The sequence below is a fragment of the Chamaea fasciata genome, unplaced genomic scaffold (genome assembly GCF_029207755.1).
Source record: "Chamaea fasciata isolate MVZ Bird 193981 ecotype frontalis unplaced genomic scaffold, bChaFas1.0.hap1 SCAF_10, whole genome shotgun sequence".
NCBI lineage: Eukaryota > Metazoa > Chordata > Aves > Passeriformes > Sylviidae > Chamaea > Chamaea fasciata.
The window spans coordinates 31182477-31465912 of record NW_027094095.1 but is presented as its reverse complement, the minus strand read 5'-3'; the positions used below and the strand labels follow the sequence as shown (position 1 = coordinate 31465912).

At 50.5% G+C, this 283436-nt stretch overlaps 6 protein-coding genes and 1 long non-coding RNA gene across 13 annotated transcripts in view; 2 read left to right on the top strand and 5 right to left on the bottom strand.

Annotated features, from left to right (window-relative positions):
* The window catches only part of MIER1 (MIER1 transcriptional regulator), a 33542-nt gene extending 2189 nt beyond the window's left edge, over nucleotides 1-31353 (bottom strand). The window contains exons 1-14 of one of the 2 annotated variants that reach the window (XM_066193002.1): nucleotides 31080-31353; nucleotides 30880-30954; nucleotides 19291-19315; nucleotides 17571-17716; nucleotides 15311-15478; nucleotides 11692-11824; nucleotides 9322-9386; nucleotides 8921-8993; nucleotides 7523-7674; nucleotides 6625-6706; nucleotides 5370-5464; nucleotides 4553-4680; nucleotides 1807-1943; nucleotides 1-898 (exon numbers count right to left, since the gene is read on the bottom strand). The exon at nucleotides 1-898 is cut by the window's left edge and continues 2189 nt beyond it. In XM_066193002.1, coding sequence (XP_066049099.1) covers nucleotides 582-898; nucleotides 1807-1943; nucleotides 4553-4680; nucleotides 5370-5464; nucleotides 6625-6706; nucleotides 7523-7674; nucleotides 8921-8993; nucleotides 9322-9386; nucleotides 11692-11824; nucleotides 15311-15478; nucleotides 17571-17669 — 1449 coding nt within the window. In that variant the 5' untranslated portion in view covers nucleotides 17670-17716; nucleotides 19291-19315; nucleotides 30880-30954; nucleotides 31080-31353 and the 3' untranslated portion in view covers nucleotides 1-581. Of the gene's footprint in view, nucleotides 899-1806; nucleotides 1944-4552; nucleotides 4681-5369; nucleotides 5465-6624; nucleotides 6707-7522; nucleotides 7675-8920; nucleotides 8994-9321; nucleotides 9387-11691; nucleotides 11825-15310; nucleotides 15479-17570; nucleotides 17717-19290; nucleotides 19316-30081; nucleotides 30238-30879; nucleotides 30955-31079 lie in introns of those variants that run through there. The other variant, XM_066193001.1, reaches the window with a different exon arrangement.
* Nucleotides 23477-24671, bottom strand: LOC136294830 (uncharacterized). The gene is made up of 3 exons (XR_010722492.1): nucleotides 24558-24671; nucleotides 24215-24473; nucleotides 23477-23635 (listed from the first exon to the last, which is right to left on the bottom strand). It is a non-coding gene; the product is annotated as an uncharacterized lncRNA (long non-coding RNA).
* A 216-nt stretch (nucleotides 31354-31569) lies between the features above and the next one.
* DNAI4 (dynein axonemal intermediate chain 4) lies at nucleotides 31570-45910 on the top strand. Its single transcript, XM_066191954.1, has 15 exons — nucleotides 31570-31586; nucleotides 35052-35134; nucleotides 35381-35528; nucleotides 37666-37805; nucleotides 38503-38658; nucleotides 39207-39365; nucleotides 39674-39873; nucleotides 40888-40974; nucleotides 41674-41825; nucleotides 43066-43211; nucleotides 43357-43478; nucleotides 44054-44152; nucleotides 44536-44762; nucleotides 45372-45525; nucleotides 45813-45910. The coding sequence occupies exons 1-15, from the start codon at nucleotides 31570-31572 to the stop codon at nucleotides 45855-45857; spliced, it is 1935 nt and encodes a 644-aa protein (XP_066048051.1). The 3' UTR covers nucleotides 45858-45910.
* A 1987-nt stretch (nucleotides 45911-47897) lies between these two features.
* On the top strand, nucleotides 47898-49545 carry INSL5 (insulin like 5). The gene is made up of 2 exons (XM_066191958.1): nucleotides 47898-48069; nucleotides 49310-49545. The coding sequence occupies exons 1-2, from the start codon at nucleotides 47898-47900 to the stop codon at nucleotides 49543-49545; spliced, it is 408 nt and encodes a 135-aa protein (XP_066048055.1).
* Nucleotides 49546-49719: 174 nt separating this feature from the next.
* DYNLT5 (dynein light chain Tctex-type family member 5) lies at nucleotides 49720-51824 on the bottom strand. 2 transcript variants are annotated; one of them, XR_010722364.1, is made up of 4 exons: nucleotides 51648-51824; nucleotides 51445-51569; nucleotides 50175-50489; nucleotides 49720-50016 (listed from the first exon to the last, which is right to left on the bottom strand). XR_010722364.1 is itself a non-coding variant. In XM_066191957.1 (3 exons), exons 1-3 carry the CDS (start codon nucleotides 51811-51813, stop codon nucleotides 50286-50288), a joined length of 495 nt encoding a protein of 164 aa, XP_066048054.1. In that variant the 5' UTR covers nucleotides 51814-51824; the 3' UTR covers nucleotides 49720-50285. The 2 variants fall into 2 exon arrangements, 1 of the variants encoding a protein (XP_066048054.1); XM_066191957.1 differs by having other exon boundaries at nucleotides 49720-50489.
* A 1538-nt stretch (nucleotides 51825-53362) lies between these two features.
* Nucleotides 53363-115460, bottom strand: SGIP1 (SH3GL interacting endocytic adaptor 1). The gene is made up of 26 exons (XM_066193000.1): nucleotides 115395-115460; nucleotides 110045-110089; nucleotides 96785-96848; nucleotides 93905-93929; nucleotides 91997-92074; nucleotides 91016-91072; nucleotides 90614-90668; nucleotides 89357-89532; nucleotides 87651-87662; nucleotides 87172-87183; nucleotides 86625-86649; nucleotides 86237-86288; nucleotides 84684-84769; nucleotides 82385-82477; nucleotides 81466-81540; nucleotides 78690-79139; nucleotides 76164-76285; nucleotides 74432-74558; nucleotides 71274-71333; nucleotides 65854-65965; nucleotides 63556-63711; nucleotides 62535-62667; nucleotides 62031-62233; nucleotides 61016-61080; nucleotides 59489-59653; nucleotides 53363-58525 (listed from the first exon to the last, which is right to left on the bottom strand). Exons 2-26 carry the CDS (start codon nucleotides 110052-110054, stop codon nucleotides 58503-58505), a joined length of 2436 nt encoding a protein of 811 aa, XP_066049097.1. The 5' UTR covers nucleotides 110055-110089; nucleotides 115395-115460; the 3' UTR covers nucleotides 53363-58502.
* Nucleotides 115461-120607: 5147 nt separating this feature from the next.
* Nucleotides 120608-278283, bottom strand: PDE4B (phosphodiesterase 4B). 5 transcript variants are annotated; one of them, XM_066192994.1, is made up of 16 exons: nucleotides 278176-278283; nucleotides 276217-276515; nucleotides 183994-184188; nucleotides 182227-182263; nucleotides 182068-182138; nucleotides 177408-177457; nucleotides 149255-149367; nucleotides 133115-133208; nucleotides 129498-129676; nucleotides 129005-129103; nucleotides 128711-128875; nucleotides 128380-128479; nucleotides 127563-127717; nucleotides 127345-127467; nucleotides 125670-125852; nucleotides 120608-122760 (listed from the first exon to the last, which is right to left on the bottom strand). In XM_066192994.1, exons 1-16 carry the CDS (start codon nucleotides 278215-278217, stop codon nucleotides 122395-122397), a joined length of 2271 nt encoding a protein of 756 aa, XP_066049091.1. In that variant the 5' UTR covers nucleotides 278218-278283; the 3' UTR covers nucleotides 120608-122394. The 5 variants fall into 5 exon arrangements, with proteins under 5 accessions (XP_066049091.1, XP_066049092.1, XP_066049094.1 ...); XM_066192995.1 differs by lacking the exons at nucleotides 276217-276515; nucleotides 278176-278283 and adding an exon at nucleotides 209060-209824; XM_066192997.1 differs by lacking the exons at nucleotides 149255-149367; nucleotides 177408-177457; nucleotides 182068-182138; ... (2 more) ...; nucleotides 276217-276515; nucleotides 278176-278283 and adding an exon at nucleotides 146349-148220.
* Between the last annotated feature and the right edge of the window lie 5153 nt (nucleotides 278284-283436).

The following is a 283436-nucleotide window of genomic DNA, read 5'->3' as shown; positions in this document are numbered from 1 at the left end:
TCTTAAAACTTCTATATATAAAAATAGTTGTGCTCATAACTTTCAGGATTCATGAGGGTTTCCTTAATGATGGGGTGACATTTTCCTCTCTCCAGCAGGAGTGGAAGTCTCTGGTGCCTGCTCTGTCTTGGCTTTTCCTGTTTCATTTTAACTTCCTGCAAAGCCCCAAATGCTTTGTTCACTTGCACACTGATTAAATGCTGTTTTATACATTAAATGCTGTGTTAACACATTCTTTTAATCTATTAGGCTGGGAATATATATATATATATTTTTTTTTTGCAGCAACTCACTGCTTTGTTCCTGAAATATTTAAGAGCCTTTTATCCCAGAACTGCAGCTGCCAGCTCTGAGAAATTCAGTATTCTGCTGTTCTTTCAGCACTGAAAAAAAAACCACACCCCAAATATCAGATCTTTAGAGCCAACTGAAAGGTCTCAGGAAACAAACAAACAAACAAAGAAACAAACAAAAAAATCTCAGATCGTTTCTGGAACTGGATTTTGGAAGGTAACCCATCAACCCTGAAAATTTTAGACACCCCAAAATTTACTCCAAGGAATAAAATCAGCTCCCAGCACTCAGTCATCCAAAGCTTCCAGCTCCTCCAGCTTCCCGTGGGAGTTGGTTTCCTGGAAGAACTCTGGACTCTCCTTCCCATTGCTGTTAATTCTTCTCCTTTTCAGAGGTCTCTCACTCTTTTCTTCCAGCTCAGGCTCGTTCCTTGGGGCCGAATGAGCGACTTTGGGCTCGCTGGGGAGGTTTTCGGGTTCATAGCCGTTGGTGTCTGGGTCTGGGTGAGGGGTTTTCTTCCCACTGCAAGGTCCGTTGACGTGCACTCCCTCCCCTTTGGGCTCCTCCTTCCCTGCCACCTCCCCTGGGCCGTTGGCAGAGACACCTGGGGGGGAGGAAAAACCCATCAGCAAAGCTCAGCAGCGTCACAAAACCCTGGGCCGGGCGAGGCAAGCGGAATTTGGATTAAAAGTGGATTTGATAATCCAGTGGTTTTTTCCTTCTCCTCCTAAAAATGATACAAGGGGGTTTATGAAGTTCTTAAAAGGAGCAGGGGATGTTCTGGAAGGGCAGGAGCTGCAGGTGGGCTCTCCTCAGCTGGGCACTTTATGCTGCTTCCAGGCGATTGCCAGGCTCTCAGTGAGGCCCCAGCTCCTCCCTCAGCTCTGCTCTCCTCTCCTGGCTCCTGTCCCGTTCCCGGCCCTCAGGAACAGCTCCTGAGGAGCAGCAGGAGCTCCCCAAAATCCAGCTCCCACCTCAGAGACACCCCAGAGCGCTGGAATTACAGTTCTGCACTGGCACAGGGCACACAGAACTCACACATCTCAGTTAGCAGGAAATGCCAGGGGGAATTTATCTTCCAAGACAAGGCCCCTGCCTAAATGCAAAACATGGCAGGGGTTTTTAAGAACCAGTTTTAACTTGAAATAGGCTGTTTGTGTCTGGGGGTGTCCACCTGGAGGAGGTTTTGGGAGAGCTCAGAGCCATTTCCAGGCCCTAAAGGGGCTCCAGGAGAGCTGCAGAGGGATAAGGGATGGAGGGACAGGACACAGGGAATGGCTTCAAACTGAAAAAGTGGAGATTTGGGTGGGAAATTGGGAAGGAATTCCTGGCTGGGAGGGTGGGGAAGGGCTGGAATAGAATTCCCAGATTTGCTGTGGCTGCCCCTGATCCCTGGCAGTGCCCAAGGCCGGGCTGGAGCAGCCTGGGACGGCGGGAGGTGTCCACGCACGAGCTCTCCCACCCCAAAGGAGGCAGGAATTGTGCTGCAGAGGCAGGAGAAGCCCCTCTCACCGTTCTGGTTGCTGCTGGAGGTGCAGTCATCCCTCTCAGACTGGCTGGTGCTGCTGTTGGAGGCCGTGGGAGGAGGGGACGGGGCCCTGCTGGAAGCCGCGCTCTCGCTCTCGTCCAGGAGCCGATCCATGTAATCCCTGCAGGACACACACACACAGCTCAGCCGGGCTGGGGTGGGCTGGAAACACCCCTGAACGCACTGCACGAGGGGGGGTTTCATCTGGGAAAGGATTCCTGGCGATAGAGGGCAGGGAGGGACGGGAGATCGGGAAGGAATTGCTCCCTGGGAGGGCGGGGAGGGGCTGGTGTCGCTGTGGGACACAAAGATTTGAAATATTTCAGCAGGCAAAGAGCGCAGAAAAAAGGCTTTTATTGCCTAACTCTTACTGCCTTCTATAAGGTGTTCCCATCCAGACTGAACATGGCTGGGGAATAAACTAAAGAAACAGCAAAACACCACCTGGAGAGAAGTTGTTCTGACAGAGGAGAGTTGTTTCCCGAGGTTGTTTCGAGAAAAAAAACTTAATAGAGAAATTTTTTCCTTGGGAAAAAGTCAGCAGCTGCTAGCAGGCTAAAAATCCCTCAGAGCCAGAAATATCAGGCCCACAGGCTGGGATGGAATTCCCAGAAGGATTCCCAGAAGAATTCCCAGAAGAATTCCCAGAAGAATTCCCAGAAGAATTCCCAGAAGAATTCCCAGAAGAATTCCCAGAAGAATTCCCAGAAGAGCTGTGGCTGTCCCTGGAAGTGTCCAAGGATGGGTTTGGAGCACCCTGGGATGGTGGAAGTTGTCCCTGCTCACTGGATGGGCTTTAAGCTCCTTCCCAACCCAAACCATTCCACGACTCCAAATCCTTTCTTTTTGGTTTCCAAAAGTGATCCCTTCAGGCATGAAACCCTTGGGATTTGCTGAGCCACCAATCCCAAAGCATTCCAGGAAATATAAATCACATTTGTGCACAAAAAACTCCCAAAGGGGTAAAGTTAAAACCAAGTGAAAAACTCCAGAGTTTGAGACATTTCCTTCTCTGCCATTTATTGCAGGGCTGGAAGATGGAAAAAAATGAGATAAAATCCTTGGATTTCATGGGAAGGTTGGATTAATTCCAGAAACAGCCTCTCCTGACACGTCCTGGTGTTGGGATTACAGCCTGAATTCCCTGAATTTATCTGCAAAATCAGTCAAGAAGAGACAAGCCCAGTCCTTAATGACAGAGTAGGAAGAGAGTTTGGGGTGACCAACCACCAAAAATGTCTCATCTGGGGCAAAATGGAAAATTGGGGAAAATGGGAAATAGGGGGGGAAATGGAAAATTGAGGGGGAAATGGAAAATAGGAGGGAAAATGGAAAATTGGCGGGGAAATAGAGAGAAAATGGAAAATAGGGGGGAAATAGGAAATTGGGGGGAAAATGGAAAATTGGGGAAAAATAGGGGGAAATACAAAATTGAGGAAAACTGGAAAATAGGGGGGAAATGGAAAACTGGAGAAATATGGAAAATTGTGGGAAAATGGAAAACAGGGGGGCAAATAGGGGGGCAAATGGAAAATAGAGAGAAAAGGGAAAATTGAGGGAAAATAGAGAGAAAATGGAAAATAGGGGGGAAATGGAAAATAGGGGGAAATGAAGAAGAGGGGGGAAAAGGGGGCAAAATGGCAAAGAGGGGGGAAAAGGAAAATGGGGGGAAAATGGAAAATAGGGGGAAAATGAAACATAAGGGGAAAATGGAAAATAGGGGGGAAATAAGGGGGGAAATGGAAAATTGGGGAAAAATAGGGGGAAATACAAAATTGAGGCAAACTGGAAAAGAGGGGGGAAATGGAAAAGAGGGGGGAAATAGAGAGAAAATGGAAAATAGAAAGAAAATGGAAATTTGGGGGGAATGGGGGGAAAATAGGGGGAAATGGAAATTTGGGGGGGAAATAGAAATTTGGAGGAAAATGGAAAATAGGAGGAAAAAAATGGAAAATATGGTGGAAGATGGAATATTAGGGGGAAAAAAACCCACCAAGAAATGGCAGGAGAGGAGGAGCCAGACAGTCCCTACCAGGTAAGAAACCCTCTGCAACATCCACAAAGTCCCTGATGGCAACTCTGGGCGTCCCAGAGGGCTGAAACGTTTGGAGAAACAAAAATATTCCAAAGAAAGCTCGAGAGAGAGAGAGGAGCCAGGAAGAAATGAGGGATGAGAATCGGAGTAAAGCAGGCTTGGCAAGAGGCAGTGGAAAGAGTGGGCCAGGCAAATCAGAGCTTTGGAATGAAGGGCAGCACGAGGAGCTGGGAACGCAGCTCTGCTCGCACATTTCCTCAGCAAGGATGGGAATGGCAAAAGGAGATTCGGACCAAATCCCCCCGGATTGGGTGTCGTGCAAAGGATGGATGAACAACGCTCCACAAAGTCCACCTGAAACTTGGGATTCGTGGGTTTGGTAGGAAAAGAATTTAATTCAAACAAGCATTGGAAATGAAAACCCACTGACATTTGATGAGAAAAGCCACCAAATTCTAACAAAACTCCAATTAAAACTGCTCCTCAGTGCAAAGTGCTGGCCTTGCCCCACATAAATGTACGTTACAGATTATTTACGCGCACTTGGGACGTTTTCTTTTTGTACTTACGACATTTTTTGACTTTGGCTCTTTTCCTGCTGCAAATCGAGCTGTGAATCCTTGAATTTTTCAGCTGAGAACATGCTAAAATGCAGATTGAACCCCCCAAAAGTGATGAAATCAGGCACATCTTACGTGACCCCAGGGTGCAGGTTGTATTTTTTCTTCCCAAAGCGAGTCTGCTGAGCGAAGAAATCGTAACGTTCCGACTTTTTCCACATGTAATAAAAAGCCACACATTCCCCCACGGAGCGAGTCCTGACCTGGCAGCAGACACAAGCAACTCTGGGTCAATTTAAAAAGTAATTTTGGTCCTCAAAAATCCAGCATTTATAGGGAAAAAAAGGGTGAAATTCCGAGGGGAAAAAACGAACAAGAGCAAAGTGTGAAATTCCAAGTTAAAGGCGCTCGAAGAGTGGAAATTCTTGGTTTATTCTGAAATAAAGTTTAAATTTTTTTATGGGAGTCGTGGAGTTAATTTTATGGAGATGGGAGTTAAGGGTGTTTGTAAAAAGGTTGGAGGTTTTAAGGAAGGAGCAGCTCCAGGAGGAAAAATCCCAAGGGTGTCCAGAGTTTCTCCAGCCTCCAGGGAAGCAGCTCTTCCCAAAGATTTTTCCAGGACTTCTGCACTTCCAGTTATAAATTCTGAGCTTTGAGAAACCCAGAAATCCAAATTAAATCCAAACTCAGTTTGGATGGAAATATTGGGGGAAAATTCCTCCCTGGATGCATCCCTGGAAGTGTCCAAGGCCAGGTTGGGATGGTAGAAATATTCCTGCCCAGGGGATCTTTAAGGTCCTTTCCAACCCAAACCATTCCAGGAATTCTGTGATTTTACAGCAGAAAATTAAATTATTTTGCCCATTTCTTTATGAAGGGCAAAAATTTATTGACAATTACTTTGGTTTAAAATGTAAAAAAAAAAAAGGGAGAATTGCACTTAAAAATTTACCTTATTTGCCTGAATCACGTGGAAATCTTTGCCATAGACTTTCAGCCCTTGTTCAAAGTTCCTGCACTCCTCTTCTGTCCAAACAGATAATTCTTCTATAGGAAAATCAGAAATAAAGAGCAAGAAAGGGAAAAATTCATTAAAAAAGTCACTAAAAAGCAACAGAAGTGACAGAAAAAAATCTGGGTCCTTTCTGCAGCTGCTGATTCCATGGGAATCACCCCCTCCAGGAATTTCATTTTTTTTTTTTAGTATAAAAATGGGAATTTGCCCTTTGAAGGACAAGATTGGGAAAAAACGGAATTGGGCAATTGAATCATTGATCCTTCAGGTCACCAGGAAATAAAGTTTAAAAGAGTGGGATCAATATCAGCTCAGGAAATGCTCCAGGCTCCCACTGCACCTTTAAGATCAGGGGGGTTTTAATGTTATATTTTGGAAAAGAAAAGGTTTATTCGCTCTTTTATTGAGAATTATTTTATTTTATGTATCAGGGGTTTTAATGTTGTGTTTTGTAAAATCAAAGGTTTATTTTCTCCTTTATTTAGGATTGTTTCTTTTTATATATCAGGGTTTTAAACGTTATTTATGAAAAATCAAAGGTTTAATTGCTCCTTTATTTAGGATTATTTCATTTGATGTACCAGGGTTTTAAATGTTATTTATGTAAAAGAAAAGGTTAATTTGCTCCTTTATTTAGGATTATTTCATTTTATGTATCAGGGTTTTAAATGTTATTTATGTAAAAAAAAAGGTTTATTTGCTCCTTTATTTAGAATTTTTTAATTTTATGTATGAGGGGTTTGTAATTGTTACACTTTGGAAAATCAAAGGTTAATTTGCTCCTTTATTTAGGATTATTTAATTTTATCTATCAGGGTTTTAAATGTTATTTATGGACAATCAAAGGTTAATCTGCTCCTTTATTCAGAATTATTTCATGTCTCATGTTTGCTGCATTCACTTTGATGCCTGAAAGGTCACAATAAAACACCTAAAAATGCCCGACTGAGTTTGTTAAGGAGTAATTTTCAATTTTTAGTCGCTGCCAAAGTCCCAGATATTCAAATCAAAAACGTCCAGGAAGTGAATTTCCACATCTGCTCATTCCATTCTCCCAGAGAACAATGACAGATTCACTGAGGCTGCATTGAAATGAAGTTGAATCCAACCTTGTGACAGCAAACCCCAATGCCTGGCTGTGAAACCAACCCCAAACTTAGGGCAAAAAAACTCAGTTTCGGGGCGTGCTCACCTCTGGCTGCCTTGACATTAAATCTCAGCCTCCGTAAGGATTCCTCAGTATCAAAATTGCACTTCACCAGTTCATACAACGCCTGCAGGGAGGAAAATCCACAACTTTTACCACTCCAGAGACCACAGCACACTCAGAAAACCCCCACCGATGACAAAAATAAATCTCAGATTAAAAATAAACTCTTGGAATGAACACTTGGTGTAACTGAAGATGTATTTGCTTTTATAAAATACCCAAGCAAAGCACTGCAACTTTTTCATCCACTATGCACATTTGTAAAAGTGATAAAGGGTTTTATTTGAAATTTTTCCATCCATTAAACACATTTTTAAAATTGATGTGTTGGGTTTTTTGGGGTTTTTTTGAGTATGAAGAAAAGAATTAAGGGTGCATTCATAGAGAATTTTGTAATTGAAAAATCCTGTACCTGAGAGATTTAATTCATTCAGATTTACATATATAAATAAAGATTTTATTTATTTTCTATTCCATATTTATTATATATATAATTAATAATATATACAATTAACATATAAGATTATATATAAACTATATAATTAATATATATATAATAAAGCCCAAGTTAACAATTTAATATTCACTGAGAGGTAAAAAACCTCAAGTTTCTACTTCCACAAGGAACAACAAAACTGTTTCAAACTCGATTTTACCTCTTGGGAGTAAAATTAGGTTAAAAAGATGATGAATTCTAGAAAATAAATTGCATTTTGTGTTTATTTTTCTCTACCTGCTTGTCGTCTTTTAATACGTGAGCCCTCAGGAACTGCATCCAGAAATCGTTTCAAACTCATTTTTACCTCTTGGGAGTAAAATTAAGTAAAAAAGATGATGAATTCTAGAAAACAAATTCCATTTTGTGTTTATTTTTCCCTACCTGCTCGTTGTCTTTAATGTGTGAGCCCTCGGGGATTGCATCCAGCCCCTTCTCCTCCCCCGTGCGCCGCGAGGCCTCGTTGAGGAATTCTATCACTTTATCCTCAGGTAAAAAGTCAGGATTCCAGAGCAGCTGGTCATCATTTTCATACACTGGATAAACCGCAGGCAGAACACAAGAAAACACAATAATTACCACAAAATGAAATAACTGTTTAGGTGTTTATTGTCTCTGACCGTTGGAGCGCCGTTAATTAAACGCACAGAGGTGAAACCCCACGGATGCAGAAATCCAAACTTGGATTTTGGACTCGGATTTTGGACTTTGTGCCTTCAAATCCCTGGCATGATCTGTGCTCTGGATTACAGAACTCAGCCGGAATTTTCATCTCCACCTTTTCCAGAGCTTTCACAGGAGCTTGAGAGCAGAGAAGCCACAATAAACTGAAATGATGGAGAAATGGGAACCAAAGGAGATATCCCCCTAATTATCCCTATTTTATTTTGGAAGAGCCAAGCTTTGGATTGTAGCAAAACAAAGTGAACTTCTGGCTATTAAAAGTAGCAAAATATCCATCCAGATATTTTGTGAGCTTCAACAACCTGAGAAAGGGCAGCAAGAAAGGAATTTGAACGTTGATTCCAAGAGGAATACTTGGCAAAGCAGGGTCAGCACAGGGAGGCATGAGTGGGGAGAGCTCAGGAGAATCTCCACTTGGAAAAATTATTTTATCACGGCAATAAATAAAAATAAAACCTCCAAAGTGATAAAGAAAATGATTAAATGTCCTGCAAAGAAAGCAGCTTTGTTCCACCCGGGATGCGCTTTGGGAACAGCTGCCAGGAGTTTTCTGGGAGGTTTTTTTTTTGTTCCAGAGCTGATGTTCAGGATGTTTGGCTGCTCATCCTAGAAAATAAGAGTTCTAGGAACTCTCAGAGAATCCTGGAATGGTTTGGGTTGGAAAGGACCTCAAAAATCATCCAGTTCCATGGATTCCAATGGGAGGAAGGAGCTCTGCTGTCCCAGGTTGCTCCAAGCCCTGTCCAGCCTGGCCTGGGAACCTCCAGGGGAATCCACAACCTCTGTGGTGGTTATTCAAAAATTAAATTATACAAAACCATCAAAAAAAAATCCATTCTCATTGACCTGCAGATTCTTAGGAATGGGCTGAATGAGCAGGAAAATTCCTTTTTTTTTTAACGCTCCCAGCTGGATCTGCCTTTGCTGACAGCATCCAACCAAAGCCTCTGCTTGGGATGAGGGGAAAAAAATAATAAACCCACAAAAGCAGAACTTTTTATTCCTGATTGAAGAGGTACAAAATTTGACACCAATCAAATCTTTTCCTTCTCCTAATTAGACATTAATCCCAAAGACCAACAAGTGGTCGCATCTCACCTTTCTCATTCTCTTTGTATTTGCAGGTGCCAGCTGGAATTTCAGCTTGGAACATAGAGCCCACCATGATTTCCTGGTGGGAAAGAAAAAGAAGAAGTGAAGCAACCCTGAGATTTTATTTATTTTTTTTTCTTTTGTTAGCAAACAAGAGCATGACCACATCCTTTTTTTCCTCCCCTCTTAAAACTTTGATTGTTTAAAACCTAAAAATGCAAGGAGCAGGTTCAAAATGTAGAACAACTGTATGGAAATGGATTTTTGGACTGTTTGGGGAGGATTTAAAGGATTTCTCATGATCAAAATTCTCTTATTTACAAGGAAAAAAACCTGCAGAGGATTTAGGTGCTCCACAGAGCTCACCCAGTACCAGATGAATTAATCAATAATTCATGAGCATTTACCTTTTTCCAGTCTTCTGAGGGAATATAATCTTCATCTTCTTCAGATTCCTCCTCGATTTCACTATCTGGAAGGAATTTTGCAGACATTTCAGGCCAGCAGAGCTCAGCAGCCTCCAGCCCTCCCTCCTTATCTCAGCCCCAGCAGGGCCAGGGACACTTTTGGGGACAACACTCATGACAAGATTAAAAAAAAACAAAATGACCCACCCACATTGGGGTGAAGATCCAAGCCAAGCTCCGAGAAATTCAGCCAGAAATAAACAAACAGGTCCTGAAATTTTGGTGCTAAATTCCATTTTTTTTTCCCCCTCTCAGTTTTGAACGATCCCCAAGTTTATTCTAAAATTTTTCTGGGAATATTTGTTGTGGGGCTCAGCTCCTTTTCAATCAGCTCCTGGTTTAGTTGCTGCTGTTGTTTTTTTCAGGGAATTTTAGGTAGATCTCAGCAGTAGGTGGGTGTGTGAATAATAAAAAAAGAAATTAAAAAATGATTTTAAAAAGCTAAAAAGAAATAAAAAAGAAACAAAATTTAAAAACAAACAAAATTAAATAATAAATAAATAAACAGATAAATAAAATTAAATATTAAATAAAAGTAAATTAAAAATAAACAAAAAATAAATAAAATTAAATTAAAAAATATTTAAAAATTAAATAAAACAGAAATAAAAAATACATAAAATTAAATTTAAAATCAATAAAATTAAATTAAAAATCAATAAAAATAAATAAAATTAAATAAATTAAATAATGACTAAATAAAAATAAAATTAAATTTAAAAAATAAATAAAATTAAATAAAATCAATAAAAAATCAATAAAAAAATAAATAAAATTAAATTTAAAAATCAATAAAAAAATCAAAAAAATATCTGGGAGTGTGTCTTCCTGGGATGCACAGCTTGGAGAGGCCCAGCAGCACTTCCAGGAGATTATTTGGGATCAGGATTGGAATTTTAAGCTCTTTATGACACAGACCATCTGCCCTTTCCAAGGTGCTGGTTTACCCTGCAGCATTAAAATCATTTATAAAACTATTTATAAAATTCTTCCATGAAATGACCTTTTCTGTACAGCTAAAAGCTGTGAAAAGCCCCAAACCTAAACACTTAAGTTAATTCTCTGCTTAAAAAACCAGGAATTCATTGAAGATATTTGCAATCCTCTGCACAGCTGCACACTTGGGAATTGCTCATTTCAATTGACAGTTTGGTTCCTTGGCAATTTTGGACTTTTAAAACTCCAATTTAAAGGTTCCTTGGCAATTCTGGAGTTTGTTCATTTAAATTTAAAGGATCCTTGGCAATTTTGGACTTTTTAAATTTAAAGGATCTTTGGCAATTTCGGACTTTTTAAATTTAAAGGTTCCTTGGCAATTTTGGAGTTTGTTCATTTAAATTTAAAGGATCCTTGGCAATTTTGGACTTTTTACATTTAAATTTAAAGGTTTCTTGGCAATTCTGGACTTTTTCAATTTAAATTTAAAAGTTCCTTGGGAAATTTGGACTTGGTTCATTTAAATTTAAAGGTTCCTTGGCAATTTTGGACTTTTTAAATTTAAATTTAAAGGTTCCTTGGCAATTCTGGATTTAAATCAACTACAAATTTAAAATTGCATTTCTACAAAGTTGTGACTAATAATTATCCAGTGTGAGGAACCTTTTCTTTGTTCAAACAGAGAGCAGAAGGAATTTCAAATCTGATTGAAGGGAGACAAAATATCTGCTGTCCCAAGGAGCCCAAAAGGGTCAGATCCCATCAGGGAAATCAGAGTTCAAGTGGATGGAAAATCAATGTATAAACAAAATAAGAATGAAAATGATCACTTCAGCGCTGGCAACAGAATCAAAAGGGGAATTCTGGAAGCAAATTTTCTCCTTTGTGACCACCCCCCCTCCATTATTTCCAGGGTTAACAATTCCCCAGATTTTCTTGTTGTTCTGTTTCTGAGGAAACCTGTGTTTTATCTGCAGGAAATTTCAGTTGGTTGCTCCCTTCAGGTGGACTCTGCGCTCCTGTGGATGAGCTCAGACTTGGACAAATACCAAAACCATTTGGCAAATATTTTGGCCATTAATTTTAACCCGCAACATTTCAAATTTCAAATATTTTTCAATATTGACTCCTTTCTTGTAAAATCAAGAGATTTATCTCCTGTCCTTCCGCAGAGACAGCAGAGCAGCTTCAGCCCTCAGCTAAAACCAGTTTTCTTTTTTCGCTCTGAGCGTAATTCTCATCAATCGCTGCTCTCAGCGGAGGAAAACTCCGCATTTTTAGGGAACACCACGAATTCCTGGGTTTAACTAGAGCTGAGCTTCCCAGAGCTCGGCGATGTTGGGATTTTTGGGCAGAACATTAAACTGGACGTACTGGTATCGAAATATTTACAGCGCCGAGGGCGAATCATCTCCTGGGGGTCCTGAGAAGCGACAGACGGGGCTGGCTCGTCGTTGGAGGATTGGGTCTCATCTTCCTGCCCTGAGGAGTCTTTGATGGTTTCCTCCTGCCACAAAATCAAATCAAAGAGGGGGAAAAAACAAAAATAAATCAGCAGCAGCTCAGCTGTGAATGTGATTTTGGCAGGATTTTTGGGGTTATCAATAGGTCGAGCCACGAATCTTTTTTTTATTTGTGGCTTGTCCAGTTCAGCCACCATAAATGGAATTTTTTAATGCGCGAATGCATTCTGAGGTGGTTTTTTCTAGTAGGTCAAATTTAAATCTTTGCTTTTTTTTTTTTTTTAAATCCTTGTGGTTTTGGTTGAATTTCATTTCTACTTGAAATTTTACTTTGGTTTTTAAAGCCCTTTCTTAGGAATTTTTAACAAAGAGGGGAGGGATTTAGATGGAAATGGCACCTTCCATAAAAATCCATGGGAATTGAACACAACAGCAGGGTTGGTTCAGTACACTGAGTCAAGACCAAAAATTAGAATCAATTCCTTTATTAAAATAAATTCCTTTATTAGAATAAATTCCTTTATTAGTAACGTTTTAATGTGGGAACATATTCTGAAGTCGTTTTAAAGTGGATCAATAGAACAGCCAGAGTGTAACAAATCAGAAATATGAATCCAAATGAAATCTTAATCTTTGCTGGTTTTTTAATCCTCGCGGTTTTTTACTGAATTTCATTTCACTTTAAATATTACTTTGGTCTTTAAAATCCTTTCTTAGGAATTTTTAACAAAGAGGGGAGGAATTTAGATGGAAGTAAAAATCCATAAAAATCCATGGGAATTGAACACAACAGCAGGGTTGGTTCAGTACACTGAGTCAAGACCAAAAATCAGAATAAATTCCTTTATTTACACACACAACTACAGGAATTATTACAAGCAGAGCAGATAAAACTTAGAAATTGATAATTTCAAATCCATTTTTGCTGTTTCCAAGGCTGCTGTCTGTACACTCTGTGTGGCCTGAGGAGCCCCAGGCCCAGCACACAGGGCTGTGCACCTCCAGCAGCCACCAGAGCACTGTCACATGTGCAGCTTAAAGCAGATTAAAAATAGAAGCCAGCTGAGGGCAGGGAGAGAAATGGGCTGAGCAGGGATGGAGCGCGGAAAGCTTCAGCGATTCCTGCAATTATTCCACCCCCACAGCTGCTTTTGGTGCCGGCAGCACCGCAGGGACCAGCAGCACAGAGCCCTGAAATCCAACTGGGATGGGCTGGGGGGGCTGATCCCAGTGCTGGGTGAACTGGGATGGGCTGGGATGGGCTGGGGAGGGGCTGGTCCCAGTGCTGGGTGAACTGGGATGGACTGGGATGGACTGGGGAGAGGCTGATCCCAGTGCTGGGTGAACTGGGATGGACTGGGATGGACTGGGGATGGGCTGATCCCAGTGCTGGGTGAACTGGGATGGGCTGGGATGGGCTGGGGAGGGGCTGATCCCAGTGCTGGGTGAACTGGGATGGACTGGGGAGGGGCTGATCCCAGTGCTGGGTGAACTGGGATGGACTGGGGAGGGGCTGATCCCAGTGCTGGGTGAACTGGGATGGGCTGGGGAGGGGCTAATCCCAGTGCTGGGTGAACTGGGATGGACTGGGATGGACTGGGATGGGCTGGGGAGAGGCTAATCCCAGTGCTGGGTGAACTGGGATGGACTGGGGAGAGGCTGATCCCAGTGCTGGGTGAACTGGGATGGACTGGGGAGGGGCTAATCCCAGTGCTGGGTGAACTGGGATGGACTGGGATGGACTGGGGAGAGGCTGATCCCAGTGCTGGGTGAACTGGGATGGACTGGGATGGACTGGGGAGGGGCTGATCCCAGTGCTGGGTGAACTGGGATGGACTGGGGAGGGGCTGATCCCAGTGCTGGGTGAACTGGGATGGGCTGGGGAGGGGCTAATCCCAGTGCTGGGTGAACTGGGATGGACTGGGATGGACTGGGATGGGCTGGGGAGAGGCTAATCCCAGTGCTGGGTGAACTGGGATGGACTGGGGAGAGGCTGATCCCAGTGCTGGGTGAACTGGGATGGACTGGGGAGGGGCTAATCCCAGTGCTGGGTGAACTGGGATGGACTGGGATGGACTGGGGAGAGGCTGATCCCAGTGCTGGGTGAACTGGGATGGACTGGGATGGACTGGGGAGGGGCTGATCCCAGTGCTGGGTGAACTGGGATGGACTGGGGAGGGGCTGATCCCAGTGCTGGGATGGACTGGGATGGACTGGACTGGGCAGAACTGGTGTGAACTGGGCCGGGCTGAACTGGGCCAGTCCTGCTGAGGGGCAGGAAGGTGCCAGCTGTGCCCTGTCCCTGGGGAGGGTGGCCCTGCAGGGGACACAGGACCTTCACCCAGCTGCTGCAGAGCCCTGAGGACAGGCCTGGGACATCCCAGGAGGGAATCTGTGCCAGGAGGGGACTGAGAAGTGACACAGAAGGAAGTGACACTTCAGGAGCAGCACCAAGCTCAACAAAATGAACATTTGGGTGTTAATTTGATCCTGCACAGGAATTACTGAGGTTGGAAAACCCTCCAGGTTCATCCAGGGCCTCATCCCCACCTTGTCACCCCAGTGTCACATCCAAGAGTTCCTTGGACACCTCCAAAGCCTGACCACCCTTTCCCTGAAGGAATTTTCCTGGAAGAATTCTCCCTGGAAGAATTCTCCCTGCACCTTTCACGTTACATAAAATTCTCCCCCTCTCCTGAACTTTTCCTGATCCAATCTAACTCTGCATCTTCCTTTTGAACCGTCCAACCCCCACGAAGAACAATCTCCTCCAGCACCTGTCAACCCCAGGAGCTTCATTTCCTGACTCACACGTGCCATTCCTCACATCCCTGGGTGGCATCCCAGCGATTCTGACAGAGGTGAAGGTACCAAAAGCTCAGAACGGATCTTTCTTAAATGAAACCTCCTCAGCTTTTGTGGCACTGACAATTCCAAGGGTTTGGATCTTAATGGAATTCAGGATGCAGCAGCAGGATTCTGCATTCCAAGTAGAAAAAAACCTCTTTTTTAAAATCAGAACATTATTTGAAGAGAACAAAGAAAAGGAGCCGGAAGATTCTAAGCTCAAAACAAAACATTTTGCAAAGATACCTGAAGCATGAGGTTCACTTAACTCGGGTACAACCAGGCTGGAAAATCACAATTTCAAAAAAAACTTGCAGGATTTGCAAGACCCAGAGGCACATTTAATCCCACTCCACACTTGGGCACTTTCAAGAATCAGCTTTTCAGCTCAGAGGAAGAAGTTGGTGTCTGCAGGCATTGAAAACGTCACTGCTGAAGGTCTGAAGGACAATTCCCACCCCTGACACGGTGCTGCATCCGTGTGGACTTTAAATTGCTTCAGTTTGGGATGAGAGAGAGGCAATTCAGAGCAATCCAGATGGGTAATTAAGGATAAACCTCATTAGCAAAGCAAGGTTTGTGAAATCAACTCTATTACAAATTAGCTGTGCCATGACCTGGGATATTAAGCAGTGCAGGTATGCAAATGATGAATTTACATATGCAAACGAGCACACGTTTACCTTGTTTTCCCCACTGCAGCCGCTGTTGTCATCGTTATCCACATCATCATCATCCTCTCCTTCCTCCTCCTCCTCCTCTTCCTCCTCCTCCTCCTCCTCCTCCTGCAGGGGCACGGTGCCATCGTAGCCATAGCGGCTCAGCAGCTCCTGGATGGGCATGTCACTCTCCTGGGCAAAATCCAGACAAAAACTGGGAATTAACAGGGAGAATTCCACTGGGATTGTCACAGAGACCAAAGCACAGGCACACCAAGAATGGTCATTCCAAAAGGGATGGGTTGGCAAAACTGGAAAATTTGGGCTCCAAAAAAAAAGTGGGATCATTTATTTCCCAATCCTTGATTTATTTACAGCAGATCTCTCATCCCAACAGGATCTCCTGGATGGGCATGTCACTCTCCTGGGCAAAATCCAGACAAAAACTGGGAATTAACAGGGAGAATTCCACTGGGATTGTCACAGAACAGAGATCACGGGCACCTACACCAAGAATGGTCATTCCAAAGGGATGGGTTTGCAAAATCGGGAATTGTGGGCTCCTGAAAAATGCGGGATCATTTATTTCCCAGTCCTTGATTTATTCCCAGCAGACCTCCCACCCCAGCAGGATCTCCAAGGGCCCATAAAGCTCATTAAAAGGGTTTGGTTTTATCAAACACCCAGAGCAAACACGTTCCTTATTGGAATATTTATTAGTAATATAGATTTCAATATTCATTTATTTATTGGTAATATATATATTTATAATATAATTTTTAATATTTTATCATTTATAGTTATATTATATCAATATTGTATTATATTAAATTAATATTATAATATTATATGACATTATATCATATCATATCTAACACCTCATATCATATCATATCATATCATATCATATCATATCATATCATATCATATCATATCATATCATATCATATCATATCAATAATGTCCCTCCAGTGCCCCAAATCAGCTGGAAAAAGGTGATTTTTAACCCAAATTGGTGGGAAAAAAGGGTGAAATGTGTGTCAGCAGCAAAGGCTTCACCCACAGCTGAGATCCCAATTCAAGTCCAACAAAGGCTCCCAAACTCTTACACCTTTATTAATAAAAATGACTAATAAATACTTTTAAATACTTTTTATTAATCAATACTATTCATAAAAATTGCTGGCTCTGCTAATTAATCCCTTTATTCCTTTTAAATCCTCAGTGTCCAGCCTTCAGGACAACCATCCCTCACAGAAAACTTCAGGGATCATGTAAAAATTCTCTCTCCAAAGAGGATTTTATTTCTCTTTTATTATCTGCTTGCTCTAAATGTTTGTTGGTTTTTTTTTTTTCCAGAGTATTTAATGCACATGTTGGCTGATAATCAGCTATTTGGAGTTCTTGGCTGACCTTAGACTTGCCATCCTGAGGGCCTGCACTGAGCTCGTGTCTGGGAAGATCCCAATAATCCCACTGACAGTTGGGATACACAAGTTTAACCAGAGGATATTTTCATTTATATCACTCCTAAAATGCAACAAGCAGCTAACCAAGCACGTTATTAATATTTATATTGATATTTCCCCCATTTTTTTGGTAAATTTATTCAGCCCTTTCCACCTCTCTTTACTAATTATTTATTAATGAGTTTAGGATGATTTTTTTTCCAAAAATTCCTCCCAGAAAGGATAAACCCTGCATGTTTTGTGGGGTTAATTTGGGGATTCCTTCAGGTGCAGTTGGGACACACAAGTTTAACCAGGTGATATTTTCATTTATATTCCTTCAAAAATGCAAATCCCAGAGATGCAAAAAGCACATTATTAATATTTATCTACCATTTATTTTTCCCCAATTTTTGGTAAATTTATTCAGCCCTTCTCCCCTTTCTTTATTATTTATTTATTAATGGGTTTGGGATGACTTTTTTAAAAATTCCAAGAAAACCCTGCATGTTTTCTGGGGTTAGATTGGGATTCCTTCAGGTGCAGTTGGAATACAAAAGTTTAGTCAGATATTTTCATTTCCATCACTCCTAAAACGCAAATCCTAGAGATGCAAAAATCACATGATTAATATTTATGGACCATTTCTTTTCCTCATTTTTTGGTAGATTTATTCAGCCCTTCTCCCCTCTCTTTACTACTTAAATACTTCACTTTCTTTATTACTTTATTAACGGGTTTGGGGTGATTTTTTTTCCAAAAATTCCACCCAGAAAGGATAAACCCTGCATGTTCTTCTGGGATTCATTTGGGAATTCCTCCAGGCCACCACATACCCTGTTGAGATCCTCGATTTCAGACCTGAAGTTTGTTTCTCCCTCCATCATCTCCTCCTCCTCTAAAGTCCTCTCGTCGTCGAAGTCGTGCACCAACATGTCAGCTGATGGGTCAAACTCATGGTCATCAGATGCTGCTGAACCTCCTGGTGGGAAACAGCCCCAACAACACTTTTCATTCCATTTTTAAGACCATTTTGAGGTCTCACAGAGTTAGGGGTTTTTAATCTGTTTCTTTATGTGATGCTCGAAGCAAAACTGGGAGCGAAAAATTCCAATTCTTGTCCCTGGTTCCTTTGTCTTTGGTTGGTTATTGAGGGGATTTTATTTGTGGGGGGACAAACTCAGCAAATAAAAACCCAGCAAATAAAAAACTCAGCAAATAAAAAATTGAGCAAATGAAAATTCAGCAAGTGAAAATTGAGCAAATGAAAAATTGAGCAAACGAAAACTCAGTAAATTAAAAATTGAGCAAATTAAAAATTCAGCAAATAAACTCAGTAAATTAAAAATTGAGCAAATGAAAAATTCAGCAAATAAAAACTCAGCAAACGAAAATTGAGCAAATGAAAAATTGAGCAAATGAAAACTCAGCAAATGAAAAATTCAGCAAATAAAAACTCAGTAAATTAAAAATTGAGCAAATGAAAAATTCAGCAAATAAAAACTCAGCACATAAAAACTCAGCAAATGAAAATTCAGCAAATTAAAAATTGAGCAAATGAAAAATGGAGCAAATGAAAAATTGAGCAAATGAAAAATTCGGCAAATAAAAACTCAGCAAACAAAACCTCCTTTATTTTCGGGCACCTTCCTCATTTCCAGCTGCAAAGATAAAAAACTGCCTTTTCCAAACTGGGCACTGACCAAGTTTCCCAGTCGTGCAGATTTCATTTTTGAGGTTTTTTCCCCCGATTTTTGGTTCCATTTGGTGACAATGACAAAGCAGTGAATGGGGGAATGGTTTGGTAGATGTCACTCAGCAATTTCTGATTTTTCATCCCAACCCTGCCCCATCTTTTCCCCCTTTTTTGATTTTCCATCCCAATCCTGCTCATCTTTTCCCCCTTCATCTCAACCCTGCTCATATTTCCCTTTTCTCCTGATTTTAATCCCAACCCTGCTCATATTTTTCCCCTTTTCTCCTGATTTTTAATTCCAATCCTGTTCAAATTTTCTCTTTTCTCCTGATTTTAATCCAAACCCTGCTCATATTTTCCCCCTTAATCTCAACCCTGCTCATCTTTTCCCCTTTTCTCCTGATTTTAATTCCAACCCTGCTCATATTTTCCCCCTTTTTTTGATTTTTCATCCCAATCCTGATCATATTTTTCCCCCTTTCTCCTGATTTTTAGTTCCATCTCTGCTCCTATTTTCCTCTTTCCTCCTGATTTTTAATTCCAACCCTTCTCATCTTTTCCCCTTTTCTGATTTTTAATCCCATCTCTGCTCATATTTTCCCCTTTTCTCCTGATTTTTAATCCCATCTCTGCTCATCTTTTCCCCTTTTTTTCCCTGGACAATTTAAATTCCATTTTCCAAACCTAAGGGTGTGACAGGGAGGAGTGACTCTAAAGTTTAATTATGAAGCAATTAATTATTTCTCTGAAAGAAATCAAACCTCAAGAAGCAACAACAACCCAGCTGAAGGAACTCCTGGAAAGTTTTTTTCCCCCCTCACAGGATGGCAAAACTCTTAAAAATTATTAGAAATATTTACCTGGGCTTGAAGACTCGACAGAAGGCTAAAAAAGAAAAGAAAGGGAAATTATTTTGGCTGTGTTGAACCTGTACAAATCAAATTATTCAGCTGATACAGAAGAATTCACTGCAGAAAAATAGATTAATTTATAAATAATGCACCAAGGTAAATAATATTTCAACTTTAGGTGTGATTTAACTCCTTTTCCAGGGATCTCCCACGTTCCACTGCCAGTGAGGCCCAGTTTAAGAGGAATTATTCTTCCATTTGAGCACAATTTTTTAAAGAAACACCCTTTTTAAAGAAATCTCAAATCAAAACAAGAATTCCTTATGGAATAAAGGAAGAAAAGCAATTCTTTTTCCCAGCTGTGAGGAAAAAAAAAAACTCCAAAACACCATCAAAAATACGAATTTTTGAGCTAAATAAAGAAAATGAGGCTCCTCTTTGGCCCAAAATTTGGTCACCTGGTGTTCAGAACCCCCACAAACAAATTCTTTTATAAAATCCTGTTTATTTGCATTCAAAGCTCATTTGTTTGGATAACTCAAGCAAATGTTTCCTCATTTTGCAGGCACAGAGTGATGAAACGTTTCTTTCCAAGTCAGGAAAAAGCTGAATTTTCCCTCTGGTGCTCCTGTCACCTCCTGCAAACTCAGATATTGTTGGATTAATTAATATCTAATGGTGTCCTCGAGGAAAAAACTGGATTTTCTGCAGGATTTTCCCTCTCTTTGCCTCCTTCTCAGCTCAGCTTAGTGAGGCAGCAAAGCAAAATCTGAAACTGAAAAATAAATTCTGCCTAAGTTGAAGTTCTTTTATATCAAAAACTCCTCAAAGTGAGAGAAGAAAGAGAATTTCTTAGGGAATAATTCAATTTTCACTTCTGCCTCCCTTTTGTGGGAGTGTCCAATGGATGAATGAACTCAAAATGTGGCCAGAATAAGGAAAAAACCAGAACATTAACACTGAATTCCTTGTGTCCGTGTCCCAAATCCCTCCCCAGCTCTCCTGCAGCCCCTCAGAATTCCCAGAAAAATTCCCACTAAAGGGGAAAACACCACCAAACATTTTTTTGCGGGCGGTTGCACAACACCAGGGGAAGTTTTGTCCATCACTACACCCAAAAAACCCCCAAAAGATCTTTATTTGCAAAGATTATCTTCACCAATTCCAGAGTCCAGCCTTCCCGAGCTGGAGCTGAATGCCAGGACTGATCTCTATTTGGAGTTTTGTTTGCCTGGTAAACCTGGGGAATTAATAAAGTGCAATCATTAATACAAATTAATGAGTTCTTCGTGAGTTTATTGCAGCAATCATTGCTTGGAAATCAAATAAATTCAATTTTCCCACGTGCCAGGACAGGGCTGCAATCAGCAAAGCTGGAGGGGACATGGATTAATTGTGGTGCTGCTCATTATGGGATGGACTCCAGGGTCTTAAAAACCCTTTTCCAACCTTAATTCCACCATGAGAAATTCTTCCAGAAATGATTGTGCCCTCCAAGGAGCAGAGCTGGATTTAAAGGCCTGAGGAGAATTTATTCTGTTTATATTATTTATGAGGGATAAAAATTGATATTTATTTATATTATTTGTGAGGGATGAAATATTTTCCTGAGTAAACAAGAAACTCTGCAAATACCATCTCAGAAGTCCTCTTAAATTAAAATTGTTCAAGTTTGATTATTAATTATCCAAGCTTTAGCTCTGATGTAAGTCCAGGTATAAAACCCTGGGATCTCCCAGATTCCACTGCCAGCGAGTCTCAGTTTGAGAGAGATAATTCCCATTTGAGGCTGAGCACAAATTCCCTGCTCTCCTCCAATAGAAGGATGTATTTTTATACAGGAATCCCAACCCACAAGGAGAATTCCTCATGGAATGAAGGAATAGCCCTTATTAAAGCCATTAAAATGTGTTATTGGGAGCCTCTGACACAAATTAAATTTTTTTTTGCCAAAAAAAAAACCCCAAACCTCTTTCCAAAAAAGTTCCCTGGGTAATTTTGGATGTAGCAGAGGAGTTTTGGAAAGCAGTTTATGGATTTATAAATGAATTTTGGTTTTGCGGTAGTCCACGGGGAATCCTGGCTGGTCCACGCACCAAAGGGTGATCCACCTCAGCTCCAGGCTGGCACGGGAAGTTCTGGGGAAAAGCCTCAATGCAGGAGGAAAACCAGGATACAAAGGAGGATAATGGGAGTTCAGGGAGCCATCATTGCAAACTCCAGCCCCAAAAGCAGCCTCTGGGTTCCTCCTCCCAGAGCTTTGCCCACCACACGTGCCCTGCCCGTGGCTTCTCCTCTCTTCATTCCCGGGCTGGGATGAGCTGCCAATCATTCCCTGAGGCCGGGAAAGCTTTTGTCGCCCTGAGTTTTCAGCCTTCTGGTTGTTTTCCATTTCTGCTGGAGGCTTGTGACAAAAGCAAAGAGTGACGTTTGGTAAACGCACATTCCTTCCAGGAGGAAAGACAAACTGATGGACTGAAATCGACCACTGAGCTCAGAGAGGTGTCACTCTCCTCCCCCAAACCCTGTAAAACCCCAAATCACAACCAACTTCCTCTTTCCCTCCTCGCTTCTCAACTTGTCGGGTGTGTGTGGTTCTTGTGTCCTCTAGTGAGGAGCCGGCAGTGGCGGCACAGAAGGTGGAGGAACATCCTCTGGTTGAGGAGCTGTTCCAAAATAATTCCTAATTCCCATTCTCTGCGGGCCAGGGGACACCAGATGGCTTTGGGGGCATCTGATGAAGGAAATTTCCTGCGGCTGATCCTCATTCCTAAGGGCAGCACGGCCATGGAATTCCTGGGAAAAGGCCAGCCCTGCTCTGCAGTGGATCCTGGTTTTCTGCTCAGCCATTCCCAGGGAAGCACAAAGCCCTTCCTGCCTCAAGGGAACAAAGAGTTGTCATAATTAAAGGGTAATGGGATCCAAGGCTTGGGAGAGAAAAACAGGAGAGAAAAATATGGGATCCTGACAATCCACACTGCAACTGGTCTGGAATTGCAACATCAGCAAAGGGAACAGACAACAGTCCAGTGTGAGCTCAAAGGGATGAAAAATCATCCAGGAACTCCGAACCCATGGACAAGGGGACAAAACTCCAGTGCCCAGGGACTCCAGAACTCCCAACCCATGGACAAGGGGACAGAACTCCAGTGCCCAGGGACTCCAGAACTCCGAACCCATGGACAAGGGGACAAAACTCCAGTGCCCAGGGACTCCAGAACTCCCAACCCATGGACAAGGGGACAAAACTCCAGTGCCCAGGGACTCCAGAACTCCCAACCCATGGACAAGGGGACAAAACTCCAGTGCCCAGGGACTCCAGAACTCCCAACCCATGGACAAGGGGACAAAACTCCAGTGCCCAGGGACTCCAGAACTCCGAATCCACGGACAAGGGGACAAAACTCCAGTGCCTAAGGACTCCAGAACTTCGAACCCCTGGACAAGGGGACAAAACTCCAGTGCCCAGGGACTCCAGAACTTCGAATCCATGGACAAGGGGACAAAACTCCAGTGCCTAAGGACTCCAGAACTTCGAACCCCTGGACAAGGGGACAAAACTCCAAAGCCCAAGGACTCCAGAACTCCGAACCCATGGACAAGGGGACAAAACTCCAGTGCCCAGGGACTCCAGAACTTCGAACCCCTGGACAAGGGGACAGAACTCCAGTGCCCAGGGACTCCAGAACTCCGAACCCATGGACAAGGGGACAAAACTCCAGTGCCCAGGGACTCCAGAACTTCGAACCCCTGGACAAGGGGACAGAACTCCAGTGCCCAGGGACTCCAGAACTCCGAACCCATGGACAAGGGGACAAAACTCCAGTGCCCAAGGACTCCAGAACTTCGAACCCCTGGACAAGGGGACAAAACTCCAGTGCCCAGGGACTCCAGAACTCCGAACCCATGGACAAGGGGACAAAACTCCAGTGCCCAAGGACTCCAGAACTCCCAACCCATGGACAAGGGGACAAAACTCCAGTGCCCAGGGACTCCAGAACTCCGAACCCACGGACAAGGGGACCAAACTCCAGTGCCCAAGGACTCCAGCTGCGTGGATACAGCCAGGAGCAGGTTTGGTGATGCTCCAGAGCAGCTCAAAGGAGAGCCCAGCTCTGAGGGGTGAAGGGAACAAACGTCATGTAAAGGGAAAATGGAGAACCCCAAACAATCAGCACTGCGGGGATGTCATTGGTTTATTCCAGGGGAATTTTCAGGAATCTCTGCAAACACAGGAATTCCCAGGGCCAGGGACACGAGTAGATACAAGCAGCCAGATCACATCCAATGTATTGCCAGGATGTAGCCAATAGGAGATGGAATAGGTGGGACAGATTCCATCACAGAATATTCCCTGGAGATGGAATAGATGGGACAGATGCCATCCCAGAACATTCCCAAGGGTTTGGATAAGGAATAGGTGGGACAGATCCCACCCCAGAACATTCCAAAGGGTTTGGATATGGAATCGGTGGGACAGATTCCATCCCAGAACATTCCAAAGGGTTTGGATATGGAATAGGTGGGACAGATCCCATCCCAGAATATTCCCTGGAGATGGAATAAATGGGACAGATCCCACTCCAGAACATTCCCAAGGGTTTGAATATGGAATGGATGGGACAGATCCCACCCCAGAACATTCCCAAGGGTTTGGATAAGGAAGAGAAGGGACAGATCCCACCCCAGAACATTCCCAAGGGTTTGGATATGGAATGGATGGGACAGATCCCACCCCAGAACATTCCCAAGGGTTTGAATATGGAATGGATGGGACAGATCCCACCCCAGAACATTCCCAAGGGTTTGGATAAGGAAGAGAAGGGACAGATCCCACCCCAGAACATTCCCAAGGGTTTGGATAAGGAATAGAAGGGACGGATCCCATTTCACACATTCCCAAGGGTTTGGATATGGAACAGAAAGGACAGACCCTGGAGCAGAGGCAGCAGAGACGTGTCAGACGTGGGAACACAGCCAGCATTCCCCCAGACCACCTCCCAGGGCTCTGGGGTGTGTCTGAGCCACATCTGCGATGGCAATGGAACGATCCCACCGGGCCGGCCCTGGGACAGCTGATGGATTCCATGCAGCCCGGCAGAGTTAACTCCAGGCCATTCCCAGGGCTGCAGGAGGTGGCCAGGTCCCATTCCAACACCTGGGATGGACTGGGATGCTCCAAGGGGAATGCCCTGCAGACAAACACACGTCCTGTCCACATGGCCTTTAGCAGCTCTTGAAACGCTGCGCAAAACAGTTCAAAACCAGAACTCAACTGTTTTTGTATTGACAGTAACACGCCTGACGAGCCCATCAATCTGCTCAGGTGGTGAACTCTGCAGCAAGGAGAACATCCCCAAGTTAATAAACTCTCCTGGGAGCTGGGCCTGGAGAGAAGAACTGGGTAAAACAGGGAATATCATCCTTCATTCCAGAGGGAATGTGTCCCTTCCCAGAAGAGGAAGGCAACTCTGTGTTGAAAAGAAAAAGAGAGAGACTTTCACAGGGAATGATTTCACTGACACGTCTGCCTCCCTTTTGCGGGAGTGTCCAATGGATGAACGAACTCAAAATGTGGCCAGAATGAGGAAAAAAAACAAATTAAATTGTGTTAAAATATATGAAAAAATAATAATAAAGCCCCATTTTTATCTTGAGGAGAAAATAACAATGTATTGAAGCAAGGGAAAAAAGGTCAAAACCACTTCTGGTCCTTTTTTCCAGTTCTGCCTGTGAATATTTGCACAGCCCAAAGTGCAGTGACATCCCTCAAAGGGAAGCCTTGACAGCCATGGGTTTTTCCAGGAGGAAATTCCTGTCCTTCCAGAAGATGAGGATCAAGTGCAATGCCTGAACTCACAGATCCCAAACAAACACCAAACCTGGACGTTTTTACCTCAGCAAAGCTGCCCTGCCTTGGCCAGGCCCTTCTGAGACTTGATCCCTGTATCAAGGGGACTTTTCCCAGTTTTTTTTTTTTTCCTTGGAAGTTTTCAAGCCCAGGCTGGAGCCAGCCCTGAGCAAACGTGGGACACCTCAGAGCAGAGAGGGGCAGAGCAGAGAGCTCCTGAGCTCCTTTCCACCCCAAATCATCCCAGAATGACGAGGTTGGAGATTTTTGAGAGAGCTGGAGGTGTTTAGTCTGGAGAGGAGACCTTAAATCCCATCCCTGAAGGCAGGGACACCTTCCACTGTCCCAGGGATCCTGGGGCAGCCACAGCAAATCTGGGAATTCTATTCCAGCCCCTCCTCACCCTCCCAGCCAGGAATTCCTTCCCAAAACCCACCTAAATCTACCCAATTCCAGCTTACAGCCATTCCCTGTGTCCTGTCCCTCCAGGCCTTGTCCCCAGCTCTCCTGGAGCCCCTTCAGGCCCTGCCAGTGGGGACAGGGCAGGACAGACAGGTGACAGTGACACCAGGCTGCCAGGACACCCTTTGGACCCCTGCCCTGAAGGATTCAGGTCCCTCCCAGCCTGAAATCCCCTCCCAAGGGGAGCTCTTGGGGTGCCCAGCCCCATGAAATTTGGGATCAGTAACCTGTGTTTGGGTTCCTTTTACTTCCACAGGATTCCTCCTACTCCAACGTGTCAGGTAGGGCAGGGGGAGCTCTGCTTGCCTGAATTCCATCATTTCCTTGGCACGGGAAGTTGGCACGTGCTGTCCTTCCAGCAGCTCCCTCAGCCTGCAGCAGCAGCACTTCCCAAGGAGCCAATTCCTTGGGAAAATCCCTCCCTGGTGCTTCTGGAGTGGGACACAACCTCCCGCCACCTCCTGGTGTTCCCCACCTGCAGGACACAATCCCACACTTCCCCTTCTTCCTGTTTGTTTTCTCTCCAGCATCTTCCTTAACTTCTTGGAATCATCTCAAATATCCTGCAAAGAAATCTGGGATTCTGTGGAGGGACGCCAGGCACCACAAGGAAACATTCCTATGGACACTTTGTGACGTGGAGGGATCAGGAGGGAAATGTTAATGCAGCCTGGGGCTCCTGGCCAGGAAAAGGCTCAAAAAGAAACAACTGTACAACAATTCCAGCCTCTGCCCGAATCCCTTCAGGATTTGAAGTCCTGACTAGAGGCTCAAAACCATCAAATAAATAAAAAAATCTCCTCAAAACTCTTCTAGCATGACAAAATAACTCGAAATAACCCTGTTTTTTAAGTCCAGAAAGGGAGGGTGCCACTGTGTTGCCTGCAATTCCCCTGAGGGAATCCAATCAGTGCCTCTAATCAATTTGGGGTTTATTCCCTCACCGAGGAAGGGAAAAACCAGAACTGCCAGCCCTGAAACCTCAGTGCAGAATTCTACAAACACAGCTCAAAATGACACAAAGGAAGAAAACCAACCAGTTAATTACAGCTAAGATCAAACCAGGATAAAACACGATTGATTATGGCAATCCCTGATTTTAATCGTGATTTAGATCAGTAGGAAATACAGATTTAATCTGTTTTGACCTTGCTCTGCATCCAGGAGCTCATCAAAAAACTCTGACTGGTCAAACGCGTCAATTTGCAACCACAGCAGCGCCCGTGGGAACTTTGCTGCTGCTTCCTACTACACCTGAGTTCAAATAAAACCACCAAAAATGTGAAAAGGTTCCTGAGAACAGTTCTCAGATCGTGTGTTCCTTCAGCATTCTGCACTGAAACTGCTCCAAAACAGAAATCAGAAAATACAGAAAACAGAATGCGGTGACATTCCCAAAGTTTAAAATTCTCCAGAGGAAAAAAAAAAAAAAAGAATTGAAGAAAAGAGAAATTTTCCCAAGCAACAGGAATTTATAAACGACTTCTTAAAGCACAGAATAAACTGATCTTTTGGTTGAAAACAACTAAACTTTCAGAAACTTAAAAACATTCGAGTGGACTCCAAGGACCTAGGCTGAGGCAGTTAATTGTTCACTGAGAGCACAGGAGAGCTCCTGCTCCTTCCCACACTTTGCCAAGACCATAAAACACCAATCCAGGTTCTGAACCCCGCAGAAACTCCCTCTGCAGAAGCAAAACTGGAAGCTCTTCTTTCAGCAAGCCAGAAAATTGAGGAAGCTCCGAGGTTGTGGGGGAGAAGCACAAGGAGCTGCTCCTGCTGGAGCTTTGGGAGAAGCAGGAATTATGTTCCACAGGGAAAGGGATCATGGAAAACATCTTTTCCGGTTGGAAAACATCTCCAAGATCATGGAGTGCAAGCATTCCCAGGCCACCACTGTCCCCAAACGTCACATCCACAGGGATTTTAAATCCGTCCAACGGTGAGGACTCGGCCCCGGACAATTTTTCCAGGAGGAACATTCCCAAATATCCACCCTGAGCTTCCCCTGGGGCTGTTCCCTCTCCTCCTGTCCCTGTTCCTGGGGGAAAATCCCAAATCCCCCCGGTTGTGCCCTCCTGGCAGGGACTTGTGCAGAGCCACAGGGTCCCCCCTGAGCCTCCTGGGGATCCCCAGGGCTGCTCCTGCTGCCCCATCCCAGCTCCTGGAAGTTCAGGGACATCCCACAACAGCAGGAGGAGCAGGATTTCCCCTTCCAGGACCTGCCAGATCACCTCAATCCACACCTAACAAGTTAAAACCAACCAAAAATCAGGGATGTTTAGTCCCCAAAGCTCCCAGCTCAGCTCTGACCACACATTCCCTTTTCCCCATGCTCCTCCTAATTCACTGAAGAACAATAAAAAAACCCACTCCAAACCTTTTTTTCCCCTTCAGTTTTCCATGCTCAGGATCCCTTCCAGTTTGGGGATCAGAAGACCTCATTCTCTCACTTACATTTCACCCCAAACATCATAAAGGCTGAATTAACAACAAGAAAAAACCAAAAAACAGCCACTCTCTTTCAGCTGCTAATCGAGCTTTTCAACCTTTTCTCCTCAGGAGGCATTAAAAGAGTTATTTTGGAGAAAAATCTATGTGTAGCAACATGTCCCTCCACCAAAAGCAGCCCCTAAGCAGCTCGGTGCAGGATATTCCAACAGCCCCAAAGCTTCAGCTGATCTTAAATTTGAGATATTTTCTTCCCAGTTTATCACTGGGACAAACTTCTGACAATTTGGAGCAGGAGGAATCATGTAGAAGTAAAAAAAAAACCCCTCACGCAGGTTCTTAACCCCAAATTTAATATATATTTTAAATCTTTTTTTTTTCCCCCTCTTTTTGTCTGTCCTGTATTCAAATTGCTTCTGCAAAAAAAAAAAAAAAAAGTGAAGCAGCACTTTTGGTGAATTTAGTTTCACTTTCTGGCCTCCAGCTCTGCTTTCTCAAGAGCCTTCCTATGCAAGTCACCGAGTTTCAGAGCTCTGCTGGCCTTTGGGGGTTGTGCCTGTCAGATTCTCTGTTTTAGGATGGCTCCTGAGGGAGGGGTGAGCTCCTGGGCATCCTCTCAGAACAGCCAGCACGAGGTTTTCCACCAGGAGAGGATGGCAAACCATCAGTGTGACACTTTCCCATCCATATTTTGCTCCTCCAGGCAGGTGGGTGACACCAGAGCTCCGAGGAAATGCCTCACTAAGGAGAATTCCCTAAATTCCTGAAATCCTGGCGGGGTTTGGGCTGGAAGGGACCCTAAAGACCACCCAGCCCCAACTCTTTGCCAAGGGCAGGGACACAAAGTGAGCTGGGAACAGTATCCCGGTTAAACCACTCAAATTGTTACTGAGTCTCCATGCAGATGCAACAGTTGCCTGGGAATGAACTCCTGCTGCTCCTGAGCTCAGAGAGGAAGGAATTCACCTCCAAAGCAGCAAAGACGAAAAAGCTCCTGGGATTAGCACAGGATATTGGGGTTAATTAATGAAAAAAAATTAACAAAATGGACAAAAAACTCCAGCCAAACATCCCAAATGCTCTGATGCTCACAGCAAAGCTTTGTAGAACACCCACATTTTTGGGGATTTTTTTGGGGGATCAGAGCTGGGATTCCCTCTGGAGGTACAAAACCACCCAGGCAGGTCTCTTAGAGCTTCTAAGATTAGCTCAGGACGTGGTGTCCCAACAACAGGAAGAGTGCTCCATTCAAGTTTTGGCTTGGGGAGGAAAAGAGAAGAGAATTTAAGGACAAATCCCCATCTATTCAGGGGTCCCAAGAGGAGAAGTTTCATCCGTAAATTCGAAGCCTGACGCTTCCAGCCTGCCCTGGAAGCAACACCTGTCCCACGGATTTGACTTTTCCAATATATACTTTTCAAATTTTCATTTCTGACACGTTTGTCAGCGCTGTTGGAGTAGCAGAGATTGGGAGCTGGGGATAATTGGAGGAAAACTTCATGGGATATCCATCCATCAGCCCCAATTCCCCTCCTCAAAGGGAAAGAGCTGCTCCTGTTGGGATGGGCAAATACAACCCCCACCAAGCCAACACCGCCATAAAGAGGCTTTTTTTTTTTTTCCATTTCCCCATTATTTCCCTACCATTACCATATTCCATCCCCATTATATCCCACAACACAAGTCCCATTATCCCCAAATAACCCATCCCCTCACTCCCCGCAAATCCAGGGAATTCCTCTCCCGGCCAGGACACCCCGCTACCTTTTAAGCAATTCCCCTTTGTCTTAACGACCACCAAAAAAGATATTTAAAGGAAATAAAGCGATGTTTTAGCATACGCCGTGCTATAAAAAGCGGGAGGAGCCGCGCTCGGCCCCTCAGGGCCCTTCAGCGGCCGGGACGGCGCCGTTCGAGGGGCTGAAGGGCCCTGAGGGGAGCGGGCGGGACCGCCGGTGCCCGCGGGCCTCCGCTGCCCACAACAAACTTGCGGCCCCGCGCAACAAGTTCCCGGGCGGGCCCCGGGGCGCTCTCACCTCAGCCATGATCGCTGGTGCTGCCGGGAAAGGGTCACATCGCCGGGAGGCGCCGCCGGGTCCCGCTGGGAGCGGCGGGGACGGCACCGGGAGCGGCGGCGGGGCGGGAGGGGCGTGGCCGCGTTACGCACGACGTCACCGCGCACCGCGGGAAGCGGGCAGGGCGCGCGCGGCGGCTGTCACTCAGGGGAGGTCACGCCCACCGCGGCTGTCAGTCGACGCGAGGACACGCCTCCTCGCATGTTATCTAGCGGCGGTCCAACCTGTCAGTCAGGGTGGAGGCCGCGCCCCCTTCCTGTCACTTGGGGATTGGCCACGCCCTCGCCTGTCACGCAATGCACGGGCTAAGCCCCAGCCGTCACTCAAAGTCTAAGCCCGCCTCCTTACATGTCAATCAAATGACACTCGGCGCACGGGCCACGCCCCCAGTCCGTCTGTCACGGAGGCCACAGGACCCGCCTGTCACTCAAAACGGAAGGCCACGCCCCCACCCCGCCGAGGCGCGGCCGCTGCGGCCCCTCATGCCCATATAAGTCATTGGGCACAAGCCACGCCCCCACGCGTCACTCAAGCACAAGCACCGCCCCCTTATATGGCAATCACGTCCGGCCACGCCTCCTCCGGGCTCATTCCGCGCCCAGGCCACGCCCCGGCCGGTGCTGGCGCTCCGCTCGCCGCGGCCCCTCACGGTGCCGAGCCCCCTCCGGCCCCGCCCGCCGCCGGCACCGGCTCCGCATCACCGCCCCGCTCCGCGGAGCCGCTCCCCCCCTCCGGCCCGGCCGCGGCCGCCGTACTCACTCGGGGAGCCGCAGAGGCGCGGGGGGTGTCTCATCGGCCGTGAGGCGAACGGGGGCTCTTGCCGGGCGTGAGGCTCTTGGGTGACACAACAACAGCTCTACGTTAAACACAAAACCCGACAAACCACCCCAAATCAACAGAGCAAAGCTCCGGGAGCGGCGGTAATTCACCGTGTCCGCCCTGCAGCCGCCGTGCCTCACCTGCCCGCCTCAGCGCTGTCCCCGGGCCGGCGCGGGGCAGCGCCCGGCGCGCACGTCGGGCATCGCGGCTGTGTCACAGCCGGGACACCGCGGCCCCGGCGTGTGTTAACCCGTGTCCCTGCAGAGCCGCACGCCTCACGCCCGCCCGGCGCCTCCGCCGAGGAGCCGCATCCCCAACCCTCACACGGTCCCCGCGGGCGGCGCCGAAAGAAGCGGCGGGCGCGACTTTGCTGACTCAGGGGCGAATCCCCCCCCTGCAGCGAGGCGCTGCAGCCCCGCGGGCGGGCCGGGCCGGCGGCGGGGCGGTGTCGCGGGCAGCTCCGCTCCGGTGACACGGGGCGGGGGCGGGACCCGAAGCGGAGCCCGGGGCTGCGGCCGCCAGCACAGCGCGGCCCGCGCGCCGCGCGCGGACCAATCGGCGGCGCCCTTGCTGGCGGCCAATCGCCGCGCCGCTTCTTGGGAGGCGTTGCCGTGGTAACGGCGCGACGCCATGTCGGGCCCTCCGCCGTGAGTGGGGGCGGATCGGGCCTGAAGCTTCAGCGTTATTGAAATTAAAAGGCTTCAAAGGGTTTAAAATGCTCGGGAATAGATGATAAATTATCATACGGGATCGATTATAATAGATCGTTAATTATCGTTTATGAATGGGGAAAATTCCTTTGTTATAAATGGATTACATCCCTTAAAATACTCAGTAATGCATAATTATAATGTATTATTGAGTAGTACTATGTAATAAAATATAGTATAATACAAAATAAATTATATTAATATGGTATAATAGTTGTAGTGTATAATAAATTGTATTCTAGAATAAATTATATTTAGTAAATTACATAAATGGCTGAAATTCTTAATTATAAATGGTTTACATCCTTTAAAATAAAGGGTAACATTTCATTAATTATAATTGTAATAAATTTTATTCTAAAATAAATCATAATAAATCAATGGTAAAAATCCTTTATTATAAGTGGTTTACATATTTAAACTAATGGGTAATAGAGAATGAATTGTAATGTATAATAAATTTATATTCTATAATAAATTATATTCTGTAATAAATTATAAGGCATAAGAAGTTAAATTGTCAAAAGTCCTTTTTATAATATATACCTTTACAATTTATAATAGTTATAAACCCTTACAATAATCGATAATATGTAATTCTTTATTATATACAATAAATTATAATAAACGGCTGCAGTCCTTTCTTATAAATGGTAAAATCTTTTGAAATCATTATTAATGTATAATAAATTATAATCAATAAGTGGCTGCAATCCCACAATCTTGTATTATAAATGGTTTACATCCCTTAAAATAATTGGTAATACATAATAAATGAAAATCCAGAACGAATTACATTCTATGATATGTCCTAATATATAATAGTTTATGATAAATAAATTAAGGTTAAAATCCTTTATTTAATATAATATTGTATTGATTAGGAAGTGGTTTACATCCCTTAAAATAATTGGCAATATATAATCAATCATAAGAATCCTTTATGATAAATACTTTAAATCCTTTGAAATAATTGTTATTTTATAATAAATTATAATGCATTAGAAATGGGAAGAATCCTTTATTAGAAATAGTTTTAAATGTTTAAAATCCTTTTAAATTATTGGTAATAAATAATAAGAAATGGTAAAAATCCTCTCTCAGCAATGGTTTACATATGTTAAAATATTTAGCAATATATAATCAATTATATAATAAATTATATAAGAAATGATTAAAATCCTTTCTTTTAAATGGTTTACAGCCATTAAAATACTTAGCAATATATACTCAATTATAATACATTAGAAATTATAAAAATCCTTTCTTATCAATGGTTTACATCCATTAAAATATTTGGCATTATAATAAATTGGGAATGACAGTAACTCAATAGTCAAACCGTTAGTATTAATGTAGTATTAAATTTGATCATTTATATCATTTAATAAATATGATTTAATACTAAAGCTCATTGAATTTAGTAATAAATTTGATGATTTATCAATACAACTATGATCCTGTGGTGATTCCAGGGCAGGGGCAGCAGCAGCAGGATGTGCTGGAGCCAGCAAAGCCCCGAGTTCCCGGAGAAGCTCCATAGCTTCCCAGGGAAAACCCAAGCAGAAGAAGGTCCTGATGGGCAGCCAGGGACCTGTACAGGTGAGATGATCCAGGAGCACTCCTGGGAAAGGTGGGAAGGACCCTAAATCCACCTCTGGGAAGAACCATGGATCCCTGGAATGGTTGGGTTTGGAAAGGTGGGAAGAGCCCCAAATCCACCTGTAGGAAGAACCAAAAAGCCCTGGAATGGTTGGGTTCAGGACCTTTGGGAAAGGTGAGAAGACCCCCAAATCCACCTGTGGGAAGCCTGGAGTGATTGTGTTGGGCACCTTTGGGAAAAGTGGTAAGAGCCCCAAATCCACCTGTGGGAAGAACCATGGAGCCCTGGAATGGTTTGGTTAGGAAAGATGGGAAGAACCCCAAATCCACCTGTGGGAAGAACCAGAGAGTTCTGGAATGGCTGGGTTGGGAAAGGTGGGAAGAGCCCCAAATCCACCTATGGGAAGCCTGGAATCGCTGAGTTGGGCACCCTTGGGAAAGGTGGGAAGAGCCCCAAATCCACCTGCAGGAAGAACCAAGGAGCCCTGGGATGGTTTGGTTCCACCTCCAAGCTCATCCCATTCCCAAGGGCAGGGAGCTCCCACCATCCCAGGGTGCTCCGAGCTGGCCTTGGACACTTCCAGGGATGGGGCGGCCCCAGCATGACAATAATTAACATTTCTAATCTGAGATTCGTTACTGGAGCAGCTCCTGTCTTCACCCCAAATCCAGAACACCCCCCAAACCTAACCTGGGAATCATTTCAGCACCTCACCCACCTTCCTGCACGCCAATAATTTAAACACTGGCATTGAAAAGATTGTTCATCTGATTTATTTGGCTGCTCTGTTAATTGGGCTGGATTAATCAGAATCAATAATTCACCCTTGGTGGTGGTTATGGAATAAATGAGCTGGAAAAGCCACAGGGAGGAGCAGCAGAAATGGCTCTGACAGTGACAGGAACGTGGCTTTTCCCAAAGAATCCCAGCAAACTGCAGCTGATCCCTGCAGGAAAACAGGAATGCAAACCCCTCCCTATTCCTTGGATGGGAACACAAGGAAATTATCCTGATTCTTTCCATTTTTTCTTCAGGTTTTGGATGATGAAGGGAGGGATGTGACACCCCAGCCCCTCTTCCATCCAGACCCAAACGCTGCTGTAGCCAGGCAAGAAGAAGTTTCATTTTAAAGTATTTTATCTGGTTTAGTGATATTTAGTAAGTGCAGACAGCCCCTTATCTAAAATTTAAAAATATATAAATTAAAATATCAAATTAAAAATATCAGCTCAACTTTCAAAATATGTTTAACATAAAAAATTCAATAAATAAGGATAAAATTCTCTGCTTTAATAATATTTAAGCGAGTTACCTCTGTGTGATTATGTGCATCCATCTCCAAAAATGCTCTTAAAACAAAAAAAAAAAATTTGGAGTTAAAACTCCTAAGTTGTGTTGCACTACACTTTCATTTACAAACCTCCAGCACAGAGGGGAAAAAACACAGAGCCAGTGGACTTTGGGCTGACAAACTCAATTAAGTCGTGCAAAGCAGGTAAATAATTATTGGTGTTGTAAATGAAAAATCCTGAGCCACAGCATTATCAAAATGCAAGGATTAATTGCAATTCGTTGCAATTTCTAATTACAATTGCAAACCTTGATTTCTGAGAAGAAGACATTGCTATTTTTGTCATGTTTCCCAGGCTGGTTTTTCCAAAGGACAATCCCAGGGCTTGGGATATCAACCAGGAGCAAATATACATTAAAAAATGACTTAAAAATACAAAGTACCTCCAGAAAAGACACACTTTGTTTAGGCTTTTGAGACAATTCCTGGTTGTTTTTTGCCCCTGAAGGACACATGGAAGCAGCATATCAACAACCGAATCCGGCTTGGATGAAACAGAACCTCAGCAAGACCCAGCTTTGAGCTTGTCTGGTAAAGAGCACACCCAGAATTAGAAATTTAAAATTATATCTATAAAATATTATATATATATTGTATAAACTATATAAATAATAAATAACTAAAATATAGATAGATAATAAATAAATATTATATAAAATTATATGTTCTGGGATTTGTGAGACCCTGAGCCAACCCAGGGCCTTCCAACACTCCCAGAATCGAATTTTCGATTAATTCAGAGCAGCAAAGGTGTTGTTTGTTCTCCTGGCGTTTCAGCTGTGCAGGAGGAGGGGGAAGCAGCCCTGACAGAAGCAGAGCTGGAGCAGAGGGTGGAGATTTTCCTGTCAGAGACGGACACGCTCTGGATGTTGGATCTGCCAACTGCTGTGGTGTCCACGGAGGCAGAGGAGGCTGTGAGGGTTGTGTAAGTCACCTGTGAGAGTGTCCTGCTTTGGAAAGCCAGAGCCTCCCTCGGAATGGAGAATGTAAACCCCTTCCCTCTGAATCATTATATTTTTGAAATTAAGGGGATTTCAGGCAGAGATGTGGGAATAGGAATAACAGTTCTCTACTAGGAAAATTAAAAATAAAAATGAAGTAGTACGAAAAAAGGAAACAAAAAAGAAAACCCTGCCGGAGCCAGAACAGGACCTGACCCCTGTTGGTCCCGATAACTCCTCCAGCCGTGCCGGCTGTGGCTCTGCGGGAGCAGAGATGATCCCGGGGAAGGGCCCGGCGGGGCTGGGATGGGTCCGGGCTCCCTCGGGGAATCCAGCGCACACAGGCTGTGCTGCTGTTCGGAATGCCAGCAGTGATCCAGGCGGGAATGCTGGGCTCCTCCCCCTGGGCGGAGCCTCTCCCCGTGGGATGATGGGATTGTATCAGCCCTGCAGTGAGCCTCGATGGCCCATGAACAGCAGATATCCCCTGGGGGGAGGACGGGTCCTGGAAGGGATAAAGAACTCTGCCCCAGCTGGTTTAACAGCAGAGATCCCCCAGAGTGATGAGGGACGGGTCCTGGAAGGGATAAAGAACTCTGCCCCAGCTGGTTTAACAGCAGAGATCCCCCAGAGTGATGAGGGATGGGTCCTGGAAGGGATAAAGAACTCTACCCCAGCTGGTTTAACAGCAGAGATCCCCCCAGAGTGATGAGGGATGGGTCCTGGAAGGGATAAAGAACTCTGGCCCAGCTGGTTTAACAGCAGAGATCCCCCAGAGTGATGAAGGACAGGTCCTGGAAGGGATAAAGAACTCTGCCCCAGCTGGTTTAACAGCAGAGATCCCCCCAGAGTGATGAGGGATGGGTCCTGGAAGGGATAAAGAACTCTGGCCCAGCTGGTTCAACAGCAGAGATCCTCCCAGAGTGATGAGGGACAGGTCCTGGAAGGGATAAAGAACTCTGCCCCGGCTGGTTTAACAGCAGAGATCCCCCAGAGTGATGAGGGACAGGTCCTGGAAGGGATAAAGAACTCTGCCCCAGCTGGTTTAACAGCAGAGATCCCCCCAGAGTGATGAGGGACGGGTCCTGGAAGGGATAAAGAACTCTGCCCCAGCTGGTTTAACAGCAGAGATCCCCCCCAGAGTGATGAGGGACGGGTCCTGGAAGGGATAAAGAACTCTGCCCCAGCTGGTTTAACAGCAGATATCCCCCCAGAGTGATGAGGGACGGGTCCTGGAAGGGATAAAGAACTCTGCCCCAGCTGGTTTAACAGCAGAGATCCCCCCAGAGTGATGAGGGACAGGTCCTGGAAGGGATAAGAACTCTGCCCCAGCTGGTTTAACAGCAGAGATCCCCCCAGAGTGATGAGGGACGGGTCCTGGAAGGGATAAAGAACTCTGCCCCAGCTGGTTTAACAGCTGGCAATAGAATACAAACTGCTGGTTACATCTTGCACTGCAGCCTAAGACAGAGAGTCCTGAAAGTCAGCTGACACCCATTTCTCGGAGTTTTTCTCCCTCAATTTCTTACAGCTCCATGTTCTTGATGAAATCCTTACTCCCTTCCACTGAAAAATCATGGCAGGTTAGGAAAATCCAGGGGTGGAGGAGGGTGATAATTTGATTTTCATGACAACAGGAAGACATTTCAAACTCCTGCATTGACACTTGTGTCTACCTTCTAATTATTTATTAATTAAGAAGAGTTAAACATAGCAGGCCGCTCCCCTTGGTCCTCCCTGAGCTCCCAGAACTTCGGTGGAAATTCTGAAATAGAAAAGGAGAAGTTTCCTTTTTGTCTCTTGATGCTCTGCCTTTCACTCCCAAATGATGAGAGCTCTAAACTCTGAATTCCCCCCAAATTCACAGGCAGCAGGAAGAGGGATTTTTGATTTTTTTGGATTCTGCTCCCCACAGGCCATTCCTGTTTTAGAACAGCATCACAAAGATCAGAAAAAGCTGCTGAATGATACAAAGGTTGAAATAACATCCAGGAATTCAAAAACCAGAGAATTTAAGACATGGAAAAAGCCTCTCCTGATCAACTCCTTGTTAAAGACACTGAGAATTCCAGGCAGAATTTTTCCAGGGAATCACCAGCCAGTGTTTCCTTTGTTTTCCAGGGAGAGGAATAAGATTTATGCAGAGATTTGCAATGCTAAAGTTGACAGTGAGTACTTTGAAGAAAAAATGGTGCAAACCATCTCTGGAGCTGCCAAAACCAAGGAAGTGCAATGTGAGACAATCACCGTGGCAGAGAAAGGTAAAGCTGGGCAGGAGAGTGAGAAAAGGGATTTTTTAACCTCCATCTCTAAGCAGGAGATGTTTCCTCAACTTCCAGAGCTTTTAGTTCAGACAGGACAGTGTGGGTTGGGGTGGCCTTTTCTGCCCCTCCTGAATCTTGAATTTAGTGCTGAATCCATTGCAAGAAAATTGTTATTAACACTCCCAGAGGACGTTATTTTTGTGTGCAAGAGGGTAAAAAAATCCTGGGGAACTCTGCTCCAAACACTTTTCCTTTGTGCTGATGTATGTAAAATGAGGGAATAAACCCCAAAAGGAGATAATAATCTGTTCTGAAAAGCTATTTATCATTTTTTTTGTGTGCCTGGAGCATCAGCAGGGCTCATTTCAACCCCTGAGCGCATCAAGGCAAATTTTGAGTGGGAGCTGGCCCTGCTCAAGGGGAGCCACACCCCCCCAAAAAAACCCTGATGGAGCTGCAGCAGTCACACAACAGGAGGAACCTGAAAGTTATTTTATCTGCTCTAATGATTCTTATTAAGCACAGGCAACCTTTTCTGTAAATTTGTAAAAGATAGCAATTAAAAGATGAAATGAAAACATTAACTCAAAAATACCAGTTCAAATATCAACACCTTTGGAACCAGAGCTGGTCCCAAATCCTCCAAGGCAAGAAATAATGTTCCCAAACATGTGACAGGGAAATTCATTCCCAGGGATGATGGTGACTTGCTGGGATTTGGACAATTCACTGGATGCCTCACAAACAGAACCTACAGAGACAGAAGAACCAAAAGCTCCAACAGGGAAAAGCAGCAAAGCTCTCCCAGCTGAAGAGCACGGTCAGGCTGTGGCTGTCCCTTCTGCCAGAGGTAACATTTTCCATTTCTGCCCCATCCTCATCCTCCTAAACCAGGCACATCCCTGGGATTTGTGGGGAAAACTTCCTGAACAACACTTTTAGTTCGCTAAAGAATCTTGGACAGGGCTGAACTTCTCTGCACAGTGCCATCAGAAATTAAATACAGAGAAATACTCAGGGACAAGGTTTGATGGCACTCACTTTAAAAAGTAGAAGCAAAACACCGTTTGTGAAAAATTCCGGAAGTATCTGAAAAAGATAAGAAAATTATTGTAAGAAAAGATGATAAGATGATAAAATTATAAGAAAAGAAAATTATAGCAAGACAAAATTCATAGTGAAAGTATTTTTTTTGAATTCTCTGCTTTTTGCAAGTGGAGAATTCTCATCCCTTGATTTTTCTGTGTCAAGTTTTATCATGCTCAAAGCATTTCTATCCCATTTATCTCTCATTTATCAGCCACTATGGGCCTGTTAGACTCCATGATCCTCATGGATCCATTCCAGCTTGGAATATCCCATCAGTCTGTGATTCAACTTCTCCCATAATCATTGCAGAGCGTGCTGTTGCTGCCGGGAGCCACGAGGAGAAGGAATGGCATTCCATCCTAACTTCAGCAAACCTGCAGCAGGATTTAGTTGTCATGGAGAGGATTCTCATGGCGAACATTTTCCAACCCAAACTGGCAGTTTATCGGCAGATTCCTGTCCTGATAGGTTTGTTCTTTGCCTCTTCCCAGCCAGAAATTCCTCATTTTCCCACAGAAATTCCTCACTTTTGGGCTGGGTAGCTAAACCCAGCTGCAGCAGACCTGGCTCACTCCAGCCCAATCCAGCCAATTTTAGTCACAGTTTTAAAAGTTAGGACGTCTTAATTGCTCAAATCTTCACTTCTTTCTTTTTTCATTTTTTTTTTCCCCTGCAAAATATTTGCTGAATGGGCAAATTTTTTTCTTCTGCTGTGAATAATTAGAGTGAGGTAAGTGAAATGTTTCTACTCAGATTTTTCCACCTGTGCATTTTAGAACCTGTCGTTAGCTCAGACACCGACGGGGAAGGATCTGAGGAGGAAGAGGATGAGGAGGGGAAGGAGGAAGCTTTGGCAGAGGCAAATGAAAGCCCAGCAGAAGGTGGAGGCCCCAGGCTGGAGCTGCTGTGGTCATACAGGTGTGATTTAACCAGTGGGCACAGCGTGAGCAGCATGGCCTGGAACAAAGTGAACCCCGTGAGTGCTCAAATCGTCCCTGAGCTGGGCACAAACTGGGACTGGGGCAATAAACTCCTGATTCTGGGAGTCCTGGGGATTCTGCTTTGATCTCAAAGATGGATCCAATCCCTCCCTCTTGCTGCTTTAATCTACAGGCTGCACTTTGCCTACACACGGATAACCACAGCTTTAATTGGCCCAGAATTTCATTAATTACTCCAGTAATGTTAACAGCAACGTTAATGGACTTGGTCTGTTCTAAAATTGAAATTTAACCCCTGCTGCTAAACTTTAGTATCATTGATGGAGTTAATTTGTGGTAGGTTAGGCATCGTCTCTAACAGGAACCTCCCCAAAAAAGCAGAATTCCTCAACATTTCAGGATAAGATGAACAACAACAGCACACAAGGCAAAGCTTCTTCAATCTGGTCATGTAAAGCTCTGTTTTCCCAACAGAACTCACTCATGAAACAAAAATAATGAATGCGAGAGAGGTAAAAAGTGGCTGAGGATGAGAAACAGAAGCCCAGTGAGGGAAAAAGAGAGAGAAAATAAAGATCATTTCATCCTTTTAGTGCACCAAATCTCCAGATATTAAAAAGTTAGACACATTCAGAGACTTCAGTCTTAGTATACAGGGCAAACAATCAGCTACTTCTAAAATGTGAGTTTCACAAACTACTTGCTGAGTGCAAGAAAAGAAAAATTAATGGAGCTGAAGGCTAAAAACTTGCTGAGGTTTTTATTTCTGCCTGTGGAAAGGGATGAAGGGAATTCACTGGACTGTGGAAAGCTAAAAGCCACGAGTTTGAGGTGTTCTCTGGAGCTCCTTTTACCTTACCCTGAGAGGGAAAATGAGAAGTATTCTTCTGTACTCCATTAAATAATGCACATTACAATTTCATTATAGAACAACAATGATTATATCTCCTGGGCAGAAGCGTTGTTATCCCAGGCTTTGCCTTGACACAAAGGTGCCTTTGGAAATATCTCAGTGGAACTGAGATCTTGCTGTTGCTCTGTGCTTGCAGGATCTCCTAGCTGTTGGTTACAGAGAGTTTGTTTCTCAGGGTCAGAAGAAAGGCCTGGCTTGCTGTTGGTCACTGAAGAACCCCATGGTAACGAGCCCCTTTGTTTGCTTTCCCTGCAATCTGCTTTTCTCGGGACAATTTCTGCTTTTTTTCCCCCTTTTACCTACAATCATTTACTCTTAACTTCTCACAACACTGTCAATAAAAGAGGAAATTCCATAGATGTAACATTTACACCTCTGCAGATGAAAAGGGACCCTTTTAAAACCAGGCATTAAAAAATATTTGGAAATCTCAGTTACAAATCTCAGTTACAATCTCAGTTCAGCTTTGGGAACAAAAGGAAGAAAAATCAATAAAAAAAATCTGATTGCCATAAACGACAACATTTCACTTTGATTTCTACTACAACCTTCTCTTGGCCAAAACTGTATTAGACTAATTTAAACCAGGCAGGGTCAGATCTTTGATGCATCTTTGCCACATCAAATACTCTTATGATTCCCTGCTGTTACCATTGACAATTTTAGGTATTTGTTTTGGAGTAGCCCTACCTAACTTTTTTCCCAGCATCATACTTTTGCACAATCTTTATCTTTTCCCTGATTTTAGCAGTTGTACCAAGAAATACATGGAAATACCTTTCAAGTCAGAACGGAGAATCATTTCTGATCACTGTGGCCACCATAATTTGTGTTTTCAGCAGATATTTAGTGCCCAGTGTTATGAAAAGAGAGGTAAATGATACCCCAACTCACAACTCTGCTGTATTTCTCTCCTGGGCAGTGGCCAGAGCGCATTTTCCGCTGTGAGCACGGCGTCACTGCTGTGGATTTTTCCCTGGCAAGGCCAAACCTGCTGGCAGTTGGGATGGCCAATGGAGGTGTGGCCGTCTACGATGTCCGGAGCCGCAGCGACGCCGCGCTGCTGGACAGCAGGTCAGCCTGGGGCTGCCTCCTCCTCCCTCCTGGGCACCTCTGAGCAAGCAAACCTTGGGAAGGGGCTTTTTGTCTTCTATTTGTGGCTTTTTAATCTTCTTTTTGTGGCCTCTTTGTCTTCTTTTTCTGTTTGAGTCGGGGTTAATTGCACGAGAGGCAGCGTTCCGTGTTCGGACTCAGATGTTTATTAGTTCTTATCTATGGTACAGTCTCACAAGCTGTGAGCTCTGGCTAACAAAGTAAAAAATGGCTCTGTCTCTCTCTCTACAAGGCCTTTTAAGGATAAACTGTCCAATTAAGAAAGGACACCTAAATTATTTTGACTTTTAACCCAATAACCAACCACCCCGGCCCACAATGTGGATTTTTCTACCCAGTTACAAAACACCACCCAGACCCATGGAGGAGAAGGTGAAAAAGAAAGACAGCCTCTGCCCTAAATCCTCCACCTTGCTTTATATATATATTACTATATTCTAAACCCTTAAACTCTGTGTTTTCCCCCCTGTGCTATCACACCCTTCTATCCAAACCCCACACCCACAATCCCAGAGCTGTCACTCAATTTTGGGAGCCTTTTCCACGGCCTCAGGTCAATGCAGAGTTTGCTTGGGGGTCAGAGCCTGTCAGCACAGAGGGTCTGAAATTCCCAGTGCCCGGGGTTCCAACAGGGGCAACAAAGCAGCGCCATTCCCTCACCCTTTAGGAATTGCAGGTTTTTACCCCTACCTATCATTTATATTCCATGTCCTAACTAGGACAATCCAGCCCCGGAAAATAAATCCTTATGGGAGACCAGTGGTAGCTTTTGGTGCTTTCTCTCTGGTCCCTCTTGCCAAAACTGGAGAGAACATCAGAACAGGTGAGGGGTGAGCAGGAATTAAGAGGAAAATGAGAGAAGGGATGGGTGTGTGATGAGGGAAGCTCCTGCCCTAAGGGCAGCTCCCCAGGGCTCGGGCATTCTCCTACAAGGTGCAGACTGATTCCGTGGTGCAAACAAATAAACAGCGCCCTGAAACTAATTATCAAACATGTTTAATGAGGGAAACATCTTCCTGGAGAAAAAAAACAATGTTCAAATCTTTTTTTTTTTTTTCCCAAAGAAAAGCAAAACATTTCTGTTGTAAGAATTACCACTCATTACGAAGTGGAAGCTTAATTATTTTTCAAACACGTTGCATTGTCTTTGCTCGTCTGTGATTTACCTCGTGTTGTTTTGTTGGGTTTTTTTTTGTCCCAGTACATCCCTAAATAAACACAAAGGTCCCGTGTGGCAGCTGAGATGGGTGGAACAGGACAGAGGTGACAAGAAAGAGAGACTGATGTGCATCTCTGGAGATGGGAGAATGACCCAGTGGTTCATCCAGCAAAGGCTGGATTGCTCTGGTGAGCACCTGGAACTGCTCTCTTTGATCCCAGCTGACATCCCTTACCCCGGGTATCCCACAAAGCATTTCAGAGCTGCTGGGCATCCCCAAAGCAGCACGGGCCCCTCACACCTGTCTGACAAAACCCCCTGCTCTTTGCACAGATGTGATGAAAATCAAGAGAACAGAAAGTGGGAAGAAAAAATTACCAGGTGAGAGAGAAAAGAAAAGCGAAGCTCCCGTATCACAGCAGGCAGCTGGGATGTGCTTTGACTTCCATCCAGAGGTAGGCTCAGAAAGCCCATCCTGGCTGAGGGGTTACCCAGGACAACTCTGCAGCAGAGGTGGGATGCTCAGCTGGAGCTGCTTTAATGGGAATTAACCAGGGACTTGGCACTGCTGTTTAAAGCATTTGAATTTGGAAATAATAAATTGCTTTCTAGCTACTAAGATTTACCCCAAATGGGTGAAATGGTAAAACAAGCCCTGCCCTCCCAGCCACGTGACCCACATTTCCTTGGGGCAGTTCCCCTCTGTGACGGCCAAGCCCGGGAGGATTTGTTCAACACCTCCCACCTCCAGGACTCAGCTGAGCTTCTCTTCATCCAGCTGAGCACTTCCTCCACAGGGCACTCGAAGAATTCCCGCATTTTGCACATGGAGTGCTGAAAGTCCAGGATTTCCAGGAGTCAAACCCCAGCATGCTGTGCATTGTTGGAGAACACATCCAGCAAATGCGCAACGCTGTGGTTCCACTTCACCCACCGCTGCCAGGAGCTCCCCCTTGGCTCTGCAGAGCCCTGGCTCTGAACTCACCTGCAGGAGTGATAAATCCAGGCTACGTTTTTCCCTTTCTCTCAGGATCCTGATATTTTCCTTGCTGGAACAGAAGAGGGCCACATCCACTGCTGCTCTTGCTCAGGCAAGGAGCAGATTCTGGGGACATACAGAGGCCACAAGGTGAGGGACACACTGTAAACAAGGAGAGCACGAACTGCTCAATGCAGAAATGTAACCGTTTCTTTGCTCGTATTTAGTGAACATCTGCAACAAAAGAAACCTCAACTTCTTCTCTTGTATTGGGAATGAATCCCCGCAGCGTAAAGCTTCACAGTCTTACAGGATTACTATGCTGTCAGGATTTTTTTCAAGTAATTTATTAAAACTGGTCCTATGAACTGGTTTGAAGCTTTAGTTCTGGCTTTATTAAGACAGCAATCAGGAATCTGATTGTCCTGCAGAGTTGAATAGTCTTACCTGTGGGAGGAAGGCTGGGTAGCTCTCGAATAGATTCTGTAGCTCTAGAGCAACACCAAGTTCTGGTTTTGTCTCTCTCCAAACAGGGCCCTGTGTACAAAGTCACCTGGAACCCCTGCAGCACGGAGACGTTCCTGAGCTGCTCTGCAGACTGGAGCATCCTTTTGTGGCGCCGGGATTCCCACGGCCCCCTTTTAACCTTCACTTCTCTCACGGCTTTTGTTCACGACATCAAGTGGGCTCCAAAATCAGCCTTCATCTTCGCGGCAGTGAACGAGAGGAGGGTGGAGATCTGGGATCTGACTGTCAGCATGTGAGTAATGGCTCTTCTCAGGGAAGAGTCTGAAATTTAACTGTCACATATTGTTCTCTCATCAGCATTTTTATCGCATCATTCCAGCTCTACTCTTCGCTTTGCCTTTTGAAATACTCGTTGTGTAAAAGCAGATGGCGGTTACGGAGATTTGGGGTTAGAAGTGAGGGAGCTGGATGCCTCATGGAGCTGATAAAGTGTAAAACTGCCCCTTTTCTGCAGAAATTGTGACAGGTTTAGATGGGAAAAGAACAAAACTCTGCTACTCTGGTAAAGATTGGATGGTCTGAAGTTGAGATGACTCAGTTACCTGTGGCTTTGTCCAGCTGCTCTGGGTTTTGTGTCACTGACAATGTGAAGCCCTGCTGGATCCAGAGCCCTGCCACATCCTCAAATTATTCATCTAATAAAAATACTAAACTCCACCCTCCAGGTTAGGACAGATTTTAGGCAAGCAGGATTTCTTAGTTAACAGCGGCTGGGATTTTTCTTCTGGCAGAGCCCAAACCGAACACTGCCTCACTTCCCAATTTTTGAGCCAACCTAGAACACGGAAAATGAAACGTGCAGCTTTCCAGCCGATCAATGCATGATACTCTTGGGTTGCAGCTTCAACCCCGTGCTCTCCTGTGCTGCCAGCCCCGAAGGGAAGCTCAGCTCCCTCCTGTTCGCCGGGAATGCCGAGTGCCTGCTCCTGGGGGACAGCTGCGGCCACGTGGGGGTGTGGCAGCTGCACGACCTGGCTGTCCCCAGCAGCCACCAGGTATGGCGCCGCTCACAGCGCTCATTCCTCTGGGAAACACCCACCCGGGGAATATTGCAACAGGCGGGATCACAATTCCAGCACCGGCTTAAAAGGTGGCGGGTCCTGCTCTTCTGCTGCCACACCGCTGGGAATTAATTTTCCTTTATGAACAAGAGAAATGTTTGCCTGCTGCCAAATGTGACAGCACAAATGCAACCCAAGCTGGCCTGCCAAAAAAGTGCTGTTTTCCAGCTTTGACAGAATTCCAAAGAAGAATCAGCTCTTTTTCCCCTCTTGTTTTCCAGGTTGGTTCCTTGTGTGACATTGTTGCTCCTGCTGGAGCTGTTTAAGAGTAGCTGATATCCCTTCTCCTTCAGGAATCCCTTGCTGTAGTATGAACATAAACTGCTTATCCTTTTTTAATCAATAAAGTTTCTCTTTGAAGCCACACTGCTCAGAAACTTCTTTCAAATGCCCTCAACGTCCTCCTGGAAGTGCCCTCATTGGACCATCAGTGTTCATCCATGGATGGCTGTCTCTGGAATCCTGATCATGGAAAGGTCTCTGTAGGCTTTCCTCCTTGGACCTTTATCCCTTTCTCCTTGGACCTTTATCCCTTTGTCCTTTTCCCCCGAGGTCTTTTCTCCTTGGACCTTTATCCCTTTGTCCTTTTCCCCCGAGGTCTTTTCTCCTTGGACCTTTATCCCTTTGTCCTTTTCCCCCGAGGTCTTTTCTCCTTGGACCTTTATCCCTTTGTCCTTTTCCCCCGAGGTCTTTTCTCCTTGGACCTTTATCCCTTTGTCCTTTTCCCCCGAGGTCTTTTCTCCTTGGACCTTTATCCCTTTCTCCTTTTCCCCCGAGGTCTTTTCTCCTTGGACCTTTATCCCTTTCTCCTTTTCCCCCGAGGTCTTTTCTCCTTGGACCTTTATCCCTTTCTGCTTTTCCCCCGAGGTCTTTTCTCCTTGGGTTGAGAGCAGGCAGTGTTTGGCTGCCTAGGCTGGCTTTTTTTTGGGGGGGACAGAGCAGAAGAAACAGAAAAAAACCACCCAGCTGGAGGATTTCCAGGCACTTCCTGCCCACAGGAAAGAGGGAGCATCTCCAGAGGAGTGATTAAGCACAAGTTGTAGCCCTGCTGCTGAGCACATTATACGTCTGGAAACGTGTATTTTATAGATCCAGACCATCCAGCCTCTCTCATTACCCTGACAATAAACACCCAGCACTCAAACACATCACTGAATTAAGGATCATTTGTGCTGCATTAACATCCACTTCCTCCTGCGTGCTGCACATCTGACAGGGGACATGCAAACTTCCCCCTGACATAAAATTCATCTTGGAGCCTTTCAAAGAAAGGTGAATCATTTGTTAATCATTATTATAAATCTGACCAAAAATACACCCTACATTTTCCATTCATGCCCACGACTGTTTGCTTACTGCTAAAAAACAAGCTTTCCAGGACACATCATGACCCACCCAGCACACAGTGAAAATTAATTACCTGTGACATTATGGTGCTGGGAAAATCCTTGTGGTGCTAGGAGGGGCACAAGATCTCCAAAGTTCCTCACGGATTTTCTTCTTAAACATGGAGTTTCTGACCATATAATTGAGAAATTTACTTCCCAGAGGCATTTTATTGCAAAGATTTTTTATAAAAATGTAAATTCACTGAAGCCAACATTAGGAACCAATAACCCAGAACCAACCTCTGCTCTCAGAGCAGAGATTTCAGCTCCATGTGCTGCAGGATCACGTCTTGGCACACTGGGAATCCTGGCTGGGATACCAATAGATGCCACAAACCCCCTCTGGAGTGGGTTTTCTCAGCAGTGCTTGGCACTGGCAGGGCTTTCCCCACAAGCATCCTCAGCTTACCAGTAAACAAGGTGGGGGAACGAAGAGGGGCACCACGGGAAGGAGTTAATTCAATTTTCTTTTTCCGTTTTGAAATGGCATTTAAAATTTCCACCCAGTTAATTCCATTTCTCTTCGGGATCACCAACACAAAAAGACTCCACTGGGAATACACCAGACCCATTAAGTACAAATCACGTCAAAAACACCCTTTTGTTCTGGCAGAGCACACATTAACTGCACCCACCTAAGCCCTACCCCATAAACGTGCTACACCTCAGGTGTTCCCAGAAAAGCAGCTACGTAGACTTGAGAAATCTTTACTACCTGACTGAGATCCCAAAGCACTTCAAACATGACCAGAAACAAGCAGTTTGTTTGTTTCCAGCAAACATTGCCACCCTCAGAGCGAGCTGTTGCCCAGTGGAGTGGACAGACCGCCAGTATAAATGGGAATGCTCCAGCAGAATTCCCCACTGGATCCTTTCTTGCCCTGCCCACGCCCAGCTGGGAAGCACCACGCCGGCAGCATGAGGGGCACGGTGCTGGCTCTGGGCTGCCTCGTCCTCCTGCTCCTGGCGCGGGGAGGGAGAGGGGAAGGGAACACGGTGAGGCTCTGCGGGAGGGATTTCATCCGAGCCGTGGTGTTCACCTGCGGCGGCTCCCGCTGGAAAAGGCACCTCACCGAGCACCACCCGCGGGGTGAGTACCGAGGAAAGCTCCCAGGCTCTGCCCTGCCTGCTGCACCTGCATCCCAGGGGATCCACGGGGATCCAGGGGGATGGGGAAGCAGCACATCCCCTGCTCCCCTCAATCCCTGCAGCACGGGTTGTGCTGGGAGCAAAGAGCTGCAACTCCTTGCGTTCCCTCTCCTCGCGTTCCCTCTCCCCGCAGCTTGACTGCTTCAGCTTCCCAGGTTATTCTGCTAAAGAAAAATAATTTAGACTAAGATTTTTCCCAGCTCGCCTGAGGAACAGGATTCAAGGCAAGGCTGTCACTGAAAATCTCTCTGCCAGCACATTTCAAGTGACAGTGATAAGTTTTGCTGAAGTCGGTGCAAGTGTCTTACTGTGGTCTTCATTTTCCCCACTGTTTCCCCAAAACAGAAACTTTATAAAACTTTGTAATTCAAGCATGTTGAATGTCTACTCTGCAATTTAAGGACCTTCATGTGCTTTTGTGCATATTTATACTTATTAGCACATTTCTTGATACTCAGAAATTTTTGATTTGATAGTCAGAAAATTCAACCATTACATGCACAGCTAGAAATCTGTACTGTGGCAGATTAAAATAAATAGAGAACAAGAAAACACCTGAGGCAGGCGACAGCAACAGAGGCTTTCTGCACTTCCTACATCTGCATTTTTGGAAAATTCTCTTGCAGCTTTAATTTCCAAAATTCTCAGCAGCTTTAAACAAATCCAGAAGTGGTAACATGGGGAACCCCCTCCCCAAAATCTTGCTTTTAAAAAGTGAGAACCCCTACACCATTACAGACTGCTCAAGGCCCAGCTGTACCCAGGTGTTTCCACTGCAGCTGGATTGTAATTTCTGTGGGAACACCCAGAACTTTGGGGTAGCTGATGCCTTAATGCAACACCTGCAATTCAGGAAATGCCCCCAGGTCCAGCTTAACGTACTGGTCGAGAGCCTCTGACACATCAAATCCCAGTTTTTCCTGGAGAAGCAAATATATCAGTGTAAGACTCAAGGCAGCACAGGACACCCTTCAATATCAATCCCTGAGCTACTCAGTTTTACCACGTTGATCACAGACTGTTCCTCACCGCGAGGAGTCCGTGATGAGGTGCTCATATCAGAGGCTGACACTCATCTCCCTGGCTGTAGCTTGGTCTGCCTTTCTAGTAAAGATAAAAAGCATAAATTACTCATCTTCCCATGACTTTTAACTTGTTATCTTCTCAATTTCCTGCGACAGAGAGTGAAAACCTCCAGCATTTCCCACACGAGGGCGAGGGTGACGCCGACTTCCCATCACGCCCAGAGCCCAGGCTGAGCATCCACAGCCAAGAGCCCCAGGATGTCAAACCTCAGCAAGACTTGCAAAACACCAGCAGAGCTTCTGTGCTGAACAAACGTGAGGCAGCCACGCTGCTGGCCACATCCTGCTGCAACCTGGGCTGCAGCAGGAGAGAGATCAGCTCACTCTGCTGAAATGCAGCAGCTGGGCCTCACAGGGATTAAAACAATCATGACACAAACCACCGTTCTTGCAGTTGTGTCCTTTAATTGTAGCTTTTGGGGGTTAAATGTCACAGTGCACGCCAGCAAGTGGCTTCACGTTGTCTGCATTTCACAGCGTTTACAGTGGGTTAAACTTTTAGTCGTGAGTACATGAAGTATTGCTTCCCAACTAACCACTGTTCTGGTTTCAGCTTTGCACCTAAAATGTAATAAAATCAGCAGTTTGTGATAGATTTGTTCTCTGAGTCAGGAAAACCTAACAGCAGGGAAATAGGGGCAGCAAAAAGTCTGGTTTTAGATTCAGAGCAAGGTCAGCCAGACCCCACCGCAGTGGGGAATGGCTGCAACAGGAGAGACTTAGAAGCATCAGCACCAGCCCCAAAACCAGCCAGGCAAAACCCACGGTTGATTTCCTACTCCAGATGCTTCCAGTAATGCCTCCTGGAGGAGAACAGGGAAAATATTACTTTACAGGCAATATTCTGAAAATATTTCCCCTCCAGGGCAAGTTCTGAAAGCAGCAATTGGTTGCAAAACTGTCTTAGAAAGCCAGAGAAAACCCCGGGAAAGCCCCTTATCCCATTCACCCAAAGGCTCACATTTCAAAGCAGGTCAGAGCACCTCGGTCCTTCACAGATACTTTCAGCTACAGAGACAGGAAGGGTTAGGCTGAACATCCATTTCTGCTGCTGTTAAACTCGACTACCTCCCTACTCAAAATACACAGCGTAGACAGTTGTCACAGCAAACAGCGAGGTGTTCTTGAAGACGTAGGAGGAGAACGTGTCACTCTGGGGGTCCCAGAGGCACCTGCTGCCCACCTGCAGGCTCTGCCCACCCAGCTGCCCCACGTGTGCCACCACCACGATCTTGTACCTGGGCACCGCCAGGGCTTTCACCCGCGCCTTCACAGCCTGCAGAGAAAACACATTTAGTCTGTAGGTGTTCAAAAGATGGGGATGGATTTACACCAGTGATGCCTTCAGTTTTATCTTCCATGTGTTTCAGGTTGTGTGGTGCCCAGGGGAGCAGCTCCGAGCTCACAGTCAGTGTCACTCAGCTCTGCACACAGCAGGGACACAAAACAAATCCTTCTCCTGCTGCACACCGAGGACAACTCTCAGCCCCAACAGCACAAACAAGGGTGGGCTGGAGGGAGGGACACGAAGGATGGGACCTCACAGCCTGGAGCTGGGACTGGACAATTCAACCCCAATGTGCAAATGGAAGAAAACTTACCAAAGTGTGAGACCTCGTGACCATTTATCCATTTTGTGACCATTTTGTGACCATTTTGGGTCCATTCTGTGCCCGTTTTGGGTCCACCTTGGGTGCAGCCCTGGCCAGGCTCTTGTCCTGCCCAAGGTGGATCCTGGAGGCCTTTTAATAAATCTCTACTTTATTCTCCAGCTCTGTCCAGTCTCTGTTCCAGCTCAGCCTTCCCAAGGTATCACTTTCTAGAAACAGGGCGAGGGGGAACGATATTAAACTGACAGAGGGCAGGGATGGATGGGATATTGGGAAGGAATTCCTGGCTGGGAGAGTGGGGAGCCACTGGGATGGAACTCCCAGAGAAGCTGTGGCTGCCCCTGAATCCCTGGAAGTCTCCAAGGCCAGGCTGGAGAGGGCTTGGAGCCACCTGGGACAGTGGAAGGTGTCCCTGCCATGGCAGGGGTGAGGCTGGCTGAGCTTTACGAGCTTCCACCCAAACCCGTCTGTAAATCAATTAATTAACTCGTCTATATTTGTACCCCCCTCTGAGCCCCCCCAGCCGCCTCCAGCCTTCATCTTCCACCCCACCGGTACTGTGGGGGGATATGGGGGGCACCCCACGGAGGTGCGAGGACAGACGCCCCGCCGCCGTCCCACCTCGGCGATGTCCTTGGCCGCCTCCCGGCACGGCCCCGCCTCGTAGCGCCGCTCCCTCAGGGCGCTGCCCACCACATCCCTCACGATCTCGTCCACCGCCGCCACCGGGAAGCGCCTGGCAGGCCCTGCGGGCCGAGGCTCCAGTTAACGAAGGAAAAATCGCGGCGCCGAGGGGGTTTTGGGAGGGGGCAAGAGAGACCCACCCGAGCCGGGCGCGGCGGGAGCCTGGCCGCCCTCCATGGCCCTCAGCTGAGCGGGGAGGCGGCGCCGGGAGCGGGGCCCGCCCGCCTCATTCCCGATGCCGCCTCCATCCCTCCGAGTTCCCGTTCTCCGCCTCCATCCCTCCGAGTTCCCGTTCTCCGCCTCCATCCCTCCGCGTTCCCGCCTCCATCCCTCCGAGTTCTCGTTCTCCGCCTCCCTCCCTCCGGGTTCCCGTTCTCCGCCTCCATCCCGCCTCATTCCCGATGCCGCCTCCATCCCTCCGAGTTCCCGCCTCCATCCCTCCGTATTCCCGTTCTCCGCCTCCATCTCTCCGTATTCCCGGCCTCCATCCCTCCGTATTCCCGTTCTCGCCTCCATTCCCGGCCCCCGGCATTCCCACCCTCAGGGCTGTATGTTCCTGCGGCTCCAGCGGTCCCCACAGCCCTCACAGGTGCCCATGGCTCCCGCGGGTCCCCGCAGCTCCCTGGGTGTCCCCATGGCTCCCACAAATTCCTGGTGTCCCCACAGCTCCCTGGGTGTCCCCATGGCGTCCACAAATTCCTGGTGTCCCCGCAGCTCCCTGGGTGTCCCTATGGCGTCCACAAATTCCTGGTGTCCCCGCAGCTCCCTGGGTGTCCCCATGGCGTCCACAAATTCCTGGTGTCCCCACAGCTCCCTGGGTGTCCCCATGGCTCCCACAAATTCCTGGTGTCCCCACAGCTCCCTGGGTGTCCCCATGGCTCCCACAAATTCCTGGTGTCCCCACAGCTCCCTGGGTGTCCCCATGGCTCCCACAAATTCCTGGTGTCCCCACAGCTCCCTGGGTGTCCCCATGGCTCCCACAAATTCCTGGTGTCCCCACAGCTCCCTGGGTGTCCCCATGGCTCCCACAAATTCCTGGTGTCCCCACAGCTCCCTGGGTGTCCCTATGGCGTCCACAAATTCCTGGTGTCCCCACAGCTCCCTGGGTGTCCCCATGGCTCCCACATATTCCTGCAGTCCTGGTGTCCCCACAGGTTCCCATGACTCCCGCGTGTCCCCATGTTTTCCACAGGTCTCTGTATTCCTTTACGTTCCCCAGAGGTTCTCATGGCTCCCACATTTCCCTATAGCTTCCATACGTCGCCATGGCTCCCACAGGTCCCTGTGTGTCCCCACAGCTTCCACAGGTCCCGGCATGGTCCCATAACTTCCACGTATCCCCACATGTCCCCACATGAACCTAAAGATTCCACGTGGCCCCATGGCCCCCAAGTGTCCCCACATGTCCCCACAGCTTCTTTATGTTCCCAAGGCTCCTGTGACCTCCGCAGGTCCCCGTGGCCCCCACAGCCCCTCCAGATGTCCCTATGGCCCCTGTGGGTCCCTATGGCACCCATGGGTCCATACAGATTCCCGAGATCCCTGTGGATCCACAGAGACCCCGCCGTGTCCCTACAGCCCTGAAGTGTCCCCGTGGCCTCCATGGGTCCCCACATGTCTCCACAGCCCCATTCCCTCAAGCTCCATCCGTCCCCACGGTCCCAGGTGTCCCCACGTGCCACCCTCGACCCGTCCCCATGCTGGGACGCTGCCCGTAACTGCAGCAGCAATGATGGGTTTGGAACCCTTTTTGGGGCGAGGGGCTCTTTTTGTGGGCCAGCCTTCAATCCCTCTGCCCACTCCTCTGGGTGCTCCTGCACGTGGAAGCAAAACTCGCTCGGGGAAAGAAGCGTTTTACATTTTTTTTTGTTTATTTTCAAGGAGAAAAAAAAATAATTGTAATAATCACATTTAAATTGCAACTCAGTTGGGTATTTCATGTGGGTCTTATGTATAGAATGAATAAACTTCGTTCTGACGGGGGGATTTCTTCGTCACGACGCTCTGCATGGTAAATAATTGCATATTTGAGAGTCGGTGAGATGGGTGACGGGGAGCATGGAGGAGAGACATTTATAAAAAACAGTATTTACAAAAAAAAAAATGATATCCACATAGTCGTACTCTAATCTATAAGGCAAGTAACATTTAAAATATGTTGTTTCATGATTATCTTCAACAAGTCAATACAACACATTCATATTACCAGTGGTCAAATACAAAGCTTCGCTGCAGTAGTCCCTGTGCAACAAACCTGTACGTCTTTTATAGGTTTTATTTTATTTTATTTTATTTTCTCTGAGAACAGTAGGAAAGCAGCAAAGTTTTCATCACAGACTAAGCAGTACCTAGGCCATCGTAGACTAAAGGTATAATAATATCTCATTGCACGTTTAGGCAGAAAAGGCCAGCCATTCATTAACTTATTTAACTTAAATCTGAAAAATAGACCTGTGTATCTTCATCCACAAATATTTATAAACATTTTATACACGAGGGAGTTCATTCAACGGCCCAGGGTGACACCTGGGGACCTCGGATTCACTGCTGGGCTGTCACAGTGGGGTTGTCCCACGTCCTGGGCCCTCCTCCCACCAGCCCTGGGAGCTTCCCGGCACATCCTGACTCAATTCCTGGCTCAGACCACGACACTGCTCCGTTTGTTTGATGTCATCCAAGCATCCAGGGGATTTCATCAGCCTTAGAAGGTTTGGGAGTGAAAACCCCCTTCCTGCATGGATGAGGAACTCAGCACAGGGACAGCGCATCCGCAGCAATTCCCAGAAAACCTGAGATTTCTCATGGATGAACACGGTATCCCCAAAGCCTCCCTGGGATCCGGTGTGTTCCACCACAAACCTCTGCAGAGCATCACCACCATCAATCGGAGCTTCCAAGAACCCCTGCCAGCAGCATCATCCCTCCTAAAGGGACAGGGGAAGCCAGGCAGGAGCAGGGCGCATTCCTGCAAATCTTCTCCTTGCCTTGCAGTGAAAGAAGGATTAAAATCCTGACTGGAATAATCCTGATTATCATAAAACCTCCCTGGCTCCACACGGATTCATTTCCTTGGGAAATTGTGAGGAGAAGAGGAACAGAAGAATTCTGGCTGTGGAACGAAATCTTTGAGACAGTGTTTTCTAACCGGGAAAGTACAACAAGATGATAATACGCATTTTGGTCATGACGAGCTTTAAAGTTAGGGGTTTCAACCAAGATATTTGAACATAAAAACAACAAAAGGCTCGGGGAAAAAAAAAATGTTTGACCTCCTCTTAGGTAAATTAAAGATCTGTCACCTTTTCAGTGCCACTCCAGCCATTTAAAAATGCTTCTGCTGGGAGAAGGAGAGGTGGTGACTCTTTTTTTAGGATGCTCCTGCTGGAGGAATCTCAGAGAGCAGCAGGGGAAGGGTGGCAGGGGGGTTGTACCTTCCCTTCCCATCCCTGCTCTGCCTGGCTAAACAGGGATGGCATTCCAAGAGAAACTTCCAAGGATTTCCCACTTCATGTTTAAAAAATTAAGAGACAAAACCTGAAAGGGCAGAGTGAAGACAAATGAGTTTAACTGAAATCCTGAATGGCAGCAAAACCAAGGAGATTTAAGCAGGGCAGTGATATTGAAGAGCAGATGCAGGCACCAAACGAAAAGCTCATTATTTGGTGGTTTTTTTCCTACTATTGAGAGGTTTCAGAGTTATTAGGAAGTATTGTTAAAGTAGAAAACTGCTCTGAAAGGTCTCCTCTGAGGAGCACCATGAGCTGGCTGAGAATTGCGAGTATTTGCAACGAACAGCAGAAAGATGGCAAAAAAATTACTGCCTGCTCCTACCAAGAGTCCAAATCTGAGGCTGTCCCTGGGGAAAAACTCTCCTGCTCTGACCCTGCAGGTGTGGGCTGCCAAATTCCCAGGGGAATATTCCTTTGGGAGAGGTTGCTGAGGACAGAGTCCTAAAGGAAAGGTCCGTGGAAGGAACGGAGCTAAAGCCTCTCTGTGCGTGCATCTGCATATTGATGATTTAATGCCTCCTGTATTTATCCTGCGGTTTACTCAGATGGATCCCGGTGCTGCTGAGCTCAGGGCTGCCAGGGCTGGGCAGTGCCAGAGGGATGAGCCTCCTTCTCCAGCCTCAGCCTCACTTGGAAAAATCCCTGCTGGGAAAAGAGCTGTTGGGCTCATCTGGAGAGGAGAAGCTCCAGGGAGAGCTCCGAGCCCCTGGCAGGGCCTGAAGGGGCTCCAGGAGAGCTGCACAGGGACTGGGGACAAGGGAGGGAGGGACAGGACACAGGGAATGGATCCCACTGCCAGAGGGCAGGGCTGGATGGGAGACTGGGAAGGAATTTTTCCCTGGGAGGGTGGACAGGCCCTGGAATAGAATTCCCAGATTTGCTGCGGCTGCCCCTGGATCCCCAGAAGTGTCCAAGTACAGGCTGGAGCAGCCTGGGACAGTGGAAGGTGTCCCTGCCCATGGCAGGGGTAGAACAGGATGATTTTTAAGATCCTTTCCCGCCCAAACCAGTCTGGGATCTGAACAAAACCAAGTCCCTGCCATTTCACCTCCCTGCTCTCTGCTAGTGGGCAGACAACCCCAAACAGACGAATTCCCTGAAAATACACAGATTTTCCTACCTAAAAACCGAGGTGAAGCCTGCAGAGCTCGAATGGGGCACTCTGAGAAAACACCGTGCCAAAAACTGCCAAGAGCAGTATGGAAAAACCTGTCCCAAATCGCTGCCTTTGGTCCCAGCGTCACAGGGTCGGTGTCACCTGCCGGTGGCTGGAGCTCGGACCGTGTCCCTGTGGGGCTGGGAGTGTTGGCACATCCCACATGCCCCCGAAATAGGACAAAATGTCCCAGACTGTTCCCATCTCTCTCCCCGGGCCGTGAGGGCTGCATCCCAAAAAAAGTGACCTCTGTTTTGTTCGCCAGCTCAAACAGGGTGAGCTTGGGAGCTTTGGGTTATGGGTTTTTCTGTTCAAAGAGCACTCAAAAAAACCCAATGCTAATGTAAACACCTTGTCTTTCAAATGAAATATAAAGTAAAAATCTCTATGTTCTGGTAATATTTACATTATAAATCCATTTTTTTTTTCCAGGTCTGTGCCAAAAATCTCTTTTGGAAGGATGGGTTTGGAACAATTGTACACACCATAAAACCTGATTCTGAGGGCTTGTCCTGGATTTCTGTGTCAGAAAGGGGTGAGCTCCACACTTTATCCAAATTTCCCATTCAGGGGGAAAATCATGGAGTGGAACGCTGGGGAGTGCACTCCCAAAATCCGTGCGGATGTGGGAAGCTGCAGGAGTGAATTGTGCTTTTCCTTCCTCGCTGCTGCCTTTTGTCAGCTCAGCCCCCCGCATCTCAGCCTCTGGGAGCCACCTGACACCTGAAATATCCCCACATTTCCTTCTTTCCCTTTAAGATGGGCGCAGATCTCCGTTTCCCTACATCAAACTGCTCCGTGAGCACTGCCCAACGTGCCCAGGCCGCTGCCCAGTGTAAATGCGCCGCCCCAATCCTGGCAACGCTTGTGAAATCACTTTTTGTCACCTTACACATTTCCCAACCCCCGCTCAGTGGATGCTCCTGTGCTCCTCTGTGCGTCTGTGTTTAATTTCACCGAGATTCCTTCGTTTTTCCTCCTGATTTTGCCAAACCCTCCGGTTTAACAAGCTCAGCTCAGCAGCTGCAGCACCACGAGTGCCACCAACGCTCTCGCTGCGTTGCCAGGAGTAGGATGAGGCCAAAATCCACGGGAATGAGCAGCACACAGCGGGAAAGGGAAAACACAGAGGGATAATATTTTGTCCCCCGTTCTCCACTTTAGCACCTCCATGTGTTTTCCCATCTCTACAAGAGAGCTGCTCCCATTGCTGGCGAGCCGGGCTCCTGCCCTGATTACCATCAGCAGCCCCCATGCCGCTCCTGTTCCCTGGGGAATTGCTTCCCAGTGTTTCTGCACGCACATTTTCCTGCCTGAGCGCTAAAACAGAGAAGCAGGTGCAGCTGTAATTCTTTAAAGTGTTTTCTAAACCCGTAGAGCTTTCAAAAATCGGGGGGGAAGGCAGGGAAAAAAAAAAAAAAGAGCCAGCGAAGCAACGTAAAAACGCGACCCAACGTCCTGAGGCAGCTCAGAAAACACATCCTTGAGCCCAGCAATGACACTTCGCGCCAGTGCTGTGAGCTCAGAGGGACCACCCAGCCTCTCTGCTGCTTCTTTCCTCATCTGTGTCCCTGCAAAATCCCCGGGCACGGGGCAGGGAAGAGCTGCTGGGATTCCAACAGGGAATCTGCAGCTGTAAGAGAACACGGGGCTGGAAATTTGGAGTGAATACTCCTCGCAGAAGTGAGATTTTTTTTTTTTTCTTCCTGGGAGATTGTCCTAGGAACCTCCACCTTTCCAACAATATTTTTCTGGAGTTAGACCAGCTAAACCTGAAGGTTGAGCTTTTTATTGATTGCTGTGAGACGTACTGAGGACTGAAGGAAAGTGAAATCAGCCCGTGGGCTCTACTGAACTCTCTTTTGATGAGGCACCCCCTTCATAACAGCTACCAGTATCGTATTTAAATTGTATATATTGACAAAATGCAATCTACCTCTGTAAGCATTGTGCCATTCGACAGTACTACTATTAGATTTATATACCACAGTTTAAATTACATCCATTTCATGAATGGTAAAATGCTAAAACTCAAGTGTCTAACTGCCAAAATACAGCCTTACTGGAATGAGTACAATTTACAAATACAATAATTACATTTTAAAACCATTAACAATGTTACATCTAGAAGTAAATACTGGAGGACTGGTCAAGACGGTGTTTTCCAAGGAAAAAAAAAAATATGCTGAAAGTTGTCGACACTTCCAACAGAAATGTCCCGAGTGCAGGATTTAGTTCATTTTCCTTAAACTGTAATTAAAACCCGTTCCACGCACAGCAGTCCTGGGGTATTTTCCATAGTATTTTCCATGGACTTGCATAAGCTTCCATCAGTTATCCGCCAAATATTTACCTGGAAACGGGATCAGAAATCAGCTGGGGGGAGGGAGCAGCCCTGATTCCCAGGAGTTTTTGCCCACCTCCACCAACCCTGCTGCCCACAGGAAGATCCTTGTTATTCTCTGCAGCAAGGAACACAAGGAAAAATCCTCAATATTCTCTGCAGCAAGGTACACAAGGAAAAATCCTCAATATTCTCTGCAGCAACAAACACAGGGAAAAATCCTCAATATTCTCTGCAGCAACAAACACAGGGAGAAATCCTCAATATTCTCTGCAGCAAGGAACACAGGGAAAAATCCTCAATATTCTCTACAGCAAGGAACACAGGGAAAAATCCTCAATATTCTCTGCAGCAACGAACACAGGGAAAAATCCTCAATATTCTCTGCAGCAACAAACACAGGGAAAAATCCTCAATATTCTTTGCAGCAAGGAACACAGGGAAAAATCCTCAATATTCTCTACAGCAAGGAACACAGGGAAAAATCCTCAATATTCAATGCAGCAAGGAACACAGGGAAAAATCCTCAATATTCTCTGCAGCAAGGAACACAAGGAAAAATCCTCAATATTCTTTGCAGCAACGAATACAAGGAAAAATCCTCAATATTCTCTGCAGCAATGAACACAAGGAAAAGTCCTCAATATTCAATGCAGCAATGTACACAAGGAAAAATCCTCGTTATTCTCTGCAGCAACAAACACAAGGAAAAATCCCCTGCAGCAACGGGGCCAAAGCTCTTCCTGGCGATGCCCTGGAAATTCCAGCCCTTCCCTTCACGCAGCAGCAGGGATGAGCCGTGAAATCCAAGGCTGGCAAGTGGCAGCGGGATTTATTTCACGCAGGAGAGCCGCCGTCCCTCTGTCCCCCACCCTGCCCGAGCTGCAAACACCCAACGCCAGCATCCCCAGCGCCCCGGCCCGGCCCGAGGGGACCTGCGGGGACATCGGCACCCCGAAGGAGGACACTCACCTGCCGCGAACCTCTTCTTGATGAGGGAGAAGCGGTAGCCGGCGCCCACCAGCTCGATGTCGCAGCTGGACAAGGTGCTGCCCTCGCTGGTGAACTGCACGGCCAGCGGCGCCGGGGAGCTCGGCCCCTCCGCCAGCTGGAACCGCGCCAGCAGCGAGCCCACACCTGCCACGGGAAGCCCAGAGAGACCCCCATGAGCACGGAGGGTCGGATTTGGGGCCTTTTCTCGCCCAGAGATGGGGCAGCTGGAAGGCGTTCTTAATAACTTTTTATTCTGTTTTCGGTCTCATGTGAAGGGTGGGACAATACAGGTGTCACAATTCACGCCTGCACAATCAGGAGCCAAACTATTTCCTAATTACAAAACATTATAGGCGTTTTTTGGCTTATCAGATTTTGCCACACCATGCTGATAATGCCTTAAAGCCAATCATCTAAAATTAACCCTCATGGGACCTCCTACAATGCACCTTTCATAGTTTTATTTCTCCAAAATATCCAGTCTCATTCGCAAGGCCGCCCTTTGAAACTTGTTTCCAGTTCCAATTCTCTCTCGACACTGTCTGTCCTATTCCATGGCATTTCCATGGCATCCCAGCATGTGGGAAATGGATTTACAGCGATTTGTCAAAGCCTGACAGAAAGCTCACACAGTCTTGTGCGTCTGTGTGCAAACTCTGAGATAAAACGTGCTGACTTAGAAAGGCTGCGGGATGGGACAGATGTTGTCGAGAGAGAAATGGAACTGGAAACAAGTTTCAAGTGACGACCTTGCAAAGAGATTAGACATTTTACAGAAACTGATTAGATATTTTGGAGAAATTGAACTATGAAAGACGTATTGCAGCAAAACCCACGTGAGGTATTTTAATAGACGATTAGCTCAGAAGCATTAGCAGCATTGTCTAATAAAAGCTGACAGGCCAAAAAAAAAAAAAAAAGCTTATAATGGATTGTAATTAGGAAATAGTTTGGCTTCTGATTGCGACGGCTTGAATTGTAACATCCGTATTGTCTCACCCTTCACACGAGGTTGAAAATGGAATAAAAGTCTTTCAAAACCCTCTCAGGAGCCCCGTCTCTAAGTCACAGAAAGGGTTTTCCAAGCACCGCACCGGAGCCACCGGCGCGGACCCCGCAGCATCCCCGCGGCGGGGCGCAGCCAACCCCGCTCATCCTCCCCGCAGGATTCGGCTTTCACGCATCCCAGCGCCAGGAGCAGCTTCCCCCGTGGAAAACCTCGAGTGGGAGACTGCAATCCTCCCGACAGGACTGCAAGTGGGGCATCAACACAGGACTTGGCAAAGCGGCACATCCCAACCCGGGGCGCGAATGCCGCTGGCCGTGCCAAGGTGGTTGGCAAAGCAGCCCCGGCGGCACACAGCCCTGCTTTTTAAGCTCCAAAGTGAAATAGCTGTGTCCCCAGCAGGAATGGGAGTGTCCGGGCTTGTGTGCTGGCACCCTCAGCGGGTCAGGCTCTGGGCTGAAGGATTCCCAGTTAATGACGTGCATATTTGCAGGATTTACCTCCATTTTCTGACTTCTGGGAGATATCAGGGATCTTCCACAATATCCTTTGCTGCTCAGCATTCCTGCAAACACACGGAGAAGAGCGTTTCTGTAGGAATCAAGAAAGTGCCAAGGAGTGATTTGAATTTTGCTGAAGGCTGGGGGGTGGAGGGATCTGCTCTGGTGCCGCTCTCTGGAGCAGCAGTTCTGGGAGCTTGGGTTTGGGTTTCACAGTGCTGGGTTCATGGGTGGACTTGATCGTCTTGGAAGGCTTTTCCAAACAGAGTAATTGCTTTAGATATTTTGTGTTATCTAATTGTATTAAGTATTAGACTGTGATGAGGATTGCAGGTGAGCAATCGGCAAGAGACACGGAAACATGCCAGTGCCTACGGCAGTGACAGCCACACTTCCTTCCATGGAATCCCAGAATCCCGGACAGTGACAGCCACACTTCCTTCCATGGAACCCCAGAATCCCAGGCAGTGACAGCCACACTTCCTTCCATGGAATCCCAGAATCCCAGGCAGTGACAGCCACACTTCCTTCCATGGAATCCCAGAATCCCAGGCAGTGACAGCCACACTTCCTTCCATGGAATCCCAGAATCCCAGACTGCTTTGGTTGGGAGGACCTTAAAACTCATCCAGTCCCACTCTTTGCCATGGGCAGGGACACCTTCTGCTGTCCCAGGCTGCTCCAGCCTGGCCTTGGGCACTTCCAGGGATCCAGGGCAGCCAAAGCTCCTCTGGTCACCCTGTGCCAGGGCCTGGCTGTGCATCCCTCTAAACCCGGGATAAAGCAGCCAAAACACAAAATAAGGGCTGATGCTCTGCTGCCTGCACACATCCCTTCACCTCCGACCATTTTCCTGCGGGAATGGCAAGAGAAAGGGAGTCCCAAGGGAGTTAAATATTTCCTCCTACAAGAGGAGGGCAGGTTTGAGTCCCCAGCGTGCCCCCAGCTCCCACCCACGGACCCTCCTGGCAGCAGGATGGGAATTCTAGGCAGGGGCAGGAGGAGCAATCCCTACCAGACAGCAGGAGGAAGCACAGCCTGAAGTTTGGTTACTCCTCCGTCGACGGGGACGAGGAACTGGACGTTGTTTAGAGCTACGGGCGTGGTCATTGCCTCAGTATTGTATTTGTAGTCGATGCGCAGGTCAGTGCTTGCAGGGTCACAGCGCCAGCTCACTGCAAGGTTTAATGGAGTAGACTGAATACCCTGGGCAGATACCTTCCAAAATGACAGAAAAAACATTTAGTTTCCGTAGGGCTGAAGGGAGAAATCCCATTTCTCCCTTCCCTTCCCTGCGTCGATCCCACACGACGCGGACATCGCATTTGGGGCGCAAGACCTGGAATTCCCGCTGAATTTAGGACGGAGCTTAAAGCCAGGCTACCCAGTGCCACGCAGAAGGGGGACAGAGGGACCACAAGCCCCCACCTCACACTCTGCACTAGGGAAACACCATTTTTTACAGCTATGATTCAGCACATTTTTTTTTTTTCTCTTTATCTCACAAAGAAACCCCTACCTGGTATTTGAGCATATCCACATTGTAATAGGTGGCTTGAGGTTTCTGTTCCGATACCTTCTTTAGGTGAGTCATCAGGTTTGGCATGTTGACCCAGAACTCCTTGGAGTTGGAGTCACTCTGCACGCTGTCGCTGCACGGAGGAGAATGAACCCTTGGGATGACCTGCCTGGGCAGGGGAGAGCTGCTCTGCACAGCACAGGGGCTGCGCTCACTCCCGCCTCCAGGGGAATATTGGCTCCCTCCCACACAGCTCCAGCTGGTCCTGATCCATCTGCACCGGGATTCAGATTTCCCCACGTCCTGGGCTGATCCCCCAGTGTGGGCAGCAGGAAAGGGGGGGGGGGGATTCTGCCCCTCTGTTCCTCTCAGGTGAGGAGAGAAAGAGAGCTGCCCCAGCCCCAGGGCAAACATCCAGGAGGATGTGGAGTCCTGATGGTGGCCCTGGAGTTGCTGCAGGGCTGGAGCCCCTCTGGAGCCGGGCTGGGAGAGCTGGGGGTGCTCAGCTGGAGAGGAGAAGCTCCAGGGAGAGCTCCGAGCCCCTGGCAGGGCCTGAAGGGGCTCCAGGAGAGCTGCACAGGGACTGGGGACAAGGGATGGGGGGACAGGACACAGGGAATGGCTTCCCAGAGGGCAGGGATGCATGGGAGATTGGGCAGGAATTGCTCCCTGGGAGGATGGGCAGGCCCTGGAATAGAATTCCCAGATTTGCAGTGGCTGGCCCTGGATCCCTGGCAGTGCCCAAGGCCAGGCTGGACATCGGGGCTTGGAACAACCTGGGACAGTGGAAGGTGACCCTGCCCATGGGATAATCCTTTTACCCATCAGGATAATCCTGATGCTCCATCAACCCAAACCATATCTGGGATTTTAAAGGTCTGAGAGGTTTCACTCCCCAAATCATCACATGCCTCCAAGGAAGTTACTTCAGGCCGTCCATTTTTGCAAACCCCACTCCAGGATTTCCCTGGAACCCCTCCTCCCCCTGGGATGCGGCTGATGGTCTGGGGAAAAGCCTTACCAGCAGAGGAGCTGGGGGTTTGGCAGGACGTGCTCCAGCCTGTTGAAGTTGAGCACGCGGAAGGTGAGCACGGCCGGGGCCGGGTTGTTGGCGAAGTGCCGGGTGATGCCCGCCGGGAAGGACAGCACCATCTCCCCCGTGATCTTCACGATGCACCTGCAGCGCCCGGCACGGACAGCCAGGGGGGAGCAAAAAGGCTCAAAATGCAGCAGCCAGGGAGGGCTGGCACCGTGCGCGGCGTGGGGACAGTCCCCCCTGCCCACCCGAGGCCTCCGGTGGCCTCAGAGAGAGCAGAAGCAGCACAGGGAGGGTGGCAGGATGGGCCGCAGCCTTCCCAGCCCTTCCCAAAATAACATCCCGACAGAAACTCGGAGGGTTTTCCCACCTGTGCTTTAAGACCCTCGAAGAGATACAACCCGAAAGGGGCAGACCGAGGACAAATGAATTTCACTGAAATGCTGAATGACAGCAGAAATAAGTAGCTTTAAGCAGGGCAGGGATAAGAAGAAGATCCCTGCCAGCCCCTTGTGCTGCTTCTGCTCTCTCCGAGGCTCAGACTCTCTGGGATCCCTCGGACAAAACCATTTCCCACAGCTGAAACGTTTTTAAACCGCAGCAGTGTGCTGCCCCTGGCCACCCCACCTCCTGTCCTCCCTCTGGGATGAATTTTTGTGTGAGGCCGGCAAAAACACATCAACCCCACAAGGATTCGTCACACTTTGAGGGCTGCCGGCAACTTCCTAGGAATGGCTTCAAAATAATCAGTGAGATGGCCGATCAGAGGTGTCTTGAAAAGGCGGAAAAAATGTTTTCATTAAGGAAGAAAATAACAAACTGTACAAAACAAAAGAGTAAAAGCCGTGCACAGTGCAGGGAGGTCCCTCACTTGCTAAGACACCTTGAAAAGCCTTGAGAATCTCTCTCTTCAAGTATTCAACGATCTAGAAGAGTTATTTAGCACGTTGCCTGATGGAAAACAGCAACATTCTTTGAGGTCCAGCTCAAAGACCCAAGGAGTACCTTTGTCTGGGCCTGCTGGTGGATAAAACCAGCACTGAGAGAGAAAAGAAACAGTGGGGAGGATTCCGCTGATTGATGGGTGGGAAAGAAGATATTTGCCTTGACAAACGAACTGTGGGTCTGCTGGAAGATGAAACTGGATGTTGAAAGATGAAAGAAGCAATGGGGAAAACCCATAAAGTCCATAAGAATTAAAAATTAGAAGGGGGGGTTATGCATTAAAGGGATTTTAGGTATTGGGCACTCGGGGAAGTCTGGAACTCTCAAGTGCCTCAGCCAGTGGGGAAAGAGAGAGGGAAATGGGGCCGGGAAATTGGGATAAATTGGAGGGTGAGTCCTCCAAAACTGGAGAGAGCCCAGGGGAAATGCCCCATGGCCTCTCCCTTTATTCAAATAAAGGGAAAGGACTCCTCTGTCGCTCTGCTTCCTGCCTGAGGTGTTTCGGTTTTCTGAAATCCTTTTCCCAGGGAATTTTCTGTCAACAGGAGAAATGTTTTTGTAGCTGCAACTTTGTTATTCATTCCTTTTACTGGGAGGGATTTCTCCTTGCTGTCCCTCTGCTCTGACCAATGTGAGTGAGGAGGTTTGTCTTTGTGTCACCAATCAAATCGGTCTGTGTGAAGCAGCATAAAAGGGAGACGCATCCCAAAAATAAAAGAATCATTTTCAGCCTTCTGAATCTCGGAGTCCGTGTCGTTGTGGCGTAAAACAGCGTCACTCCTCTGTCTCCTTTTTGGACATAAACCTCTGGCGTTTGTGGATTCGTTTTCCTAACACTTCCAAGTTTAGAAGTGAAACTCTTTCCCCAACCTGCTCAAGTGCAGGGGTGCGCTGCAACACCCTCCTCATCCCTCCCAAAGCCTCTCCTGTCGCTCTGATTTTTCGGCCTTCTGATGCTTTTACATTTTTGTACTGGAGTTCTTACGCTTGTAACATAAACAAAGTGAGATATTTTGTAAATAATACATTCCTTTCTAGGAAGAAGAACAAATCGATGGACTTCTGGTTTGACCAGTGGGGTCAAAAAGGTGTCAACCTCATCTCCCAAAGTCAAAATCCAAACCCTATTGAAACCCCAAACCAAAATAAATATATATTTTTAATATTTTTTCTCCTCTCACAACTCGAAGGTGCGAGTGTGATCTTTTGCGTCTGTCTAGTGACACTCTCCTGCACCCCAGACCCCAAAATCCCAACCCCCAAAATCCCACAGCCCAAAATCCCACATCCCCAAATCCCACACCTCAAAATCCCCCTCCCGGGGAGGTCAGCACCTACTTGTTGGGGTCAGCCCCTTTGAAGTACGCGTTGACGGTCTCGGTGAAGGCGGCGGCCACGGGCAGGGTGTCCTGTGCCCCCATGGTCAGGGGGCTGGGACCTCGTGACGACCCTAAAACAGAGCAAACACCTCCCCTTGGCACCTGCCGGCCACCACAGCACCTCACGGTGTGTGTCCCCCCGCCCCGCAGCCTGACTCGATGGGCAAATCATCACCCAAAAAAATCCCCCACCAAGCTTTGGATGAGGCTTTTGAAACGTTTGAAAAAAGAAATAAATAAAAAAGATCTTTTTCCCCCCCCTCCCCACCCCGCTGGGGCTGCCAAAAGCAAGCAAAGAAAAGGATGGAGGTGGCCAGGCGGGAGCAGCATGCGGGGCTGCCACACGGCAGGCTTTGCATGACAGTTTTTGCAGTCGCTTCTTTTCGGGCCCCACAAAAAAGGGGCTGAGGTGGGAGGAGGGGTAAATTGTGTCACCAGCGGGGAGCTCAGGCTGTCCCCGGGGTGTTGGCAGTGTCCCCTGATGTCCCCCCCAAGCTGAGGGGCATCCCTGGCACGCTCTGCTCTCCTCTCCTGCCCTGTGGATGCCGGGAGCATCCTCCGCACCCCACCCGCTGCACCAAACCCTCAGTGCCCGACAGGAAATCTCCAAATCGTCCGAAACCTGGAAAAACAGAGGCACTGGCACAGGTTATCCAGGGAAACTGTGGCTGCCCCATCCCTGGAAGCGTCCAAGGCCAGCTTGGACAGGATCCTGGGATAGTGGAAGTTGGAACGAGCCGCGACAAGCTGAGATTTAATTTCCACACCAAACCATTCTAGGATTCCAGGATTTGGAAAAAGGGGGAAAGTTTGCTTCGGTGGTGCCGTGCATCCGCGGACACTCGCCAGGTTCTGAAATAATTCAGCCCTGCAGGATCACACGCGGGTTTCCCTTTGCTGGCCAGGAACTGTTGTTTCCAAAAGATGTTTGAGGATGAAATCACCACTGCAAGCGCTCCTCAGGAGCTCCAGGTGTGCTGGAAACCCTCTGTGGGGCCACAGGGGCTGTGCCCACCACCAAGGGGTTGGCACAGCCGAGCCCTCACCTCCTCTTCGCCACGGAGAGTTATCCAAAGATCAGCCCAGAAATCCAAGGTGTTGATCCCACAGACACCCAAAAAAATCCTGGCGAGGTCACTGCCCTTCAGCCTCGCCTGTTTGCTGCAATGCTCCATCTTGGAGCCTTTATTCAATGCCAAATCCGGCACACCAGGTGAAGCACGAGGATTATTCTTTTGCCCCAAACCAGCTGAAAAAGGACTCCAGACGGGCAGCTGGTCCAGGGATGGGCTCACTCCATCACCATCACTGCCAGGTGGGTGCGAGGGGGGATGGATCCAACCTGGGGTTTGCTCGGAGCATGTGAGCACCTCCCAAAGCCACAGGAATTCCAGAGCTGTAGGAATTCCAGAGCCAGCCCCGGGAAGGGCAGCACGTCCACAGGCAGTGGATGAGGGGGAAGCAAAGCCGAGCAAATCGAGTCACGTTCCTGGTGAGCTCTTCTGCTCGGGCCATCCTCAAAAATGATCCCTTCCCTTCTTTCCCCGCTGCTTCCCGATGGGAATAACAGGGGGTTTGGGAACAGCACTTCCGTCACTTCAATTACACTTGGAGTTTGGAGATATTAATGGGAGAAATGACGGTTTCAAGGAGGAATCCTCACACCTTCCCAAGGCACCCACACGTTCATGGATAAATCCCAGATTCTCAGGATTCAATGGATAAACCCGAAGTGCTCTTTCCTAGAGGCACAGATGAGGGATTTTTCCCTTCCAGTGGCTAAAAGTGTAAAAAAAACTGATGCAGCCACACGTGGACATGCACCCAAAGAGGCTCAGGGGAATCCGGGATTCCAGCTGCAGCCCGGGATGGGGATGCTCAGGGATCGTATCCAGCTGTTCCGGGATGAGCAGCTGGAACATCTCACCCACACACACACACCAGACCCATTGCCACACACACACATTCGTTATCCTAACGAGCCTCCTGCTCCCGAGGCCACAGCCCGGGATATCCAGCAGGGATTCCCCAAGGGAATTCCCACTGAAGGACAGACACAATTCCAGACGAAGGCAGGGCAGCTCCCCAAAGCCCGAACACCACACCCCAAATCCCCACGGCTGAGGGGACACGCAGGGCATGGGACAACACATTTGCTAAAAGTCCTTCCCAAAGACAGCCCTGGGAGCAAATCCTTGCTCCCCAGCCAGAGCAGCAACCCTCAGAGCATCAAAGCCAGCCGATATCCCGAATATCTGTGGGATATTCCCGCTGCATCCACCCCGAAACACGGATGGGATTCAAAAACATCCACCAAGCGTGGCTGTGGAGGGGAGAGCTGGAGGTGTCAACCGGCAGAGGAGCCTCAGGCTGGTCTCGTAGGGAAGGGCTTGGCAATGGAATCATCGTTCCTTAAAGGATGATTCCCAAATTCCCACTTCCCAAACGCACAAATTCCCGCTGGGTTTAGCCTGGGCCCCGCAGCAGGGCGTGGGATGTGGGGCAGGGGTCTCCCACACCAGCACACTTTTCTCCTCATTTTTCATCTCTCCTTTTTCCCTCTGGAGCCTTGATTCTCCAGGATGAAAAATCAGGAATAAACAGGGAGATCTCCTGGATCCCCAGGCTTGGCTGTGGGAATGTGGATCCATCTGAGCAACAACATCAACACCTCCTCATTTTTAATGGTCTGAAGATGATGCGGGAGGAATTGGGGTTCTTGGTTCCCTCCTCTCTTTCCTCATGAATCCATAAATCCTTCTCTTCATGAGCAGGGAATAAATTAATTTTTACACTCAGGTTTTCACTAAAAAAAGAAAAGTATAAACTCTCCTAAGCCTCGGAATTATCGTCCAGAAACCTGAGAGACAAATCCAGTCGCTGTGGCACAACTCCACCCCAAACCTGCCTTTTCACCTCCTGCTTCAAAAGTCATTTTCATCAACATTTCATTTGCACAAATCACAGAAAAAAAATCTGCTTTATGGACCTTTGGATCCAGCTATGGATCCAAGCACCAGATCAGCTTAATTTGCCTTATTTGCCCCTGCAAAAGGTGGAAAATGCAGCTGTGGAGTAGCCAGGGATCCCAGAACGTGACTCTGCACGACAGCATCGCCGCGTCTCCTTCCGCACAGGGACAAACTGCCCCACGCTCCTCAAGCACAAGGATCTTGCCACAAAAAAAAAAAAAAAAAAAAAAAAAAAAAAACAACCAAAAAACCCCCACAAACCCCAAATCCAGAACAGAACCATGATTTCCCTTCCGGCGTTCCATGCCCTGAGTTCCAGATGCCAAACTCAGCAGGTCTCCTCTCACTTCCCCTGCACGTGAAGTTCATCTCTTTTTTTAATTTTCGAGTTGGGCTCAAATATTTAGAGCTGAACCAGGAAATGCAGCGTGTGGAAGTGAGGCAGCTCCTTGCTGGACTGTGGGATGATCAGGCCCACACTCCTGGATTATCCCACCCCGTGCTCCAGACCATTCACACCACCAGAACCAAGAACCCCAATACAAGTTTAAGTTTCCAAGGCACATGAAAACCCCAAACATGCAATGCTGGGGCAGGAAGGAAGCACGGAGCGAGGGGAATGTGGAGCTGGAATGTTCCTGCTGAGGGATAACGCTGTCCCTGCCGTCCTCAGCTCTTCCCAGAGCTCCCAACAAGCCCCTGAGAAAGGAAACCCAAAGAGAGATTTGGGTTGTAAACAGCAAAACTGCCCCGAGCACCAGGAGGAAGCGGCTCCTGCACGGCCCCTCCTGCGTCCCGGCTGGGAGATGCCATCGGAGTGGGGACATCAGAGCAGGAATTGTCGGAGTGGGGACCTTGGGATCAGGGAAAAAGGAGGAAAGGAAGGAGCCCACCCCCCTGGTCACCACCTTGACCCCCTCCTTCTGCTCTGCTCAGCCACCACTGTCACCAGGATGGGTTTGTTCCATGGGCTGAAGCAGCCCATGACAGGCACTGCCACCCCGGGCCACTCCTTTTGTCCCCAGCCAGGCAGTGCCACCCCGGGCCACTCCTTTTGTCCCCAGCCAGGCAGTGCCACCTGGGCCACTGCTGTGCTCCTCAGCCAGGCAGTGCCACCCTGGGCCACTCCTTTTGTCCCCAGCCAGGTAGTGCCATCCCGGGCCACTCCTTTTGTCCCTAGCCAGGCAATGTCACCCTGGGCCACTCCTTTTGTCCCCAGCCAGGCAGTGCCACAATGTGCCACTCCATTTGTCCCCAGCCAGGCAGTGCCACCCCGGGCCACTGCATTTGTCCCCAGCCAGGCAGTGCCACCTGGGCCACTCCTTTTGTCCCCAGCCAGGCAGTGCCACCTGGGCCACTCCTCAGCCAGGCAGTGCCACCCCGGGCCACTCCTTTGCAGCAGGGGACACTTTGGGACTCAGGCATGGAGCCATCCTCCGGCCTGGCCCGCGGCAGCAGCATGCCCCAGCTCTGCCTGCCGGCACCACAGCAGCTCCCGGGTGTTTCCCTGGGATTTTCGGGAACAAGCCTCCTGCTTTTCTTCCTGGCGTTGAGGAAAATGTTGGCTCAGTGCCCCGCGGGCCTGGCCACTCGCTCGCCCTTTGTCCTCTCCGGGATGTGACACCGCTCGGAGAAGGTGCCATCGGCCCCACACCGAGGTTTTTCCCCCTCCCCAGCGCCCCTCATCCACGGGGGACCCCAAAACCCTCCAGCACTTCCAACCAAGCCCCGCAGCAGGGCAAGCTCGGGGGGGGGGGGGCCGTTCCCGGAGCCTTTCCTGCCCAAAACTGGGATGGGAGCTGGGGAGGAGGCAGCGAACCCGACACCTTGGGGTGGGATTCACCGCGCCCGGCTCGCGGGGAGGGCGGAGAGGAGCCCTGGTTGGCAGAGTCAAGTTCCTCGGCAGTGCAAGCGGCTCCGCTCCCTGGTTCTCACCTCCATCTGGGAATATTCGGAATGTTCCGTTGGCTTTTTTGGTTTGCTCGGGCCGGATTTTGCTGTTGTTGTTTTGTTTTGTGTTTCGTTGTTTGGGGGTTTTTTTTGTGGTTTGTTTTTTTTTTTTTTTTTTGGTTGGTTGGTTGGGTGTGTTTTTTTGGGTTTTTTTTTTTGTTTTTGTTTTTTGGTGTTTTTTTTTTTTTTGAGAAGGAAATCGACGAGGGGAAAAAAAAATCAGCGGAACAGATGGCACAAATCAAAATCAAAATCAAAACGATTCCGGTCGGACTGGCGATGTCATCTAAGTAGCCAGAGCATTCCGCACGGAAAGCTGGCTTGGATGGAGCTTGGAAAAGCTGGCTTGGATGGAGCCTGGAAAAGCTGGCTTGGATGGAGCCTTGGAAGGGAACCCCGGGAGCGAGAGAGAGCGAGGGGGAGCGAGTGGTTACCGGGCGTGCTTTGCACTACTTACCTTCGAAAGTCAAATAAAACTTTCCTCTGTCAAACCAAACGAGGGAAGGCTGTTCATTCTCTGTATGGCCAGGAGTTGAAGCGGGATGGGAAAGGTCAAGGAGAGGGAGAGAGAAGGACACAGTGTGAGTCACAGAGCAGGTCATTAATGTCGCTACGGGGAGGGGGCGAGGCGCTGCAGGGCGGTCACACGTGCAGGGACAGGGGCGTGACACCGGCCGCCGGCTCGGGAGACAGAAAGCGGGAAGCAAAGCTATGGAAGCCCAGATGGAAGAGTCGTTCTGCCCGCCGGGTGAGCAGGTTGGAGGGGTGCTCTCGCTTTTTTTTTTTTTTTTTTTTTTTTTAATGGGTTTTGGGTTTTTTTGTGTGTGTTTTGAAGAGTTTTGTCGGCTCATGCGGCTCCGTCAGCGGGTTCTGCCTGCGCGGAGCGGGGCCGGCGCAGCATTCCCGGCGGGATGCTGCTCCGCATGCCACCCCGCGGTGACACTCAGGGACAGTGACACGTGGCTGGTTTGCACTCGCACCTCAGGACACGACACTTGCAGAGAACCGGACACACGCACACACAGCAGCGGATCCTAGCTGGAGTCTTTCCTTTCCCATCACAACCGGCACTCCCTGCGCTCCCGGCCCAAAACCGCCACGCTGGAATAACTCGGGATGTGAAGGAGGGCCGGGGGGGGGATGAAGGGGGTGGGGGGCAAACCAGCTTTCGGAGCTGCTAAATGAACCTTTTGGAATCGAGGAGGTGCCAACCTTCCACCTCCGAGTCCTTTGAGTCACTGAGAAACTGTCATGCAAGGTGCTGCGAGCGGTGGGAGCCGCTCCGGAGGCGGATTTCTTTGGAAAACTCCCTGCTAGTACAGTACCTGCCGGCGTTTCACTGCGCCTTTCAAACGCGGGCAGTTTGTCAATAAAAGCATCATCCTCTGATAACACAAGCAGAAGAAACGCAAAAGGAAAGAAAGAAAGAAATAAAGAAAGAAGAAGGAAAAGAAAAAGAACACAAAAAGAATGAAAACACGGATCCCAAGTGAAACCAAGCAGCGCACTTGTATCAACGCAGAGACACGGGGATGGCGGGAGGGGGCACCGACACGGGGATCGAACAGCTCCTTGCTCCGCCAGGAATTGTCCAGAGTGACATGCAGCCAACGAGGAAAGCACACCAGAACAGCACGGAGGACACGGAGATGGAACAACCCTGCCCGGGCTCCCCGGGCAAACTCCGTCGGACTTTGCCCCAGGGAACGGGAGACGGGGGATGCGGTGGAGGCAGACTCCAGCCCCCCTGGGATCCCACACCTGCCCATCCCTGCACACCTCCCACCCCAGATTTTCCTCTTGTGGGACCTGGAAGTTCTCCCTCCTCTGCTCTGGATTTTCCTGGGTGCTCACCCAGCAGATCCTAGACCCTGTCTGTCTCTGCCTGCGCCTCATCCAGCTTCTCCCAAGGTTTAGGTTGGGTGCCAGCAGAAATGTTTCCTCATCCAGAGGGTGCTGGGCACTGCTGGGGAACGGGCACAGCCCCGAGGCTGCCAGAGCTCCAGGAGGGTTTGGACAGCGCTGCCAGGGATGCCCAGGGTGGGATTGTTGGGGGCTCTGTGCAGGACAGGAGCTGGATCCATGATCCTGGTGGATCCCTTCCCACTGAGCGTAATCTATGCATGGAGCTGGAAATGCAGCACCTACAAAATCCGGGATGCTCCTCCTGGCTGCCTCAGTTGGGGTGGGCAGGGCCCCGATTTTGGCTTTCCTCCAAGGAAACCTCCGTGGAAGGTGTGGGATTCCTGCTTCTCCCCCCAGCCCAGCAACCTCTGCTCAGCACGGGGAGGTCATTAAATCATCAAACAGCACCTTTTGTTCCCAAAAAACACGAGAGGAAAAAAAGGAATCCGAACTGAGAGGGAGCTCGGGTGGCTCCCATCGCCCTCCCGCAGCCCCGGGGACCGTCCCTGTCCTCAGCCTGGCTGTCCCCTCCGCTAAAACCACATCCCTGTGGCCACCGTGCCCTCAGGCACCGCTCAAGACCACTGCCAGTGCCACCAGCGGTGGCCTGCGGCACAGGGGACGCTCAGGGCTCGCTGTCCAGGTGACATTTGATCCAGCGAGGTGCTGTGACAGTGACCGACAGCCGGAACAGGTACACGGAGCACCCACAACACCTGAGAGTGAAGCAACGACAGGATGGAGACGCACCCGGAGACTCCAGCAAAGCCACGGGGAGGGCTCGGTGCCACCAGCACCACGGGGACGGTGCTGCCACCAGCACCTTGTCACCAGCACCTTGTCACCAGCACCTTGCAGCCACCACAGGCGGGCTTGGTGGCAGTGCCACCGCTCCCTGCGGTGACAGCAGTGACAGAGCACACGGGAAGTCCCGCCAGGCCGGGTTTTCCAGAGGGTTGGGAAGAAAAGACAAAGGAGGGAGATGTTTCCGGGAGGAGATGGAGCTGCAGGAAGCGAGGAGCTGGCAGGGATGGAGGGGGGGAGCGCTGGCAGCGGGGACAGGAGGGGACAGGAGGGGACAGAGGGGATGGCGTGGGGGGACCCAGCGCCTGGAGCTGGGAACTGCCAGCCAGACTTCATTCCCGTTCCTCGCTCAGCCCCGGGGTTTTGGCAAACCCCACTTTCCTTTCAGGACACTCCTCTAGAAGGAAACTGCAGCTTTTGGTCCTGCTCTAAGATGTGCCCTGTGCCTGGGAAGAGGCTTTTCCAAACCCCTTTTCCTGGTACTGCTTTAGGGGCAAGGGCGTATTTAAGACATTCCAAGAGATTTCGTATTCCCGCAACCCAAGGTCTGGCTTCCAGCCCCACTCCCCTCCAGGCACAAGCATCCCCTGCAAAAAAATAATAATAAAAAAAAAAGCTTCTTTTGCCCCAATTTACAGCTCAGAACCACATTTTACATTCTGATTCCCTTGCCTTCCACCAAACCTCCATTTCCCACAACGTTTGGAAAAACTTCCCTCGCAGCATCACCCTCCTGATCCATCACCCCCCCCCCCCCCCCAGCCCTTCAAACCCCTTTTAGCCTTTAAAACCCCGGTGAAAACTGAGGAATCCGAGCCCAGAGAACGCTCTAGCGGATGGAAACGCCTCGGGAATTATTCGAGGACGCAGGAAAGGTGAAAGAACAGCGGCGCTGTGTGTGTTTACCGACGGTGGGAGTGGTGGCTGCACTCAGGGAATTGGTGGAAGATATGGAAGAAGTACTTTCAGCCCGGGCTAAAGGTGCTATCGGAGGAGGGCTGGAGGAGTGGATGGGAGGGCTAAAAGGCCTGGACTGGAGAGAAACATAAAACAACACAAAGTTAAACAAGATCCGCGCAGGAACGTTTGCATCGAACAAATAAAATTTCGCCCGGCCCCGCCCGATTGCTCTGCTGGTGTCCCAGAGGGGAAAGAAAAATGGGAGTTGCTTGAGTTGTCTTAGCACCAACGGCATTTTGGCTTGGAGCTGGGAAAAGACATCATCCCCACCATCGTGTGGGAGTTGAAATTCCCACCCTTCCACCCAGGATGGGAGCTCCAGGGGCCGTGGATGGAACAGGTTGGGCATCGGGAAGGGAACGGTGCCCAGCAGGTGCCAGCTCCCCAGGCCCTTAGGGATCTGTCAGGGGTCATTTCACACCCTCATCATCAACCCTAAACCCCTCACACCTTACCTGGAGCAGCCTGGGGTGGCACGGAGGACAGCACGGCCCAGCTGGGCCCGGGCACCACTCCAGGGAGTGGCTGGAGCTGCTCTGCCCCCTCACCCTTCCCTGGGGCACATTGCCACCTCAGCCCGTTCCCTGCCCCTGCCGTGACTGCTGGCACAGGGCTGGCATCGCCGGGCTGGCAGGGGTGGGGATAACCCACCCGGCATCATTGGACTGCCTGAGGGGGGAATAACCCACCCGGCATCATTGGACTGCCAGAGGGGGGAATAACCCACCCGGCATCATTGGACTGCCAGAAGGGGGAATAACCCACCCAGCATCATTGGGCTGCCAGAAGGGGGAATAACCCACCCGGCATCATTGGACTGCCAGAGGGGGGAATAACCCACCCGGCATCATTGGACTGCCAGAGGGGGGAATAACCCACCCGGCATCATTGGACTGCCAGAGGGGGGAATAACCCACCCGGCATCATTGGACTGCCAGAGGGGGGAATAACCCACCTGGCATCATTGGACTGCCAGAGGGGGGAATAACCCACCCGGCATCATTGGGCTGCCAGAAGGGGGAATAACCCACCCGGCATCATTGGACTGCCAGAAGGGGGAATAACCCACCCGGCATCATTGGACTGCCAGAAGGGGGAATAACCCACCCGGCATCATTGGGCTGCCAGAGGGGGGAATAACCCACCCGGCATCATTGGACTGCCAGAAGGGGGAATAACCCACCTGGCATCATTGGACTGCCAGAAGGGGGAATAACCCACCTGGCATCGCCGGGCTGCCAGAGGTGGGGATAACCCACCCGGCATCATTGGACTGCCAGAGGGGGGAATAACCCACCCGGCATCACCGGGCTGGCAGAGGGGGGAATAACCCACCCGGCATCATTGGACTGCCAGAGGGGGGAATAACCCACCCGGCATCACCGGGCTGCCAGGGCAGAGGTGGGAATGACCCACCCGGCACCACCGGGCTGGCGGGGCAGAGGTGGGAATAACCCACCCGGCACCACCGGGCTGCCAGAGCAGAGGGGGGAATAACCCACCCGGCACTACCGGGCTGCCAGAGCCGAGGTGGGCGCAGCCCTTGCCACGGGGAGTTTACCCCAGTGAACCCCAGCAAAGCCCGACCCCCCCAATGACCGCGGCTCACTCCCTCCCCTCCAGTGGCCCATTCCAGGCTGGGAATGCCCCCCGCCCCCCCGGGCAGGTCCCCACGTACCACGTCGCTGACGGGGGGTTTGCCGGGGGGCAGCTTGGGCCGGGACGGGGGCCGGGGCGGCGGCGGGGGCGGAGTGCCACACGTGGCCAGCGGCGTGCCGGGGCGAGCCGGGGACGAGGAACCTGCAACAAACGGGAGCCGTGAGTGTCCCCGCGGGCTCTGCCGCCCACCCCAGACCCCCCAGGAACTCTCCCCGTGGTCGTGGAGCATTCCAGGACGGCTGGATGCCCGTGGATTCCTGGAGAGCGCTGCTCACTGCCCGCTTCCCTCTAAAATTGTTATCAGAGGAGTGATAACAGCTTTGTTATCACAAAGCTTGCAGCTTTCCGCCCCCCAAAATTATAGGAGGGATGGGATGATGGGTGAACCCACTGCTGCAGGGGCGGCACAGCTGGGAATTAGGGATCCTCATCACAGGGCAAAGGGCGGAAGAGGGAAGTTCTGGGATTTGCTGGGAGCGTAACACAGCTCCCAACCCTCTGGAGGAGTCTCCCAAAGGAGTGCTGATCCCAGGGCTCACACGGGCCCGGCTGCAAAGGGGGATTGCTGTCAGCAAATGGGGATTGCAACGGCTTCACGGGAGCCTGCTTCGCTCCACAGACAGGGATTCCTTCCAGGAAAAGTCCAGCACGGACTGGAGCTGTGCAGAGCTGGCACCAGGAATGGGAGGGAACTCAGACCTCATTCCCGGGATAACTGTCCTGGTGTTTGTCACCAGCTTCCATGGAGCTCAGCAGCTCCGTGCTTGATGATAACTTCATAAATAAGAGAATAATTTCCCATGGTTTTGGGGTGATAGCTCAGATTAAGCGAAGATCGAAGCTGGATTTATAGAAACAAGAAGAGGTGAAGGCGGGCAGGCTCAGACAAGAGAGGGCCTGGCTTAAAGGCAATAAATTCCAGTCGTTCCTTTGCACAACTCCAAAATTCAAGCCACTTTTATTCCAAAGCCTAAAGTTTGAATTTTCCCTTCCTTCTCCCACTAAAAGCCTGACAAAATAGGAAATACTGAGGGGAAAACAACCTTGCAGGACTGAGGGTCGCAGGATGGAGCCCTGCAGGGCGGGGTCCGTGGCCACCAGGCAGCCCAAAGCCTGGGCAGATGGTGCCTTCCATCCAGGGAACGGATATTTCCTACCCCAGCAACTGACAGCATGTGGAAAGCAGCATGGACTCAGAAATCTGCGGGAATGCCGGCCTTGGAGCCACGTGGGGTGGTGGGAGGGGGTTGGAACAAGATGAGCTTTGAGATCCCTTCCAATCCAACCCAGCCCTGCCTTGGTGACACCCACGGGGCCTGAGGGCAGGAGGAGAGCCTGGGGTGGCTCCACAGCACCCAAAAACGAGCCTTGCAAAGGTGGGAGAAGCGGGACGGGTGCTGGATCTGCACCTCACACCTCGATGCAGCTTTTGGGGGATTTTGCACCATTTTTGTGTGGCTGTGCCCACACTTTGGTTTCCCAGCTTGCCGCACTGGGGACGCAAAGCAATCCAGGCTGAGACAGGAGGCAACTCCCGGAGAAGGGATGTGGATCTTCTGGGACAGGCTGAGCGAGGCCTCTCCATCCATCCATCCATCCCCACGTGGGGAGCCCCGGGCACTCCTCCAGCCCATGATGGAGATGGGCATTCTCCAGCCCATCTCCATTCCTCAGCTGGGAATGGGCTGGAGAGCAGCGCAGGGTGAATCCTGGAGTTCCTGGAGAAGTCCCAGCTCCAGCTGGACACTGCAGCCCCCACAGGAACCCACCCCCACCCCCCGAGCCAGCACAGAAAAGCCACCAGCACTGAAGCAAAGCCACACTTGCAGCACCAGCCACACCCGGGGGAGGTGACACGTCCCCCAGGCAGTGACACCAATTCCAAGCTCCCGTGAGGAGGGTGACAGGGGTGGGACACAGAACTGGGGGGCTGCGCACCCACCCCAACACCAGTGCGGGTTCCTCAAGGCTCTGGGGGGTGATTCCCACCAAAATCACCTCAGGGGGATGCGGGGTGGGAGCACGGGGGCTCAGCTGGGGCTCAAGCCCCTAAAGAACAGGCTGAGGCTGCAGCTCCGCAGGCAAGGGCCGTGAGTAAACCGAGCCTCCCCCAGGCTCGTTCGCCCTAATGAACATTCATAATTAAGCAGGTGAAGGCAGGCAGAGCCAGCAGCTTCTCCCGTGGGAGACGAAGACTCTGGAACACATCCCCCCATCCCCGGAGCCGGGAAGGACCAAGCGCCATTCACACCCGGGAATTACCGGGATGACAGGACGTGATTAAAAAACCCCAAACACCCCAAAAAAAAAACCCCCCCCAAACAACCCCTTGCTCAGACGATTTGCCTCCAACATCCGAGGACACGACAGCAGCAACAACAACCACCCCGTGCCCACTTTGGGGGCGGGAAGGGCGGCTCCGGGGAGCCTCTGAGCCGCGTGGGAGCGCGGGGAAGGACACGAGGCTGGAAAGCACGGTGGGACACAGCCAGGCGGGAGGGTCACCACGGCCACACCGAAGCACACCCGAGCTCACAGCACGTACCGCTGGCGCTTCCCGTGCTGGCGCCCGGCCCGGGCGACGAAACCACCGCGCGGTAGGTGGGCGGCGGAGGGGGCGGCGGGGTGGCTCTTTGACCCGGCCCAAAATCTTTGGGAGAGGCGACGGGCTCGGCCGAATCATCCTTAAGGTGGGGCTGCTCCGAAAGCTTCTTGGGAGCGTCTTCCAGCTGCAGCGGCGAGGGCAGCGGGCGGGGATGCTCGGCCGCAGCGCTGGCCGGGCTGCCCGCGGCCGCCGCCGGCGGGGACGGCGCTTTTTCCCGGGGCGACAATTCCGGAGGAGCGTTTTCCGGGGATTGATCGGAAAAATTGACCCACTTGTCTTCCGCGGTGGCAGCAGCAGATTTAGGGGACGGCACGGGGCCAAAAATGCTGTCCAAGTCATTGATGGACGGGAGTTTGTCCCGTTTGGGCTCTGCTGCTGCCTGGTCCCCTCCTGCGGTCAGAGGAGGTTTATTTTACACCGAGCATTAAAAGCGAGGGCTGCGCTACTCTCTACGGGCTCTACTTCTACGGGAGAGGCTCTAAAAAAAAAAATAAATCACCTTTTCTTATTGATATTTATATAATTCATGGGCAAGGACGTTTCCAGCACAGCCAGGTGTGACATGGAATGAAGCCCGCGGGATCCAAAGGCTGGAGGAGCGAGCATGCAGCACGGGGCAGCACTCGCAGCCAAGAATCCCAAACCCCCCCCAAATTTACAGCCTTTTTTGTCCTCTAAGCCACATCATGGCCTTATCAGCAGCTCTGAATGATCAGCAGACATCAAAGGTGTGCGCTCAGCGCTCTGGCACGCCCCATTCTCTCTCCATATATATATTTATAAACACTCAGATATAAATATATATATATTTATAGACATGCTGGTTGGACACTGCCGGAGTCTGGGCATGCAGCACAGGATGCACACAAGGAGTGTAGTCCAGCCACAAGCAGGAAGAGAGTGGGATTTGGGGGCACAGACTGGGATTTGGGGGCACAGACCGGGATTTGGGGGCACAGACCGGGATTTGGGGGCACAGACCGGGATTTGGGGGCTCCGCTCACTGAGCCACCCCACACACCAACATTCCCCCCCCAGCTCCGGAACCGCCACAGATCCATCAGCCAAGCATTTCACACCCAGGCAAGGGACATCCTAAGGCTCAAACGCCCTCTGGCATCCTCGTGGCAGCATCAGCCCGATCCCTGCTCCCCCTATTTTGGGGATCCGGCCACGGTTCCACGTTTAGGGTGAGGGGAATAAAAGAGGAACTTGCCACACCAGACAAAACCAGACCTCAGCCACTTGCTTTACAGATACACAAGGCACAGCCCGGCAAATGATCCAGCATTTGCTGCTGGGAATGGATCAATGGATGGACGCGGAGCTGCCAGCTCCCACAGACAGGAGAATCGGGATGTGGCAGCGCAGATGAGGAGGGTGACGGACAGAGCAGGGCAGCTCTTTGTGGCTAAAGGAGTTTCATCCCGAGGGGCTTTGCTGGCCCCACGCAGTGCCCTGTCCAAAGGCTCTGCCTTCCCTGCCCAAATCCTGCTTTTCCAACAGGCAGCACCATGAATTATATGCCTGGAGACACCTGATGTCCTCTGGCTGCATCCAACACCTTTCCATCCCTGCCCCCGGGGTCTCCTTCATTCCCAGCACCATTTCCCTGCCCTGCACTACCAGGGGGGGCTTTTCCCACCTCTCTGAAGGAATTCTGGGGGGCAGGGAATGCAGGAATAGGGATGCACACCCTATGGTCTCCTCAGCACAGGCCATGCAGGGCTGCCCCAGGCAGGAGCAGGGCTCTGGAGTTGGGAATAAATCCCAGTTCTCAGCAGGATATTAAGGCTAATCTCACACTGCACTCCCAGAGTGACAGACCCAAAGGCAGGGGTGGTGTAAAGAACATTAATTTCACCGGGGTGAGCCCAGCCTGGGAGCCAAAAACATCTTTGTGCTGCTCCTACTGCAGCATCCACTGAAACAACACAAAGCGGAGGCTGCCCCTGCATCCCTGGAAGTGTCCCAGGCCAGGCTGGACAGGGCTTGGAGCAGCCTGGGACAGTGGAAATGTCCCTGCCATGGCAGGGGACCAGAGGGGAAATCAATTCCTCCTAAGCCAGCCCAGTCTGGGAATCTCTGAATGTCAAGAGGATGCACGGGGACTAAATCCGTGTCCTAAACACAACCAGGGGGACTTGTCCCATCCCCAGTGCCACCCCAGGGCTGGGGATGGCACCTGTGCCCCCAGAGCTCAGGATGGGACCTGTCCCTCCGGTGCCACCCCAGAGCTGGGGATGGGACCTGTTTCCCCACCTAGTGCCACCCCCAAGCTGGGGACAGCACCTGTGCCCCCCAAGAGCTGGCAATGGGACCTGTCCCCTCCCAGTGCCACCCCGGAGCTGGGGATGGCACCTGTCCCCTCCCAGTGCCACCCCGGAGCTGGGGATGGCACCTGTCCCCTCCCAGTGCCACCCCAGAGCTGGAGATGGCACCTGTCCCCTCCCAGTGCCACCCCAGAGCTGGAGATGGCACCTGTCCCCTCCCAGTGCCACCCCGGAGCTGGAGATGGCACCTGTCCCCTCCCAGTGCCACCCCAGAGCTGGAGATGGCACCTGTCCCCTCCCAGTGCCACCCCAGAGCTGGGGATGACACCTGTCCCCTCCCAGTGCCACCCCGGAGCTGGGGATGGCACCTGTCCCCCCGTGCCACCCCGGGGCTGTGCCCTGTCCCCCCCGTGCCACCCGGGGACAATGGCAGGCGCCGTTACCGATGGCCAGGGGCAGGGGGGAGCCGGTGCGCGGCGGCGTGGCCGGGATGTTCTTCGGGGGGAGCGGCGGAGGGGCTGAAACAGAGCACAGAGAGGGGGGGAAATTCAGCTGGAGAGCGGCAGGGAGCGCGGGACATTCCCTGGAATATCCAACGGGATCGCCGGCAAAATGGGATGAGGCTGGGATGAGCTCCGAGCGCCGTCCAGCCCCGCCTCGGACGCTTCCAGGGGATGGAGCAGCCACGGCTTCTCTGGGAATTTCTTCCCTCCCCGCCCTCAGGGGGAGGAATTCCTTCCCCAAATCTCATCCATCCCTCCCCCTCTGGCTGTGGGAAGTGCAATTTTTGTTGGGTTTGATGGAATTTTCCCCGGATTTTTCTTTTTTCCTTTTTTTTTTACATCTCAGCCTGCGCTCCTGTTCAACCCCCTAAATTAGCATTTTAATTAAACCTGGGTTCTCTGAGGCACGGAGCTGCCTCCACCTTGCTCCCGTGCCCATCCCCACGTGGATCCGGGATGTGAAGCCGGCACCGGCAATGTTTGGGCTAATTAACAGCGGCTAATTAACCGGCAGTGCTGTACAGGGGCATTTCTGCAAAGGAAACGGTTTCCGAGGCTGCCCCGGGCACAGGGAAAGCTGCAATAAAAAAAATCAGGGATTCGGGGCTGTGCTGCTCTTCCCGATGTTATCCTGGAAAAACCGGTGCTTCCAACTTTTCCAGCCAAGTGAGCACGGCATGAACGTGCAGGATCAGGATCCGTCCCTCAGCAACCCCACTCCCTCCTCCACCCCACGAAGGGGAAAAAAATAAAACCCTTCAAGTTAAAATCTTCTGGAATTGCACAGCCTGGATGAGGAAAACTCAAATCTTTGACCTGATCTCTCTGGCTCTACGGATTTCTTTTTATGGTCACTTACTTCCAGTTGGAAAAGGTCTTGGAAGTTTTGGGGACTCTACGTTGGCGTTGATGGGCTGGACTGAGCCCCACACCTCAGGCTGGTCCAGAGCAGCTGAAAATAAAAAATCAAATCAAAAATAAACATTTGAAAGCAACGAAAAACCCCCAAACACACAAAGGAGACACTGAGGCCCTGGGAAAAGAGGGCCCAGACAGTGACAGAAACCTCATTAATTAAAGACAGGGGGGTTCTGTCACGGTGGATAATTAAAATCCCGTCTGATTTCGAAGCAGGACGGACAATTAGTTTGACACTTATGCCGCTTGACAAACAAAACAATGCCGGGGATGGACTGGGAGGCGCTACCATGGGAAGGAAAACATTGTATTGATGGCAAAAGTGGTCTGGGATTTCAGGATATGCCAAAAAAAAACCAACCCCAAAACCCATCAGGTATTAAAATGACAAAATTATTTTATTCACAGGGAATATAGGGGAGAAAAAAATATTTTTTTATATAGAATTTCGATTTCTCAGAGCTTTTTGTGCAGAGGACTGCTTGCAAACATTGCTTTGATTAAAAGAATTAATTGGAGTCGTTAATGACAGGACATAACGAGGCTACCAGGGCACTCCCTGAGATCCTGGAGGCTCAAGGAGGAGGAGGAAGAGGAGGAAAAAAATCTCTGGGAACAGCCTGCTCCAGGGCATGAACAGGGTTGGTTTTGGGGAAAACAAGTCTCAAAACGTTCCTGTGCTTTGAGAAAAATCAGGTTTGGAAGGAAGCAAAGTGTCTCCGTGTTAAAGGAGGGAAAAAAAAAAGAGATTTTTGAGGCGGCATTTCCTAGGAATGGAGGGGTGCAGGGTTTGTCCAGCAGCTGCTCCAGACTCCTGGATGGAGCTAACCCCCCTTGCTCCAGGGTGATGGCTGGATTGGAAAATCCCGAGTTTTGCTATTCTTGAGATGTTCCCCGCCAGGGTCTCTCCCAGACCTCGTAATTAACTAATTGACTTAAGCACTTGCTGTGTTTCCACCCAGCCCCAGTTAACCCCAGCCCGAGGCCACCGTCCTTCAACTCCTGCCTGGGCTGGGAACCGGGAATCAGGGAATTGTCCGGGTTGGAAAAGCCCTCGGAGCCCAGCACGGCAAATTCCACCCCTGAGCGTGTCCCCAAGTGCCCAGCTCTGAAATCCCTCCAGGGATGGCGACTCCACCCCGCCAGGGCTGGAGAACCTGCCCATGGCCCTGCCAGGAGATGCCACCGTGTCCCAAAGTCACCAGGTGCCCAAGCTCACCCCCCACGGCCCCAAAGTCGTCATGTCTCCAAACACGCCACAGCCCCAAACTCGCCCTGTCCCCAAAGTCACTTGCCAGGCCCCAAAGTCACCCTGTCACCTGACTCAACCATCACAGCTCCAAAGTCACCATGTCCTCAAACTCACCTAGTCGCCAAACTCACCCACCACAGCCCCAAACTCGCCCTGTCACCAAACTCACTCCCCAAGTCCCCACATTCACCTGCCATGGCCCCAAACTCGCCCTGTCACCAAACTCACTCCCCAAGTCCCCACATTCACCTGCCATGGCCCCAAACTCGTCCTGTCACCAAACTCACTTGCCACGGCCCCAAAGTCACCCTGTCACCAAAGCATGGCCCCAAACTCACCCACGACGGCCCCAAACACCCTGCCACCAAACCCACCAGGTCCCCAAACTCACCCTGTCCCCAAACTCACTCACTATGTCCCCAAATCCACCTACCACAGCCCCGAACTCACCCTGTCCCCAAAGTCACTTGCCACGGCCCCAAAGTCACCCTGTCACCAAACTCACTGACCAGGTCCCCAGACTCACCCACCATGGCCCCAAACACCATTGCCAAACTCACCATGTCCCCAAATCCACCTGCCACAGCCCCAAACACCCAGTCACCAAACTCACCACGGCCCCAAACACTGTCACCAAACACCCAGTCACCAAATTCACCACGGCCCCAAACACTGTCACCAAACACCCAGTCACCAAACTCACCACGGCCCCAAACACTGTCACCAAACACCCAGTCACCAAATTCACCACGGCCCCAAACACTGTCACCAAACACCCAGTCACCAAACTCACCACGGCCCCAAACACTGTCACCAAACACCCAGTCACCAAACTCACCACGGCCCCAAACACTGTCACCAAACACCCAGTCACCAAACTCACCACAGCCCCAAACTCCCCAGGACCCCAAACTCACCATGACCCCAAACACCCAGTCACCAAACTCACCAGGTCCCCAAATTCACCCACCAGGTCCCCAAAACTCACCCTCCAACTTGTGCTCCTCGAAGGCCGACTCCAGCGGGGGCCCGAAGAGCGGGGCCAGCGCCGCCGGATCCTCCCCGGGCTTCTTGCTGCGGGGTGAGCACAGAGCAGCCGTGAGGGGCAGGGTCGTGTCCTCACCCCGTCTTTGAGCCAAACACAAACATTTCCAAGGGCTTTTTTTAAATCCCAGGCCAAGGAGGAGCTGGCCAAACACGGGATTCCAGGTGGGAAAAGGGGAAAGGAGAGCGGCGGCAGCAGCACGGCGCCCACCTGGTGGGCCCGCAGCAGCTGCTGGGACACTGAGCTGCTTTAGGATTAGTCAAAACTTCATGGAAAAGGATTCAAAGAAATAAACCCTGGAGGTCTGGACCATCTCAAGCTCTGTGTGCAGCTGTACGTAGATGTGGTGCTGATGTTGGCTCTCATTGTTTTGGAAGCGGGGTGGCGCAGGGATCGCTCATACAAAGCGCAAGAAAATATTGCACACACAGTGACATGAACTCTGAGGGTGTAAGGCTGAATTTTAAAGTCTATAATCCTTAAAGTTTTCATGGAATACCATGAGAAATGCGTGATTATTTTAATTTTACGTAAGAGTCGAATCTCTACTTACAGAGAAAAATTGTGGGGCGGGGTGTGGGGGGAAGAGAAAATATAGACAAAAAGTCTAAATGCAAAGAGCGTCCTGCTTTTTTTGTATTATTTGGCTTTTCTGGAGGTAGGAATAAGAATTCCTCCGTGAGTTTCAATATTGAAACTCCAAACTTCGCTTGCCTCGTTTCACTAAATGTGAAATGGGGAAAGAGAAGTACTTTGCCAGCTGGAAATCTGGAGGTGGTGTAAAGATGTCTTTTAAAAAGTATATAGGGATAAATGTTAGCTTTTTTTTTTTTTAATGGAGACTGATTAGCTCTGTTTGTAAATATCATTTAGAAATACCCAAACAGAGAGTTTTTGAGGTATCGGATCTAAATTGGGCCTTAGTTTTTGTTGGGTCTGGTCCAGCACACCCTGAGTCGAACCCCGGAGCTGCACAGGGCACGTTCCCAGTGAGGTTTGGCTTCATTCCATGAAAACTGGCACGTTTGCTGTCCTGAATCAATACATCCCCCCCGAGCTCAGCCAGGGCTCTGCGCGGATCAGGCTCAAGGTGGCTTCCAGCAGGGAATGTCCTTGGAGCTTTCGGTGGAGAACAGGGACGGGCACCGAACGCCCCAACCACCACCAACCCCGCAGTCCTGCTAAAATCCCGGAATGGTTTGGGTTGGAAAGACCTTAAAGCCCATCAGTGCCACCCCTGCCATGGCAGGGACACCTCCCACTGTCCCAGGGAGATCCAAGCCCCAGTATCCAACCCGGCCTGGGACACTTCCAGGGATCCGGGGGCAGCCACAGCAAATCTGGGAATTCCATTCCTCCCCCAATTCCTTCCCAATATCCCGTGTAACCCCTCTCAAAGCTTCCCATCAGCACAGTGCAAGTGGGAACGTCCCAAACCCACCCCTGGGATGAGGAGCCCGAGCCTCGGAGGATCCCAGCCAGGGCTCTGCACTGACCTGGCGGGGTCTGGCGTGGGCGTGGAGCGCCGGGGCCGCGTGATCTCCTCACCTGGGATGGGACACACACGGATGAGAGTCATTCCCACCCCGGAGCACCCCCGCGGTGTCCCACCCACCCTGCTGTGCGGGTCCTGACAGGGAAAAAAAAAAATCTGCTTTTAATTCCCGATTTATTTCTGTACAGAACGAAATGAGGGAACAGCACTGCTACAGGCGTCCCAAGGATGTCCCCCACGCCCTTCTCCAAGGAAAACATCTGGGAGCCATCAGCTCTGCCAGGACCACTTTAAACCAAATTTAACCCGCTCCCTTTTCCCCCCACGCCACCCCACCCCTCCAGCAGGTGCAATGAGCGCTGTTCTCACAGGCTGCGGGAGATACTCACTGGATAAATTCCTTTTAATCGTCCCCTGGAAGGAGAAACGCAGCAATGAGTGGGACGCACGGGGACATCGGGTGCACGGCAGTTGTCACCCCAGGGGCAAAGCAGCCCAGCAGGAGCTGTCTGAGGGGACAATTCCTGCAGGTGGCTGAGCTCCAGGGAGCAGGAAACCCTACAGAAAACCTCTGAGCCACACGAAGCCACCTCTGCCTTCGGAGTTGTCCCAAGTGCCACATCCACGGGGATTTTAAATCCCTCTGGGAACGGGCGCTCGGCACTGCCACGGGCAGCTGCGCCAACGGCTCGTGGAGCAAAAGCCAAATCACCCCAACCACGGGAGCGGGGACATCCCAGAACCGGAGTGGGATGTCCGGGGATTCCCATCACTGAGCACCCCGTGGTGTCATCGAGGTGCCACCGTCACTGGGGTCACACAACGGGGTGTGTGACGCCACTGGCAGCTGTCCCCGTGCCCTGCGCCCACCCCAGAGCCCCGGCACGGCCGGGGACCCCTCCACCATCCCAATCCCAGGATTTCCGGGGTTCTTACCGGGCTGCGCCGCTGCGGTCAGCGAGAAGGGGAGAGAAGAGACACCTGGTCAGAGAGTGACGGGTCAGCACCCCAAGGTCCCCAACAGCCACCACCACCTCCAGGGTCACCCCGGGACAGCCCCCCAGGGGAACCCAAACCCTGGGAAAAAGCTGAGATCTCTTGGAGAACCCCCAACGGCACCACGGGTGGGATTCCTGCCTTCTCCTACCTTGGGGTGGGCCACAGTCCAGGTAAAAACCCAGCCCTGGCACACCTGGCGCAAATTCCTGCGCCCAAAGCGCGCTCAGAGCCAAGCCCAGCTCTATTTCTTGCACACTCTATTTTAAGGCGCCCTAAGCCGGTGATAAAGGAAATTAAACTTCGTTCTAGGAGGGTGGGATTTGTTCTTTGCTTTTGGTGTCTCAGCCCCGGCGGCGGGACAAGAGCACGCAAAGCTGGCTTAGAATATTCCAGGAGATAAAAATCGTGCTTCTTACCGGACTTTTCCTCTAAAAGAAGGCAGAAAAGGGGGGAAAAAAAAGAGAGAATGAGAAGTTGAGGGATTTTTAATAAAGAGGAATCAAATGTTCGTGGCAGGTTAAAGACGCGGCAAAGCAGAGGGACGGGAGCGCTCCAGCTTCGCCCGTCACGTGGGAGGGAGAGGGAGCATTTGGGAATATGAAAGTTGTGTCTGAGCCATCTCGAGGAAAGAATTCCGTTGTTTTTATCATTACAGGCCCCGCTGGCCATTCCCAGGGAAGGCAGCAGAATTCCCGGCGCAGAGGGCTGGGAATGACGATGACTGTGGGTACCGCACCTGGCACAGGCTGCCCGGGGGAGCCGGGGCTGCTCCTGGATCCCTGGCAGTGGCCAGGGCCAGGCTGGAGCAGCCTGGGATAGTCCCATGGGATGGGATTTGAGGTCCCTCCCAGCAGTGATGCCGGAGCAGGGATTTGCAGCTGCTTTGGGAGAGAAGCCAAGGCCAGGAGAAGGGCAGGGACCTGGCAGTGAAACCTGGAATTCCTGTGGATGCCAGATTCCTGCGGGCACCTCCTGCCCCGGGGCTCTGGGGCTTTCCAGGCCCGTGCCAGGATCCAGAGCAGCTCCACTCCCAGCCCATCTGCTCCCTTTGGCTCCACACCCGGAATCTGGGCTCCTCCTGCCCAGCCTGGCTTTTCCCTGAGCTCATTCCACAGGGAGGCTCCAGCTCCAGGGATCACCCCAAGGCACAGCAGCGTTCCCTGAGCCCGGCACCCAAATCCCTCAGCCCAGTCCACACTGGGATCCTCCTCACCCCTTCCCAAACAACCCCAACCTCGGCAGGAAAAACCCCACGGAAAAGAGGAACCAAAAAAACCCCCAAAATCCTATTTGGTAAAACGCACATTCCACGAGAATTCCATTTTCCTAATATTATTATTAACCATCATTATTAAATTGTTCATTTTGAGGTTGGGTTTTCCCCCCTTTTTTTGAGCTTCCCAAAGCATCTGACTGCCATTTCCAATCCTGGAATGCCAACAGACAGAAACTCCCTGCTTGGGAAGCAGAAACACAAGTCACAGGGGTTTGATTTCAGGTTGGCTTGGAGAGCCAGATCCGGGTTATTTATAAATCATGGAAAGCTCTGTCTGGGAAGTCACTAAAGCCCACAGTCAAACCTCCGGAAAGCCCAGCATCCAATCTTTTCGTGGCTGAACAGACTGGGATGAGCCAAGAGGAATCTGAACAAGCCTTAGGAAAAGCAGAAGGGGGATGGTTTCTATGCCAGGATGGACTGAGGAGAAACGACCTTTCCTTCCAGGAGCCTGGATTCATCTCCAGGCTGAGAAACATCCCTCTAAAATCCCACGGAAAATCCCACAGATGCTTCCCTTGGCTTGGGGAATCGGGGCAAGACCCTGAATGACGACGACTGAAAATTCCCCATTGATTGAAAAAATCCTTTTTCCTCGTTGAAAAAAATGAGGAGAAGAGGGGGGAAAAAAACCAAACCAGGGAATAATATGGAATAATAATCTCTTTTAGGAGCAGGAAAGGGAAATTCTAAGATGCTTTGAACCGAAAACACCTGAGCAACACCTGCAGCCCCACGCCCGCGGGTCAGACCCCCCAAAAACAAAGACGGCAAAGGCGAGCGGAACTCGGAGTCCGGGATGATCCCCGCGGATCAGCGGCGCCCGGGGCGGCGGGAGGAACTCACCACGGGCGACGGGGAGAGCGCGATGTTGCCGATGGACGCCTTGAGCTCGTCCACGGTGGCGGCGCTGCGCAGCGCGTCCTTGGCCTGCAGGGGCTTGATCTTGATGTTGAACTTCTTGTGCGCCTCCTCCTCCTCCTCCGACTCGCTCGAGGAGTAGAAGTGCTTTCCTTTGGTAGGTACAGCTCAGTTAAGGAATTTCGCCTTCCTCGGGGGTTCCCAGGCTCGCTGGAGGGAGGGGATCTCGGTGCTCCCGAAATGCTGAGCCCGCGGATTGGGGGAGGAGGTGGTGCTGGGGCTGTCACTGCTGCAGCCCTGGGCAGCCAGAGCTGCTGTTCTCAGGGAGAAATCCAGCGCCAGGGGTTGGATCCATGCCTGGGTTTCACGGGGTTGTTCCTGGGGATAATCCAGCTGCGCTGAGCTTCCAGAGGGAACATCGGCACCCAGGATGCGCTCCCTGATCCAGCCCCTCACACGGCCCAAGGATGGAGCAGCTTCCTCGGAAGCTCAGCTCTGGGAAAACCTCCTCTGGATCCTGCTCCGTGGCATTTCTGGATTCTGTTCCACGGGGTTCCTGCTTTTCCCCCATCCATTTGTACTAAACCCCACTTCCACCAGCCTGGCTGACCCCAGAGGGGTTTTCCTCCGCTCAGGATTCCAGCCCAAGGGTGACTCCCTGTTTTCCAAGCCCTGTGAGACAACGGGGTCCCAACCATCCCCCGTGTCCCCAAGTGCCACATCCACAGGGATTTTAAATCCCTCCAGGAATGGGGACTCCACCGCTGCCCTGGGCAGCTGTGCCAATGCCTGGCCAGCCTTTTCCATGAAGGAATTTTCCCAAATATCCAACCTAAACCTCCCCTGGAACTTGGGGCCGTTCCCTCTCCTCCTGTCCCTGTTCCCTGGGAGCAGATCCCAAATCCCCCCTGGCTGTTCCCTCCTTGTTGAGAGCCACAGGCTCCTCCCTGATCCTCCTTTTCTCCGGGATAATCATGGACACTTTGGTCTCCATCCCGTGGGATGTTCCCCCCAGTCCTCATTTCACAGCAGTGAATCAAAGACAATCCCAATGCCTCCGGTAATTCCCTGGGGAATTCAGCTTCACCTGGGGAGTGCCGGCTCCAAATCAAAATGGGAAATGAATAATAATAATAATTAATAATAATAAAAATGAAATAAAAAGAGCCAGTGGCCTGCCTGGGAAGCCCAGCTCCTGTTCCAGGTTATAACCCAAGAGGCAAAGCCAAACCCAAAGGATATATCCTGGTTCCTCGGGTCGGATGCTGTATCCCTCCTCATCCAGCTCAGGTGAGTTCTGGATAGGGGAAAAAAAAAATCCAGAAAAATTAGGAATGTTAATTCCTGGAAAGCTGGAGCAGCTCTTCCCTCCCCTGGGGCCGCACAGAGCAAAGGGCACCTCAAACTCCGCCATCAATTTTGCAGAAGGAAAGGCTTGAATCCTTGTTTAGGACTCAGTTTTCCCTGGATAAACCTCCCCCAGGCCAGGACAGAGCTCTCCAGAGCCACCTCGTTCCTGGGAATTCTGGCCGAGGTGTGGAATTGGTGTCTGGACAGAGCTGATTCCACCCCAAAAGCCCAAAATGAGCGTGGGAAGAGCCTGGGATCCCCACGGGATGCAGGGAAGCTCCAGGGGACACTCACGTATCTGTCCCAGTCGATCTCTGCATAAAATCCATTGGGGGCTCCATTGGTTTTCTTCTGGAAAGGAAAATTCCCGTGGTTTAAACGGAGGAAGCAGGAACACAGCACATCCCAGAGCGGGATCCCACACCCACATCAGAAATCCAACAGCATTCCCCATCTCTGGAATTCTCCCATCCCACAGAGATGAAAGGATGAGGGTTTGTTTTTTTGTTTTTTTATTTTTTTTTTTGGATATTCTTTAGGTGGACATCCAACATTCCTCAGGGAAAATGGGGAAATGGCTGCGCTGGGATGTTCCAGCCCTCGGGAAGGGCTGGCAGCAGTGGAAGATCCCAATTCCAGTGGAGCAGGGAAACTTATCCCGGGAGAGAACCCCCTTCCCCAAGCAAGGGCAATCCCAAAGGAAGGATTCCGATCCCATTATCCCACATGCCAGGTGTCGTGAGTTTGGGAAGGGTCTGGGATGAGTCCGTGCCATGAAACACCAACACACAGAGGAACTGCTGCTTGGGATCGAGGGAATTCCATTTGGGAGAGGCTCCAGGCCTCCTCTGGAACCTCAGGAAGCCTTTCCTGGTTGGCTCTGGGCACCCAAACCCATCCAAAGTCCCACGGGCACCGTAATTTGGGGCTGCCAAATGGGATAACGCAGCAACCTTGAGCTCCCAGAGGGAACATTCCTGTCCCAGCTCCCTGCCAGGAGACCCTGATCCAGCCCCTCACACCGCCCAAGGATGGAGCAGCTTCCCTGGAAGCTCAGCTGTGAGAAAACCTCCTCTGGATCCTGTTCGGTGGGAATTCTGGGTGCTGGCCCACGGGATTCCTGCTTTTCCCCCCCATCCATGTGTGTTTATCCCCATTTCCATCAGCCTGGCTGACCCCAGGGGGTTTTTCCTCCGCTCTGGATTCCAAACCAAGGGCGACTCCCTGTTTTCCAGAGCCCTGTGGGAGCTGGGAGCCCAGCTCAGTTTTCCTTACCCCGTTTTTATTTCCTCCTTCCCGCGTGCCCTCGGCTTTGCTATTGGAACTTGGATCATTGGGATGAGGGCTGGGCTGCTGCAAGGGGTGGGGGTGGCAGAAAAAGGGTTAAAAAACCTGCTCCTTGGTCGTTTTGTTTTGTTTTTCTTTTTAAAACTAAGTTTTAGCAGCTAGGGAACAGGGATTCGTCAGGAGAGGAAGGTTCAGCTGTGGCTCCACCGGGATTATTAAAGGTGGATTTTTCCCTCCGGGCTCTATTCAGCAGTCAGGATTTGCCTCCTGGCCCCTCCAGCGGCTGCAAAAACTTCTGTGGAAAAGGGTCTGGAGGATGAAATATTATATAAATGTCTCCAATCCCTCTGCCTCAAACACCCTCAGCAGCTTCATTTTATTCCATTAAAAAAAAAAAATCGCATTTCTGCGTCCTTGGAGAGCACACCTGAGGCCCCCCTGCCCACACCTGGCGAGGAGAAGCTGCCCGGGGGATTGCTGCTGGGAGAGGGAACAGCCTGGGGATGTTCCCGGGGTATTCAGGGAATTAAAGCTGGAACAATCCTCCAGGATCATCCAGTCTGAGCTGTCCTCACCTTGTCACCAAGTGCCACATCCAGGTGTCCCCTGGACACCTCCAGGGATGGGGACTCCAAACCTCCCTGACCCCCCTTTGTGCGGAGAAATCCCTCCTGAAATCCATCCTAAACCTAGTATTTATTAATTTATCCAACCTAAACCTGCCATTTATTAATTTATCCAGCCTAAACCTACAACTTATTAATGTATCCACCTCAACCTGCCATTTATTAATTTATCCAACCTAAACCCACCATTTATTAATATATCTACCTAAATCTGCTATTTATTGGTATATCCAGCCTAAACCTGCTATTTATTAATTTATCCAGCCTAAACCTGCCATTTATTAATTTATCCACCTCAACCTGCCATTTATTAATTTATCCAGCCTAAACCTGCCATTTATTAATATATCTACCTAAATCTGCTATTTATTAATATATCCAGCCTAAACCTGCTATTTATTAATTTATCCACCTCAATCTGCTATTTATTAATATATCCAGCCTGAACCTGTTACTTATTAATTTATCCACCTCAATCTGCTGTTTATTAATTTATTTCTGCTGAATAGAGCCCTGCTGAAATCTCTATTTCCTAACAAGCAGCTTAAAACCACAGGGAGGGCCCAAAGCCCAGATTTTGGGTCAGATTGGGGGGAAAACAAAAATATTTCTTGCAAGGAGCAGCTTGGCCCCCCCCAAATTTTTTTTTCTTTTTAAGAGATACCCCAGCACTGCTCTCCCTGCTGAGCCTCACCAGGGGCTCAGCTTAGTTTTGAGGCGAAATTCTAAAATCTGGATTTGCTGAAGAAGTAAAGCCCAGTCTGAACCCAGCACATTTTTGATACCAAAGACTAAATGAGACAAGGCCCCACCTCTAACCCAGCTCCGGCAGGGATATCTCAGCCTAACACCAGGAATTACAAGCAGCAAGAATTAAAAACAAACAAAAAAACAACCCCTAAAACAAAAAGGAACCACAAACGCCACCTTGTTTTCAGGTTAACATAGAAAATAAAGATAGAGGTAGGAAACAGCTGCTCTGGCAATTTCCCCCGAACTCCTCAGGCAGCAAATCTGGCCCAAGCCAATTAGCAGAACTGGGGTAGAAGCGAGGATGAGGAGCTGGGCTTTGGCAGGACACCTGCTTCCCTCTGCCCCTGGCGCTCCCTCTGTTGGTGTTTTTATAGGAAACCTGGAGTTTGCCATTTTTTAACACGGATTTTGGTTTTTTACTTTTATTTTCTATATTAAGCAGAAAACTGTTCCCAGGTGCTGGTGGGGGTGGAAGGGGAGGCGGCACGGGGGGAGCAGAGGGCTGGGCAATACTCACGATGCCGTCCCTGTCTGGCGACCCTCTGCAAAGAACACAAGAAGGAGCTGGGTTAGTGCCCAAACCTCACCCAATTAACTCGCCGAAATTGTGCTTTTAAACGAATTCACGGCTGCGAAAATTGGGATTGCGACGCTGCCGGCACATCTGAGTTACCTGCTCCTCGTGGAACCCACGCGAGGGCACAGATTTTTTTTTTTTCCCCTCACGTTATCAGCTGATAAATTTTCGGTTTATCGGTCAATGAAGTGCTCCTGCGGCTGGGGCTGGCAGTGTCCCCGCTGGCTCCTGCACCCCTCCCGCAGCCCTGCCCCGCGTCCCTCCTTTGGCAGGTGACAAAAATCCCGTCTGGAGGAATTTCCAGGCTTTCGCTCTGCCAGGAGCACAGACGTTTCCCTGCTGAACGAACGGGGAAACCGCTGAGGCTCCCCAGCGACCCTAATCCCCAGCTCCTTATGGGATTTGGGATGCGGGCTGGCTCACGGCAGCTCTGCAGCCACCGCCCAGGGATTTCGGGAATGCCAAGGTCCGTGGAATCCAGGCGGGCTCCTCCACCTCCCGAGCTCCCTGCAGCGCCGGGGATGCGCCACCAGCTCACACCTGACTCGGGGCACCACGGAAACCCTGCTGCGAGCTCCTTGCTGTCACATCCTCCAGTGTTTGATCCCTTTAAAGATTTTCCCTTCGAGTTTTCCAACTAAGCCACGCTTGCGTCCCACCTCTGCTATTTAGACTCCCCCTCTTTGCACGGAAGTCTCTGAAATCCTTTGGAAGTGGCAAAAATCCCTTCTGCTTTTACGTTGCCTCCTCAGTGCGTGATCCCCAGCACAGGGGATTGTCCCCCCTGCTCCCATCCCAGCTGGAATTGCTGTGGAGACCCCTCCCAGGTGGGGGAAGAGCAGCAGCTCCAGCGGAACCATCCCAGACCCATCAGCAGCTCCAGGGACCCCAGAGCGGTGTCCAGGGGCTGTGGTGGCCCTGCCACGGCCGGGGGTGGCCGCAGGGGGTGGCAGATGCCACCATCCCACCCTTCTCCTGGCTCCATCCCTCCCACCTTTCTCCCGTCTCCATCCTTTCCTTCTCCCTTAACCCGGCTCCATCACTCCCTTCATCCCTCCCTTTCTCCCGACTCCATCCCTCCCTTCTCCCGCCTCCATCCTTTCCTTCTCCCTTATCCAGGCTCCATCCCTTTCCTTCTCCCGGCTCCATCCCTTTCCTTCTCCCTTATCCAGGCTCCATCCCTTTCCTTCTCCTGGCTCCATGCCTTTCCTTCTCCCTTCTCCCCCATCCCTTTTTTTTCTCCCGGCTCCATCACTCCCTCCATCCCTTCTCTTCTCCCGGCCTCCCTCCCTCCTTTCATCCCTGCCTCCCTCCTTCTCCCAGCTCCATCCTTTCCTTCTCCCGGCTCCACGCATCCCTCCCTCCCTCTCTTCTCCCGGCTCCATCCCTCCCGTCCTTTCTCCGGCTCCAATCCTTCCCTTCTCCCGGCTCCATCCCTTCTCTCCCTTCTCCATCCCTCCCTTCTCCCTCCCCGCAGCCGCCGGGGATTTGGAGAGCGCCCAAAGCCCTCGGGGGCGCGACCGCGCCGTGACCCCGCCGTGCTAATCACTGCTGCTGCTGCTAATTGCAGCGTCCTCCGGGCCGGCCTCTCTGCGACCTCCCCGGCCCCCCGGGATCCCTCCCGGCCCCGCCAGCCTGTTCCCAACCTGCCGGGAAGGGCGGGAGCGGAGCCACGGAAATCTCAGCGCTGGATAAAGGCAGCGCCCAGCCGCGGCTCCAGCGGGTTTCCAGCAGGAGGAGATGCAAAGGAGCCTCATTCCCGGATAAATGATGGATGAACTCACACCCAGCTGGAGCTCCCGGCTGTCCCACAGCTCGGTGGATGGATGCCACCATCCCTGGGGACAGCAGGATGTCACCTCGGGGATGCACATCCCTCTTTTGGGCTGTGCTCCACGTGTCCCCTCTTTGCAGCAGGAAAAGCCTGGCAGAGATGGCAGTGCCACCAGGGTCACCTGGGCAGGCCATGGGACAGCTCCAAACAGGGATGGCAGTGCCACCAGGGCCACCTGGGCAGGCCTGGGATGGGAAGCCTCCAGACAATTCCCACCAGGACATAAAATAGCTCCGGGAAGCAAATCCAAATGGAATAAAAGGCAAACCCTCAGAGTTTCTGCCGACAGACACAGAACACCCCGGCAGAGCTGCAGGAGGGGACTCCCTGCTGCCTGTCCCCTGCTGTCCCCAGGGCGTGGTGGCACAGGCTCCTCTGCCACAGCACCTGGCGACAGCCACCCCAAAGCCCCAGCAGCGGTGGCTGAGAACCAGGGAATTGTTTGGGTTGGAAAAATCCCTCTGAGATCACCAAATCCAACCATCCCCAGCCCTGCCAAGGCCACCTCGTGTCCCCAAGTGCCACATCCACGGGGCTTTTAAACCCCTCCGGGGGTGGGGACTCCACCTGTGCCGAGGTTGGACAACCCTTTCCAGGAAGGAATATTCCCACATCTCCAATCTAAACCTCCTCTGGCCCAGCCTGAGGCCGTTCCCTCTCCTCCTGTCCCTGTTCCCTGGGAGCAGATCCCAAATCCCCCCCGGCTGTCCCCTCCTGGCAGGGAGTTGTGCAGAGCCACCAGGTCCCCCCTGATCCCCATTTCTCCAGGCTCAGCCCCTTTCCCAGCTCCCTCTGCCTCTCCAGGGCTCCAGACCCTTCCCCAGCTCCCTCAGCCTCCCCCGGGATGCGTTTGCTGCTCCAAACTTCATCCCAAAGAAAACAACAACGGCCAGGGATGCCCCAAATTCCTGCCCGGGCTGGCACAGGGGAGCAGCTCCCGCCTGCTGCAAGCCACACGAACATCTCGTGAGCCCGGGTCGACTTACGTGGAATCAGTGTCCTTTTCTTTCTTCCGTATGCCAAAGGCCTTCCTGGTACGTTTTTTCAATCCTGAGGGCGAAGAGGGACACAAAGGCAAGATATTAATATATTAATATAAGCCCTCAAATAAATCCTCCCCAAGGCTCCTCGCTCCCTCGCCGGCTGCAATCCAGAGATGAGGTGGGAAAAGGGAGGAGCCAGAGGATCACAGAATCCCAGAATTGTGTGGATGGACATCTGTTCCTGCCATTTATTTGTTCATTTAACACTGGTTAACTCCCCCCTCGGTGTGTGGGACTCAGTTGTTTCCCACTTCGCATTCCACGCTCAATATTTGTTCCACGGTTATTATTTCTCACTTAACACTTGTTTCGCAGTTAATATTTCCCAATCAATATTTCCCAGTCAATATTTGTTTCCCAGTCAATATTTCCCAGTCAATATGCCCCGGTCAATATTTGTTTCCCAGTTAATACTTCCCAGTTAATATTTCTCACTTCATATTTGTTCCACAGTTAATATTTCTCACCTAATATTTATTTCACAGCTAATATTTCCCAGCTCATTGTTTCCCAGTCAATACTTATTTCCCAGCTATTATTTCCCAGTTAATATTTGTTTCCCAGCTGTTATTTCCCACTCGGTATTTATTTCAGTTATCATTTCCCAGTTAATTGTTTCACAGCTAATATTTCCCAGTTAGTATTTCCCACTCAATATTTGTTTCAGAGTTATTACTTCCCAGCTATTATTCCCCAGTTATTATTTGTTTCCCAGTTATTTTTTGTTCCACAATTAACATTTCCCAGTTATTATTTGTTCCACAATTAACATTTCCCAGTTATTATTTGTTCCACAATTAACATTTCCCACTTAATATTTGTTCCACAATTAACATTTCCCAGTTAATATTTGTTCCACAATTAACATTTCCCAGTTAATATTTGTTCCACAATTAACATTTCCCAGTTATTTTTTGTTCCACAATTAACATCTCCCAGTTATTTGTTCCACAATTAACATTTCCCAGTTAATATTCCCACTATTTCTGTCCTAATGACTCCCTCCTTTTCCCTGCAGTTTGTGGGCACTGATGAAAGGAGGAAAAACCCTCCTGGGCGTTAAACCCCAGTTTAAACCCTGAGCTTGGCTGTGCTCAGCACTGGTTTTTATCTGCACAGTGCCCGGCACCAGGAGGATTCTGGAGCCAGCTGGGAAGTCCTGGAATTCCAGAGCCCCCAGGAGCAGCAGCCACCACCACAACCCTTGGAAATCAGATGGAGCAGAGCGGGTTTCTCCAAGCTTTCCCCTCTTTTTCCTCAGTTCCAGGATGATTTGGGGGATCTTAAAGCTTTTCCTGCTCCCCACAGGCAGGCACAGCTTCCCCTATCCCGGGTTTTCCAGCCTGTGGGATCCATAAATTCCATCAAACCAGCCGAACCCCACAGGCTCATCCATCCCACCCCATTCCTGGATGGGATGGCTCTGCTTTCCCAAATCCATCCTTTTCCCTATCCCCACCAAGGCTCAGGCGAGTCCTTAAATAGCGGAGGAATATTCCCAAATAATCTCCCCGCTGGAAAATCCTCATCCTCCAAACAAGCAGGGCAGAAACCCCCCCAGGACTGAGCTGTTGTCCGGTCTCCTCTGAAGCAGAAATCTGAAATTTGTTCAGCAGCTCGGTTACGTAAGAGTTCCATCTGCCTGGACTGAGGGGGAAAACAGGGATCTCCGGGAAAGGGGGAACAAAGAGGAGCTCTGCCTTTGGGGAGGGGTGCTGGGAGCAGATCCCGCTCACCCCAGGGGACCCCACAAAGGGACGCAGCTCGGACGGGGACAGGCCTGGGGTTTCCCAGCATTGGGATTTCCCGGGAGCTCCGCTGCTGCCGCAGGAGAATTCCCCGTCCGGAGGTGCAGGCTCCGAGCTGAGGGTTGGGATTTGCACCCTCTGCTCCTCAAGTCGCCTCTCGGGTGGTTTTAAGGCTGAAGCACCCTAAGGGCTGTCCTGGCAAGACTCAGCTTTATAAAAAGTAACCAAATCCTTTTTTTTAAAAAAAAAAAAAAAAGATCACAGCCTTCAAGCACAGAAATTCCACGCGGAATTCTCCGGGCTGGAGATCCCAGGGCTGCCAGGACAAACCCAGGCTGAACCAACCCCGGTGTTGGTTCATCTCACTTCAAACACACACACAAAAAATTCCAAATCCAGGGCATCATCCACCTCCAAAATCCCCCCCTTTTTTTTTTTCCCTGCTATCCGTAACAATTCCACCCGAGAGCCACAATTTACTATTGAACACTGAGAAACTTCCTCTGCTTCATTCTGAAAAAGGACCAACATCATTTTCTGCGCCAGGAATCTTAATTCGAGGAGCAAACCGACCCCGTCCTCCACCCTCCACCCCCAGGGAGCAGCTGCTGCCTCCAGCCCCCCCAAATATTGAGGAAAAATTCACTTGGGAGCACGGATCTCCTAAGGAAACCCCCTCTCCGAGAGGTAAAACCAGAGTATTGTGACGATCAAAGTTAAAAAAAAATAAATGCTTGGAATGAATTCTGCTTCACCTGCGCACAAAGGTGAAATCTATGCGTGGCTGTGGCGGACACGAGAGCAGGGGAAGGAGGAAGAGCAGGGGGAAAATGAAATAATCCCTCGGGGGTTTGATTTCTCTTTGGGTTTGGGGGGGCCACGGGGGGGATTTTTCAGAGCTGGATTTGAGCAGCCTTTGCTTTGCCCACCACACGACAAGCTGCACGTTCCTCCCGGATTTTCCTTGGGCGAGCCCCGGGGACGTGGGAACCCAAAGGAAGAACAGCCCTGCCCGTGCTGAGCACAGCAGGGCAAAGCTCCCGCGCATTCCCAGAGGGGGGGGAAAAAAAAAAAATCACCCAGAAAATTCCATTGCAAGGCCTTAAATCCACATCCCGACTGCGGGGTCTCTGCAGAACATTCCCCCGCTCCTCGGACACCGCCAACCCCATTTTGGTGTAAAAACGGGCACTTTTGGTCCTCTGAACACCCAAAATTCTCAACGACTTCACCCTCCGCGGCACAAAAGCCCAGCCCCCGCTCACCACCTTGCTGCAGCCGCTGTTGCTTTTCGTTTTGTCCAATTTTCCCCCCCCCCCCCCAGGTAATTAAGTTAATTAATGCCTTTCCTAACATTCCAAAGGCTTCCCCTGTCCCTGCTCTGCAGCAGAGCTCGGGAGCGGCTCAGGGATAACCTGAGCCCTCCGACGCGGCATTAATATTTCAGCTTCCCTCATTTCCAAGTCTAATCCCAGATCCCGTTCCAGGGAGGAGATCCCGGAGCGGCAGCACCCTGAGGCTGGTCCTGCACTGCCCTGGGAGGGCCTGGGGCACAAATCCGCCGGGATCCAGCCACAAATCCAGCGCCTGGGAAGTTGGGAATGTCCACCTGGAGAGGAGAAGCTCCAGGGAGAGCTCCGAGCCCCTGGCAGGGCCTGAAGGGGCTCCAGGAGAGCTGCACAGGGACTGGGGACAAGGGATGGAGGGACAGGGAATGACTTCCCACTGCCACTTCCCAATATCCCAAATAGGATATTGGGAAGGAATCCACCCCTGGGAGGGTGGGGAGGGGCTGGGCTGGAATTCCCAGATTTGCTGTGGCTGCCCCTGGATCCCTGGCAGTGCCCAAGGCCAGGTTGGAGCAGCCTGGCACAGTGGGAGGTGTCCCTGTCCATGGGATGAGCTTTAAGGTCCCTTCCAATGGAATAATTCCATGATTTTATGACTATAACCCTCCCCAGGCTTACAACAGCTCCTCCCTGTCGGAAAACCTAAAAAAAAAAAAAAAAAAAGAGGGAAAAGGGCTATTCCATCACGCTCGGCCAGAGCAGGACATTGCTGGCGTTTTGCCTGTGGCCCCGAGGAAAGGAAATCCTCGAAAATCAAAGCGAGCAACAACAACCGTGGGCTTGGGTTTCGCTAAAAAAAACCCCACAGATAAATGCTGAACGAAGGGTTTGGTCCCGATCAGAAATTCCAGTAGAAAGGCACTGAGGGAGTAACAGGGTCAGTCCAGGAATGGGAATGTGGGAATGAAGGATTTCCCTCCAGGCGACAGAGGTGACCCGAAATCCCGCGGCTGATCCCAAACCCAGCCCCATTCCAGCCCTGAATTCAGGCTCTGGTGAGCTGGACTCTGCCCAAGGGGGCTGAATCCACAGCCAACCCCTCTCTCCCAACTCCCATTCCGGGAGGGAAGGAATCCCAGGAGGTTCTGGGGCCACCCCAACTGTGGGGCTCTGTCCCCGCTGGCCCAGAGCAGGATCCAGCCCCACATTCCCAGCGGGATTTGGCCTCCCAAGACCTTCCTCCCTTTGCCAGCTCCCCAGATATTCACGGCATTGGAGAGTGCCAGAGCCCCGGGGTGAAATCCTGCTCCGGGCACAGTGAGGGCAGGTTTGGAATCATGGAATTTTTAGGCTGGAAAAGCCCCCCAGGATCAAATCCAACCATTCCCAGCGCTGCCAAGGCCACCGCTGTCCCATGTCCCACAAATGCCACATCCACCGGGCTGGTAAATCCCCCAGGAAAACCGTCTCCGTGAGGAAATATTCCCAAAAATCCAACCTAAACCTCCCTGGCATTCAACACAGATATAAAAACCCCCCGATCGCTCTGCGGGCAGAGCTCAGCTCAGATAATTCAGGTGTACCAGGGACGAGATCCCAGCTGCAGAATATTCCCGGGATATTTGTGGGAATAGCACAAAAATACCCAACCCCAAACCGCAGAAATTCCTGATATTCCACATTTAAATGGAATAAACGGCGCAGGGCAAGGCCTGAGCCCAAAGCAAAGAGAAAAACTCTCCTTAAAACCCAGGGCAGCACCGGCAGGATGCATCCCAACGAAATTCTGGCAATTCCTGCAGGATTTCAGGGAGATTTCAGAATTCCAGCACCGGCAGGATGCATCCCAACGAAATCCCGGCAATCCCTGCAGGATTTCAGGGAGAATTCAGAATTCCAGCACCAGCAGGATGCATCCCAATGAAATCCCGGCAATCCCTGCAGGATTTCAGGAACATTTCAAAATTCCAGCACCGGCAGGATGCATCCCAACGAAATCCCGGCAATCCCTGCAGGATTTCAGGGACATTTCAGAATTCCAGCACCGGCAGGATGCATCCCAACGAAATCCCGGCAATCCCTGCAGGATTTCAGGGAGATTTCAGAATTCCAGCACCGGCAGGATGCATCCCAATGAAATCCCGGCAATCCCTGCAGGATTTCAGGGAGATTTCAGAATTCCAGCACCGGCAGGATGCATCCCAACGAAATCCCGGCAATCCCTGCAGGATTTCAGGGAGATTTCAGAATTCCAGCACCAGCAGGATGCATCCCAATGAAATCCCAGCAATCCCTGCAGGATTTCAGGAATATCCAGCAGCAGACGGACACAAATCCCTGCTCGGAGGCTCCTCGGGAATTTCTCAGCCCCCACCTTTGCCCTGAGATTGGATTTGGAGCCTCAGCCCAGAGACCCCCGGGCGAGCAGGGACCGAGGGCCAGGGGACAATCCCGGGGGACAATCCCCAGGGCCGGGGGGACAATCCCGGGGGACAATCCCCAGGGCCGGGGGGACAATCCCGGGGGACAATCCCCCCTCCAGGATTCCCGGGGGACACAATCCCCCCTCCAGCACTCCCGGGGAATTGAGCCCGGGCACAGCTGTGCCTTTCATCCCTGCCTGGCACAGCCACAGCAAGGCCGGATGCGCTCCCAAAGCTTCCCAAAACCCAGGACGGGCTCCCAAATCACACCCAGAGAGGGATTTTTAGGAAAATTCCGGAGTTTTGGGGGGATCAAGGGAGGGGACAGAGCTCCCAGTTCTCGGAGGGAAAACCAGCACACACACAAATATCAATTTGAAAATATGTTATGATATATCAAACCCTCCTGTTGGTATCCTTCCCTCAAAACAAAACCCCCAAAAAACCCCCCAAAAACAACAAAGAAAATCCCACTGGAATGTTTGTTTTTTGCTCCTCGAGGCTTTGCCGTTCCATCTGCCCCAGCCCTCCAAGGAGTCTCCCCAAAATCCGTCCCCTCCACCCACTCCCACCGACGGCTCTGACAGTATTTAGGGGAAAACCGCCGATTTCGGGGCTGTGCAACGTCAAGATTTGCTAAACCTCACCTCAAACCCTTGCCTGAACCATCTTCCCCTTCACCCCCCGGTGAAGGCCGCTCCAGGAATTCCCATTCCCAGTTTTCCGGGTGGGAAAGGGAACACCCGGGCTGTCCCAACAAAGGCAAAGCAACGCGATCGCCCGAACCTCCTCCGCAATATTCTCATTTCCAGGTGAAAAAAATCAGGATTCGCACCCAACAGGAAACATCCAAAGCCTTCCCCGGAATTCCTCGGAGCCGTCCAGCTCCTGCCGCCCGAGGAGAACCCGGATTTTCCAGCAGGGATTAAGTCTGGGATTAAAACGAAGAGCGGCAGGCCTGGCCTAAAGCAAGGTTCAGTTTCTGAGCTGAGTTTGCCCGTCCTCTCCCCGCAGAGCTGCAGGTGAGAGCGGCCAGGTGAGCACCACGCATTAACGACGTTTTGATTAATTAATTGTGCAGTGTAAATTGTATCAATCATATCAATTAAATTATTGTATTAATTATATAGAATATTTTATATATATCCTATATTTTTATTTCCTATTATTGTATTTTGTACATTATATATATTGGATTTTATGGTATTTTATAATTTTATTAATCGTATTAATGGTGATATATTAATTAATTCAAAGCTGTTTAAGGGTCCCAGGCCAGGCTGGACAGGGCTTGGAATAACCTGGGATATTGGGAATTGTCCCTGACCTGGCGGGACTGGAATGGGATGAGCTTGAAGGTGTTTCCAAGCCAAGCCATTCCAGGATTTTATGACTATTATTAATTATTGATATTAACTCTAATAACAAGGTGCACCTTCAACGATTCCCATAAATCCAACGCGATCTATCATTTTATAAATTTATTTTATATATTTGTGGGGCTGCTGGAAATCCTGGATGCACCTGAAGCAAGGGCAGGCTGGGAAACCTCGTCCTTCCTGCTCCAACTTATCCCAAAATTCCTGCAATTTTCCACCAGTTATTCCCAGCTTGAGGTTTGAAGTTCCTGACCATTTGTAGGTGGAGAATTTCAGGATTGGTTTTTTTTTCCCTCAATACATCGCCTAAAAAAGAAATTAAACACGAACGACAGCAAAAAAAAGAAAAACCAGAATTTAACCACAAATTAAGAAGTGCCGATTCCAGAAGTGCTTTTCCAAGGCTGGGGAAGGAAAAATTCCCAGATAAAACAGGATTTTAAAATCTGCTTTTGAACAATCTTATCGTGGTCAGCACCAATCCAGAGTAAACTGGGAATTCCCAAAATTCCCTGTACAGGGGAGGAGACATTTGTGGGAGAAGGGCAGGAATTCCTACGGGACAGCCCCAAAAGCTCTGGCACCAGGAATTAAAATTGAAAAAACTTAAAAAAAAAAAAATTATTAAAATGGAAAAAAAATAAAAGAGAAAAAAAATCAAAAGGGAAAAATTAAAAAGAAAAAACAACGTTAGAAAGGAAAAAAGCCCCCAACATTAAAAAGGAAAAAACCCAAAAGAGCAACATTAAAAAGGAAAAAAGAAACATGTAAAAGGAAAAAAGAAACATGAAAAAGGAAAAAAGAAACATGTAAAAGGAAAAAAGAAACAACATTCAAAAGGAAAAAAAATTAAATTTAAAAGAAAAAAATTTACATTTAAAACGGAAAAAAAAATTAAATTTAAAAGGAGAAAAATTTAATTTAAAAGGAAAAAAATTAAAATTTCTAAAACCCCCTCAACACCTAAAACTCAATCAAACCTAAAAATAAATCCATTTTTTGAGGATTTAAGGACAAAAGCCCGGCAGCTGGAAGCACTTCCAGCCTCGATCCCCTTTCATTCCCACAGGCAGAGCAGAAAACCCTTCGGAAGCGCGCAGGAACAGCCGCCTGCGACGGAATTTTCGGTCCCAGACAAAGAGCGGAGCTCCTCAATGGCTGGCACGGCGAACAGGGCCACACTTTGTGCCCCTGGGAAAAGCTCCTGCCCTAAAAACCCACCTGCAAGGAGGGTTTTGTTGGATTTTTTTTTCCTCCCGAATTTGGAGGGGGGGGAAAAAAAAAAAAAATCACGCGCACGGCGTGGGGTGGAAGAAATGAGTTTAAAAAAAAATCGGCTGGAAGGGGAAAAAAATGGGAAAATGGGAATGAGGCAAAGGCCAGCCCCTCCCTGCCAGGGCAGACGGATCCTCGCTGGCAGGTTTGGAGCGTCCCAGCGCTTCCAGGTCACTGCTCTGGGGAGGAGCTCTGCCTTCCCCTGTGTTCTTCCTCTCCAATCCCAGCGTTGGTCAGGATTCCTGCCACAAACTCTGGGAAAATCCCATTTTCCGTCGTATTCCTTCAATCCCAACACTGGGTCAGGATTCCTGCCACAAACTCCAGGTAAATCCCGTTTTCCGTCATATTCCTTCAATCCCAATACTGGATCAGGATTCCTGCCACAAACTCTGGGAAAATCCCATTTTCCGTCGTATTCCTTCAATCCCAACACTGGGTCAGGATTCCTGCCACAAACTCTGGGAAAATCCCATTTTCCATCGTATTCCTTCAATCCCAACACTGGATCAGGATTCCTGCCACAAATTCTGGGAAAATCCTGTTCTCCTTCGCGTTCCTCCTTTCCCAACATTAGATCAGGATTCCTGCCACAATCTTTGGATAAATCCCATTTTCTTTCATATTCCTCCTCTCCCAACATTGGGTTGGGATTCCCACGATAAAATCTGGATAAATCCCATTTTCCTTCACATTTCTCCTCTCCAATCCCAACATTAGGTCAGGATTCCTGCTACAAACTCTGGATAAATCCTTTTCCTTCCCATTCCTCCCCTCCCAACACTAGGACAGAATTCCTGCCACAATCTCTGGATAAATCCCATTTTCCCTCATATTCCTCCTCTCTGATGCTAAAATTGGGTTGAGATTCCTGCCACAAACTCCGGATAAATCCCATTTTACACCTCCAACAGCTCTGGGGGGCTCAGCGTCAACACTTAGGGCAGGATTTCCCCCCCAAATCCACATTTTTAACGGATAAAACCCCGCGCTGGGGGAGCTTCGAGGTGAGCAGCGCCTGACTTCACCTGGAATTTTTTTTTTCCCTAAAAACCTGAAAACACGAGTGAGGCTGGTGAATCACTCAGGAAATTCCTGCCTTGGCAGGAAAACCCAGATTCCTGCGTTTGGGCACCAGTTGCACATGCCCAAGGGCACAGTTTAAACTGGGCTCATCCCAAGAAGGAGTTTTGCCTTTTTTTTTTTTTAGGTTTTGCCATATTTTTTTGGGTTTTGCCCCTTTTTTCCCCCCAGAATTTGCCTCGTTTTTTCCTTTTTGAGGTTTTGCCACATTCCTTTTCCCAGGTTTTTCCTTTTTTTTTAAAGGTTTTGCCATTTTTATTTTAGCTTTTTTAGGTTTCCTCACATTTCTTTTTCCCAGATTTTGCCTTTTTTTTTCTTTTTTTTTAACCCCAAACTCGAGAGCTCCAGAGCTTTTTCCCACTTCTCTTCCAAGCTTTTCACTTCCAAGCCCTCATTTCCACAAAATTCCTCCCCAAAAACATCCCAAAGATCCTAAAGGACACCTTTGGTCTGGAGAGTGGTGGGATGTCCCCAACCCTCAGCCCGTCCTGGGATACAAGAGGAGCCAAATCCCTGGATCAGGCCCAGCGTTTCCTGGGCTGGGCATGGAAAAGAGGGGGGAAAAAATTAATCTTCGACATCCTGAAAAAGTTGTTTCCTTCCCAGTTCTGCAGGAAATTCCAGCAGGTCTGGAAAAATCCATCTCAGAGGGCAAAGGTGGGAGTGCCCCACCAAGCCCTGGTTCTCCTTGGATCCGAGCTCAGCCGTGGATTTCTGACCGAACACTGGGAAATCCCGCTCCTGATCCCGTGTTCTGGGAATTTTCCGGGATGGTTTTCCATCCATGCCTGAATTTATCCTCTTTCCATCAAACCTGCCGGTGGCTTTCTCCAAGAAAACCCCCAAATTTGCCTCCTCAAAGGAAACCCCCAAATTCGCCTTCTCAAATCCCAAACCCCCAAATTCTCCTCCTCGAATCCCAGATTTCCCCAGATCATTTCCTTGCTGACTCCTGCAGGCAACACCGAGCACACCCAAACGAAATTTACTGAGGCGAGACCACCTGAAAATAAAATAAACTCGATTTTCAACCAGGATGTGCCACGGACCCCTCCGGGCCCAGCATTCCAAAAAACGGAGACCACCAGGACTAAAAGATGATTCCAGAGAGATTTTCCCAGTTTGGATGCGACCGGAGAATCCCAGAGTGGTTTGGGTTGGGAGGGACCTTCAATCCCGTCTCATCCCACCACCCCTGGCTGCGCACAACATTCCCATGGGAATTCCCCGAGTGACCAAAACTTCCCAGCTTGAAGAGGTTCGGAGAAATCCCCGCTCTGGGAAAGCTTCTCCCTCTTTTTTGGAGCACCTCCGGGAAAAGCAGGGACGACCTTTGGCACGGGAACCACGTGTGCTCCCGTCTTCCCAACCATCCCGGAGCTCCTCCCCGAGCAGCGATTCCCGAACTTCATTAAACCTCCCAACGCCCCGGAGATCCACGAGAGGATCCCAAAAGGAGTCAAACCCGTTCCGTGCCCGGATGTTCACCCCCACCACGTGCCCGGGGCGTTTCCGAGCGTTTCCCAATCCCAGGGAAAGGCCAAATCCCTCTCATCCCACACCTTGGGGAGGGGGGTTGGATCCCCATCCCAACCCTGCTCGGTGAAGCCAAGAACAACAAATCCACGGAGAACGTTCCTGCGTCCCGCCATCCCGCCCCTCCACGGGGGTGGAGGAATTTCCGCTGCTGGAGACACCTGGGACACCTCCCAGCGTCCTCCAGCAGGGATTGGGCTCCGGAAATATCTCCCAAAATTTAAGGTTTTCTTGGGGTGTCTTTGGGATTTTCAGACATCCGTGAAAAATAAACATCTTTCTCCCAGAAGAAGGAAAAAATATTCCACGTATTGAAGGCAACATCCGTATCCAGCACAAATCGCTCGTCCTGCGCCGTTCCCAGCGAGGTGAATTCTCTTTTTTCCCAGGGAAAAGGATTCAAAAAGAATCCCTGAGCCACCTCCATGCTGCTGGCCATGGGTGGCCTCAGGCCCTGCCTCCACTTCCAGCCCCGTGTCCAACACTTCAGCACCCCGAACGATTCAAATAATTAATTACGGTAATAATTAACCCCCTTCAAGGTGTTCACTGCGAGGAGCTCTCGGTGCTTCGCCCGGCCTTAGAAGTTTCGGCTCCAATTAAGCCGGGCTTGTTAAAAACCGTCGAATTAATTTTATTAACATTCAATAAATCACCCCTGCAAGGGGCCAGGGTTTCAGCGGGATCTCGGATTGAAGTTCCCCTCTCCCACAAATCCAACCAATTTCCAACTATTTCAAAACTCAAAGCCTCCAGGAATTATTTCTCATTTCCCAACCTCTGCCCCAGGTTTGCATCAACCGCTTGGGGAACGTTTCAAGCTGTTTAATAATTCCCTTTTTATGATTAGTATTTAATTTTTATTTTTTTTCCCCCCCATGCATGACTGGGTCGTGGAAGGTGATTCCACCTCTGCCAGAGCCCAGTGCTCCAGCCCTGGATCCATCCCCAGTGTGGGGCTGGACAATGACCAAAGCTCCTGCCAGGCCAAAATCCGCAGGGAATAAAACCAAACCTCAAAAAAACCCCCCAAAACAGCCTCAAAACCCCAATTTACTCCCCCCACGCAGCCTCAAAACTGAGCCAATAACTCAAACCAAGGCCTACAACGAGACAACTTCAATTTATCCACGCCGATTCCTCTGCAAAGGTTGGAATTTTGGGAGAAGCCGGGTTTTTAATGGCATTTTCCCTGCCATGACCTGCTGCTGTCGTGGGATGGGTTTGATGTCACGGGCTAAAATTAAAACCTCTTCTGCTTGTGACTCTCATCAGCACCAGGGAAAGCAGGGAAGGCTTTTCCCGGCGTCTAAAGGACGGCAAAACTCATTTCCCTCCCGCCCAAGCATCTAGAATCCATCCCGGGAGAGGCCGTTCCACGTGCCCACACGACACCTGAATTCCCCAGGGCAGGGAAATATCTTAAACCCACCAAAATTCCACAGGTCCCAGGGGAATCTGGGCAGGGGGTGGCCCCAGAATTCAGGGATACTCCGGGAAACATCCCGATTTCTGCCTGTCATCCCGGGAAGATCCCTGGGTTGGAAGTGGCTCCACCAAGCCAGGCCCTGCTGCTGCTGCTGCCACCAACGGGCCAGAAATCCACCCCCCACCCCAAAATTCAAGATATTTTCCTCTCGTCGGCCCTGGAGGATCCATGCTGCTAAAACATCATTAAATCCGAGACATCCGTGGCCTGCGCCCCGCTCCAGGAGGAATTCAAAGGATAAATTATGATGGAGAGCTTTACATACGGCCGAGACAGACGACAGAGGATGAAATTCCTGTCGTGCCCAGAGGCGTTTCCCACACAGGATCAGACACGGCTCCCCGAAGCATCCTGTGCCTGGAGCCCATATTCCCTCCTCATTCCCTTTTTTTCCATGCCAAGAAACCCCCATCCAACATTTCCTCCTCCTTCCCCAGACCTGCATCTCCACGGCACGGCAAGGAAAAGAAAAAAAAAATCATCTCGAGTTCCAATTCCCTCGTTTTCCCACCGAAACGATGCTCATCCATCCAGGGAAAAGCACCGACGGCCGCACACCCCCAGCTCCATCCTCCGTGCAGCACGTCGGGAGGGGGAAAAAAAAAAAAAATCCCAATTCCAGGATCCAAATCCCGACGGATCCAGCCGGCTCCGGGTTTGGAGGAAGCGGCAGCTCCGTGGAAAACCGGGAATTCGCACAGCCCCGAGCTGCCTACACAGGGCTGGGGATGGAATTGCAAATAACCTGACGGGCTCGATATTATATCACCACCCCGCCGGCTCCGGCAGAGCCTCGAATTGCCGGGGATTAGGGGGAGGGGAGGACCTGATTGAATTATTATTGTTATTATTATTATTATTCACATTATTATTATTATTATTAGATTTAGGAAAGGATCAAACCGCCCCCCCCCCCAGGCAGGGGCTCGGCGCCTCCTCCTTTTCCCGAGCGGGGAGAAACGCGCCCGGCTCATCACCTACCTTCCATCATGGTGGCAGAATTGCATTCCTCACTTCCCAAGGAGCCTGGAAAAAAAATAAAATAAAAACCAAAAAAAAAAAAAAAAAAATAACCCCACAGGAGAACGCTGTTCCCGCTCCGCAGCGCTCGGCGCCGGCGCTTCCCGGGCGGCGGGGAGGGCGAGGAGGAGGAGGAGGAGGAGGAAGGAGCGGGAACGCCGCGGCTACGGGCAGGCCATGGATGCTGCCGTGCCTGTATCACCTCCAGGATGGCATCGCGGAGGATGCTCGGAGAAAGGGAGGACGAGGCGGGCTCGCTGCCTCCCGCCCCGCGCTCCTCACATGCGCGCTCGCTCCCGACACACCCCCCGGGAACGCTCCAACCTATTTCCCAGATTTTTCCTTGCTTTTTTAAAATTTTTTTTTTTTTCTTTCCTCCCCGCTTTTTTTTTTTTTTTTCCCTCCTTTCTCCCCACCCTCCCCAAAAACCAGAACCCCCTGTCCGCACCTCGTGACGCACTTCCCCTCCCTTAATCCTATTGCGGCCGGCCCGATTAATTCCCGGCCGCTGTCAGATTAGGAAGCGTGCGGGGCTGGGAATCGCGGAAAAAAAAAAATAAAAAACCCCTCGAGGGATCAATCCCGGGCTGGAGAAGGCAGCGGAGCGCGGGGATGGAGCCGGGCCCTCCCCGCAGCCTCTCCCGCAGCCATCCCGGGGACAAATCCATCGCTGACGTCACGGCGCCAGCAATTAGCCCCGAAAGGAGGATGCGGGAGGAAAAAAAAAAAAAATAAAGACATTTCTTCTCCCCGACTGCTTCCAACAGCGCCCGGGAATTAATCTCGCATGAAGGGAAAACGGAGCGGGGAACAAAAGAGGCCGGGGGGGGGGGGCTGGCTGCGAGCGCTGGGGCCGGGCTGGGCTGTGTCCCCGTGATGTCACCCGGTGTCCCCTCCGCGATGCCACCCTGCCCTGTGTCCCCCCACGGTGTCACCCGGTGTCCCCACCGCGATGCCACCCTGCCCTGTGTCCCCCCACGGTGTCACCCGGTGTCCCCACCGCGATGCCACCCTGCCCTGTGTCCCCCCACGGTGTCACCCGGTGTCCCCACCGCGATGCCACCCTGCCCTGTGTCCCCCCACGGTGTCACCCGGTGTCCCCACCGCGATGCCACCCTGCCCTGTGTCCCCCCACGGTGTCACCCTGGGTCCCCACCGCGATGCCACCCTGCCCTGTGTCCCCCCACGGTGTCACCCGGTGTCCCCACCGCGATTCCCCCCTGCCCTGTGTCCCCCCACGGTGTCACCCTGGGTCCCCACCGCGATGCCACCCTGCCCTGTGTCCCCCCACGGTGTCACCCGGTGTCCCCTCCGCGATGCCACCCTGCCCTGTGTCCCCCCACGGTGTCACCCTGGGTCCCCACCGCGATGCCACCCTGCCCTGTGTCCCCCCGCCCTGTGTCCCGCTCCTCTGCCATTCCCGGCCCCGTTTTCCCCTGGAAGCGCCCCCGGGGGGATTTGGCTCCCTCACTCCCTTCCCGGAGCTGCCACCGGGGCCGAGGCGAAGCTCAGCCCAAACCATCGGCATCCCGCCCGCCTCAGCCAGGGAAATTCGGGATTTCAAACCGCCCCCGGCAGAATCGGCCGTAACCAGCTCCCCAAATCCGGCAGAGTTTCGGTTTTCCCCTGGCAGGAAAACCGCTCCGACCCCCCCAAGGCTCCTCCCGGAGCGCATCCCCGGCCGGGATCCTCATCCCAAAGCGCCGCCGCGGCCGGACGGGGCAGGGAAAAGCCGGGACTGGCACCGGCTGTCCCTGCCCGTCCTGTCCCCTCCCGGGCACAGCGGTGGCGTTTTGGGGACAGACCCGCTCGTTCCGGCGCTGCCCGATGTGGCTTTTCAACGTGACCGCCGAGCGGGCATGGAAAGCTTCCCTTCCACCGCTCACCCTGCATCAGCATCTTTGGGATCATCCCCGCGGGCTTGTCAGGATTTCTCCCTGCTCGGGAGCAATGCCCACACAGCATTTTTCCCATTTTTTTTAAAAAAAGGGGTTTTTTTGCAGTTTTTCATGAATGAAAATCGATTTCTTTTTTGCTCTATTAAAATACGAATTCTCTAGCAAAAAAAAAAAAAAACACCAAACAAACCAACAAAAAAACCCCCAAAATCCAACAACAACAACCCCCCAAAAACCCACCAAGCAACAAAATTAAATTTAAAAAAATTTTAAAAATTAAAAATTTTTTAAAATTAATCCAAAAGCCGAGCACCTCCGAGGGTCTGGATAAATCAGAGAGGGAACAGGACCCCAGTGGGGTCTCCGTGTCCAGCACAGCCCTGTCCCATCCCGGCCGGTGGGAAACGCCACAGGGATGGGATTATGGAACAGATGGTTCCTCTAATCCCTGCACGGAGCTCCTGTGACCTGCCTGCCCCGATTCCAGCCCAGAGCCCGCGGGAATTCCTGCTGTAATCCCAGGCTGAGCACAACCCCTGGAATGTCGTTCCACTGCCCCCAAACCCCAAAACACCCCCGGGAGCCAGGCTGGCACGCGTGGCAGGATGTCCCAGTGACGGACAGGCAACTTCCCAACTGCCCAAATTCCTCCTGGATGCGCCAAAATAACACCAACCCCCCCAAAAAAAATCACGGAGAAGCTGCATGGCACCAGAATTCCCACCCCTGGGAGCGTCCCAGGCCAGGCTGGACAGGGTCTGGAGCAATCCCAAGGGAAGGGGGACAGGGCTGGAATGGGATGAGCTGTAAGGTCCTTCCAAACCCAGATCTGGGGATCTGTGACCCCACATCCAGTGGGATCCGTCCAGGGCAGAGCCAGTGCTCCCTTCCCACGGCTCCAGAGGGCTGAGATTCCTTCACCAGCCAAGGAGAGCCAGGATATCCCTGCAAATCCCTTCCCAGGCCAGGCTGGGGATAAGAATAAATTGTAGCCAGAGAGGGTATGGATTACAAAAAAGTCCTTTCCACCAAATTTCCCCATCTCACACCGGGTTTGGGCGGCCTCCCCATCACACCTGGGAATCCCAGGCAGCTCCCGCTTTCCCTGGATCCGTGGGATACCCCTGGATCCATCCAGGGAAATCTCAGCCTTGCGAAACACCTCCTGTCGTGGGGCCAGACCAGAACTCCCCTTTCGTGTGCCCAAAACGAACCCCACAAAGCTGCTCCCGGAACGGGCTCTTCCCAAAAATTCCGTGGGATAGGGAGAGCCTGGTCCCTGCTGGAGCATTCCCGTGTCCCTGGGGATGGGCGGCCGCCACCAAACCCCGATCCTTCCCAATTCTGGAACCCTCAATTGGACATCCAAACCCCTCCCCAGTGCTGCCCACCAGGACGATTCCCACCAAAAGCCGCTGGGAATCTCCGGCAGCTCCCGAAGGAGACGAGCCGGGAGCTGCCAGCAAGAGGCGAGGAAGGCATGGAGATTAAAAAAAAAAAAAAAAAAGAAAAAAAAACCTCCAAAAAAAAAAAAAAAAAAAAAAAAAGGAAATAAAAAGGCAGGGAATGAGTCACGGAGCGCATTGCTCATCCCCCGGCAGAGTCAGCCTCAGCTCCATGTGACAGCGGCGGAGGAGCCCGGCCCGGCCCCGCCGCAGCCACGGGATTTGCTAAATAAAACCCCAATCCTCGGCCCCGGCAAATCCCCGGCATTAAGAGCGGCCGGGGGTTGTTCATCTCGCCCCGCGGCCCTTCGGAAGGGGCCGGAGTTAAACCCGGCCGGGGATGGGCTCAGCGCTGAGCCGATCCCGCCGGGAAGGAGGTGGGAGAGGCCGGAGCTGCGGGCCGGCCCGGGCACGGCAGGATGGGCTTTCCCGGGAAATTCAGCCGCTTGCCTCTTTCCCTGTGAAATCGGGGTTAGAGGAGACACGGGCAGGGACAGCTCCAAACCCCATCCAGCCTGGCCCTGGGCACTGCCAGGGATCCGGGGGCAGCCACAGCAAATCTGGGAATTCCATCCCAGCCTCGCCCCACCCTCCCAGCCAGGAATTCCTGCCCAATCTCCCACCCAAATCTCCACTTTTTCAGTTCGAAGCCATTCCCTGTGTCCTGTCCCTCCATCCCTTGTCCCCAGTCCCTGTGCAGCTCTCCTGGAGCCCCTTCGGGCCCTTCCAGGGGCTCGGAGCTCTCCCTGGAGCCAGTTCACAGAATTCCTTCCTCAAAGGGTCTGCCCGAGCTGGGAATGGGGCTGGGAGAGGGGAGAACGCCCAGGAACGAGCTCAGGAGGGCACAGAGGGGATCAATCCATCCCCCGAGTCCCGAAAACCCAACGGCACCATCGGGAATCCCAGATGCCAGCACCTGGAGCCCAAACTGCACCCCAAACGCTCCGGGGGCAGCCCCACGCTGGGCTGTGGGCAACCTGAGCATTCCATGAGCATCCAGAGAATCCCAGGAATGGAGAACCCACGGGAACAGCCCCAGCTCATCCCAGGAATGGAGAATCCACGGGAACGGCCCCAGCTCATCCCAGGAATGGAGAATCCACGGGAACAGCCCCCAGCTCATCCCAGGAATGGAGAATCCACGGGAACAGCCCCCAGCTCATCCCAGGAATGGAGAATCCACGGGAACAGCCCCCAGCTCATCCCAGGGCTGGAGCCGCTCCTGGATCAGCAGCTCCCAGCTCCATTACTCCCTTCCCTTCTGCTCCATGAATCCCGGGTTTTCCCAGGCACACGGAGCCGCTTCCACGCCCGGAGGACAGGAGGGAATGAGCCCCCAGGCCGGGCCACGGGAGGGAGAGGAGGAGAGCTGGAAAGGAGCGCTGGGAAAAGGGAATGTCCCATGGACACACTCAGTGCCCCGGGCACACGGCGAAGAGCCACATTCCAGCACGGAGGGAGCTCCCCAGGGAAGCGGCGGGATCGGGATGGCAGCTGCAGCCCCGACCCCTCCTGTCCCCCTCCCGAGGGAGGGCGGGCTCCGAAAATTCCCTGCAGCCCCCAAAGTGCCGGCCCTGAAATCCCCGAGGAGCCCAGGACAGCCGCGGGATGTCACCGCGGTCACAGAGGGGCCGGGCCAGGAACGCCCCAAACCCGAGCGGGACACGGGACAGGGAGGTGACACCCCCCGTGCGCCAGCAGCTCTGCCCAGGGCCACCAAACCGCGCATTTTGGCGAGCAGGGAGCAGCCGGGTGTCCCCAGAGGTGCCGGGGACACCAAGGGGACACTCGGGAGGGATTGAACCCCTCCAGAACCAGCGCTGCCTCTTCTGAGGGATTCCCCGGAGCTGGACAAGACCGGGCTGTGCCCCGGGGCACAAAGGGAGGGTCCCACGCTGCCCTGGGAGCTGCTCCAATCCCAAAAATCCCCCCTCACACACACAACCACATCCAGGAAAAGGCACCCACCAGCAGCCGCCCAAATCCCAAAGGAACATCCCTGCTCAGCCCACGGGGGATCCCACCTCGCTCTGCTCCAGGACCAAGCCCCGACCCCAACCCCACCCCTGATAAGCCGGCACTAATCAGGGTAATCAGCACCGCCGCCCCATGGGGACGAGCTGCAGCTGCCCCGGGATGCTCCAGAATATTGATCATTAATTAATCTTCACTTTTTTTGGGGGAAAAAGCCATTCAGGAACCCTGGCGGAGTCCTCGCGCAGGTTTGGGGGGCTGCAGCCACACCCCGGTTTCGCCCCGCGAAATATCATCGAGCCCATTTGGGGTTTGACCCCTGGAATGTGCTTCAGGATGGGGATGGATCCACCCCCCTGTGCCTGCCTGGGGGGCCAGAGCTGGGAGTTCATCCACCTGCCCAGCCCGTTCCCTCGGGGTTTGATTCCTGCGGCTGGAACGGAGCTTTCGCCTCCTTTCGGTAAAAAATTTGCAGCCGTGTAAAGAACCCCAGGGGAGCAAATCCTGCCCGGCCACAATCCCGAGCTCCAGCGGAGTCTGTCATTCAAATCCAAGGCGAGTGTCCTGATCACCTTCGGGCCCGTCAGCTGAGAAAGGATATTGAATTCTGCTTAAAATGAACTGAAAAGGAAACGGCGTGGGGGAAACATCTGGGGCAGCAAAGGCAGAGGAATCGGCCTCCAGATGTGCGCGGTTCCAGCTCTGCCGGGATCCAGCTGTGTGCGGATCGGGCTGTGAGGGGATCCAGCTGTGTGGGAGTCCAGCTGTGCGCGGATCGGGCTGTGCGGGGATCCAGCTGTGTGGGATTCCAACTGTGGGAGGATCGGGCTGTGCGGGGATCCAGCTGTGTGGGATTCCAACTGTGGGAGGATCGGGCTGTGCGGGGATCCAGCTGTGTGGGATTCCAGCTGTGGGAGGATTCCAGCTGTGCGCGGATCGGGCTGTGCAGGGGCTCCAGCTGTGCGCGGATCCAGCTGTGCGGGGCTCCAGCTGTGCCGCCCGCGCTGCGCGAGCCCTGCAGGGCACGTCCCGGCCCCGCCGCGTCCCCAGAGCGGACATTCCCCATTCCCGAGGCAATTCCCGGCCCTGCGCGGCGCCGGGAGCTCGGCAGATGGAGCTGTGCAGCTGTGCAGGGCCCGGGCAGATGTGCAGGGCCCGGGCAGATGTGCAGACACCGCGTGCTCGCCTGGTCCCGCCCGGCACCCCCCGGGCAGAGCTCTGCTGTCCCCGGTGTCCCCGGCAGGGCAGTGACACGGGCGGGGGCGGTGCCACACCAGGGTGACAGAAATTCCCGCGGCAGAGCGGGAAACTGGGCAGCAGGAGCGGGGCTGGGGGACAGGGAGACCTGGGGAGCTCTTGGCTTTGGGCTCCTTGCGTCACCCCCAAAGGGACATTTGGGACGGTTAAAACACCCAACCCCATCTCAAACCCCATCGGCTGGGCCACGACCCGCCCCGTCCTTCCCGGCCAGCGCCGTGTCCCTCCAGTGTCCCCAGAGCCAGGCTGGGTGTTCCATGTCCCCTTCCCACGGGAGCTGCCGGTGCCGGGAGCCCCGGGCCCCGTCCCAGCTCTGACAAAATCTCTGCTTTGCGCTCCTGGCCCCGGCTCCTTCCTGCCAGTGCCCGCAGAGCTGCCGGCAGTTCCCATTTTCACCTCTCTCGTCCGCGGGAATTCCAGGTGAGCTCTGCACCAGGGGCACCCAACCCCCCCCAGGCTGCCAGAGGGCTCCCGGAGCTCTGCGGGTCCTCGCGGCTGGATCAGAACCCGGGAATGCCCCAAACAGAGGGATACGGGGCTGTGGAGCAGGGACAGGAAAATGTGGAATCACTGAGGTTGGAAAAGCCCTCCAAGGCCACCACTGACCGTGTCCCCAAGCGCCACATCCACACGGATTTTAAATCCCTCCAGGGTTGGGGGCTCCCCACTGCCCTGGGCAGCTCTTGCAATGCCTGACCACCCTTCCCATGGAGACATTTTCCCAAATATCCAACCTAAACCTCCCCTGGTGCCACTCGAGGCCTTTTTCTCCCGTCTGTCCCTGGTTCTGGCCCCGTCACACATCACTGGCATGTTCAGGTGGGAACAGCCACGCTCATCCCTAACTCCCATGGACCGGGGTGGGGAAAGGACGTGGAAATGCAGCTGCAGCCCCCGGGGAGCGGGCTGAGCTGGGAGCGAGCAGCAGGGCCGGTTTATTATTTTATTTCTCTGCATCACAGTCTCTGTGAACGAGGGTGACCTGCGGGTCAGGAGTTTCCTGGCAGTGGCAGGAGTTCTGTGGGACCCGGGAAGGGCTGGATCTGCTCCCACCGCTCATCCCTGGGATTGATGCCCGTGGGTGGGTTTAGGGCTGGTGGAAATCCCCCTGAAATCCCAGCTCCGTGGCCTCAGTGGGGAATGATGTCCTCGGGGACAAGGCCAGCTGTCACTCAGCGGCTCTGGGTGACATCTGTGGTTCATGGTGGCAGCATGGAGGGGACAGATCCGGGTTCATCCCTGCCCCAGGAAGGCGCAGACCCCGAGCTGGCGTCCCTCACCGTCCACCCCACACACACCAGGAGCTGCTGGGAGTCCCTGGAAGTGACCCGGGGACCACCAGGGAGAAGGAATCACCACATCCCTGCTCCATCTGCCAATTCCCGGTGCCCAAGGAACCCGTGTGAATCTCCCGGCAGCTCTGGATGTGGGGATGGTGAAGCAGAGCCACGGGGAATCCTCATCCCCTGAGCAGCAGAGGACCCTGAGCCAGAGAATCTCCCAGCGCCTGAACTGGGATTTCCCCCCCAAAAACCGAGGGAGAGCAGAAGGGTCGGGGCGGTTTTGCGGTGCAGCCGCCACTGGAACGTTTTCCCGGTGCTGCTGCGGGGAAGGAGCGGGGAAAAGCGGCTCTTCCCAGCCCCGGAGCTGCCTGTGATCCCGGGGAAGCCGCCTGGCAGAACTAGGTCATGGAAGGGACAGGAATGCGGAGAGCAGGGCTGGAGGGGAGGGGACAAGGACAGAGCAGCGCCGCACCCGGGCCCCCCCGCCCGGGCACCCCCGGCCCCATCGTGGGCGCTTCTCCCGCTGCCCCAGCGCTGCTGCTCCCCCTGGTTTGGTGCTTTCCGATGCTTTTCCAGCCCCCAAATCCCTTTCCCACCCCTGCACATCCCCGGGAGCCGCGGGAAGGATGCGGCCGCCGCAGCGCAGGGACGGGGAGAGGATGAGTGGGGTGAGGGGGCGGAGGGTTTAAATGAAAAGAGGAGAGATTCAGACGGGAGATTGGGCAGGAATTGTTTCCTGGGAGGGATGGAATTCCCAGAGAAGCTGTGGCCACCCCTGGATCCCTGGAAGTGTCCAAGGCCAGGCTTGGAGCAGCCTGGGACAGTGGGAGGTGTCCCTGCCATGGCAGGGGTGGCCCTGGAGGGGATTTAAGCTCCTTCCAACCCAAACCGATCCTGGGATTCTGCTAATCCACTGGGAAGGACAAATCACTACTGGCCCCTCAAGGAGTTTCCACCAAGGAATTTCCACCAAGGAGTTCCAGAGGTTCCTGGGCCGCGAGAGGTGTGACAGAAGGTGGCCTGCTCCACGGAGCGCTGGGTGGGAATGCGGGCACGGGGATGAGATGGATCCACGCGTGTTTTCCTGCGACTTTTCCGAGCCGGGGAATCCAGGGAAAGCCGGTGGTGCCCCCCAGGGGACACTGCCGGTGTCACCCGCGGCGAGGGCGCGGCTCTCCCGCAGCTCCTGCCCTGGCGCAGGATGTTTTTTACTGGAAAGTCGCTTGTTTTGGGTCAGGCAGGGACATGAAAGCTCCCGCGGGCCGGGCCGTGCGCGCCCAGCGCTTCCTGCCGGCGCCCGCCTTCCTGTCGCCTCCGCTGCCACCGGCCCCGCAGGAAGGACCCGGTCCCCGCGCGTCCCACGGGTGCTGGTGGCCGTGCCACCGGGAGCCCTGCTCGGCCCGGGCCTGGGGAACGGCTCCCGCTGGGGCCGCGGGCAGCGGAGGGGCTGGGCTGGCCGTGGGAGGGGCTGGGCTCGGGACATGAGAGGTTCTGGGGTCAGGACATGGAAGGGTTTTGGGTTTAGGACTTCAAAGGGTGCTGGGTTTCAGACATTGGAGGTTCTGCATTTTGAACATTAGAGGGTTTGGGTTTAGGCCACTGGAGGTTCTGGGGTTTGGCCATTGGAGGTTCTGGGTTTAGACATTGGAGGGTTTGGGTTTTGGACATTAGAGGGTTTGGGTTTAGGCCACTGGAGGTTCTGGGGTTTGGCCATTGGAGGTTCTGGGTTTAGACATTGGAGGGTTTGGGTTTTGGACATTAGAGGGTTTGGGTTTAGGCCACTGGAGGTTCTGGGGTTTGGCCACTGGAGGTTCTGGGGTTTGGCCATTGGAAGTTCTGGGTTTTAGACATTGGAGGGTTTGGGTTTTGGCCATTAGAGGGTTTGGGTTTAGGCCACTGGAGGTTCTGGGGTTTGGCCATTGGAGGTTCTGGGTTTTAGACATTGGAGGGTTTGGGTTTTGGCCATTAGAGGTTTTGGGTTTAGGCCACTGGAGGTTCTGGGGTTTGGCCATGGGAAGTTCTGGGTTTTGGCCACAGGCGGGTTTTGCATTTTGGCCACAGAAGGGGTTCTGAGTTTTGGCTGTGGGAGTTCTGGGGTTGAGCCGTGGGAGGTTCTGGGTTTAGGACGTGGAAGGGTTCTGGATTTCAGACATGGGAGGTTCTGGGTTCAGGACACTGGAGGTTCTGGGTTCAGGACACTGGAGGTTCTGGGTTTAGGACGTGGGAGGTTCTGGGACTCAGCCGTTGGAGGGTTTGGGGTTTTGGCTCCAGGAGGGTTCTGGGTCAGCTATGGGAGATCCTGGGGAATGGCCACAGGAGCGTTCTGGTTTTGGCTGTAGTAGGGTCCTGGGCTTTGGCCAAAGGAAGGTTCTGGATTTCAGCTGTGGGAAGTTCTGGATTTCAGCTCTGAGAGGTCTTGGGTTTTGGTTGTGGGAGGTTTCGGATTTTGGCCAAAGGGAGGTTCTGGATTTCAGCCAGCAGAGGGGTTTGTGTTTTGGCCACGTCAGGGTTCTGGGGTTTGGCCCCAGGAGGGTTTTGGGACTGGGCCATGGGATCGTTCTGGGATTGAGCCGTGCGAGGGTTCTGGGTTCGGAGGGTCCCATTTTCTCTCTGTGGTGACACAGCCCACGCTGCCTTGTTGACAGAATCCTCCCAGGAGCCACAGGCTGGGTCATGCTTTCATTTATTCACTTCATATAAAAATCTCTTAAGAATGCGTCTGAACACAATATAGAATACTATAACATACATAGTGTGAAACTTTGGGGAACAATAAAATAACCACCTGGAACAATGCAGTGTTCAACAGACAAACAAACCCATTGATCATGCACAACTGTGCTATTGTCATGAACTAATTAGTCACGAGTTGGACCAAAAAGCTTGAAACGTATTTTACAAACTGAGATTGACACCGCTCACGATGCCGGACAAGCTTTGTCAGAGGAAAGTTTCACAGCACAATTATTACATCAGTTCACATTATTTTTTTTTTTTATTCTTTTTTTTTTTTCTGGTTTTTGTCATAGAAATTCACATTGGGTTGTTCAGAAATTGGAACGTTGTGACATTGACAAGCCGGCCCGGGCGTGGGGAGGTCTTTGTTCGGTTCCCCCTCTCCGCGTTTCCCGGCAAATTCCCCAAATTTGGGATGCGGTGTCCCCTCCCCACGGGCGGCTGCCACCCGAATGCCCTTCCTGGGTTGTGTCTGTCTCTTCAGCTATGTTCAGGTTCTTGGACTTTTATGCAATACAAAAGGTTACAAGAAAAAAAAAAAAAAAAAGGCAACTCTTATTCCGAGTTTTCTACCCCATTAACATCGCCGCCGACGGGCGATGCTAATTCATATAAATTAATAACTTACAAAAACATTACAGTATGTACAGTAGGTAATAAATACACTGTTATAAACAGTAATGGAGGTGGTAGAGCTCGAGGCAGTGCAGGAGGAGGGGGAGGAGGATGGTGGACCTAAACCTAGGGAACGTGGACGAGAGGCCAGAGAAACACAAACATCCGAGCGTGCAAATTCCAGGGAGCTGCCGAGGGGGAAGGCGTGTCACACGCTGCCTTGCCACGCTTACTCAGGGGTGGACTGAGCTGTGCCAGGGGAAAAAAAAACCAACAAAAAAACCCAAAAAAACCCTGCCCTCTGTCCTGCTCACCACAAACCCAAACCCCGGGGAGGAAAACAATCCCGCTGTTCCCAGCGAGGGAACGGTGTGCGACGGCACCGAGTGACTCCCGACGGGTCACCGGGGAGGGGAGGCGGATTAAGAACACATCCAAGGTGCAGTAATGCAAAGCAGAGGGTTTCCCCTTCTGTTTTAGTCTGTCAAAGTGATTAACTGCAATAAAGTGACAGGTATTGCCCGTGAAAACAAACAAAAATAAACAAAGAAAAAAAAAAAAAACCAAAAGGAAGACTGCTTCTGGTAACAGGAAGAATCCAAAAAAAGCCGCCGTCAATTCCGAAACACCTCGTGTCGCTTTTGGACTACCAAGCTCCGTGCGTTGGATTAAGAGACTCTCGAAAAGACATGAAAGTGTTTACAAAGAAGGCACACAGGTCTGCAGACAGGTGGTCGGGTGGACAGGTCGGATATGAGTTATTGATCAGTAGTTTCTATCAGTCTAACCGGTATAAACTCCAAAACTAACGGTATAAAAAAAATCTCTCAGTTGCGTGTCAGCGCCGCCGCCGGCCCGACCCAAGCCAGCTCCGGGGCGAGGCGGCGCTCTGGGCTGACGAGGCTCGAACCACAACGCAAATCACCCGTGCATTTTCCTGAGCAATCGTTCCCTACCCCATCCGTAACCCTGACTCCAATCTCAAGCAGCTGGAGGATCTGTCCCCGCCGTGGCCGAGGCCTCGGCCCCGGCTGCAGAGGCGGTCGGAGGCCGCTGGCAAGCTCCGCCAAGTGTTTAAAAGCCACTCCCGCGGGGCCGGGCCATTATGTGTCCACAGGGGATGTGTCTTCTGTGACAATCTCGATGGTGGCCTCCCTCTGGGGCTCCTCCTCGCCCGGCTGGGCCACGCAGAGCGTCTCTGTATTGCTGAAGTAGCCGAGGCTCTCGGCGTCCTTCTCGGGCCCGTCCGAATCCTCCTCCTCCAGCGTCAGTTCGAACTGGAATTTCTCCATCAGGCCCTGGCAGTCCTGGCCCCGCTCCTCCAGAGGAGGGGACGGGCTCTGAGGTATCATGCTCTGGTACCAGTTCCTGTTGTCCTCCAGAGTGTCCAGGATGTCCTGGGCGTCGGGCTGCACCAGGTCAGCCCACGTCTCCCAGAGAGGGTGGACGATGTAGTCGATGAATCCCACCTGGAAAACAAAGGGACACACGCACTCAGGGCAAAGGAATAACCAGGGAGAGGTGGATGTCTGGAAAGTTCCCGTTAAATTCATTTTAACGAGCAAAATACCCAAACCAGCACGGCCTAATGCAGGCACAATTATCTGATCCGCAAAGCTGCACCCACATGCAGTGTTGGGCTGCGCTCGTGTCTTGTCCAAAATCAAACCTTGCAGGAAGTTTCACTAAAAGCAGGAGCCAGCAGGAAATTCAGGGGCCTGGGCTGATCCACCGGTGTGGGCAGCAGGAAAGGAAAGGGGAATTCTGCTCCTCTGCCCCTCCCAGGTGAGGCCCCACCTGCAGAGCTGCCCCAGCCCGGGGCTCCAACTGCAGCAGGACCTGGAGCTGCTGGAGAGATTCCAGAGGAATCCCCGGAGCTGCTGCAGGGCTGGAGCCCCTCTGGAGCCGGGCTGGGAGAGCTGGGGGCGCTCAGCTGGAGAGGAGAAGCTCCAGGGAGAGCTCCGAGCCCCTGGCAGGGCCTGAAGGGGCTCCAGGAGAGCTGCACAGGGACTGGGGACAAGGGATGGAGGGACAGCACAAGGAGGAATGACTAGGTGGATACTGGGATGGAATTGTCCCCTGCGAGGGTGCAGAATAGAACTCCCAGATTTGCTGTGGCTGCCCCTGGATCCCTGGAAGTGTCCCAGGCCAGGCTGGATGGGTTTGAACATCCTGGGATAGTGGAAGGCGTCCCTGCCATGGAGCTGGGACTGGATGGGGCTCTCAGCACTGACAGAGTCTGCTCCTCTCAGACAGAATTCCCAGGTGCCTGGAGACAAGGCTGCTGCCTTTTTGGCCTTATCCCAGAATTCCCGCACGACCGACAGCCGGGAACACCCCAGTGCTCCCAGGGGAGCAGCCTTCATGGCCTGAACCTCGAACCTCAGGCGCGGTTTTGGATTTTCCTGCGGGCTGCAGTTCGTGCCTGCTCCAAACCGTTCCCCTGATCCCCGTTCTCCTCCTGCCCTGCGGCAAAACTCCCCCAGATGAGCTTTCCTCGGGAAGAGGCCCCCGCTCATCCCGGGAATGCTGCCTGGAGTGACGTCCCAGCCGTGGAAAGAGCGAGGGCTGAGCCGCGCTGCCCCGTCAGCCCTTCCGCTGAGCTCAGCCCTGCCGCGATGCCGCCGCCGTGACTCAGGGAGGAACCGCGTCCAGGATGGAGCCGGGAACGGGGGATTGGAATTCTTCCCTCTTGGCAGGGCCTGCCCCAGCTCCAGGGCTTTGTGCGCAGCAGGGAAGTGGCTCGGCCAGGAGCCGGCCTTCGGTGTGCTCGAGGTGTTTGCTTTGGAAGTGGCTCCCGGCTCCCTCAGACACAACAGGATGTCAATAGCACCGTGAGGATCCCATTGGAAGGGGGTGAGGAGGAGGCTCCCGGCAAAAGAAAAAAAAAAAAAGAAAAAAAAAAAAAGGTGAAAAGTTCCTGTTGCACGGGGGGAAAAAAAAAAAAAAAAGTTTGGGATGGTCGGAAGCCAAAATGCTCCAGGGCTCCGCGGTACCAGCACCCGTTAATCGCTGTTGCTTTAAAACCATTGTTTCGGGTCGTTGTTCCTTTAAAATCGTTGTTTCGGGTCGTTGTTCCTTTAAAAACGTCCCAAATCACGGGATAATTGGCCCCAAGGCTCAGCACTGATCCTAAGATATCGAGAGGGCATCTGAAGCTTTGAAATATTTGCATCTTATTTTTTCCAATCCACTCCTTGTTTCCCTCCAGCACGGACACACACCGCTTCCCTTTCTCCTTTGCCATTCCACGATGGGCATTGTGTGCAATTCCTGTCTTTTCTGGACACCAAAAAACGTCATTTGGAAAACTCCAGCATGGACACGCCATCTCCCTTTCTCCTTTGCCATCCATGATGGACATTCTGTGCAATTCCTGTGGTTTTTTGCATGACAAAAAAGCCATTTGGAAGCTTCTGGGAAGCGCAGATGTGAAGCAAAGGATGAATCGGAGCTCACACGTGGAGCACATGGGCCAGCCTGGCTGAAGGATTCATTTCTTGTTAGGTTAAGAATTCCGACAGATTTTTCCAAGCAAATCACCACGCGGTTGAGTGAATAATTTTGAAAGCACTTGGCTGAGCCCAAGAGGACATTTGGAAATAATTATCGTCAATTTTGTTACTTATTCAAGCTGAAAAACCTCAGCGATGACTTGCCGGAGTCATTCAAAAACAACAACCAAGACAGCATTATATAAAGGCTGGAATCTGTTTGGACAAACATAAATTCCTGGTTTCATTCCAGATTATCCGGGCGAAATTTTATGGCCTGTGCTACACAGGTCAGAACAAAATCTGACCTTGAAACCATTTTTATGAATCAGAGCTAGGGATGAGCGAGTTCATCCTGACAAATAAAAGGAGAGGCAAATCCAGCTCCTTTCGAGTTTCGCAGGGACAGAAATGAACATTTTTCTGGGGTTCACCCTGCGCAGGGCAGCTCCAAAAAACCCCTAACCCCGCCGGACACGTGCGCTGCAGGCTTGTCCTGGATAACCAGCGCCAGGCAGAGTTTCGTAGGGCGCTGAGGCGGATCCCAACCCTGCAGATCAGTGGGGTCAGCACTGGGGTACAGCATCGCTGGGGTCAGGAGGGGCTGAGGGAGCAGAGCTGCCCTTCCCAGCCTGGGCAACAAAAGGACCCAACTCCCTCTGGAAACTGGGAGAGGAGCAGGGAATGAGGGGGATGGAGAGGAGCTGGAGGAGCCAGTGCAGCCTGAGAGAGCCGCAGGCAGAGCTGGATGTCAGGCGGGCTCAGAAGCCACGCTCTGAACCGCCGGCTCCTCTCCTGGCTGCGCCGCACGAGCTGCTGAATTCCATCTCTGCTGCGCAAAGCCAGGCGCAGGCAGCAAAGCTGCAGCTCAGGGCACCAATTACCTGGGATTTCTCCACGGAGGCCGTGTGTTTGTCACACATGGGGCTGATTTCCATGCCCCTCTCCCTCTCCTTGTCTCCCTGCTGGAAGAACTCCTCCATGATCCTGTCCGTCCACTGCCGGTACAGCTCCAGGGACTTGGTGGGGTTGCTCAGGTCTGCACAATGCACCATGTTCCGGAGAACCTGCAATTAAAGCCGCCAGGAAACTCATCAAATCAGCTGAAAAAAAAAAAAAAAAAGAAAAAAAAGAAAAAAAAAAAAAAAAGAGGAGGGCTCCGAGCCGGGTCTGCAGAACGTTGCAGCAAAAATTGTGATTATGAAACAGACCATAAAAAAACCCATCAGAAACGTTGCACTGGAGCACGGGAAAGAGCTGGAGCTGCTGGAGAGATTCCAGAGGAATCCAGGGAGCTGCTGCAGGTCTGGAGCCGGGCTGGGAGAGCTGGGGGCGCTCACCTGGAGAGGAGAAGCTCCAGGGAGAACTCCGAGCCCCTGGCAGGGCCTGAAGGGGCTCCAGGAGAGCTGCAGAGGGACTGGGGACAAGGGATGGAGGGACAGGACACAGGGAATGGCTTCAAACTGAAAAAGTGGAGATATGGGTAGAATTGAGAAGGAATTCTTGGCTGGGAGGGTGAGGAGGGGCTGGAATAGAATTCCCAGATTTGCTGTGGCTGCCCCTGGATCCCTGAAGTGTCCCAGGCCAGGCTGGACACTGGAGCTCGGGGCACCCTGGGACGGTGGGAGGTGTTGGGGTGGGATGGGCTGAATTTGAAGCCCCTCCCAAGCCAAACCAGTCTGGAATTCTGCGATTCCATCCCCGTGGATGAGCTCAGCTGCCCCAGCCCCAAAGCCAGACGTGCTCTCTGGTGCTCACACAGCTCCAGCCTCACACCTGGCGCAGCTGTGGAAGTGTCAGTGACATCACGCAGGTTTGTTTGTCTGTTTTGTCACCCAGCTGCTTCCCACCATTCAAAATCCACTTCCAAGCTCTCAGGGAAAGAGGTGAAATGCTCCCACTTTATGGAATGAGTAATATCCCTTCCACACACGCACGAAACCGGCCTGACTAAGTGGCCACGAGGATTTAAGCAGTGCCAGAGTGTTGGAAATAAAAATTTATAGAGTTTTCCCAGGAGCCTGTTCTTAAGGAGTTGGTCATCAAAGTGGAGAGCAGAGCAGGATGTATCTTGTCCTGCTCACTGCACAGCTCTGTTCCAACATTTCCCGGTCACTTCAGGGAAATCAAGGATTGAATTATTGAGGGAACAGGTTGTTCAGCAGGAATTCCAGCTCACTCTGGGCTGCTTCAGATAGGATGTTCCAAATGAAATTTTTGTTCCAATTTCGAAATTTTGAAAAGTGTTGTGACAGGAGAAACAAATGGGGGGAAGCAGCAAGGAAATTTAGGAGCCCTCAAAAATCAACCTCAGAACGCGCCACGTTTGCAGTTCCAAGTGTTAGGAAAAAAAAAAACCAAAAAACCCCTAATTCTGGTCACCTAAAAACTATGGGACCACCTTGGGCTTCCTTTTAGTGCAGGAGAAAATGTCTGCTGAGAATTCAGCTTCTCCAGATGATCAATTTCAAAGCCACGGTAAAAACGGGAGGGTGGCTTCTTCTTCCTGACCAAAATCCAGGGAATCCACCCCAAACCCAGGGAATTTGGCCGCCTCACCTGTATTCTGTCCGTGTAGTTGTCCAGAAGGAGAACTCCTGAACTGGTCACCTTCTTAGTTTCCACCATGGTCTTCAGATCAGCCAACAGACTCATGTGCTTGGACATATCAGTGGCCAACACCTTCCCAGAAAGGGGAAAAAAACCAGGATTTCAGGAGGGACAGCCACCAAAAATGCCCGTTTTTGGCGAAGAGGAGGAGGAGGGAGTGGCCATACCATGTCAATCACCATCTTCCTGAGGGTCTGGCGCTGCTTCTTGGTCAGGTTCTGGAAGATGTCACAGTGCTCCTCCTGGAGCAGTTTGAAGCCCACGGCCAGGTGATGGTTCTCCAGCACGGATTCGTCGTTGTACATCAGGGCCAGCTCGGAATCTGGGCAAGGAACACCAAATGTGGGATTTCCAAGAGCCAACAGGAGCTGGTCCTGGGCGCTGAGATGTTTTAATAGGGGAAAGTTTCCTTGGCTCTTCCCTGGACGGGGTTTGGAGCAGCCTGGTTTGGGGAAGGTGTCCCTGCCCACAGGACACTGGATGATTTTCGGGTTTTTGGGGTTTGTTTTTAGCTCCATGAGTGCCAGCCCCAGCACTCAACCAACCTTTGCTCAGACAAAATAATGCTCAGCTGACTCAGTTACAAATCATTAGCAACAGAATCCTGCAGAAACCCTTCCCAAAACACAACAACCGCCAGATTCTGGAACCCAGATCCACGCTCGGCCCGTGGCACAGCACAACACAAAGCCCAATATTTGGCTTTCAGTAGCAACAGGATTATTTATCTTATCTTAATGGTAAAGTTTGCACTCAGGGCTGGCAGAATAATTGTGTGTTAGCAAGTAGTAAATATTGACTTTACAAATTGTGCTACAATGGCTCCCTTTGTCGGGGATTGCATTTTAATTCCCGATTGATCCCAAAACGTCTCACTCCTTTCCTGCACCCGATTCTGAGAGGACAGCACAGCCTGGAAGTTGGTGGCGCGCAAAAAGCCCTCCCATCGGGTGAAATTGTGAGAGACTCGGAACAAAAACTCACTCGTGTTAATGAGGAATTGATTGGAGACCCCGGGGTGATCCACGTCGTGGATGGCGGCTGCGAAAATGGCAGCGAGGATTTCCAGGTCCGTGAAGACGGCCTAGGATGGAGCAACAGGAATCTGTCAGGGGCGGGGGGTTTACCTCCCAACGGCTGAGGGAAGCTGTCTGAGGGGAACAAATGGTGCTTTTCTGGGACAGGGAAGCCTCAGAAGGAAGGCGAAGCAGAGATTCCACGGGCTGAGATTTCCTAACGACGGCGAGAAGGGAGCGCCGGGAAGAGCCACCAGTGCCCACCCCGAGCCCAAAGCCGAGCCAAGCAGGGCACTCACATCCAGGGCAGGGGTGGAGAGCAGCACGTGGGTGGACTGGGCCACGTCAGCAGCGTGCAGGCTGTTGTGGTAGGCCACATCTGAGTGGTAGTGGTCCTCCAGGGTCATCATGTACGTCACGAACGTGTCCGACGAGATCTTGAAGGTTTTCAGCAGATCCCGCTCCTGGAGGGGGGGAGGTCAGAGCACAGACAACGCAGCTGAGTGTGGGATCAGGCAGCGGAGCGGAGGGGAACCGGACTTTAAATCAGGAATTAGAATCAGGCTGGAGTTCTGCACTCCAGGAATACACACCTGGAATATGGCGTACATGATGCAGGTGAGCGGGCGGTTGTGCGAGTACCTGGCCACGTTGAAGATGTTCAGGCCCCACTTGTTCAGGTCTTCCAGTTCCTTTTGGAGAGCACAAAAAAAAAAAAAAAGGAGAGAAGGGTTTGAAGGGCTTTCCCAGGCAATTCTGCATTTCCCAAAAGCTCACAAATATGCAAATTTAATGGTTATTGTAATGAGGTAAGTGCTGAACGTGTGAGCTTAATGAACACAGAGCAACTGTGAAGGGTTGATTTTGTGTTTCATAATTGCTCTCCTCAGCCCTCCTCACCTTTTTTTCTTTTCATTTTAGGGCTATTTTTCACATATTTTAAAATATAAAATACGCTCTTAAGGCTACCATTAATTACAGCATTCCTAATGGCCCTGTCATTTCAGGGATACTCATTCCAAAGGGGGGGAAAAAAATCCATTCCCGGCTTCCAGACTCTCCCAGGAGGGCAGGAATCGCTCCTACCTTGGCCAGGTGATCTTCCTTTTCTGTCTTCACGCCAAACCGTGAGATGCTGGTGTTGTTCAAGCTGGAGCTGTGCATTAATTTCTTCACCCCGCTGATCTGTGTCATGAGCTGCTGTTTCTTCTTCTTCTCCCTGTCCTTCTGGGTGGGAGAAGGGATCTCCACGTCGTTCTGCTTGTCTGGAACACAGCCGGGGGAAATGAGTCAGCACAGCCTGAGCTCCCAGCATGATCCCCCCAAAATCAGTCCCGGAGCTGCTGCCTCTGCTGCCCATCTCAAACCCAGGGGGTTCTGCCAGGGGTCTTCTCATTCTGGGATCCAAAAATATTTTAGAAAGCCAGTTACAAAAGCTCTGGTTGCTCCCTTGCAGCCACTGTGTGGTTTGGGGACACTGGACGCGTCCGGGAATGTTTCTCTGTGCGTGGATGTGGCACCTGGGGACATGGATTACTGCTGGGAATGGTTGGACCCCCTGATGTCCAACCTAAATAATTCTGTGATTTTCCATGCCTGAAAGGTTCTCCTCAGGGATAAATCCCCGTTAATTTTATTTCCCATTTTCAGGAAAATGTTCAAACAACACTTTTTTTTTTCTTTCCCCCTGAACAAGGTAAAACCACATCTGTTTTCCCTGCTCTTAAACACTCAACACTCTTGAAACCAGTAACAAATGGGTGTCACCGATTTATTAAAGACTTTGCCTTTACAAATATGTGTGGAATAACATCCAAAGCACAGGCCAAATCCCCATTGCCATTCTCAGGGATAATCACAGTTTTAGTGCACAGGACGAGGGTCCAAACTTGGCTGTGGAGAAGTGTTTAGTAAATAAATAAATCTTAACCCCCTCCGTGTTATTTACTGCCCTACAGCTGATTTATTACAGCGCACATCCAGTGGCTCGTTACTTCCACCCAAACCATTTCTCATGGATTTTCCCACAGCCTCTGCACACCTTGAGCACCTCCAGAGGGACGAGGCTTCCAGGCAGGAGTCACTTTAAGCCTGGCCTTAATGAAACCCCTCTGAAATCCCAAGCAGCAGCGCTGCAATTAGGAGAGGAGTCATTCTTCACGGCGCAGCCTGGCTGACATCAGTGGGTGTTCCCTGGATTTTGCCGAACCGCTGGAGGACTTTCCTCTCCATAATCTCCTTAGCGGTGACTAAGGCAGCATCAAATGCCCGTTGTGGAGCAGAAATCCCCGGTTTGATGCATCAGTGTCCCCACGGGGGTGGCAGTGGCCTGGCCCAGCCCTGGGGACGCGCGTGTGACCCGCGGGCAGCGGGATTGTCCCTGTGACGTGGCGTGAGACCGGTGCTGCTCATCTCCCACCTTCCCATGCTGGGAATTGCTGGGAATGCAGGGCTGGACCCTCTGCTCCTTCTTGGAGCCTTCCCAGCTCGTTTAGTCACAGAGTTACAGGAGAAGTTGGGATGGGAGGGAGTTTAAGGATGGCCTGGTTCCATCCCCAGCTGTGGGGGACCTTCCAGTGTCCCAGGGTGCTCCAAGCTGGCCTTGGACACTGCCAGGGGTGTTGGGCACCCTGTGCCAGGGCCTGCCCACCCTCCCAGCCAGGAATTCCTGCCCAGTCTCCCACCCAGCCCTGCCCTCTGGCAGTGGGATCCATGCCCTGCGTCCTGTCCCTCCTTGCCCTGATGAACGCAAAAGGCTGGATGGGCTCACACGATCTGGGTTTAACATCTCTGAGTTATCCCCAGCTCTGGAGACAAATGAGTGTCCTGCCCACACGTTTCTGTTTGTTTGTTTGTTTGTCCAACCTCCTCACTTGCACACTTCTGGTATTTTGGGTGTTCATTTAATTTACTTAAATTTCAGGGGAGGAAAGAACTAATTCATAAAACCCGTAGCAGCACGACTTCCTGAAACAACCGATGATCTTTCCGAAATCTTCCTTTTTTTTTTTTATTTTTTTATTTTTTTTATTTTAAGATGAGCAATCAGGCTGCAATCTGGCCCAGTCTGGAGAGCCTGGCCCCCTCAGCAGTGCCAGGCCCTGGGGGGCTGTCCCTGTCACTGTCACCAGGCACGAGAGGAGCAGCCGGGTGGGAATGAACTGAGCATTGTCCAGCCCTGCCCAGGGAAACGGAGCTGCCTGAGCGTGGGGAACAGCAGGAATTCAGCCATGGAGCTGCTGGGATGAGTCCACGGAGCCCCTCTGGAGCTGGGCTGGGAGAGCTGGGGGCGCTCACCTGGAGAGGAGAAGCTCCAGGGAGAGCTCCGAGCCCCTGGCAGGGCCTGAAGGGGCTCCAGGAGAGCTGCAGAGGGACTGGGGACAAGGGATGGAGGGACAGGACACAGGGAATGGCTGTAAGCTGAAAGTGGGGAGATTTAGATGGGATATTGGGAAGGAATTCCTGGCTGGGAGGGTGGGGAGGCCCTGGAATAGAATTCCCAGATTTGCTGTGGCTGCCCCTGGATCCCTGGCAGTGCCCAAGGCCAGGCTGGACACTGGGGCTTGGAGCAGCCTGGGACAGTGGGAGCTGTCCCTGCTGTGGCAGGGGTGGCACTGAATGATCCTTGTGGTCCATCCCAACCCAAACCACTCTGGAATTCTGTGAATAAAACAACCCCAGCAGCAGCTCTGGCTCGTCAGCCCCTGCTGGGATTCAGGCTCCATTAACCTGAGTGTTTGTGGAGTTTATTTTTGGTGGCCACACTGGCAATTCCTGCTCCACACCCACATGGCTTCTGGGAAGAGCCAAATCCCTGGATTAGCCCCCTTGTGCATCCCAATCCAGTCCCATTCCCTGCTTGAATTCATGCTCTGGCTTCAGCTAATAAAATCAGTGCATTCCCACACAGCAGCTCCAAACTTCCATGGATTATTATGAATGCCGTCGAGTGTCCTAAATGCAGGCAGCAGTTCCTGCTGCAGCTGGATATGGGAATCACTTTAAAATCCTTGATGGGGAATAATTGTGTGCCACACAGGGAACGCATCCCAGGCCGTTCCAACCCCAGGGCACGAATCCCCAGCGCCCACAGACACTCAGGCTCCAGGGCTGTTGGATTCAGGGATGTCTATAAATACGAGATCCCTCATTTTAGATGCAAACGGTCCCAAATCCTGAAGCTGCTTTCCAGAGAAAATCCCGTTTCTTCCTAACAAACGTCGGCACAGAGGGTTCATTCGTGCCCACGGAGCTGTGAGCTCCGACAGGATGAATGAAAGGCAAAATATCCCCTTTATTCTCTGGCTGCTGGTGCAAAATGAGCAGATCCGCACGGAGCAACGAATAAAATCCCGGGGATGATTTGGTCTGAGCCTCAAAGGGAGGAGGATGCAGCTGAACGAGGCAGCGGTTGCAGCCAGCTCCGTGTGACTTTGTCCTTTCCATAAGGTCACCACAAAAACCCCAGCGTTGCATAAGGCGGCCGCCAGCAGCCCCGAGGAATCCTCCCAAAAAAACATCCCAGGGCTCGGGAAAAGGAATTCCTCAGTGGGTACGCTCACCCCCAGGCCCGCAGCCATTTGAAAGGTAAAACCCGAAGAGGAAAGCTGTGAATGGGGGAGATCAGGCTTCCCTGAGCCAAAAAAAAAAAAAAAAAAAAAAAAAAAAGGGCAAAACCTCAAAGCCGGGGATGCATTCCTTACCCAGGAAAGTGTTGGAAATGTACTCGGACACTTGGTTGCCGGAGCGGCTCATCTCGGACAGGTGTGTGAGCTCCCGGTTCAGCATCCTCTTGAACTGCCAGGGGGAGAGCACAGAGAAACGGCAATTTTTTAATGGAGTCCTTTCCCAAATCCCACACACTGTTAGCACGGGAGGCTCCCCCGGCACGCAGGATCCCGGGGATGGAGCCGGCGACAGATGGTTTCGTTTCCATCCTGCTCGGCATCACCGTGACTGGATTTTTCTTTCTCAGCCCACGGAATTAATTTCCCCTAAAGATGCTCATTAATTGTTACCGTCACAAACGAGGAGGGAACGGTGCAGATAAATCTCTCTGAGAGCTCGGGGTTTTATCTCAGGTTGAGGTTCCCCATCCCTGACGCTTCTTTTGTTCTGCATTTTCTGAATTTGCTCCGTTTTGTGTTAAGCAAACTGTAATTAAACTGCATCTCTAGAGGAGAAATACGCCCTAAATCTGAAGCTCGTACAGCAAAATGTGGGATTCGGGCATTATTCCCTTAGATATTCATGCTGGGATCCTTCAGATCTGAAGGATGTGCTGATTTTATAATCCAGCGTTTTCACTGCTGCATCATTTCATCCTGCAACACCGAATTCCACCCTCCCCCCCCCCCAAAAAATATGACATCCATGGACTCTGCATGCACACTGCACACATGATTAGCCAAAACACACAGAAATCAGCATTTTTAAAAGCATATTTTCCTCACAGAAGCTTTCTCCGAGCAACACAGCACCATTAAAAAAAATAATCAGCCATTAATAACTCGGTAATTAATAACCCTTCAGGAATGAAACCCACCTTGATGTAACCCCAAGACACAGACAACAAATAGTTGGCTTCAGGCATTTTGGAAAGCTCCTCGCAAGCCAGTACAAATCCTCCCGGAGAAATCGCCGCTCCGACCGGCCACGGGAGCCTTTCCCAATCCCCAAAAAATCAGCGTTCATCCGAGGCAGAGATCCCGCAAAAACCCGGCGGATGTTAATCCCAGCCTAAAGCCAGGCTGGCAGCGCATCCTCCCTAAGCCGAGGCTGCCCGTGGGTGGATGCGGGAGCGAGGGCTGAGATCCGGGAATGCACAAAGGATCGGGAATCGATCCGCGCGGAGCCGGCTGCGCGCCCGGCAGCGCCGGGGAATTTGGGATCGTGCTGCTCGCTCAGCTCCTGAAGGGGGTCCCCGCTCCACGGGAGCCCGGCTCAGCTGAGCTGCGAAATGATGCTGATGTTGCCGGCTCCGCCAACACAGCCATGTTTTATGGGGAAATTAAAATGGAGGAAGCTCCTGGAATATTTAAATAAGGGCAAAGGAGGCGGCAGGCTCCTCTCCGTTCCCTGCTTTGCTTTAATCCTAGTCCTTACAGGGATTTTTCAAAATATTCCCGGCTGGGGTTTTTTTTGTAATTTTCACGTTTGCAGCGTGGTCAGGGCTTTTTTTCCTCCTCCGTGGGAAAAGGGCAAAACGCAGCAACGCAGCAAAATGTCCCTGTACAAGCTGAAATATCCTTCGGATGAGAGGTATAAAACAACCCAATCCCCTTAAATCTGCGACTGCAATTCATAAATTCATGCATTCATTCTTCAAAGAATGCATCCGTAATGTCCCTGCCCAAGGCAGGGGGTGGAACTGAGCTTCAAGGTCCTTCCCAAGCCCAGCCATTCCGTGATTCACAACCCAAATTTCAATATTTAATCAGTTCTGCCGCTCTTGTTTCAAACCAAATCCCTGGGTGAGGAAGCCGGAGCTGTCCTTGACACGGAATCCAAAGAAAATCCCCTTTTGCCGTGCTCCCAGCACGGGATCACTGGGATGTGCAGCTCTCCCGCTGCTCAGGACGTCCTTGGTGATCGTGCTGGGAACGCGGCGCATGCCAGGGGCCAGAATTCCCAAAATAAAAGGGCCATCTTTGCTGTGAACGCCTCTGGTGTCTCCAGCTGCCTTCCCAGCCTCTCCCGGGATGATGGCACGAGGCCGCCCCACGTGCTGGGGGACACGTGAGGCGTGGGCACAGCCCAAAATCCCCGTCCCTGCTCCCCTCTGACAGCCCAGGCTGGACAGGGAACGGCTCCAGAACGTCCAGATGGGATCCCAGCTCAACCTTTGGCCACGTGGAGCAAAGGAAGTTGTGACCCATCTTCTCCTTCAATTCAAGGTCAGCAGAGGTGCGAGCTGGTGGCAGCTCCCTCTCACCTGTGCAGCCCAGAGGTGACCTGCTGGGACAATGCCACCTCTGTCCCTGCTGTCCCCTCCCACAGCAGCCTGCCAGGGTCACAGAAACAGGGAATGCTGGAATGGTTTGGGTTGGAAAGAACCTCAAAGCCCATCCCATTCCACCCTGCCATGGCAGAGACACCTTCCACTGTCCCAGGCTGCTCCAAGCCCTGTCCAGCCTGGCCTTGGGCACTGCCAGGGATCCAGGGGCAGCCACAGCTGCTCTGGGAATTCTATTCCAGGGCCTCCCCACCCTGCCAGCCAGGAATTCCTGCCCAACATCCCGTCCAATCCTACTCTCACCGTCACACAGTGAGACCTCACATTCCAGGTGAGTCAGGCAGCCTAAATCCTGTCTTATGGGATCCAGGAAGGACTGGGATGTGAAGGTTGGGATAAGGACAGGATTGGGATGTGAAGGTTGGCATCCAGGGGATATGAACAGGATTGGGATGTGAAGGTTGGCATCCCAGGGGATACAGGAAGGATTGGGATGTGAAGGTTGGCACCCCAGCGGATATGAACAGGATTGGGATGTGAAGTTTGGCATCCCATGGGATAAGGACAGGATTGGGATGTGAAGGATTCTGGCTCCCACAGCTCCGGGCCATGGATTTTGCCCCCCCAGGGTCTCCACTCCCCCTCCTGCCAACCACGAGGGACAAAGCCCCTTTTGGAAGCACCAAGCAAACCCTCGGGGGAAGGAGCCGGAGGGGCGGAAGGCGGGGCAGAGCCGGCAGGGGAGGACAGCCCTGAGCCCGTGTCCCCTCCCGGTGACGGCCCCGCAGCGGTGAGCCGCAGCAGCCGGGACACCTCCGCCGAGCACGTGCCGCAGCATTCCCTGCATCCCGGCCTTTATCCACCGTGAGCGCACGATGGCACAAGCCGCCTTTCATCGGCCGGGCTTTCCTCACAACGGCCCCTTTCACACCGCAGATCACCGGGTGCCGCGGGACAAACTGCCCATAAAAAAACCTCTTTAAAAGCCCAAGGGGCGGCCGCTGCCTTTCCACACAGGCACACGGCAATTAAGTGGCCGCCACAAGGTCACCCGAGGAAAAAAAATAAAAATCCTCGGGATTCTCGTGTCCCAATCTGGAAGCAGGAATCTGCCCCCCCTCCCCAGGGCTTTAAGCTCCCTCGCTTTTCCAGCCCCTTTAATCAGCAGCCTTTTAGAAACACGGGCAGCCCAATGGCAGCGCTGCTGAAAGGGCTGTGAGGCTCACACCCACAGCTCCGAGTTTCCCGGAGCGGTGGGGATTCCCACAGGGTTGGCGAAGTTTATTGGGATTTGTCATCCCAGCGATGCTGGCACCTAAGCAGGGTTTACTTTATCACGCATCCCCCTTTTCAAAAACACCGAGGCATCCCGGATGTTCCACCGCTCCTGGCGGGTTTTTTGGGATTTTTTTCCTTGATGTCAGGATGCTCTGGAGCGGCGCTGCTTCCCGGGAATTGCTCTGCGGGGAGCAAGCAGGCTGCTGCCTCCGCAGGGATCAATGGCTTATGTCGTGTGCAATCCCGCCCCGCTCCTCGTGGCAATCCCGACCTTCAATCCACGCCACGGCGACGGGGAAAACAAACAGATTGCGCCGAGTGAGGAGAAAATTCCAACTGGAGCAAACCCAGGGATTGGGGCTTTGGGGAGCGCCGCCTGCAATTACGGTAACGCCCGGCGGCCACGCGGGTAATTACGGTAATGCCCATCTGCGGCACGGGGCCCCGCGCTGCTGTTTTCATTAATTTTCGTAATTAATGATCATCCCCGCGCCTTTTCCAAAGGAAATTAGCACCGATAAGCTCGCCAAGAGGTGGGAATTAGGAGAGTGTGGATGAGGAGGGGATGCTCACCCCAAATCCGGGGGGGGGGGGGGGGTTCCCTTAGAAAGAAGAAAATCAGGAAATGGCCTCAGTGTTCTCTTCACCCCAAATTCCGAGCACAGGACCGTGCGATGAACCCCTTTAACTGACGGGAGGAGTGCAGATGACACGAGGAGGATGGAGCCCAGGTGCCGTTTTCCATACCCAAAGGCGCAGCCAACATTCCCAGCGAGACTGGAGGCATCTGGAGCCTCATGTGAGGAACAGCCCCAGCGTGGTGTGCAGCTTTCCTCTTCTGCCTGCTCTGAAGCGACTGCACAGCTCATCTGCACCAAATTAAGCCTCCCAGAATTGAATCGTTCTTGGGTTACCAGCAGTGACCCTACTCCGTCCATCCTCTGCTCCGGGGAATCACATTCCAGCTCCTTTCTGGGTGGGAATCTCCTTGATTGCCGGGGGGAAAGTTCTCTCCCAGCTCCCCTCCTGCTGCCCACACCGAGCCCTCGCTGCTCAGGCCTTCTCCCCACCTTGATTCCTTCGCTGAGCTCTGCTTCCAGACAGGAAAATCCTCGGAGAGGGGCCCTGGGAGGGTGGGGACGTTGGCACCGAGGGCATGGCAGCTCCTGGAGCCACTTGGCAGCTGCCCTGTCACCCCATCCTGACCAAATGTGCTTCGTTTTTATGCAGAGGAGGAAAATTTGGCCTAATTTATGATCGAATTTGACAGATTTTGGAGCCCAACCGTGTCCAGGGTGATCTCACCACGACCTAAAGGGGCTCCAGGAGAGATGGAGAGGGACTGGAGACAAGGGATGGAGGCACAGGACACAGGGAATGGTGTTAAACTGATAAAAGGCCAGGGGTAGATGGGATGTTGGGCAGGAATTGTTCCCTGGGAGGGTGAGGAGGGGCTGGGCTGGAATTCCCAGGGCAGCCGTGGCTGCCCCTGGATCCCTGGCAGTGCCCAAGGCCAGGCTGGACACTGGGGCTTGGAGCAGCCTGGGATGGTTGGCATAAGAGGAGCTTTGAGATCCCTCCCAACCCAAACTAATCTGGGATGCCACGACACGACCCCGATGGGGATTGGGATAACCTCCCCCGATGATTTCGTGTGGAAATTCCCACTTTTCTGGCTCTTTATGGGAAGAACAACTCCGTTCCTCTCCCGAGGAGAGCCACGAAGGAGCAACCACAGCCCTCGGCCTTTCCAGTCTCACACTGACTGCAGAGAGGGATCCTGCTGTTATTCCTGCTCCCTCTGGAGTTCGGAGAGCTCTTCCTGGCGCATCACAGGGAGAATAAAGACGGGAGCAGGGTTCTGGAAACCCTTTGAAGTGGATGCAGCCCAGCTGGGGCTCCCCGAGGCCAGGAGCCCTTATGCAAAGAGGCAGCTCAGAGTCATCAGCAGGAGCTGAGGGCGATTCGGAGATAAAAGAGCAGCTCCGAGCTCTGGGGCAGGCCTGCAGAGAAGGATCCTACGCCACACTTTGATGGAGGAATCTCGCTGCGCATCTCCCGTGTTTGTAAACCCTGTTCCCGACCCACCCTTCTGACGCAGGGCTCCCATCCCGCCCCCGGCTCTCCTCGAAATCCCCAGAACAAAAAAGGATTTGTGGGCCCGGAGTTACTTTCGCTGAGGCGGCCGCGCTGAATCCTCCTCGCTTAATTACCCGGGTAATTAGCGCAGGTCCAGAGGCGCAATTAAAGCCTCGGTGGGACAGTATGGAGCATTTTTTTTTTCCTTGGGATTTGCGGCTCTGGGAGCTGGGGAGAGCCGCCCCTCACCTGCGCGAGTGGAGTGCTGTCGGAAATGAGTTACACACAGGAGGGAAATTACTCATCGGAGCCATCGGGCTCAGACAGGGAGTGTGGAATGCTTTTGTCTGGGATGGGGATGGATGCGACACTCTACTCCAGGTTAAAAACAACAACAACAACAAAAAGGATTAATGTCACCCCACTGAAGGAATATTTGTTATGCCCAACCCTCTCTCTTCCTGACGTCTCATCCCGGCCTTGCACCGAAACAAACTCCTGGATTTTGGAATTGCGGAGCGTTCCTTCGAAAGTTTGGGAGTCAAGAATTAAAGTTCCTGGATCTGGAGCGGCAGTAACCCCGCTGCTTATCTGTGTTTTCCTGCTGTTACATCACTGGCAGACAGGACCGTGGCAAGCAAACTTGCAGCTGCCCTTGTTACTTCATAATTCCCATCGATTTTCCTTCCCAGGTACTCCATGGAGGATGATGGGAGGTGCATTTAATGCTTAAAAAAACAAACAAACAACCAATCCAAGAACCACGAGCCTGTTTCACACTAAGCAGCACTACAGGAGAAAGTTTTCAGCCATATTTCAGTGCCTGGAGTGAAGTGGGATTGGTTGCCGTCAACTATCAGTCATTTAAAAAAAAATCAAATTTCTTTTGCAGCTCTTTCTAGTTCTTATTTCCTAAAACAATATCGCGTTTAATGCGCTAGAAACTCTTTTTTAATGAGATACAAAGTGCTGTTTGTTTTTTTGGGGGTTGTTTTTTGTTGGTTTTTTTTTTTTTTTCTTCTTGTTTTCCCTTCAGCTGATTTTGGAAAAGCCAAAAGTAAACACAGGCTTATGAAATCTCCAATTTCACATCAAAGCAACCTTGATTTATAGAGATGTTCAAAGGAAGACTTTAAAGGAGCAACATCATGACCAACTTGTTGGCCTGATGTTATTAGAATAATTTAGAAATCCACAATGTAAATGTTGATAAATAAATAGCAGGTTGCCATAAATCAGCATGCGGCTGCTCATGAAAGCGAGAACATCTATCTGATGTAGACAGAACAATATTCAGATTTTCCTCCCTCCCTCCCCCCGTGAAGTTTAGCATTTCTGAGAGCAGCAGAACCTCCCTTGGGTGGGACGGGTTTTACGCAACACGGGGCTTTTAAAAAGCGATGAATTGGAAGCTGGAGCCGAGTGTTCGCAGCACTGGGGCATTTCCAGCTCATTTCCAGCCAAATGAACTCGAAATATGCAAATTGCTCCGAATGCCGGAAAGGAAAATCTCCCTGCAGGAGCCTGCCCGAGGAAAGCGCCGGGGATTCGTGCGGCTCCGCAGCGAGACCGGATTGCTCCATTCCCGAGAATTCCGGGTGTTACTCAGCGCCCAGGGAGGAAAATCCCCCTCGGCCGCCGCGGGCAAGGGCTCCGGTCACGGGGAAAGCAGCGCTGTGATTCCCTGAAAATCCGTGTGTCATGCGTGGGCAAGGCGTGCCCGCCCGGGATGGGGCTGGACCTGGAGAAATCCCCGAGTGCCCTGCGGGGCTGGGTCTGCTCCGCCTGCTCCTGTGGGGCCTGGATCGCAGTCCTGGGCTGTCCAACATCACTGGCCCTGATTCCAGGGAGTGGAGTGTCAAACACCACTGCCCCTGGATCCCAGTCCATGGATCCCAATCCTGGAATATCCAACACCACCACTGCCCCTGGATCCCAATCCATGGATCGCAGTCCTGGGCTGTCCAACATCACTGCCCCTGATTCCAGGGCGTGGAGCGTCCAACACCACTGCCCCTGATTCCAGGGAGTGGAGTGTCCAACACCACTGTCCCTGGATCCCAATCCATGGATCCCAATCCTGGAGTATCCCACACCACTGCCCCTGATTCCAGTATCCAACACCACTGCCCCTGGACCCCAATCCATGGATCCCAGTCCTGGGCTGTCCAACACCACTGCACATGGATTCCAGGGAGTGGGGTGTCCAACACCACTGCCCCTGATTACAGTATCCAACACCACTGCCCCTGGATCCCAATCCTGGAATATCCAACACCACTGCCCCTGGATCCCAATCCATGGATCCCAGTCCTGGAGTATCCAACAACACTGTCCCTGATTTCAGTATCCAACACCACTGCCTGTGGATCCCAGTCCTGGAGTATCCAACACCCCTGCCCCTGGTTCCCAATCCTGGAATATCCAACACCACCACTGCCCCTGGATCCCAATCCATGGATCCCAGTCCTGGAGTATCCAACAACACTGTCCCTGATTTCAGTATCCAACACCACTGCCTGTGGATCCCAGTCCTGGAGTATCCAACACCACTGCCCCTGGATCCCAATCCATGGATCCCAATCCTGGAATATGCAACACTGGTGCCCCTGGATCCCAATCCATGGATCCCAATCCTGGAGTATCCAACACCACTGTCCCTGATTTCAGTATCCAACACCACTGCCTGTGGATCCCAGTCCTGGAACATCCAACACCACTGCCCCTGATTCCAGTACCCAATACCCCTGCCCCTGGTTCCCAATCCTGGAATATCCAACACCACCACTGCCCCTGGATCCCAATCCATGGATCCCAGTCCTGGGATACCCAACACCACTGCCCCTGGATCCCAGTCTCAGTATTCCAATGCCACTGCCCATGGATCCCTGCCTCCAACACCGAATCCTTGGGTTGGGTTTCCATTTGTCTGGATGGATGAGAAATACCAGGACTTCCAGAGTTTAGGATTGGGGTGGAAGGGAGCTCAAAAACCATCTCATTCCAACATCCCAGGCTGCTCCAAGCCCTGCCCAGCCTGGCCTTGGACAGTTATTTCTGGCTGTGTGACGGGACAAAGGATGGATTTTTGATCTCCTCGGGTGGGAAAAGCCCAGCGGGGAGATTTGGCCCCCTCTGAAGCTTTGGCGTCCTTTGGAGGAAGCTCTGGTTGGTTTCTGCTCCATCCAAAACGCTTTTCCAATATCCAGAACTGACCTCTCCTACTCAATTCCTTTTGGCAGCTACACCTGGAGTCTAACAGCTCATCTGGTTGGGTTTTGTATGGATTTCCTCTCTCTCCCCCCCACTGAAAGGTGCATTCTCTAACACAAATTGCACTGCTGGGAGGAAGAACCACACAAAAGGCACATCCCAGGCCAGGGATGACTCCCCAGAGCAGCTCCCAGAGCAGCATGGCCAGTGTCCACCCCAATTTCTCACCCCAGAGCTGCTTTTATTCTGCCCTCTGAGGAGAGGCGAGCAAACAAAAGCAGAAACAGGCCCAAACGCTCGTCCTGCAATGTCATTTGGAGAATTTTACCGGCTGGAGGAACGCTGGATGTGTTGAGAGCAAAAAGGACGCCGAGGAAGGGGGAGCTGCTGAGAGGCAGCAGCACAAAACTGCAAAACCTCGTTTGCAGCTCATTTGTTGACACGGAGCTGATTAAAGAAAGCCCTGACAACATCTGCGGGCCCCGAGAGCAGAGAGTGCTGCAGGAGCTGCAGATCTCGGCCCCAAATCTTGTGTCAGTCACACCCTTGCAAACCACAGCCTCGGTGCCAGAGGAAGCCGAGCCACTGCCGTCAGGAGAGCCCACAAACCCCAGAGCCTCCCCTGTGCTCACAGAGCCGTCCCTGCTTCTCCGGGGAGCCAGGACATGCCGGGAATCTGGGCTGGAATAACCTGGATTAGATCCTCAATCAGGAAAAAAAAAACCAAACAAAAACCACCCCCCAAAATAACAACTAAACGGAGCATTCGTCATTTAACAAGAGAGCAATGCAATTAAAGGCGGGATTTTGTTAATCGTATGAAGCGGCAATTTAAATCTAATTTCAATTTGAATCAAGCTCCGCAGTCATCATTTAGGCAAATCCAGCTGGGGTTTTACCTGAGTAGGAGAACAGGCTTTGGAAAATTCAAATAACTTTGTGCCCTGAGAAGACTTTTCCAAGATGCCCGTGTTGGGGGGAAAAAAAAATCTGGCAACTTTGAATCAACAGAAGTTTGTTTTCTTCAGAAAACACGGGATAAAGAGGGAATCCTGGGAAGAGGGCAGTGAAAATCCAGGGAAGAAGTTGGTGTGGCTCAGCACCCCCCCCCAAAAACGTGGCAGCTGGTGGTGCCAAAATGAAAATGAGCCTAATGCAAGCATCAAACCCATAGAGAAGGCACTAATTAATGGAGATAAAATGAAATGAAAACTCCTTCTCACACAGAGATAGGCAAATGCTCCTCAGAATCCTCCCGCTGCCGTTGGCCCAGCTGTGCTCAGCCAGCAGCAAGGTGAGGCACTTCTGGTTTGTTCGCTTTAAGCCGGGCTTTAATCGGGGGAACCTCTCCCTCTCAGAGCTCCGAGGGTGAATCTCCAGGCCAAACCATCTCCACACCTTGTCCTGCCTTCGATAACTCTACGTCTCCTCAATTCATTTCACACCATGCAAATATTTGGCTCAGCCCCAGTGGAACGCGACCGGGGAACGAACGAGGGGTTTGGAGTCAGGCTGTCCTCAAAATCACTCCAGAGCGGGAGGAGGATTAGGACTGCCCTGAAATCCTGCTCAGCTCCTTCAGCCCAGGTGATGCTGCTCCTCTGGGATGTCACCAGTTATCCCACACTCCAGAGAGGTCCCTGCTCCCCGCGTTTAGTCACTCTCCAGTGCTGCCCTAGGCTCATGATTCATTTTGAACCTGCCTTTGAGCTATTATTTATTTAAGCCCCACCCTGACGTGTTATAACGTAAAAGTCTGAGAATGCAGAACTTTTAAAAGCCCATCACATCCCAGGAGAACCAGAATTGGGCAAAGGACACGCCAGAAGGTCCTGGGCACCGTTGTGGCCCGGAGGATGGGTGACAGCTCCTCAAAATTCTCCTGGGGAGAAGGATTTGAACCAAAATTCTCCCATCAAAGCCTTGATCTCTGCACCAGCAGCGGCCAAGGGATCCCCCTGGGATGGGCTTTTCCCACACATTTTCCACAACATCCCAGAAGATGGGAAAGCATCCAGCACCCCAAATCCCTTTGCACCGGGAGGATGGTGACACCACCCCCTGATCCTGTCCCCACACATCCCACAGCCAACGCTGCAGCTTTCCAATATTTCAATTTTTAAAACATCTGAAGCACTTTAACCAAGACGTCAGGACTGATCAGCCCAGAGGGCCCTCAAGGACAAAACGCGACATTATTAAATACGCCTGGCCCCAATATCCCACCCCGCTTTTAGGGCACATTTGACACCCCCAGAATGATTTGCTTGAGAGGGGAGTAAGCACGGGAGGAGCGCACAGAGACAGCCACCCTAAAGTCCATTTACGATGGTGATCCACGGGAGCTGGCTGGGACCAAGCTCCCCAAATCCCGAGGGGTTTTTAGGCTGGCTCAGAGCCAGCACCCAGAGCTGTTCCCTCCTGACCCAGCAGCTTTCCCGGGAAGCTCCCGCTCACCCCTCCGGGCGCCTGTGGTGCAAACCCCGCTCCCGCAGCGCCGGAGGAACGCAGTGCCCTGTCCTCTAGCACAAGGACATCCCCGACTCGGCCCAAACCCGCCGCCTAACACCCGAACTGCGGGGGGAATATCCCCAAACCGAGCCAGAAAACGCCTCCTACCTCCTGCAGCATGCCGCCGGCGCGGGGTCCTGCTCGGCAGCGGCGGCTGCACGGCCAGGGAATGGTTAAAGAGCGACGTCAAAGCGGCTCCGATGTGCGCGATGTGCTGCGGGAGCGGCGCTGCGGGAGCTGCCCCGAGCCTCTCCCGGCCCTGCCGGGGCTCTCCGAGCGCCGCTTCCCCCAGGCAAATCCCCGGGAATACCGGCCCCGCGCGCGGGGCTCAGTGATTCATCCCGCCTTGGAAAAAAACAGGAGACGTGGAAGTGTCTTTGTTCCGCCGGCTGCCGCAGCGAACAAACCTCTCTTTGTGCGGCGATTAAACAAAGGAAGTTCCAGCGCAAAGCCGGGGGAAGACTAAACAGCTCCGGCACCACTTAAGGGAAACATCACGTAGGAAAGGGGACAGGGCCGGGGGGCTGCGGGGCTGGCCGCAGGGAGGGGACGTTGTGCAGCCCGGCACATCCACGGCTGGCACTTGGCCGCGACCTCCAGCGCGGCCCCGGCAGTTTACACTGCCGGCCAGATGTTTATTTCACCACCCTCTCCCGAAAGCGAGGTGCGGCCTCGCTCCTCTTTTCTGACCGAAATGCCCTTTGAAATCCGAGCAAAATGAAATCGGCTGTGTTTATCTTGCGGAGAGGAACACGGAGAGGTTGTGCTGCTGTCCCGGGCCGCTGGCTGGACGAGGATTGAGTTATCCAGCACTTGGGAATGACAGAAACAGCTTTAAGAGTTGCCATAAGAGAGTTTAAGGATTTTGCAAGGGAGAGTCTTCCAAGGAACAGCTTGGGTAGAGATAAGAGAGTTTGCAAAGTCATGAGAGGACACCACTCACACTCTGTCTATTTAAGCTTCCAATATCCCCAGAGAACACAAATTCTGTTCTCAGGACTCCACGGGCTGCAGAAAGCTCTGAATTAGCCTGGTCTCATTTAAGGAGAGGCCAAGGTGCTGCTCGGGTCCATGCAGGTTCGGGCTGCATCCTGCACGGACAGGCAGCCCTGCAGGAACAATTCATCCTCTCCATCCCTCCATTTTACCATCTGACGGCTCCACAAAAAAACCCAAAAAACCTGGCGCTTGCAAGGCCAGCATTTCAGCTGGGAAAAAGACCTGCTCCTTCTTCTGATCCAGGGGATGCGCTGAGCACATCCTGCCCCAGATCCCAAATTAGGGACTAGAGCAGGTCCCATCTGCAGCCAAGTGAGGCTAAGGACAGCTGCCTAACGCCAAGACAGAAAATCCCCCCTCCTTTATCATCACTGACTCACAAACCCTTCTGACACAGCAGCTGCCTGAGCTGGAAGCTGGACAGGGTGATAAAGGCAGGAAAAAAAAATAAGAGTATATATGTAACAATAATGTAAATGAGTGTGGTTTGCTCCCTCGGGCAGCACCCAGCGCCTGCAGAGCTCCTTCCAGGTTATTTTGTTTCCGTGCAGAGCTGCAGGGCCCTGTCAGCTCCCAGCACAAGACGTTAGGAAATTCAGGGTTAGGAAAACAAACTCCCTCCACGGCGGCTGCAGACAGGTATTTTTGCAGGTTATGATTTTTCTCTGAATTAGAAAGGATAAGGGCGCTGTGCACGGTTAGTTGTGCAGACAGCCCGGGCTGCTTTGCACCGGGAATGCGTTCAGGAGTGGCTGCCAGCAGAGTCCCCTCTTTGGCAGATCCCTGCGGGGTGGCACGGCGGGGTCCCTCGGCTCCCCGAGGGCAGCACAGCCCCGCCAGCTCAGCCGCTCCTTCCCTCGCTCCTCCTGCCCTCAACTCCCGCCTTGCCGAGGAATACGCACATGTTTAAAGCGCTGCCTTCCGAACCCCATCAGCTCAAAGCCCGGCTGCCGTCCCGCATGGCTCTTCCCCCTCCTCTGCCTCCTTTTATTATTTTTTTGTTTTGTTTTTGTTTTTGGTTGTTTTTTTTTTTTTTTTTTTTTTTTTTTGCCGGAGCGCTTCTGAGAATCCCCCAGCGCTCACAGATGCCCAGAGCCTCCCTCTCTCTCTCTGCCTGTCTCCCCGCGCTGTTGTTGCAACTCTGGGTTTTCTAAACTACGTCTGTCAGGAAGGAGACAGGAAATTCGAGTCACACTTGCAACAGCTGTGCCATGCCTACTATCAGGCTCAAATGACGTAGTTTGGCTTGGGTGGCGCGGGGCCAGGAACCGGCGAGAGCGGAGGTCAGGAAGATAGGTCAGTGTTTATTCTGCTGCTGCGCTTGGGAGCATGCCGAGCCGATTTGCTTTCTTCCTATCTAGACTGTTTCTCTTTCCGTTTTTTTGGGGGGGTTGTTTTTAATTTTTTGGTTTTTTTTTTTTTCTTTAATAACGCGCAGCCCGAGCATCCTGTTTTCAAAACATCTGCCGGCTCTGCTGTTTGGCCGGTGACAAATGGAGCTGCCTCGGAGCGGAGCTGGCGCTGGGACGGGATGCTCGGAGCGGGGAAGGGCGGCTGCAGCCTCCTCCTGAAGGTACAGGAGCGACCCAGCACTGCCAAAAAAACACTTTTCAAATCATCCACCACCAAAAAAAAACAACCCCAAAAATCCCCCAAATCGTCAGGCATCGGAGCTAAACTTTCCAACCCAAAGCCTGCCGTGATTTGTGGCAATATTTGCAGCTCCGGGGCAAAGGCGAGCGAGGTGTGAGGCCATTTTATGCTTCTCTCTCGCAGCTGAAAACTGTGAAACTGGAAGTTGACCAAAAGAAAAAAAAAAAAAAAAGCTCAGACATTTCAGAAAGGGGTTATGAAAGAACAAAGTTTCAGGAAGCTTTAGCTCGAGCCAGCTGCAAGCCATCTGCGCCCCGAGTAATCGCGACTTTAAAGTGCTACAAAAGCAATTTAGTTTCACCTTCGCGAGGTCATTTTGTCATTCAGTAAAGAAAAAAAAAAAAGGGGAAAAAATAACCTCAAACTGAAGGGCGTCGTGCTCACGCTGGAGGTGCAGACTGAATCCTGCTCAACTTTCATCCAGGATTCCCTCAACGCAAACTCAAACGAAAAAATGAATATTTCTCTCTTGAAAGCTCCCTCTATAAAACTTTTACTGCTTCCTTTGCCCCTGCACATCGTGGTAATCGCTACCAGAAAGAGGAAGCTGAAACAACCCGGGATTGCTTTGCTCAACTCCTTTCCCATAAATTTAGTTTCTGATTCAGCATCTCTTGATTGCAGTCATTTCCAATTAGGAAAAAAAAAAAAGCCAAACTCAAAACCAACCAAAAACCAAACAGCAACATCGGGGTGGTTCAGAACTGGGTTTAAACCATCACAAACTGGGCAAAGGATGTGGATGTGACGGGCACTGGGTTGGGAATCTGTGACTGTGACAATTCCAGTGGGCACGGCGGGGCTGGAAGCGCTGTCTGGGAGCCCTGGAAGGGGCAGGGGCGGGCTGGGAGCTGCCAGGCTGTGCCCGGGGCTGTGCCCGGGGCTGTGCTGCGCTCAGCACCTGGAGCCTCAACTTCCAAAAGTTGCACGCAGGCGCTCAGGAACTCGAGTTTCTCTCTCTGCTGCCTGTCAGGATATTCCTGGCACTCTGCTTTCCTCCTGCTTCCCTGACTTTAAACGCCGCGGACTTTTCTTGCTTTATTTCAGCTCTTTATTCTGCGCAGGGAAACTCAGAAGTCCCCTTTCGCTGCCAGGGAAAGCTCCGCAGAGCAGCAGCCCCCGGAGCCGATTCCCTGTCACCGTCCCTGCCTGCCCACCCTCACCACGTGCTGCCGAGCGCTGCCAGCCCAGCGCACTGAAAACCAAGTTAAAACGTCACCGAAAGCCAAAACAGCCGTAAAATACCGGACTCACGGTGTTTACACTTCGCCGTTATTATTATTAAGCAATGAAGTTAATTGACTTCTGGCGTGATGATTTGCTGCACGCGGGCGTTTGCACAGTGTTCCTGCTCATATCGGCTCCAAGGGACCGGCGCTAATTGAAACCTCTTTAATTTTCGGGAATGAGCCTGTGGCAGTGACCGGGCTCTCCACGATATCCCCGGATCGTGCTACCCAAACTAGCCCGGATCATGTCCCGATCCATCCCGGATCACTCCCCGATCCATCCTGCCTGGATCGCTGTCCCCGATCCATCCCGGATCACTCCCCGCTCCATCCCGGATCACTCTCCCCGATCCATCACGGATCGCTCCCCGCTCCATCCCGGATCACTCTCCCCGATCCATCACGGATCACTCCCCGATCCATCCCGGATCACTCTCCCCGATCCATCACGGATCACTCCCCGATCCATCCCGGATCACTCTCCCCGATCCATCACGGATCACTCCCCGATCCATCCCGGATCACTCTCCCCGATCCATCACGGATCACTCCCCGATCCATCCCGGATCACTCTCCCCGATCCATCACGGATCACTCCCCGATCCATCCCGGATCACTCTCCCCACGCCACCCGCCGCGAGTTCTCCCTGGTCGCGTCTCCGCGGGGAAACCCGCAGCGCCTTCACCGCAACTAACTCGGAGCTGCCGTCCTGGACAGACGCGGGGACGGGGCGGGATCAGGCTCAGAGCCCCGCGCCTCTCCCCGTCCCACATCCCCGTCCACATCCCCGCTCCCCATCCCCGTCCCACATCCCCGTCCCACGTCCCCGCTCCCCATCCCCGTCCCACATTCCCGCTCCCCATCCCCGCTCCACATCCCCGCTCCACATCCCCGCTCCGCATCCCGGAGCCGCACGTGGGCTCACCTTGTTGGATGCCATCTCGCTGACGGAGCGGTAGGTTTGGATGGTCTCCAGCTGATCCAGGCACCAGTCGAGCTCCTCCAGCGTCTCCATGGCCAGCTTCTGGTAGGGCTCCTCTGCGAAGAGGCACACGGACATGTAGTCGGGCTGGCGCTGCGGCCGCCTCTCCATGGCGGGGCCGCCCGAGCCGCCGCCAGCGCCGCCGGAGGTGCCGCTCCGCTCCCTCATCACGCGGCCGCCGCTGCGCTGCCCCGGCCGCCGCCGGCGAGTCCCCGCCCGCCGCCGGCCCCGGCCCGGCCCCGCTCCCGGCCCCCGCCCCGGCCCGCCCCGGCCCTGCCCCCGCCGCTCGGGGCGAAGCGAGCGCCCCCCGGGCAGGGCAGGGCAGGGCAGGGCTGCGGCTCGGGCAGCGTCATCGCGGCCCCCCCGCCCCATCGGCTTCCCCCGCCGCTCGCGGGATGCTGCTCCTGCTCCCCAACAACCCTGAACACCAACAGGCCTGAACCCCTAAAGACCTGAATCCCTAAAGACCTGAACCCCTAAAGCCCTGAACCCCTAAAGCCCTGAAGCCCAACAGTTCCTCACCCTACAAACCCTGCTCCCCACCAGCCCTGTTCCCCAACCCTACCTGCTTCTGCTCCCCAACAGTTCTGCTCCCCACATCCACCAGCTCTGCTCCCCAGCCCTGCCTGGTCCCGTCCCCCACCCAAACAGCCCTGATCCCTACTTCTGTCCCTGCTCCCCACTGCTGGCCCTGCTCCCCATCCCTGCTCCCCACTCCTGACCCTGCTCCCCACTCCTGTCCCTGCTCCCCACTCCTGACCCTGCTCCCCACTCCTGACCCTGCTCCCCACTCCTGACCCTGCTCCCCACTCCTGTCCCTGCTCCCCATCCCTGCTCCCCACTCCTGTCCCTGCTCCCCACTCCTGACCCTGCTCCCCACTCCTGACCCTGCTCCCCACTCCTGACCCTGCTCCCCACTCCTGTCCCTGCTCCCCACTCCTGACCCTGCTCCCCACTCCTGACCCTGCTCCCCATCCCTGCTCCCCACTCCTGTCCCTGCTCCCCACTCCTGACCCTGCTCCCCACTCCTGGCCCTGCTCCCTGTCACCCCTGGTCCTTCTCCCTGCCACTCCAGGCTCCCCAGCTTTGCTGGCTTTGTCCCCACCAGCCCCACACCCCAGTGCCCCCCAGCAGGCCCTGCACCCCAAACCCACCATCCCTGCTCCCTGCTCCCACCGAGCTCAGCTCCCCGGCCCCGCCAGCAGGACACGGCGCTCCCTCCCCAGCAGCTCCGGTGGCAGAGTTAAGGTTTCCACGGGCGGATACAGTGAATCATAAAAATCTCCCCATGAATGTAACTGCTCCTCATAATCCCGGTGACATATGCTCATCCCATAAATCTGTCAGAGCTAATGGATTCAGCGTTTCTGGTGGCAGGTAACCAGTGACATCACCAGGGCAGGATTGCTCAGACACACTCAGGAGCTCCAGACGTGTCCCACTGCCCTCCCCACCTCGCGTCCCTCGTGTCCCCAGGGGAAGGAGCTGCACCCTGTGCTGGTGCCTCTTCCTCTCTGTCATTCACCACATCAATAAAGCAGCACTGGATAGGGGCCTTCCATTAAATGATTGAGAACAAACAGAAAATAAACCCTGCCAAAGGTAATTCAGCAATAAACCTGGCACAGACACGTTTGAAAAGTTTGGTGAGTCCAAAACTTTGTGGCATTGGAAGCAAATGGGTTTTGTTTTGTTTTTTTTTTCCTGTGCTCACAGAGCTCCAAACACTGAAAGTTCTCTCATTCCTGCATAATCAAAAAGCAGGTGAAAACAGCCAAAATCACACAAAGCTCAGTGTATTTTCCTTTCTGCCACGAGTATTCCCTCACAACTGTTTTATCATGTAAATTAGTTGACCCAGAAGGGCTCGAACCACTTGTTGCAGAAAATGTTTGGATTGATAAAGCAGCGCAGATAAAATAAATTGAGGAGCGGGTAAAAACCCATCTCAGACTAAAACCCACATGTTTAAATCAAACTCTGTGTTCTTGCCCTGTGTTCTGCTGCTCTGAGACTCCTCAGGAAGCACAGCGGCGGCATGTGTGCATTCCTGGAGGAGGAGAAGGAACAGGTTCACAGGGACTCTGACACCAGACCCTAATTTTAGCCTTTTGGGGGATTTCCAGCCTTGCCCAGGTCTGCAGGACCCGCTGCCACTGTCACTTCCAATCTTCACCTCGCAAAGAGCCATCAGGGAATGCAGGACCAAGAACAGAAATCTGCTCTGGATATTGAAAGGCTCACGTTCCCCACAGCTGATACTCCCGATATTCCTTTGTTCTGTAATCTGAGTTTTATGTAATAAAAGGAGAAAATAAAAAGCCAAAACAAGCAAAGCTATCGCATATTAAGGATATCGAGGTGAATCAGGAAACTCGAGGGCTTAGAGGGTTTGGCTGCAAGTATTTGATATTTATTTTTGGGTGTCAGAAGATGAGCTAAATAAAGAGTGAATATTTTACACATTCGCAGTGTTCTCAGGAATTTTTAGCAGGGTGCATCAGGACCCTCCTTCCCTCGGTTTCTGCCTCGCTGCTCCATTCCCGGGAGGTTTCCTGAGGGAATCCTGAGGAGCAGCGGGGATCCCTCCGTGGTTTACTCATGTAAAACATGAGCACTGTCACCTGCCTAAACCTTTGCAGCGAAACCATTGAGGCGCCAATGGATTCACGATTCAAACTCCGATATTTTGAAAACATCCACTTAAGCTACCTCAAGTCACTTCAACAAAGTGAGAGCAAACAGCTCGTGCTAAAGATCATTTTAAGGGGAAAGCGGAGAGTTCTGCTGCTGTCCCAGCGCAGATGTGAATTTTCAAAAGCACCATTCACATTTTCTTGCAGAATTTGCTTTTTTCCCTGAGACTGGCCAGCCCTCCCACAGCTCCCTCCGGCCTTGGCACGCAGCGAGATGCAGCCCCTGCATCCCCGCGCAGCTCTTCTTGGTGTTTTGGGGCTTTGACTCATCTAAACCTCGTCTTTTCACTCATTTTCTCAAGCCAGCTGCCTGGTGAAACCATGCCTGATGGGCGTGTGCGCCTTCCAGCTCCTGCTGCCTGCCCTCCGTGGTCACCGGGCAGTCATTTCTGAACGTGCTGCTCAGCTGGGCTCCCTTTGCTCGGGCAGCAGGGACGTCACAGACGCCGCATTCCCCCTCATTTCACAGAATCACACACGAGAGTCACTGGCCTTGCCCGCAGCAGGAAGAGAGCCCAGTTCAAGCCTTCTTAGAAACTCAAAACTGTCCCTGAAGGCGCCGAGTGACGCAGTCTGAGCCCATCACCCCGGAAACCCCAGCTCTTATCAAACCAGCCCTCCTTGGCTGTGTGCAGCTGCACCAGCTCTCCCTGATGAACCTGGGGCTATTGACAAATAAATTGGGAAAGCAGAGGCTACAGGCCCACTCCTAAAGCTAAATTTGCTTTTAAAGCCAGCATGTGGAATTAAAATACATGCTCCAAGTCCCCCGTGAAATATTTTCAGATCCACAGCTACCCCAAAATAACAGCCAGATACAGAATCCATTAGGAGCTGCTCTTCTACCAATCTGAAAACTTCGTGTGGGAACGATCTTAAAATAACAAATATTTTCTGGTTTTCTTCGTATTTAATATTCTTGGATACCAGAGAATGGTTTGGGTTGGAAGAGACCTTAAATGCCATCCAGTTCCACCCACGGGCAGGGACACCTTCCACTGTCCCAGGCTGCTCCAAACCCATCCAGCCTGGCCTTGGACACTGCCAAGGATCCAGGGGCAGCCACAGCTTTTCTGGGAAATCCTTTCCAGGGCCTCCCCACCCTCCCAGGGAACAATTCCTGCCCAATATCCCATCTCTGGCAGTGGGAAGCCATTCCCTGTGTCCTGTCCCTCCAGGCCCTTGTCCCAAATCCCTCTCCAGCTCTTTTGGAGCCACTTTAGGCATTGGAAGAGGCTCTCAAGTGGCTTCTCTTGCCCAGGCTGGCCACCCCCAGCTCTCCCAGCCCGGCTCCAGAGCAGAGGACAGGGATGAAGTGCCCTGGAATTCTCTCCCTGAGCGGTATCTGCTGTTGCTACAGCGACTCCCACAAACTGTAAACACGAGTTTAGATGCTCCATGAGTTGTTCTTTCCCTGAACCCAACGTGAGTGTCCCACTGACATCAGCAGAGTGAGTCCCCCTGCCAGGAACCCTCCTAAAGCCAGGCCATGGCTGACTTCCATCACCTTCCTGGTACAGCCCATGGACACATGGACACTTGCAGAAAGCCCGCTGCAATCTCGGGAGCCGGGCTCCTGGAGCACTTCAAGGATGCATCTTCAACCATCTCACATTTCAGTTTATATCTGGGGGGGTTGCACAAGCCAAACCCGTAAATTGCAGCGGTGCTTTGGTGGTGTTTGCGCGGGTGAAGTCATTGCTGAGACACAAGAGGGAAGTGAGGAACAAGGGGAGTTTCAGTTTTTCAATCTGACCCAGTGTTTGCGCAGGAGGGTTGGCGCTGGTGGCGCTCCAGCAGAGCTGAGGTGACATTTCCTCAGGGAGCTGCTGCCAGTCCCTCCTGATGCCTTGGGAAGGCTGAGCTGGGGTAGAGACAGGACAGAGCTGGAGAATAAAGTAGGGATTTATTAAATGGCCTTTAAGGTACACCTTGGGCAGGACAAGAGCCTGGCCAGGGCTGCATCCAAGGTGGACCCAAAATGGGCACAAAATGGACACAAAATGGACCCAAAACGGGCACAGAATGGACACAAAATGGTCACAAAATGGTCACAAAATGGACAAATGGCCACAAGGTCTCACACTTTTCTAAGTTTTGGTCCATTTGCACATTGGGGTTGAATTGTCCAGTCCCAGCTCCAGGCTGTGAGGTCCCATCCTTCTTGTCCCTCCCTCCAGCCCACCCTTGTTTGTGCTGTTGGGGCTGAGAGTTGTCCTCGGTGTGCTGCAGGAGAAGGATTTGTTTTGTGTCCCTGCTCTGTGACACTGACTGTGAGCTCGGAGCTGCACCCCTGGGCACCACACAACCTGAAATACACGACGGCTCAAACTTAAAGCATCACTCCGAGGACAGAGGCAGCCCTTGCCTCGTGTTTCTCCACTGCAATGCCCTGAGATGCAGCTCCTCTCCACTGCTGGGATTTTGCAACAACTGCGTTTTTGGTGGGTTTTGCCATCTGCTGCTTTTCCACCTCTGTAAGGTGATGGAACACACGGAATCTCGCACTCCAGAGGTGACTTAGCAGCCCCTTTTTAGAGGCTTTTTCTCACTTACTGACATTTCTGTGCTCTCTTTTTCTCACACAATTGTTTAGGTTGGAAAATCCCTCTCAGACCATCCAGCCCAACCATTCCCAGCACTGCCAATGCCAAGGCCACCACTGCCCCATGTCCCCAAGTACCACATCCACTTTTAAATCTTGCCAGGAATAGGGACTCACCACTGCCCTGGGCAGCTGTGCCTGGGCTGGACAACCCTTTCCAGGAAGAAATTTTCCCAAATATCCAATCTAAACCTCCCCTGGCCCAGCCTGAGGCCGTTCCCTCTCCTCCTGTCCCTGTTCCCTGGGAGCAGATCCCAAATCCCCCCCAGCTGTCCCCTCCTGTCAGGGAGGTGTGCAGAGCCACCAGGTCCCCCCTGAGCCTCCTTTTCTCCAGGCTCAGCCCCTTTCCCAGCCCCCTCAGGGATTCTCCATCCCCTTCCCAGCTCCTTTCCCTTCCCTGGACATGCTCCAGCCCCTCAATGTCCTTCACGTCATGAGGGGCTCAAAAGTGACCCCAGGATTTGAGGTGTGGCCTCGCCAGAGCTGGATACAGGGGGAGAAGTGAGAGCTGCTCATCAATATGGACTTGAGGCCTTTTTTCACTCCTGAATGCTTGGAAAGTGAAAGGTTTTGGGGGAACATCCTCTTTTCCGGGAGTAGCTGGGTGTAAGGACAAGCACACACTGCATCAGGAGACCCCTGAAGCGGCACCGATGGGAAAGGGGGCGAACGGGACAAACTGTCACCCTTGGCTCCCCCCAAATCCCATCCGTGCCATCCTTCTCCCTGCAGGCATCGGAGCACGAGGCCAGCGTTATCTGCAGCTGCAGAGTTCCTCTCTAAACCCACAAGCTGTCCCCATCATGTCCCCAAGTGGCACAGCAAGGCAGGAGGGTGGGCTGAGGGTCCCCAGCCTGCAGGAGGGATTGGTGGCCTTGCCCTGCACTGACGCAGGAGATGAACCGAGTCAGGAAACGTTCTGAAACGAGATCCAAATGCCAAAATTTCTAGTGGGGTTTATCTTCTCTCTCCTGATTCCCTCCTGATTCTCTCTTGTCACCCCGGTCCTGATAAATAAAACCTTTTTTTCTGGAGGGAAGTGCAAAGGCCACGAGGCCGCTAGAGTTTTAAGGCCAAACCACCACATCCCAACCGGGTGAATTAAAGAACCTGGGGAGCAGTTGAATTTCCCTTTCCAGGTGCCAAGAAACTCAGCTTTCCACAACGGAGGAGGAGTATTCCCAGTGGGACTGACTTGTGAACAGATTGTCCAGTCTGGTGGACAAGAAATGTTGAAGACAAATATTTGCCAACGTCTTTTCCAGCTCAGCTCTCCTTAGTCAAAGATCAAATTGTGGGCTCACTGTACAGGTAAAAGCCTTCATGTCTGCTTCTGCAAGGAAAAAAGAAGAATTCCTTCTATTGGATCACAACTTTCCTCGTAAACCTTGGGCATGTGAAGCTTAAGACTTAAAAAAACCCCACCAAACCCTGGCAGACTCTGCCAAAAATTCCAAGAGAAGCTTTCACACGGAAGGTTAAAAGCAGCTTCCAGCAGTTTTCCTGCCTTCACTCAGTCCATCCATCCTATTCCTCGTGTTTACAGTGCCATAAGACATCTTCTAAGTTATTTATTCTTCCTTGCATCCTGGCTGCAGTAAATCAGGACTATTTATGAAGTTCTTCAGTGTTTGGGGCCGTCCTTTCCCAGCCCAAGCCCCAGCTGCCTTTGAAGCAACAACAGCTGAGACTCGAGGTCACCAAAGTCATTTTCCAGTGATTCCAGCTGATTTAATAAAATATTATCACTCTATCTAAACCTTATCTCAACAATTTAGACTCAGGATAAAATCTGTTCCTCCAAAAGGAAGCTCCCTTTTGCCTCGGAAAGGTTTTGATGCTGGATTTATTCCCAAATCCAGCGTGTACAACGTGGCACTGAAATGTTCCCCCAGTGCTGGACAAGCTGATAAAACTCAACAAAACCTAAAGGAGACAAACACTAAACCACAAAACACTAAAATCCAAGGAGGTTTTTTTTTTTGTTTGTTTTTTTGGTTGGTTTTTTTTTCCGGAGAAAATGTTTTTTTCCCTCCAAGAGTGACAGGGAGGGAAGGAAGCATTTTGGGAGCAGATTTGGGAACCTGAGCTGCACCACAGCTCTCGGGTGAGATGAGGATTTTGGAGTCCTGGTGTACGTGTATGGGAAGCTGGAAATATTTATCCAGGTGCATGAAAACCCTGCTTTAGGAAACGTCTGACAGCACAGTCCCCGACTCCCAACTGGAAAATCCATTCAGGATACAAATTTAAAATGCCCCCGATTCCCAGGTGAAGCCATGGGACACGAGCCCAGAGTCTGCATTCATCAGAGCACCTTAAACCAGCCCACTTTTAATTATTCTCTATTTATCACAGATTACCCCAATTGTTGTCACTACTGCAGATGACACAAAAGATTCGGAGGAGCAGATGCTGCAGTAGATCACATGAATGGCAGATGATTATTTGGGAGCTGATAGAGCTCATTAGTGTCACTGCAGGCCTCATTTGCATTCCTCACTCCTTGGCTGCTCGTGACTAAGAGCTCCTGTGGGGGAAAGGTGGGAGAGTCCGTCCCAACTGATCCAGCAGCGGATCCTACCTGGGCTTAGCTTAACTCCTGGGGCAGGAGAGAGGGCAGGAAAAGGGAGGAGAGAGAAAAGGGAGAAGAGAAAGGGAAGGAGAGAGAGGAAAAAGGAAAGAGAAAGAAGGAGGAGATGAAGAAGACATGAGGGCAGAAGGAGGAGGAGAAGGAGAAGAAAAAGGAGAAAGAAGGAGAAATAGAGGGAGAAGAAATGGGAGGGGAAGAAGAAATAGCAGAAGAAGAATGAGAAAAAAGAGAGAAGAAGTAGAAAGAGAAGAAAGAAGAGAAAGAGATGGAGAAGAGAAATGGAAGGGCCAGGGGTAGGGGAACAGGAAGGAGAAGGAGAAGGAGAAGGAGAAGGAGAAGGAGAAGGAGAAGGAGAAGGAGAAGGAGAAGGAGAAGGAGAAGGAGAAGGAGAAGGAGAAGGAGAAGGAGAAGGAGAAGGAGAAGGAGAAGGAGAAGGAGAAGGAGAAGGAGAAGGAGAAGGAGAAGGAGAAGGAGAAGGAGAAGGAGAAGGAGAAGGAGAAGGAGAAGGAGAAGGAGAAGGAGAAGGAGAAGGAGAAGGAGAAGGAGAGGGAGGAGGGTGCTCAGAGTGGTTTGCCAAGGCACCAAGGCCATGGCTCAGATAAAAGTCCTGCAGATGACCAAAGGCCCTCCCATTCCCCAAAAAAAAATGGCTCCTTCACCTCCCCAACACCAGCTTGATTAGCAGGAATATCACCCCACATTAATTACTAACCAGTGTCAGAAAATGGCTATTTCACCTCCATAACACCAGGTTCATTAGCAGGAATATTGCCCCACGTCAGTTAATTACTACCAGTGCCTAGCATCACTCTAAAACCCCGGAGCACGTTGAGTAGAACAGGTTTATCAACAAAGGACGTGCCAGAACTTGATGGAAAAGGGCCTTGTGCAGGCTGGGAGCCATTCACCCTTTGCCTTCCCTAATGGAGCTGTGGTTGCTCACGGATCGTGTGGACATGTTTACATATTTATCCCTCACAATGCCGAGGGAATAACCGACACCCGCTGATTTATTTGTTTAATGTATCCTGTCAGTGCCTTCTGAGAGCTGTTTCCTCGAATTAAAGCATTGTTCTACCAGGTCCAGAGAATATTCCTGTGGAAATCCTTCTGTCGGATGCATTTGGAAATTCACATGGAAAACAACCAAAGGCACCGAGCACAACCCCCGGGGTTCGCTTCGAACCTGCAGTGAAATGTCCAAATCTCACAGCAGCACCTCCCAAACCACAAGCACTGAAAAAACCCAAGTTTCTTTCCAATATCCAGGGAATCTACGGAGCAGATTCCCAACCATTTTCTTTTGTTTTTTTTTCCTTTTTCTGAGCAGAAAAGCCACATGAACCCCTGAAGAAGGTGTGACTGAACAGCACCACCAGCAGCACCACCCAGCCCCAGACCCCAACGTGTTCCCTCTTGCAGCTCCCGCGGACGCCCGCGATCCGCCGGACCGGGAACCGGGAGAGACTGAAAACCATGGGAACCACGGAGCCTTCAGCTGCACTTCCCCTTCCTCCTCCTCCTCCTCACCATCCCACCGCGTCCCACGCTGCCTAATTATATCTCTGGCCAAGATAAGTGCAGATGTGCTCGGGGAAGGCGCAGAGCCCCAGCGCCCGCGGAACAGGTGGAGCCGCCGCGCTCTTGAGCAACTCCCCAACAAATGGACGAGCCTGCCCTTCTCCCCCCGTCGTATTTTTGGGACTCCAGTCCGACCAGTCACTCGAGCCGTGCCCCCCTCTCGGGTTTCTCACACCTGCAGGGGAGGTGGCAGGCAGAGGAAGGGCTCTTTGTTGGCTGCGGAGCTGGGCAGGGAATGCTGCAGCCAGAGCGGGCACGGGTGCTGCATGCAAATGACAGCAGAGTTGTCTCCCAGTTATTCTTTCAACAACAAAAAAAACCCAGGACTTTGGAAATGTAGATTTTTCTCTGTTAATAGATGAGATGTGGGAGGAAAGGCCTGGGAAGTGAAATCCCTGTGGAGAGAGGAGAGGATGAACTGGCAAAGGCACTGGCAGGGGGTCACTGAGGAGGTGGCACTGGAGGGGATCCAGCTGTGGGGGAACGAGGGTGAAATCCTAACAGGGGCTCCAAAGCAGCGGGAACAATGGGGCCTGTATTCAGCCTGGGCTTGGAGATGAGAGGGGAAGATAGAGACAAAAAAAAAAAAAAAAAAGAAGTGAAAGCTTTCTACTGCTAATTGCAAAAAATGCCAGGAAATGAGAGAGCTGGAGCTGCCAGGAATAATGTGGAAGACTGAAATTGGGGATGAGAGCGTTTGACATCAGCTACAGCCTCTGGCAAAATACAGCCAAGGTTTTGGGGGGCATTTTTATTTTCTTTTCTCTTTTCCAAACAACAGGGAGCAGGAAAAATGAACTTTTTTTCTTTGTTGTTGTTGGATTGCTGAGGAGCCTGGCATTCTAAGTTCCCTAATTAAAGACAGGTCCTTTCTGGGACACACCATTCCAGCTGCTGGGAAAACTCAGCCCCCAAGAAAAACGGCTCCAGAGCTGCCGAAGACGTCATGGCAGTGATTAAACAGCACTCGCCAAGAACATCCAGGACACATCCAGGTTCAGACTGGAAGATTCTGGGAAGCAGGAGGAGATGTCTCACCGAGAGAAGGCACAAGGAATGAAAAGGAGAAGGAAAAACCTCCTGGATGCAGGGAATACCACAAAAATGTTTGCAAGAAGGAAGAAACCCCAGCTTCTGTCACCACGGGGAATGAAAAGGAGATGGACAAAACCTCCTGTCTGCGGGGAACGCCACAAAACCAAAGGGCTGCAGCATCCCAGGAAGGGAAGAAGGCCCAGCTGGGAAGCAGAGGCTCCCGGCGAGGGGAGGAATTCCTGCAGAGTGACTGGGCTGGGCCAGCAGAGGCCGGGCAGTCACTCAGTGCCATAGTAGCAGCGATGTTTCGGAGTCAACAGCGAGCCCTGAGCTCTGAGCTCTGAGCCCCGGGCCAGCTGCGGGGTAACCCGAGCAGGAATCTCAGCCTGCAGAAATGTCACTGCCCTGGGGGGCCCAGCTGGGCTATCTTTAGGCAGCCCCAAGTTAATCACCTAAGCTCCCCGCACAGCAGTGGAAAGTGGCTGGGAGCTCCGAGGGGTGATCCTGGTCTATTCTCAGCGCCCTGGGATGGGCTGAATCACCCTCCGGAGGTGCTGTCACTCTCTGCTCCTCTCTGCCCCAGCCACAGGAAGGGACCCCCAGAGGTCACCTGCCCCAGCTTCCCACCCACAGTGGCTTAAGTTTTATCTTTCCTGTATTTCGGGTTCTGTGGTGCCCAGGGGTGCAGCTCTGAGCTCACAGTCAGTGTCACTCAGCTCGGCACAGAGCAGGGACACAAAACAAATCCTTCTCCTGCTGCACACCGAGGACAACTCTCAGCCCCAACAGCACAAACAAGGGTGGGCTGGAGGGAGAGACACGAAGGATGGGACCTCACAGCCTGGAGCTGGAATTGGACAATTAAACCCCAACATGCAAATGGAACAAAACTTAGAAAAGTGTGAGACCTCCTGACCAGCTGTCCATTTTGTGACCATTTTGTGACCATTTTGGGTATATTTTGTGTCCATCCTGGGTCCACCTTGGGTGTAGCCCTGCCCAAGGTGGATCCTATAGGCCTTTTAATAAATCCCTACTTTATTCTCCAGCTCTGTCCAGTCTCTACCCCAGCTCAGCCTTCCCAAGGCTGGGAGCACCAGCAGCAGCCTGATGCTGGAGTAGCTGCAGGGCACTGCTGGACACCCACAGCTCCCTGTCATCCCCCAGCCTGGTGTCCAGCCATGCCCAGCCCTGTCAGCAGCTTCCATGTGGGAATGCTGTGGGAAACGGTGCCTGAGTGCTCCATCACAGCCACCCACGGCCCTCCCCGTCCCCAGGGCCACCCTCCAGCCCTTGGAGGAGGAGGTGGGGCCTTCCCAACACAGCTTGCTTTGGCAAGTCTGCATCCACCATTCCCAGTTTTCTTTCTTGTTCTGTCACGTGTTTGGAAATAGACTCCAGAGGACACCCTCAGTGACCTCTGGGTGATGAGAAGAGTCTGACCAGTCCACAGTTCCCCTAATCTGCTCCACCCTTCTCAAAGATGCACCTTTTTCCTGTTGTCACCTTTTTCCTGTTGTCACCTTTTCCCTGCTGTCACCTTTTTCCTGCTGTCACCTTCCTAAGCACCACAGTTTTCGTGAGCGACTCAGATTGACCTCCCAGCTTTTCCAGCCTGACCCTTGTCCAGCGATGTGGACCCGGACACCTCCATCTCCTCTAGGTTGTCCCCAGCCCGCTGCTCCCTCGCTGTCCTCCATCCCTTATCTTCCCAAGCAGGCTGGGGGATGAGGACTGAGACAAAAAACCCGCTGACTATTTTGGTCCTTCCTGCACCATTATCATGAGGTTGTTTCACCCATGGATCAACACTTTTTTCTGTATTTTCTTTCCCTGCTCCATACCTTCACTGGAGTCCACTCACAGCTCCATCAGCTTTTGGTCAGCCCAACACTCCCCCCATTCCCAAAGTTTTCCATGCCTCCCCTGTTCCCAGTCTTTCTCACTCTTTGCCTGCTCTCTTCTTGCATTTCCACCCTCTGAGAAGCTCCTTGCTTCACTGAGTTGCCTTTCACTGGAATTCCTGATCTTCCTGCACAACAGGGTGGTTTGCTCCCGAGCTTTTCTTCAAAAAGCAGCCACCACTTAAGACCGGTCTGTAATTTTTAGGTGGCTGAAGTGGGGTGGAATGAATCTCATGATGACGACAGGGTCCTGAGAGCAAGCAGGAGTGGAGGGGCTGGGCAGCAAAGAGAGGAGCTCTTGCAGAGCCCTGCTGCCAGCCCGCCCCGGTTTGATCCCAGTTGCTGTCAGCCAGGCCCAGGGTGAGCAGCAGGACATCAGCTGCTGCTTTGGGAGCAGAGATGAAGCATTTCCAGGGAGTTCATCCCACGAGGTCAGCCTGGAGTGGGAGCCAAGCCTGAGGGAGCCGGTTAGGACAGAACTGGCCAAACCTGCAGAGTCCTGCCTGCACCCACCAGTGCTGGATCACCACCCAGGTCATGAGAATCGGGTCACTGAGGCCACCAGCACGGGCTGGCAGCTCCCTGACAGCCCAGTGACTGTTAGAGGAACCAGAATTGCCCAGCAATTAGTGCACAGCGCGCTGATTGTGGTTCATTATCTCCGCGGCTGGAGAAGCCGCTGGGTTTGGCCGGGCTTGGTGGGGATGGAGCTTCCCACTGGAACCAGTCCTTCGGTGGCATCAGCCAGGTGTGGGAACCCTGGGCACTGAGAATTCCAGACTCTCTGTGCTGACAGGCTCTGACCCCCAAGCAAACTCTGCATTGGACCTGAGGCCGTGGAAAAGGCTCCCAAAATTGAGTGACAGCTCTGGGATTGTGGGTGCGGGGTTTGGATAGAAGGGTGTGATAGCACAGGGGGGAAAACACAGAGTTTAAGGGTTTAGAATACAGTAATATATATATAAAGCAAGATGGAGGATTTAGGGCAGAGGCTGTCTTTCTTTTTCACCTTCTCCTCCATGGGTCTGGGTGATGTTTTGTAACTGGGTAGAAAAATCCACATTGTGGGCCAGGGGTGGTTGGCTATTGGGTTAAAAGTCAAAATAATTCAGGTGCCATTTCATAACTGGACAGTTTATCCTTAAAAGGCCTTGTAGAGAGAGAGAGATGAGGTTCCATTTTTACTGTTAGCTAGAAGTGCTGTAGAACCCACAGCGTGTGAGAATGTAATATAGATAATAACTAATAAACATCTGAGTCCGAACAAGAAATTCATCTTGAGCATTTAATCCCCGACTCTGGCAGAAAAGAAGATAAAATGCAACAGCCAGGGTCCCCAGGGGTGGGCAGCAGGGCACCCAGAGCGCCAGCACCATCACCCCTTGCAGGAGAGGATGGGGATGAGGCAACCAGGAGCTGGGACAGCACCTGGGATAAGCCCAGCTGGGCCGGGGCCTGGCTGAGCACCAGAAAATGAAGCTCTAAACTGACACGGGACTCCATTGGGGGTCTGGCTGTAGTTTTTCAGGAAGACCTTGGGATATCCCCCACAGACACCTTGAAACCAGACTGAAAAATGCAGGGATGGGGCTACTCAAGTCTTGTCTTTCCAAGATCCCAAACGTTGCCGGGAGCGAAGGACCTGAGCTTCAACGGGCATTGCAGAAGGTGTTTCACCAGGAACCTCCATTCCCACACAACAAACAACACCAACATCTCCAACAGAACGTTGGGAACACCAGGAAAGGAGCAGCAAATAAAAAGTCTTGCTCCTGAATGAAACTCCAAAAGCACTTTTATATCAATTTTGCGTGTTTTGATGCGTCTGATTGTACATCAGCCAGTGTAAAGCTCAGCTTTGAAGACGCTACAGGAAGAGATGAAAGCCGCAGATTCCCAAAGCCAAGCTCCACTTGCAGCTTTCGCATGACAATGAGGTGCAAAAAACGAGGCGTGAACACCAAGAACACCTAAAGGTGGCTGATAGAAGCTGCTGAAGCTTCCCAAAGAGGTAATTTCTGATGTGGAGATAAGCCTAAAGGTTTAATCTGAAATGCTAACGAGGAAGGAAAACTGGAGACTTTCAGAGGAAGGATTTCGGCTGGAGATAGCATCTCCTGTAGGGTGGGATGGTTTCGCCACGAGGCAATCCCGTTTCCCAGTGTCCTTCCCCCCGCGGGGAACAATGCGGCCGAGGGGCCACAAATCAGGGGGGTAAGTGACAGTGCTTTTCTGGTGCCAAATGGAAGTAACAAAATGCAGGAAGCAATGCCCTCAGATGTCACTTAGCAGCGCTCTCACCGGGGAATCTGGGAACGGGATTTGCCTGCATAGTAGGAATTCCTCGGTCCACCGAGAGGGAGAAGCAGAAATGGCAAGAGAGGCGGAATCTAATCGCGGCCTGTGGAACGAACGGGAAAGATTCCTGGGTTCCAACTCGATCTCAGGGTTTGGCACATTATCCTTTCACTGACCACGCTGATTCCTCCTTGCCCTGAAGGATTCTTGCCTCAAGCACGAGACGGGAGGAAAAACAGGAAGCAAGAGAGGAATTCTCCTACTCAGGGTCTGACAAGGAGTGCAGAGGATGGAGAGTGCACACGAGCAAGGGAGCTGCAAGGAGAACACTGGGAGTGATTTTGTAGGCAATTTAACACACTTGGAGCACATTGCTGGAGACAGAATTTCCAGGGTCGTGATGGGTTTTTAAATTTAGTGAAGCCCCGTCACAGCTTTACTCCCCTCAGTGCCCACAGAGCAGTGAAAAGAGCCCAGAGAGCTGCAGACTGGGATGGAGACGGGTTTGGATGGGAAGGAAGCCTCCAGCCCAGCCCTAGAGCTGAGCCCGAGGATTTCAAACCCCAATCCCAACTGCCTGCACATCACGGCGTGCCCACATCGTGTTTTTGTTTCTCCAACTAAACGAGGCCAGGCTGGGTCACAGCCAGAACATTTTACTGTGCGAGCAGGAGTGTTTTCTTCCCGAGCGCACGTGAGCGCAGGAGTGTGAGAAAGCCCTGGAAAACTCAGGATATGATGACGCAATGACCTGGGTACCCACCTAGGATTTACCTGGGCACTGCATTGTCTCATTTGCTACATGTGCGAGAGCGCTGGGGAGCTCACACGTGCGGGGGAAACCAACTTGGATCCTGGAAGCAACATCCTTGTGCTAACGAGGTGCTCCACCTAAACTAATTAGCCCTGCCTTTCAACAGCCTTAATTAGGTGGGGCACCGTCCTGGGCTGTTGTGGCTGGACGGCTTCCGGTTCTGGAGCTGGCTCAGCCACAGCCTGGCCGAGGATTCTCACCAGGAGCTGGCTGTGCTGGAGAGGGGCTCTCCTTGTCCCAAACTCCTCCCTCCACCCTCACCTCTGTGCAAAAACACCTCCTGCAGCCCTTGCAGGAGCCCCAAACCCTCCTCCTCCTCTGAAAGCTCGAGATGACTTTCACAAGAGGCCCACGGCACGGAAGGAACTCCCCAGCCAGACCGCACAGCAACGATCTGAGCCCGACCAGAGGAAAAAACAACCCCAAAGTCTGAGAGAGGCAGAGGATTAACTGTGCTCTGTGTCACCCTCTCACAAGAGTTTGGCAAACCACGAGCAGAAAGAAAGGTCCTCGCTTGGATCTGCCCCCAAATCCAGGCGTTGCTTTCGTCCCCAGGCCCGTCTGGAGCCATTAAATCAGGTTTTAACCTGGAGATAATAAAACTTCTGGTCTGAAGAGTCTGTCAAGAGTGAAAGTCCTTTGTGGTGAAATAAATGCTGGAGTAGGAAATGGAGGAGGAACCTCAGGGATGAATCCTGGAAGTTCAAAGCACAATCCTGGATCGACCTGAAAAGCTCCCCTTGGCCATCGGCACTGGATGCAAAGACAACGTTTATTAATAATCCTGAGCTCCTCATAAGGAGAATTATTCAGAACTGTTAACCAAGGGCCAGAGCAAGGCTGCTCACGTCACCTGAGCCACGTAGAACAGGCCACTGGTAAAAACTTAGACCTGTTCAAATCAGGTTCCTTGGCTCCTGGGAAGGTTAAAAGGTTACAGTTTAACACTAAATTTGCCTCCGTTTCCTCTCAGTTTAATTTCCTGAAGTTTCTCAACATGAAAATTGAGAATGTGGCTTTGGGAAGCATCCCAGCCATAATCCACAGGAATTCTTTAAGACACGCAGCACCCTTTGTGTCCCCGTGCCTTGCTCAAGACAGGACACAAAGTCACCCCTTACATTTTAGAGCAAGCATTTCAATGATATTAATTACAAAATATAACAAAATGGTGGGGTTTGGGTTTTTTTTTTTTTCATGGCTAAATGTAATCACGTGAAAGCATTATCTTTTAGGATGCTTTAGTTAGGAATTTTAATCTGTTTCCCTCCAATAGGTATTTGATGTACCCAAGGGGGAAATGTCGAGCTCGCCGATTCACCTCGGCTGAACTTCGTGCCCTCGGTTTGCCTCTCCCCGAAATGCCAGGGACTGTCATCCCTCAGCTGAAATCCAGGGGTATCTGCAGGCAGCAGAGTCACCCAAGAATGCAGAATGTTGCAAAAAACGGCCTGTTTGGACCGATGGGGCTGTGGAGCGAAGCCGTGAGTCAGCGCTATCGGCGGATCTGGGATTGCAGCGCGGGACACGGCGCCAGCTCAGGGAGCACAACCAGCACAGAGGGCCCGGACAATCTCAACTTCCTAACCCACAACCCTCCAGCTTTTAAAAATGCAGACTATTTTGCATGTGAGCTGGGTGGTGGCTCCTCAAAACATACAGGTTTAGTCCACCCCCACACCGTAACTCTGATTTTGGGGTGAGCCTCGAGCCCCAAACTCAAAATCCTCAGCGGCTGACAGCAGAGCTCAAACATCACCGTGCTAATCCTGGGTATTCATCTCCCTCAGTGCACAGCTTGTGACTCACTGGCCTTTCTGTTTCCCCAAGTGCACGTAGAGCTTTTGGAATAATCTGCTGAAAATCACGGAGTGAGTCCCACGGGGAACGGGGTGGGGAGGAAGAGGGAGATGATGGCAGCAGCCTGCAAAGCAGCATCATTTGTTTTGACAGCTTTTAATGTTCCATATTAAACCCTGCACGTGCTGATCTCCACCTGCGAGCTGAGGCCAGCACACCCTGGCTGTTTAAAAGGTGTGTTTGGGACGTGGCACCAGCTCTGCCCTGAAATTACCAGGGAAACAACATCAGGTTCATTCCCTGATTGCGGTTATCCATAAGCAGCATTTGACATTATAGAACACCAGATATTAATTTATTTGTAGGTTTTTTTCTAGATCTGGACTACTTTGGCCAAATGTGAGGATTCTGAGTACTGTATGACAACATTCCTCAAACCTGGGCTCAGTCCTGACCCAAATCGGGTTTTCTGCACCACAGAGATGCCTGGAAGGGGCAGATGGGGACAAACGTGGCCCAGGAATGACAGGCAGGCTCGAAAGAGTAACCACTCCCCGAATGGCTGCAGCCAGCCCTTCACTCTCCAAAACCATTTGATTAAAGCCCTCAAAATACATTTATTTAAGCACCTCGACCTGAGTTCAAGGAAATCAAAATGTCAGCATTAAAAGCACCTCTTATTAACAATTCCAGTTCAAATATCAGATTGAACGGACGTGGGAATGGAAATGTTCCCCACTGAAGGTCAGCTATGGCTCAGCCTGCTGGGGATTATTCCAGGGGTTACTTTTCCTGCTCTAAGTTTTACACTCTGGGGCATTTTCCAGAACTTCTTCCATTTAGCAGCGTAAGAGGCACCTGGTGTCAGCCTCGGCCAAGGTCTCTGCGCTGTCACTCACACTGTCATGAACTCTGAGCAGGAAATTCAGCACAATTCACAGAGTCTGGGCGGATCTCAGGCTGATTTCAGCACATGACTCCCCACTCGAGGCAACGTGCACCAGGAGCTGTTCTAGCAGCACTCGGAGCCACATTTGGAAGTGTTACAAAACAGGGAGCAGCTGCTGCTGGAAAACGTGGTGTGAGCAGCATCTCTGCTGGGGTCCCTCCTTCCTGACCTGGAGAGGGAGAGGAGCAGCTTTTTGGCTTTTACCTGCACGGGACGTTGAAAAGTTCTGTGCAATAGGCTTGAAACTCAGGGAGCTGCAACAGGAATTTTGGGAAATACCCTGCCTGAGGAGCTGGGATTCAGATGGAGGCCCAGCAGGATTTGAGGAGGGGCTGGATGGGGATCCTGTCCCGTAAAGTCTAAACCAGAAACACTCCAGTTCAACTGGAAACTTCTCCCTGGAGTTCTCTCTTCTTCAAGAGGGTGTTGGGGAAGAAAAGGGAGGAAAAGATTTCACAGCTGTCAAACGCCAGCAAAGCCTATTTCCAACGAATCCTGTCCTTGTGTGTGTTTATTCTTTTTATTCTTGGAATTTTCTTAGCAGGACTGGCCCCACGCTGTGCTCAGTGACAATCCCCACAGCACAGACGTTATCCCACATCCTCTTGGGCTGTCCCAGACCAGCACAAATGCTCCCAGCATGGATCCAAACGTCCTGTTCTCGAGTCAGCAACAGCAGGGACACGATTTTGGGTCACTTCTTGTAAAAATTTGCACAGGGAATGAGGCAGGGAGGGAGGGAAGAGGCGCAGGAAAACAGGCTGGCCTTTCCACTTCCCAGAATTCTCCCCTGGTTTTTCAGAGAACACAAAGATCGCTCTGACCAGCTCCTGCTTTTGTCAGCCTAATATCTGGTATTTAAAGAAAAAGACATTGCTTGTAAAATGTGACATTTCAGAAGCACTTTTGCTATGAAGTGCTAAGCCTGACAAACCTCCCTAACACACGCCTGAGGCACGAAAGGTCTGACTGGAGTCGACCCACTTGGAATGGAAACTTTGGGGTGTCTGGAATCTGCTCCAAGGGACCTGGCAAGCTGCAGCCAAAAGCCTCTCTCCAAATGCTTGGAGGCTTTGAGGTCCAGGGAAAAAGTCTGTTTCAGAAAGCTTTTGAAGAGTGTGAAGGTGTGGTGGGGGAGTTTAGCACGCACGGATGATTAATTTGCTCCTGGAAAGGGAGATTTCTGACAGCAGGATATTTATACTGGAATATCTACATTAAAATGCACAGCTCCTTTAAAATTCAATTTAACCATGGTGTTCCTTAGCACTGAATAATGGATCTTGGATCCCAGCTAACGTCGGGGTTGGGTCCCAGCTCCTGGCTCATGTTTGTCACTTCCAGAGGCACAGTCCTGATTACAAAATCAAAAGATATTAATTGTCAAATCAACACCCTGCAGGAATTTGAAAGGGTTTTTGTTTGTTTGTTTGTTTGTTTTTTTTTTTAATTCTGAGTTCCTAAAAAGATTCTGTGCTTGAATGCACAGCAAAGCCAGTCAATGCCACCTTTAGATGTGAGAACATATCCCACAGGGAGAAGTGTATTTAAATAGCTTCTAAAGGCTACTGCTTAAAACACTTAAATGTTGGTAATCCTACATACTGACAGTGAACTGAATGAATTTTGAATGAACCGACAGGTTTGATTAATAACCATAAATAATTAGCAGCTGTTTCCTTTCTGTCAGAAAAGGTATGGCAATTAGAGCATCCTCAAGGCTGTCATTTACACAGGCACCTCTTGGAGCAAATATTCCAACGAAATGTTTCATTAACTCTTAGTGTAACATTCCTCCCCGCTTGCACAATGATGGTCACATTAATCAGCACACCTTGCAGGGCTGCAGAAATCATTTTTTGTTCGTCAGGAGATGAAACTGGTGATAAAAGCAGAACATTTCTGGGCGATTGGAACATCGAAACGATCGATATGTTCATTGTTCAGTGCCACTGTTTGGCAACTGCTGAGCGTGAATCAGAATTGATGCAATTCCATATGGAATAGAGGGAAAAGTTCCAGAGCAGCCCTTTGCTTCCTCTTTCGATTCTACCTTGATTTTTTTAAAGCTCTGAAAGTTTTAATCTTTGTAACTGTTATTTTGTAATCGTGGAGTCAAGTTTGGTGAGCGGAATGTCCCTGCAGAGGACAGCAAATTCCAATTCCGTCCTTCAGGAACAGCACTGTCCCTTCTCTATATTCCCCTCCAACCTGCAACCAGCCCCAGCTCCCACCAAGACAAAAAACTACAAAAAAAAAAAAATATTTGGGAATTCCTGCCCAACTACGAACCAAATGATTTGGCTGCTGAGAATCAAAAGACAACATTAGAAACCTTTTTTAAAACACAAGAAGAAAAGCAACTTCCACTGGGAATCAGATCCTGCAGGAGGACAAAGGACTGGCCTTTGGGGCTGGCTGTGGGATTTGGGCAGTGCGTTTCCCTGGGAATGTCTCCACAGTTTGGATTTTGGGTGCAGCCTGTCCCTCTCCCGTGGTGTGTCCAGCACACAACGCTCTGCGCTGAGCTCAGCCTGGGGGAGGAAGGAGAAACTTCTCCAGAGCTCTGGGGCCGAGCTGCTGCTGGGGGCTTTGGGGATTCACTGCAACTCCCAGTGCCTGGAAACGCTGTGACATGGAAGCTGAAAGGACTCAACCAGCTGGACAATGTTCACCCCTAAGGCACGCACACGCTGTGCCCTGCGACCTAAAAAAAACAACCCGGCCTGCCAGAGATTTGGTTTGGGTGGCTCTGTTTGGTTTAGTTCGGTTTTTTTTCTCCCCTCTGATCCAGGACACATCTCTGGTTCTCATCTGGAACTGATTCAGGAGTGCGCTGTGCAAATCTCCCCCCAGCAGCTCCGCTGGCTGTGCGCAGCGAACGAGGGCGACACGGATTTTATCAGCGCTGATATCAGCGATGATGACACAGCCCAATTGTCTCCGCAGGGTCATTGCGAAATGCGGCGGGATGGGAGCGGAGCCGCCAGCGCCTGACCTGGCCCCAAGGAGCAGAGTGGAGTCAGGGACTCCTAAATCTGGAGTCAAAAGCAGCCGAGGGATTTGTATTTCTCTTTATTCTGCACCGGTCAGGGTGTGGGAACCAGAGCCGTGGTATGAGATCTTAGAGTATTCCACGCACAAGCTTTCAAATTGGCTTTGGTGTATAAATGCCCCCAAAAAGTCGTGCTGTGTTTTGTACGTTATTGAGCCTGAAATTGTGAACGTGGGACTGAAATCAACTGGGGGGGGGGGGGGAAATTCTGCACTGAATTTCTGTAGGATTTGTATCTAACAGTTTTTGGATCAAAAAAAGTAAAAATTAAAAAGGCAAAATCCAAGAAGCCCTCAACCAATGGATAGGGGATTTGAAAAAGCACTGTAATAAATATACCATATCCTATAAATGCATTTTAGAAGCCTTTCAGAGGCCTTGGTGATGATAATACACATCACAAATACGAGACTGTGCCACTCCCAAGGTCCCTTCACCACCACGGAGGGGCTGCAGCTGCCTGGGTCACTCCCAAAGAAGTGATTTCTAAAGTGATTTAAGTGATAATTACTTAATGACAAGGTAATACTTACATTATTTATGCTTTCGACTTAATAATAATTACTTAAGGCCTGCAATGCAGACTTTTTTTAACTTAATTACAAAAAACTACTTAAACTTATGAAAAAAAGGAAAGTAAAAAAAAGAGATTTAGACAACACTTAAAACTCTTTATCTCACACGCATTACTATACACTAAAATCTTAAATCTGAGTTTTTCGCCCTATAAAATCACACAGTGCTATTTAAACCGCACACCAACAACCTCAATACTATTACCTAATCTTAAAAACCTATTCTAAAGTCTTAAATCAAATGTAATACTTAGAAGTTAGCACTTTTTGACACAAAAAGCCTAAAATTTTCGACCTCTAGAGTTCCAACCAAGAAGCCACCCGTCAGATAAAGCCCTTCAATAACCCAGGCTGGATTGATGGTTTATCCTGTGTAGCTGAGTGTGGGCTCATCAGTGAAATGAGTGTTTTTTTCAGGAAAAAAACCGCAGGGGTTTGGCTCTGCGACCTCTCCAAAACGCATCTCTGCTGATGTTACAACAGCCCTGCTCCTCCTGGCACGGCAGGGCTGCTCCCTCACCTGCCTGAGGATGCCACCTGTGTGTCCTCAGCTCCCAGCAATGCCTCAGGATTTAGCTTTTGTATTTTCCACACCCTGCTGAAAAAATACACACTGCTTTTTTTATACGCTGCTTTTTTACACGCTGCTTTAGTGCACAGCTCCAAAACCCCACGGCCTGTCAGCTGCAGTTCTCCCATTTTATTCAGACACAACAATTCCTCTCTAGGCCTGAGACTCAAGGACACCTCACTGTCACAGACCCTGAGAGATGTGAACAACAGTGAATTGGGGGGGGGCAAACTGAGAGTAAATGATTTCATCACCTGAAGCTGTAACTGGAGGATGAACCCCTGATATGTAAATGGACCGAATTTGTAATTGTAAGAAAAAAATCACCACCACTGTCCATCTTGGGTGTAGCCCCTATGAGGCTTTTGAGTGCCCAAGATGCATTGATTATAAACCTCTGCTTAATTCTGCCTAGCCTCTGTTTTAGTTGGTCATTTTAAGGCATCAGCACCCTCGGCAGCCCCTGCCCAGAGCCATTCCCGCCCGGGAAAAGGGACCCCGGCTATCTCGCAGGGCAGATGGAGCCTCGGGAATGCAGCAGGACAGCGGGAATGCTCAGGGACTCCCGCACACCCACGGCTGCAGGAGGCAGCTGGCCCCGGGGAGTGACAGGCTCCTGATGGCAGCAGCACGTGGAGCATCTTCATGTGACATCCACAGGTGGGGAGGAGGGGAAAACAGTTTTTATCCGTTGCTATGGAGTCGTGATTAGCTTGTGTGTCTTCAGAGCCTGCCGAGGAGAAATGAAGGCTATTTTCTTATATAGATGTCATGAAATCAATCCTGGCAGAATTTCGAGAGTCAAAGGCTAAGCAGGTTTGCCCGAATGCCTCGTGTCACTTGATACACAAATAAATCTAGCCAGGGGACCTGAAACAAGTGTCACTTGTCAGCCGGGGCCGCTCACAAAAATGACTTTTCAGTCTCGTTCGGAGCTGTTTATGCACACAGCAACGCAACAAACGCGTGTTCAATAAAACACAGCGATTACCTTCACCGGAAACGAGCCTCAGAAAACGGAGCAAAAAAACCCACCCTTATTGCGAAGGGTGACTTCAGAAGAAACTTTTTTTTTTTTTCTTTCCCCTTATTCTCTCCAAATGCTAAAAGCAAACCTGATGTTCTTCTTTTAAAATGTGTCTGCCTCTAGCTCTTTGGCACAGGTCGGCTGCTGGGAGGGCCGGCAATCTATTTAATGACTGCATTGACGTCAATAGCATAACTGAAATACTTACTAAGATGCATGAGTCCAACTTTCGGGGGGTGTGTTCGAGGCAGGCGGGCGCAACACGCGGAACGGATTCCCCGCAGGAATGAACTCCCCCCCTCGGAGAGCCGGGAAAGAGCCTCGGGATGGCCTTGGAGCCCTGGAGCTGTCTCAGCCCCGCTCGGAAATTCGCTCCGAAACGCTCTTTTAGTCTGACGAGAGGCGAGAATCGCTCTCAGCGCTCGGCTGGCCTCGTTTAGGCGCGTCATTAAGCTCATTAATCTACCTGATTTCTTAACACGGTTTTGGGTAGTTTCTGAATGATCTGCACCGCGTCTGCGCTGCATCCCTTAAAAATAATATCCGTAGGTGCTAACAAGGCTCCATTTGTGCGCGCAGGCTGGGGCTCTGTGGCTCAGCTGCTCAGGAACTCGTGGTTCCTCTGCACTCCTGTGAAAGCCCAGAGCACCCGCAGCCATTTGACTTTTACAGTCGCTCTCCAAATCAAAAGGTCAGATCTTCAGCCGAGCTCCCAGCAAAGGAAGAGAATTTCAAAATGAATCCTCTCCTCTGTGTGTGTGCCCAGAGCCGTTCTGCACGTGCCAGGCAGAGGAGGATGGTGCAAGAGCAGCAGCTCCGTGCTGATTACTCGGGATTCAGAGATGTTTGTAAGGCAGAGCTCAGCCGGCTGCACAAGGCTCCTTAACTCCGGCAAAAACTTGGGGCCCTCAGCAGCGCGAGCATTATCCAGCCTTTGTTTATGCTTTACACAAAGGTTCGTGCACGAGTCTGTGTACGTCCTACACCCACAGGAAAAAATGAAAGACTACGGGTTTGGAGGTCGTGTAAAGGCATGTGAGAAGTGCAGACAAACGTGCCGAGGTACAGGAAAGCAGGGCTGAGGCATAAGCAAGAAAAACACCGACCCTTCCCTCCCATCCCCAGAGAGGAATTTGAACAAGGCTTTAATCCCCTGAGCCCTGAAATGCTGTGGGTGACATCTCCCGAAGGGCTGCACCCCCCGAGCCCGGGGCTGCGGCAGATCAGCAGTATTGTGTCACTAATTGTGAGGAGAACTGTCATCAGTGAGTGCTGAGAGTATCCAAGGGGATCTTGAGAAGAATCCCTGCAAGACCCACACAGTCTGGGAAAAACTCGGTGCTGCTTGATCCATAACTCTGTGCTTTGCTCCTGTCACCACTGGTGACATTAGATGTGGCAGAGGATCAAACAGGAATGGGAAAACACTGTCCACCCCAGGATTGATGGTGTGGGAACAAAACAGGCTGGGAAAAGTTCAGCCCAAATTTGTGGCTTTGGCTGACGGTGGCAGCCAGTGAAAGGTGATTTAATTCAGAGGGAATAAGGGTCACTGAGGGGAATAAATATGGAAGAAGGGACAAAACCAAGCAGGAAAAGCCAGAGTTGCTGCTGGTTAAAGGTGTTATTGGTTGAATCATTGGGTAGGAACTGCAGACCTTTCACTGGGGCCAGGGGAGGGGAGAGCTGGATGGAGAAGAGAAGGCGCCGATGGATTCCTGAGCCCAGGGTGGCACAAAGGTCACCGAGAGTAACTGTGGCAGAGGCCACACTCAGCAGGAACAAAGGGACAGGAGAAAGAACCCTCAGGAGAGAGCACCCTCAGGGACACTGTGTGACAATGTGTGTGATGTCGTTTCAGTAACCCAGAGGTGGCTGAGCAGCACCGTCCTGCCCTGGCCCTGCACAGCTGCTGGGGATGTCACACACCACACAGGAACCCCGCAGCATTCCCACCATCCTGCCCAGCTAATTAAGGACTGATGGACCCTTTTTGCTATGGCTTTGTATTTCCATGTTACGGTGTCTCGGGTAATTCATAAAAGCGAGTTTGTGCGTTCCTGTGAGCTGCAGTTATAACAAAATAACAGGAAAAATCTGCCAGATTTACTTCAGCTGATACCAAGGACAAAACACAGGATGTTCAATCCACATTCCCCTTCCTTCTCTGGCTGTGCTTGCAAGGTTAAGAAAGCTCTGAAACTCACGGTGACACCAGCAGTGCCTTTCAGAGCCCTTTGTCCCAGGAAAAACCCGGCCAAAAGTTTTCCTACTTAGAAGAAAATGAAAGCAAAAAAAGAGTTTCCTCATTTCACCACAGCTCAATTATTCCACCACGGGCCTGGGTCCTCAGTGATGCAACAGCAGCAGCAGATTTGGCTGTTGTTGCTTGGGAAATCCTGGAATATTCCAGCTGGAGTAACTAGCTGGCAGTGTATTCCTTGCAGTGCAAATGCTGGATGCAATTTGCCTCCCTCCAGGGTAATTTTATTAATGCAGTCTTGTTTGCTTTAAGCCCTGAGTTCTGTATTTCTCAGAACAGGATATAAATCACCCCATTAATGACAAATCAAAGGAGACATCCACAAGCTGCTCACGGTGATGTCAGCGGGTTGTGGTAAAGCCATGAATCAATGGGTGACTTTGGAGGGTTAAAATCAAACTCCAAGCTTCCACAAATCTCGTGAATCTAAACCCAGTTCCTTCCAAATGCTGTCTTTTATCTAGAGAGATGTGAAGCAGCCTGGTCCCAATCAAAACACCACTGCTTCCTTCTGCAAAACCTCCAGGAAAAACACCCTGCATCCTCCCCACCGCTGGCACAGAACTGGAAGGGTTCTGATAGGAAAATCTCTCCTCGTGTTCATCATTTCCAAGCAGAAGCTGTCAAAGGGGGGGAAAAAAGGGTGCAAACACTGAAAAAATTTCCTTAAAAGTCTCTGTTCTTGCTGAATTAGATGGAAACTTCCTTAGAGAGTCAAGGGTTGTGATTGTTTTCTGCTGCCTGGAAAGGAATTCAGTGTGCGACAGTGGCTGTGAGGAGGCAGAGGAAGGCAATGACCTGAATTTAACCAAGAACCTCAGGATTTTCTACCAATAATGCCAATATTGGCTGCTTTGATGTAGGAAATCTCACCGTTTTCTATTAATCTCAAAAATGTATCTCCTTCTTACCTACAGAGTGTCACCATTTACTGAATCTGTAATGATCCAACTCACTTTTTAAAATTTTATCTGAAGATTTCACCTAAAAGCAGTGAAGACTCGTTGTTAAAAACCTCTTTACTTGAGGGGCCTCAAATCCAGCCTTTACAAGGCAACACAAAACTTGCTCTACAGTTCTGTGTGTCAAACACTTCATTCCTAAAGGAATTTTCATGTGTTCCCAGCATTAAAAGCTTGGATCAGCTAAAAAGTACCAAGCGTCCTACAGCTCTCATTGGAAATGATGTAGAAAAATATCCCCGAAGTGTTAAAAAGTTGAGAGCAATTCTTTCCACGGAAAGTGTTAAGAAAATTAACCTAAAAAATTCCTGGAAGGGCATTCTCTCCTCGTTATTAGATTGTCTAACTTACAGAAACTGGTCTATGGAAAGCCTAGGAAATTTTCCAATTTTTTTTTCTTCACACAGGCATAAATTCAAACCTCGTTAGACCCAGCTTTAAATCAGGCGATGAGCTGCATTCCTGCTAGCTGTGACAGAAAGAGAAGGAGTTTAAGATTGTGCTGTCCAGTTTTATTTTTGCACCAGAGGTTTCCATCTCCCATTAACAAGTTTGGAGGAACCTAATCTGGAAGTGTGCAGGACTCTGCGTGTCCCCTGAGAATAAATAACACACAGCAGGAAACGATAGTTATCCAGCCTTCACATGCTGTGAAAATTAAGCTTTATTAAGTCCCTCCAAGCATGTAATTATTGGAAAGGCTGAGATTAAACCTTACAAACGGGCACTGCTCCAAATCTTATCTCCTTCTCTCTGGAGTAACCTTTGAATTAGCGCAAGTAGGGCCAGCTCTGATCCTGAGCGGGGTTCTACAGACCCTCAGCTTGGCTAAACCCGGGTGCCAAAGCAAATAAACCTGTCCTAAGTAATCAGCTTCTGCTGCTCAGCCCTGTCCTTCCCCCCTTTCCCTGCCCAGCAGCCCTCATGGTGCTGCCCACCCCACCTTGCCCTGGCACCCCCTTCCCAGCAGGAAGCCGAGGAAGTCTCACCCAGGAGAGGTTTGAGTACACAGATCACATGGAAACAAACTGAAATAAACAGAAAAAAAAAAAGACCCAGCTGTGTCTGAGCCTGTTCAAGGCTCGTGGGCTGGGGCTTGTCCAGGCCTGTGCTCACAGGGACTCACAAGAACAGCAGCCACTGTGGCCGTGACTATCAAACCAAAATCATGTTCATCTCCTGTGCTAATACACCAGCCGAAACCCCAAACCAAACGATTAAAATAACAATATTTGGAGCCTGATAGCTCTCCCCTATGGGTTTTGCAGGAGGAAGCCAGAACTGCACCGGGGAGGGGGCAGAAAAGCAGCTGTGAGCAGAGCTGGGCAATAAATGTGTGTACAGCCCATCCCCAAACCCCACACGTACCTTGTAGGTTCACTCTGGAGACAGGTGGCTGACTCGTGGCTGGAGATCTCCTAAGAGGAATAAAGAATTCTCTGTCAGGAGGTGGGATTTTATCTTTCCAAACCCTGCCAGCTCCCTCAGTTAAAAATCCATGTCCATTCTCCCCAAAAACCCAAACAATTCACAAAGATTTGTTAGGAAAAGCCAGAGATGGCTGGTCCCTGCCTGCATTTCCACGAGCTGGAAATGAGGAGAAATGTGCCACCATCCCATTGGTGCTGCCTTTGCAACTTTGTGCTCAAAACAAGCCTGAAGGCAGCAAGGGCCAGGCTCTGGTGGCTCCCCCACGGTTCAAGGCCTTTTGCCATAAAGTTTTTCCCTACAGAGCCTGGAATGGACCCTGAAGTGATGTCAAACTGCTGCAAGGCAATGCCACAGGTAAGGTCAGAAATGTGCCTTTAAACCCTGCAGGTAACGCTGGAATTGCTCCTGAAGCGAGGAAGAGGATGCTGCGGTCATTATTGTTTAACTCTTGAAACAGCTGAAGGACACTTTTTGCACTCTGAGCAACAATTTCAGCAGCAATTGAAATGAAATCGGGATTTCAATCCAATTCCTGGATTTTGGAGGGGCCAAAAGCTATTTGAAAAAAAAAAAAAAATGGTTCAAGTCAAGCCAACAGGGTCTGACTGGAAAAAGGTGCAGGTTCTCTCCCAACGTCAACACAGCTCCCTGTGAGACGTGCCAAACAAAACTGCTAATTTTTCAAGCTGAAACCATCACCAGAGACTTGTTTTTTAAAGGAGTTAAAAAGAGTTGACACCAAAATCAAGACACTTCAGCTTGGATTGACTGCAGTGCTTCGGGCTGACCAAAAACGAAACTTTGGGCTTCTGCTTCCCTAAGAAGTTTCGGATCCATTTTAACTGAAGCCAGATTTCCCCACACTCTCCCTTCGCCAACCTCCTTCCTAACCCCAAATTTCGGAGTCAGCCGCTGAACTGCACCATCCATTATTCGCCAGCTCTCCTTTGAAGCTCGAATCAAAGCAGGCGGAGCGGCTCAATTGTGCTGCAATTGTAGCTCGGGGGGGTTCTTCAGAAGTGCTCCGGGAAGGCCTCGCTGCCCGGGTGAGGTCTGGAGAGCAATTCCAGCCCTCCGAGCCGCCGGGCTGCACAGCCCGCTGCCGGCAGGAGCCTCCCTGGCATCCAAAGGCTGCTCCGGCAGGATGTGCAGGACCCAGGCGCTCTGATGGGTTCAGCACAGGGCACACGCGTTGGGCGCTCGATTCCCTGCAAATGTGCCCCGACCTGCCTCTGCTGAGCCTTTGAAAAGCCAAATCTCGAAATCTCTAAAAAACAGAAACTCCCTCGAACAGGGACACCACGCCACGGCTGCGGCACTGCCAGAACCGAGGGATCCAAGCCGCAGGGATCTCCAAAGCCTGAGCTGCACAGACATGCCTTTGGGGCGGCGGGGAGGGATGAGCCGCTGTTCCGTACGGTATTCCCCGCTCCAGAGCCGGCATCGCTCCCGCCATCCTCAAACCCGCGTGCCCATCCTGTTGTCCCGGCGGGGTTGGAGCAGCGAGCTTTGACAGCGCTGTCCCTTCGCAGCCACCGCAGCGCTCCCGCTGCCCGCTCCTCCCCTCCTGCCGCAGGGCATCACACGGAGCAGGCTCCGGATGCTTCCCGACCGCGTCCTGGGCTGCAATTGCCAAACTCCGGCACTCCAAAGCCATTAATCACCCTCTCCTCTTTTCCAATCAGGAAACTGCCTCAAGAACCCTGACGTTAAAGTCCAAAAATTATGACCGCCAGTTGTTTTTTGGTTTGGTTTTTTTTTTTTTTTTTTTTTTTTTTTTCCTCCAGGCCTTAACATTCATCTTTTCCAGCAAATACGTGGGACAGCGTCCTCTTTTTCCTCGCTCGGGCCAGGAGGGGCAGAGGAGGAGGAGGGAAAAAGAGCGGAGGGGTTAAAGGAAAGCTGAGATTCTCATGATCCCCAGAGCAGAAGATTCAGTAAAATATCACATATCATGAGACATATGATAAAATCATGAGCTGGCAGCATGGCTGTAACCCAGCAGAGCTCTTTGGAAACTGTGCAGGAAGCTCTGCAGCACCTGGAAGCACATTCTGCCATGGGTTGAGATGTTTGGCACGGGACGGTTTAAAAATTTAATGCCTTTTACTTTGGCCAGGCAAACGACTTTATACCTCAATCAAATCTGGGAATGTTTTCCAAAGGACACTGTAAGATGCCTGTGTGTCCTACAGGTTACACCCTCACTTCCTCCCGGCCCTGTCCAATTTCAGATTCCTTATTAGGAACCGCCAAAATGCCTGAGCTTTCCAAAAAAGCAAAGCTTAAAAAACCCCCCCCCAGGAATATTTAAGCCATCTGGTTTTTTATTAACCTCCATCTTGGAATGCAGCGGTTCCTTCCCATCAAAATTTGCCAACGGGAATCAACAGGAGGAAAAACCTCACGCCCGGATAAAATGCTGGGCTTTATGTAAAATAAAGATTGTGAGCTGGTGGCGGGCACCAGGTGATGCCACGCATGCCTGGTGTCCCACTGAGGACATCCCTGCTCCTCGTCCTTCCCTTCTGGAGCCAGAGGGAGCGAGCAGCGCCCGCCAGTCCCAGGGTGGGATCGCTGGGATGGGTGGGTGCACACCAGACCTCGCCAGGAATGAATGATGTTGGTTCGAGGCTGAACAGCTCTCCTGGGGCCAAGCAGGCCAGAGGATGAGGATGACTGGCTCAGTATAAATAGCCAGGGGGAAACGGTGGTTCCGGACAAAGGCCTGAAAAGGAGTTTGTTTGGTTCCTCCTGTTCAGCAGGTAGAAAAAACAACATCCTCCTCCTGAGTGCATCACCTTCCTCATTCAGAGTAATCAGTGTCAAAGGAAGTGATGCGGGATTCAGTTCTCTGCGCAGCCTTCTCACAGCTGAGCTCCAGGATGCTGCAGCTGGGAAATCCTTGTTGTCCCCGGAGCCCCAAGTGTGGGGTGCCCCGCTTTTGCCATCCGCCCTTTGGCCATGAACAACGCACGTGAGACTGACTCAGTCGGGTAGAGCCTGTGCTGATAACACCAAGTTTGGGGGTTTGATCCCTCTGTGGGTCAGTTAAGAGTTGGACTTGATTCTGCTGGATCCCTTCCAGCTTGGATAATCCTGGGATTGTTATTGCTTTGTGAAGGAGTGGTGGAAATGCAGGGGCAGGACCACGGCTTGACTGAGCAGAGATGATGCCTCTGCTCTGAGCTGGGCACATATGGAATGTTTGGGATAGCCAAGGTGGCAATGTGACGAAAATCATGGAATTGTTTAGGTTGACAGAGACCTCTGGGATCACCAAGGCCACCAGTGCCCCACGTCCCCAAGTGCCAAATCCTGCCAGGGATGGGGCTCAGCACTGCCCTGGCCAGTGTGCCTGGGCTGGACAACCCTTTCCAGGAAGAAACTCTTACTGATATTCAAATAAACCTCCCCTGGCCCAGCCTGGGGCCGTTCCCTCTCCTCCTGTCCCTGTTCCCTGGGAGCAGATCCCAAATCCCCCCCGGCTGTCCCCTCCTGGCAGGGAGTTGTGCAGAGCCACCAGGTCCCCCCTGATCCCCATTTCTCCAGGCTCAGCCCCTTTCCCAGCTCCCTCTGCCTCTCCCGGGGCTCCAGAACCTTCCCTTCCCCAGATCCATTTCCTTCTCACTCTCCAACTCCTCAATTTTTTTTTTTTTTTTTTTTTTTTTTGTGGTGTGGGGTCCCAAACTGCCCCCCACGATTCATGGTGGACATCGGACAAGAGGAAACACAACGCTTGCTCCTCAGGGAGGATCTGAGGGATGAGGTGATGAAGGGGCGAGGGGATGAGGGGACGAGGGGATGAGGAATGAAGGAATGAGGGGATGAGGGAATGAAGGGACGATGGGATGAGGGAATGAGGCTCAGTTGGGGGATGAGAGAATGAGGGAATGAGGGAACGAGGGGACAAGGGAATGAGGGGATGAGGGATGCGGGCATGAGGGCTGAGGGCATGAGGGATGACGGAATGAGGGGATGACGGAATGAGGGATGAGGGGACCAGAGGAGGAGGGAATAACGGAATGAAGGGATGATGGAATGAGGGAATGAGGGATGAGGGAATGAGGGATGAGAGAATGAGGGGTGAGGGGACGAGAGGATGAGGGAATGAGGGGAATGAAGCGATGAGGGAATGTGGGGAATGAAGCGATGAGGGAATGAAGCGATGAGGGAATGAAGCGGTGAGGGAATGAAGCGGTGAGGGAATGAGGGATGAGGGAATGCGGGATGAGGGGACGGAGGCCGTGAGGGAGGGGAGAGGGCGCCCCCTGGCGTGGCGCGCAAACCGCAGCGGACCGTGAGGCGATGGCGGGGCCGGAGGCGCCGTGAGGCGATGGCGGGGCCGGAGGCGCCGTGAGGCGATGGCGGGGCCGGAGGCGCCGTGAGGCGATGGCGGGGCCCGAGGCGCCGTGAGGCGATGGCGGGGCCGGAGGCGCCGTGAGGCGATGGCGGGGCCGGAGGCGCCGTGAGGCGATGGCGGGGCCCGAGGCGCCGTGAGGCGATGGCCGATGGCGGCTCCCCGGCCCCCGCCGCCCCTGCCCGGCCCCCGCCGCCTCCTCTTGTGGAAGAAAGGAGCTCAAAAAGCCAGGCTTACTTGTTGGAGGTGCCGTGTAAATTGGTGAGAAGCGTGAAGTTGTTCCTTACGCTTCGTAGGCTGGCCAGCACCTGAGGGAGACAAAACCCGCAAGTGTCACCTTCTCTGCTTGAACGCTTTAGAGAAATTATTTTAGAGGCCAACGTGCCACCGACTCACCTGGGCGAAAGGCGTGACGATCAGGTCGTCGCCATGCCTAAGGAAAAACGGAGAAAAATGTATAAATTTCCGTGCAGATTTATCTTCAAACAGAGCAAAATTCACCTCAGGGAATGAGCGTTTCCCCGAGGGGGTTTTCCTCACGAACAAAGCCGTGCAGCGTTTTAGTTAACACCACATAAAAACTTGTTCCTAATGGAAAGGTCACTGTGCGTATATCCAAAACAAGCGGCTGGAGCGAGCGTTCGGGCTGGGAACGCCAGGCAATAAAAGCCAGGAAATTCAAAAGTTGAGGCTCACGCTTGCACCGCGGTGGAAAAAAACCGACCGTAGTGGTGGGGGGAAAGGTCACCTTTGAATTTCCTGGCTTTTGTTGATCTCTGTCGCAGTCTTTAACCTTGTTCAGACGCCGGGTTTTGTCTGGCTGTTTTCATCATGGAAGATTCGAGCAGGAGTTGTGAGCAAAATACACCGTTGCCAGCAATAGGAGGGAGGAGTTTTTTGGGTTTTTTTTTTCCTTTTTGTTTGTTTGTTTGTTTGTTTGTTTGTTTGTTTGTGGTTTTTTGTGGTAGTAGTTACGATGCTTGTGCCTGTATGGAACATTCTGTGTGATTTACCTAACTGAGAGATGGCAGGGTACAGAATCATTGAAAGGTTTTGGATGGGAGGGAGCTTAAAGCCCATCCAGTCCCACCCCCTGCCATGTGCAGGGACATCTTCCAGTACTCCAGGTGGGTCCAAACCCCATCCAACCTGTCCTTGGACACTTCAGGGATCCAGAGGCAGCCACAGCTTCTCTGGAAATTCTATTCCAGGGCCTGCCCACCCTCCCAGCCAGGAATTCCTTCCTAATATCCACCTAAATCTACCCACTTACAGTTTAAACCCATCCCCCCTTGTCCAAAGAGGAATTCTCCCCACTGTGCTGCCACAGAGGTCATCCCCTCGTCCTCACTCAGTGCTATTATGTCTAAATTTAATTAAAATTGTCTCCACGCTGATGGAGACTCTCTCCCAAGTGCGAACAGAGCCTCGATGCCCACAGTGGATGGACACTTCAGCTGCAGACAGCCATGAATTTGGGGGAAATGATGGGATTCCCCCACCCCAGCACGCTGCTGGGAATTGCTACAACCCACCGCTTACGCCAAACACTATTTGCATAATTTGGAGTGTTTCCTTCAATAAATATTTACTCAGTTTTAACTCACAGCAGGGATATTTTCTTGCGGAATTCTCGTGGATCTGGCCAATACTCAGGTTTCCATTCCGTGACAAAACTTTCGCAACAGCTCGCCTCTGTTTAACGAGCACTTTTTTTCATCGCTTAAGGGCCACTTTGAAACTTTAAAATGTGCCTTTCAAAATAAAGGGCCGGGAATCCAGGACACTCTGTGGGAAAGGATCCTCTCGAGCTCAGCCATCTGTCTGGGCTCATTTTCCACTCAAATTCTAGGGAACAGCCCCCTAAACAGGATGGGGAGCAGCAACACTGTAAATAAAAGTGCAGCACAACTCCTCTGTCATTCCAGGATGCGGCTTTGAAAACTCTTCGGCTAAATTCTGGAGAAAATTTGAATATTTGAAGCACGGGACGGGAGAGGATGTCGGATCAGGAGGATGGGAGAGGAAGTCGGATCAGGACACGTTTTGCACATCCCAGCTACGAAATTCTCCAGTACCACCCATAAGCTCCTCTTAACAGAGCTCTGAGGATTAGAGCAGCACAGAGAGTGTAAAACAGGAGCTGAATTAATTGATGCTTACTGTTCACTCGGCAGGGAGGAGTTCCTGGACATGGTCTTTGGTGAGAGGTCATAGTCGCTGTCGGATCGGTACAGGAACGACTCCCGGCGCTGGCTGTGGCCCGGGAATGTCGTGTGCAGGACGAGTCCCGACGAGGAGCTGGCCTGCGGGTCCAGCGGGCTGCGCCCCGGGGACGGGCCATTCTCCACATCGAAGCTGCGAACGAAACGCAAACCGCGTGTCACGCTCTGCCACCAGAGGGCTTGCAGGACACGTGTCACCTCAGCCTGCGGTCACCGCAGCCGCGGGCTGACAGGTTTCCCTTTGTGTGCAAGGAGGACCGTAAACATTTACCCCGGAGGCTCCTGTCCTGACTGCCCCTGCTCATGGCTTCCTTCAGCTCAGCGCAGCTCTCAGCACGAGCACGCAGCAGCTGAAGTGGGCAGGGATGGATCAGAGATGATGGAGAATCCATCCCTGTGAGGGTGGGCAGGCCTGGCACAGGGTGCCCAGAGCAACTGTGGCTGCCCCTGGATCCCTGGGAGTGCCCAAGGCTGGGCTGGACGGGGCTTGGAGCAGCCTGGGACAGTGGAAGTGTCCGTGCCATGGCATGGGATGGAATGGGCTTTAAGGACCCTCCCAACCCAAACCATTCCAGGATTCCACCCCACTCCACCGTCAAGGCCTTTTGCACAAGCCCTGGGGTTCAATTTGCCAAACCTCGCTCCTTGCGGGCACAACAGGGACTAAAGACAGCACAATGTGACAACGCTGTCCAGCCCAGCCCTGTCCCCATCTGCTCTGGAGCCAAACTTTTGAAATCCTGCAAGATTTGCGAGCACGTGGCAGCTGGGGGAGCTGGATGGCCAAACCATGTTTTAGCCATTCAAGGTACCAGTTCAGTGAACTTTAAACAGCCGTGCTTAAAAAAAAAAAAAAAAAAGAAAAAAAAAAAGGGTGGTTTATAAACTAAAAAAAAAAGCATTAAACTTTTTGTCACCTTTTCCATTTTACACCCACTTTCTTGTGGTTTCATAACTTGGCTGCTGCAAGCCGTGGCTGAAGTCACCCTGGCCACTCTAGGAAGTGACACCCCTCGTAAAGGCTGAAAATGAGAGTTGGCCTCCTGTGCCTGGGCATTTGGGCCTGATAGAAACACCAGATGTGTGACCATGGCCCAGAAAGCCAAGGGAGGTACAGCCACGCTCAGGAGGAATTTCCTTGCCTTTGGAAGGCAGGGTTCGTCTCCTGACAGCAGGGGCTGAGTGCTTGCTCCAGCGCCTCATCCCATGCTGGATGCTGTCCCACCAGGCTGACACCAGGCTGTGCTCCTTGCCATGCCTTTCTCCAGCCCTCCACTCCTTAATCCAGAAGATTCCCTGAGCACAGTGGCAGAGAAGACCCCAGCTCTCCCTCCTCTCTGCAGAGAGAGCTTTAAATGCAGCAGGAGGAGCACATAAAGTATTAATGCCTCAGCTTGCCTGAATTCTATGAGTTTCCAGATTTCTACATCCCTGGGATGAGCTGGACACATTCAGGCTGCCTTGGTGAGGAGCTGGCACAGCCAATGCCCAGCTGGGAATGCTGTGGCTGCTCCAGCTCCTGCTGCCTGCTCCCCCTGTTCCCTGCTCCAGCACTTGGAATGCTGCTCTATGGGTCACGTGGTTCAGCCAACTGAAAAGTGCTTTTATTCCTTTCCTCAAGTTCAACGTGCAGCCACGCCAGTTCTTCTCAGGCTTTTTTTCCTTGGCCTTGATCCAGCACTCAGCCACCCGTGTGCTCAGGCAGAAGGTAACAGAAAATTCCCCCCAAAATGACCAGTCCCAGAGTTTGGAGTTACCTCTGCCAGGAGTGAACAGGCACCCCCAGAGCTACAGCCTGTGAGCAAGATCCTCGAAACCCAGGAATAACTCTGCTGTCACTGCTTTTTAACAGTTACAAGAACTGGAATATGGGAAAATATTCCCCTCGGATGATCCAACATTAGGAAAATGTGACCTGAGATACAGAGAGCAAGAGTTTAACCTTGGGTCTGTCACCAGTTGCTCCCGGTTTGCACAACACCCACCTGGAACTGTGTCCTGGTGCCAAAAATATCCCCCCAAAAACATTTGCTGGAATTGGTAAGAACCACAACGGGGGTGTAAAGTTGCCCTTTCAGATCTGCATTCCCACTATTTTTTTTTTTTTTCTATTGGAAGTTAACCGCTGAGCTCTGCTGGAAAAATTTCATCACCGTGTTCAGAACAATGCACAGACTGTGGGGGTCCCCTCCAAAGTTTTCACACCCCATAAGCTCTGACCAAGTGGAAAAAAAGCTGCATTTGCCTACTTAAAAATAAGGATGGCAGAGTACAAAGCACAAAAAAACCCGCCCAAAATTTCCTTTCCAGTTTATCCTCAAGTAACAACACCCACAGTGAGACACCCCATTTGTCATATAAATTGTATTATCTAAACATATGGGCCTGAAATTTGATCTCTAAGGTCCCTACAAATCCTTCCACAGTCCATAGGAGATCTCTCAGGAGCTGCCAGCATTCCCTGCGTGCCTCCAACCTGTGTTCTCAGATCTATTTACCGACATTTCCCAGGGCTGGACACTCCCAGGGGTGACTGTGTGTCCAGAGGCCGCCAAGGGATTCCAGGGAATTGAGCCCTGCCAGAGTCACACCGGAGGAAAGGTGACAGCAGCACCAGCAGAGCTGCCCAGGGCACTGGTGGAGTCTCCGTTCCTGGAGGGATTTGCAGCCGTGTAAATGTGGCACTTGAGGACATGGGCAGTGCTGGGAATGGGTGGATTTGATAATCTCGGAGATCTTTTCCAAGTGGATGGAAATGGGATGGGCCTTATCCCAGGCAGCGCAGAGCTGGGAAGGAAGGAGGCCTTTCCCTGGATTTCTCTGACTCCACACACTCTGCCGGCTCTCTGGGATGGCCGGGGCGATGGAGGAGCCGGGCAGGCGCAGGGAGGGGAGCAGGGGCTGCACAACGCTCAGCACGGCCCGCGGGGCACCGCAGCTCCATTCCTTCATCCCTCCGCATCCCGAAATCCAGGATGCTGGGGAAGCCAGAAGGAAGGAGACAGCAGGTGGCAGGAGTTAGCTGCGAGCCGGCACCGGCCCTGGACCTGTGCAAAGCCGTGCCTGAGCCACGGTAATGAGCAGACAACGGCGAGCCAGGAGAAATCATTGTAAAACACAGCGAGGCTCCGTGAGTCACTCTGCAAACAAAGAGGATTCATAACAGCAAGCCCCAGCTGCTCCAGTGCTGCAGCGTTACTGGAACAGCCACAGGATCAGAATCTCCGCGGCTGGAGGCGACTCACAGGGATCATCGATCGATCCAGCCCCTGGCCCTGCACAGACACCCGACAATCCCACCCTGGCAGCGCTGTCCAAACCCTCCGGGAGCTCCGGCGGCCTCGGGGCCGTGCCCATTCCCTGGGGAGCCCGGGCAGTGCCCAGCACCGTGTGGGAGAAGAACCTTTCACAAAATCCAGCCTAAACCTCCCCTGGCACAGCTGCAGCCGTTCCCTGGCTCCTGTCCCTGGTCACTGAGAATAAATTGGTGCCTGCCCCTGCACTGCTACAGACCCTGGTGAGTCTCCCCTCAGTCTCCTCCGGGAGGAATAAGCCAAGTGCCCTCAGCCATTCCTCATTCCTCCACTCCAGACCCTTCACCAGCCTCAGGAAGCGGTGTCCCTAGGGGGGTCAGCATTGCCCACCAGTAGTCTTGGAACGTGGCAAAAGGATTGAGAAACGGGAATGTGTCGTGATTTGGATGTAATTCAGAGTCATTCCAGTAGTCATTGCCAGTCAAGTGGTTTCCATGAGAGCCCCACAGTATGAAACACAAACACATTTCAGCCCAGCAGACCAGGCAGGCTCAGGGATTGTTGGTTCTGCTGGGAATTGACACTTTTCCCGAGGATGACAGCACTGACTCTCCAAGAAGGTCCACCATCGGCTTTGCTTTCCCAGAGTCATTCCTGAGGACATTTCTCCCCATCTCCTAACCTTCACCACCTTTATAACATCAAATGTTTCCAAAATATTCCCAGAGGTTTGGGCAGACTTCGTTAATTATAAAGCTCCTTTGAGAGATTCGTGAATCTCACCAAGACATCCTTCAGGATTCTTAAAACCATAACCAAGGAAAATGCTGTTCCTTCCACTGCCTGGCTGCTCTGTAATGCCGTGCACCTGCTCCCCATTATCCCAACAGCGTGCTGCTTCTCCTAAATAATCTTCCATGTGGAAAGGGCTGTGCTTGAAACCATCAGCACTTAATGGCCCAGGATGGGACACACAGAGCAGGGCAGAGCCCTGGCAGGGGCACAGGGCTCCCTGGGGTGACAGCTCCCAGCTCCACAGCCATTACTGACCTTCCCCTCCCAACCTTCTCCCACTTAGGGAAAATATTGTTACTCCTAGGGACTTCTTAAAAGTTCACATCCCCCTGCTGGGTTTGTCCCTCATGTGGCTCCTGACTTTTCTATCCAGGTGAGGCCCCACCTGCAGAGCTGCCCCAGCCCTGGGCTCCAACTGCAGCAGGACCTGGAGCTGCTGGAGAGATTCCAGAGGAATCCACGGAGCTGCTGCAGGGCTGGAGCCCCTCTGGAGCCGGGCTGGGAGAGCTGGGGGCGCTCAGCTGGAGAGGAGAAGCTCCAGGGAGAGCTCCGAGCCCCTGGCAGGGCCTGAAGGGGCTCCAGGAGAGCTGCAGAGGGACTGGGGACAAGGGATGGAGGGACAGGACACAGGGAATGGCTTCCCAGAGGGCAGGGATGGACGGGAGATTGGGAACTGGAATTCCTGGCTGGGCTGGAATTCCCAGAGCAGCTGTGGCTGCCCCTGGACCCCTGGCAGTGCCCAAGGTCAGGCTGGACAGGGCTGGGAGCAGCCTGGCACAGTGGAAGTGTCCCTGCCATGGCAGGGGTGGAGTGGGATGGTTTCTAAGGTCCCATGGAAGCCAAACCAGTCTGTGGTTCCATGACCCCACAATCTCCAGAGCTCCGTGTCCCCACAGCAGGCCAGCAGCCCCTGCAGCCCCTCCCAGCGCTGTCACAGCTGCCTGCCACAGGAACCCGGCAGCACTGACTGAAGTGTTTGCAACAGAAGCTGTCAGCTGCTGCTAAACACATCATTAAGCCTCTGCACGTATCCAAAAGCAAAAATATGTGTTTACTTGACTTTGTCTTCCCTGAATAAAGAAGTTCAAGGCCAGGTCGGACAGGGCTTGGAGCAAACTGGGCTGCTGGGAGGTGTCCCTGCCCTTGGCTGAGGTGATCATTAAGGTCCCTTTCAATCCAAACCATTCTGTGGCTTTCATTCACTCTGTTTCCGTTCTCCTGCTCAATGGGTACAAGCGAGGCAGAATAACCAGAGCCCCTGCCCTGCTCGCAGCCAAAACAGCCCTGAGAGCTGCTGCTGCTCCCTCTGCAACCCAGACCCACCTTCAGCAGAACCCCGAGATAAAGATGAGTCTGCAGAGCCCTCCCAGCTCTCAGACCTCATCCAGCAGCACCCTGGGGAGGCTCCTGGTTTGCACAGCAAATGTCAGGGATTGGATCCAGCACCGTGCCGGGCTGGAGCAGCCACCAGGAGATGGTTGGGAAAGTACAGCAGGAGGTAAAAACGAGTTTGGATTCTCTCTCAGCATGGAGGGTTCCAAAAAACCTAATCCTCTTCAGGTTTACTACAGATAAGCAGCTCGACATTATCCTGTAACAAGTGAACATCATGGGGTTGTTTAAGTCCCCCAGAGAAGCAATCCTGAGCGCTAAAATCCAGTTGTTATTTTTCCAAATGTACATCCTGGGCCGTTTTATCCTCTTCCAATGGTTCTCTGCCATTAATCTTTGGAACATGCAAGGCGCAGTCAAACACAGCAGACACCCCACGTCTATTTTTACTGCCAGAGCTTGGAAAGACATATGGATGTGAGCGTGATCATTCCCAACATGAGCAGCAAAGCCACTTCCAAAGGGCTTTTTCCTCCTGAAAATATTCCAGCTAACAACTGATGGAGCAGTTGCTTCCCTTCCTACCCAGCCAAGGTAGAACAAGGCATGACTGGCACAGGGGGTCCAGAGAAGCTGTGGCAGCCCCTGGATTCCTGGAAGCGTCCAAGGCCAGGCTTGGAGCAGCCTGGGGCAGTGGAAGGTGCCCATGTCCAAGATGATCTTGAAGGTCCCTCCCAAACCAGAACATCCCAGGATTCTGAGAGTTGACAGCTCTGCTCACCCTCCAGGTGTTTCTGCGCCACCCACCCACAGCTCACCAGGATCAAACCTCCTACAGGAGCTGAGCTTTTGCCACATGGAAGAACCCAGCTGAGCCTCCCCAGGGGGAAAGCTGCCACTTTTCCCTGCTGGGAAGTGCTGGAATGGCTGGCAGCCGGGGGGACAGGTGGCACAGGGACAGCACGGGGCCCCAGACACGGGATTTTGGCAGCACCTGCTGTGTCACACGCTGCTGTCCCACGGCACAGATGTTTCCACTGGAGCCACAGGGCACCGCTTATCCCAGCCTGGCCTGGCTGCTCTGTCTGTTCAGTGTCACTTCAGCTTTTCCAGCTCTCCCAGCTCCAGCCAAGCCCTGTGGCGTTTCTCAGACTGTCTCTCCCAATCCACAGCACACGGATGTTGCCTCCCGCGGAGGAGGCTGCCTGCGGTGGCCTGGCTCATGTGACAGGGACACTGGTGTCTCCTGGTGGCGCTCCAGGACTTTTTCCAGCCCCTCAATCCCTGCCCAGAACCAGCGAGGGGGGGATAATTCCACACAGCAAGCGGGAACACGGGGTCCAGCCCTGCCTTTTCCCCACTGGGGTATGACCAGCAACAGAAGGGGAATTCAGTTCTATATTCCATCTTTTATTGATGCATCTTCAAGTATCTCCTGTCCCTCTTAAGTGCAATCTGCACTTAACTCCCTTCCCAAGCCTTCAGCAGGGGTCTCAAGGGTCCCATCCATAAATGACCTGTGCTTCCAGCACACAGGAAAGCGTTCCTGGATCCGCACAGAGCCGCAGCATCAGGAGGCTGCTGGCCAGAGCCAGGCTTTATTCCATCCTGCCCTTAAACACAGACCCTGGCACCACTCCAGAGGCACTTTTGCCTCTTCAGGCAGGGGGGAAGAAGGTCTGGGCTGCCTCCTTCCGTCCGGCCCCACTTCACAGAGCTCCTCTCATCTGCTGTCAGCCGCACTGGAGACAGGAACAAAGTGACAACCGTGGTGACAACTTACAGACACCGCTGAGTTTCCATTTCACCTGGCCTGAACAGGCAGCCTTTGAGGTGGAAGATTTACACATTTCCTGCACTAACGTTTGAAATTCCCCCCAGCCCTTCCACAGTATCCAGAAGTCCAGCAGTGGGTGTGTGGAAAGCTGCTGTGCTCAGAAATGCATCCAGCCTTTCCACTTGATTCATGGAATAATTATTTGACCTGGTTTTTGGATTTATCTCCGTAATTGGGAACCGTGGAGCCTGTCAGTAAAAAGACAGGGAAATGTCCAAAGATGGTACTCAGATCATTAAATCCTTTGGAGACTCGGCCTTTAACAATAATTAATCCAGTTGGGTACATTTCAGCAACGTTTTCCTCGCTTCACATCTCTCAAATGCCTGCACCCTCCATCTTTCCTATCCACAGGAGAGGACACAGCGACAGCAAATGTCAGAGCCCACGGATGTGACTCCAAGGGCAATTTTTTTCAGACCTCTCATTGATCATTTCAGGGCCAGCAGAAGCTCAATGCAAAAGTTACCTCATCCAAACCATGAGCATCTGCCGCCTGCTGTTGTCTGAGGAGATTTGAAAGATGGAAAATCCTGGCCCGTCGGCACAAAGTGTTTGCTCTGTCTGAGGGCTTTGGCACGTGGAGCACAGGGAGGGCTGGGAATGGCGCCTGCTGTCCCCCCACAGAGGGGGGTCCCAAGCGCCACCAAAGGAAACGGGAGCTTTGTGCTAAAGGACAACGCTGGTGTGAAAACGACAGGGGATAAAACGGACAGGAATGAACGGAGGTTGGAAATCAGAGGGAAATCTGTGCCTCGAGAGCAGCCAGAGCACTCAACAGCTTTCCCGTGGGAGTGATGGGGGTAAACACCAACTTGATGTTATTCCTGGTGGGATTAATAGTGTAACTCATGAAACATTGCTCCAGGGAGATCCTAAAGGTTCTTCCAGGGCCTAAAGGAGCTCCAAGAGAGCTGGAGAAACGCTCGGGATAAGGAATGACAGGATGAGGGGAATGGCTTCCCAGGGACAAAGGTTAGCTGGGATTTTGGGAAGGAATTCCTGGCTAGGAGGGTGGGCAGGCCCTGGCACAGGGTGCCCAGAGCAGCCGTGGCTGCCCCTGGATCCCTGGCAGTGCCCAAGGCCAGGCTGGACATTGGGGCTTGGAGCAGCCTGGGATGGTGGGAGGTGTCTCTGCCCACGAGAGCTTTAAGATCCCTTCCAATGCAAACTATTCCACGATTCCACAATTCTGTGAAATGCCCAGCCCAGCTCGGCGCAGGCAGAGCCAGGGAACACAAAGCCTGCCAGCCCAGACAGAATTTCCATAAATTTGCATTTTTCCTAAGGCCAGTGAGGCGGAAGGGACCCTTCCGCGGGGAGGTGGCAGGGACAGCTCTGCCTGCCCACACTCCTCCCCTCCTCCTCCGGCTGCAAAACAAAACGGGGGGAAAGAGGGGCAAGTCAAACCCCAGGTTTTCATTTTCTGACCTTAAATCACATGGCCTGCAACGAGCTTTAATCACTCAGGACAGCAAACTGGATTTAGCAGAAGGAAAAGCTTCTTGACGTGAAGTCAGAGGTGGTGAGCAGCAACAACAAAACCTTTTAAAGGAATGATTGTGAGGCCAGGAATCCAGGCAGGGCAGAAATCCTGCAGCACATTTCACGTGGTTTGTGCCAAACGCTGGGGTCAGGCAGCAAATCAAACCCTCTTGGGATGATTTCCCTGATGTGAAAACAGATAGAGCGCTGCTGGCACCCCAAGTATCATTTCATAACACTGGTAATGTTCCCTAGACCTGCAAAGCTTCTCCAGACCTGCTCCAGGGCTCATTTTGATCTTCCTTAATTAATGATCCTTTAGAAGCTCTGTTTCATGTGGAAAAATCACTTGCTGGAATCACTGTTTTGGAGCCACTTCCTCCAAACCATAAAGCTTTTTCAAAAGAAAGAAGAGATGCGGGGGCCCCGAGCAAAATCAGCCCAAAACTAAAATCTGAAACAACTCATCAAGTCCAGGAGCATCAAACAACCCAACAAAGCAGCCACAGCCACTTGGAAATTCGGAACAAATAGGAGCAGAGCACTTGCTACGATTAATTACTGCTTAATTACACAGAAGGTGAAGTTTGCAGTGTGAGTAAGCACAAATGTGTGGGCCTGGCACAAATCATTGTATCCGATTGCAGTTAAAGCCTCGTTCCTGAGCTAACAGGAACTGAGCCGTCCTGGGGTGTTTTAGGGTATTGATAAAGGGTATTGATAAAGGGTATTGATAAAGGCTTTGGCCTGAGCTAATGGAGAATGAGTGGGCAGAGGTAATCGATGGCCAAAGTGGAGCCATTTAAAAATATTGACTCACTGTGTGGAAACATTTGGTGGGAGGAGGCACGGAGGGAGGAGGGAGAGATGTTTGAGTCCATTGATGGAACACAGGAGAGGAAATACCTGAAATTAGTGAGGAAACCACCTGAAACTGGCGAGGATCTGCTGGGAACACCTGAAATTAGTGAGGATTTAGTGAAAACACCTGCACCTGGTGTGGAGCTGCTGGAAACTCTGGTGACAAACCTTCAGTGCCACAGGACAAGGAGCAATGGCCATAAGCTAAAACACAAATTCCACCTGACCATGGGGAAGAACTTCTTTGCACTGAGGGTGGCACTGGAGCAGCTGCCCAGGGAGATCTGGAGATATTCCAAACCCCCCTGGATGTGTCCCTGTGACACAGCTCCGGGTGACCCTGCCTCCAGCAGGAACTTTTTGTCCTTTTGGGGCCAGCCCCGGCCTCTCGGGTCAGGAAATGTTTGTGGCACCGTGTGGATGTTCCTGGGGGTGGCCGCCAGCCCTGACAGCCTCTGGGAACCATCACCACCATCCAGGGCCAGGGTGAGAGGCAAACATCGGGATTCTCCTGATACCCCTCAGCCAGAACCCAAGGTGACACTCTCTATTAATACCCCGGTGTCACCCAGCAGAACAGCTGACCCAGGGGACAGCAAATGCCACGCAGATAGCCAGGGCCTGCTGCAGATCATGTGAGGAACAAACAAGATAAGGAGAGGGCAACAGAAACCTCCTGTGCCGAGCTGTGGGGGGTTCGCCTCCTGCCACGGTGCTGCTGTGTTTGGGCAAGGGAGGCTGTGCAGGGTTCAGGGACAGCAGTGAGGGGTGCAGGACTCACCCTGCTCAGGTGAGGGATTTATTGCTGCCCACAACACGTCCACGATGGCTTTTTGCCGTGCCCTTGCAAGGAATGTTCTCTGGGGTTGACTCTCAACCCATCGGTGCTTCCCTGGGTGCTGTTAACTCGCCACTCACAACCCCGAATTCTGGCTGGATTTGCACCTGCAGTGAGCAAAGGCACAATGAACCCCAGCCCTTCTTCATGAGCCACTGAGACAGCCTGAGAACACAGCCATGGCCACACTGGTGGCTCTCGTCCCCCTGTGAGCGTGCTGAGGTGGCGGAGAGGCGGCAGTGCCGCCTCGAGCACTGAGGGCAGCTCCTCTCGGGCTGATGGAGCAAAGACCTGAAACCTGGCAGCCTCCAAGTCACCCAGAGCTGGCCTCGCTCCTCAAGCACAGCGAGGCTGTGGAGTGGAAAACACAACCCAGCTCGTGATTGAGTGGAATGGATGAGTTAATAAAGGCCGGTACTCCATCCCAGCAGAGCCTCCTGCAGTGCTCCTTCCTCCCGACAGCTCCACAATCGTCTCAATGGATCCCTGCTACTTGAACCTCTTCCCGGCTCAATGGAGCCATTGAAGCCCAGAATAGCTGGACTGCCTGTGCCGCATCCTCACAAGAGGATGAGATTCTTGCTGCAGTCTAAGAAAGAAAAATCACTTAGCACAAATCAGCTCTTTTAAAACCCACTGATTAAATAGATATTCACAAGACGGAGCACAATGGTTTGGATGGAGCCATTGCAAGCCATTACACAGCTCCTCATTCATGCCCAGGAGAGCTTTTCCTTTGCTGCTCTAACAACAGGAGAGAAAATGAAGCCACGGAAAAGATGTTAAATTGCATAAAAATAGGTGACTGGCAAATTTACAAACTTGGAGAAGCAGAGAGAGAGAGAGAGAGAGAGACAGGATTTGGGCTGGCACTCCTGACTGCCGCTGTCCTCAGCTGGGAGCCTGGAGCCCTGCAGCACATCAGAGAAATTCCACCTCTTCCGAAGGGAGGATGGAATCCCACAGTTTATTGAAGGGGCTTGTCAATACTCAGAAACTCCATCTCTAACTCTAAAAAGATCCCCGGAGCTGCTGCAGGGCTGGAGCCCCTCTGGAGCCAGGCTGGGAGAGCTGGGGGCGCTCACCTGGAGAGGAGAAGCTCCAGGGAGAGCTCCGAACCCCTGGCAGGGCCTGAAGGGGCTCCAGGAGAGCTGGAGAGGGACTGGGGACAAGGGATGGAGGGACAGGACACAGGGAATGGCTGTAAGCTGAAAGAAGGTAAATTTAGATGGAGATTGGGATGGAATTGCTGGCTGGGGAGGCCTTGGAATAGAATTCCCAGATTTGCTGTGATCCCTGGCAGTGCCCAAGGCCAGGCTGGATGGGTTTGGAGCAGCCTGGGATGGTGGAAGGTGTCCCTGCCCATGGCACAGGGGGACAGGATGATTCCATGACTCCGTGGGATGTTCCCCCTGCTTGTGGGTCCCTGCAGCCCCTCCCAGCCCGGATGAAGAACTGACCCTTGTCAGCCTCCCCCAATTCACCCTCCCCAGCTGCTCTCCTGCCAGGTCAGATCTCATGGAAGGTGACGATTCCTTAGAGCTTTGACAGTATTCTGTGTTCCCTCAGGAAAACACGTTTGGTTTGTTTCCTGCCAGAATCCACTTTTTCACACTTTTAATCTGAAATAAACCCATCAGATTCCATCTGTCATCAGCTGGGCTTTCTTTCCTGGAGTCAAACTGGTCTGGTAAAGCAGGAGCGAGGGCAGAGTTTAATGGAATAATTCTTACACTGCACAATTTGGATGCAGCAAAGCAAAAGGGGGTCAGCTTGTTCTTCCAGCCTCCACTCCAAACAATTTAATGTCTTTATGGCTGAAAAATGTCGGCAGCCTTTTGTGATCTGAGGGAAACTGGGACACTCAATCCAGCCCCACCTGAAGCCTTCACTCACAGACCCGAAGATTCCTTCAGCCAATATTTATTCTCCGCATTTTCCAGAGAGTTCTTTGATGTGCTTAAATGGAGAGACACAGATAGAGCATCTCCCTCAGTGCCACCCTGCCCCAGCGAATCTGTGTCCCCACGAGTGTCCCTAAGTGCCAACAGCTGGGATCCAGCGTCCCTCCCCACGTCAGTGTCCCACGGCCCTGCCGAGGTGCTCGCAGGGGGATTTACCCAGCGCCAGGACTGAGCTGGGATCACGCAGAGCCGTGGAATCGCTGCTGCTCCTCACTCGGGGCCACCAGGAAAGGTTCGTTCAAAAGATTTTGGTCCCCAAACCAGTGCCAGATCAAACCGAGTCACACCCCGAGCCCCTCTGCGCGCTCAGCCTTTCCCTGCCCCGCTTTGCAAGGCTCAGCTCGGCCGCCAAAGCCCGGAATTATCCCTGGCGTCAGCCTCGCCGTGAATTCATTCCCCGTCCTTGTGATGTCACCCGGCTCCAACGCCCCCGGGGCTTTCGCCGGAGCCGGGAAGCGCTGACGTTTTTGGGAATTCTCCTTTTAGCTGACACAGGGATGAGTTATAAGAAATTCCTGCCTGCGCTTCCCCCGGCTGCCTTCAGGATCTTTCCCCGGTTGTTTTTTTTTGTTTGTTTGTTTGTTTTGTTGTGGTTTTTTGTTTTGTTTTGGGGATTTTTTGTTTATTTGTTTGTTTTCCGGTGAAGTTTGTTCAGGGCTCAGCCTGCCCTGTTCCCATCCCCCTGATCTTGCCCCGAGGCCAAGGAATGTTCCAGGGGGTTCTGGAGCTGGGACACAGCTGAGCCACTGATCCCACGGCTGGGAGAAGAGACCTGCAGAGGGAATGGTTCCCAAAAAAAACCCAAGAGTGGGGATCAGGGACTCTGAGACCATCAGGAATGGGATGGTTCATTCCTTATCCACCTGGGACAGTGGGAAAATTCCTTCATGGAAAGGTTTTCCAGGGCAGGGGTGGAGTCCCCATCCCTGGAGGGATTTAAAATCCCAGTGGATGTGGGGCAAGGTTGGACTCAATGGTCTGAGAGGGCTTTTCCAGCCCAAACCACTCCATGATCCTACATGATCTTGGGAAGAAAAAAAAAATAAAATCTAATTTGAAACAGCCAAGAGGAGCTCGAATGATGCACCTGAGACAGACCCATTCCATCACCGCCTGCAGATTTGGAATTAATCTCTCCTTCCAAACTCGTTGCTCAACCATCTTTAAACGTCTCTTCCTAAGGGAGGGCTAAAAATTGACCAGCAAAGTCAAACACAGAGCATGGAATGAAGATTAAAGCCAAATTATCCACGATCAGTGTAAAAATAATAGCCTTCCCTGAGATAACTGGACACTGAAATGTGATTTAAAGCTTTCCAAAAGCTCTGCCAGCTCACCCTCCGTGTGACTTCAGGAATCCCCAGGCTGTGATGAGTTTATAGCACAGCTCTGAGATTATAAATGGAAGGATGTGACTTTTCCCTCTTTTATTGGGGATGAAAACGAAGAAACATTTATCCAACCCCTCAGCAAAGCACGAGTGGAGCCCGTCAGGAGCCAGCACTTCGGTGAGCTTCCCTGGTTTTCGCTCTCCTAAAAGCCACGGAGCAGGATCCTGGTTCCACTGAGCATCAGGGTGGAGGATGTGCTTCCCCCGGGGCTGAAAGGGGACCCGGCAGGTTGGGAATGCTGCTCCAGAGCTCCAGGAGCATCCCCAGCTCCTTTTGCACCGGCCTCAGAGAGGCTTTCACACCCACTTCCCTCTCTTTCTGAGCGGAAAGGTTTTGCCAATAATCTTCCTCTCACTCCTGGGAGTGGCTGGGATGCTTTTCCTGGGATGAGCTGAGCAGGCACGGGCAGTGCCGGCTGTTTATGGAAACAAGGACAGCACCACCTCCCTAAAAACTCCTGGATCTCCTCATCCCTCGCCAGGAAGAGGCAGCGTTTGGGAGGCATAAGGACAACTCCAACAGCTCCGGATCCAGCCCTTCTCCCACCCAGCGAGAACTCCCACGTGGAATTCCCCTCCTGCCGGTTTCCAAGACCAGATGATTTCATCCCAAACGTTTGTTTATAAACTTCCAAACCAGTAAACGATGAGTGAAACAGTCTCACCAAAAAAAAAAAAAAAAAAAAGGAAAAAAAAAAGGAGAAGTTTGTGCAAACCCATCCCTGCCAAAGCCGAACAAAACAAGCATAAACACGGCAAGATCGAGTCTCTCCCTTCTCCTCACATGAAAGTCATTCCTAAGATTTCATTTCAAAATCCAGGAGCGCGCCGCGAAGCTTCTTGTAATTACAAACCAATAAGAGAAATCATCCAGGAGGAATAATTACATAATTCCGAACTGAATCTGCCTGCTCGGAAGAATTCGCAGCCTGGAAGAGCCGTAATAAATAGCTCCTCATCTCCTGGCCGCTGCTGCGGCTGATGAGTCACGGCTGTTCCCGGGATCCGATCCCAGAATATCCCGCTCCTGTGTGAGCTGCATGGAAAAAGCAGCCAGCAGGGACTCGCTGCTAAAGAACAGCTCCGGGGTCGGCGCTGCTGCGGCCCTGCCACAGAAAACAAACCCCGGGAAATGTTTTGTTGGAATGCAGGGAATGGGAATGTTTCGCTGGGATTCAGGGAATTCCGGCCCGGAGGGATTTGCTGCCAATCCCACGGGATTGGCACGGTTTAAACTGACCCCGGGGGGGTTCAGGGAATGATTCCCCATCCCACACTTCTGGCCCTGGCAGCAGAGGAGAATCCTCCTGCACTAAAACCATCGAGAGAGGGGAAAATTGTCATGGAATCAGGAAAACAGAAGGGAACGGGTCCAGGGGTGGGATCCAGGAAATCCAAAAGGAAGAGATTGTCGAGGCCGGGAGAGCTGGGGGCGCTCACCTGGAGAGGAGAAGCTCCAGGGAGAGCTCCGAGCCCCTGGCAGGGCCTGAAGGGGCTCCAGGAGAGCTGCACAGGGACTGGGGACAAGGGGTGGAGGGACAGGACACAGGGAATGGATCCCACTGCCAGAGGGCAGGGCTGGATGGGAGACTGGGAAAGAATTCCTGGCTGGGAGGGTGGAGAAGCCCTGGAATAGAATTCCCAGATTTGCTGTGGCTGCCCCTGGATCCCTGGCAGTGTCCCAGGCCAGGTTGGACACGGGGGTTGGAGCAGCCTGGGACAGTGGGAGTGTCCCTGCCATGGCAGGGGTGGAGCAGGATGGTTTCTAACGTCCCTCCCAACCCAAATCATTCTGGGATTCCATATTGCAATTAAAATTGCTCTACCTGTGTAATTAGCTACCTGTCTGTGTAATTAGCTATTAGTTACCTGTCTGTGCTCTCTGGCCCTCTGTGCCACCCTCAGGGAATATCAGGATTCCTGCCAGGGGCTCGGAGCTCTCCCTGGAGCTTCTCCTCTCCAGGTGAGCGCCCCCAGCTCTCCCAGCCCGGCTCCAGAGGGGCTCCAGCCCTGCAGCAGCTCCGGGGATTCCTCTGGAATCTCTCCAGCAGCTCCAGGTCCTGCTGCAGTTGGAGCCCAGGGCTGGGGCAGCTCTGCAGGTGGGGCCTCACCTGGGAGTCCCTGCAGGTCCCCCCAGGCCTCTCCTGCCTCCTTTGCTGCTTCCAGCCCCGAGCTCCTGAGAGCTGCTCTGCCTTCCCAGGGAAGACGTCAGTGCTGCCCTAGATACCGAGGCTGCTGCTCCGAAGGGTCCTTCCCGGACTTCCACTTCATTTCCCATGTTATTCCCAGCATTTGTGGGTTCATCCTCCTTTCACCTTTCCCTCTACCCACGTCCAGCCCTTCCCAACTCCCTCTCCTTCCCCAGCAGGCAGCAAACCGAGTGTTTGTTTATCACTTCTCCAACCTTTGCACGCCAGGAGTCCTCCTCAGCCCCTGCAGGCCTGGATCCCTCCTGGCCGGGTGATCCTGGATCTGCCTGTCCTTGTGGGATCCTCCAGGATCGCCCACTCTCATCCTCAGCTCCGCTGGTGGGAGCCTCAGCTCGAGTACTCCAAGTTGTATTCCGTGCTCTCCCAAAAGCCAGAAATATCCTGGGTGTCCAAGGCAGCTCCTCTCCCGGTTCCCTGAGTCCCAGGAACAATCCCAGTGATCCCAGCTGCTGTGCTTGGCTCCTGCTGGGCCTCCCAAACCCCAAAGCCCCGAAATCCAACCCCTCCCCAGCCAGGGAGGCACCAGGAATCTGCTGCCTCCAACGGGGCAAATCTGCTTCTTCGGCAGCTTTCCTTGGAAAAGTTTCATCCTCGGGGAGACAGAACCCCCACCACTGCCTGGGCATCTTTTCCAACCATATTTGCTTTTCCCAGTCCTCTGGGGTTTTTTTTTTTGTATTCCTAGAACTGATTAATGTAATTCCTATAATCGCTTGATATGATCAATGATTCTGTGTAATCATCGAACAATGCAATGATTCCAGGAGTTTGTATCACCAACCCACCACGTTCCCTGTATAAAAAAACGACTTCATAAAGGAATCTAACCCTTTGGATTGAGAAAGAAACCAGGGATAAACATCAGGTTGGAATATCCTGGAGCTTCCAGGGAACACTGAGCATCTTTCCCTCCCGGTGAGTGGGAGCCCAGCCTGGGACCTTTCCTGGAATCCCCCAATCCCTGGCATCCAGCAGATCCCTGGGAAGCAAAGGGACACGGAAGGGAATTGCCCTGATCCCAAATTCCACACGTGCCGTCTGTATCACAACCCCGAATTTCCTGCTGATCTCCAACCCAGGCAAACCCAAACAGCCAGAGAAAGGAAAGGTGGGAATCTTCCATCAGAAAAGTGGGAATTTTTATGGAGTTTCAGAGCTGTGGAAACCACCACAGCATTTGGTTTGGTTTTGTTGTTGCTCCTTACCGGAATTGTTCGAGTTTAGTTGGAATTAACATGGAAATAAAAATACCTGAGGGAGGCACAGAAAAAATGCCTTCAAACTTCCCACTGCAATCCCAGGGACAATTCCAGAGCCGGGCCAAGTTCCCCCTGCTCCGGATGGATCTGCCTGGAAAGTTCCCGGAGAAACCGAGTTAATTTTGGGAATAAAGCCAGGAATTGATTTCAGGAATAAACCCAGGAGTTGACTTTGGGAATAAACTCAGGAATTGATTTCAGGAATAAACCCAGGAGATGATTTCAGAATAAACCCAGGAGCTGATTTGGGAATAAACCCAAGAGCTGAATTTGGGAATAAACCCAGGAATTGATTTCAGAATAAACCCAGGAGCTGAATTTGGGAATAAACCCAGGAGCTGATTTTGGGAATAAACCCAGGAGTTGATTTGGGAATAAACGCAGGAGTTGATTCAGGAATAAACCCAGGAGCTGATTTTGGGAATAAACCCAGGAGTTGATTTGGGAATAAACGCAGGAGTTGATTCAGGAATAAACCCAGGAGCTGATTTTGGGAATGAAGCCGTGGCAAAGCTGCAGTGGCACAGCCCCACCTGCTCCCCCCGAGCAGCCTCCGGGCTTTGGTTTCCCTCGTGTTCCCTCCTGTGAAGTTCCACGTCCCAGTGGGCAGGAGAGCCCGGGGCGGGTCAGGAGCAGCCCCCTCCCCACCAAGCCCCGCGCCTGACTCAGGGATGGTCCTTTGGAAGGGGATCCAAGCACGGGCCGGAGCCTCTCAGCATTCCCAAGGGCCACTGAGGGAAAGCAGGAGCACGCCGGGCTCTGGGAGGGTTCCCTGCCCGCAGGATGAGCGTTAAAGGCATTCCCAACCCAGACCATTCCAGGATTCTGGAATGCCGAGGGGAAGGCAGCGCTCTCATCCCAGCCAGGGGCATCAGTGGCTTGCGGAGTTGTCCCAACCTCTGTCTCCCAGGTTTTTTTTGCCCCCTCATCACCAGGATGAATAAACTTGGGAGTTTCATTTCCCAGAGCGAAAGATAATCTGATTTATCCCTACACGATTTCCCCCGTCCCTGCCGCGTCCCGAGGCCTCCCCCCGGCCACGTTTCCCCCAGGAATTCCCATTTTTCCCAGCCGTGCTCCCTGCGGGCTGAGGAGACGCTGTCGGATTTCACCGGGCGGGTCGGAAGAAGCGGGACAATCCCTGAAAACCGCCCGGATCTGCGGGATGAGGCTCCCGGCAGGAATCCATCAGCTCCGTGTCACAGCTCGGTTCCCGACCGAGCTCCTTTTGCAGCATTCCCAGATTGAGACAATTAACACGTTTGTTCCCAGGCTTTTCCTTCCAACAACAACAAAAACAACAAGCTAAAAAAAGGAGAGAAACTGCTCTGAAAAGGCTCGCAGGCATTTTCTGTCCTAGAATTTAGAGTTACATAAAAAAAAAAGAGACTTCTAATAAGAGTTTACATCAAAAGAAAAAGCACCAAAAGCAGCCAAGTAACTGGGGCTGCGGAGAAGGAGACCCTACAAACCGATTATTAAACCCTATAAAGTGATGAATAAATCCTATAAAATGATGAATAAATCCTATAAAATTATTAAACTCTATAAACTGAAGAATAAATCCTACAAAATGATGAATAAATCCTATAAAATGATTATTAAACCCTATAAACTGATGAATAAATCCTATAAACTGATGAATAAATCCTATAAAATTATTAAACTCTATAAACTGATGAATAAATCCTACAAAATGATTATTAAACCCTATAAACTGACGAATAAATCCTACAAAATGATGAATAAATCCTACCAAATGATTAATAAACCCTATAAACTGACGAATAAATCCTACAAAATTATGAATAAATCCTATAAAATGATTATTAAACCCTATAAACTGACGAATAAGTCCTATAAACTGATGAATAAATCCAATAAAATTATTAAACCCTATATAGTGATGAATAAATCCTATAAAATGATGAATAAACCCTATAAAATGATTATTAAACCCTATAAAGTGATGAATAAATCCTACAAAATGATGAATAAATCCTATAAACTGATGAATAAATCCTATAAAGTGACGAATAAATCCTATAAAACGATTATTAAACCCTATGAAACGATGAACAAACCCTATGAAACGATGAACAAACCCTATGAAATGATGAACAGACCCCATAAAATGATTTTTTATTTTCCTCGCTCCTGAACCTCTCAGGGCTTCGTTCGCCTTCCTCCGCACCCTTCACGGGGTTTTGGAACCCGACGGGCAGCCAGGGTCGGCCCTGGCTTTTCGGGCTCTTCCCAGCCCACGCCGCGCTGGGATTCCGTGCCAAACTGAACCAAGGCAACGCAAATGCCGTGAAGGACGCTCGGCGTGCTCCCAGAGGTGATGGAACGGCTCTTTTCGCTGGAGTTCAAAGGTTTAGGGAATGATTTTCCGACCTTCATTTAAAAAAATAAAAAATCACAAAAAAAAAATCACAGTGCGGGGGAATGAAGGTGTTCTGTGATTAACGGTGGGCTCAGCCCTCTGGGTCACTTCCAGCTCGGGATATTCTGTGATCCCAGGATTCTGTTATTCCCTAATTCCATTATTCCAGGATTCTGCGATTCCATGACTCTGTTATTCCATAATTCCATTATTCTAGGGTTCTCTGATTCCACTGTTCTATCATTCCCTAATTCCATGACTCTAATATTCCATTATTCCATGATTCTATCATTCCATAATTCCATGATTCCATGATTCTGTGATTCCATCATTCCATAATTCCACGATTCTATCATTCTACCATTCCATTATTCCCTAATTCCATGATTTCATGATTTATGATTTTATTATTCCATCATTCTGTTATTCCCTAATTCCATGATTCTAGCATCCTACCATTCCACAATCCCACAAGTCCAAGCTCCGGGATCTTTCTTTTTGCCGTGTCTGCCCTCCGAGTGAGCAGCAAAGACTTTCCCAGGCTGATCCCAGAGCTCTGCTCTGGTGGCATCTGGGCACCGAATCCCTCTGCCGGAACCCAGAATTCCAGGGCAGAGGGAACAGGATGATGACGATGAAAGTTTTGGGATTGCAGTTTGGAGGGAAAGGTTTTCAATCACACCCGGATTCCTTTGAGGAGGCTCGCGTTGAAGTCAGGAAAAGCACCGGAAAACCCTTTGTTTAGTTCTCAGGATTAAATTTGGGCTGAGCTTTGGGCTGGGGGAGCGGAGGGAACTCCCCAAATCCACCTGCCCTGCCCTCCGTTGGGAAGGGAACTCGGGGGCCACCTGGATTTCTCCTGTGCGGAAGAGCTTGAGCACAGCTGGGGATGTTGCCAGCCCCTGGAAAAGCTCTTCCATTCTTGCCACCTTCCAAGGGGATAAATTGGAGGGGCCTGCCTCAGCAGGAGCGGGGAGCTGCTCTCGGGATGGCAGGGCTGGAAACCACAGGCTGCGTTTAAACACAACAATTCCCTGAACTTCTGGGATTCTTTGTGCGTGACAAGCTCCAGGTCAGCAGGAAGCCCAAATTTCCCTTATTAAATTTCGTTCCTTTCTGCTGGAGAGAAAGAAAGAAACCCCTTTTCCATCGTGGTGCTCGCTGAGTGCCTGAGATTGCCTAATCTGCCAGGGAATTGGAGCTGAGAGAAATCCAGATCCCAGTTATTAGCCCCTGCAGAAGAGGGTTAGGAAAGAAAGAAATCCTGATCAAGCTTTCAGAACGGGAATCTGCATTCCTAAGCCTGCTAAGAGGCGAGGGTGGGAAAAGCCCCAGAAGTTCGTAGAAATGCTGAGAGCTGAGTTTGTCTTCACAGGATCCTGGGATGGTTCAGGCTGGAAAAGGCCTCCGGGAGCATCGGATTCCATCCCCTGCCATGGCAGGGACACTTCCCACTGGCCCAGGGTGTTCCAACCTGGCCTGGGACACTGCCAGGGATCCAGGGCCAGCCACAGCAAATCTGGGAATTCTATTCCAAGGCCTTCCCACACTCCCAGCCAGGAATTCCATCCCAATCTCCCATGCATCCCTGCCCTCTGGGAAGCCATTCCCTGTGTCCTGTCCCTCCCTCCCTTGTCCCCAGTCCCTGTGCAGCTCTCCTGGAGCCCCTTCAGGCCCTGCCAGGGGCTCGGAGCTCTCCCTGGAGCTTCTCCTCTCCAGGTGAGCGCCCCCAGCTCTCCCAGCCCGGCTCCAGGGTCTCCTCTGGAGTTGTTCCAGCAGCTCCAAGTCCTCCTGGAGTCACAAGAACCCAGGGGAAGTCACCCTGGGGGTTCCCGCTCATCCCCGGCTGTCACCCCTCCCTGGGGATGCTCACTGGAGACACCAAAGCCAGGCTGGGGAGCTGCTGCTCCATCCAGGCCCATCCCAAAGTGTCTCTGCAGCCAGAGAGGACTCAGACCTCCTCAAGAAGCAGCAGCAGGAGGAGGAGGAATAGTCTGGAAAAACCAGCTCTGTGTGCACGACAGGCAGAGATGTCCGCGAACTCGGCTGAGAAGTTTCCCATCCCGGTGAGGCTCCCCAGATTCCCTCCCTGGAAGAGCAGATAACGGATGGAAATCTGGAAATGCAAATCCGTCAGGAGCTGCCTCTGCCTCTTTATCTCCCGCCTTTCAAAAGCAGCGGGAAAACACAGCCAGGGACGAGCTGAAAGGACAGAGCCTGAGGAGAAGGGAAAGGTCACTGAATCCCAGCCCTGCTCCTGCCCAGGGATCCCTCCGTGCCCGGCTCCCCGGCCAGCCCAACGCTGCCAATTAAATCCCGTCGTTTTCTCCCCCGGTTCCCTCTCAGGCAGGCATTGTCTCTGCTGCAGACGCAGCCAGCTCTTTGTGCTTCCTCCAGGCGCTCGTGAGCGCAGGAGAAATATTTGGCCTCTCCTTTCTAAAACTGTGCCTACAGATTTCGGAGCTCTGTCTCTCAAATCTACCTCCTGCACAGAAATCGTCGCTTTGTTGGAAATCCTGCCTATTTATAGGAGGCTGAGGGATTAATCCGCGAGGAAAACCACGATGGTTTAAGATCCAGCTGAAATCCAGGGGAAAGCGGGTGACTGGAAGGTTTAACCCCACAGGTCTGGAGGGTGTTCCTTCCCAGAGCAAACCTTGAGTGTTTTGGAAGTCAACAGAAAAAATCCGAGTGAAATTTGTCCACGGGGTGAGGAGGGGATCGGGCTCTGCTCCCAGGGAGCAGCGACAGCTTCAGGGAGTCCCAGAGGAGGTTTAGATTGGATATTTGGGAAAATTTCTTCCTTTCCTGCCCAGAGCAGGGGCGAGTGCCCATCCCTGGAGGGATTTAAAAGCCTCGGGTGGCCTTGGCAGCGCTGGGGGACTCAGTGGTCTCAGAGGGCTTCTCCAAGCCCAGTAATTCCATGATTCTGGTACCACCTCATGGAAAACCCCTCCAGCCTCACATCCAAGTGCACCATCTCAGCGTGCAGCAGGGGAGCTGAGGGAGTCAAGGTCAGGGTGACTCCTGGTCCCGTGGTTGTCACTGCACCGATAAATGTGTTTCTGTTCCAGCAGGACCTGTCACTCCAGCCGCTATCTGGGAGCTCTGGAGCACCTCTCCGAGATTCCTGAGCTGCCACAAATCCCGGGATTTGGCCCCACCACTTGCTATCAGGACAGAGTTTCTGCTCCCCGCTGCCAGAGTTCAGCAGGGATCAGGCCGGACTTTGGAGGCACCCCCGTGGACAACGCCAAATTCCCACATTTCTCCAGCAGGAACTGCTGTGCTGGTGCAATCCCAGTTCCCCAAAATGTGTCCCAAACGCCGTTCCCACCCCTCAGCCCAGAGCAGAGCCCTCCCCTCTGCACCCCAAAAGCCGCAGTGACCGGGGCCCCGCATTGCCCACGAGGGGAGGGAAGCCACCAGCTCCTCCCCTGGACCTGGGGGAGAACGTGGAAGCTAAAGGACATCCACGGAATCATGGAATGGTTTGGAAGGGAACCTGAAAGTTCCTCTGATCCAAGCCCTGCCACGGGCAGGACACCTTCCCCTAGGCCAGGGTGAAGATCCGATTAAAAATCTCCTTTGGGATGACGGGACAGAGCAGGGAGAAGCTCTGGAGAAGCCCAAAAACATTTATTCCAGAGCAAAGAAATCCCTGAAGACATTTCAACCAGGAATTCATGAGGGCTCTGGACAGCAACCAGGAGCTTACCCAGGCCTGGTTTAGCCGGGCTCAGTCTGACTCCAGCCAGGCCAGCACAGGCTTTGTTTTCACCTGGGCACGGGCGAAGTGAATTTTTTGGGGATAACTTCATCCCTTCCTTCACAAACCCACACCCTGCCAAGGCTCCCTTCGAGCTGCGCGCTTTGAATCACCCGAAACTTCCCTGAAACGTGAAATTTTGGATCCCACGGCTGTGATCTGTCCCGGACCCCATCCCTGAGCACTTCCCCTGGGGGGATTCCGGGGCTCCTCAGAGCTCGTTTCAGTTCCTAGAGCTGAAATTCTCTCTGTTCTCTCGCGGCCACAGAAACGGCGTTCTCCTTTCTCCAAAGGAAATGCATTTTCCCCAGAACTTCCTGGGCCCTTTGGGCCTTGATTTCATCCATAATTAACGCACGAGGTCTCTCCTCTTCCCTTCACTTGTAAATTTGGCAAAATCAATGAACGCTTCCCAACTCCCATTCCTCTTCCTTGGCTTATTTGGGCTCCTTCCTCAGGAGGAACTTTCCAAACCAAACCAACAACTGCCCCAGTGACACAGCAAGGGGAAGCCAGGGGAGAAATTCCAAGGTAAGTTGGGTTGGATTTGGTGTTAGGAAGAAATGTTGGGAAGGAATTCCTCCCTGGAATGGATTTCCCAGGGAAACTGCGGCTGCCCTTGGACCCCTTGAAGTGTCCAAGGCCTGGGACAGTGGGAAGTGTCCCTGGATGGAATGGAATGATCTCCAACCCAACCCATGCCAGGATTCCAGCATTTTGAACCAGGCTCTGCATTTTCCCTCTTCTCCGAGTATTTCCCTTCCCGTTCTCTCATCCCTGGAACTGCCCACAAGAGGAGCAGGACGCGTCCCGGAGAACCCGACCCCAGCACCCAGCACCTGGATATTTTTATTCCTCCGTACAAACATTGACCTGTAGGTTGATCGCAGAGCCACGGCGACACGACTGAAAACCCACAATGAGATTACAGGGAGCAAACTCTCTGCAAAACCAGAATATTTGCGTGGAGGTGAGACCCCAGAACGCGGGATTTGAGCAACCTGGATGTAAAATAATCTCTGCATTCCCACAGATTCCATAGGTTATCCACGCTGGAACATCACACCACCCAAAGAGTCCAGCCCTGAACTCCACCAGCGGGTTTTTACCCCTAAGATGAGGTTTTGGTGCCGTCTCCCAACTCCAAGGTGGGAAATGCCTCGGGAATGTCGCTGTCCTCTCCCTGTGGCCCTGCCCCGGCCCCGAGCAGAGGCAGCAGCAGCTGCTCCATCTGCTCATTAAAATGCAACAGGGAGCAGGAGCCGAGGTGGCACCACGGAATCGCTCCAGCGAAGGACGTTTTAGGGACTCATGAATTTTTAAAGGGAAACTGAGGTTCATAAACACCTGGGGAAGGAAAATAAACCAGGACAAGAGGAAATTTTCCATCCTTTCCCCAGCCCGTCCCCACAGTCCCCGTTCGGAGGCGTCGCGAGGGCGCCTCGGATCAAACTCCGGGCAGGGGAGACCAGAGGAGAAAACATCCAGCAAACCCACTGCTCCAGGAAGCCCCTTATCCACGTTCCCATCCAGCAGCTGCTCGCGAGGCAGGAAAAATCCTGATTTCCCAGCTTTTGTGCCCAGCAGAGCTGCTGCGATCAGGACAAGCCCGTGGCATACTCACCAAATCCACGAATGGCGGCGGTTGGGTAAAATATTAATATTTAACATCTTCCCAGCTGATCCTTCTCCTCCAGCATCCGACAAAGAGTCAGGGCACGTCCTGCTAATCCCAAACTTGGGTCTCTCTGGAGTTGGCTCAGTGGCACGGAGATGTTTCCGGGAGTTTTGGTTCTTTGGGATTTACGTGGCAACTCCCCCTTGCAGGTGGATGTCACTTTCTAGAGGAATGCAAATGCCTTGGCAAGCAAAAAAAGTGGGGGGGTGCCTGTGGAACAGCCTCTACGGACTCCCAAATTTCTTCATCATTTCTAGCGGGAGGAAGAAAAAAAACACCGAATCTATTTCTGGCACCCCCCTTGCCTGCAGCTTCCTGCTCTCATTTGTATAATCCCTCGCAGTGATCCCGAGACAAGGGGGGGAGAAAAAAACAAACCAAGACGCTTTTCCAAGCTGCGGCAACATCCCCTTTCTCTCCTGTTCCTCCTTTCCAGGTCACATCCCTCCTTCCTCCGGGAGCCGAGGCAAAGTTTTGTGACGCCGCAGAAGCCCCGCAGGCGGGTCCCTCCCGCGGAGCATCGGCGGGGATGCGATTCCCGGGACGCGGCGGCTGCAGGTGAGGAGTTACGGGCAGCGGGCGGCGGGCTCGGCCGGGAAAAGGCCTGGAGCGTCCATCCCGCCAAAGCACCAAGGGCAGGGAAGCTCCGCCAGCTCCCTGCCAGGGGTCACTGCCAGCCGAGAGGGGAGTGCCCCGCGCTGCTGTCACTCCCCCTGTCACCGCTGTCACCCGGCAGCGGGGCTGCGCCTCCGCACGCCTTCCCACCCCTGCCCGTCCCCATCCAGGTGCTGCCGCTGCCGCTCCTGCGGGAAAATCCCGGCGGCGGGGACCGCGCCAGCCGCAGCCTCGCCCCGCGCGGCGCCGCCGGCTTTGTGTGTCTGTGTCTCTTCTCTCTCTCTCTCTTCTCTGCATAAAATGGAATTTTACAAGATTTACAAGATCTAAATCCCGCCGCTCCACATCAAACCCCGGCGCGGCTCCCTGCTGCATGGAGACGTCAGGGGTGGGTGGGAGATGGGGCCGCATCCGCTCGGGAGCGGCTCCCGAAATTCCGGCCCCCCCCCGCTCCAATCCTCCCCCTGCGAGCCCCCCCGGAGCCGGGAGGGGACCCGGGGACACAGGGAGGGCTGGCAGAGCCCAGCATGGACGGATGGATGGATGGATGGATGGATGGATGGATGGATGGATGGACGGAGGGGAAGGAAAGCGCTCCCAGCAGCGCCGGGAGATGGATCGGGAACGCTGGCAGGGCTCTGCCCCGCCCGCACCTCGCGGGGGTGACAAAGGTGACAAAAGGGACCCGGTGGGGCCGGGCGGGAGCGGCGCTTCCTCCCCTGGGCGAGGACAAAGTTCAGCAGGCACAGGAACTTTTCCCTTCACCGGGTTTGGTTTGTTTGGGGTTTTTTTTTTTTTTTTCTTTTTTCCATCCTCCCCCCTGAAGTCTCCAAGCGTTTCACCTTGACAACCAAAGGAAGGGATTCGATCCATCGGCCGGAATCAAAAGGGTCGGGAAAGGGGAATAAAGGGGGGGTTTTGTAGGTGATGGATTTGTAGGGGTGACGGAGAAATTTCATCAGCCTTCAGTGATCCGTAAGATTGCCCGTCCCCAGAGGGGACAGCAGGGGACAGAGCAGGGCTCACCCCACGGATCCCAGAGGATCCACAATCCCCCCTCCCTGCAGTGAGCTCCCAGCCGGAAAGGAGGAACGAGGAGCTGGTTCAGCAATTAAGATGCCAAATCCAATTTAAAACTCCAGGGAAGGGGGAGAGTGGCCGTGTCATTCCATTCCCACTCAGACTCCCCAGCTGCTCTGACACACTCAAAGCTGAGGAAAAGCTTTTCCAGGCTGGAAAAAACTGTGTGGTTCTCTCCTCTAACTGCGAGATGAGGCATAAATCCGTATTTTTGTTCTATTGACGTTCTTGATAAAAATATATATATATATATATAAAAAACTTTATAAAAATCGGGGCAAATGAAAGGTGCAAGGCAAAGATCAGGATGGAGCGCGGACGATCGGTATTCCCAAAGTTCGCACCTCTCCTTGGCTTTGCTCCAGCTCCATTTGGGTTTGGCAGGAGCCAGTTTTACTCGCAGTGGTGAAGGGTTTTGTGGAGGCCACGGAATTCTGCCTCTTATCCATGAAAAAGGTGCCCAGCGCCCATGGATGGAGGTAAATACACAGATCCATCGACATGTCCATGGGTTGGGACGGAAGGGACCTGAAATCCCACCCCACTCCATGGACAGGGACACCTCCCACCGTCCCAGGCTGCTCCAGCCCGACCTTGGGCACTGCCAGGGATCCAGGGGCAGCCACAGCAAATCTGGGAATTCCATCCCAGCCCCTCCTCACCCTCCCGGCCAGGAATTCTATCCCAAAATCCATCTAATTCCATTCCCTGGCAGTGGGAAGCCATCCCCTGTGCCCTGTCCCTCCACCTCCCACCCTGTGGAAAGAACATCCGCCACCCTCTCCTCACTGTTCTCGGGGGGGAAAAGCCAAAAATGAATCCTCTGCTAATTCGGGAGCGGCCACTTCCACGAGCTGTTGGTTTTTCCAACCCCACCATGCTGCGTTTGTACGTTTTCCCTCCCCATTCCCGTTTTTTTCCGGCGTCTCCCTTCACAACCCAGCCTTTCCCTGCATCCAGCACCCCCAGTTTGACGTGGAGAATTGCAGGGATCGTGGCAGTAATCACAGGGTGCCGGGCTGGGAAGGAGGATAATCATTCCCCCGGGATTTTCCTCCTGGAGTTTCGTAGACACTTCGATAATTCTCCCGAGGTGAAAAGCCAGGGATTGCAGGATCAACAGGACGGGAACGAACAAAACCCCAGGGCTGGGATCAGAACCCACCGGGCCTCCCTCCCTCCCTCCCTCCCGCTCCCACACGCTTCCCCAAATGCCCAAATTGCTCATTTGGATCTCCAGATTCCGCCTGTTTATTAATTAGCCTTTGCAAGCCCGTGCTAACGAGGAGCCTCCTCCCACCGGGCCATCCTGGCAGCCCCAACATTGCTGCTCCTCCGGGGAAAACTTCAAACATTCCCTGAAAAATCGCACAGAAACCGGAAAACCAGCCCGGAATGGGGTTGGTTCTTTTTTTTTTTTTCCACATCTTTAAGCGAAGTTACATAAGGCAGCCCCTGCTCTCCTGCTGCCTTGAGACTCTGCAGGCCTCCAGAGCTGGGGCACCTTTATTCCCTCAATCAGCAGCTCAGGAATGTTCCCTGTCCTCACAGCAGCCTGAAAAAAAAAAAAAAAAAAACAACAAACCACCCAGCAGAGGATATTTTGGGAATTTTGAGACGAACCAGAAGCACGGAATAAAAAAAAAAAAAAAAAAAAAGGAGTTTATTCCGTGCTCTGTCTTCCCGGATTCAAGACTTACCCCGGGGTAATATTGGGGTTTTCACCCCAGATTAACGGGGTTTCAGCCCAGCTAGAGAAACCCTAATTATGTTTTCTGGAGATCTTTTTCTTGCCCCTCGTTGCTGATTAGGGAATAATCAGGATAAGACACAAGCACCCCGGCTGGTCATCAAAAACCCACCCCAAAAGGAGCTTCCCCCGCGCTGCTCCTGACATTTCCCTGTCTGTTTTTCCCCCCAGCACCGACCCCTTTCTCCCAAACACTGAAATAAATTCCTGTTGTTTTTTTTTTTTTGCCACATTCCACCTCGGGGAGCACAAAGTCACTGACTGATTTGGGGATGGCTGCGATTGCTGGGGGCTCCTGAGCAGCTTTTCATTCATCCCTTCCTCGCTGGCCACGCCGATTGAGGATGATGAAATCCTCATTTGCAATTCTAATTCCCTTCTTTTCTTTCTTTCTTTCTTTTTTTTTTTCCCCTCAACGGGCTGCCCGAGGGCTCCAGGAATATCGCTTTGCCAACCCTTGCAATAAACACACCGCCGTTCTCCCGAAAAACACGCTTATTTCGGATCCTGAGACGCAGAGCCGCTCACAATAATCAGCTCGCAGCGCCTGATTTTCAGAAAATCTATGGGGGGTTTTTCAGAAATTTGGGAATTCTATCTGGGGAATAACGAGCTGGACCGACAGCAGGGTGGCTTGAGACCTGCAGGAGATCTGGTGTGCCAGGGGCTGCAGCATTAAACCCTGGAATGGTTTGGGTGGGAAGGGGACTGAAAACCCATCCAGTGGCACCTTCCAGGGACATTTCCACCGTCCCAGGCTGCTCCAAGCCCAGTGTCCAACCTGTGGGCACTGCCAGGGATCAGGGCCAGCCACAGCAAATCTGGGAATTCTATTCCAGCCCCTCACCACCCTCCCAGCCAAGAATTCCTTCTCAATTCTACCCAAATCTCCACTTTTTCAGTTTGAAGCCATTCCCTGTGTCCTGTCCCTCCATCCCTTGTCCCCAGTCCCTCTGCAGCTCTCCTGGAGCCCCTTCAGGCCCTGCCAGGGGCTCGGAGCTCTCCCTGGAGCTTCTCCTCTCCAGGTGAGCGCCCCCAGCTCTCCCAGCCCGGCTCCAGAGCTCTGGGGCAGCTCCAGGGTTCCCTCTGGACTCATTCCAGAAGGTTCCTCTCAGTTTCCAGAGCTCTGGATAAAAACTCTCAGGGGATGGCACAAGCACTCGGCCTTCTCCAGAAATGGGATCCCTAAAGGTCCATTTTCCGCAGGAACTTGCCACTCCAACCCACCCCGATCTGAGCTCCACAAATCCCACCCCAAGGCGCCCCCAGGACCATTCGCCTTCCCCAGGCAGACACATCGGCCTCCATCCTCCTCACCAACCCTTCCCATCCATAAAATCCCATTTTCCAGCAGGCAATTCCTCTATCCCAGGGATCCAGCGTGAGAGAGGAGGAGTTTCCAAGCCAACCCTTCACCCAGAGCTGGCCAAACTGAGGTGGGGGGAGTGGGACAGAGGCAGGAAAAGCCGTGCCAGGAGCAGAGGGAATAAAAACACGGAAAAAAAAAAAAAAAAAAAAAAGAGAAGAAGGAAAATCATCTCATCCCCGCAAAGTTCCTGAAGAGTTTCCAAGCAAATGACTCAATGGCGGCAGCTGCTGCGTGCAGAGGGGTCTGGGGCTGGCCGGGCTGGCAATTAACGAGTGTTTGCATCTATTTTCCATCAACACCAGCTCTGCTGACATCCTTCCAGCGCTCCCCGACGGAGCACAGCGAGCCCCGGGAGCTGGGAATGAGCAGCTCCCGCTCCCGGCACGTTCCCAGCGTCCCACCTGGATTAAATCCTCACCTCCCCTTTGGCTGCGTCGTCTGGGGAGGTGGAATTTCACGTCCCACTTTGGCTCCTTCCAACCTCTGGAGCTTTCACAGCTTGTGGGGAAGCTGGGGCAGGGATGTGCGTTCCTGTGAAGGTTTTGGCTTCTTTTTCTCTGCCAAGGTCGGGATTTGTCGTTGGTTTCGTGTTCGGACTTGGATGTTTATTAACTCTTATCTATTTACAGACTCATGGGCCGTGAGCTCTGACTAGCAAGTTGGAGAAACGAGGGAAAAATGCGTCCCTCTAACTCTTTCCAAGGTTATTGAAGTGATAATTACCCAATAACGAGGTGACACCTCTATCATTTATATTATTTATTATAGCTGACCCCTGTATTATTTATATTATTTATATAATTTTTTATAGGTGACACCTCTATCATTTATATTATTTATTATAGCTGACCCCTGTATTATTTATATTATTTATATAATTTTTTATAGGTGACACCTGTATTATTTATATTATTTATTATAGCTGACACCTGTATTATTTATCTTTCTGACCCAATACTCACCCCCAAGGCCCGCACTGGGGACCTTTTTCACCCAGCTACAGAAAACCACCCAAACCCGTGAAGAGGAAGGACCCCGACAATTCCCCAAATCCTCCATCTTGCCCCATTTATTACTCTACACTAAAACCTGAAATCCAAGTTTTTCACCCCGTGAGCTCACACAATATTATTGAATCCACCAGAGCTGTCACTGGATCTCGGGAGCCCGTCCCACGGCCTCAGGTCAAATGTGGTGTTGGCCTGAGGGTCAGCGCCTTTTAACACAGAAAGCCTCAAATTTCCAGCCTCCAGGGTTCCAGCAGGTTCCCAGCATGGAATTGATTCCAGGAGCAGAAACCTCCCCAAACTTCGGGCCTAAAGTGGAATTTCTTTGGCGCTGCACGCCTTTGGAGTGCGGATGTTCCCTGGGTCAGGGGAGCAGCAGTGCTGGCTGTTCTCTGGATGAAACCAAACGAAACAACAGGAGGAAAGAGCGGGAATTCACGGAATCAGTGAGGCTGGAAAAGCCCTTCGAGGTCATCCAGTCAATCCCTGCCTTGCCCCCAGCCCAGAGCCCCGAGCGTCACCTCCAGGAATTCCTTGGACAATGCCTGACACCCTTTCCATGGAGAAACTCCCGCTGATGTCCAAGCTGACCCTTCCCTCAGGCCGCTCCCTGGGAGCAGAGCTGATCCCAGCTGGCTCCTGCTGCCAGGGGCTCGTGCAGAGCCCGGAGTTCCCTCCTGAGCCTCCTTCTCTCCCATTCCCTGCGCCTCAGGACCCCTGATGACCTGGGACGAGCCAGCCCTCCCACCCAGCATCCTGAGGCTCTCCCAGCTCTGACTCTGGCTCCCTCTCCACCAGGGAATCCCTCTGGAAAAGCAAAATCCCTGCCCAGCGCGGGGATTCTCTCCCCGCTCCCAGGCCAGGAGGGCAGCTCAGCCCCTGGATGAGTGAGAAACCCCCAGCGTGGCGTTTCCAGCCCGGACATCCAAAGCTGGGTTTGGGTTCAGACCCCAACACCAAGATCCCCATCTCCACAAGGAGCAGGATGAGGGCTGGGAAAGGCCCTGAGCATCCCCAAACCTGCCTGGTTTCCCTGCACCTCCTGCACAGCGCTGATTTATCTGGGAATAAAATCGCTCTCTCTGCAGTAGGTCACAATATTATGACTTATCACCCCCCACAGGTGGTTGTTTTTTTTTTTTTCCCTGTCTCCAAGCCCTGAAGCTGCAGCTCTCCGGAGCTTTCCCATCTCCTGGAGAGAAGCAGGGGCTGGGTTTTTTGGGGTTTTTTTGTTGTTTTTTTGGGGTTTTTTTTACACATTTGGTGTTAAAACAAGCAGCTGACAATTCGGGAGCGCCACTTAAGGAGCGATTTCCTGCCAGGAGCCGGGGAAAGCAGCACTTCTCCTCGGATTGCTCCTTTCTCCTCTCCCCTCATGCTCGTTCCCATCATCCCTCAAGCTCCTCGGAGCACAAAGCCATCTGCAGGGGAAATGTTTCCCAACATTTCCCGTTCTGTCGGGTTTTGCGGCGGGGAGGAAGGCCCAGGGCAGCACAGGGAAGTTTAATCTTGTTTTCCAAAAGTTTCCTCACATAAAGCCTCCACACCCACCACGGCCGTGGTGATCCCAGGTGAATCCCAGGAGGAGAAGATCCCAAATCTTTGCAGATGGAGCTCCTGAAGCTGCCTGGTGGCAGCAGTGTCCCATCTGCAGCATCCAAAGAAAAGCTGGGAATACGAGGAGCCTTGGAGCAGGACACGGGCGAGGACAATCCTAAGCTCTTCACCCCCCTTTAACAAACCCCTCCAGCCCTGATTTTCACTCTAAACCAGCCCCCAAACCCTGAAAAGTTGGGAATCTTCAGCTTCCCAAACCCCTTTCTGACAACTAAAGGAGCAAAAACATTGGAAACCCACCAAACTTTGGGATTCAGTCCCACAGATCCTCCGGATGATGAGGTTGGATGAGCCTTGGATCAACCTGGCCTTGTGGAAGGTGTCCCTGCCCATGGAATGATATCAACTTTAAGGTCCCTTCCCGTCCAAACCTGTCGGGAACTCTGGGATCACTTCCTTGACACACTGACGCTCCCCTCTCGGTGACACCCCAAATTCCTGCCACAGAAAATCAACTCCTCTTGACAGCAGTGATTCTTTTTTTTTTTTTTCCACGGAAAACAACTCCCGCTCCAAGCCCCAGCAGCACATTAACAATCCCCCTCTCCCTGCACACTCAGCCAAGGCAGGAGATTTTGGCACGCTGGAAACTGCGACCATTCGCAACAGCGCTAATTTTTAAATAATTCGGGAAGAGCGGACGTGCCAGAACGTTTCCCGGAGCTAACTGCCCGCGGCTGAGCTGAGCTTCGGCATGCAGAGCCTTGGAGCTGCTCTGCTGGGAATAAACTGGATATTCCTTCAAACTCCACCTGGGTGCACCTGTTCTCCAAGGAGGCTCCACAACGAACTCCGAAACCACCAAATAATGGCTTCGGGAATCCCCTCTGCAGCTCTGCAGGAGCCCTTTGGATCTGGGGGGGAAGTGCAGCTCCCAGAGTCCCGATTCCCAGAGTTCTCCACGTCCCACATCCACACAAGGGGAATTGAAGAGTTTAACCGTCATTCCCTACCCCGTGAATATCCTTATCTCACAACAGGGAGAAGAGAGGCTCTTCCCAAAGTTTTCCCAAAAAAAACCCCCTCCACTCACACAGGAATGTTTGGACTCTGGCGTCTGGGCTCTTTCCAAGTTGTCGGCCCATTCCCTATGGTTTTCAGGCTGTTTTTATTGCTCCCATTTCCCTCATTTTCAGCGGAATGGAACTGGGAATTGTCTCCCCTTGGCACTGCTCTGCCCTTTCCCTGCATCGCACCTGCAACACATAAAAACAACTATTTCCAAACTAGTCCCAAAATCCTGGAATCCTGGAATGGTTTGGGTTGGGAGGGATCTTGAAGATGATCCCATTTATGGCCAGGGACACCTCCCACTGTCCCAGGCTGCTCCAAGCCCTGTCCAGGACAATTCCAGGGATCCATTCCAAGGCCTCCCCATGCTCACAGAGAGGAATTCCTTCCCCAAAATCCCATCTAATTCCATTCCTCTGGCAGTGGGAAGCCATTCCCTGTGTCCTGTCACCCTGTAAAAGTGTAAAACCACTCTGACTTCCTCATTTACCACGGAATTCAATATTCCATGAGAGAGCAGAGCTGGAATTCAGCCCAGGGCTGCCATTCCTGGCCGCTCCTGCAGCCCCACATCTTCCAAGAGCCCTTGGAGCACCAAGTGACCTCACGGAGCTGAGACACCGGGATTGGGATGGGGCCACCACCCCTTCCAGGAAATTCCAACAGCACCTGGAGCTGCTGGAATTGGTCCTGAGCCTCCCAATCCCAGGAAAACGGGAATTTTCAGCCAAGTCCCCCCTCTCTCCTGGGAACGGCGATGGCTTTTCCCTGCAGGAGCCACAGGAATGCACGGTGAGCGCCGAGCATTTGTTTCCTTGGAAACAAAACCCTTCCAACCTCCGGCGCACACAATCCTCGGGAAAAAAGCAAACTCTGTAATTAAACCCAAGGCCCGGCTATTTTTAGCCCCCCCCGGCCCGAGATGCGAAATCCCGACTGTTTCATTAGGGATGGAACCCAAGGAGAACACATTCATCTCCATCACGAGAGGAGGGAATATCTGTGTGTCCACCCAAACAATGAACCCACGGAGCTGTGATGAGGAAAAGAATTGCTTCGGCCTTTGGAAAGAAAAAAATCGTTTGGAATATTTGGGATTTTTTTTTTTTTTTTGGGAGAGGGGGGGGATGCTCTGAGCCGGGGTTAAAAGCAAAACTTGAGAGAAGCAAAGGAAACCTTCAGGTGACCAACCTGAAAAATCGGGGGGGGAGAATTTGATTGATTCCCTGGAAGGTTGGGCTTGATCCTGGAGCTCTTTTCCAACCCTAATGACTCTGGGATAACGGAATTAGATCATGGAATCGGGGAGTTTAATTGGAAATATATTGGCCAATCCTATTGTGCTGATGAGACCTCCGAGGTTTTCCGGGAGAAAATCTGCAATTAAAGGGATGCCAATGGGACTCTATTTAAAAATCACCTGAAAAGATCGATTTGGAAGACGCCACCCTGAAATTGAAAAGAATCTGCCCTGAAATTTAAAAGATTTGACACTGAAATTTAAAAGAATTTGCTCTGAAATTTAAAATAACTGACCCTGAAATTCAAAAGGACTCGCTCTGAAATTTAAAAGATTTGACGCTGAAATTTAAAATAGCTCAAGCTGAAATTTAGAAGATTTGACACTGAAATTTAAAAGAATTCTCTCTGAAACAGAAAATAATTCACCCCGAAATTAAAAATAATTCAACCTGAAATTTAAAATAGTTCAAGCTGAAATTTAGAAGATTTGACACTGAAATTTAAAAGATTTGACACTGAAATTTAAAAGAATTCAAGCTGAAATTTAAAAGAACTAACCCTGAAATTTAAAAGAACTAACCCTGAAATTTAAAAGAATTCAAGCTGAAATTTTAAAGAATCGACCCTGAAATTTAAAAGAATTCACTCTGAAATGTAAAAACATTCACTCTGAAATTGAAAAGATTTCGATCTGAAATTGAAAAGATTTCACTCTCAAATTCTACCGTGAAGTTGCTGTTTTCTCCACGCAAGAAATATCAAAAATCCCGGAATTATTTCTTCTCCAAATCTGTAATTTTGAGTCATTCCCCAGCTCCACTGCTGGGTTCGATCCCTGGATACTTCTCGAAATTCCAGGATATTTTTTTTTGCTGTGCACTGAGCAGATCATCAACCACTCCTGTTAAATGTGACTGTTGGGCCGCTCAGGGGAAATAAAACATTAAAAACAAATTTATCAGATTAAAAACCGGACGAAAGACGCGAGTTACAGAATCGCAAAAAAAGGGCAAAAAAAAAAAAGAAAAAAGAAATTCATCCACAGCCCCGAAGTTTGATTTGTTCCCTGGAGATTCTTCCCTTGGATTTGGATGGATTTTCCTTTCCCTTGTATAAATGTTTGGAAAGGAGGAAGATTTATCCTCCGCCCTTCACGTTTTTGGATTAAACATCGCATTTCAGAGGGGTTTTGGTGTTTTTTTTTTTTTCCACCATAAATAGAGGAATTTTCAATCAAAGGAAGCATCCCGACACTTTTGAGCTGAAGCAGCTGAGGTGAAGCACAGGGCAGGGAATTTTCCGGCTTTTATGGATAAAGATTATTGCGCCTGAGGTCGGAAATGAGCTTAAATTTTCTTCTTAAAACACAGTTTTAATCTCTTCAGCACCAAAGGAGTGCCCTGGGAGCCATCCCAGCCACGGAGAGGAGTCAAATCCGAAGTGACCATTTGAAAATACAAAACTCGACTGAAACTCTGATTTTTTTTTTTTTGTGGTGAAGGGCGGGATGCTGAGCTGCTGGAATGTCAGGAATTCCCAAGGGTTTCAGGGTCTGTTGTGATTTCATCCGGATGACAAGGACGGCAGCGAGCCAGAGCAAGTCGTGGATGTGCAGGGAAGGGAAACGTGGGTCGTGGAAGAACAAAACCAGCATCAGTTTGTCTCAGTTCAGCCACTGGAGCTGATTCCCTTCGGAAGTTCAGGAAAAATCCCTCCCCCAGAGGGTAGCAGGCACTGGGATGGGAATGGGCACGTTCCCAAAGCTCCCAGAGCTCCAGGAGGGTTTGGAAAACGCTCTCAGGGTGGGATTTTGGGATTGGTCTGTAGGGCGGGAGTCGGATCAATGATCCCTGGATGTCCTTCAGCTCAGGCTATTCCAGGATTTCATGATTCTCGCACATATTCCACATCCAAATTTTCCAACAACTCCCCCAACACCTCCAAGAGGAACCTCTGAAACCTCCAAGGAGCAATTCCAGGGGGGAGCAGGCTCAGCTGCAAAATTATTCCTGAATTTAAGAGAACAAAAAACTCGGCCTGAGCCTGATTATTTTTTTTTTTCCCCAAGTTTTCCACATGAGGAGCCCAACTAGAAACCCCCAGGCACCAACACCGGTGCGTTTACACATAAAAACTGGGAAAATCCAGGGAATGTTTGGCTTTTTTAGGATTTGGAGAGCAACTGGAAACTGTTTAGTCCGGAAATGGGACCAAATTCCTAAAATCGGATTCCAATTCATGAAATCAGATCCCGGGGAATAAAACCAGAACCAAACAAACGGGACGGGATCCCTCCTCCAGGAAAAAGTCACCTCGGGATTAATGAGCTGCTAATTGGACACGACAGGAATTCCACCCAGGGGGCTTCCAGTGGCCCTAATGAGGCTGAGGGGAGGGGGAATTAATTAATGAATCTCCTGCAGCCCCTCCCTGCCACTGCAGCTGCCATGAATAATTCAGTTTGTTGGACACATCCAATGGATTTTAGTCCCAGTTTCCATGAGGAATTTTGTCCTCCCCGTGTGGAAAACCGAAATGAGGAATTTGTTGTGTTTTCAGCTGGTTTGTTCCCGTTTTTAACTCTTTCTATCCGAGGGAAGCTAATTAATCCAATTACCTTGGACTCCAATTAAATCCTGTGGGAATATCATGGAATCTTGGAGTGGTTTGGATTGGAAGGACCTCAAAGCTCCATTCCCACCCCAGGGACATTTCCAGGATCCCAAATTCCTCCAGCCTGGCCTTGGAGAATTCCAAGGATCCAGGGGCAGCCAGAGCTTCCCTGGGAATTCCAGCCCAGCCCCTCCCCACCCTCCCAGCCAGGAATTCCTTCCCAAAATCCCATTTAACCCTTCAGGTTAAAGCCTATCCCTGGAAATCTGCCTCAGGAAGGTTAAAAATTCAGGATTAATCAATCAGGGATGGTTGGAGACGTGGCCAAAGGCAACTGCTGGGATTTTTTTTAGGAAAATTCCAGTTTTCCTAAAAAAAAAATGAATCCCACAGGATCAGATCCATGGCTCCCAGTCAGCACTGGAGCTCCGAAACACTGGTCAATAGATTCTGCTTTTCCAAATTTAATTCCAAGCCAAGCTTCCCCACCCACATCCACGAAATCCAGCTCTGCTCCCATCCCTTAAAGCCCTGCCTTTGCTAATTGCCCTGGCAGCTCGTTAGGGAGTTAATTAGGAATTCCACCCAGCTGAACGCTGTAATTTACAATTACCACGTCCATGACATCCATCCATAACACGCTGTTCTTAGGACATCAAATGTGCCGTGAGTATTACAGATATTCCCGGGAACAGCTCCTAAAATGGGTGGAATTCCAAGAAACTCAATCCCAAGAAACTCAATTCCCAAGGAACTGATCCACAGAAATCCGCAGCTTCTCTTTCCCAGGAATGTTGCTCACCTGCCTCGTGTTTTATTTTTGCATCCAGCCAAAGCCTCTGGATGCAATTCCCACCCCAGTTTTGTGGGATCCGTGAATTTGGCAGCCATTCCCAGGATGCCGTGGAATCCGTCAATTCCCGGCGTTTGGGATGAGCTGCTGCACTTGGAATTCTCAGTTAAATCTAAACCAAATCTTCAGTCAGACCCAAGGATAAACCATTCTTGGTGAGAATTTCACGGCATTAAATGAATGTTTTATATTCCGTTCATTATTCCAACTGATGGAATTCCAGATAAAATGATGGAGACCACACCCAAGGAAAGCATGGAACAACTCCCCAAACCCCAACCCAGCTCTGTTATCACAAAGTTCTTTTCCAAAGTAATTTAGAACCAAATAATTTGATGGGAGCTGGGAAGTGGGAGGTAAAACCCGGATTGAACAACACCTCCATCAAAAAACGAATTTAGAGCCTTTTCCAGAGGCCAATCCCATCCCAAAATCCAAACGCATCCTGATCCCCTCTCTGGCGATTCAGATAACAGCACGAAAACAAAATTCCTCTTTTATTTGTTTTTTTTTTTTGGGAATCCAGGTGGATTATTTGCTCCCGGCTCCACGGGAACCTGCCGCATTCGGGAGGCACCAGCTCCGTGTGGGAGGCAGCAAACGGAATTGTGAAGCCTCCGTGCAAACACAACGCGAAGGAATGAAAATAACGGCGGGGATGAAGGGCAGGAGCTTTTTTTGCTCCCGGCGTTTTTCCAAGAGGGGATCAGTTCCCAGAGGGATGAAGGGACGGCAGCTTGAATTTGGGAAGATCCTTGAAATCATTGCAGCTCCTCCCGGTGACTGGAAGGTTTGGATGGGTTATTTTATGGGAATTTGGGGATTTCAGGGAGGTTCTGGAGTCCCCATCCCTGGAAGTGTCCAAGGCCAGACTGGAAAGGGCTTGGAGCAGCCTGGGGATGGTGGAAGGTGTGGAATGGGATAGGATTAAATTCCCGAAAAACCCAAACCATCCTGGAATTCTGTGAAGAGACTCGATGGTCTTTGAAGGGCTTTTCCAGACTCAGCGATTCTGGAATTTCACAGACAGAAAGCATCCCGAAATTTTCCAAATATTCCTCCCAAACTAACACTAAAAAAAACACAAAACCCCTCAACTTCCAGGGACAGCTGGAGATTAAAGGGTTTGCTTGGAATTTAAAAAAAAATAGAATTTCCAGATGGGTTTCCTGCAGCACAGGGCGGTGGGAAAGGGCTGGAATTCCAGCGGATGGACCCGCTGGAATGATGGGGAAGCGAGTCAGAGGTTTGCTGTGCACCTTGCGGGGACATTCAATTATTTCTTTTCCATAAAAGATGAAAGAGTTGTAGCTGGAGGTTAAAGACATCACCAAAGGCCATAATAATAATAATAATAGGAATAAAAATAATAGGAATAATAATAATAGGAATAATAATAATAGGAATAATAATAATAATAATAATAATAATAATAATAAGAAGAAGAAGAAGAAGAAGAAGAAGAAGAAGTTTCTTTTCCACCTGACATCTCCAATCCTGGAATTCTGCTGAGCCTGGTAAGGCACAAGTTCCCTTTTCCAAGAGAAAACGAGTCATTCCTCCGGAACTCACAATATTCCCCTCCGAGTTTTCAGAAGAAACAGGAAAGGTCTGACTTTATAAAATCGGGATTTGCTGGGGCCGAGGGGACTGAGGCACTGCTGCTGCCCCTGGTTTGACTCAGACGACACCGAAATGGGATTGGGAACACAGGGAGATCCCTGGAATGACAGCTCAGCTCCAAACCTCCGCTTGTTCCCGTGCTTCCACAGATCCTGAGGGAAGAGAAGAGGGAAAAGATCCCTCTCCATCAGGAGCAACGGTCCCCTGGGCACTGCTCCAGGAATTCCAGATTTCTGGAGCTTCCCAGAGCCTCAAGGGGCTCCAGGAGAGCTGGGGATAAGGGATGGAGGGACAGGACACAGGGAATGGCTTTAAGCTGGAAAAGGGGGGGTTAGATGGGATATTGGGAAGGAATTCCTGGCTAGGAGGGTGAGGAGGGAATTCCCAGATTTGCTGTGGCTGCCCCTGGATCCCTGGAGTTCGCCAAGGCCAGGTTGGAGCCACCTGCTCTATGGAAGGTGTCCCCACCCATGGGTGGGATGAGCTTTAAGGTCCTTCCCAACCCAAACCAGTCCGGGATGGAAAAATCTCCAACTGCACCAAATGCCGGGAAAAAGCAAACTTCCCAAGGCACCAAGAATCACATAAAAATTGGGAAACGGTGGGCAGAAAACTCTGCCTGAACTAGGGAGCAACGAATGGCTGTGACCAGGCTCCTTCCCCAGCCGCTCCTGCTTCCACAGGGCAGCAAATCAGGAATTCCCAGCTGGAGATTTCCCAGTGTCCTCCTCCTTCTGGGGCAGAGGTTGAGCTCTCGCTGCCCCTGTTCTGGGAGCAGAAGGAAACCAAGTTATCCATGTGGGTTCGGCATCAGGAGCTGCAGGAACATCCCGAATTCCAGGGCTGAGCCCTTCCCTGACCCCACCAGCCCAAACCCACCTCCGATCCCAGCACAGGAAATCTCCTGTGCCCTCCCCATAAGCCATTCGTTTGCGTTTTCCCAGGAAAAAAGACAGGAAACGGGAATGTTTGACTCGTTAGGATTATCCCTGACATCTCCAAGTCTTTCCCTCCAGGTCTGCAGCACAAACTCTGATTTTCCCTGCAGATCTCCAGGAAAAACTTTGCATCCAGCCACACGTCACGAGCAGAGACTAAACCAGGACTCAACTCCGGGCCAAACCAGGGATCTGGGAAGCAAATCCCAGTTCCAGTGGCAGGTTTGAGCTTCAAATCCCTGCCTCGTCATCCCTCCACCCCTGCTGACATCCCAGACTGCTCCGTCTCCTGCTGAGCCACATTTTCTGCCAGCCCACACACTCGTGGATCCTCCAGCTCCTGGTTTTCCTCTGCTCCGTCATCCTCAGCTTTTCCTGGATCCTATCACTTCCCCCTTCCTCTTGCTGTGTAGTAATTCCCTCTTTTCCCTCATTTCCAAAATTAAACACGGAGTATTCCCGGTTTTCATTGAGGTCGGATGGGGCTTGGGAGCAGGCTGGGATAGTGGGAAGGTGTCACTGCCCATGGGATCATCCTCAAGGTCATTCCCAACCCGAAACATCCCAGGATTCTGCGATTCCAACCAGGGATTGACTCCGTAGATCCAAGTACAACTGGAAACAATTCGAATCCAAGTTACAAAAACCAGACGCTCCTGATGTCACTAAAAAAAGGTGGATAAAAAAAAAAAATCCTGGAATGAAAAAAAAAAATTTAAAAAAATAAAAAATTTTTAAAAATTATATATTTGTTTTGTCTCCACAGCCTGACTGTTTCCTCCCGAAAAGGAGCAGTTTGCACATCCCCCTTTTATGGAATTCCCAAATCCCCAGCAAGGTCTCACCCTCAATTTGCATGGAAAACAAAAAAAAAAAAGCTTAAAAAGGGGAGAAAAGAATGATATACAGTCTGAAAGAGCCGCAATTGTTTCGCAGCTGCCAAAACAATCCCGTTCCTTCCTCAATGCCGCTCTTCCTGCCTTAATGGACTCGCTTTCCATCACGCTGACAAGGTTTGCCTTCAATTAGCAGGGATTTTAATTGATGGAATGTTTAATGTGGTACCGAGGTACTTATTTATATCACACTAAATATTTATCAGCCTCTCGGGCTGCTGAAGGGAACCACAGCACAGAGACTGAGCACGGACAGGAAAGGTTTGCGGGATGAAGCAGGAAAAAACATCGGATTTGCTGGGAATAATTACGATCTAAACACAAGGAATGATGCGGAGCAGGATCTGGAAGTGAGGTCAGCTCTGAACCTTTGGTTTGAAGAAGGGAATTATGAAAACCTCGCTGGAGTCTGGCACAGGAACACGGATAGAAAGGCATAAAAGCAAAAACCAGCTCGTAGGAGAATTTAGGTGGAGACAGAAAAAAATCCATTCCCACGGCAGGGGTGGGACTGGATGGGCCTGAAGGTCCCCTCCACCCAAATCATTCCATGGTGATTCCATGTTGGAAGGGACCTTCAAGCCCAACTCGTTCCAAACCCAGACTCCTCCACGGGGATTTGGATGTTCCAAGGGTTTTCCTCTGGGAAAACCATTTATTCCACCGGATTTCTAAATCCACTTAAAGGCTCCACTGGTACCAGAGCATCCAGGGGAAAGCTTGGAATGATTTCCAGGCTGGCAGTTATTGGGTTATTTGGGAATTTGGGGATCTTTCAATCAAAGAGGTTGTGGATTCCTCATCCCTGGAAGTGTCCAAGGCCAGGCTGGAGCAGCCAGGCAGGAACAAGGTGGGCTTGAAGGTCCCTCCAACCCAAACCAGTCTGGGATTCTGGGATTTGAGGTCTGAGCACCCAAACTGTTCCTGAAACAACAAAGGATCCGTTCTCCCATCATTTCCCTGGAGGAATTCCTGAAGCGCCCAAAACATCCCCGGCAATGAAGCCTTGAAGGTTCTACGATGAGGAATAAAAGATCTGAAATCAGAAGAATTCGAGTCCAACCTCAGCTCTTCCTGAACCCGATCCAACCTGGGGAGCCACCCACAGCTGTCCCAGGTTGGGGATTCCTTTATCAATCCATCAAAACCCTGGAAAACAGTTAAATCCTACCCCAAAATTCCCTAAATTCCAGAAGGGAAAGGCCAAATTTTGACCTGTTTTTCACAGGCCGTTAATGATGTGGTTCAGCTACTTTTCAACGTGAAAAATGCTGTGCAAATGATGCAAATCCTTTAATTTTTTTTTCTTTTTTTTTAGGAAAATTCCATTCCAGACTTTTCCTCGCAACTCAGGGCCGCTGTTAAAACAGATTCTTGATCACACCGACGATTTTAATTACAGCGACACGATTATTTTCGACCGGACCGGGGACTTGTTCAAAGGAGAGCCACAAGAATCCTTTTCTTAAGGAATGAAAAGCTCGAGATGTCCGTGTTTCCATGGAGACAACCTCTATCCTTTCATGCTTCCCAATCCATCCTGGGCGATCAATACTTTATGGTAATTGTTTCCATGGAAATTGCAACCAGAATAATCCTCTTTTTTTTTTTTTTTTTCTTTTCCATAGAAAAGCAAGAAGGAAACAACTTGGGGAAGGCAGAGCGGGTCCGGAGCGGCCACGGCAGGACGAGCGCCAGGGTCTTGGGGAAAAGAATTCAAAATTCGGGATTAATCAGCCCAGTTCAACAGGTTTTGGGAAGTTTGGCAGGGAATGTGAGGATGAGGATGGGAAGTCGGGTTTGGCCAGCACCGGGATTATTCCTGTGCTTCCAAGTTCAGGAGGGGGTGGAGAGGGACAGGAACGAGGTGGTGCCGGAGCAGAACGTTTGGGTTGGACTCGATGGTCTTGAAGGTCTTTTCCAACCTAAACCATTCTGTGATTCTGTAGCATCAGGGACAAAGGAATTCCACAATGATGGAATCAGGGAATGTCCTGAGCTGGAAAAGATCCCCAGGGATCACTGATCCAGCTCCTGGCCCTGCACAGACTGCCCAACAACCCCAGCCTGTGCCTGTTTTCCAAAGGCTCCTGGAGCTCCGGCAGCCTTGGGAATGTGACCATTCCCATGGGATCTGTTCAGTGCCCCCCTCCATCCCCTTCTCCCAATATCCAACCTAAACTTTCCCTAAACATTCCCTGGATCCTGCCCCTGGAGAGGGAAAATTGCCACCTGCCCCTCCATCCCTCCTCGAACAACCCGAGCTGGGGAACGCGGGCTTTGTCCCCAGCCTGGAGCTGCATCCACCCCGCTCATCCCCAGGAGGTGCCGGAATCTGGAGATCCCCCACGGAGCACCACGGGGAACAGCCCCGAGCCCGTCATCTCAGCCATTAACTCCCAGAAATGATAATTAAGGGCTCATTAGCATTCAACTGAAACCATGAAATCAGATGAGAACGCAAAGTTCCGCCTTCACGTGAAATCCCAGCGCCAGTCGGTTGGGGAGAACTTCCAACACAAGCACAGGAAGCTCCACGTCCAGGAAAATCCTTTCCTGGGTTTAAATCCATGCCAAGAGAACTCCCTGCCAAGGCTTTTCCACGTTTTGGGAAAAGGCAATTCCAGGTAAAACAAATGCCATGAAAATTAGGGGTTAACACCTGGATCAAAAGAGAATTACTTGGGACACTGCAGGAAAACGCTGAATGAGGAGCGTTTGAGGAGTTTGGGATGGTTTTCCACGAGAACCAGGAGAGGAGCAGGATGGGAATTCACGACGTTGATGATGGATTGGATTACAGGAGATTAAAAAGCATTCCAGGAGCTCTGATCCCACGGCAGCTCCCAGCAAACCTCTGCCAGGAAAAGGCAGCAGCTCAGGAACTCCAGGATCCATCCCCAGCTGTTGTAAACGCTCACGTTTGGTTTCCAGGTTAAAAAAAAAATCCAGAAAAAAAAATTGGAATGCGAAATCCAGAAATGGAATGTGGAGTCCAGAAAAAGGAAAAAAAAAATGGAATGTGGCATTCCCTGCTTGAACTGTGCAGATGGAATCCGGGAACGGTTTGGGTTGGGAGGGACCTGAAATCCCATCCCATTCCACCTCTGCCATGGGCAGGGACACTTCCACTGTCCCAGGCTGCTCCATCCTGGCCTTGGGCACTGCCAGGGATCCAGGGGCAGCCACAGCTGCTCTGGGAATTCTATTCCAGCCCCTCCCCACCCTCTTGACCAGGAATTCCTTCCCAATATCCCGTTAAACCTTTGTCACTGGGAAGCCATTCCCTGTGTCCTGTCCCTCCATCCCTTGTCCCCAGTCCCTGTGCAGCTCTCCTGGAGCCCCTTCAGGCCCTGCCAGGGGCTCGGAGCTCTCCCTGGAGCTTCTCCTCTCCAGCCCGGAGGTTTAATCCCTGTGGAATCTCCGGTGCCAGCAGCTCTCAGCGACATTCCCATTCCCTCAGCTGTGCCAATTCCCAGCCTGGTGGAATCCCACTGGAATAAATCCAATCCCAGGTCTGGATGAGCCAAAGGAGCCCCGGTGCCACCTCCAGGTGCCGGAGGCAGCCAAGGACACCTCTGCCCCCGTGTCCCGCAGGAACAGCCGCTCTGCCTTTTCCACGGACCTTTCAAATCACCAACTAATCCATAAAAACACCCAAAAAAAAAAAGGGAGAAACTTCCAGGGGAAAACTGCAGGAGGGACACAAAAGGCAGATTCCTTCTTTTCCAGCAGCTCACCCGTTTTCCAAGGAAGCTGCTGAGGAAGCCCTGAGGGCCACGGAGCTGCCAAATCCAATCCATCAGAGCTGGCTGAGAGCAGCGACCCTCCTGAACCCCGCCTGGATGTGCAGAACGCCACATTCCAGAGGAAACACGCCATTCCCGAGAAAACACGGGCACAGGGAGAGCTGGGATGGAGCTCATGCAGATTTGATGAGCCCTTCTCTGGAGACGGCCTAAAAACGGCACAGGGTTTGTTTTCCCAATTGTTCCCGTGATTGAGGGATTTTTTTTTTTTTTCCCCAAAAAACAGCTGCATCCCGGCTGTGGATGTGTTTGCCATTCCAGGATTTTAGATCTGTGTTTATGTGTTTGTATGTATTTATTTATTTTTAATGTCTCTATATAAGAAAACAGCACCTCATTATTATCCTGTATTTTCCCGGATTTCTTCGGGAAGAAACTCAAGGAAACCACTAAATCCCACAGCTGGTAATTAGGAACCTTGCCATAAACGGAAGAAATTTGGGGGAAAAGCTGGATGTATCAAGTCAATAAAAACACGGATTTCACACTGAGCATGGAGAGAGAAAATCTGTATTTTGTGGAGCGGTTGGGGATGGAAAGGAGCTTAAATCCCATCCCATTCCATCTCCTGCCGTGGACAGGGATATCCCTTGTCCAAGTTTTCCAACCACTGCCCAGGTTGCTCCAAATCCCATCCAACCTTGAACGAATCCCAAATATATTTATTACTTGAATAATTTATGGCAAAGCTCTTTTCCAAAGTTGTTGAAACCCTCTGAGGGAACAAAACGTTAAATTTTAGTTCTCTCAGTGCCTATGGATCAGAATCCTTAAAAATCCAGGTCTGGAAGGGGATGAACAGATAAAAAAGCTCCGCTGGAGTTCTGTGCCAACACCGCTGCTGTGTTCCCCAAGTTTGGAACGGATACTCCATGAATTCTTAAAATCCAAATGAAAATCCACTCTGCTTTATTTGCATTTAATTAAAATTTGGGTTTCAAGGATTTAAAGCAGCTCAGAAATTTCCGGGGGAATGCCAGGAAAGGGAAGGAAAAACCTGGAAAATGTGAGGTGGGAAGCAAAGGAACGGAGAGGTGGGAATGCAGCTTTGCTGGGCGTGACCTCCCATCCAAAGGGAATTTTTTTAGGAAAGGTGGGAGCCGGGGGAAAAGCTACAAGTGGCAAATAAAATCTTCCCAATTTCCAAACTCCCTCCCCATAACTCCACCTCACTCCACTTGGATCTGGAACAAAAATATCTCCGTGTGGGTTTCGTAACCACGCTGGAAGTCCCCAGCTGTTCCATTCCCCCGGATTTCTACAATCCTGTTACGCTTCAAAATCCAGCTGAGAAATTCCCAGGGTTTTCTCCTAAATTGTTGATTTAGGAGGGAAGAACTGCAAACCTCCAGTTCCCTGATGGAGAATCCACCATGGGATTCTCTTCCAGCACTCCCAGTTTTCCCTTCACGTCACCTTGCTCAGGTCCAATTAAGGAGCTGTTCCCTGTGCCTTTTTCCTGGGAATTAAAATGATTTCAGCTCCACTTGGACAGCTCGGAACTATTAAAAAAAAACAAGGATCCATCCAATTCCCAAGTCCATATGTTTGTCTTCCCAAAAGTTCTCCTCGTTAAAGTGCGCTTCTCGCCCTCCTCCTCAGGTAGCAGATGGAGTAGTACAAATCCCACTTCCACACTTCCCAGGGACGGGATCTGAGTCAATCCAGCTCAGTTTTAAAGCCGCAGACACCAGGAAAATGGGATCACGGGGACCAGGAATATGGGATCAGGAGGATGTGGAGCTGCTGGAGAGATTCCAGAGGAATCCACAGAGCTGCTGCAGGGCTGGAGCCGGGCTGGGAGAGCTGGGGGGGCTCACCTGGAGAGGAGAAGCTCCAGGGAGAGCTCCGAGCCCCTGGCAGGGCCTGAAGGGGCTCCAGGAGAGCTGCACAGGGACTGGGGACAAGGGATGGAGGGACAGGACACCGGGAATGGCTGTAAGCTGAAAGAAGGTAAATTTAGATGGAGATTGGGAAGGAATTCCTGGCTGGGAGGGTGGGGAAGTCCTGGAATAGAATTCCCAGATTCGCTGTGGCTGCCCCCGGATCCCTGGCAGTGCCCAAGGCCAGGCTGGATGGGTTTGGAGCAGCCTGGGATGGTGGGAGGTGTCCCAGTGGAATGGGATGAGATTTCAGGTCCTTCCACCAAACCCACTCCACGACTCCACATTTCAGCTGCACTCGGGACGTTCCTCACTCCAACTCCTCTTCCAGGCTGGCACGGGGCTGGCAGGAACCCCTTTGGACAAACCCCGGGATGCATCCAGCCAAGGGAATCCCTGCAGCAGCCACTTCCTCTGCTCCCAGATTTCCGGGTGAGCTCATCCCACCCGTCCCCTCTCCCTGCTCCCTCCCATGGCCGCCTCCAAACTCCACCTCCAGGGCTTTGCAGAGCTCCAGGGAATTCTGGAGAACTCAGCAACCATTCCCAGCGAGGATAAACCACGGAGAGAAGCAACTTTGACGCCTTTGATGCAGATGATCCACGATTTTGGCACGGCCGGGAAGGGATTTACCTTTCTTCTCGCGCTGGGGACGTGTTTCGCCAAAGAGAACTCGGAACCCTTTGATGTCACCTCTCCTGTGCTGGATTTATTGACTCGAGCCTTGGGTGGGGGAGTTGCCAGGAGCGAAAAGTTTCCCGAGGTTTCCATCCTTGGAAGGACGGTTCAGTATCAGGGATGACTCAGCTGAAGGTGAGTCAGGCCCGTCTTTGAGCTGTCGGAGATGATCTGGAAGCCCTCAATACACAGGGGGGGGAAAAACTTCCCAAATGCTCCTTCCAGCCGGGAGAATCCCAACGGGCAGCACTCTCACGGAATCCGTATCCCAATGGATATGGAACGGAGCTACTTTAGGATTTATTGGGATTTGTTAACTGGGGGGAAAAAAAAAGCGCTTTTTGCTTAAAAGAGAGCAGGGAAGTCAGCTGAGCACAGGAATGTTCCTGACTGGGAAAGGGATGTCCAGTTTTCAGACTGGAAAAGCCCATGGGAATGAAAAGGACTCCTCATTTCTCCAGGATTTCTGCTGAATTTATTCCCTGAAGTAAATTTTCCCTCGGCTTCTCTGAGCAGCACAAAAAAAAAAAAAAAAACAAACTGGAAATTGATTCAAAACTTTGTTTTCCTCTCACTACACCAAGAGATTAAAACGTTCAATATCATTTTATCTCCTGACAATTTCGTTTACGCACGGAAAAAGCTCTGGCAACAATATTTATCCACAAACACGGATAACTCTGTCTTTTTTAAAAGAGCCAAATAGTTCAAAACAATAATTAATTTTCCTGCCGATTAAATTTTTTTTAATATTATTTTTATTACCAGTAAACTTCCAGTTTTCACGGAAAAAGAATTGGGAGCTATTGGTAAAATTTCAATTTTCAAGGAGGGGGATAAAACCCGTTCCTTGGAGGTGGGTTTCAAATTTCCAGGGAGACCCTGTCAGCTTGGAAGGACACCTGGGAATTTCCCTGGAATGATTTCTACCTTGGAAGGACACCTGGGAATTTCCCTGGAATGATTTCTCATTGCTCTGACCTCCTGCCAAACAACTCCGCTGCAAACGAGGAAGGATTTACTTTTTGGGCATTTCCAATGGGATCATTCCTATATAATCCCATTATTTTTCATTCCCCTCCAAGGAAAACTGGAACAAAACTGGGAGGCATAAACAAAAAATAAAAAACCAAAAAAATTCAATTTTCAGTGTTTTCATGATAAATCCTACGGCACCAACACTCGGGAGGGGTCAGGTACAATCCCTGAGGCTCTTCCAGGTGGGAAATATCCCGACCGTGGCAGGGAGGGGCCGGGGGATGGAATTGGGATGGGATGGGATGGGATGGGATGGGATGGGATGGGATGGGATGGGATGGGATGGGATGGGATGGGATGGGATGGGATGGGATGGGATGGGATGGGGGAGAGGAGGGAGGTCAGGCTGCGGTGTCCGAGCTCTGCTGACCCCGCTCCTCCAGCCTCCCTCCACTGGCATTCCTTCTTCCCTCTCTGTTTTCCACCTGTCCCTCCCTTTCCCAGCGTTTTTATTTACAGGCCCGACGGACCCATGAAAACGATTTAAAGAGCTTTTCCAGGGCTCTGATGCTTCCCCATCCCAGCTCCCAGCGGGATTATTCCAGACAGGGCAGCACCAAAGCTGCTGAATCAGCGGAGCCAAAACCCTCGCCGGGAACGCACCTGTCCCGTCCCCATCCCAACATCCCCCTGGAATCACCTTCCTGACCCCCGCCGCGAATCCCGCGGCTCCAATTTCAATTCCAATTTTTCATTTTATTTATTTATTTTTTTTTTCTCGGCGAGTTAATCTATATGCAAATGAGCGGCGTGCATATGGCAGCGGCTCCGCCGAGGACCCTCGGCTTTGTTCCACAAATGTTCCCGGCGCTATTTTCCCGGGATGACGTCCGCGGAGTCATGGTTACAACAATGCCGCAGGAAGCATCCCTCGCCTCTCCCCGCTCGGGAACAGCTGAGCCGTGCACGGAAACCTGGATCCCACATCCAGGGCGGGGGCTTGCGGGGAGGGAGAAGTCAGTGTTTAAATATCCTGGGAAGAATCCCAGGGAAATTTCCCTTCCCCACCCTGGATCCCACATCCCGGGGGGGTTTAGAGGGGGCAGTTGATGGCTTCATATCCCAGGAAGAATCCAAGGGAAATTTTTATTCTCCAACCTGGATCTTACATCCGGGGCAGTTTTTGGATGGGGAAGTTGATGCTTTAATATCCCAGGAAGAATCCCAGGGAAATTTCCCTTCCCCACTCTGGATCCCAAATCCAGGGTTGGTTTTGGAGGGGGCAGTTGATGTTTTTGTTTTTAATATCCTGGGAAGAATCCCAGGGAAATTTCCCTTCCCCACCCTGGATCCCAGATCCAGGGGGGGGGTTGGGATATCCTGGGTTTTAATATCCGTGTTTTAATATCCTGGAAGGAATCCAAAGGAAATTTCCCTTCCCCACCGTGGATCCCACATCCAGGGGGGGTTTTTGGAAGGGGAAGTTGATGCTTTAACATCCTGGGAAGAATCCAAGGGGAATGTGCCCCCACACAGCAGCAAACAAAGGGACGAGCCAGGACGAGCCCTCCCCCTTCCTTTCTCATTACATTTTAATGACTTCGATTATTAAAAAAGTAACTCAGCACTTCCAAAGGCTCCGGAGCCGGCTCCGAGCTCTCCTGGTTATCCTGCCCCTTGTCACAGTCCCCATCCCTCGGCACAAAAACCACCCAGCAATGCTCCCGACCGGAGGGACACCCAGCAACCCCTGCCAGCTCCAGGACAGATCTCTGAACCTATTTTTCCCCTGCGAGGTGTAATTCCAGCCTGCTCTCCCATCCTATTTTCCCTCATTTCCAAACCTGCCCATTTTCCATCTTGCTAAAACATTCCTTGGAATAATTCCCCACTAACAGCTCTGGAGTGCAGATAAGAGACCCTTTTCCAGGCAGGGATCTCCACAGTTGGCCTTTCCACTGGATTTTCCCTCATGATATTTGCTCATATTCAAAATCTCCATGGGAATTCCCAAAATTCCTTGGATTGAAAACCCAAATAACAGCTCTGGAGTGCAGGTAAAATGCCCAGTCTCCACAGTTGGCCTTTCCAGTGGTTTTTTTCCCTCACTACATTATCTTGTACCTCAAGCTTTTTGCTCAATTCAAAATCTCCATTGGAATTCCCAAATATTCCTCGGATTAAAACCCAACTAACAGCTCTGGAGTGCAGGTAAAAGACCATTTTCCAGGCAGGAATTTCCATCCCTGGGTTCTGCAGTGGGTTTTGCCCTCATGATCTTTGCTCATAATTTGAAATCTCCATGGAATTCCCAGACATTCTTTGGATTAAGACCCCAAGAACAGCTCTGGCGTTCCATAAAATGCCCTTTTCCAGGCAGGAATCTCCACGGTTGGCCTTTCCAGTGGTTTTCCCCTCACAAACATTGGTTTCTACCTTGGGCTCCGTGTGCAACCTGAAACCTCCACCGGAATTTCCAAACATTCCCCCTTTTTCTGTTCCCTGTTGCTCCTCCCCAAGGAAAAAAAGAATAAAAAAGAAAATTTTTCCTCCTGTCAATGCTCTCCTTATTTTGCAATTTTCTCATTTTCCCCGTCACCGAACTCACCCGTAATTTCCCCGTTACCTGTTTTCAAGGAGGCTGCTTTGGGCTGTGTTGGTTTTTTTGGGGACGGGGTTTATTTTGGAGGTGATGACTCCCACCCGCGCCTTTCACGGCAGCAGGCAGCAATTAAAGTGCGGAATTTCAAGCGTTTTCTTGACACAACCGTTGCCTTTCCCATTATTTCCCAGGTTTTTTCGGGTTGTTTTTTTTTTTTTCTCCCCCTCCACCACTGTTTTTAAAGTGATGAGCGAGTGACAGACATTAAATGTCACAAGGAATTGGGAAAGACGGCGAAGGATTTGGGATTGAACCCACTCCAGGGCCACTCCCTGGATCCACAGAGGGCAAACCAATTAAAACCAATTTGAAAAGGCCGACCCCCAAATCTTTCTGGTTTCAGCCCGTTTTGTTTTCTTTTCCCTTTCCACCTTTTATTTGGGTTTTAATCATCAGCCGGGTGCCTGGCATGTGTCAGCAGCCAAAGATGTTCGGTCTTTGGCATGATTAAATTCAAAATTTCAGTTCGAATCGTTCAAAACCCTCCAGTTTCTGGTGAAATCTGCTTGAATTCCCAAATCCCGACACCGACAGAACCATAAATGAGGGGAAGCAAAGCCGACACTGAAATAAAAGCAAGGAAAATTCCTCGGAAAAAAAACCATCCCAACAACATCCACGTCCCTCAATTTAAACCTTTCAAAGTTCCTCCAAAACCAGGTTTTAAGATTCCAGCAGAATTGTTTCCATTGGAGGAGCAATTCCAACCAGGAGATCCTATGGAAAACCCCTGTCAGCAATGAATGTTGTCGGATTTCCAGTAAAATCTCTTGATTCCTGAGGATTAAAGAGGAGCAGCTCCTGCTTTTTTTTCCCAGGGTTGGAATAACATCCAGCCTTTCACAAAGTCACCTCCAAGTCGAACTCAGACAACTGCAGGACAGGATGGAAATTTCCACCCATAGAAACGCTTTAAAAAAGGGAATTATTTTAGTGGTAGGCATTTATTTCCTCTATTAGGCTCTGCTGATTGCATTCCCCTAAAATAAGGATTAATTTTTTTTCCTGCATTTCCTTTGGGGTAATTCAACCCCAAAATTAGTGTTTATTTCTTATTTATTTACAGCTGGACAGGACCCGGCTGCTGGCACCTCCTTTCATGAATGTTACAGCCAACGCAGGGAAGTAAAAAATCCCGTTTGATTTGAATATCAAAAAGCCAAATGAACGTGTCTGTTTAAAGGTCAACGCTCCCAGTGCTCCCTGTTAAAAACAGCACTGAAAATCCCACTTTGGTGCCTGGTTTTAGGCGTCAGGAGCATTTTTTTCCCTAAGAATTATGGCTTGACGGAGAAGGGGGGAACCCTCAGAAATCGCTCTTAGTAAAGGATCCACTTCAAATCCTAATTCAGTCTCCGAAGCTGCCCCGAATTAGCCGCCATTACTGCTGACCCAGGGAATTATCCAAATCATTCCCGCATTTGTTGGCACTGAACTTTGCTCCACGTGCAGCCAGTCTGGGGGAGGAGGGAATTCGGGGAAAAAATAAGGATCTGCGGCCACAGCAGCGAACTGGGAAGGGCAGATTCCAGCAGGAAGGATTGAGGAGGAGAAGCTGACAGCAAAAAAGAAAATCAAAGCTTTGTCTGAATCCCTGAAAACGGCCGGTAAACTGCATGACGGAATAAATAAAAAATTAGATTTCTATATTTTTTTTTAAAGTGAGAATTTCGTGGTTTCACGTGGGTGAAGGGACAGAGTGTCCCAGGAAGCAGAGGAGCTTTTAACTTTCAACCCAAGAGTAAAGACAAAGCAATGTCCTACGAAATTAAAAATAAAACAATCAAGGCATACACTCCCGAGGTGATACCTGACTGGGAACATTCATCCACTGCCACCAAAATGCTTTTTAAACAAAATAAAACCTTATTAAGGATGTGATGTTCAACTTCTGGGAAGGTCTATCCAATTGTGTCCAGAACAGAGTGAGGGATTATCCATAAAATTCGAATTAACCTCGGATCCAGGTCCCGCCTAACATAAAGGGCTGCTTTTATTCTATTCAGGGAACCAAAGAATTGGATTAACAACACCAAGATTGATACTTGAGTGAGGATGAACCACCAAATTAAATCCTGCCCGGAAAAATCCTGCTGGGTTTGGGCATCACAGAGTTGATGGAGAGAATCTGGGGGTGCAGGAAGTAGCTGGAACCATTTCCCAGCGCTGAAACCAGGTGAAAATTCCTCAGGGAGAGCCGCACCGTGGGCCAGTCCCTCAATTCAATCCAAAAAAGAAAATGGAATTAAATAAGAATTTCCTGGATTTCACAGACCACCCATTTCAATAATTGGAATGAAGCAAATCCAACCTCACTCCAGTTCTGGACAAGACACAATTCTGATGGGTTTTCTTTAAAAATTCCCTTGCTGTTCCATATAACCACGGATATAATTTGGGGGGGATAAGACTTTTAGGGGGAGTTTCCTCTTTGGAGGGATGTCTGGAGAGAGAGCTTTGGTCTCACAGGGAGAGGGGATGTCCAAAACCAGAAGGAATTAATGGAACCCAGCTTTTCCAGCAATGCAGATATCGATATTTGGAGAAGGGAGGAAGAGGAGACACTCTTGCTGCTCCAGCAAGAACAAGGCAAGAATCCTGTAAATAAAATGATTGGCTGAAGAGACCTGGAGGATTTGAGTCCTCATGGGAATCAAGAATCTGCTGGGAATAGTCACAGTGAGGACGGGAACGTTGTAGGACCAAAGAGCCCTGGAATGGTTTGGGTTGGAAAGGACCTTAAAGCCCCATCCCTGCCATGGGCAGAGACACCTCCCACTGTCCCAGGCTGCTCCAACCTGGCCTCAGACATTCCAGGGATCCAGGGGCAGCCACAGCTGCTCTGGGAATTCCATCCCAGCCCCTCCTCATGCTCACAGCCAGGAATTCCTTCCCCAAATCCCAAATCTCCACTCTTTCCCTTTGAAGCCATTCCCTGTGTCCCGTCCTGCTGGAACCCTGGAGGCTGGAAATTTGAGGCTTTCTGTGTTAAAAGGCGCTGACCCTCAGGCCAACACCACATTTGACCTGAGGCCGTGGGACGGGCTCCCGAGATCCAGTGACAGCTCTGGTGGATTCAATAATATTGTGTGAGCTCACGGGGTGAAAAACTTGGATTTCAGGTTTTAGTGTAGAGTAATAAATGGGGCAAGATGGAGGATTTGGGGAATTGTCGGGGTCCTTCCTCTTCACGGGTTTGGGTGGTTTTCTGTAGCTGGGTGAAAAAGGTCCCCAGTGCGGGCCTTGGGGGTGAGTATTGGGTCAGAAAGATAAATAATACAGGTGTCAGCTATAATAAATAATATAAATAATACAGGTGTCACCTCGTAATTGGGGTGATCAATGCTTCAATAACCTCGGAAAGAGTTAGAGGGACTCATTTTAACTCTGTTTTCTGACTTGTTAGGGAGAGCTCAGAGCCCGTGAGGCGGTAATGCAGATGAGAAATATTAAACACCAAATCTGAACACGAAAATGTGACTCCTGTGTATCAATCCTGCCTCGAACACGAAGAAGAAAAGAAGATTAAAAACCTCACACGGTCCCTGCAGGTCTTGTCCCCAGTCCCTGTGCAGCTCTCCTGGAGCCCCTTCAGGCCCTGCCAGGGGCTCGGAGCTCTCCCTGGAGCTTCTCCTCTCCAGGTGAGCACCCCCAGCTCTCCCAGCCCGGCTCCAGAGGGGCTCCAGCCCTGCAGCATCTCCCTGGATTCCTCTGGAATCTCTCCAGCAGCTCCAGGTCCTCCTGCTGGGAGGACTCTGGGGCAGCTCTGCAGGTGTGGCCTCACCTGAGAGGGGCAGAGGAGCAGAATTTCCCCCTCTCCTTTCCCGCTGCCCACGCCGCAGCTCCCTGGCGACATTCCTGCCACGTTGAACATCCCACACCGGGAGAGCAGCACGGAGCAAAGCGGGATCCGTGACTCCTGGAACCGCAGCCATCAATCTGGCAGCAATTATCTCCCTCCCTGACCCACGGTTCGAGCAACACACACGGAAACCAGGGGACTCTTGCCTTCCCGGGGAGGCTCAACCGCTTTAATTGCACTGACTAATCAGCCTGGGCAGGGTACCTCTGACACAACAAATTCACCAAAACCACGGATTTTTAACAGGGGAAAAAAAAAAAACCCTCCAGGCAAAGCAGGGATGTGACTGCTCCAACCCTCCCTTCCCACTGCACTCTAACCCGCTCCAGCTTTCTTTTTTCTTTTTTCAGAGCAGATCCAGCTTTTATTCCTTTGGAGCCGTGTGGGCCAACAAAGGCCAGCGAGGCAGAGGTGGGAGGTGGAGAGCACCTGACAGAGAACACCCTGGCACTGCTGCCAGAGGCTCCTTTGCCCCTGGATTTATGGAGTACAACGAGACTTGTACTCACCTGCATTTAAAAAAAAAAACACCACAAAAACTCTTTAAATAGATCAATGAGTAATGGTTTTTAAGAGAAACGCTCTTTGATGTTCAGAGCTGTTGTTTCGCTATTTGGACTACGATGTTACGGGGCGGCTTTGCCAGGGCCTGAAGGGGCTCCAAAAAAAAGCTGGAGAGGGATTTGGGATAAGGGATGGAGGGACGGGATGCAGGGAATGGGTTTAAGCTGGGAAAAGGTGGATTTAGATGGGATTTTGGGATGGAATTCCTGGTTGGGAGGGAGGGAAGGGGATGGAATTCCCAGATTCGCTGTAGCTGCCCCTGGATCCCTGGAATGCCCAAGGCCAGGTTGGAGCAGCCTGGGACAGTGGGAGCTGTCCCTGCCCGTGGTGGAGAATCCCTGAGATCCCCCCCCAACCCCATCTGCTCCACGAATCCCTTCAGCTCCTCACTGAAATCCCCTGGAATTCCCACCGTCCCTCTGCTGTGAGCAGAAAACCACCCCTGGCGGGAACATTTCCAGAATGTTCTGATCTCTTCCCACCACCCAAAGCTGCTCCGAATTCATCCAAAAACCTTTCCAGCCTCGCTCAACAAAGGACTCAGGCTCAAAGACCTCCCAGCCCGCCCGGGGAATGGAGCTCAGGTGCTCTCCATCCTCCCTCCAAAGCTTTTCCAAGCGCCCAAATCCTGATTGCGTCCCCTGCTGCAGGTTCTCTAATTATTCCTTGCCCTAAATGGGGAAAAGTTTCCTTCTCCTGCAATTTCCGTGGAACCAAGAGAAAGCAACTGCCTGGAGAGTAAATAACAGCAATTTTTAAATCTCCCCTGATGTTTTGCTATTTCTGCCTTTTTTTATTTTTTTTTTCTGATGAAAGTCTTGCTTTGCTTCTTCCTGTGTCTGCCACACTTTTTTTTTTTTTTTTTTCTCACGGCAAAATTCTGTAAGCTTCTCCTAAAATTAACCTGCGAAAATGCAAATTGTTTGCTCTGAGGGTGTTTCCTCAGGCTTGCTCTGATGTTGCATTTTCCATTCCGGACACAGAGGTTACAAATGAAAATATTGCTCAGCCAGCCAAATAAAAAGATGTACTGCGAGGAGAAGCAAATTGTTGTTGCAACAGATTACAAAGCACCAAACAATTCTTTTTTAGGGCTGGAGGCAAATATATCAATCCTCTCTGCTGGCCTAAAATCAAGATTTCAGCCCGAGAGCAGCTCAGCTTTCAGCACGAGGCCAGCGGTGAGAAGTGTGACGTGCGCACGGAGATCATCCCCACGAAATTGGCTCAAAACCCCCCGAAAATTAATTTAACAATCATAACCGGGGGGTGGGGGAGAGATGCGGGCAGATTAATGAATTCCAATTTGTGCTGTGGATGTTTGCTGCAGTAAACAAGCAGCGACGAGGAGCTGCTTGATTGTGATTCCTGGCTGGAATGCCTCCGAGAAAGCAGCCGTGAATCATCGGAACAGTCATGCTCCTCAAAGGGAAAAATCAGCCGTGAATGTGTTGAAATAAAGGGGGAAAATCAATCTCTCGGGATCCTTGGCATCCAAAATTCCCCCACAGCTTCCAGGTGGTCGCCGGGATCTGACACAGAGGCAGCTTCACCTGACAGGTGTCTGCAGAGAGTCCCAAAATCCCGTGGAAAACAACACCGGGACGGTCGTTCCTGCAGGAGGAGGATGTTCCCCACTCGGGGTATGATCAGCAGCCGAGAGAAGGCAGAAATCTCCGAATTCCATAATTCCTAATCCCCAAACTCCAGTTTCCACCAAATTCCACCGAAATCTCCAAATTCTCCAAACTCCAATTTCCACCAAATTTCACCAAAATCTCCAAATTCTCCAAACTCCAGTTTCCACCAAAATCTCCAAATTCTCCAAACTCCAGTTTCCACCAAATTCCATCATAGTCTCCAAATTCTCCAAACTCCAATTTCCACCAAATTCCACCAAAATCTCCAAATTCTTCAATCTATCTCCAGTTTCCACTAAATTCCACCAAATTCCACCAAATTCTCCAAATTCTCCAATCTACAAACTCCAGTTTCCACCAAATTCCACCAAAATCTCCAATTTCTCCAAATCTACAAGCTCCAGTTTCCATCAAATTCCACCAAAATCTCCAAATTCTCCAAACTCCCATTCCCACCCGAGCCTGGCAATTGCGGTTAGCTCAAAGGGAGCTTCCACAAACCCTTTTTTTCCATGGTTTGGGCTGGAAAACAACAAACCAGATTCACTCAGTGCTCATAAATCCTGACCACAGCATTCACCAAAGTCCCACTCACACAAATAATTTCTATCTGCAATGTTATTAATTCCATTAGGGAAAAACTACTGAAATCCCAAAAAAGAATTAATGGGATGACTGTGAACATCCATAATAAAGGAATTTAAAACTGAAACTGCAGGTTCCCCTCGTGCCGTGCTGAGTTCAAAATTCACAAAAAAGAACCCTTGGCCACTTTGTGCTGGAAGCAAAAGAAAGAATTGGGATTTATGTTGGGAATTCCTGGGTTTCAGCCACACGGCGACTCAGAATTCGGAGTGGCTGAATTTCCCAATTCTTATTTCAACAACAAAACTGGAACCGGCTGCACTTGCCCTCCGTCAGGACACTCCATGGATATCTTCAGCCATGAAAATTTAATGCATGAACTGAAGGAAATTGGAAATTGTTTTCCCAAAGTCATAAGATCCAGCTCTCCCAAATCCAAAACCCAGTCAGCAATCCCAGGTTCAGCCGTGGTGGTTCCACGCAAAGACATTTAGGGAATGAAGACGCAAAGCGATCGCACTGCACTTTTCCACAGAATTATCCACAGGGGGCTTATGAAGGGACCAAAACCCAATTAAGAACAGGAGAGGAACCTAAACGTTTTTGGGTGTAATTACTGGGTTGGGTCTGCTCCTGCATCAAACACAGCGTGGTGCCCTGGGATATTGGTTTGCCAGGAGAAGAAAATCCCCCAAAAAAACCCGACAAACACAACCTGGGGCAAGTTAGGACCTTAAATCCCATCCAGTGCCACCCGTGCCATGGGCAGGGACATCTCCCACCATGCCAGAGTGCTCCAGCCTGGCCTTGGACACCTCCAGGGATCCGGAGACAGCCACAGCTTCTCTGGGAAATTCATCCCAGGGCCACCCCACCCTCCCAGGGGACAATTTCTCCCCAATACCCCATCTAACCCTGCTCTCTGGCAGTTTAAAATCGTTTCTCCTTAACTTAAATCATATTTAACGTGTGGCTCCTTCCCTCTGCCATCAGCCTCCCTCTCCTGTTGTCCCTCTGGACACAAATTCCTCCGGAGCTGCTGCTCCCGTATCCAGAGCGACCACAGCTCCTGCTCCTGGTCCTCCTGGATCATCCCAAACCCCCAGCTATCAGATCCTGGAGCTGAGGGATCACCCACCGATGCCTTTTTGGGACTACCCAAACACAGAGGCCGGACAAAGTTAAGGAAATAAGAAGCAGTTCTATTCATGGAAGGGCCTTCGGGTGCATTCTGGGCAGACGAAGCCTCCCCAAGGGGCTCCACCCAAGAACGGATGACGGGCCACGGGTTTTCACGCTTTTACAAGTTTGGGCCATCTGCAGATTGGGGTAAATCTCCCGATTACAGGCAATGAAGTAATCCATTGGTTAATCTCCCGATTACTTCAGGTAATGAAGTCATGGACCCCGGATTCGCTGCCCCCAACTCACTTTTGTTTCCGTCTCTCAGGCCTGAGGCAGCGAGGTGTCCTTGATTCCCAGGCCTGGAGAGGAATTGTTGCGTCTGAGCAAAAGGTGAAGACAGCAGCTGACATTCTCTATGGGCTTTAGAGGTCTACAGGAAAGAATTACAGGATCACAAAGAGTGAAAAACAGAAGAGTGAAAATCCCGGGGCATCGCTAGGACAGCGCTGTCCCTTGCGCCGGCCTCCAAAGGGACAAGGGAACAGGGACAACACGCACCACCTGGGGGCTGCCGAAGCCCCTGGAATTCAGAAAACATCCAGCCCCGAAAATTCCTGCCGCCCTGTCCTCAGGAGACTCCAACCCGACGGTGAGGAGATTAAATCCTGTGCGGGGAACGTAAATCCAAGGATGGCAGCGGGAGGCCCACACGTGGCGCACCACTCAAAACCAGTTCAGCCAAGGATTAGAGCCGTGCAACCAGGGGAAAAGGCTTCAAAAGATCAAGCCAGGGCCTTAAAAATATTGAGAAATACATGAAGATGCACTTCATAATTCTAAAAATTAAAGTCAGGATTAGAAATGTGACATTTTTCACCTCAGCTTGAGCGCAAATCCATGCACTCCCTATGAGGCCCGGCCTGGTAAAAGCGAGATCAAAAATAGATGTTCCAGCTGATTAAATCCTCAGCTCAACAAATTGTCTACAGGAAAATGCATTAGAGAGATGCAAGAGCAGCAGGACACTGGGATGAAATTGGATTCGCTGGCTCATGTGGCTGAAGCGTTCCAAACTCCCTCGTTTATCAGGAGAAATTAGCACAATAGGGATAACTCCAGGCATGGAAATTCAACACTCCCACCTGAAACGTGGGTGAGAAACCAGATGGGTTTGAAAGGAAATAAAAAAACCCAGGCAGAAAAACCCCCTGGGTTTAGAATATAGAAGGATTAATAGAAGAAAACAGGCCTCTTTCAGCTAAAATAGTTATGCTGATTGTCAACATTTGTTTGCAGGTATTAATGCAAAAAATAAAATCATCTTAGAGCGGTAAAAGATAAAAGCATTACCAGGAATAATGGAATGAAATGCAGACTAGAAGTGTGGATTATTAAAAAAAACCCAAAACCTTCTAGGCCGCTGTATTTAATAAATATGAATAGCCCTGATCATTTGGAGTATTAAAAATACACTTAAAACACAGGGCAGACAATTAAAAAAAATACAATAAATGAATATTGTGATGAGAAATCCTTCAGAATTTAGCCAGGAATCCCAGATTTTGGGGCGAGGGGAAGGGAAACAAGAGCGAGTCACTCTGAATTCCTTCAGAAACGGTCAGTTTTCTGTTTGTATTATATCCATGCATCCTATTTAACAGAAATGCCAAGCTCTGTGGAAATCTGACGGCTCGCGTTCAAAGATCTCTTGGTGGTGCTGAAAGGAAGGACTGAAACTGCTGACAAACAAAGCAGCCTGAGAATGAAAACAGGACCTCGCTCCTCGGAGACCCGGGACGAGTTTTCCATCCCCAAAAATGATCTCCCGGAAAACGCATCTGTGACAATTCCAGATCAGGAATGGCTGCATCAGGCACCTGGGATTCCTTCTTCTCATCAATCTCCAGTTTTTAAATGGTGGAATCAAGCCAAATACCCTAAAACCAAGTAACACCCCCTCAAAAAAAAAAAAAAATCATATTTTTCAGCCCGCTAATCGAACCTTTGTCACAAAAACATGAGCTAATCAAGCTCACAGTTATTAAGCACTGAGAAGCTTTTAATCTCGGTTATTCCTTTCAGTTGAGTCATTACTCGAATATTTTTTCTTGCCTTCCTGAAATGATTAACGGCGGTGACCTTTTCAAACTCGGCCAGGATCTTCCCTGCGTGCAAAATAAACCCACAAAAAGCTTAATTTAAAGTACAGCCCCAACCCAATCTACTCAAAAAAAAAAAAAAAAATTTCTCTGTCAACAATTAATTGAACATTCAGGAAGTCAAATTAAAAAAAAAAAAGAATGTGTGGTTGGCGGTGGTTTTGTTTTGAATTCATTTGTCCCCTTTAATATCCTGCTCGAGGCAGGAATTACTGGTGACAAAACCAGCCACAGTTCTCACATCAATTTAATTCAGAGCGTGGAGCTGCACAGATCCATTTTTGCACCACAAAACCCTCCCATTCCAGCTCCCACATCCACAGGAAAGCCCTACGGAAGAGCAGATCCTCAAAAAAAAACCCACCAAACAACCCTCAACCCCATCCAAATAAACGAATCAATGAAATTATACCCCAAAGCCACGGCTGGAGCAGCAAAAATCAAGGAAAAAGGGATTGGAAGGAGATGTCTGTCCTCAAAAAAAGGCCACTGAAGGGACGGCTCTGAAATTCTGAGTAATCACTGCTTTTCTTTTTGTCCCAGGTAAAATTACTGGGATTTTGGGAGCAGCTCTCCCTTGGAGCAGGAGCATCCACTCAGCTCTTACAAGCTACAGGATTCCCAACCTAGGGGGATGGCAAATGGGAATAGCAGGAAATTCCCTACCCTGGGATACCTGGAATGGCAAATAAAGGGTTATCTGTCAGTGGGAACATCAGGTAATGGGAACATCAGGAAAGTCCCTGCTGGGATCACACCAGAATGGGAATTAAAGGGTTATTTGTCAATGGGAACATCGGGAAACCCTCTACATTGGGATCACACTGGAATAAAGGGAATTAAAGGGTTATTTGTCAATGGGAACTTCGGGAAACCCTCTACATTGGGATCACACTGGAATAAAGGGAATTAAAGGGTTATTTGTCAATGGGAACATCAGGAAATCCCCTACATTGGGATCACACTGGAATAAAGGGAAATAAAGAGATATTTGTCCAATAGGAAGACCAGGAAATTCCCTACCCTGGGATCAGACTGGAATGGGAAATAAAGAGATATTTGTCCAATAGAGATATCAGGTGATTCTCTACTGGGATCACACTGGAATAAAGGGAAAGAAAAGGTTATCTGTCGATGGGAATGTCAGGTAATTCCCTACTGGGGTCACTCTGGAACGGGAACTAAAGGGTTGTTTTCAAGCACAACAAACATTTTCAGGAGATTCCTGCATTCCTGTGAATCCCAAATGCCGGGAAAGGCCACACGTGTCACAATCCTCTGTTCTCCAAGTCTCAGGAATTCGTCCTCTGCCTTTGAAATGCAGAGTTTCAATTCCTGCGAACCCAGATCAAGAGATCCAGGATGAAAGTGGGGCACTTGGAGCTGGGAAAAGCACCGGGATCCGCGGCTGCTCTTCCCAGGATTGGACATTTCCATCCCTGCTTTCGTTCTCGTCCCTCTTGGAGATCCGCTTTTTATCTCTCCCGTCTCTTTTTAACCTTTCCCTGCGGTAATTGTATTTGTTAATCGCGTTAATTAAGGCCGCGAGCTCACCAGGGAACACCCTCCCCTTGGTTTTGGAGCTGCCTGGCAGAGGGACAGCGGCAAAAAATGCCTCAGGTATTGGGATCGACACAACCATTCCATGGAATTACGGGCTGGAGCTCCTGGAATTCCCCTTCTGTGCTTGGATCCCAACTTTCCTCCCCACAGATCCCGGTGCTTTAGGAGCACAATCTCACGGAATTAGAATTACAGCTGCCGGGGAGAGATTTTAATATTGACTAATAAAAAAATCCATGCTAATTAAATTGTCCCTCTCTCAGCCAAGAGCTGGTGCCCTTCAAAGGTCCACAGGCTTCAACCCTTGGATTTGTTGTCCAGTTAAATGCTGGGTGTTTATTCCCTTTGTTTGCAGCCAAACCCGCCGGATTTTAAGCTATATGACAGAGTTCCTCAATTAGCAACCCTAAATTATTCATTAGCTATTTAGCCAAATGCTCTCCCCAAGCCCCCAGTCGTTTTCTACCGAACAAAACCGCATTAAATATTCCGTTTTTCTCTCTAAACCGCAAATTTTCTTTTTTCCCCCTCAGAGATTCCTTAAGGCATCCCGACTTTTTGCCTGGAGTGATCTAAAAGGCACATTTAACAATCCGCCGCAGTTTTCTTCTCTCCCTTTTCCCTGAGCCACGAATGGGAAGTGAAAGCAAAAAATCGGGGCTGAGTTTGTTCTCCGTGCGGAAATCACATCGGGCCACGGCGGGGGAGGGGGGTGGTGTGCCTGGAGCAATGGCATTCCCGGTTTGTGTCACCGCTCCGCGGCCCCATTCCCGCCCCCAAGGAGGGAACTGGGATGTGCCAGTGGCTGCCGCCACTCATTCCCAATCGCTGCTTTCCCACCCCACCCCCGGGAATCGCTTCCCACATGCAAGCGAACCCACCCGGGGTGTTGATTGCACATTTGCTTTGAAGCATTGAGACCATTCGAGTTCCTTTCTCTTTGCCTTCGCTGGGAGAAATCCGAAATAATCATCACCATCATCATCGTCGTCGCAATCAGAAAAACCCAAGACGTGGTTTAGGAGAGAGGTTTCTCCCGAGCAACTCAAAAGTTTGATTTTTGGCAATAAAATACGGCGGGAAGCACTAAATAAATACAAATGAGTTAAATGAATGAGTACAAACCCCAACCAACAGGCAACAAAATGCCCGAGATTCGAACCTCCGGCTTGACCTCTCCAGTTCAAACCAGTTTTGGCTGTGCAGCCACTGGCTTTGTAAATTCTAACTCATCAATTCCATCTCTTCGAGATTTTGTGAATGTTTCCCTCACATTGCCGCGCACGAAACTCTAAATTGAGCATCGAGAACACCAACCCCAAATATTTCTGAGCTTGCTGCCAACCTCATTATTTACACCGTTAATAAAGCAACCCTAATTATTGTGCTTGATTATCTCGTGCTCCTTAAAAACCCCAGGACCAGAAATGTTGGAAAAGACCTCTAAGATCAAGTCCCACCATTGATGTTCCTCTTCCAGCACTGAAGTAAATCCTGGTTTTCCATTTAATTGTGCTTTTGAGATTGAAATAAGAAGCGAAAATAAGTTAATTAACAGCAAAATTAATAAAAAGGCTGAGTGGGATTGATATTTGAGTGTGAATGATGTCCAGGGACAGAAGTGATGGGGGTGAGTGATCCAGATTGGGATCGACAGGAATTCTCTGACAAATCCAATTGTCAGCCCAGTCCACGAGCAGAATTCCTCATTTTTCCGTCTGCTCTTACACAACGGATCCACCAGCTTCATTCCCAATATTTTTCAAGTGTCGCTTTGTGATTAGCATCGACTGAAGTCGTTTTAATGAGCTTTCGCTGATCTGAGCCCACCTCAAGCCCGGCTGGAGGCGATCCCGAGCGTTCCCCGTGCCGGGCTGTTAGCAGGGAAACGTGAATTCCCAACAATACAAACAACCGCTGGAGAACAACCTCCAGCCCACCGAGCCCTGACGTTTTCATCCTACACCTTCCTCGGAGACCTGGCTCCTGGTGCCAAGGAATCCCAGCGGTGTGGGCTCCCGGTGGAATTGCTCAAGGATAGGCCGGATGAGCATCCTGGGATACTGGAGGGTCTCCCTGCCCACGGAATGAGCTTTTTCCCCAACTCAAACCATTCCGGGATTCTGTAATTTACAGGATTCAAACCCACAAAATCCCAATCCAAGGCCTCAAGGCTGTTCCCCAAACCTCCCGATGCATTCCAAGCACGGCTGAGGACTATTCCCATTCTTGAGGATAATTCCTGTTCCTGAGGACTATTCCCATTCCCGAGGACTATTCCCATTCCTGAGGGTTATTCCCATTCCTGAGGGTTATTCCCATTCCCAAGGACTAGTCCCATTCCTGAGGGTTATTCCCATTCCTGAGGGTTATTCCCATTCCCGAGGACTATTCCCATTTCTGAGGATTATTCCCATTCCTGAGGACTATTCCCATTCCTGAGGACTATTCCCATTCCTGAGGATTATTCCCACTCCTGAGGACCATTCCCATTCCCGAGGACTATTCCCATTCCTGAGGGTTATTCCCATTCCTGAGGGTTATTCCCATTCCCGAGGACTATTCCCATTTCTGAGGACCATTCCCATTCCTGAGGACTATTCCCATTCCTGAGGACCATTCCCATTCCCAAGGACTATTCCCATTCCTGAGGGTTATTCCCATTCCTGAGGACTATTCCCATTCCTGAGGACCATTCCCATTCCCGAGGACTATTCCCATTCCCGAGGACCATTCCCATTCCTGAGGACTATTCCCATTCCTGAGGACCATTCCCACTCCTGAGGACCATTCCCATTCCCGAGGACTATTCCCATTCCTGAGGACCATTCCCGAGGACCATTCCCATTCCTGAGGACTATTCCCACTCCTGAGGACCATTCCCATTCCTGAGGACTATTCCCATTCCTGAGGGTTATTCCCATTCCTGAGGACTATTCCCATTCCTGAGGACCATTCCCATTCCCGAGGACTATTCCCATTTCTGAGGGTTATTCCCATTCCCGAGGACCATTCCCATTCCCGAGGACCATTCCCATTCCCGAGGACTATTCCCATTCCTGAGGACCATTCCCATTCCTGAGGACTATTCCCATTCCTGAGGACTATTCCCACTCCTGAGGACCATTCCCATTCCTGAGGACTATTCCCATTCCTGAGGACTATTCCCATTCCTGAGGGTTATTCCCATTCCTGAGGATCATTCCCATCCCGTTCACCCCGGGCAGACCAACCGAGGCATTTACAAGTTCCCACAACAGCTTTTCTCCCTGTAACACAACAACCGACAAGGCCAAGGCGAAGACGGATAACGGGATCCGGCGGATCCCGATCGGGATGCAGACGGCAAAGCCGGAGCCGCTTCCCGGGCAAGGCTGTAAAAATAGCAAAGGCTGACATTTCAGCAGCTTTCTCCTTCCTTCTGGAGGCAGCCTGGAAGCGCAGCAGAGCAGATTTCCATCAGCCTCTGCTGGAAAAACCGGAGCCTGAAGCCCGGGTGACTGGGGAAGGTGGTGCTGCTGTTGGAGGCAGGGTGGGAGACGGGAATTTTGTGTTTATAGGGAAGAAAAAGCTGGGAAAAAACGGCGACAGCTGAGTCTGGATCCCAGATTGGAGCTGGCCAAGCCATTGGGAAGGATGATTCCCAGGAAATCCCGTCCAGACCAGGTTTGTAGAGAGGGGGGTGTTTATCGCCCCAGTTTTCATCCCACATCCACCTTCTCCATCCGGTCCCACCTCCTCCCTCTTGCTCCCTCTCTGCCCTTATCCCAACGGGATCACCTGGATCTCAGCACCAACAGAAATCTCCTGAGGCAGCAGGATTGCTCCTCATGGATTCCTCTCCAAATTTAGGGATATTTGTCTGCCAAATATCACTTACACGACCACGGAGTTGTCTGAGGGTTCTGTGGGGTTTTTTTTTGGTGGTGAGGACATAATTCCTCCTTTATTCCCAGCCGGCTTTGAGAGGAAAACCAAATCCATAAATGCTGTCCCTGGCTCTGCCCCAGAAATCCATTTGCTGCTTTTATCCATCTCCCCGGAGCTGCAGGAGGCTCCAGATGGAATTGAGATCCAACGGTACCAAACCCAAAGTCATCGTTTACGAACACCCTGGGACGTCTCCGTGAGTTTGTTTTTCCAAATGGATCTAAAGGGGGTTAATCCAAGGGGAAACTCCTGGAAAAGGGGAACGCGGAGCCCAGCACCAGCTGGAAGGAGCTCATCCATGGGGGAGATGACACCAGGGCCATTTGTCCTCCTGTCCCAGCCCTGACCTCCAGCCTGTTTAGAGGAGCCAGCCTGGCAATCCGGATTTAAAAGGACACATTCCCTAAGGACAAGAGAAAGCTTTGGAAAAACAGCCGGATACTCAGCTCCTGCCATCATTAATTTATAGCGATCCCTGTCCTATAATTACCATTTGCTCTCAAGACTTCCCTCCTGCAGTCAGCCACTAAGGAAAAACTCAAGTATAAAATGTTCTCCGGCACTCCAATATCCACCAGCAATCCCAGGATAAATTCCCAGGTTTTGGAGATAAGGCAGAACGAGGAATATTGAGTTTCTCGTGCTGTGAATTCTCCTTCCTTTCCCAGAATTTTAGGATGCATGAACAGCACCAGAGCTGGATTTACCTGCCCTTCTCCCTTTCCCTTGTCCCTCGTGCTCCTTGTCAACCCCTTCCTGAAATTCCACATTTCATATCTGATGCTTTTCCATTCTGTCTCCACCTTCCTCAGAAAAAACCCACAGAATAAAAGAATCCCCGGAGAAGCAAGAGGACAGTTTATCCAAGCAGGATAAAATCATAGGATATCTTGAGAGGGAAGGGACCCACAGGGATCATCCAGTCCAAGGCCTGGCCCTGCACAGACACCCCAGAATTCCAGCCTGGAGCCTCGTCCATGTTCCCAAGGCTTGGCTGCATTAACAACTCGAATTAATAACACGTAATTTGACTTCTAACGATGTTTTAAGGGACAGAAATTTGAAAACGCCTTTGAACTAACAAGGCCCGGACGCCTCGGAACGTCGCTGAGCTCCCTTAAACCTCATTTTTGTGGAATGAGCCCTGAAATAACAGCGGGCTCAGCTGCACCAATTAGCTCAGGAATAACGGCTCCAATAACACGGAAAAGCTCATTTTCCCTGATTGTTCGGGAAGGCAACTCTCACCTAATGAGGTTGTCCATCACTCTGCAGTTTTTTACCTGCAGGGTTCATTAAAGCTTTTGGAAAGGGAGTATGCAGAAAATCCTAGGGAAAAACCAAAACCGGGAGAAAAGGAGATTCGGAGGGATCTTCTGGCTCTGCACAACTCCCTGCCAGGAGGGGACAGCCGGGGGGACGGACTCTGCTCCCGGGGAACAGGGACAGGAGGAGAGGGAACGGCCTTGGTTGGATATCCAGGTAATTTTTTCATGGAAAGGTCCATGATCCATCAGAAAAGGTTCCCCCAGGGCAGTGGAGGAGACGGCCTGGAGCAAGCTGGGATGGTGGAAGGCGTCCCTGCCCACGGCAGGGGGTGGGTGGGATGATTTTTAAGGTCCCCCTCATCCCAAACAACTCTGATTTTACCATTCCACGACCCCCTGATCCCTGCGGAACCCCTGAGGCGACGCCGGACAATCCGAGTAAAACACTGGGATTATTCAGAACCGAAAACTTAAAAAAAAAACAAATCAAAAACCCCCCGAAAAGGATGAAGGAATGTCGAGATCTGCAGCGAAGCCAACCCACAGTGCCTGAAAGATGACAAACCGGGAATGCGTCTGCCACAGTCTGTCACGGCAAGCCCAGGAGGAGCCAAGAGCACATCCCGAAAACGCAGAGCCCGAACGTGGGAAGTGCACGTCCCAAAAACACACAGCCCAAACGTGGGGATGCCGCCACGAGGGAAGTTCCACACAGCAACGCTTCCAGCAAAGCCAAAGCCAGAAGGAAAACCTCCCGGAGAAACCCTTTCGCCACCGAAAACGTCGCTTCGGTTGAGCCCACGTGTGAGGGTTGGAGGCCAGGGGTTCTCCAGCCACCACGGATCCACTGGGAATGTTTATTCCTCGGAGATTTGGACACTGCAAACCTTATTTAAGACTTATTTAAAGGCATTAAAAGCTATTTAAAGGTCGTGAAACTCCAGAAATAAATTCTCTGAGAAGGGATCTGCTCGCTTCCTCTCTCCCCTTCCCAGGGAATGGCTGAATGCATCCGACTCCAATTATCAATCCAAGGATCTGTTGTATTTCGCCGGGATTTCGAACAGCTGGCCACTATTTCATCACCATCTTTTCCCCCATATGCGGCTGGGGGATGAAGGAAGTTGCTCCTTTCTGTTTTCCATGGATTCAGCCAGGGCTGGGAGCCAACTTCCCTGGAGAGAGCAGATGTAGGGAAGGCACAGCTGGTTCTGCGGTTGTCGTGTGGGCTTGTTTGTCTCCTCCTCACCTCCGTGTCCTTCACAATCCCTCCTCCAAGTGCTGAGGAATTCTCCTCGGAGATGGAGACAGATGGGAGAACACACTCAGCTGAGAAAAAGTGAGGAACCCTCTGGTTTTCCCCCTCCCCATCCTTTTCCCTTCTCCCTTCAGTTTGTTTCTCCTGGAACTTTCCGAGGAGAAAAGCGGCGTGTCCAACCCCAGCCCCAGCCTGGAAGCAGCAGAATCATCCTGGTTTTTTGGGGTTTTTTTTTCCCAGACTGGGAAAAGAAGCTGGAAATCACATCAACAGAGGGTGAGAAACACAAGCAGAGCACAGCTCACCAAAGCCCAGCCAAGGGTGTTCCCAGCACTGCGATACGGGAATGCATCCTGCTAAATACGGAGAGGAGTGGGAACGGCTCCAGCGGCACATCCTGAGAAATCCCAGAATCACCGAGGCTGGGAAAGACCTCTGAGGTCACCCAGCACGAGTGACGGACTCTGGGGTTGTGTCAAAAGCAGGAATCAGCTCCTCCAGGCCAAAGCCTGGGAGAAGGTGGCCAGGAGAGCTCGGGTTTGGGATCCTGGAGTGTCAGCGCTGGGCAGGGCCACCTCAGCAGGGCGGGACACGCAGGGCAGGGCACAGGGAGACACCAGGAGCACCCGGGCTCCTCCTCCAGCACCAAACCTCCAGAGAAATTCATGGATCTCATCAATTCCAGGGAGACACCAGGAGCACCTGAGCTCCTCCTCCAGCACCAAACCTCCAGAGAAATTCATGGATCACATCAATTCCTGGGACCCACCAGGAGCATCTGAGCTCCTCCACAACCACCAAACCTCCAAAGAAATTCATGGATCTCATCAATTCCAGGGACCCAGCAGTAGCACCTGAGCTCCCCTACAACCACCAGAGAAATTCATGGATCTCATCAATTCCATGGAGCCACTAGGAGCATCTGAACTCCTCCTCCACCACCAAACCTCCAGAGAAATTCATGGATCTCATCAATTCCACCACCACCAAACCACCAGAGAAATTCATGGATCTTATCCATTTCAGGGACCCACCAGGAGCATCTGAGCTCCTCGACCACCATGAAACCATCGGAGAAATTCATGGATCTCATCAATTCCACCACCACCAAACCACCAGAGAAATTCATGGGTCTCATCAATTCCTGGGACCCACCAGGAGCACCTGAGCTCCTCCACCAGCATCTGAGCTCCGGAGAAATTCATGGATCTCATCAATTCCACCAGCACCAAACCACTGGAGAAATTCATGGATCTCATCAATTCCAGGGAGCCACCAGGAGCACCTGAGCTCATCCACCACCACCAAACCTCCAGAAAAATTAATGGATTTTATCTATTCCAGGGAGCCACCAGGAGCATCTGAGCTCCTCGACCACCATGAAACCACTGGAGAAATTCTCGGCTCTCATCAGTTCCCCCTCTCCTCAGCAATTCCAGCTAAAAACTCTCCAAAACTCCACCATTCTCCAGCGCCATTCCATTGAATTCTTTCCCATCGGGCTCCACGATCACAGAACAAAACCCGACACCACAGCTTGACCATTTCCATTCGCCTCCACGAGATTTTGCAGCTTCCGGGAATTCAAGAGCTCCGTTGTTACTCATCGGGCTTGGAAAAAATCTCAGCTGGATTGTGCCGTCTTTTTTAACTCCCCGAATCCCTCCACGGGAGGTTGGTGTGCCATGAAAACAGAGCACGTTTGCCAAAAAAAAAATAAAATAAAATAAAATAAAAAGAGTATAAAATCAAATTATTTCTATTTGACATTACAGTTTGAAAAGCAAATTGCTGGCTGTGTTTTAGCCGCACTGAGGGATAACCAAGAGAAGAAGCAGAGCAAAACTTCCTGAGATGTAATTTCTGCCCTGTCCTGTATTTCTTTCAGCCACGAGGTAATTATTAATTTATTTCAAGCTAAATGTCGATGGATTCGGGAAAAAATCCGCAAAAAAACTTAATTAAGGAAAGATAATCAACGTCAAAATGTAGAAATCCCTTCCTTAAAACCTCACCAGAGCCCGGACAAATAAAAACTGACTAAATGATTTAGGCTGGAGAAACATCCACGGAATTCCAGGATGGTTTGGGTTCAAAGGGATTTTAAATCTCATCCCGTTCCCATGGGCGGGGACACCTCCCACTATCCCAGGTTTCTCCAAGTTCCTTGAGGAACTATTTACAATTTTGAGGTTAAATCCAGCAAAACAAAGGACCCTGTGCTATAAACTGCAGAGAGCGTTTGGAAAACACGGAATTTTGGGATCTTCCAAGCCATTGGTGGGAAGGACCATGCTATGGGGGTAAAATGGATGACTTCAAGTCCTTGCTTGGCAAAACATGAGATGGAAGAGGCGTAAAAATCCAAGATATTTTTAAAATGATTCCTTTGGAATCCTCAGGGTGTGGCTGGGGTGAGGGAGAGCAGATTGTGGGATGTGGAATGGGAACGGGCTGGGATTTGGCTGGCGGGAGAAAGAGCTGAGGATCACCTCCAGGAGATGCTGCTCCCTCTCCAGTCACCCCGAAGGAAACTCGCCACGTCCAAAATTTCCATGGCTTCTGCCTCCCTTCCTTCCTTCCCACAAAATCCCCCCAAAATGCACCAAGGAGTACGAAGGGAATTATCAAAGCTCATGGAATTCCGGGCTCTCCGAGGCAAAACTGGAGAGATGCAGGACGGGAATGAGCCTGGTGGATTCTGGCGGAGGAGAATCCCAAATCTCCCGAGGTTTTGTGCTGTTCTCTCACGGGAATGAGGCATTTGGAGGTGGGCTCCAGGGTTTGGAGCAGGCAGGGATGGAGGTCACCGTGGTGACGTGCGGATCGGGGCCGGTGGGAACGGCCTTTCCCTGAGGAAAAGAATCATTTGGATCACGCAAACACTTGAATCGTGGCCTTATTCTTTTAAAAAAAAACAAAACTCAACATTCGCTTTTCTATTTTTTTTTTTTTCTGGGAGCAGCCTGCGGTGACACAGATTCCATCAGCACCAGCAGGAGAAGGAAATTGCCATGTGCTGACAGAGAAGCAGGAAAACACCTGGAAAAGGCCATTGTTTCAAAGGGAAAGAGGAGCGAGGGAAGGCAGAAATCCGAAAACAAGAAAAAGGAGCCCAAGGTTCCTCAAACAACGGCACCAACGCGGTGAACAGGCTGATTTCCCACTCCCCGAGCGAGGAAGTGCCCTGGTTAGGAGGCTGGAAAAGTTACAGATCCCATAAAATCCGAGGTGGATGAATCCCCTGCCTTGGCACTGCTGGTATTTACTTTTATCCCCCTTTATTCCCAGCTATTCCTGAGGCAATTCCTTCCCTCCCCAGCTCCCACAAAGGGCACCTTACGTAAGTGACATTTGGCTGGGCACAGGTGAGGCTGCTCCATGTCCTGCATCCCAAAATTCCCAAAATTTCCCCAGCACGTCCAGGGGCTCAGCTGGACCCCTCAGCACACAGGGAACACCCCCCAGACACTCCAAGGAAATGCTGGAGCACAGGGAAACATGGAAAATGGGAATATTTGGAATTCAGTTAAGCTGGCTTGGGTGTGTGGTTTGTGTTGAGGGTGTGCTCACACACTCAAACACTCTCGGAGCCTTGGAAGAGATTTGAAAAACCACTTCTGAGAGTGATTTTCTTAATTCCCACATTTCTTTCTTTCTTATCTAAGCTTAAAACACTTCCAAACCACCTGATGTTAAAATCTTCTAAAAACTGAGTGGAAAACCTTCCCTGTTTTTTTCCTCCATTCAGAGAGATCTCACCTCCTTTCCAAGTTGATCCAAGTTCCATTCATAAATGAAATATCTGAATTCTTTTTCTTTTTTTTTTTTTACCAAACAACACAGATGCTGAGTCTGGTCCCACTGTGCTCCCCTAATTCCCAGCTGGACCATCCTTTCCCTCATTTCTCTGGACTGGCTGCTGGGATCAGACGAGCTCCACGACAGATGTCGCAGGGAATTAATGTGAAATGACCCCAAACACCGGCGACTCCAAGCAATTAAAATCCCCCAAGAACGCTCCGGAGCTGCTACAGCAGCTTGAGGCTGTTATTACTGCTCGGATTTAAGTTAAAAACAAACAACCAACAACAACAACAACAAACCCACCCAAAACAAACAAATACAAAAAAAAAAACCAACAGGAAATCTTCCGGATTCCAGAATTCTAAAGGAATGGGAATGTGATGGATTTATGGCTGTGTCAGGAGGGATTAAAAAATCCACATTACTCCAAGTTTTCTGGTTCAATCCCCACACTCAACTGGTGCGTGTTTGGGGATTTAAAAGGTGGATCCCGCAAAGCACATCCAGAGGAAATTTAGGAAATGAACCAGGGGGATCCTCACGGATTTTCCTGGATTTTTATTTGACTTTTTGACGGTTGTTGATGGTTTTAAGCAGGATGAGTGACCCTCGGAGGCAGCCCCAATCACTGTAATGGCACTCAAATCGACTGTTCGGGGTTAGAGATTCGTGGGGATGGGAAAGAAACCTCTCAGCCAGGATTCCCTTGGAAAAAAAAGTGGAAAAGAGGGAGATTTGTAGCCAGCAAAAACCGTCTCAAAGCCTTTTCTAGGATTTAAGTCTGAGAGTGCCCTGCTCGAATCACCCTGAGCTGGGAGAGTGAAGGAAAAGACGTGACCTGAAGGCTCTGAGATGAATTCCTGGGCTCGGAGACGTGTTCTGAGATGAATTCATGGGTCCTGGGGTGAATTCATGGGCTCAGAAAAGTGTTCTGAAATGAATTCACAGGTCCTGAAATGAACTGATGGGCTGGGAGATGAGTCCCTGCCTTCTGATGGGAATTCACAGGCTCTGGAATGAATTGACGGGCTCTGAAATGAATTCCTGGGTTCTGAAATGAATTCACGGATTCTGAAAAGAAATGATGGGCTCTGAAATGAATTCCTGGGTTCTAAAAACGTGCTCCAAGATGAATTCCTGGGCTCTGGGATGAATTCCTGGGTTCTGTCATGAATTCACGAGCGCTGAAATTACACCATCGGTTCTGAAACGAGCTAACGGGCTACGAAATAAATTCACAGATGGGGAAATGAATTCCCGGGCTCTGCAATGAGGAATTGCCGGGCTCTGCAATGAAGAATTCCCGGGCTCGGCAATGAATTCCCGGGCTCGGCAATGAATTCCCGGGCTCTCGCACACGAGCACAGGGCGCCGGGGAAAGTTGCCGGCTGCTGCCTTTGTTCCCGGGAATAAAGGGCTGGATTTCTCCCGGAGAACGGCGCCCGAACACGCCAGCGGCGGAGGCCCCGCACGAACCATCATCCCCCGCCCGCTTTTCTCCGCTCCATTCGCCCACGAACGACCCGCGCTCCTTCTCCCCGTTACAAACCCACAGCTCCGCCGCTTTAAAACCCGGTTTTAAACCCAGTTTAAACCCGGGCGCGGGCTTACCATGTGTGTGCCACCGTGAAGCGACGGCGCTGGCGGATGCTTTTATTCACCAGCAACTTTCTGAAGAAGCAGGGAGAGTTCCTGGGCGAGCTGCGAGGAGAAATCTTTGGCGACGTGGGTCTGTTCCCGGGCAGCTTGGGCAGCTCCAGCTCCAGGTGCATCTGCTCCTTGAAAGTCCTGATGTAAACCTCGGCCTCGGGAGTGGCGATTTCCCGGGAAGGATCCCTGGCCGTCATCGCTGCCAGGAGCTCAGGGACGAGCACGGGCGAGCATCCCCCGAGCCCCGGCGCTGGCAACGCGGAGCCGTCCCCCCCCAAATCCACCCAAACCCACGGCGGAAGGATGCCGCAAAGCCCCGGCGCTCCCAGCGCCTTTATTCTTCTCCCGGGGAAGACGCTGGCCGGGCTGCTGCTGTGGCCGCTGGTGAAAAACCCAGCACGCTCGGCTTCAGCATCCGCGAAAAGCGCCGGGATTTTTTAGGGATCGGCTCCGGGAATCCCGCAGCCCGCTGGGCTCGGGGCTTTCATTGAGAATTAGTTTTGCCCGCACGGCGGTGGCTCCACCCAAGGCGCGCTCATTGGCTCGGGGGTATTTTGACAAGAGGGCTCCGTCCTGCCCTCTTGGCATTCCCAGGGAATTTTAGGGACCTGTCCGACATCCCGATATTGCTCCCCGGCTCTGAGAGCTCTGAGAGCGGAGATGAAGGCGGAAAGGGAGTGAAAACAAAGGCAAGGGATTCTATTCCGCAGGAACAAAGCCTGCGGGAGGAATTCCCGCTCCCTGGAAAGGCTCCGCCGTCCTGGGATGCAGAGCCAAAGATAAAAACCTCTGCCAAATCAAAGCACGGGGGAGCCGGCAGCTCCCTCCCCAGTTAATTCCAGTGGGTTTTAGAGTCTGTGTATTTCAAGCAGAAAAAGAAAAAAAAAAAAAAAAAAAAAAGCGCCCAGGAATTTTATCATGGATGTAAACGCCGTGAAAGCAATTTCTGCTTTTCCAAGGATAAAAAGCGACGCCGAGATGGGGAAGTTAAAGACAAGGAGCTGAGTGTGAGAGCACAATAAATCCCTGAGGGAGGGAGGGGCATCTTTTAACAGGGTCAGAATGAGGCGACCAAAGCCGCAAAGGCAATGAATGCTTGTGGAGGAGGCGTCAGGCAGAGGAAAGCGCTCGGGTTGCTCAGCGCAGGCATCGATTACACGGCAAATCCCTCCCCATTCCAGTGGCTTTTCCGTCAGATATCCCAAAACACTTGACAGGAACAGCAGCGTGCCTTCCTCAGCTTCCAGCAAAGCCTCATCCCGGAGAACTTCCCTTCAGAGGAGAGCCCAGACATCCCACCCAACCCGCCCTGGGCCCTATTCCCAGTTATCAAAAACCAAAATAAACCGAAATATCTGCCCAAGCCTCCCTTAAGGGCACTGGAACTGCAGTGGGATTTAACCCTGAGAGGTTCAGGCAGCAGCAGAACGGGAATATTGGAGGATTCAGGAATTTTGATGTGGTAGGCTGGGATCTGTTACTGCACCAACAGGCAGGGGGAGATAAAGGGGAACCTGGGGGCTGAAGGGGGAGTCAAATCCACACAAATGCTTTGGAGCTGGAATTCCCAACAGAAATAAAAAATGGAATTCCCAACTGAAATAAAAAATGGAATTCCAAACAGAAATAAAAATGGAATTCCAAACAGAAATAAAAAATGGAATTCCTAACAGAAATAAAAATGGAATTCCTAACAGAAATAAAAATGGAATTCCAAACAGAAATAAAAGTGGAATTCCAAACAGAAATAAAAGTGGAATTCCAAACAGAAATAAAAAATGGAATTCCTAACAGAAATAAAAATGGAATTCCTAACAGAAATAAAAAATGGAATTCCCACTAGAAATAAAAAATGGAATTCCTAGCAGAAAAAAAAAAATGGAATTCCCACTAGAAATAAGAAATGGAATTCCAAGCAGAAATGAAAACGAACTTTCTAACTCAAAGGGGATATGGGAGGGGGTTTGTGAGGATACATCTGGTATTGGAGAAATTTCCATGCCTTTTCCTGAAGCTTTTCCAGGGGCAGGGAGAACGGAAGGGAAATCACATTTTAAGAGCAATCAAAGCATTTTCCAGCGTGTCCATTAGGGAAACGCTTCCCATCATTCGGCCACCCGTAAATCAGTAATGAGCCGGCAGCCCCAGAGCCTGGCCAAGGCCCCGTGGTGAGATGGGCAGGGAAACTCCAGAGGATGGAGCTGATGAGGAGGGAGAGGAGCCCGGGGGAGGAAGAGAGGCTCCACTCCCTTGGGAAAGCGGGAGGAGAGGGAAGACAAAGTGTCACCCATGCAGGGAGCTGGAATGCAGGAGCTTCTCCAGGCTGAGGTTGTTTGGAGCACTTTGAGAGCTGATCCTGAGCACAGCAGATTTTTTTTTTCCAACACCTTCCAGCTCCTGGTGGCAATGGATCCACACTTCCCGGATAAAATTCCCTGGGGAAGGTCCCAGCAGAGCTCTCCTGGAGTTCCAGCTCCCACCCCTCACGATTCTGGTGTTCTCCACACACACACAGGACCCTGCAGCCAACATCTCCCAGTTCTCCAGGGATTTACAGCTTGGAATTGTGGCCAGACACGGTGCTTGGCTCCGGGATGAGCCAAGAGGAGGTGACAACCAGACACTGGAGCAGGTGACAACCAGACACCGGAGCTGGAAATCTGGCAGGAAAGGTGGGATCTGAAAATCCTGGCAGGAATTCCCTGTGTCTGCAGGGAATAGAGAGCACCCAGGGCACTCAGAGCTGCTGGGGGATTCGTGGAATCCTGGAACGGGTTGGGTGGGAAGGGAACTTAAACCTCATCCAGTGCCACGGCAGGGACACTTCCACCGTGCCAGGCTGCTCCAGCCTGGCCTCGGGCACTGCCAGGGATCCAGGGGCAGCCACAGCAAATCTGGGAATTCCATCCCAGCCTCTCCCCACCCGCCCAGGGAACAATTCCTTCCCAATATCCCATCTTCTCCTCTGGGAAGCCATTCCCTGTGTCCTGTCCCTCCCTCCCTTGTCCCCAGTCCCTGTGCAGCTCTCCTGGAGCCCCTTCAGGCCCTGCCAGGGGCTCGGAGCTCTCCCTGGAGCTTCTCCTCTCCAGGTGAGCGCCCCCAGCTCTCCCAGCCCGGCTCCAGAGGGGCTCCAGCCCTGCAGCAGCTCCGGGGATTCCTCTGGAATCTCTCCAGCAGCTCCAGGTCCTGCTGCAGTTGGAGCCCAGGGCTGGGGCAGCTCTGCAGGTGGGGCCTCACCTGGGAGGTCTCACCCAGCATCACTCCCAACCCTCCCAGGGCTGTTTTCCACCTGTTCATCCCAAGCCTGGATTGAGCCTGGGAGCGCAGGGCCAGGTTTACAAATGGAAATGATTCCCAGGCAAATCCCTGTTCCCTGAAAACCTCGGGAACGCCCCAGGCCTGCACTGATCCGTCCATCACCAGGGATTATTGTCTGCAGCCCAGGGTAACGATTCCACCGGAAAAGGGATCAGAAAAATGAAGGAATCGTTGAGGAGGCGGAAAAGACGATTGAAGGGAAGCGCCCGGCAGGAGAATGAGACCACTTGGAAGAGAAAGGAAACAATTAAGGAAACTTTCTGAAGTTTGAACTGCATTTGGGCGAGATTCCATCCCCGCTTCCCAGCTCAACTGAAGAGCCTGGAAGCGCTGAAAGTTTTAATACGTTCGATTAAAATAACTGAAAGGGTGGGAAACAACATTTCCAAGCCTGCAACTCCTCATCGAAAGCTGATCCTGAGTGCGCCGAGAGCAATTGCTAAGCAACAAGAACACATCTTGGGGGTTTGTTTTTTTTTTCTTTAGCAGCACCAGTATTTACCTGTTCCCAAGTCCTGCCAGGCAGGATGGAGCAAAACAGCAGGGAAAAGGGAATCGTGCAGTGTCCTGCACGCTCCAGGAGCAAAGGAAAAGCTTCCAGGCGACTTCTCACTGCGCTCCCAGCCAGAGGAATTGGAAAGCTCTTCCTCAGAGCACATTTAGATGAAAACAGTCAGGAATTCCCCCCTCTCTCGCTGCAGCCACCGCTCCATCCATCCCAAGGGCATCCCAAAAAGATTCCATCGACCCCACAGCAAATTAATTAGAGGAATTATTTCAAGGGGTTGTGCTTTGCTGGTGCTGCTTGGGCTTCTTTTTCCAAGCGAGGAAACTCCGGGGGGAAACGTATTTTTAATCGAGTACAAAATCCTTTTCCTTTCCCGAAATCCTGGCTGATAGAATTCCCTCTTTCACAGCGAAAAAATAAAATCTTTATTAATCTCCCAAACGATCTGGAAATTAAGATTATTCTTCATAAAACATAAAGCCCAGACCCTCTCTGTGTGTTTTAATCGCTGTTCGGTAACTTGTTGTTCAATCCATGGAATATCCCCGTGCTCAGGAGCTGTTCCTGAACTAGTTCTGGAATTACACACACAGCAGGGTTTCCTTGGCTTAAATCAAGCCCGGGATTGGGAATGGCAGGAGAGATGGACAATTCCAGAACATTTATTAAAGCTGAGGATGCACCAGGGAAAGATTCAAACCCTTAAAATCCCTTTTAGACTAAAATTACACCACATTTGATGGGGAAGGAAAACAAACCCAGTATTAGGCCGGGACACGATGGAATTTCACAGCGCTGTCCCTACTTCAGGTGGATTTCTGCCAAACGGGTTGGGAAAGGATCCATGATGGATTTCCAGGAGTGAAATTCCAGGAGCCAACCAGCTCCATTAGCTCTGGGAGAGAGGAACACGAGCCTGAAGAGGAGGCAGGGCAACCAGCCAAAGCACATTCCCAGTAGGAAACAAATGGAAAAGAGGAATGTCTGGCTCTGGAAAATGCGATTTTGAGGGAAAGCAAACCAAGCTAAGGCAGGAAAAAAAAATTAAACAAACCATAAAACAACAACTTTTTCTTGGACTAAACCAACACAGTGACTGGAGAGAAATATAAAAATCTAAAAAAAAAAAAAAAAAACAAAGAGGGAATGAGAAGGAATGAGAGAGTGGAAAAGACGGGAATTGTCATTTGTACTGGAAAATAACAGGGCTACAGAGCCAGCAGCAGCGCAGGGAATAAATCTGCAGTGGGAAATGTCACAGCAGTGACAGGGATGTGATCCTCAGCTCAGCCCCTGAGGCGGCAGCCGCGGCTGCCAGGATGAGCCAGCGCCGGGAACAAATCACAGCAAGCCCGGGAATGGGAGACAGGCAGAGATCAAGGGAAAGGAATCAGAGAGAGAGAGAAATGTCAGGAGCGAGACAGGGAAAACATCAAGGAACTGGAAACGAGGGAAGGGAAGCGGCCGGGAAAAGAGATGCCAGGGAATGGGGCGGGAATGTGGAAGTGGATTAGATTGTCAGGATGAGGAATGACGGGCAGTGGGAGCAGTGGCGGAGGGGAAGGAGAGGAGAAGGTGGAGGGGATGGGGAAAGGAAAGCCGGCAGCAGAAAAGCTGGAGGGCATTCCCAGGAAATGCAAAGCTGCAGGGAAGGATGTGCTGGTGGCACAGAAGTGGAACCTTTGCAGGGATGGAGCAGCTCTGGAGACACAGCGTGGAATGGAGGAAGAGGGAGAAGAAAGGAGAGGAGCGGGGAAGGGACTGACATGAGAGGAAATGACCCAAAATCGAATTTATTTTTTCCCGTATTTCCCTTCCATCACATCCAAGAGATGCCCTGTGTCCATCCCACTGGAGACTGCCACTAATTCCATCAGGGGCAGACCAGCCCTAGTTAATTCCACTCCATCCTAGTGCCGGTTTTATTTTAACTCCCTCAGAGTGGCAGCAAATCCGCTGCTAGGCTCGACTTAAACACCCCACTGGCGTTTTAACCACCCCACCCACCTCGGGGGGGTTAAAACGGTGATTCCACCTGAAAACCAGGAATTCACCACCGGAATTGGAGCTGCACTGGATCAGCCACACCCCCGTGCCAGACAGGAAAGCAAAGCCTCCCTTCCAGAACATCCCTGAAATCCCTTTCAACCCAAAGCAGTCCGGAATTTTATATCATAAAAAAAAAAATCTTCAACCATCCCTTGATCATCTCTTTTGAACAGAAGGCTGAACAAAATCCCAGGAAAAATCTTTCCAGCCCCAAAAGCAGAAGGTTTCATGGTGTTCAGCTGGTCGGTTTTTGAGGGAAAAAAAATAAAATCCCCCCCTCCAAAAAAAACCACCTGCCTTTGCATCTGCTGCCTCACAGGCTGAGCTGCTAAAAGACGGCTCCATCCACCACAGAAAACTGGAAATTACATGTTTAAGGGTTTTCCTTCTCCTTCCCTGAACGTTTCCTGCTGCATGAGAAACAGGAATCCATCCCTAATTACAGGTTTGCATGACAAATTCCCCACGTTTGAGAGGCAAAAAGAAAAAAATTAATAACAATCCACTGTTATTTGGATTCCTGTTGGGAGAGGAGGTTGTTTTATATTTAGGAGTTTAAAAATTATCCAGTCTGGGTTTTTAATCCCACAGATTTGGGGCCGCTGGAATTTTTGGGAAGGGAATTTGTGGTTGGGAAACGACAAAAAAACTGAACAAAGCTGCCCAAAAACTGAGCAAAACCAACCAAAAACTGAACAAAACCAACCAAAAACTGAGCAAAACCAACCAAAAACTGAGCAAAACCGACCAAATCCTGAACAAAACCAACCAAGAACTGAACAAAATCAACCAAAAACTGAGCAAAACCAACCAAAAACTGAACAAAACCAACCAAAAACTGAGCAAAACCAACCAAAAACTGAACAAAACCGACCAAATCCTGAATAAGACCAACCAAGAACTGAACAAAATCAACCAAAAACTGAGCAAAACCAACCAAAAACTGAACAAAACCGACCAAATCCTGAATAAGACCAACCAAGAACTGAACAAAATCAACCAAAAACTGAGCAAAACCAACCAAAAACTGAACAAAACCAACCAAAAACTGAGCAAAACCAACCAAAAACTGAACAAAACCGACCAAATCCTGAATAAGACCAACCAAGAACTGAACAAAATCAACCAAAAACTGAGCAAAACCAACCAAAAACTGAACAAAACCGACCAAATCCTGAATAAGACCAACCAAGAACTGAACAAAATCAACCAAAAACTGAGCAAAACCAACCAAAAACTGAACAAAACCGACCAAATCCTGAACAAAACCAACCAAGAACTGAACAAAATCAACCAAAAACGGAACAAAAACAACAAAAAACTGAACTAAACCAACCAAAAAACTGAACAAGAGCAACCAAAAACTGAACAAAACCAATCAAAAAACGGAACCAACCAAAAACTGAACAAAACCAACCAAAAAACTGAACTAAACCAACCAAAAAACGGAACCAACCAAAACTTGAACTAAACCAACCAAAAAACTGAACAAAACCAACCAAAAAACTGAACTAAACCAACCAAATCCTGAACAAGACCAACTCAAAACTGAACAAAACCAACCAAAAAACGGAACCAACCAAAAGCTGAAGTAAACCAACCAAAAGCTGAACTAAACCGAACGTTTTCCTGTATTAAAACACCCAGAATCTCAACAAGGCCAAGAAAGCCCAGAGTAACTCCCAGATCAGTCCCAAAAAACCCAATTTCCCACCTTTAGGAAACATTCCCCGGGCGTGTGGAGCGGCTGGATGCTCCTCTGCTGACCCTGAATTAATTAATCCCGACGTCAGGCAGGCCCTGCCTCTCTCTGAGCTGAGCTTTCCAAGGTGTTCCCTGGCGCAGGAACAACTATTTGCCTTCAGAACGCGCACGAAGGATTTGGCAACAACAGCAAAACGTGGTGCCTTTCCCTCCCCGTTTGTCCTAAACTGGGTTTGGAACAGTTTTTTTTTTTTTTCCCCCACAAAACACGATTTATCTGCCAGAAAAAAAAATACAATTTCTTTTTTTTTTTTTTTTTTTTTTTTTCCCTTTTCTTCCAGGTATTTCTGCTGTTCCCTCCTAGTAACTGGGAACCAACTGATATTTATAAATTCATTATAAATTTATATCCTTTTCGACTTTTATTGTCAAATTATATAAGCCACCGGGGCGTGATGTAAGGAGGGAAATTTGCTTAGCAACTTGGGATTGTGCCTGGTTTATTCCCAGAGAACACTGAGATGCCTTCTATATATCCAGAGTGAGTAATCCCATATGTCAGAGCAATCTGTGTTAATTGTGATTGTTTCCCCATTTCACGGCTAGAGATTACAAATAATTCCAGGGGATATTTGCGACGTATTACCAAAACAATTCCGTTTATTCCTCGCGGGCAGAGCGCTCCAGGGTGACTCCAGAGAAGGGAGAAGTTGATGGAAAAAACCTGAAAATTTCCTGTATTCTGCTGAGAAAAGGCTTTGTGTTAATACAGAGACGGAGCCGGGAAAACTCCTCCATGGAAAGGGGTTTTCCAGCCCAGGGCAGTGGTGGAATCTCCATTCCCGGAGGGATTTCAAAGCTGTGTGGATGTGACACTTGGATGGATTTGATGACCTCAGAAGCTTTTCCAACCTAAACAATCCCATGATTTTTTAATACAACAACAACAAACCCCAAATACTTCTCTGTCACTTCTTGATACTTCCAAATAATCTCATGGATCTAATCCACGCACCCACTTTGCTTGGCCACTTTTGCATCCTGCTATGAATTCCCATGGAAAACAGCCCAAAATAAAGGGACCAAAAGGAATCCTGGAGCACCTTCCTCTTCCTTGCCACAAAAGGATTGAAATCATCTTCACGAGCCGACAAATTTCTCTGATATTGGTCCCACACTGGCTGAGGAACAGAAAATCCCACCATTAATCCAAAGTTTTTGCATTTTCCTCCTGCTTTTCCAGGCTTTTGGTTGGTTTACAGAACATAATTCCAGTTCCATTCCAGTTATTTTGATTTCTTTGTGCCTCGGATCATCTCCCCCTCGGGTTAACCAGAATCAGGTTTAGAGGGTGGATTTTTTTTTTTTTTTACAGCTATTTTTTTTCCCCTAAGGAATTCCAGGGAAAAACTCCCAACATTCCCTGTCCAACACCTCCAGCTTTGCCAGTGCCTCATGTTTTAGAGCTGGGAAAGAGCAGGATTTGCTCCGTGGTCAGAATTCCCAGAACGCTTTGTCCTTTAATTAAAGGAATAAATCCACAGGCAGAAATCCTCGAGAGCAGCTCGGTGCCACTGCCAATGAAAACAGGGTCAGCGAGGAGGACGACAAGTAAATCAAACATTCCATGATTTTTTTTTTTAAGGGATAAAAAGTCTCCAGTGGTGGATAAAAAAGCCTGTGGAGCTGCAGTGGCTGAGGGACAATCCTGCATTCCCAACCCTCTGGTTATTCCAGTGACATTCCCAGTGTTGTCCAGGCCTCTGTCCAAAACATTCCAGCAGGGAATCGCCAACAGAAGTAAATCTGGAAATATTTCAGGTGTGGATACTGGAAACACATCGGGGAAGGTCCAAAAGCATCAGAGCCCCCCAGGTGGAGAGGGACCATGAGGAATTTGGGAAACTGAGGGAGAAACTTGGCCACAAGTGTTTACAAATGGGATTTATTTGGTGAGTTTGGCTTGGGGAATCACAAAATCACGGAATCACAGGATCATTAAGGTTGGGAAAGAAGTTTAGGAGCAGCAAGTCCAACCCTCAGCCAGCACCACCTCCATGTCCACCACTGACCATGTCCCTAGGTGTTACGAACCAAAAACTGAGCAAAAATAACCAAAACCTGAACAAAAATAACCAAATTCTGAACTAAAATAACCAAAAACTGAACAAAACCAACCAAATTCTGAACTAAAATAACCAAAAACTGAACAAAACCAACCAAATTCTGAACTAAAATAACCAAAAACTGAACAAAACCAAGCAAAAAATGAACAAAACCAACCAAATCCTGAACAAAACCAATGAAAAACCGAACTAAAACAATGAAAAACTGAATGAAATTAATGACAAACTGAACAAAACCAATCAACAACTCAACAATGAAAAACTGAACAGAACAACCAAATCCTGAACAAAAGCAACCAAAAATGGAACAAAAGGAGCCAAAAACTGAACAAAAGGAACCAAAAACTGAATAAAATGAAGCAAAACCTGAACAAAACCAACCAAATCCTGAACAAAAGGAACCAGAAACCGAACAAAATCAACCAAATCCTGAACAAAAGCAACCAAAAACTGAACAAAAACTGAACAAAACCAACCAAGTCCTGAACAGAACCAACCAAATCCTGAAAAAGGCAACCAAATCCTGAACAAAAGGAACCAGAAACTGAACAAAATCAACCAAGTCCTGAACAAAACCAACCAAAAACTGAACAAAAACTGAACAAAACCAACCAAATCCTGAAAAAAGCAGCCAAAACCTGAACAAAACCAACCAAAACCTGAACAAGACCAACCAAATCCTCAAGAAAACCAACCAAATCCTGAACAAAACCAACCAAAAACTAAACAAAACCAACCAAATCCTGAAAAAAGCAGCCAAATCCTGAAGAAAACAACCAAATCCTGAACAAAACCAACCAAATCCTGAAAAAAAGCAACCAAAACCTGAACAAGACCAACCAAAACCTGAAAAAGGCAACCAAAACCTGAACAAGACCAACCAAAACCTGAACAAAACCAACCAAATCCGGAACAAGACCAACCAAACACTGAACAAAACCAACCAAAACCTGAACAAGACCAACCAAATCCTGAAAAAGGCAACCAAAACCTGAACAAGACCAACCAAAACCTGAACAAGACCAACCAAATCCTGAACAAGACCAACCAAACACCGACCAAAGCCAATGCAAAGATGGAAGGGCGGCAGATTTGTGTTGGGAGGGCCCCGAGAGCTCAGCTCCCTCCAACCGCCCAGCCCTGGACACTCCAGGGATGAAGGTCCCGGAGCAGCAGCTGAGCTCCAGCAGGTCCTGCAGGTGCCAACAAACGGGCTCTGCTCTTTCCTCGGAGATGAGTTATCATTAGTCAGAAAATCCTGTCAACCTCCCGTCTGATTCAGCTTTTCCATCAACTCCCATTTCCATCATTTCCATTTATTTTCTCTTCCAGCGAGGGGGAAGTTTGAAGAAAATATTTCAGAAGCTTCGTTGTCTTCTGCTGATTAACAGTGACTCATTTCTCCCCCTTTTCCACACACATCCCAAGCTGTCTTTTTGCACTCAGCGTTGAGGTGTGTAATTAAAATTGAATCATTAAAAGCCTTTTTTTTTTCCTTTATTTTTTTTTTTTTTTGTGTGTGTGTGCGCGCTTCTGTTTTCAACCACTTTTATCTCCAGGCAAAACCTCCAAACTTCCAGGCTCGTCCCTAATGAAATGATTGGGATCACCTTGCGATTCGCACAGAAAAGGGGGGATGTTGTTTGGAGTATTTCCCAGTAAGACTCAATAAAGGGAAAGGGATGAAAAGATTAGGTGGTATCAACGAAATAAAAGCTGCGGACAAAAAGGCATTTTGAAATCACCGTAATTTTAATTCCTGACCTATGATTAATCCATCTCAAAAATTCTTCTGGGTAACTACACCTCGTATTAATCATCGTTCTTTTTATTTAGAGCTCCGAGAAAACATAAGAATGAAGGTTTTTTCGACGCCGCGAGAGCTTCAGGAAGGGATGGCAGCAGCCAAAAATCTAACTATAGGCAGACCAAACACTTCTCTGGGTGTTTCGAGCAGAGTCAAGTCAGACGGAGCAAAATTACCTTTTCTTCCCCAGGTTTTTTGGGATAGGTTGGCGTTTGGAATGACACAGCAGCTGTGACCTTGGGATCTTCGGCCTGCCCAGGGTTTTTTTTTTGGATAGAAAGGATTTTTGGGGTTTATTTTGACGGAAGGTCTCCGGGGTTTGGGGTGGGATGTCAGATGTGACACCTCAAAGCCCCGAGTGCCTCACGCCGCCGTGGTTTGGGTTTATTGCTGTGACTGAGCCCGGGTTCCACACGGGAATAACCCCAATCCAATCACGGATATTCCCCGGGGGAGCACTCCAGAATATTGGGAATAACCCCAATCCAATCACGGATATTCCCTGGGGGAGCACTCCAGAATATTGGGAATAACCCCATTCCAATCACGGATATTCCCTGGGGGAGCACTCCAGAATACTGGCAATAACCCCATTCTAATCACGGATATTCCCCGGGGGAGCACTCCAGAATATTGGGAATAACCCCAATCCAATCACGGATATTCCCTGGGGGAGCACTCCAGAATATTGGGAATAACCCCATTCCAATCACGGATATTCCCTGGGGGAGCACTCCAGAATATTGGGAATAACCCCATTCTAATCATGGATATTCCCTGGGGGAGCACTCCAGAATATTTGGAATAACCCCATCCCAACCAAGGATATTCCCTGGGGGAACACCACAAAATATTGGGAATAACCCCATCCCAACCAGGCCAGGAATGTGGGATAATCCCTGTGGGAACACCCCACAACATTGGGAATAACCCCATCCCAACCAAGGACACTCCCTGTGGGAACACTCCAAAATATTGGGAATAACTCCATCCCAACCCTGCCAGGAATGTGGGATAATCCCTGTGGGAACACCTCACAACATGAGGAAACACCAAATTTCATGGGAGTCGTTTCCCTAAATTCTCCATCGCCATTTCCTCCTCCAGGTCCCTGTGAGGAGATGAAATGGCGGCAACGAGGCCAACAAATCCAAGGAATTTCCTCTTCCCACACCCATCCGGGGATTTCAAACGGATTTAAACTCTAATTTTGCTGATCCACCTGCAGACAACCCAGGGGCTCTCATCTCCCAACAGCATTCCCAGCTTTTCCCGGTTTTTTGAGGGATCTCAGCTCTCCAAGATTCCCCCCAAATCCCGAGTTCATTCCCAGGAAAAATGCTCTGAACAGACCAGGAAATATTTCCAGCGACTGAAAAGAAAATCCCAGAGCAGAAAATCCTTCAGGGCCGCTCCCAGATTTCCCCAAGACATCTCGGAGACATCGTTGGGAAACTCTGGAAAAATCCCAGGAATCCCGAGTTTCAGGATGAAATTTCCACAGGCATTTCCCAGGAGCAGCAAGGAATAATTAAAACCTCATTTCCCCCGCAGATTACGGGATGTTGTGAGGAACGTCACTGACCTCCTTTTCCAAGGTAAGGGAATGCCCCCCGGAAAAGCGGAGCAGGGTTTTGAAATCCAGGCAGGATGTTCAAGCAGAATAATTGATCCTGCTCATTAGCACAAAAAACAAACCCAAACAAACCTGATGGGATTGATGGAAATTCTCCGTGGTTTGAACCAGGAGATGTCCATTCTGCGATTTAAATAATTTTAATTATCAGTATGAAAATTAAAACCCTTGTCTTTAAGTAATTTTTTTTTTCCTTCAGGTTTTTTATTTTTCACACCACATGGGATGCCGGCTCATCTCTTTCTTTTTTTTTTTTTTTTTCCCTATTCCAAGCTTGCAGCACATTCCTTCAGTTCTTATCTCCTGGAATTTGAGATTACCTAAGAAATAAAACTCCGGTTTCTCAGGGTATCATCACAAGGTCTAGAACAGCATTGAAAAAAAAAACCAAACAAAAAAAACCCAAAAGGAAATTAAAAAAAGAAACCAAAACATCATCTCCTCCTGAATTTCTGGGATTCATCCTACGATTCCTGTCAAATCTTCCCGAATATCTCCTTTCGCCCCTGGGATATGGAAGGAGTTCCAGCCTCGGGTTTCCCAGCCTGATTCCAGCTTTGTTATCCTTAATTCTCCGTGCAAATCTCATCCCCTTTATCATCCCAACTTCCCTTATCTACCCCTCAATTAATCCCCACTTATCTAGCCCTCAATTCATTCCCGTTCGATCAACCCCTCTAATTAATTCCCATCTGACCAACCCCTCAATTAATTCCCGACAGCTCCCCGCGGAGGACGAGCCGGCTCTGCCTGAAGTCAGAATTCCCGAGGAAGGTTCGGAGTAACCCCAAATCATCCCGAATTTCGGTCTGATTTCGCTTCTAACGGTTTTAATTGTAGCCGGTTTTAATTTGCTGCCCGTCACCACCATCTGGAGAACAACGTGGGTACTACAGGAGTAGAGAGTGAGGAGATTTATCCCGAATTCCAGGAAGGTTTCCAGGCGGATGTGGGGGGATAGGAGCGATCCCTTCATGTTTTCCTTACAGATTCTCGTCTTCGGGTTCCCCCCAACAAAAAAAAAGTCACAAATGAGGGATAACAAGGCAGAAAATCTGTGTTTTAATAAGTATCCATGAAATGAAGTATTATTGATCAAATTAAGTATTTATTGCCACATCCTAAATATTTACCGGCCTCTCTAACCCCTAAAACAAGTGCATTCCAACATTTAATATCAAAGCAGACCAACTCCTCGTGGAATTCTTAAAGCCTTGGTGTCCTCACTCCGTGGGATTCACCATAAATCCCGGTTTTGTTTCAACATCAATATTTGCTGCAAAAACCCTTCAAAATATCCGAATATTCCCCCCACACCTGAGGGGAACGTGGAGAAATGGTGGGAATGAGCGGCCAGATGCCAAATCTAAACCAGGAGATGCTAAGGAGGAAAAAAAAAATTGGGAAAAAAACCTCTTTTGGATGCTCCGAGTGTAGCTACGAATTTATTCTTCACACGCTCACTCCTCCCTCCTGCCTGGATTTCTTATCACAAAGCTGGAGTTAGAAAATACGGAGCAGGATTGGGGGAAACATTGGAACAACTTGGATGAAAATAGGGACAAAAATTGTGGAAAAGGAGCTTGGAAGGTTTCTGCACTCAGACTGTCACCTGAAGATCTCTATCCCATGTCCCTGCTGCCTTGCAGGGTCCATAAAAACTGTTTTGTGGGAATATTCCCTTCGTTTTCCACAAAACATATAATTACACCACAGCTGGTTTGGGATCTGCCTCCCTTGGTTTTCTGGCTGTCTCCAGAAACATCTTCCCTGTTTTATCCTCTATTTTTTTTCCTTCAAATCCTCGATTAATTTGGTTTTTGGATCACTAATAAGCAAATCCATGATCTTCATCAACCTTAACATTCCATGATTCCGTGGCCGTGCTCCCTGAGAGGGTGGGAGGAATTCCATAGGGAAGAACTGCCTGGAATGGGACAGAGCTCAATGCTAACCTGGTCCAGAACCTCTCAATGCCTAAAACTTCAATAAAAAACGGGAATTCTAAGCCCAGATTTTGTAGGATCGGCTGATGTAAGTGGTCAGGGAGGTGAGGATTAAAACTGAAATAAAAAACGGGAATTTTAAGCCCAGTTTTTGTAGGATCGGCTGATGTAAGTGGTCAGGGAGGTGAGGATTAAAACTGAAATAAAAAATGGGAATTTTAAACCCAGTTTTTGTAGGATCGGCTGATGTAAGTGGTCAGGGAGTTGAGGAGGATGCAGAAAGAGGAGCTGGGACAGAGTTGCACCCCAGTCACACCAGCAACTCCCAGTTCCTGCGGAAAACCGGGAATTTCAGGGCACTGCGGAAACAGCAACAAGCTGAGCAGAGCTGTCACACAGCGCCCCAGGAAAATCCACATGCACGGATCCCGCTGGCTGGGAGAGAGGAGCAGCGATGCCCTCTTGTGTTCCAAGGGATAAATCCAGGATATAAACCCACGGCAATTCCCTGCTTTTCTCCCAAACCATGGACAGAGGCGCATTCCAAGCCCGGGAATGCAAATCCCTGCCCCCACAAAAGGGAACATTCACACAAAATGCCCGCAAAGGTGAACCGACCCTTTTATCCCCCAAATTCCCAAGCCATTAAACTGAGGGAACTCATTTGGTTCCATTTTTCCCAGCAATGAAAAACCTGGACAAAAGCTCCTGCAATTCCTCTATCTCAGCTCTTCCAGGGCAGCTTAGAAATCCTATTTTTCAGCAGGAAAACACTTTCCAAAGGACTTGAACAAATGGATTTGGGATGGCCTCTAGAGCTGTTCAAATGGGAAGTGCTGAGCTTGACAGAAACCCGCATTCCAGCTTGGAATAATGATGGGAACACGAGCAGACGGAGCCAAGAGAGGGAAGTGTAGAATCTAAAACCAATCCTAAACCCAAGTGCGAGCACAGAATGTAAGGTGCGATGAACATAACCTCAGTATTCCCAGGAAAAGCAGGAGTGGATTCTGCCAGGAAATCCCGTTCCAGCACAGGAACACCCAAGGCTTTGCCCTCCTCCTCTCCCCCTGGATTAACTCCCTTGTTTTGGCACTCGACACCAGTTCCAAGTTTGGATCTCCCCTCGGAGCAGCCCCCTTGTAATCGGCTCTCGGGTGGATTCTTTGGGATTGAGCTCGAGCTTATGGGATCCTCTGCAGTTGTACAAACGCAGAGGGTGCTGAGGTCAACAGAAACCCAGATTCCAGCTGGGAAGAACGATGGGAACAGGAACCAGCAAATGTAACTGAGAGCGGAGCATTGACAAACTAGAGCCTAAAACTGATTCTAAACCCGAAGCTGAGAGCACAGAATTCAAGGCCACCTCAATATTTCTCTGACAAGCAGGACGCACATCCTGATTTTGCCATGAAATCCAAATCCAGCACAGGAAAACTCTCCCCTCCCTCTGGATTAATTCCCTTGTTTGGGCGCTTCACCCCAGTTCCAATTCTGGGGTTCACCTCGGAGCGTTCCCCGTGTACTCTGATTTTTTTCTTGGGGATTTATCCCAAGCTTAACTTTAGATCCCGGTGGGGTTTTTCCAAGCCAGGGGGTTTAGATCCCCCGGGGTTTTTCCTTCCAAAAGGAAAACGTCCTTTTCCTCAATCCCATGTGGGAGAGTTCAGCACCATCCTGGACTCGCCCGGGTGCAAAGTCAGGAACACAAATCTTCTGGTTGACACCGGAATCAGAAATTTCAAGAGAGGTTTTTAACAGAGTAGAATTTCAAAAAACCATAAATATAATTTGTTTTATGAACTTATATCCGTGATACAACAACTGATAGAGGTCGATTAATCAGATTAATATATATAGGATGATTAGATGCGTGCTTATAATAAAAAAAAGAAGGGAAAAAAGCCAAATTGAGGCCAGAAAATGAACGAGTGAACGAATTAACGACCAGAAGCAGAACCGCGGGAGACTCACCAGTCGTGGTAGGTGGTGATGGCGATGCTGGGAGGCGGCAGCAGGGGCAGGGTGGTGGGTCTGCACACCGTGTCCCTGTCGGGTGTCCTGCTGTCCCTGTCGGGTGTCCTGCTGTCCCTGTCGGGTGTCCTGCTGTCCCTGTCGGGTGTCCTGGCCCTCTCGGTCTGCCGCTGGGCCAGCGGGGGCAGCTGCAGGTTCCCCGAGCAGCACCGGCGGCCCCTCCACAGGTCGATGCCCAGGGCGTGGCTGGAGGTGCTGTAGGATTTGCTGAGCCCACATTCCAGGTAATCCAGGGAGTTCTGCAAACAGAGAGGACGCTGAGGTTCCCGCATCCCAGAAACGAAGGATTTCCTCCATGAGGAGAAACCGCACCCAGTTCTCCTGGCAGGAATATCCCACAACTCCAGAACTCAATTCTGCAGAGAATTTCCTCCATGAGGGTAAAACACACTGGATTCTCCAGCCACAGCTATCCCAGGAGAATTCCATCATTCTGCAAACAAAGGATTTCTTCCATGAGGATAAGCCACACTCGATTTTTCAGCCAGAACTATCCCAGGAGGTGAGAACTGCACAACTCCACAACTAAATCCTGCAAACAAATTATTTCCTCCATGAGGATAAACCACACTCGATTCTCCAGCCACAACTACCCCACAAGTCCAGAACTCAATTCTACAAACAAAGGATTTCCTCCACAACAATAAACCACACTCGATTCTCCAGCCAGAATGATCCCAAGAGAAGAGAATTCCGCAAGTCCGGAACGAAATTCTACAAGCAAATTATCTCCTCCATGAGGGTAAAACACAATTCTCCAGCCAGAACTATCCCAGGAGAATTCCACAACTCCAAAATTAAATTCTGCAAACAAATGATTTCCTCTCCCTGAGGATAAACCACACTCGATTCTCCAGCCAGAACCATCCCAAGAGAATTCCACAATTCTGCAAAAGGATTTCTTCCGTGAGGATAAACCACACCCAGTTCTCAAGCCACAACTATCTCAGGAGATGAGGACTCCACAACTTCAGAAGGAAATTCTACAAACAAATTATTTCCTCCATGAGGGTAAAACACAATTCTCCAGCCAGAACTATCCCAGGAGAAGAGAATTCCACAACCCCAGAACAGCCCGACTGCTCTGCATTTTTTATTTTGTCATCACCAATGCCCTTGAGAATTCCCACCCTGGTGAGTGGTGCTTCGTTATCAGAGGATCCCAGAGTCATTGAGGGCAGGAAAGACCTCCAAGGTCATTGAGTTCATGGAGCTGTGCAAAACTTGGGATAAGAGTGGGAAACCACGTTTATTTCTTTATTGGACAGGTGCTCCAGGATACCCAGACCCTTATTTTCCACCCTTTTCCCACACATTCCCAGTGATTTCTCATTTTTTGGGAGCCCTAGGACAAAGCAGCCAAGGAAGGCTTCAGGACATCATTCCAAACAGAGACAATTCCCCAGGAAATGGGAGCTGGAGTTTAATTATTAGGGAATTATGAGGATTCTTAGGGAATTATGAGGATTATTAGGCTAATACTGAAATAAAAAATGCATCATCACAGCAGGTGTTGAGCTGTTGAAACACTGAGATATTTACACATTAAAAAAGTGGGATCCAGAGCAAATATTCCATAAATCCCAGCAACATTCCCAGCTCCCTGCCCACACTACACTGCAAAAAAACCCCCCAAAAACCCCAAAAAACCCTTGGATAAAACTCCCCCAAACCTTTCCCAGGGCTCGAGTTATTCGATTTTTAATGTGCAGCTCTTATTTTCTGCTCCTCATCTAAAAATCCTCCAAGATTATCTGCCAGCAACCAAAGCCAAAGCAGTCTGTATTTACCAGAGGAGACAAAATCAGCTTTTTTCCAGCTCGTTTTCACAAGGTGAAGAAAAAAAAAGGAAAAGGAAAAGAAAAACGAGGGAAAAATAAACCTTCAGCAGGAACTCACCTCGTCCGCAGTCACTGTCACGACACTTCTGCTCTTCTTCATTATTGCGAGTCAAGTGCAGCCCAGGATAAAGAAAAACTTCTGGTAAACGGAATTCCTTCAGAGGGGCAACCTGAGAGGGAAAAAAAACCCCAAAGTTATGTATTTTCATTCATGATCACATATAAGTTATGCGTTTCTATAATTATATTTAAATGTATGGTATATGATTATGTATGTAAATTAGATACAATTATATATTGCTTATACATAAAAAATTCCATGTGGCTGTGTGAATATGTATGCATTATTAACAGAGAATTACAGATAATACATTCTAGAATTAGGTATAGAAATTTATAATGACTTATACAGAATTATTTGTAAATCCTATGTTCATATATTCCAACATATTATGTTATTTATTATGATATAATATATACAATAATATACAATGATAGATGATAATAATATATATAATATAATATAATATAATATAATATAATATAATATAATATAATATTATATTATATTATATTATATTATATTATATTATATTATATTATATTATATTATATTATTTATATGTTACTATATTGTTATAGATAATTATATTATATATTACTGTATATATTATATATCATTATTATGTTATATATAATGATACATAATTCTATATCATTACATTATACACCAATAATGGAACTAATATTTGTTGCAACAATATATTAATAAATATTATTAATAAACTGTATTAATGATATTAACAATGTATTAATACTGTTATTAATATCATCTATTGAATAATTATATGCGAATCAAGATTATTACATAAATAATACTGATGGTCATCAGGACCAGGAAAAGACTTTTAGGACCATCAAATTCCACCCGCAGCAGCTCCATATTCTCCACCAAACCTCAACCCACACATTTCGGGGGGGAAAAAAATCCAGAGGAATGAGAGTTCGAAAATATTTCCCAAATTTTGCTGAACTCCAGCAGGAAATGGGACGTGGAGGGACGGAGCAGGAAGATGATTTCTGTGCAAACCTGACCCCTCTCACACCACAGTTTATGAACATTGATTAATCTGGCCCAGTTAATTGAAGCAGAATACGGATAATGATCAAATCCAGCTTTTGTTCCGTGGGAATTGCAGTCCTGAGGCCTGAAGAAAATCCAACACTTCCTTTAGCCATGACTAAATTACCACTAAAATCTGACTCGTTCTTCCCTGTGCCTTCCCAGGAAAACCTCACACCTGGGAGCAACATTGCAGGGGAAAATAAACCTCCAAAGAGGTTTCCTGGGAATTTTTTTTTTTCCCCTCAGGAACATTTTCTCATCGATGCAGACTTTTATTACATGCACAGAGTTCCTCTCCAGCACCCAAAGAATCAAATTCCCCAAAATACTCCCAAATTCCCCCCCAAAAAAATCTCTGCATCCCAGAGGATGGGTTTGATCCGGGATCAGGGAATGCTGAACAGCAGCAAAGCTTTGCTCTTGTTAATAAACGGTGAAGAAAAATCAGTTCTGCACTCGGGTCTGATCCCTTTTCCCGGAATTTATCCCACATGGAATGTCAATTTTCTTTTCACACCAAGCTTCCAGCTGAAGATTTCTGTGTGTCCATGACCTTGTGTTTGAAAACTGGTGGGAAAACACTCCAGAAATTCCAGAGGGATCCAGGCAGGGTACGAATTAAAGAGTTCCCAACAAGCAGCTGCCAGGGAGGAGAAACTCCCATGTGGAAAATCCCATGGATTCCCTGCTTTTCCTGATTTCCCTACACACTGGTTATAAAACTGCTGCCCAGGGTGAAATCCCCTATTTACAGGAATTCCTCCAACACATCCTCACGTGCAAGTTCGGGAAGGTTTGGAATGCGAGCCCCACGTCCCATCCTGTGTTTCCCCCACACGTTTGGGGTTCTCCATGGGCAGGACGAAAGCTCCAGGGGGATGTGAGGAGCACATTGATCCCACAAAACACAGCCAAGGCCGCCTCAGAATCCCATTTTCCCATTCCTTGGATGAACGGCAGTTTGGGGATGTTTATCCTTCCAGCCTCCAAATCCAGTTCCTCCCACTCGTCACGGAGGCAGGACACAGAGTGAAAAACCAAAATAAATCCCAGTGAAATTCCGGTAACGGCACATCCTGCGGTCCCACACCCGCTTCTTCCTCACCTCCAGCACATTCCTGGAGCGGGATTTTTCCTCCCAGCAAAATGCTGATCCTGAAAACGCTCAGAGACAAACCCCAGGCACCTGAACTGTGAACTATTGTAGAAGCTTTTCGAAGGAAAGGGATGAAGGAGATTGTCTGATCCCACGGGGAATTGCATCGTTCGTGAGCTGGAATTCAAACTGGATTCTCCTTAAAACCCACGAGAACTTCACAGGGAGAGGCACCGACTCAGACAGGGTGACAGCCGCCAAAAAAAAAGTGACAATCTCAGGTCTGGCTCTCCCAGGAGGAACAGATGGGCTCCTGCTTCACAGGAAATCATGGAATGCTTCGGGTTGGAAGGGAGATTGAAACTCATCCCATCCCATCCCAACACATCCCACTGTCCCAGGGTGATCCAGCCTGGCCTGGGACAATTCCAGGGATCCAGGGGCAATGAGGAAGGAGGGAAAGGCTGGAACACTTCCAGAGTCACTCCAACACCTCCCTGGGAAACTTACTCCAGTACCTCACCACCCTTCCAGGGAAAATCTGTTTTCCAACATCCAACCTGACCCCCCTGTGGGGCCGTTCCCTCTCCTCCTGCCCCTGTTCCCTGGGAGCAGATCCCAAATCCTGTCCCCTCCTGTCAGGGAGTCGTGGGGTGAAAAGTCCCCCCTGAGCCTCCTTTTCCCCAGGCTGAGCTCCCTCAGCTGCTCCAGCCCTCCTTGGACACATCCCTGAGGATTTCCCCCTTTTTTTATCGTTTATTTCCTGAGGAAAACGTTGTTCTTTCCCGTGACCTTTTCCCGTTCCTTGTGAGCAGCGACAGCTCAAGCGCTCCGCTCTGGCAGCTCGGAGAGCTTCCCTCCTCCTCAGAAAACCCAAGCTGTTCTCATCTCCAGCAAAAGCTGGGAAGATTTCACAGCGCTCTGCGAAATGTAACCAAAGGCCTCTATGAGCACCAGGGGCTGGAAGTTGGGAGGAGAGGCTCGGAAAAGAGGGATTTCATGGGATCGTGGAATGGGTTGGGTTGGGAGGAACCTCAAAGCTCATCCGGTTCTGCCGCCTGCCACGGGACACCTTCTTCTCTCCCAGGAGGATTCAAGTTCCATCCAGCCTGGCCTTGGACACTTCCAGGGATCCAGGGGCAGCCACAGCAAATCTGGGAATTCCATCCCAGCCTCTCCCCACCCTCCCAGGGAGGAATTTCTTCCCAATATCCCACTACCCCAACCCTCTGGAAGCCATTCCCTGTGTCCCGTCCCTCCATCCCTCGTCCAAAGCCTGTCTCCATCTTTCCTGCAGCTCCTTCAGGTCCTGCAAGGCCACAACGAGGCCACCCCAAAGCTTCTCCTCTCCAGGGGAACATTCCCAGCTCTCCCAGCCTTTCCCCCCATCCCTTGATCATCCTGGAGATGGAGGAGAAAATCCCATGGATGCAAGGGGTGAAACCTGATTTCCTACCCAGTGGTTAAAAAAACAGCTGCCCAGCTCCACCAGGGTGAAATCCACTGTTTCCTAAATTCCTAAAACGTATCCTCATTCCTAAATTCATCTCCAAACCCCTCAGACACATCCTCATGAGCAAGTTTGGGATTTCCAGCCTCTGGATTCCTTCCAGCAGCTCCACATCCCTGCTGGATTCCATGAGCTGGGTTTGCCCTTGGAGCTGTCACAGACCTTTATTTCCTATCGCTATTCTTATCTGAAATAGCTTTGCTACGTGATACCATCGGTATCAACCAGCTGAACAAGGGATTTTCCCACTCTGGCCTCTCCCAAGGCTCTGGAGAAGGGATTTTCCCACTTTGGCTTCTCCTGAAGCTCGGGAGAAGGAATTCCTCTGGTTGAACCTCTCCCAAGGTTCTGGAGAAAGGACTTTCCCCCACTGGCCTCTCCCAAGGCTCTGAAGAATGAATTCCTCTCATTTGGCATCTCCTAAGGTTCTGGAGAAGGGTTTTTTCCCATTTTGGCTTCTCCTGAAGCTCTGGAGAAGGGGTTTTTCCACTTCAGCTTCTCCCAAGGTTCTGGAGAAGGAATTTCTCTGGTTTGGCCTCTCCCAAGGTTCCGGAGAAGGGATTTTCCCATTTTGACTTCTCCCAAGGTTCTGGAGAAGGAATTCCTCAGGTTTGGCCTCTCCCAAGGCTCTGGAGAAGGGATTGTCCCACTTTGGTTTCTCCCAAGATTCTGGAGAATGAATTCCTCCACTTCGGCCTCTCCCAAGGCTCTGGAGAAGGTTTGGTCTCTCCTGAATCTCTGGAGAAGGGAATTTTCCCACTTTGGCCTTTCCCAAGGCTCTGGAGAAGGAATTCCTCAGGTTTGGCCTCTCCCAAGGCTCTGGAGAAGGGATTTCCCCGCTCTGGCCTCTCCCAGGGCTGCCCTGAGCCTTGTCCTAACTGCCAGGCTGAGTTTAAACCGCGATTTTGGAGGTTTAAGCCATCAGGCATCGGGATAAAGTCACAAATTCATCTCCAAGAAGAAATCCAACCGATTTTCCTACCAGTAAAAAACAGAAAACGTTAAAGGCAGGATGAACTTTGAGGATGCTTGAGAAAATTCCAACCGAGTTGGGCCAAAAAAAAAACCCAACAAAAAACCTTTGAATAATTAATTATTATTAAAATTGTGCTTCAGCTTTAATTAGGAGGTTCCTTCCCAGGATATCAGCCAGATTAAGAGGATTGGAAGGACTCTTCCTCTGGAGTCAATCCAAGCATTAAAACTGGGAATATCCCAGCCAGTCTGTCCCAGAAATTCCAGGAATTCTTGGATTTCCAGCGGAGGGGACGACCAGGTTGTCGTTTCTCTTCATTTCTTTCACTTGTAATTAAAATACAAATTTCCATACTTTGCTGTCCTCAGGCCTGACGTGCTCTGGGAATTCTCATGAAACACAATTTTTAAATTTTCACGAATTTTTTTTTGGGGGGGAGGGGGAGGAAATTTTCGCGAATTTTCCACAGATTTCTTCTCCCGGAATTTTCACCGGCCCTGTTTTTATAGGAAATTTCCAGACAAACATTCACATCTCGAGCAGAGGAAAAAAAACAAATTCCACTTTCCTGATTATGTCAGGGATTTTTAATCCTGTCTCCGTGTAAAAAG

What these genes read in the sequence shown, in the direction of transcription:
- DNAI4 (XM_066191954.1), top strand. An exon ending in GCTTTGACTTCCATCCAGAG is followed by an intron (nt 43,479 to 44,053) that starts GTAGGCTCAGAA and finishes CCTTTCTCTCAG; the next exon opens with GATCCTGATATTTTCCTTGC. An exon ending in GGACATACAGAGGCCACAAG is followed by an intron (nt 44,153 to 44,535) that starts GTGAGGGACACA and finishes CTCTCCAAACAG; the next exon opens with GGCCCTGTGTACAAAGTCAC.
- INSL5 (XM_066191958.1), top strand. Translation starts at nt 47,898, where the DNA reads ATGAGGGGCACGGTGCTGGCTCTGGGCTGCCTCGTCCTCCTGCTCCTG. An exon ending in CACCGAGCACCACCCGCGGG is followed by an intron (nt 48,070 to 49,309) that starts GTGAGTACCGAG and finishes TTCCTGCGACAG; the next exon opens with AGAGTGAAAACCTCCAGCAT.
- DYNLT5 (XM_066191957.1), bottom strand. Translation starts at nt 51,813, where the DNA reads ATGGAGGCGGAGAACGGGAACTCGGAGGGATGGAGGCGGAGAACGGGA. An exon ending in TCCCGCCGCGCCCGGCTCGG is followed by an intron (nt 51,570 to 51,647) that starts GTGGGTCTCTCT and finishes CTCGGCCCGCAG; the next exon opens with GGCCTGCCAGGCGCTTCCCG. An exon ending in CGGCCAAGGACATCGCCGAG is followed by an intron (nt 50,490 to 51,444) that starts GTGGGACGGCGG and finishes TTTTCTCTGCAG; the next exon opens with GCTGTGAAGGCGCGGGTGAA.
- SGIP1 (XM_066193000.1), bottom strand. An exon ending in GAAAAGGACACTGATTCCAC is followed by an intron (nt 93,930 to 96,784) that starts GTAAGTCGACCC and finishes TGTTCTTTGCAG; the next exon opens with AGGGTCGCCAGACAGGGACG. An exon ending in GTTTTATTTGACTTTCGAAG is followed by an intron (nt 65,966 to 71,273) that starts GTAAGTAGTGCA and finishes GCTCTGTTTTAG; the next exon opens with GGTCGTCACGAGGTCCCAGC.
- PDE4B (XM_066192994.1), bottom strand. Translation starts at nt 278,217, where the DNA reads ATGAAGAAGAGCAGAAGTGTCGTGACAGTGACTGCGGACGAG. An exon ending in AGGAAGATCACCTGGCCAAG is followed by an intron (nt 129,104 to 129,497) that starts GTAGGAGCGATT and finishes GCTCTCCAAAAG; the next exon opens with GAACTGGAAGACCTGAACAA. An exon ending in TCATGTACGCCATATTCCAG is followed by an intron (nt 128,876 to 129,004) that starts GTGTGTATTCCT and finishes CCCCCCCTCCAG; the next exon opens with GAGCGGGATCTGCTGAAAAC.